Source organism: Hemitrygon akajei, chromosome 14 (assembly GCF_048418815.1).
Source record: "Hemitrygon akajei chromosome 14, sHemAka1.3, whole genome shotgun sequence".
Lineage (NCBI taxonomy): Eukaryota > Metazoa > Chordata > Chondrichthyes > Myliobatiformes > Dasyatidae > Hemitrygon > Hemitrygon akajei.
In genome coordinates, this window is record NC_133137.1 from 95,500,786 (window position 1) to 95,706,589 (window position 205,804).

A 205,804-nucleotide genomic window follows, 5' to 3' on the forward strand; every position below is an offset into this window, starting at 1 on the left:
AATAGTTATGAGAAATTGCCAATCCACTACTTTAGATGACTTAGGCATGAGTGACCCAATACAGATACATACTGGACCATCACAAGAGCCTCTATTTCAGTAACTTTGTGACAACAGTCAAGTCTGGTTACATAGCACACAGACTGGGTGTAGCTTATATTGAAGAGATGATGTGCAATTCAACACCAACACTGTTAAACCAGGGTGGGTCAACTGTTGTTTTGGTGCAACAATGTAAACTAAGATGGAATATAAATATTAATAGCATTGTGTCAACGTGGATGCTTTCTATGGGTGCAGTGGCATTGAAGAGCAAACCTTGTGATGAAATGGAATGTTTAAAATGAGGTTACAGGAAAGTGGGATTAACCCAAGAACCAGCATAGACTGATGCTGAAAAGGAAATTGTACTAAAATATTAAAACATGGGTGTACAAGATAAAAGGAATTACAGTAACTCAATTCGGACAGTGCAAAATCTCCATATTTTCAACCTAGGTGGATCAAAACTTTGTAAGAATTGGGCAGGTTAATAAAACTCAAATATTGATTGAAGATCAAATCCCAAGTAGTACGGCGTGCCCTGGGGAGTTTCTATCACGTTAGAGAAGTGAGGGAACAATAGACATTTTATGATTTAAATGCAAGTGTACATGATGGGACTTGGTCAATAAAGCCTTTGATAAAGTCTCATGAGGGATGGTCCAAAATTTGCTTGGCTGAATATGTTGAAGGTTTGTTTGATTATACAAATACGATATAATTAAGTTTGTAGATTACTCAAGTTGCTATGATGGGCAGCATAATGTTTTTTTACCAACTGAACTACAGCAACCTTCCGTCCATACACACTCACACATCCTTTTGTTTGAGAAAAGATCCAAACCTAATACTTTAATATATATTTTATTAAATTTGTTTTTCCCTTTTCTAAGCACAATACAGGACTCAGTATGGAGACCACAATGTACAGACTCTAATAGAAATCCCAAACTCTACATGGTTAATGTATTTTACAATATGGACTTGCCCATCTTTATACAGGAAATGTAAATTGAGAATATGTACAAATTATCTTCATATTTCAAATAAAAGTATTTTCAAAGTTACAAGTTTAGGTCAAGAGTAAAATTATTTTAAATTTGGGAAGGGAGAGAAAAACATAACTTCTTAAACTAAACATAGCCTGAACAGAGGATTTTAGAAATCCAAAAATTGATGGCTCAGTCTGCCAAAATGTTCACATGAAGTGCCAGATAAGATGCTACTTCATCTACCCTGAAATCATACTCAGCACTGCAATCTTGTAAGAGGGACACCAACTAGACAATTTACTTATTTCTGCCAAAGACCACTTGCTGTCTGTATTTCTTATTGTTCTAGCACAAACAAAAGACTATAGAATCTGATGGATCACGTGATTGTGAGGCTACCACAGGCTTCTCTGAATTACATGAACTGAAACTGCAGAACCTCTAAAGTAGTGAACTTTCTACCAGGGGAGCCTAAGGAGCACTAATGCTCCTTTAGAGAGGGTTAAAAGGGGAATGAGTTCTTTTCCATCCTCCAGATTTAACAAGGTTCACAAATCACTTACATGGGGTGATGTACAATGCAGCAAAAGCTGTGGAAACAGGGTAGGCTTACTGTGCCAATGCACTTCTCAGACACCTAGGAATTAAATATTGCCCAGATTCTTCTCAGTCTCATGTATGGGTTTTAATTGTTTCCTTGCCCTAAGATCAGCTATGCACAGCCCACAACAAAAACAAAACAAAACGCATTCCCAATAACCCAGAAGGTTCCAAACAGCTGACAGTTGGAATAAGATACAGCAGGTGGAAATTAATACACGTTGTAAAAACATGAGAAATGCTCGCAACTCATGCTGACCCCACTGGAGTGTTTGTTGGCATGAGGAAAGGGGAGATTCCCATCTATGCTGTCTACATCTGACCTTGTTCAGCTCGATGATGTAATGGGAGCTTTGCTGAAAAGTACTAATTTAGTGCTGGGCCTATTTGCAGTGTCTGATGGGACAGCGTAGAGGAAGTTGTATTGTGCCTAGCCTGTATTGCAAATTGCTGAAAATTTTAACAACATTGAAGCAAGCTTTATTCTGCACCTGAACCATGTCTGGTGAATTTAGAACATGCTAAACTGGTGTCACTAAGTTGAAAGAAATGGGGAGCAAAATATACATTCAAATGTTTCAAAAACAAATTTCAAATTGGGGCAAACTATAAACCACAGACAGAAACTTGTGCTGTCACGCTTTTGTTAGTAATTCATAGCGCTGCCCCCCCCACCCCCAAAATCAGCAGTAAGCCCCTGTACCAATTGGCAGCAAACTGGATAACTGATGGGAGCAATAATAACACCCTGATTTTTGTCAGTTTCTATAACTCACATTGGAGGAAGAGATTCAATTCCTGCTGAATTCTAGTCAAAATGAAAATAAACTGAAATGCTGGAAATGTACTAGTTCTACAACTACTAGAAAAATAAAACAAATGTATGGACCATTCACTGGACAGGCCTGTGGACATTTCCAGCACATTCTGCTTTTATTCATAGCATAGTACAAAGAACAATCAAACAGTATTGCAACAAGATAAAGCCTCAATGAGACAGCCTCGTGAGGAGGATGATAATGAGGCACACGAACTATGAACAAAAGGTCACTTCACTCATTCCAAGATCCTTCTCTAACTTATAATATTAATGAAATAAACTTTAATTTGGATGTTAATACATCATTCTTTCAAACCTCAGTATACAACTCAACACTTTGTGACACTGGGAAGATTAGGTGTTAAACTTAGAAATAGAAGTTTCCAAGCCAAATCTTCTGCACTAAGTGGCTGGAAAAAAATCAAAACTGTTTTAAGGACAGCGTTTTTCTTCAACAAAGCCACTACAAACAGAGTTTGCACTTCCCAGGATTCCAGGGAGGCTAGTAAATGTTCTGAAGTCTATCATGACACTGTACAACTTTTAACAATGTTAGAAGTTAACTGGAATCAAGTACCAATGATAAGATCTATTGAGATCTGACAGCAAAGAACTACAAGCAACAATTACTGAATTTAAGACATTGTGAAATACAGTGAGATCAAACAAGCCTAAGCTGCAAAATGTACAGAAACTGCTCACAACAGTTAGAGTACACAATTTGGACAGAGTGAGAAAGAATGAGTTGAGAGATAGATTTTAGTATCAGTATTCAAAACTTGGCAATCACAATATTAACACTAAATAGTAGGAAAAACATTTTAACTGAAACAGTTTAAATATATTTGAAGACAGACTGAGAAGTCAATACTCCAAATCGTATGGATCAAGGGCCCATCAGTTTTTCTCAATTCATCCAAAAGTATGGATTTTTTTATTTTGGATAGATTTGCTGAAAACTATCAGTTGGATGGCAAAGACTCTATCTGCTGCAGTCTAGAATGGTGAAGATCACTAAGATGCGGCACTGTACACTGAACCCAATAGTACGGTTGCTTCCTGATGCAGAACAGGCATGCTTATGAAGTCCTTATTGCAGTGGGTTGGCAAAACACACAATATTGAGCCATTTATCAATGTACAGCTGGCTCAATGTCTTTGCTTTCTTCGAGGAAACAACACGGGAAAAGATGCACGTGTGGATACACAAACTATCGTCCAACCTGTACACTGATAATTATAGGAAGCTGTCGCATAAATAGGACACGAATTAAACTATGTACAGCTGTACATCACTAACAATAGAATAAAAGCTACAACACTGCTAAAAAAATCTCACAGCTGTGATGTTTCTGTGCAGCCACTCTGAAGAATTGGAAGCCGCCTCATCTTCCCACTTTCACTTGCCCTTTGCCTGTTGATACTCAATGGAATCAGTACTGCTCAGTATGATACAATGGAAGGGAACACCAGGCATATCGGGAAGAAGGGAGATAGAACTCAATCTGGGGAAAGGAGTTGGTCAAACCAGCTTCACTGCACACAACCTTTCACAGCTGTATCTGTAAACATTCTGAGCATATACCACCTGTCAAGCCCTACCCTTTGCATAAGTTAATGTAGAACCAATCACACAAACATTATTTCTCATTGTCCTACTGTTGTCCTTGCAGTTTGAAGATATCTAGCCACTTTACAGAAAAATTAACACTCCTTCAGAGAGCTGCTCATTATACACTGTATCTTTAAGTCCCATCCACACAGGCTGCAAACAGCTGCAGTTTACCCTTTGGCAAATTATTTGCAGATTTCTGCAGCATTCCTCAGCTGTGCAGGAGTGAGATTTCACTCATACCACTAACCCATGAAAATTAGACCCAGTAAAAACTATTCCCAAATCTGTTTGTAAACAGCTTATTGCATTTTTTTTTAAAAGGTGCATCCTTTCTAAAAAGAATTCACTTCAAGGCGAGAGGATTTAAACATTCCCCTCTTTTGGAATTGACCTGTTTCTGATGCAGGAACTGCTTGACGTTCAGTTCTCTTGCTAACCTGACAGAATTGCAGCATCACACATAGATAAACTAATTACAAGTATGTAACAAAGTCAATAATAATAACAGTGAAATGACTGATCAGCAATCTACATCCTCTTTGAAAACAGGTAATTCATCCAAGAGAGTACGGCTGAAGGTCTGGAAACTGAACAAATTTGGTGAAAGAGGCTTTTAGCTGTGGCATTTAAGTTATGAAACTAGTGACCTAACATGTCAACACTAACATAACCAGAAGCAGAAGAAATCATATCACGCGAGAAAAGTTTGAGGAAGAAAGAATTAAAGGATTTTGTGTTTGGTTTATTCTTATTCTAATCTGTACCATCTTTAGTGGTGAAATGCGCCTTTCCCACCATCTCTCTGAGCAGCTCCCGACTCTCAATTGGACTTCCATCAACAAATGCACAAGTATGCCAATACAAGATGTGGGCAGCAAGACATCCAATCACTGTCCTCCATTAATTCTTTTGGACTCCATGATTGGGTGGCTCAGAAGTTACCAATTCCCACAATACACTGGTTCAATACAACAGCTGCTGTCCAGTATCAAGAGAGATCCAGGTGATACAAGCTTTACACCCAGCTGTCCATGGGCAATGCCTGCAATGCAAGGTACTCATGCATCTGACAAGCAGCTCTGTATTTTATCAATCCACTGCTGGGCACTCTGGCAGTCTTGGGCACAGAAATTGTAAACTCTTTTAGTCGTCTTCAGCTACAGATAAAATAAAAAGGATAATTTTAGTTAATATGTAACCCATCGTTGTGATGTAATAAAATTAGCAATGTTGATAGACTTACATCGAAAAAAGCTTTCTCCTCAATACTTTTGGGAGCTCCCATTCCTGCAGTTCCCAAAGTCACAGATTCGACCTCTGCAAGATCCACAATCCCCTTCACATCTGTGTCTGATTTACTGTCGTAATATCTCAGCTGTGAAAGATAACAAAAAAATAAGCTTAGAATCCCAGGCAACAAGCATAGTATTAAGTCCTACTCTTGGTTTCATGATACAACCCGCACAAATGTGATAACAGGCTCTGTGTGCTATACCTGATCTTGTAGAATACAATTGCTTGGCTTAAATGCTAGATAAAATATAGATTTCCAGAATAAGTGCCATGTCCCGAGTTTGGTTTGATCTGATCCCTTGCCCGGTCTGAGTTATAACCTTCCAACATGTTTCACCACTGATAGCTGCATTGCATTCTGATTTCACATCCTTTCAGATGGTGCATTCCAAATGATGCCAACAACCTTACCTATTTTCTTGTAAGCTCCAAAGATTTGTGATCATTCATTCTCAGGCCTCTTACTTTGGGACTTAAAACCCCACCATAATTTAGATTGAGTTGCTTCTTCCCAAAATGGGTCACTTATATTAAACTGCAACTCCACTGTAAACTCACCTCAAAGGCTGATGTCATTTGAAATTTTGATAACTACATTATTAAGTGTTTGTACTTTCTGCCTGGTCATGTAAACCTTATGCCTGAGGTACTATAATATCCCACTATGAAACGAGACAGAAGAGATGGCTTCATTGTTACCTGATGTTTAGTCTTATCAAGCACGAACCAGCGTGGTTTCCAAGCTTTCAGTAAAGCACCCCTCTTGTACAGTATTCCCTCGTACGACCTGAAATCCGAGAAAAGACAGGAAATTAAAACGCAGAAAGCTTGCTCTTTGAAAGGATGTCCTGTACTTACACTTCCAGTATTCAGGAGAATTGCAGGGAAGTTTCAAAAGCACAAGCCCAATCCCCTTAACGTTTATTTACATCATCAACTGTTGCCACTGCTTCAAGTAGAGAATTCTTGATTTCACTCCTCTCATTTTCCTGCCAGTATTTAGATCTCCGGTTATTGACTCACTTGCCCAAGGAAACAATTCATTGCCAAAGTAAAGATGACTGCATAATAGCCTTTTTGCACAAGGAGAGCAGCTTTCAACTTGAATATCAAATTACCTCATCACATAGAACATCTTGATAACCCTTTTTAGTACTGCTTCAAGTCATGGTCATAGAAAACTACAACACAGACACAGATTCTTTGGCCCATCTAGTCCATGCCGACCCATTTAAACTACCTAGTCCTATCGACCTGCAGACAATCATAGCCCTCCATTCCCATCCCATCCCTGTACCTATCCAAACTTCTCTTAAACGCTGAAATCAAAATCACATACACCACTTGCGCGGGCAACTCAACCCACACCTTCACCACCTCTGAGTGAAGAAGTTTCTCATGTTCTCCTTAAACACTTCACCTTTCACCCTTAATCTATGACCTCTAGTTGTAGGTCTCACCCACCCTAAGTGGAAAAAGCCTGCTTGCATTTTCCCATCTATACCCTTTATAAATTTTGTACAACTTTATCAAATCTCCCATCAGTCTTCTACTTCAGAAGTGAAGTGAGTTGCTAATCTATTCAGTCTTTCCTTATAACTCAGATCCTCCAGTCCTAGCAACATCCTTGTAAATTTTCTCTGTACTCTTTCAATCTTATTGACATTTTTCTTGTAGGGAGGTGACCAAAACTGCATACAATACTCCAAAGGCGGCAAGTGTATGGGGTTGATGGGATCTAGGATTAGCCATGATGGAATGGTGAAGTGGACTCAATGGGCTGAATGGCCTAATTCTGCTCCCACGTCTTATGCCAACTCTTACATTGATTTATGAAGGGCAAGGTGCCAAAAGCTTTCTTTACAACCCTTTCTATCTGTGACATCACCTTCATGAATTATAGTCCTGTATTCCCAGATCCCTTTGTTCTAGCACACTGCTCACTTCCCTACCTTGGTTCGTCCTACTGAAGTGCAACACCTCACACTTGTCTGAGAATGGGTAGAACAGGGATGGCCAACTTATGGCGCATGCGGCAAAAGTGGAGCATTGGATGATTAGAAGTGGTGCATTGCACCCCAGTGATAATAATAAAAAAGTAAGCCTACTCATGCAAAAAGTATTAACCAAAAACCGATCTGTAGAAAAAAAATCTGTAACAGGAATTCCAGTAGCTTAGAGCTAGAAATGGGTTTTACTGAGAATAAATCTAAAACTTAGCAGTTATTCTTAGCATTTTATTTCGTGCACATCTTTTGGCGACTGTTATCTTCTTTCACATTAATCTGTTTTCAATTTTAAATAATGTTCAATGAGTCAAACTAGGAAAGAAGGACTTTTGTTCTGTAGTCGTTTCATAACTGTTCAATACACGTTTGATACTTGTTTGATCCTGAGGCGCCTAGCGTCTGCACCAGCGGTGCGTTGCAGGTTTTTGCCAGTCAGTTTACAATTGACACTCGTGCACATCTTTTGTGAACATTTGCAGTTTTGTACTTTATCGGAAATTAAGCCTTGTTTTTACATTCAGTTACCCATCACAGTGCAAAAGAAAAGCAGAAAGTGATAGTAAGCATGAATTCAATGAACAGTGGGAAAATGAGTTCTTATCTATAGTGGGTCCATCAGGAAAATAGTTGTGCATTGTTTGTGAAAACACTTTCTCACATAATAGAAGACATGATCTGAATAGACACTATAAAACACAACATCAGACTGAAATAGAAGGAAAACTGAAGCTAGTGCTTGGGTGTGAGTTACGGAAAGAGTATGTGATTAAGAAAAAGGAAGAAATCAAAAGAAGACAAAATATATTTATTAAAAGAAGTTGTGAAAGCTTGGTGATGACAGAAGCGTCCTACGAAATTGCTTTAGTGTTGGCCAAAAAACGGAAGTCTTTCTCTGATGGAGAAGAAATTATTAAGCCTTGTCACCAGATATTTGAAAGATGCCTTGGTGATAAAAATATTGAAAGGAAAGTAGACAAAATTGCTCTGTCAAAGCAGTTATGAGACTCAGTGAAGAACTCTGTCATGGTGTATCTGAGCAACTGAAAGACCTTGTCCATGCTTGTACTTTCTTTTCTTTAGCTTTGGACGAATCTGCTGACATATGTGATGTAGCCCAGTTAAGCATTTTTATAAGAGGAATTGATGAATATTTTAGCGTCTTTGAAGAACTTATCGGTCTTGAGTCGCTTTATGGGAAAACAAGAGGATCAGACATATCTGACAAAGTAAAATAATGCACAGAAAATCTACAACTAGATTCTAGTAATCTCATTGGTGTTTGTACTGATGGAGCACCGTCAATGATAGGTAAAGCCGCTGGGACTACAACTTTGCTTGAAAACTTTTTAGGTCGTCCTCTACTAAAATATCACTGCATTATACACCAAGAGTCACTGTGCTTAAATTAACTTTAAATTTGCAGCATGTTATGTTACTGGTTGTGGAATGTGTGAATAAAATTAGAGCAGAGGATTAAACTGATGAGAACTCAGAGAATATTGTGAAATGTTAGATGTGGAATATGGCGATCTGGTCCTTTATTGCGAGGTGCACTGGCTTTCTAGAGGACAGGTTCTGAGTAGATTTTGGAAACTGAAAAATACTGTTCATAATTTTCTAGAAGAGAAAAACAAGCTGCCTGAGGAAAGAGCCCTTTTATGTGATAACAATTGGCTATTTGATTTAACATTTTTAGTTGATGTTACCAGCCATCTCAATGATCTAAATTTGAAACTCCAGGGCAAAAACAAATTGTTTCCTAGCTTAGTAAATGATATCAATGCATTCAAGATGAAGTTAAAACTGTTCACCTCTCAGTCAGAAAATGAGAATTTGAGCCAGTTTCCACACTTAAAAGAGCAGATTGAATGTGCTGAAGATAATGGCAATTTTACAAAATATATTGAAAAAATCAGATTATTGCAAGAGACATTTGAAAGTCGTTTTCGTGATTTTGCTAAAGAAGAAGACTGCAAACTTGCATTTATAAACCCATTTTCACTTAGTGAACAAAAAATGATGAAGATGCCTAATAACATACAAATGGAACTTATTGACTTGAAAACAAATTCATTATTGAACAAGAAATTTGATGAGCTTCCCTCAGTCCCAAATGCTTCTTATGTGATTAACTTCTGGCAATCATTAGCCTGTGAACATTTTCCAGAACTAAGAAAATTTGCCCAGAGTTATATATGTTGCTTTGGAACGACATACAGATGTGAACAAGCAATTTCAGCCGTGAAATTGATGAAAAAACAAAACGAGGTCGCAATTGGCTGATTCAAATTTGAAGAATTCTCTGCTGCTCTCAGTGACTAATTTAACTCCAAACATTAAAAGCTTGGCAAAATCAAAACAGACTCAAAAGTCTCATTAAGGTAAGTAAAGTTTATCTTGTATTTATATTAAATCAATATATCATGTAAAATGCTAAATATGTCTATATTAACATATTTTTACAAGAATTGAATGGGGGTAAAAGAATTGTAAGGTGCATCTGAACTCGTGCGTGAAAAAACTGACGCATGGAATGTAAAAAGTTGGCCACCCCTGGGTGGGAGTGTTAGAGTAGGGAAACTTTTAGCTTTGGCTCGACAGGTTTGGGCGATAACAGGCATGGGTGACACAAATATTCAGTAAGCTTTTTCTTGCTCATTCTTCATCTGCAAATATATAGTTAGGGCAGTAAGAATGGCTCCAGAGGCTGTGCTTTGATCTGTGTGTGAGATGTGGGAATTCTGGGAGACCTCCAGCCTCCCAGAGACTGGAGAGTGGACCATAGGGGAAAAGGAAGGAGGAGGGGACCCATGGGGAGGTGACAGGCAGATGAGAAGAGGCAAGAGGCTCAAGTGGGGAATGGAAAAAGAGGGGAGGGGAAGGGATTTTTTTTTAAACTGAAAGGGGAAAATTGATATTCATGCCATCAGACTGGAGGCTACCCAGACAAAATATAAGGTGTTGCACTTACCTAGACTACAAGACTCTAAATGGGAAATGGAGGTGTAGATATATAGGCTACTTCTGCAATAACTAGAATCAATGATTTAGAGGGGGTAGAATTTTTAAAGAAAGGCTTTTGAACCTGCAGAGTCACAAAGTCATATCGCACAGAAACAAAAATCTTCAGCCCAAATGGTCCCTGCTGACTAAGATAACCCATCTAAGCTAGTGCTATTTGTCTTCGGCACATAACCTTTCCAATCCATGCCTAACTTGTCTAACTGCCTTTGCACCTGCCTCAACCACATCCTCTGCCAGCCTCTTCTTAAAAAAAACTGCCCCTCAAATTTCTTTTAAATCTTTCCTCTCTCACATTAAACCTCTGCTCTCTAGATACCCAAACTCTAGAAAGCATAGCATCTGTGCCCCCCATAATTTTATACACCTCTTAAATCACCTTTTAGTCTCACAGATAATACAACGAGAGAAGGAGCAGTAACAGACATTTTAGAGACAGTGGCTCTCAGTAGAGGATGCCTCCAGCCAGTCCTGAAGATCATGAAATTGATAAACACTTGAAACACTCCAGTATACAAGGCTACAGGAGAAATATTAGAGAATGGGATTAGTACAGTTAGCTCCTTGATGACCAGCAGGGACATAGTGGGCTAAAGGGGCCTTTTCTGAGCTGTGTAACTCCCTGCCCAACTGAATGTCCCATCTCTCTGTCCTTATCACTGAATTCAAAGATGTTGGTGAAAGACAGCATTTCCACAGAACTATGGCAGAGTAATTCAGTCTGCTTTTACCAAGTCTGCATTTCTTTCGCAATGTCAAAAGCAGATAATGAAGTCGCATCCACAAGTCTGTAAAAGTTATTGGCTTTGATGGGGAAATTTCAGAAGTCCTTAGGATTTAAAAAACTAAGGACAGTTTTCACAGACCTGGCTTGCATACAATTTTCACGGACCAGGCTTTCAACAGCATATTTCAGGGTGGATGCAGTGAAATATTAACCCCTTCAGAAAATGTGCCCATGATCCTAAAAGGCTGCAGGATAACCTCCTCTATGACCACTTCTCAAACTCATGGAGTTCTTAATGCTCTCCCATCTGAAATACACCTTGGAAGTTAAACTTCCTTGACAAGGCTAACTGGTTAGGAGCTACGTTCCAATGCAAATTAAAAGTGTAGCATTTATAAACTCTGAATGTTAAAAACTAGTTTCCTGTTTTTCTCTCTTTAAAAAGTGATGTTACATTTTGACCCTTTACTACCCCATAATCTACTGGATTTTGAAAAATGCCCGTCAATGTATCTATTTTTTCATGGATTCCTCTATTACTTAGGATGTTATCAGGACCTGGAGATTTATTGGCTTTCACTGCAATTTCTTTTTCCAATTGTTTCTTTTTCAAACTCCTGCAAGTTTTCCTTGCTATCAGACTAGATTCTCTAGCATTTTTATTAAGTTAGGTGTGCCCTGTTCCATGAAAGTGGGACCAAATTATTCGTTAAATAGCTCTTCCTTTTCTTAGTCCTTGTCATAAATTTGCTTGTTTCTACCTTCATTTTCACAAATCTTTCTTTTCACATACAAGGTTTTTACAATCCTTTTTTATGTATCCTCTATACATGACAATGTTGAACTACTGAGATAATGAATTTCATTAAATGCATTCAAACTTTTGCATTAATAAGCATGTTCCTAACAGACTTTAGATGCAGAAATCTCTCAGCAAGATGAGTGTTAAATGGTGCTCCTCAATTTTCCCTTCAAATGTTCTTTTCAACTTGTACACCAGCAATATTTGTTAACAGCTTCACATCTTTACCTGCGTCATTCATATTGTGTCAGCCAACGTATGTAATTCATAGAAATTGTCCCTGAAGGCGATCTGCAAACTGTACAAAAGTATAATGGAATCCGAGGCTCAAAAACTGATAAAGCTCAAGTGGCTACTTCCTCATTGTATCTCAACAATTCTCAAATGGCTAGCTTTTGTGGAATTAAAATAATACGTGTGAAAAAAAACATTATTTTAGAATCACGTCTGAATTGAACCAATTAGTGCCAAAACCCTGACATTTCTGATTAAACAGGTAGCAACAATGGTAAACATCATGGAGCAGCCTGCTGGACAAGTCTGGAGAGGCAACAGTCATACCCTGGTACAGCCCCACAGCTGATGGTGCACTCCTGTCTGCTGCCAAAGCATCAGACACTCTTCCCATTGATTGAGATAAACACTGCTATGCAACACTAACGTTATTAAATATCACTTACTCCATTGTTAGAAGGGATTCTGCCACACTTTGACAGCATGGCTGATCTTGAATTTCTGCTGTTTAAGGATATTTTCCATACACAGAGTTGTAGGCTTAAATCAAATAAAACCTTTTACTTACTTACTTTACTTTTATTGTCACCAAACAATTGATATTAGAGCGTACAATCATTACAGCAATATTTGATTCTGCGCTTCGCGATCCCTGAAGTACAAATCAAAGTAAATATAATAAAAATTTAAATTATAAATCATTATTAGAAGATAGAAAAGGGAAAGCAAGGTAGTGCAAGTCAGGTCCGGATATTTGGAAGGTACGGCCCAGATCCGGGTCAGGATCCGTTCAGCAGTCTTATCACAGTTGGAAAGAAGCTGTTCCCAAATCTGGCCATATGAATCTTCAAGCTCCTGAACCTTCTCCTGGAGGGAAGTGGGACAAAAAGTGTGTTGGCTGGGTGGGTCGTGTCCTTGATTATCCTGGCAGCACTGCTCCGACAGCGTGCGGTGTAAAGTGAGTCCAGGGATGGAACAAACATGAGGAAATCTGCAGATGCTGGAAATTCAAACAGCAACACACACAAAATGCTGGTAGAACACAGCAGGCTAGGCAGCATCTATAGGGAGAAGCGATGTCGACGTTTCGCGCCGAGACCCTTCGTCAGGACTAACCGAAAGGAAAGATAGTAAGAGATTTACTTTTACTTTTAATCTCTTACTATCTTTCCTTCCGGTTAGTCCTGACGAAGGGTCTCGGCGCGAAACGTCGACATCGCTTCTCCCTATAGATGCTGCCTAGCCTGCTGTGTTCTCCCAAGGATGGAAGATTGGTTTGTGTGATGTGCTGGGCTATGTTCATGATCTTCTGCAGCTTCTTCCGGTCTTGGACAGGACAACTTCCATACCAGGTTGTGATGCATCCTAGAAGAATGCTTTCTACGGTGCACCTATAAAAATTTGTGAGGGTTTTAGGGGACAGGCCAAATTTCTTCAGCTTTCTCAGGAAGTAAAGGTGCTGGTGGGCCTTCTTGGCAGTGGACTCTGCTTGGTTAGACCAAGTCAGGTCATTTGTGATATTCACCCTGAGGAACTTAAAGCTTTTGACCTGTTCCACCTGCGCGCCACTGATGCAGCTGGGGTCGTGCGGTTCGCTACTCCTTCTGAAGTCAACAACCAATTCCTTCGTCTTGCTGACATTGAGGGATAGGTTACTGTCTTCGCACCATGCCACCAGGTTCTTAATTTCCTCTCTGTACTCAGACTCATCATTACCCAAGATACGGCCTACAATTGTGGTGTCATCAGCAAACTTATATATTGAGTTTGATGGAAACTTGGCTACACAATCATGGGTGTACAGTGAGTACAGCAGGGGGCTGAGTACACAGCCTTGTGGGGCACTGGTGCTCAGAGTGATTGTAGAGGAGAGCTTATCCCCTATTGTTACAGCCTGGGTCCTGTCTGTGAGGAAGTTGAAGATCCAGCTGCAGATCTGAGTGCTAAGACCCAGGTTCCAGAGCTTAGGAATCAGTTTATTTGGAATGATGGTATTAAAGGCAGAGCTGTAGTCAATGAAAAGGAGCCTTACATATGCGTCTTTATTCTCCAGGTGTTCTAAGGAGGAATGTAGTGCCAGAGAGATGGCATCTGCCATTGACCTGTTGTTCTGGTAGGCGAATTGCAAAACATTGAGATTGACCGGTAGGTTATGGTCGATGTTTGCCATAACCAATCGCTCGAAGCACTTCACAGCAATTGATGTCAGAGCCACAGGTCGATAGTCATTCAGGCATGCCACCTTGCTTTTCTTTGGCACCGGGATTATCGTTGCCTTCTTAAAACACGAGGGGATCTTAGACTGAAGCAGGGAGCAGTTGAAGATGTCAGCAAACACTCCACCTAGCTCTCTAGCACAGGCCTGGAGAACCCGTCCTAGGACGCCATCTGGGCCCGTCGCCTTCCTTGGATTTATCTTCAGGAAGGCTCTTCTAATGCCTTCCTCAGTGACGATGAATCTCGATGCCACCAGGTCTGGTTCATCCGGAGGGGGCGGGATGCTCCTCTTCTATTCGAATCTTGCGTAAAATACGTTAAGTTTGTCAGGAAGAGAAGCACTACAGTTATTGATATTCCCAGCTTTTTCTTTGCGCCCAGTGACCTCATTTAGACCCTGCCATTGTCTACTGGCATCCCTCTGGTTAGCCTGGGCTTCCAACTTGACACAATATTGTCTCTTGGCACCCTTAATGGCTTTCCAGAGTTCACGCCTGGATTCCATGTAGCGACTGGTATCCCCGGACCTAAAAGCCGCAGCTCTAGCCTTCAAAAGGGACTGGACCTCATAATTCATCTAAGGTTTCCAGTTAGGGAATACCCGGATCGTCTTGCGAGACACACAGTCCTCTGTGCATTTCCAGATAAAGTCCGTGACAGCTGAGGCATACTCATCAAGGTTAGCTGCCGAGTCCTTGAATACTAACCAGTCCACCGATTCAAAGCAGTCACGGAGGACCTCATCCGTTTCCTCTGTCCAACGCTTTTGACACCGTGACCTCCCGCTTCAGTTTCTGTTTGTAAGCCGGGATGAGGAGTACGGCCTGATGGTCCGATTTTCCGAAGTGAGGTTTTTGGATGGAACGGTAGGCATCCTTGACTGCTATGTAGCAGTGGTCAAGTATATTCGGGCCTCTCGTGGAGCAGGAGACATGTTGGTATAACTTTGGCAGCACTTTTCTGAGGTTGGCCTGGTTAAAGTCCCCGGCTGTAATGAGCAAAGCCTCCGGATACCTGGTCTCAAGTTTACTGATGTTGGCATACAGTGTATTCACAGCACACTTCACGTCCGTCTGGGGGGGTGGGGGGGAATGTAGACCACTGTCAGTATGACCGAGGTGAATTCCCGTGGCAGATAATAGGGACAACACTTCACCGACAGATGTTCCAGGTCCGGGCTGCAGGAGCTTGTCAGTGCCACTGTGCCCAAGCACCACGCAGTGTTGATCAGTAGGCAGACACCACCTCCCTTCGTCTTGCCCAAAGACGCTGTGCTGTCCATCCAATGGATTGAAAACCCCACTGGTCAGATGGCACAGTCGGGGGTGGCAGGGGAGAGCCAGGTCTCGGTGAAACAGAATACACAGCAGTTCTGCATCTTTCTGCAGTAGGTGAGTCTCCCTTTAAGATCATCCACCTTGTTCTCTATGGCTTGCACATTAGCTAGTAGAATGGTGGGCAGAGGGACCCGAAAGCCTCTCCGCTTCAATCTGACCAGCAGTCCAGCTCTTTTCCCACGCTTCCTCGGTAAGTAGTGCATCTTTCCAGGTTTCCATTGATTCAGTGTGTTGTTGGCAGCTCTTTGAGGTTGGTGGACGCGTCACACGCTTCAACTTTCATTGAATACACTAGAAGCTGAAGAGCAAATACTGTAAAAAGTGCACCAACAATTTATGGGACACAGAACATATCCCTTTTTAATGAACAAATGAGTAAAGGATTTATTGTTCTGCAGTGGTAATGCAATGCTGTTAAAGAGCTACATGGCAAAACTCCTGCATTGATTTTCAAATCGTTCAAGGAATGAAGCACCTTGGCTGGCCATCAAACCTCAAAATCCTACTTTAAATAACACGCATTTTTTGTTGTTCTTTCTTGAACCGCATTGCAGAATAATGACTTATGGAAGAACTGCATTTCTGAATGTAGACCCAATCAAATTCATCTTGTGTTTACAATAGTCTTACCCAGTACAGCTGCACAGCTGATACTGCTGCCAAACCACTGGGTGAACCCTTCAGAGCTGCAATCTACCAGAGCAGGGGTTCCCAACCTGGAGTCGAATGACCCCTCGGTTAATGGCAAGGGTCCATGGCATAAAAAAGGTTGGGAACCCTTGGTCTAGAGGATAAATGGCTTTTACACTCTCTCCTGGTATGACAAAAGGCAAAAACACCTGCAGATCATACATGCATGCAGTTTAACAGGCTCTGATTTTATACACGAGCGCCAAAGGAAACAGGTACTTGATGCAGCAAAATGAACAGACCCATGTATAGCCATTCAAATATTCCATATTTTTCTGCTCTCATAATGTGTAGCTATTTTTTACCTGTGTTCACTCTCTGATGTCTGGAATTGGCTGTATAAGGTGCTTGTGCTCTTTCGTCCCATGACACCACTGGAGGGAGTGGAAGTTGTGCTGGAGTCCGTATCCAGACTCAGATTCAAAGTGGATCCAACCGCTGCCTCATGCAAATAAACACACTGTGATCTCCGGTGGTGGGACAGACTTGATGACATCAACAGCGAACTTGAAGACAAGTGCTGCAAAAAAAAGGGAAATTAGCAGAGAATAGACACAACAATGAATTTCAAAACCACTCACTGATTACATGCCAACCACAACTCCCTCCTTTATATATACAATATCCCCTTCATACTCACCTCATTTCCAATCAACTGATTCACTTATCATGAGTGTTTGAGACACCATGGCTAGGCAACAGTCCCTCAGCACCCACCATATCAAGCTCTCTACCAATTTTAAACATTGCAATAAGGCCACCTCTCTAGTTTCCTAAACTTTAGGAAGACATACTACTTATAATTTAAATATTTGATTCCAGGAAGTGGTCTAGTTGAATTTCTCTCATTCAGAGGTGATTTATCCTCAAAGTTCACAAAATCACAACAAGGCTTCTTATCCTTGTATTCTTGCTCCTTTGAATGAAAGACAACAAGTTATCTTCCTAATTGCTTGCTGTCTTTACATATTAACTTTATGATTCATTTCCAAGGCTAGCGAAATCCCTGCTTCCTTTCACTCCTTTTAAAACTATACCTCTTTTCCACTCCTTTTTTAAAATGAATAATGCCACACTTACATTATATTGCCATCTTATTTATCTAGATCCACATGCTTAAATTCTTTTCTCCCTACAATTACAGTATGCTCAGTCTACTGTACTACCTTAATTTTGCTCTTTCCAGGGCAATACATTACGGAAAGTGTCAGGAACTCCTGAGCAACTTTCTCATAATTCTCTGCAGTCAAGCAGTTATTAATTTCTTTCATCAACACATTCAATATATCACACAGCATTATTCCCAAACACTTGCCTTTCTTTAACTTGTCTCTGATTTCTCCTTATTCTGTCTGCAATTCATCTGGAACATGAGATTCACATTTTGCTTCCTCAACCTCTTCCCATTGTATTTGATACTTGGTTTCTCTGCCTGGCCTCTTTTACAGCTGTTAGCAAGTCTTGTCCAACTATATAAATCTCACATTTCACTCATCTGTAAAACTTACCTTTGGCTCTTCAAGTTATTGTTCCAGCTACAATTTCCTTTTCCCTTGACAAACTTGTTAAATGTACTGGGACCCCAAATTTGTGATCAGCTTATCCGAACTCTTTATTTGATTCCCTCCAATCTGGTTTCCGTCATCGATTAGAATGGTTCATATTTTGGCAAAGTCACAGTGTTTGCTCTCCTTAGTCGGTGTGACAAGGAAAACCATCCTCAACATATTTGACTGCACAACCTTTCTCCAATATACAGTAAAACTGATAATTCACTTGTTTAATAATTTGTTAAACCTGCTGGTATGGCACCTGGCTTGTTGGATTTTCTGAGGTCTCTTCAAACTTGCCTGGTTTACTGAAAAATGCATTAAACTACTCTGTAATTACAACAAAAAAGTGAAAAGACTACATAGGAACTACTACATCCAACAATCCAAAAAACCTGTCATTCTTGCATCAAAGCCCCAGGGATGCCAGATAATATGAATTTTACTGTAACTCATGAGCCACCTTGCTGGATGAGAATGTAGCTGCTTGGTTTCATTCTCATCAACTCAGTCAGAGAAGGTCAGCAATGGTCCCTTCTCTGCAATTACATGGTCTTTAATGGCATCCCTCTCAACACATTGCCCTTTGGCAACATCAGAACATTAGCATACTTCCACTCGTATGCTAATGAAACCCAGAATTACTTTGCCACTCTACCTGAATTTTACACCATCTCTAATTTGCTAGATTTTGCCAGATTTCTGGCACTCAATGGACAGAAAATAGCTTTGAGATTGGGATGATGAAAACTTCAGTTTCAAGACCCAATCATATACTGTTTCCCAGTCACCTGAACTCCCCGGCAAATATATGAAAAAGAACCACTGCTCACTACTTTGGTGTCATACCTGATCCCATATGACTTTTGCGCCTCATCTACATTTTCAGCAAGACTCACTTCTTCTATCTCCATGACATAATCTGGCATAGCTTGCAGAATTGCTGTCTCACAGGTTCAGCCATCTAAGTTCAATCCTGGGCTCTTGAGTTGTCTACGTGAAATTTGCCATTCTCCCTATGTCAGCCTGCATTTTCCCAGGTGCTCTGATTTCCATCCACATCCCAAAGACGTGGGTACTGGCCACTGTAAATTGCCCAAAGGCAAGTGGTGGAATCTGGAATTAATTGACAGGATCTGGGGAGAATGAAATGGAATTTATGTAGGATTAGTGTAAATGGATGTACGATAGTCTGTGTACACTGGGTGGGCTGAAGGACCTGTTTCTTGACTCTATGATTTTGACTCGAATTAGGTAAAGTGAGATGTTGAATCCTGCATAAATACCCTTGTATTCTTTAGATCCCATTCCAAAGCACTCCTGGTTGGTTGATACCATTTTACTCACAGAAAACAATGTAATCCAAATTTGTACCCTGTTCCAACTTATAACTCCTGGAGAACTCCAAATCTTGTTCATCTATTGCTGCTCTGCTGAATCGCTGCCTTGATTTTCAAATTCTCAGTCCTGCTTTCAAGTTCTGCTAATCACTTCATTCAGGAAGCTCTGCTGCCATCTGTCAAAGTCCTACGTGCTGAAATTGCATCCACAACCTCAGCCCCTCTGCATCCTCCTTAAAACCTTTCCCTAGGACTTGGTATCAATTTTTATTAGTTGACACTCATGTGAAGGGCCTTGGTATACAGGAATATAAAATACAGAGTAGGCTATTCAGCCCCACATATCTGCTCTATCATTGAAGTTGCTTTTGTGTAATCATTCATTCCTAGAGGATATTTACTAATAGATTAGAAGATTTTATTTTGAGTTATACTTTTCTAAACCACATTTGCTGTTGATTACAGTGAGTCCAGGGTGGGTTTCTACCCCTTATTTGCTTCTTGTTCAAAACAACAGGGTCACAGCAGTGCAGGTAAAACATGCATTTACATCCTATCTGGCATACAACAAGCCCTCAACTATGAATGGGCAATAAATATAGTCCATTTTCAAGTGAACACATTAGTGCTGAGATGTTGACCTACCTTACCCTCCTGCTTGCTCTCTGTCCGTTGGGTTGTTTTGATCTTGTCCCAAGTTTCCTTCCATTTATCCGGCACTTGACCCAACTCACACTCCAACGTCTGCATCTCCTGTTCAGAATCAGAATCAGGTTTGTTATCACTGACATTTGCTCTAGAATCTGTTGTTTTGTGGCAGCAGTACAGTGTAAGACATAAAAGAACTGTAAGTTACAATAGAACTTGGAAAAAAAAATGAAAAAGAGGGACAGAGAGATAATTCAGAAATCTGATGGTGGAGGTGAAGAAGCTGTCCCTAAAATGTTGGGTATGAGTCTTTAGGCTCCTGTACCTCCTTCCTGTTGGTAGCAACAAGAAAAGAGAAAATCCTGGATGGTGAAGATCTTTAATGATGGATACAAAGGTGATAATCCCTGCATGCACACTCATATTGTATGCTCCTCAGCCCTGCTGCTCCACAACCTCATTTTTGCTGTATTTTAAACATAATTTATTTGTATTTTCAACACTATTGAAGTAACCTGATTCACAAACCTCATACTGTCAAGCACAAGCAGACAGCACATTCATTCATTCATTCATTCCTTCTATCTTCTCATTGCTTGATTAAACAATTAGATTCAGATTCCCCAACACTAATTACTATCAGGATAAAAGGAGACCTTGCCAGGTTAAATGATGCACCGTCTTCCCCTCTAATGAACACAATAATTTCAATCTGTACAGCATCATTACCATAATAAAAACATATCAAGTTCTTTCATAGGAACTTATCAAACAATACATTGGCAAATTACAATGGGAGCAAAGGGTCTAAAAGAAATACAGTAGGCTTTAAGGAGGGTCAGTAGAAAGGTGGAGAGATTTAGAGAGGGAATTCAAGACCTTTAATGTCAGCTTCTGAAGTCACTACTGCCACTGGTGAACCAATGAAATTCAAGGGTGTTCAAGAGGTCACAAGCACAGAATGCTCAGGATATTATCGGGCTGCAGAAGCTTTTAGATATTAAAACAAGTGAGACCACAGAGGGACTTCAAAACAGAAGTATGAATTTCAAAACTGAGGTGTAGGAGAGCGGGGGGGGGGGGTACTAGGAGATAGTTTAGGTGTGATTGAGGACATGAAAATCAGATTTTGTATGACTTTAGTTGAAGGCTGATTGGCCAGGAATGCCTTGGATTGTTGAAACAAAGAGGTTACCATGACATGCATGAAGATTTCAACATTATAAGACTTGGGAAGAGGGGAAATTGATTAGAGAAGGCAATAGGTGGTCTTTGCAATCGCTAGGATGATACATGTGTACTTGCTGCAGACTCAAATATTAAAGTAAAGCTTTGAGAACGCACTTTCAGATGCAGACTGCTCCCAAGAAGATGGTGCAATGAGTGGTTAAAGTTTATGATAAGAACAAAAGATGACAGCATTTGCCTTCTCAGTGTTTCACTGGAGGAAATATCTGCTCGTCCAGTTCTGCATGTTAAAGCAGTCTGATCAGAGATACTGTAGCGGTGTGCTACACACAGCGCTAAAATAACAACACGGAGTCGGTAAACTGCAATCAAAGATAATTTTATTCGAACTTCACAGCCTTGCTTTAAAGCCTCCCTCATCCCGCCCTCCCCGGGCGCGGATGCTCTAAGGGACATGTACTCACAAACCCCCGCAGGCTTTTTCCCTTTGTTGCGGACCTGGCCTTTGTGCCTGCGCGCTGGCTATTTGTGAGCTGGTTCGAGTGCGCTAGGAAGTGGGTCGCCACATAACCCCCCCCCCCCAAGAACCGGCGATACACCCCCCAATGTCCACAGTCTGGGCCGGACCCTGTTTGGGAGGTCGGCCTCCACGCCGCGGTGCTTGAAACTCGACCGGTTGCGCCAGGTCCACATGGGCCGGTTTGAGTCGGTCCACCGTGAAAACCTCCTCTCTCCCCCCAACGTCCAGCACGAATGTGGACCCGTTGTTCCTGAGCACCGTGAATGGCCCCTCGTAGGGCTGTTGCAGCGGTGGCCGATGCCCGCCCCATCGTACAAACACAAACTTACAGTTCTGCAGGTCTTTGGGTACGCAGGTCGGGTGCTGCCCATGCTGCGAAGTGGGTATGGGGGCCAGGTCACCGAGTCTCTCGCGTAGTCTGCGAAGGACTGCTGCGGGTTCTTCCTCTCGCCCCCTTGGGGCTGGTATGAACTCCCCGGGGACAACCAGGGTTGCGCCATACACCAACTCGGCCGACGAGGTGTGCAGATCGTCTTTGGGCGCCGTGCGGATGCCGAGTAGGACCCAGGGAAGCTCGTCCGCCCAGTTAGCTCCTCGCAGGCGGGCCATGAGAGCCAACTTTAGGTGACGGTGGAAACGTTCCACTAGTCCGTTCGACTGTGGGTGGTAGGCAGTGATGTGGTGCAGCTGTGTCCCCAAAAGGCTGGCCATAGCTGACCACAGGCTGGAGGTGAACTGGGCGCCTCTGTCGGAGGTAATGTTGGCGGGTACACCAAAGCGGGACACCCAGGTGGCGATCAGTGCCCGGGCGCAAGATTCGGAGGTGGTGTCCGTGAGTGGGATCGCCTCTGGCCATCTTGTGAACTGGTCCACGATAGTCAGGAGGTGCTGCGCTTCGCGCGACACTGACAAGGAGCCCGCGATATCCACGTGAATGTGGTTGAAACGCCGGTGGGTGGGGTGGAACTGCTGCGGCAGAGCTTTGGTGTACCGCAGCACCTTGGCCGTCTGGCAGTGCAAGCACGTTCTGGCTCATTCACTGACAGGCTTGCGGAGTCCGTGCCAAATGAACCGGTTGGCTACCAGCTGGACAGTTGTCCTGATGGAGGGGTGCGCTAAGTTATGAATGGAGTCGAAAACATGGCGCCGCCAGTTTGCCGGGACGATGGGACGGGGCTGGCCGGTGGCGACGTCACAGAGTAGGGTCCTCTCACCTGGGCCTACGGGGAGGTCCTGGAGCTGCAAGCCGGAGACTGCGGTTCTGTAACTCGGGATCTCCTCGTCTGCCTGCTGCGCCTCTGCCAGCGCCTCAAAGTCTACCCCTTGGGAAAGGGCATGAATGTTAGGGCGAGAGAGCGCGTCCGCCATGACCTTGTCCTTACCCGAGACGTGCCGGATGTCCGTCGTGTATTCAGAGATGTAGGACAGATGGCGCTGCTGGCGGGACGACCAGGGATCGGACACCTTCGTGAACGTAAAGGTAAGCGGCTTGTGGTCCGTGAACGCGGTGAAGGGCCTACCTTCTAAGAAGTACCTGAAATGCCGGATTGCCAGGTATAGCGCCAACAGTTCCTGGTCGAAAGCACTGTATTTGAGCTCGGGTGGCCGCAGGTGTTTGCTGAAAAACGCCAGGGGTTGCCAGCGCCCCTCGATGAGTTGTTCCAGCACCCCACCGACTGCCGTGTTAGATGCGTCCACTGTGAGGGCGGTAGGGACGTCCATTCTGGGGTGCACTAGCATCGCGGCATTCGCCAAGGCTTCCTTCGTTTGAATGAAAGCGGCGGCGGACTCCTCGTCCCAGGCAATGTCCTTGCCTGGACCCGACAGCAGGGCGAACAGGGGGCGCATGATACGGGCAGCTGAAGGGAGGAAGCGGTGGTAGAAATTGACCATACCTATGAACTCCTGAAGGCCTTTGATCGTGGTGGGTCAGGGGAAATAGCGGACCGCATCTACCTTAGCGGGCAGAGGGGTTGCCCCGTCTTTAGTAATCCTGTGGCCCAGGAAGTTAATGGTGTCGAGCCCGAACTGGCATTTGGCCGGGTTGATTGTTAGACCGTATTCACTCAGTCGGGCGTAGAGTTGACGGAGGTGGGACAGATGCTCCTGATGACTGCTGCTGGCTATGAGGATGTCGTCCAAATAGATGAATGCGAAGTCCAGGTCACGTCCCCCGCGTCCATTAACCGCTGGAACGTCTGTGCGGCATTCTTCAGGCCGAACGGCATGCGGAGGAACTCAAAAAGGCCGAAATGGGTGATGAGAGCTGTTTTGGGGATGTCGTCCGGATGCATCGGGATTTGATGGTATCCTCGGACGTGGTCTACCTTGGAGAAGATCCGTGCACCTTGCAGGTTTGCTGCAAAGTCCTGAATGTGCGGCATAGGGTAGCTGTCCGGTGTGGTAGCCTCGTTCAGCCTGCGGTAGTTGCCACACGGTCTCCAGCCCCGGCGCTTTGGGCACCATGTGCAGGGGGGAGGCCCATGGGCTGTCGGACCGCCGGATGATCCCCAATTCCTCCATCCTCTTGAACTCCTCCTTCGCCAGTCGGAGCTTGTCCGGGGGAAGCCGCCGAGCACGGGCATGGAGGGGTGGTCCCTGAGCCGGGATGTGGTGCTGTACGCCATGTCGGGGCATGGCTGCCGTGAACTGCGGTGCCAGAACCGATGGGAAATCCACCAGGACTCTGGTGAAGTCGTTGTCGGACAGCGTGATGGAGCTGAGGTGTGGGGCTGGCAACTGGGCTTCTCCCAGGGAGAACGTCTGAAAGGTCTCGGCATGGACCAGCCTCTGCCTCAGCAGGTCGACCAGCAGGCTGTGAGCCCACAAAAAATCCGCGTCCAGAAGCGGTTGGGCTACGGCGGCCAGTGTGAAGTCCCACGTGAACCGGCTGGAGCTGAACTGTAGCTGCACCGTACGGGTGCCGTAGGTCCTTACTGTGCTGCCGTTCACGGCCCTCAGGGGGGGACCCGGTGCCCTGTTACGGGTGTCGTAACTCGTCGGAGGTAAGATGCTGATCTCGGCACCAGTGTCGACCAAACAATGGCGTGCCAACCTCTTGTCCCACACATACAGGAGGCTATCCCGACGGCCAGCCGCCGTAGCCATCAGCGGTGGCTGGCCCTGGCGTTTCCCGGGAACTGGCAGGGCGGGCGACAACGGCGGGCTTCTGCGCCCCACCGCTGGTGGTAGAAACACCAGTGTTTGTTGGGCTCCCCACCCCTGCCTCTGGGGCTAGCGGGCTCTGCGGCCGGGCCTGGACTGGTTTGCTGCTGGGAGCGTGGCCTGCTGATCTGTGCGATGGACGCCCCACTCACCTTCTTGGCGTTCCACAGCAAGTCCGCCCGGGTTGCCACCTTCCGGGGGTTGCTGAAATCCGCGTCTGACAGCAGCAGGCGTATGTCCTCGGGCAGCTGCTCCAAGAATGCCTGCTCAAACATGAGGCAGGGTGTGTGTCCGCTGGCCAAAGACAACATCTCATTCATTAAAGCCGATGGAAGTCTGTCTCCCAAGCCATCCAGGTGCAGTAAGTGGGCAGTCCGCTCGCGCCGTGAGAGTTTGGAAGTCCTTAGAAGCAGAGCTTTGAATCCCGTGTACTTGCCGTCCGCCAGGGGAGACTGTACCAACTCCGCAACCTGGGCCGCTGTGTCCTGGTCGAGGGAGCTCACCACGTAGTAGTAACGTGTGTCCTCTGAGGTTATCTGCCGAACGTGGAATTGGGCTTCTGCTTGCTGGAACCATAGGTGAGGTCGCAGTGTCCAGAAGCTTGGCAGTTTCAACGAAACTGCATGAACAGATGCGGCGTCGGTCATCTCCGGTCCAAAAATCGTTTGGACCATCGGGGTCACCAATTGTAGCGGTGTGCTACACGCAGCGCTAAAATAACAACACGGAGTCGGTAAACTGCAATTAAAGATGATTTTATTCGAACTTCACAGCCTTGCTTTAAAGCCTCCCTCATCCCGCCCTCCCCGGGCACGGATGCTCTAAGGGACACGTACTCACAAACCCCCGCAGGCTTTTTCCCTTTGTGCCTGCGCACTGGCTATTTGTGAGCCGGTTCAAGTGCGCTAGGAAGTGGGTCGCCACAATACTTTACAGCCAAGAGCTTTCAATGATAAGGTAAAGATAAATGTTGATGAGGTAAAACTAACAGTCAGAGTCAGAGAAATAATCAGATTATGTCCCCTCACACTGCATGGCAGACAGCAGAACAGATTCATGGATTCTGCACCCACACATTTGGACATAATAGTAGTGGGTCAGAGACATAAGGGAAAAGGCTCAGCTGTACAGAAGCACAACCTCCACAGGTATTCCAATTCACAAAAACACTCCAGCCAAGGCCACAGGTTCTTATTATGAACCTACTGTTGGCATTTTCTCAAGAATAAATTAGGACATACAAGCTAGATGAAACTCCTGCTGACCTTAATGTGAACCATAACCACTATATAAATACAAGGAAGGCCCCTCCCACAACACACAGATTTAAGATTTAATCCCCAGTAATGACTTTACCTCCAACAATTTGCTAATGGCATCTGGTTCCATCTTATTCTGGTTGTCATAACAGGGCCAGACAATCTTACGCTGTGTCTGAGGAGCCATGGTATCTGTTCTTTCCCCATCATCCACCTGCTCTTTTCGACCGTACACCAGCTCCCAATCATAGGGTGGCCCTTCAGAAAGTGTCTCATGTGTGTAATAATCCCAGATCTTCAGATTGGAAATGTTACCATATGGCCTCAAAACCTGCAATTTAAGAGGCTAAAATCAATGAGATTTATAAATTGTCAGTTCAACTGGACCAATGCTTGGTGGGATTATCGAAAGGCACCGTTAGATCAATAGTTAATGGGGTCATAACAGAAAATGCCAAATAGTCACATTACATTTTTTTGAAGAAAGCTCTCACTTCCACAACAAACATGATCAGCCATGATCATACTGAATACTGAATGGTGGTGCAGACTCGAAGGGCCGAATGGCCTACTCCTGCACCTATTTTCTATGTTTCTAACAGCAGGAAACCTCACCTCTCCATCTTCAGGTGCATACAGATAATTGAAGAACATTGGCGTTTTCTTACTCAGCCGGTCAATGTAGTCCCACACAGATTTGTATATGTGCTGGCTCTTCTTTTCACCTTTCTCTTCATACATCAGTCCTGTTGAATACAGTCAGAAAAAGTATCCTGTAAAACTAAATCAGGACTATTATGTTATACAATACTATGGGCATTTGCCCAGAAGGCAGAATAGGATGAGTAATGCTCTATAACCAGATGAGATTAAGTCTCAACTGGTAGACATTTTTCTCCCCCCATTCCAGTTTTCAACACCTTACTGGAGATCACGTACTCCTTCAGCTTATCAACCTGTATTGAATTCTGGAGGACAACTTAAATCAAAAGCCTCAGAGCAACATAACCAATAAATTATAATTATGGCTAACTAAATGGACAAGTGTTTAAATATTTCCCTCACTTGCATATTTATATATTTTTCTTCATTTTTTAACCCATTCCTCTACCGGCTTACCTCTGGGATATGACACAAATATAGCTACTCTCAGGGAATGAGGGACAATCTGGCAACTTGGGTGTTTGGACATTGCCTTTTACCACAAACCAATTTTTTTGAGTACAGTTTTTATTGACAAGGCACAATGTGGCGAGCAAAACTATAATTAGATTAATTGTATTTTGGTACGAAGCATCTGACCGCTAACATTCTACTCAGAGACCAGCACTGCACTGAATTCTAGAGAGCAAGTTGAAATGGAAAACATCAGAGTAATAAGCAATCAGAACTCTCAATCAGGCTGCCAAAATCTTTGGGCTTTGGGGACCTTTTCACAAAATTGCAGGCTGATACTGTTGCCAATTCTTCTGGATGCTTGATGCTCTAACAAATGCAAAGTGTGAATTAGAGCAGCTTGCTTACCCATCCTACACCCCCATGTTAGCCCAAACAGACATCATCCTCTGCATGCACCACCTGCTCCCACACTCTTATGAAGACAACTAGAAGCTGGTTGCAGTTTTACCATATTCAATCCTTTCATGATCAGAATCCAGCAAGAAAGTTCGGAAGCGGTTGGACACATAATGATATGCCAAAAATTTCAAGTAGTATAGACTGAACTCGAACTCCATCGGAAACTGCAAATGAATCTGAAAACAGAAAAGAGCCATTGAGGGGAACTGCCCATAGGAACTGAGCAAAGATCCACTGGTGAGAAAGAATAAATTGTTACAGGAACTAGAACACTATTAGTTACTGATTGTCAGCACAGCCACGCATCGTGATGGCCTTACAGGAAGGGGTAGATCGTAGTGAGATTAAATGGATGAAATAACCACACTGGCTATAAAATAAGAGGGCATGTAAGATCTAGAAAGTATGGTACTGATAGAGTGCAGAGAACTCAGTTCAATTAGATTGGCTTTCAGGTGTGATCACTGACTACACTAGAGGTTGAAATGTTACTTAATTCATCAATTTACATTGATGAGATCCAGTCAGTAAATTAATAATCTGAATGGCCGAGTTACTTAGAAACCATTATTCTTTCTATCATTTAATCCCAATTACTGAAGTATCACATGTGACTAATAAAAATGCTGTTTATTATTATTTTTAGAGACTATACTGTTGTGTAATTTTATTTTTATGTAGAAATACATCACAGTTACAGGCCCTATTGGCCTAATAAGCCCATGCCACCCAATTACACCCATGTGATCAATTAACCTACTAGCCCATACATCTTTGGAATGTGCGATGAAACTCATGCACCCAGAGAAATCCTATGCGAGTACAGGGAGAACTTATAAACTCCTCCATTGGCAGAAAATTGAATCTAGGGTGCTGGCGCTGAAATAACATTCGCCAGCTGCTATACTACTGTGCTGCTTTAATTTATTTGATAATTTTACAGAAAGGAAAAGAATTTTATATTTCTCTAATAGTTTACATGATGATTGTCCCTAAGTTTAGAACATGGAGATAGTGTGGCAGCCAACTGAATGGAACAAGGCCCAACAAGACAATAATGACAAGATAATCTTGTGACACTATTAATGTGATAAATATTAACCAAGGTATAGGAATAAGTTTTAAAATAATACCATTGGTGACCTAATTAATGTTCTACTGAAGGAGAAGATTAAGGCTCAAAACAAAGATACAGCAAGTAAAACTGTCCTGGACCCATAATATAAATACTGTGAAGAAAGCACGACAGCACCTCTACTTCCTCAGGAGTCTGTGGAGGTTCAGCTGTCATCAAAAATCTTGGCAAATTTCAATAGATGTGTTGTGGAAAGCATGCTGGTTGTACAATGGCCTGGCAATGGGAACACCAATGCCTTTGAATGGAAAGTCCTACAAAAGGAAGTGGATTTGGCTCAGTACATCATGGATAAAGCCCTCCCAACCATTGAGCATATCTATGTGAAATATTGCTGTAGAAAACAGCATCCACCATTAAAGATCCTCACCACCTAGACCATACTCTTCTCGTTGCTACCATCAGGTAGAAGATACAGGAGCCTTGGGAACTGGAACTTCAAGAGTCACTTTCAGATGATCAATGGAATAAAATTTGTCATTTGGTTAACAATTCATCTATCTGCGCCCATCACTCCTTGATTCAGTTCAAGGTAGTGCACAGGGCGCATATATCAAAAGATAAACTAGCGCATATTTTTTCTACCATAAATCCCACCTGTGACAGATGCAACACTGAGGTGGCTACCTTAACTCATATGTTTTGGTCCTGCATAAAGTTAAATAATTTTTGGAGAGATGTTTTTAGAACGTCATCAAAAGACATAGGTTTGGACCTACAACCCAATTCACTTACGGCAATCTTTGGGATTATTCCAAAGGAAGCAGGAAATGTTCCTGCTTTTGCTCAACGCATGATAGCTTTCTCAACTTTATTGGCTAGGAGAGCTATTCTATTGTATTGGAAGGATCCCAATCCAGCTACTGTTTTTTTCTGGCTCTCCTCCATTATGTCGTGTTTAAGTTTGGAGAAAATAAGGAGTCGGACGTTTGATACATCTTTTAAATTTGAGCAAACTTGGCAACCTTTTATTCAATATTTTCATATGATCTAATTCTTTTTTATTTTTTCAGTTACTTTTTTTCTTCTCCGTGAAGTTTTAGGTTTGACAAGAAGGATTTTTTCCTTTTATTAAAATTGTATCCTCAAAATGGACTGCCCAGTCCCCCCACTTTTTTTTTGGTTTTGGGTTAGTTTAGTGGTTTTTTTTTCTCTCAATAACAGAAATTTTTGAGTCTTTTTTTTCTATGAATTGTTAAGAGGAGATGTGGTTCTTTTCTTTATACTAACTTAATACTATATATGATTTGGACAGTGTATATTCCTTTCTTTGTTTGTACTATTATTGACGTATGTATTTGAGATAATTTCTCCTCTGACTTGTATTTATCCTTATTCTTTTAAATCAATAAAAAAGATTGAAAATGAGAAAATACAGGGGCCTCAAGACTCACCCCACCAGGTTCAAGAACAGCTACTGCCCCTCAACCATCCAGGTTCTTTGAACAACAGGTGATAACTATACTCATTTAAGGACTCTTATATCTTGTTATTTCATGCTCATTATTTATTGCTATTTATTTATATTTGCATTTGTAGTTTGTTTACAGTTAATAGTTCCTGATATTTACAGTTACTGTTCTATAGATGTGCTAATTATGCCAGCAATAAAAGAATTTCAGGGTTGTATTGGTGACATGTAAGTACTCTGATAATAAATTTTACTTTGAACTTTAATTCATTCATTTAACACTGCACACAACATGAATGACAAGCATATGTAAATAAAATACTATCTAAACTGGTCAATGCTTCCAACAAAGTAAATAATAAGGAATTCATGATTCATTAAGTATATTACAAAGTAATCTTATCAAGGTATTAATATCAATCTTCCTACATTGTGTACTTCTCCTTGAACTCCAATCAGTGATGGAACCACTGAGATATATGAGAAAAAGAAGACAATAGCTCTGAGTCTTTAAATACATGGAGCAGAAATATATTGGAAGGAAAATAGAATTCTGAGTAACTCCATATTTGCTACAGTGAAAAAGGCCAAAGAACCAGTGGCCACTTTACCTACCTGATGTACACAGTCAAGAAATTGCAGAAAGACTGGTGTGAAGCCACTGCTCTGACTAGCCATTGTTTGAGCACCACGGTGACTGAAACGATGCCCAAACGACAGCCACTCCTTCTCAACCAGAAGTCGGAAGCCCTCCAATGTTCTGTAATGTTGGTCAGACAACAACTGCACTAAGGACACTACCTGAAAGCAATTCAAGGATAAGTCAGAATATCAACTCCCCATATTTTACTGTGCAAAAGCTGTTAGAAAAAAATAGTTGAGTTGTAATGTAAAAATCTTTAATCTCACCATCTCTGTGTGCTATTAACACGTTCTAATTCTCTTCACTTAACTGTCAATATAAATTAGCTGTGCTTTGTACTCATCAAGAGTAGAGTTCAGTTATATCAATTAAAACAATTATTCCTTGTGGTAGTGAATTTCACATTCTAATCACACAATGAAAGTTTCTCCTGAATTCCCAATAGTACATTTAAAAGTACCTTATATTTATGACTTTTAGCTCTGAATTCCTTAACTGACAGCAGGTCTACAACTTCTATAATATAGATGACCTACACTTGGTCACCTCCTCCTGGCTTTCCTTTACTGTATAACAGCCCTGAAGTCTGAACAATATTTTCAGTTAATTATTTCAGCTTTGGTATCACCCTTGCACAATATTTTTGCATCTTCAGTAATTATTTTTATATTATGAAGATCCTAATTCATAAAACTCCTAGTGCATTTTTACTCTGGTTCTAAACTAACAATAATGCAATTTCTCTCATTCTGAATTCTATTCTACTAGAAATGAATTCCAGGATTTTAGCATTTTAATAGTGCTTTATTGATATTATACAAATGCAAGTCAATCTCCTATTTAGTGTTGAAAAATTTATTGCCAGAAGTTATAAATGAAGTATATTTAGAATTCTGGTGACTGTGCAATGAGAATTGGAAACCAATTTATACACAGCAAATTTTCAGAAACAGCAATGCTAATAACTCAGTTCTTGAATTTTTTTAAATTGGTTTAGGGATAACTATAGGCTAGGCAACAGCACCAATTCGCTTGCTATTCCACTGAACCCATGAAAGGCTGCATCTAAATGGGAAATGTTCTGTCATATAAACAACATGCTTCGCCAATGTTTTCGCCAATACTCTGCACTGATCACAGTAACTGCAGAATTAGCCTGTACCCATCCTCACATACTGTAGCTCCTACAGATTGTACCCTCTACCCCTCTTCAGCCGCTAAATATATTTTCCTTGTCTTGCAAAATCTGCTCCACATCAACAAATCAGCTGTGGTGCAACTAAGGGTGGACTTTAAAAATATAACCACACTGAGTTTAAAAAGGATTGCTGCACCATCTTTGGTCAACTAACTGGCAGCAAAAAAATAAAGATCATGATTAATACAAACATTACCTCACAATTAACAGTTTGTGAAATGTTTTCTTTGAGGAAACTTTAGAGCCCAATGGGTAAATGCACATCCCATTGTAGTGTTGTGCCAGATGGACTAAGATTTTTCAGGTCAGATAAAGATACAGAGTCAACCTTGACTCAGCTGGTGCCACTTGAATCATCAGGCAAGATGCTGAGCTTCAATCATTCTTTGTTTTCTCCTGCTAGGAAGTCTTCACAGGAGGGAAGTATGGATGCACATGGAGGGTGTATGTAGGCACTGATGTGCCTACAAACTGAGAAAAGCCAGGCTCCTATCAGACATGCTATCACAATCTTTTTAATGCGTTTGCAGGAAAATGGTCACAAAAGTGCAGCTCATAAATGTGGACCCTGAACCCTAAATGTAGCGAGCAACTCCAAGTCATGATGAAAACTTTTTTAAAATCACCATGAAGATGTATTCTTTTCTCTTACAAATGTATAAAGATCACAAACCATGCTGGATTCAAAAGTGAACTGATGGTTTCAAGACTGTGTAAACAAACTTCAGCTTGCTAATTAACAGCAGATACCTGAGTGGTTACATCCCAGCCATCCTCCAGACTGATGAGCACTGAGGATCCATTGTCCAATAATTCAACAACCAGCACGGAGACCTGGAGCAACTTGTGCAGCTATTAAAGGAAAACAAAACCAGGGGTCAGAGCAGGGGAAGGTAGAGAGGTCTGAGAAGAGGAACTAGAGCTGGGGAAGGCAGAAAGGGATCAGAGCTGAATGACAGAAAATGCGGCAAGAGCTGGAGAAGACAGAAGAGGAGTTGTCAGATTTGTAGGGGAAACTGATGGGAATGCACACGAAGGAACAAGAAATATAGCTGAAATACCTGAGAGAGCCAGTCTGATTCCTCCAGCAAACGGTAGAAGGACAGGTTAGGATCAGCGGATGCTGAACTTGGCACACATGCCTTCATCAGCTTCTTAAAGCTGTTTTTCACTTGTCGGACATCAAATATTTCAATGGGAACAACTTCCCATTGCTGCAGAGGGTCTTGTTTTGCCCCCTAGAGAAAGAATGAAATAATTGAGTTTCCTGCCTACTGCAAACTCAGTATACAATAGTGTACGGTGTGTGTATATGTATGTGTATATAGGATGTATTAGGAAAATTTCCCCCCAAAATGGTATATCAACCATTGGATTCAAGGGATCCACTTTGGCTTATCTTTGTTTGCAGTTATTTGATTTTCAGTCTACACACTGATTACAAGCTATGATCAATTTATCTACCAAATCCAATTGCTGCCAGATACCCACCTATGAGAGAGAAACATCAGATTTCCTTTTGGGTCTCCATTTCAAACAAACATTAGGCAATTCTACATCACATTCCATGCTACAGAAAATTCCCAATTCTGAGTCAACACCAATGAGTGCGAAGATGACAGAGACCAGAGCAAAGATGTGAAGATGTTGTTTTGGCTTTTTTTTCCCTCTTCGTTATGAATGAAACAAATGCAGTGGGTTAACATATGGACGTTATTTATTAGGATTTCCAGAAGGTGTTTGATAAAGTGCCACATAAAAGACTTGTCTGTAAGATAAGGATACATAGAGAATTGGGGGTGATGTATTAGCATGGTTAGAGGATTGGTCAACTAATAGAAAGCAGGGAGTTGGGATACATGGGTGTTTTTCTGGTTGGCAATCAGTGGTGAGCAGTATGCTGCAGGGGTCAGTGCTAGTCCCGCGACTGTTCATGATATACATTAACAACCTGGAAGAGGGGACTGAATGTAGTGTATCAAAGTTTGCTGGTGACACTAAATTAAGTGGAAAAGCAAATTAAGCAGAGGATACAGAGAGCCTGTAGAGAGATATAGAAAGGTTAAGTGTGCGCGCTAGGGTCTGGCAGATGGAGTACAAGGTTGGTAAATGCAAGGTCATCCACTCTGGAAGAAAAATGGAAGATAAGATTATTATTTAAATGGTAAAAGATTGCAGCATGCTGCTGTGCAGAGGGACCTGGGCATGCTTGTGCATGAATCATAAAAGGTTGGTTTGCAGGTGCAGCAGACTGTCAAGAAGGCACATGGAATGTTGGCCTTCATTGCTAAAGGGATTGAATTTAAGAACAGGGAGGTTATGCTGCAACTGTATAAAGTACTGATGAGGGTGCATCTTGAGTATTACAGGCAGTTCTGGTCTCCTTACTTGAGGAAAGATATACTGCTTTGGAGGGGTACAGAGGAGGTTCACCAGGTTGATTCCAGAGATGAGGGGGTTAGACTATGAGGAAAGATCGAGTTGCCTGAGACTGTACTTGCTGGAATTCAGAAAAATGAAAGGAGATCTTATAGAAACATATAAAATTATGAAAGGGATAGATAAGAGAGGGGCTGGAAAGTTGTTTCCACTGGTAGGTGGGACTAGAACTAGGAGACATAGCCTCAAGATTCAGGGCAATAAATGTAGGATGGAGACAAGGAGGAACGGCTTTTCCCAAAGAATGGTGAATCTGCAGAATTCTCTGCCCAATGAAGCAGTGGAGGCTAAATATATTTAAGACAAGGTTGGATAGATTTTTGCACAGTAGGGGAATTAAGGGTTATGGGGAAAAGGCAGGTAGGTGGAGGTGTGTCCATGGCCAAATCAGCCATGATTTTATTGAATGGCGGAGCAGGCTTGACGGGCCAGAATGGCCTACTCCTGCTCCTATTTCCTGTGTTCTTACGTTATGTTCTTATGTACTTCAAGTTTGGTCTCAAGCAATTTAAAAGTAACATTCTCACTTTTAGCTGAGACTTCTCTCCGATGATGTAAAGGCCTGCTCGCTGCTGCCTGAAGTAGTGCGAATCTGATGGACCTCCATTTGCTTGCGGGGACAGTGTCTCTTTGCCTGCTAATCGGAACCCCACATCTGAACTCAAGGAGTAAGCACTCAATCGACCACTGCCCCGAATACTGCCCCACTTCCCTGGAATAGAAAGTAAAATCAGCAGTTAATATTAAATTGCCATCTCTGCTTTAAACTGGATCTTTGTTGTAGCAAGACTACTAGCATTAGTCACCAATTCTCTGTCATTATCTTCAGGCTGTTACATGAGATGGAGTGGGTTATGGAAAGCAAATGGGGATATGGGTAGAGTTATGGAAGGAGATGGATGCTTGAAGGCAAAATGAGTGGAAAAGGGCTGATGACACCAGGGAAAGTTGGGAAAAGAAAGAAGGGTGGATCGCTAATCCAAAATGTTAGCTGATTTCTTTTTCCACAGAGGGTGCTCAATTGGCTTAGTTCTTTTTGCATTTGTTTTTGCTTCATATTCTAGTATCTGCAGTTTTATTTGCTTTGCAAAGTAATTTGTTTTTTTTATAGTTTATTGTACACCACATTTTACATGTTGACATAGTGGCAAAGTGAGCAAATTGCAGGCCTATTGAAAATCAACAGGTATAGATGACAAATGCAGGCAATGATAGCAAAATGGCAAGTACGCATCCAAATTTATCATAAGGATCATTATGCAGACATGCCAATTAAAACAATTCAAAAGTTTTAAAGACATTTAGGAAAGGGAAGAGATAATGAATAAACTAATCAGCTTGGCTAGGATGAAACCACTGGGTGGTTGCACCAGTACAGATTATAAATAGTTGGGGGAAGAGATATTTTTACAGATATGGAAACAAAAATTGCAAGAAAGAGGAATAGAGCGCAAGCTTAATGTTTTTATCTCACTTTTCAAATAGTGGAGAGCAAGTTTAAGAAACTGTAGAGCAGGCAATTTAATGATCGGACTGATAATGGAAGGATTACTTGATTTTTTCAGAAAACATTCAGAGACTGAAAGTACAAGAATAGTCAAGAAGGATTCTAAAACCATAAGTAGTTAATGTCTGAGTAGACTCAAAAAGACACAATAAACTTGCAAATGGACATATAGTTGACCACAAACTTCAATTATGATAGCTGATAAATATATTTTAAGACATAATGGGAAATGAATATCTAAAAAAAGTTCAAGAAGAGAAGAAATACACACATTTTGAAAGTAGCAATGCAATTTAATCAGGTCATTAAAGTGCAAGGAATATAATGGGAATATCACATCTAGACAAACAGCATGTATAGAATCTATGCTGTACTACATCAAGTACTGTAAACAGTCCTGATGTTCATATTAAGGCACTCTACAGGGTATAGAAAAGACTTAGTAAAACAATTCTATTGCTCATTTCAGAGTAACAGCCACTAGTACCTCCAACACCTATTGCCTCAAGGTGGTGTTGATGAGCCACTTGATTGAACCTCTATATAATCTTTCTGGTGACTATATTCCAATACTTTTGAGTAGGGAATTCTAAGATTCAGACCCAATGAAAGGATGGGAAATACTGGATGATATGTTTCTACCTAGTTATGATCTTGCACCTCATTGTCTGTCTGCACTATACTTTCCTTATACCTAACACTTTATTCTAACACACACAGTGGCATGCAAAAGTTTGGGCGCCCTGGTCAAAATTTCTGTTACTGTGAATAGCTAAGCGAATAAAAGATGACCTGATTTCCAAAAGGCATAAAGTTAAAGATGACACATTTCTTTAATATTTTAAGCAAGATTACTTCTTTATTTCCATCTTTTATAGTTTCAAAATAACAAAAAAGGAAAAGGGCCCGAAGAAAAAGTTTGGGCACCCTGCATGGTCATTACTCAGTAACACCCCCTTTGGCAAGTATCACAGCTTGTAAACACTTTCTGTAGCTAGCTAAGAGTCTTTCAATTCTTCTTTCGCCCATTTTAACTTGCAAAAGGCTTCTAGTTCTGTGAGATTCTTGGGCCATCTTGCACACACTGCTTTTTTGAGGACTATCCACAGATTTTCGATGATGTTTAGGTTGGGGGACTGTGAGGGCCATGGTAAAAACTTCCAGCTTGCGCCTCTTGAGGTAGTCCATTGTGGATTTTGAGGTATGTTTAGGATCATTATCCTGTTGTAGAAGCCATCCTCTTTTCATCTTCAGCTCTTTTTTTTTTTTTACAGATGGTGCGATGTTTGCTTCCAGAATTTGCTGGTATTTAATTGAATTAATTCTTCCTTCTACCAGTGAAATGTTCCCCATGCCACTGGCTGCAAAACAAGCCCAAAGCATGATTGATCCACCCGCGTGATTAACAGTTGGAGAGGTGTTCTTTTCATTAAATTCTGCACCCTTTTTTCTCCAAACATACCTTTGCTCATTGCAGCCAAAAAGTTCTATTTTAACTTCATCAGTCCACAGGACTTACTTCCAAAATGCATCAGGCTTGCTTAGATGTTCCTTTGCAAACTTCTGACACTGAATTTTGTGGTGAGGACACAGGAAAGCTTTTCTTCTGATGACTCTTCCATGAAGGTCATATTTGTACAGGTGTCACTGCACAGTAGAACAGTGCACCACCACTCCAGAGTCTGCTAAATCTTCCTGAAGGCCTTTTGCAGTTAAACGGGGGTTTTGATTTGCCTTTCTAGCAATCCTACAAGCCGTTCTCTTGGAAAGTTTTCTTGGTCTTCCAGACCTCAACTTGACCTCCACCATTCCTGTTAACTGCCATTTCTTAATTACATTACAAACTGAGGAAATGGCTACCTGAAAACGCTTTGCTATCTTCTTATAGCCTTCTCCTGCTTTGTGGGCATCATTTATTTTAATTTTCATAGAGCTAGGCAGCTGCTTAGAGGAGTCCATGGCTGCTGATTGTTGGGACAAGGTTTGAGGAGTCAGGGTAATTATAAAGCTTTGAAATTTGAATCACCTGGCCTTTCCTAACAATGACTGTGAACAAGCATTAGCCCTAACAAGCTAATTAAGGTCTGAGATGTTGGAAAAAGTTATCTGAGAGTTCAAATCTCTTGGGGTGCCCAAACTTTTGCATGGTGCTCCTTTCCTTTTTTTCCCCCCACTCTAAAATTGTACGAAACAAAAATAATACACTAATCTTGCTTAAAATGTTGAAAAGAATGTTTCATCTTTAACTTTATGACTTTTGGAGATCAGTTCATCTTCTACTCACTTAACTATTCACAGTACCGGAAATTTTGACCAGGGGTGCCCAAACTTTTGCATGCCACTGTACCTAACCTAACACATGCACTAAACTTGTCAAGTAACTACAATGCGCTTTGTAAATGGTATACAATGCAGTCTCCGATTAATAGTGGCAGAGTACCACCGACTCTTTTGTTCTGGATCGAGTTTCTTCAATTTTAGAGCTACCCTTATCCAGGCAAGGCAAAGTATTCCATTACATTCCTGACTTGCACCCTGTAGGAGGCAGATAGATGGCTTTGGAGAGTTAAGATATCTTGTCTTTATTCTACTTTTGTAGCTGCAGTATTTGTGGCTGGCATATTTAAATTTCTAATTAATGTTGACTCTGCCCCCAACCCCAAGGAATTGATGACAATGCAGTGGAAGGTATGGGATTGAGAGGTTATATTTATATAAACAGCAACATGAGTTACAATGGGAAAGATCAACACCATGCAGAGCAAGTTGCAAGCAGATGCAAGACTTTTTATAATGGATTATATAATACCTGAAATAGTTATTCAGTAATTATTACACAAAGATATAGCTAATTTCAACATACTTATCCCTTGCAGCATTATCTGCTGCTGAGCAAAAACTTAAGCCACAACTAATTTAGTCATGAGAGTACAACAGAATGTTAGAAATGTTAGAACAGGAGGCAATGTCAGTTTGTATACAAGCTGAAACAGGGTTATTTCTTGTGTGTGCTTATTCTTGGTGTTAGCCCTTTCAAACACAAGGGTAGTATAGGTTATTTGCCTTGTGCTCAATTACTATACCTTGAGGGCTTTCTCTCTCCTTCGTTGTGGCCCTTGGATTTGCCAGAGTGGTTACTCTGGCTCTGTTTCCTAATACTGAGAAGGCACAGCAGAAAATTAAGTCGGTGAATTTTCTCCAGAATTAAGCACTACCTGTCACATGACAGTCACACATTAAAACCAGTACCATAGGCAGCATTAATCAGCTGTAGAGGTCAGACATATGTCTCAATGAATATATAACAATGATTTGGTACTGCACATTGGTTATTCATTATGATCTAACACAAGACATTCCGATGCCCATTACAATCTAGAATAGAGTACACCAATCCCAATTCTAGTCTTATAAAGGGCAATGATTCTCACTTCCTATTAGGATGGAGCACAATTGCATACATCATAGTCTTTACAACACTAACACCCATTGGTTTAGTGTAGAGCACACACTCGCAATACTGTTTCCTGCAGAGCAGATGGCCACTTGTTACTTGGGGTTATTACAGGGAACAATGATTGATGTATATTGTATATATATCCATTGTTCTGAAATTCATTACAGCTTACTACTGGCATACTGACGCATCCTAATACCCTTGTAATTGTGTTGTACAGAGCAGTGATACTCATTTTGGTCAAAGGTAAGATCCTATAAGATCCTTTATAGTCTGACATACTGATGTCCAACACTGTCTTATACAGTGGACACCAATATCTGTTGCAGGTTACTGCATGCGTAATGAAAACTTTAACAGGGCATATTACTTATTGCAGTCTAGTAAAGGGCAAGCTGATTTCAGTGTGCTATGTAAAAGATACATAGTAGCCCCTTTTCCAATTAATTGAATTCTGTTGTCTTACAGTTCAAGTTGGACATTTTTAAACTCAACACTTTACTCTGAATGGGCTAATTATTTATGACTAAGAAAAACACTCAAAATTCAGTTTTCTTTTAAACCACCCTATGTGGCTTATAATCAGATTGCGATATCTGAACATAGTGTCTGGTTTACAATCAAACACCAATTGCTTTATTTCAATAATGCAGAACAGCACACATCTTCCAATTCTGGTTGTCTGGCCTACCTGGTGAAGATGTGATCTTTGAGCAAGCAATACTACCAGCATGTTATGGAAAGGAATAATGTAGGCACTTAGCACAATGATCAATCATTAAAATGTGCTGCCTTATCCATCTTCAGCAGCAAACATTTTAACATGTATGCACGTACAAATACACAAACAGTTGGAGAGTTACCTCAAAACAACCCCCAAAGTTTAATTGTAATGCAAATAATGAAAACCACTGGTACAGAGGCTGCTTGTGTATCATCTATAAAATACACTGTAACCATTGCGACTGAGGATGTCAAGGGATCCAGGCATCATCAGCAGGGACCTATCCAAGCTGAATACAAGTTACATTGCTCCTTTATCAGTGCTGGATTGAAATTCCAGAAGTCCTCTCCTAACATTAATTATGCTACAGATTTGTAAAACTCTGGTTAGGCTGCATCCGGAGTACTGCATTCTGTTCTGGTCACCCATGATAGCAAGGATGTGGAGACTTTGGAAAGGGTGCAGAAGAGGTTTATCACGATGCTACCTGAATTAGAGAGCATGTCCTATAAGGAGAGGTTGGACAAAATAGGACTTTTTTTGCTATGTTTAAGAGAAAGGCATTTGAGAAACTCTTAAATAGGCACATATATATGCAGCAAATAGAGGGGTAAGTACACGTACAAGCAGAAGGGGTAACTAGGTAAATTACGTTGACACGCATTCTAACTGAAAGGCCTGCTCCTGCACTGTTCTATGTTCTACATTATTGTAGAAATATTTTCACCAGAAGGACTACATCCTTTTCATGGTCAATCAGGATAGGCTGATACAACATTTGTGCTTTGGCTCCAAAAAAAAGTAAAAGATCTCAAGTTCAATAATTTACATTGGCACTGGAACTTTACATGGGGAGGGAGGGGATGGTTGGTGGAATTAGAAGGCACTTGGCACGACTATTTTTTAATATATATATAATGGATTTGTAAAAATATTTTTTATATAATGTATATAATGATGAGCACAGAGTTGTCCCTTTACATTATATATTTGACTATATTCCACTGTTTTCAATTATTAAAAACCCTGTACGAGTCTGTTTCCTCAACACCTCCAATTATTCCCAAAGATACTGCAGTTGTCCCTCAGCGTTAGACTTTTGTTGTGCTAGCTTTATCTACATTAGAAGATTTAGGGCTTCTGCTGACTAAAACATCGGTGCTGACAGTTCAGTCCAGCCGCATCTTGCTCTCATTAATTCTGCTGGAGGGAAACCTCAGTTGAAGGATTGGACTATTAATGATTAAAAACCAAGTTAATTATGTGCATGCCCCAGGGATTCAGAGTGATTCTCACCTCCGCGACTGAAAGAACTTGGCACATCTTCCTTTCCACCCATCACCTGTTTCATCAGCACACCAATCTTTGGCTGCCTCTGTTTATCAGATGAGTCTACAGAACATAACAGGAGACAGGTCAAGAAAAGTTTCCCCAGAATAGAACAGGGAACAAGTCTACTAAAGGAATCCAGATTAACCATGACCCAGGTTGAGTAAAGATCCCCGAGAATTTAAGAGGACTAGAGTTGCCATCAGTAGGGATACAGAAGGATAAGGTACAAAAGCATTCAGAGATTGAGTCGGAGGTTGACAGAGCAGAATAAATCTTTCTTTCCAAGTGTCTTCATGCCAAAGAGCACTGAGAGAAGTAAGCAGCATTTCCCACCATCTTGCTTGGAAGGTATCCAATAATCCAACTGTTATCTAATTTAAGAAGTTCACTTAACTTTAATGCTGTAGTCTTACTTTTGCATTTTGTGCTACTTTCATATTCAAGTTTTAAGATAGAAATATGCCTTTTTAAAGTGGTGAGGTGACTATTTTTGGGTATTTAAAATTAAAGGTGTGGTTCAAGTACTAGTTGAGAAATCCTTTATCTTACATACTACTGAAGCACAACTACATCAATCACAAGCTTGAGCAATGTTAGATACCATCATGAAGGATGACCAGAACTGCACCCATCCTTAGACTAGCCTCAACTACTGGCCTGAAGATTTAGTATAACGCTCAGTTCAATGCCTTCCAGATGCAGCCTATCAATATTTTACTCCACTGATAACTTAGACCATAAGGCGCAAGAGAAGAATTAGGCCATTCAGCTCATCAAGTCTGCTCTGCCATTCAATCATGACAGATTTGTTTTCTCTCTCAACCCCAAAAGGGAAGATCTCACAAACCTGAACTGCTCATGTGAGCAGAAGTGAAGCCGCTGAGTGTGTTGCGCCCGCCTGTGTCTGCATAGTGAGGCATGGAATTAATCACTGCCTGGAGATACTTTTCTTGCTCTAAACTGGTGGAATCTGTCTGAGAAGGACCTGAAATAGAGAAATACATTTGGGAAAGCAAAGTAGGTAGCTTACATACAATAGACTCAAATTAGGATGATAACAACATGATAAAAATCACAATAAGAAACAAAGTCAAAGTAAAAATTCTCTTGATGCCTGGGATCTTGGTGACACAAGGGCTTGGTAAAACATGAAGTTAAAAGAAATCAGTGAACAGGGAAAACATCTGCACAACAGAAAGTATTGCTTTTTATTGGATTGTTGGCATGACCGGAAATTATTCCCAATCCCTAATGCCTTAAAGTTGATGGCAGTGTGCCATCCAACCTCGAGAGATTTTGAGAGTGCTGTGCTAATGATAGTACATTTCATCATCTTGGTCCCAGACAATCACCATAGAACATCTTCCTTGCAGCACTAATTCATTGTCCTTCTATAACATCAGCCAAGGAAGTAGACCAATTCAAATGATACCAAGACTCAAAGTTTTCCATGAAGGTGATTCAAGGTTGAAGTGATTGAGGTACATGAAGTTAAAATTGGAAGAGATAGGGTAAATAGTCAATCATTTTTCCATGGTAGAGATATCAAAAAAAAGGAAATAGATTTAAGATGAGAGGAAGGAGTTTTAATGCAGATTTAAGGGGAAGCTGGGTAAGTTTTTATCTCCCCCCACACACACAGAGTGGCTGATATTTGGAGTTGCAGCTAGAACCAGGTAACACTCATTGAAAACTGGGCCCACTCACTCGACCCCACACACGCTTACTCTGCAGTGACAACTTAATTTCCAAGCCACACATACAAAATGCTGGTGGTACGCAGCAGGCCAGGCAGCAGAAGTATAGTTGACGTTTCAGGCCGAGACCCTTCGTCAGGACTAACTGAAAGAAAAGATAGTAAGAGATTAGGGTCTACTTACTATCTTTTCTTTCAGTTAGTCCTGAAGGAGGGTCTCGGCCCGAAATGTCGACGGCACTTCTTCCTATAGATGCTGCCTGGCCTGCTGTGTTCCACCAGCATTTTGTGTGTGTTGTTTGAATTTCCAGCATCTGCAGATTTCCTCATGTTTGTGTTTAATTTCCAAGCCAATAGTATTTGGCAAGACCTTGTAAAGCCAGCGCTATCTCACTGAAAAAGCAAGCCCTGTCCTGAGAAATGTTAGGACTGCTAGAGAACTCTCACCCTACCCTACACTTACTGTCTGTTAAAGCTCTCAAAAGAACCCAAAATGCCCTCAAAGGTTCAACCTTTAACTTACAAGATGCTATAAACCCCTGTGTATATAGAGGTGGATATGTTCAAGAACTTCAAGTTCCTAAGTGTGAGTATCACTAACGATTTTTCCCTCTTCAACTATATGAAGACCTCCATTTCTTCAGAAGGCCAAAGAAATTTGGCATGTTCCTGATGACTTTCATCAATTTTCAGAGATTTATCATAGAAATCATTTTATCCAGAGGCATCACAGCTTGGTATGGCAAATAGTCCATCTAAGTTTGCAAGAAATTGCAGTGAATTCTGAACACAGCCTAGTCCATCACACAAAACCAGTCTCCTCTCCATTGACTCATTCTACACTTACTGCTGCTTCAGAAAAGCAGCCAAAATAATCAGATTCCTTCCACTTCAGTTATTCTTTTATCCTCCCTCCCGTCCAGAAGATACAAAAGCTTGAGACCATGTACCTTCAGACTCAGGGATAATTTCTATCTTTCTCTATATGATTCTTGAATGGATCTATTATACATTAAAGATGAATTTGATCTCTCAATCTACTTCATCATGGCCTTTCTATTTGCTCATCTGCAATGCATTTGTTTGAAACTGTAATGTTATATTGTGCATTCTGATGTTTTTGTTCCTTTTATACAACCTCAATGTGCTTATCTATGGAATGATCTATCTGGACCGCATGCAAACAAAAGCATTTCATTGTAACTTAGTGCATGTGACAACCAACCAACTACCTGCAACTATAGCCCTTCTTAGAGCTATTCCCGTTCATCAAAAAGAAATCACTGAACCCCACAAAGGTTTAGTAGGTAGATTTCTTGGTGTTATTACTGAGAAGTGCAGGAAATCGTCACTCCTGAGCTAGATGCTATAAGGAGTCCAAAGTTGGAACTTGACAGAGTAACTACAGCAAGGATATCACAACTTAACACTCTAGTGACTGAATGGACAGACTTCAGAAGTGGTTTAGATTGTCTATCTGATATTCCATGCGTAAAATTAAGCACCACTGACGGAAAACAGAAGATTGTTCATCAGTACCCTCTGTGGCCAAAAGGTCCACTAACTCAACCAGCTGAAATCTGCCCAGAACATTTGCAGCTCCACTGCCTGCATTTACATCCACAATCTACTTGTCTTCTTAGTTAACTCTCTCTTACCATTTAACGCTCACTGTCTGAACTGTTATGCACATATTCTCAACTTCGCAGTAACTGTTTTGATAATAGTTGCTGTTTGCAATCTGTAATTGCCAAAGACTACTTTATTAAAAGGTCATTGTGGGTCACACCAATAATTTCAAAAGGTCTATGGTTAAGTACCTGTAGCACACACAGTCCTACCCTTATGTAACTGTATATTGCAACTCCAGCTTCCACCAACTATAGTACATTTCTGAGCCAGTAACCCACATTTCCATTTGTATTATTTGTATTCCCACTTCACCTGCGCTCCCACTTACAGGAGTGGTATATTTCTGCCTCACTTTGACATTGTCATTAATACCTGCAGATGGTGCATTCTGGGATTTAAAGAACCCAACAACACTCTTCCCGTGCAGTCCAGCTGATCGCAGAAGCACTGCCTTTGTGCGCGAATTCCTCCAACACACAACGGGGAAACGGTTCTGTCTGTAACACCGTGATATGCGTTGCATTGTGCTGTCTTGTATCATCTGTGGGATAATGAGGAGGCTAGGGTAACTGAAAGGGAAAAATAGTGGGTTATCCAAAATTCTACGCATCCAACTTCTAAATACAGTAAACTTTCAATCATGTTAATACCATTAAAGGTCTCCTCTTTCAGATCCTGCAACCTAACACCTTAACATTTAATACTCTTTAAAAAAAAATACAACCCTTTCACATCTCTTTCAGAACCTTACATATTTTCCTTAATTTTGAAGTGCAATTTTCTTCAACATTGCAACACTCCTTCAATTTTAAAAGATAGGAAATAGAATAAACAATTTATACATTGCACAGTCTTACAAGTACTAATGTTCTCTTTAACTTTTTAATGAAGGGATAAACATTGGATTTTTGATGCCCAGGTCTATTCAATGGGTAGTAAACCCCGAGAGAAATGAGGAATTACTGTGTTCTGTGTTTCACAGAGACATGGTTCACTGGGAACAAGCCAGATATGTTGGTAAGACTTGAGGGCTTCTCGATACACCAGATGGACCAGACTGGTGATTTGGAGAAGGGAAAAGGTAGGGGCCTGCTTCAAAGTTCCCTCTAATTTGTAATGACTAATGTGTGCAAAAATCTTGTGCTGTACAATTTTTTTGCCCAATGACAACAACATGTGCACACTGAATTTTATAGAGGTATTCATTTTAACAGCCGGTAAAATACTGTCAATAAGAACTTTGACCTCCTCTGGGTTTAATCGTTTTTGCACTTGTTCATCTGTGCTCTCACAAAACATATGTAGCAGGTCTGTTACAGGTAATGAAGGATTTGCCTCATTGGAGCTTTTGCACACCATCCATATGTGATTTGCTTGCTAAATGAAGTACTAAAAAGTCAAGTTAAACATAGAAACATAGAAAATAGGTGCAGGAGTAGGCCATTCGGCCCTTCAAGCCTGCACCGCCATTCAGTATGATCATGGCTGATCATCCAACTCAGAACCCTGTACCTGCTTTCTTTCCATACCCCCTGATCCCTTTAGCCACAAGGGCCATATCTAACTTCCTCTTAAATATAGCCAATGAACTGGCCTCAACTGTTTCCTGTGGCAGAGAATTCCACAGATTCACCACTCTCTGTGTGAAGAAGTTTTTTCTCATCTCGGTCCTAAAAGGCTTCCCCTTTATCCTTAAACTGTGACCCCTTCTTCTGGACTTCCCTAACATCGGAAACAATCTTCCTGCATCTAGCCTGTCTAATCCCTTTAGAATTTTATACGTTTCAATAAGATCCCCCCTCAATCTTCTAAATTCCAGTGAGTATAAGCCTAGTCGATCCAGTATTTCTTCATATGAAAGTCCTGCCATCCCAGGAATCAATCTGGTGAACCTTCTCTGTTCTCCCTCTATGGCAAGAATGCCTTTCCTCAGATTAGGGGACCAAAACTGCACACAATATTCTAGGTGCGGTCTCACCAAGGCCTTGTACAACTGCAGTAGAAACTGCAAGTTTCCACATATCACTCCACTTCTTCCCACTTGTAAATTTTCCAGCAACCTTGGTATTGGAATTTGACATAATGAATGAAAAATTTCTTCAACAAAAACAGTATAAATATGCCAGTTCTAAAATCTGCAGATAAATCATCGTAAACTCCACACTATCAACAGCACCTACACCAGAAACTGGAAAAAAGAAATGTGATTGTGTATGATTGCGAAATATATTTAACATGCCAACAAGGCAGAGGGTGACAACCTTTTTTGTGCCATTTAAATTGCTTTGTGTGCTACTAGCAAAAAATGTGAGCGCACAAACACACACACACCTTAGAGGGTACATTGGTCTGTTTCATGATAACCTTTTTGTGGTGCTTGGACACAGCAGTCTTGACACACTCGTTTCCCTGACCTGGAACTTCTCATGATTAAGTGCCGACCATTCAACTTACCAATAGAGTTCTCCTTTGTGATCCTAACCACATATCACCAAAGGCAGGTGTTAAAAAAGCTCTTGATGCATTGAATGCCATAATTAGCCAACGAGAAACAACCTACCCTGACGCCTTTCAAATTATAGTCAGGGATTTGAATCAGGCTTGTTTGAAGAAATCTCTGCCCAATTATCATCGCCATTTCACCTGCAGTATGAGTTGCAATACACTCTACCACTGTTACACTATGATTAGGAATGCTTATTGTTCCATGCCTAGACTACATTTCTGGAAATCTGATTACTTAGCTGCCCTCCTCCTACCTGCACACAGGCAGAGGCTAAAGAGCAAAGCTCCAGAAACAAGGACACAAAGAGGTGGTCGCGGAGGGTCATGGGATTGCATTGAGTTGATAGACTAGTCCGTGTTTGAGAATTCATGATCTGAATGAATACCCCACTGTTGTCACGGACTTTAAACAGTTGTAAATAGAGTCCATGCCCACTGAATCATCCAGTCTTCCCTAAGTAGTAGCCCTGGATGAACCATGAGATCTGCAATCAGTGGCATTCAGATCTGGCAACCAAGTTAAATACAAGAGGTCCAGGGAAAATCTACAGAAGCCACCTCACATGCTAAGTGACAACTGTGGTCTCTACTTGACTCAATGAAGAATGCTCGACAGTTATGACAGCGCTTGAATGTAATCACCACCTAAAAAGTGAAACCAAGCAACATAGGAGATAACAAAACTTTCTCCCAGATGAGCTCAATGCCTTTGATGCTCACTTTAACCACCAAAATGTGGAGGCACCTTCACGAACTCCCATAGCCCCAGATGACCTTGTGATTTCAGTCTCTGAGGGCAACGTAAATGCATCCTTCAGGTGGGAGTGGGGGGTAAATCCTTGAAAAGCACCAGCCCAGATGTGGTACCTGGCTGAGTACTAATTACCTGTGCTGATCAACTAACTGAAGTGTTTACCAACATCTTTAACTTCTCGCTTTGACAGCCTGATTTTTTAACCTGCTTCAAGCAGCCTTCAATTATACCAGTGCCTAAGAAGAATATGGCAACATAATTCAACGACTATTATCCAGCAACACTTACATCCACAGTGATTAAGTGTTCTGAGAGGTTAGTGATGAAACATATCAACTTCTGCCTGAGAAGTGACTTGGATCCACTCCAATTTGCCTATAGCCACACAGGTCAACAGTAGATGCCATTTCATTGGCTCTTCACTCAATCCTGCAACATCTGTATGCATACATCAGGATGCTCTTCATTGACTACAGCTTGGCATTCAATACCATCATCCCTTCAGAACTAATCAATAAGCTTCAAGTCCGAGGCCGCAATACCTCCTTGTACAACTGAATACTCAATTTCTCACTGCAGATCCCAGTCAGTTCAGATTGGCAACATTTCTTCCACCACCACCCTCAGCACAGGTGCACCACAAGGCTGTATGCTTAGTCCCCTGCTCACTGTATACTTATGCCTGTGAGGCTAATCACAGCTCCAATGCCATACTTTAAATTTGCCAATAACACCACTGTCAATTAAACACTTATGTGGCAAGCAATGTTCCTTTAGGAACACTTCCAAAATTGTTTTATAAACTTCCAAATTTATTTAATAACATGACCCAAGAGCTTCTCCACCCAATTGAGATTATAAGCAAACTTACCTCTTGCATACCCCATACATGCGATTCACTGTTGTTATTCGAAACGGTTCATTCTTTGACCGTGTCAAACTATTACTGAGTGTACCCAAGCCCAGCCGCTGATAGTCACGACAACAAGCTCGCTCGACCATGTGGCTCATGGTTGATTTATCTGATGATCTAATTGTGCTGGAAAGAGTCATTGCACTTTGCTCCATCTCCTCTGAAACTACAAAAAAATAGTCTCATGTAAGGGTGAGAACGGTAGCTGCATATAATAAACATTTTCAGGAAAAGCAAGACTCTTGTAGGGCGCGTGCTCAGAGTGGCACTAAGGCAATGCTGCACTGTGGGAGGGGTAGTGCTTTACACCTGAATCTGTCCCTCCTTTGAATGCAACACCTCCACAGAATAGGCCATTTTAATTTGCACACTTCAACAGTGTGGTGTTCCTTCAGTTACACACCCCTTGCGTGTGCAGTGCTCTCTCAGTAAACAACATCCCAAAGAGGAGTACATCCTAACTCCCAAGAGCCTGTTCTGTCATTTTATAGCATGGTTAACCCTCTGCAGTATACATTCACTACAATATCTAAAAATCTACTTTATCATAGCCAATCCTGAAAATTTTCCTTATCTGTCTTAATTATTAAGCCCTTCTCCTGAGACCTTCTTCTCTATGTCTGGAGACTTTTACCAGAACAAAGAGCTTCTCAATATCCAACTTGTCAATCCCTCTGTCTGAATCTCATTTGTTTTATCGAGATATTCTTCTTTTTCTAAACTCCAGATCAACTCTTCTAGATCTCTCCTCAGATTTCTGGGACAATGCAGTTTTCCATAAGACACAGGAGCAGAATTAGGCCATTCAGCCCATCAAGTCTGCTCCGGCTTTCTATCATGGCTGATCCCGGATCCCACTCAACCCCATACACCTACCATTTCACCATGTCCTTTGATGCCCTGACTGATCAGGAAATTATCAACTTCCCCCTTAAATATACCCATGGACTTAGCCTCCACCACAATTTGTGATAGCGCATTTCACAGATTTACTACTTTCTGGCTAACAAAATTCCTCCTTACCTCTGTCCTGAAGAGTCCCCCACCATAAGAAACATATTCTCCACATCAACAGTATCTAGTCCTTTCAACATTTGGTAGGTGTCACCGAGATCCCCCTGCATTCTTCTAAGTTCCAGTGAGTACAGGCCCAAAACTGCCAAACACTCTTCATATGTTAACCCTTTAATTCCTGGAATCATCCTCATGTATCTCCTTTGGACTCTCTCCTTTCTGAGATATGGGGCCCAAAACTGTTGACAATACTCAAGATGCAGATTGACTAGTGTCTTATAAAGGGTCAGCATAATCTCCTTGATTTTATATTCTATTCCCCTTGAAATAAATGCCAACATTGCATTTGCCTTCTTTACCATAGACTCAACCTGTAAATTAATCTTCTGGAATCTTGCACGAGGACTTCCAAGTCCCTCTGCACCTCTGATGTTTGAGCCTTCTCCCCATTTAGATAGTAGTCCATGCTATTGTTCCCTTTACCAAAATGCATCATCATACGTTTCCCAACACTGTATTCCATCTGTCAGTTTTTTGCCCAGTCTTCTAGTTTGTCTGTCCTGCTGCAATCTCATTGCTTCCTCAGTACTACCTACCCCTCCACCTATCTTTGTACAAACTTTGCCACAAAGCCATCAATTCCATTATCTAAATCACTGACAAACAATGTAAAAAGTAGCAGTTCCAATACTGACCCCTGAGGAAGACCACTAGTCACTGGTAGCCCCTTTTATTCCCATTCACTGCCTCCTGACTGTCAGCCATTCCTCTATCCATGCCAGTATCTTTCTAGTATCCATCTAGTGCATTTACACCTCACTACCTCTAAATAAATCATCCTTGAGGCGGAGACAAGAACTGCACATTGTACACAATCCCACCAAAGTTTTGTAGAACTGTAACAAGGATTTTACTCCAAATTGCAATCAACAGATAACAACATACTGTTTGCCCTGAAACTGCATGGTGATATTCTGTTTCATAAACAAGATCCATCAAAATGCTATTTTCTCACATTTATAAAATTTCTTAAATATTCTTCGTACCAAAGTTAAAAACTTCACTTTATAGCCTGTCATGATTTTTTTTCATTTGTTTAACACAGTCACAAAATTCTTTAAACATTTTGGATAGAAAGCTCATTTTCCTACCCAGCCTTCAGTTTGTAACAAATGGGAAAGCCCTCTCTTCTTTCATCCAAGTGATCATTATGGATTAGAAATAGCTGATGACCCAGTACTTATTCCTCACTGTAGTGTCAAGTAAGAGCCTACAACTCAAAAATATCCTTTTATTTCTACCAAATTCAGATAATATATAACCCCACATACACACATTAAGTGGTAATTTACTGTGTGCCATTTTAAAATCCACTGATCTTAGTTTCTCCTATTTTTTTACTTCTCCAAAAATCTCTTAAGTATGTCAAACATGACTCAACTTCCATAAAACCACATTGTGACTCAGTGTCACATCCTGAATACTATATTTCCATTAATGAAGATCAATTCCTTTGCACTTGTCTAGCACATTCCTCAGGCAGTCCCATTGCTGTCCACTCAATCCACTTGGTGCCACCCCCTCACATAGTGGGTATGGACTACCTGATCTGCTTCACTGTGGGCAAGGTCTGGCAGGCAATATACCTCATTTTGATATTACCAGAGAAAAAGGCTGTGATCTGCGATCCACTTGTATAGAAATAGCACATACCAGAAATTTGGTCTAGGTTGTCACCATGGGCAGGAATGCCTCGTTGGTCCAGGGTTGGAGGTGTGAACTTTTTCCTAGTGACATACTGCCTCCCAATTGTTTTCTTTGCATTCTTCATGATATTCTTGGACATGGTTCTGAACAGATTGAATCACAATTCATTTTAATTTTAAAAGAAACTCATTTCTTTTATCAATTTGCTCTGAAATAATCATAGTACAAAGACCCAGCATTGATTTTGAAGATGTATTACCCAAACACAAAGGGGTCAAATGCCTAAGCCTAACATCCCACACTGTGAATTCTGCTCTGTGGAACCCTTTAGAGGTAACAAGCATCGAGTACAATGTAAACAAAAATCAGCACATTCAGCAACAAATTGAGGCTCTATTGTTATGGATTCAAAGCAGAGTGGGATTACTAGACTTTGTTATTCTGTGGATCCAGAAATGCAGTAAACCGTAAATGTATGAAGACCTGGCAGCACAATGTGTCTGCATGTTTTCCAACACACCTCTCCAACTCACCTCAGCGATGGGTTCTTCTCCTTTTGCTTCGGCTCTATTACTTGCTTAGCTGATTGGCCAGCAGTGAAGGCAAAGCTGCTGTGCACATACTGTGGATATCTCAGCTTGTGGATGTGCTTCCGAAATAGTTCAACCATCTCAGACCCCACCTCTTCATCGAAAGCTATTTTCATCAACTGTTGGAAATGATAAAGAACAGTCTTGGAATTTCTTTTATTCTGGTAAAAGAGACACCATCTAGTGCAGGGGTTCACAGACCCATTGGTTAATGCTAGGGTTCATGGCATTAAAAAAGGTTGGGGACCCCTGATCTAGTGCATTGGATACTCTCTGGTAAAGCTCTTTCTCTTACGTAGTGTGATCCCATTTGGTTTTATTAAGTACTGCAGATGAATATCAAGGCAAGCATTTACAAAAGTAGTGTTGGATACTGGCACAATACAAGTCATCTCTCTTGTTGATAAGGCTGGTGAATACAGTGCTGAAGGTGTTATATTTGAATGCATGCAGTATACAAGGTAGATGATCTTGCAGTGCAGTTGGGAATTGACAGGTACGACACTGTGGGCATCAAAGAGTTGTGGTTGAAAGAAGATCACAGCTGGGAGCTCAACATCCAAGGATATATATCGTATTGAAAAGACAGGCACGTGGGCAGAGCCAAGTGGGGTGGCTCTATTGGTAAAAAATTAAACCAAATCCTTAAAAAGAAGTGGGGGCCACAGTGGCATAGTTGTTGGCGTGACAATATTACAGCTCTGAGTGTTGGAGTTCAATCCCAGAATCCTCTGCAAGTAGTCTCTGTATGCCCTCCCCATGGAATTGATGGATTTTCTTCAGGTGCTCTGATTTCCCCCCACAGTTCAAACACTCAACAGGTACGTTAATTGGTCATTGTAAATTCTCCGGTGATTGAGTTTTGGTTAAATCGGGATTGTCGAGGGTTGTAGGGTGGCGCAGCTCAAAGAGCTGGAGTGACCTATCCTGCACTGTACCTCTAAATAATTAAATAAAACAAAATGACATGGGATCAGAAGATTTAGAATTCTCGAGGGTAGAGTAAACAAACTGCAAAGATAAAAAGACTCTGATGGGAGTTGTGTGCTGGACTCCGAACGGTAGCTTGGATGCAAGGTACAAATTACAATGGAAGACAGAAAAGCCATGAAAATGGGCAATGTTGCAATGTTACAATGGTCAAGGGGGATTGCAAAAATCAGGACATTATTGGATCCCAAGAGAAGGAATCAGAATCAGAATTAGGTTTATCATCACCAGCATGTGACATGAAATTGTTAACTTAGCAGCAGCAGTTCAATGCAATACATAATCTAGCAGAAAAAAATAAATAATAATAACTCAAAACATAAGCATTAATTGAAGGTAAAACAAAGGTGCCGGGAGGTAACTCATGGACGCTCTTTTTTTTTACTTTAAATGAGGCGTACACCTGTCACATGGTAGCATCATGACGTACGCAATTCACATATTTTTATATATAACCCCTGATGAATTATTTAAACAAATTAAGAATGCTTAATCAACATATTTACAATATTGCACAATTACTGAAATATTAAATACACAATAATCCTCACTGCTTAGCTATAAGCTCCAAGTCAATATAGAACGCATCTCAACTATACAACATATACTATATATGCACTATACCATATAAAACAACTACTTACAGACATCTGCAGCACAGTAGATTTTAAATTGTCCCATTAAGGCCTAAAGATTTAATTGCTATGGATGATCTCTTACTCTTGTGGGATAATATCTTTCCTGACAAAGGGTAGGGGTCACTGTTTGGCAGGAGAGGCTTGTGGCTGTGAATCTCTGGCTTTGGGGCCTCCTTTGTGGTGGTTGTAAGAGTTGTATCTGGGACTGCAGGAGGTGGATCTGACAGCTATGGATGCCTTTCTTTTGGATGTGTTGGGATCCTGAAGAGTGTGCATGGCAAGCTTCATTGATAACACGGACCATAATGTGGAAGTACAGTGTCTGATGTACACCATTCCCTTTACCTATTGCTTTGTCCATTGCCATTTCTTCCTGATCTGTAGTAACAAGCTAAAGGGGTGGAGCACAGTAACCAGGTTTGGCAGGAATCTGTTATATTAATTGATAAATCCTAAAAATGACCACAACTGTGACATGTCCTTTAGTTTTAGGGCATCCACTACTGCTTGAATTTTCTCAGCATACTTGTGTAAATCATGTGCGTTGATAGTGTGACCACAGTAGGTGATGCTTGGTTAAAAGAATTCACACTTGTTAGACCATAAGATAGAGGAGCAGAAGTAGGCCATTCAGCCCAAGTCTGCTCCACCATTCAATCACGGGCTGATCCAATTCTTCCAGTCAGCCCCACTCCCTTGCCTTCTCCCTATACCCTTTGAATCCCTGGCTAATCAAGAACCTATCTATCTCTGCCTTAAATGCCCCCAATGACTTGGCCTCCACAGCTGCCTGTGGCAACAAATTCCACAGATTTACCATCCTCTGACTATAGTAATTTCTCTGCATCTCAGTTCTAAATGAATGTCCTTCAATCCTGAAGTCATGCCCTCTTGTCCTAGAATCCCCTACCATGGGAAATAACTTTGCCATATCTAATCGGTTCAGGCCTTTTAACATTTGGAATGTTTCTATGAGATCCCCCTTCATTCTCCTGAACTCCAGGGAATACAGCCCAAGAGCTGCCAGACATTCCTCATACGGTAACCCTTTCATTCCTGGAATCATTCTTATGAATCTTCTCTGAACCCTTTCCAATGTCAGTATATCCTTTCTAAAATAAGGAGCCTAAGACTGCACACAATACTCCTTATAGAGCCTCAACATCACAACCCTGCTCTTATGCTCTAGAAATGAATGCCAACATTGCATTCATCTTCTTCACCACCGACTCAACCTGGAGGTTAACCTTAAGGGTATTCTGCAGAAGGGCTCCCAAATCCCTTTGCATCTCTGCATTTTGAATTCTCTCTCCATCTAAATAATAGTCTGCCTGTTTATTTCTTCCACCAAACTGCATGCCCATACACTTTCCAACATTGCCATTAAATTTGCCACTTCTTTGCCCATTCCCCTTAACTATCCAAGTCTCCCTGAAGGCTTTCTGTTTCCTCAACACTACTCGCTCCTCCACCTATCTTTGTATCACTGGCAAATAGCACAAATCCATTAATCTCATAGTCCAAATCACTGACATACATCGCAAAAAGCAGCGGTCCCAACACCAACCCCTGTGGAACTCCACTGGTAACCGGCAGCCAGCCAGAATAGGATTCCTTCATTCCCACTCTCTGTTTTCTGCCGATCAGCCAATGTTGCATCATGCGCTGAGCCCATAATCTTCCGATCTTTTCAACAATGTCTTGAGATACTGGAGATGTCTCTTGTCATCCTTACTGGTATCAATGATGTCATCCAGGTAACACTGAGTGCCTGTAGAGTCTAGCTGTAGAGTTTGGCATTGCTTTTGCCAAAGTGCAGGTGCAGATACCATTCCAAAAATAAACCTATTATAGCAATAAAGCACTTTGTGAATGTTTATGGTGAGAAACAGTTTGGACTTTTTCATCTCCATTTGAAGGTAGGCCTCAGCTTTGCTGAACTGTTTATTTCCAGAAAGGTTTGCAAAGGTTTGTCTATCCTTGGCAGACAATACTGATCTATTTTCTATACTGGGTTAATGGTGACCTTAAAATCATCACAGATCCTGAAAGACCTACTTTTCTTGGCTACTGGGACAAGGGCTGCACTCAACCTTAAAAAGAATTCCTTCAGCCTCCATCTGATCTAGTTCATTGGACCCTTTATCATGGATGGTATAAGTAATCGGATGGGCTTTGTAAAACTTGGGTGTGACATTCTTATTTAGCACAATGTTATGCTTGATTTGTTTGAGATTTCCAATACTATCCCCTGAACATTTCTGTGGCATCATCTTCTTACTTCACTTTCAGTTGACTCTTTTGCAGGGGATGTGGCATGCAAATAGTGGATGGATCTCCAGTTAAGTTGTAGTTGTCTCAGCCACTCACATGCCCACAATGCTGGCCCTCCTGTTTTTACCACATACAAGCCCAATGTGGTTTGTTGATTGTTACAATTCACTATTACAAATGTCAATCCCACAGGAGTTATCTTTTTCTCCAGTACAAGCTCTTAGTTGGGCATCTGTAGGTTTTAGTTCACCATCTTTGAAGTGCCATTCCAATTCATTTTGTGGAATGACTGAAACAGCTGAGCTAGTGTCCAATTCCATTTTAATTACTTTGCCAGTCACTTCTGGCACCAGCCATATTGTTAGTTTTCATATTGTAAACCTCAAGGCTACCCAGTCCTGCATTACTTGCATTTTTATTTCCTTTTTCAACAACAGTATGCAGATCAGTGCTCTTTTTGAAACTACAACTTAAATTTTTATCTTCTTCTCTTCCTTATGCAGTCTGTTTTTATTTGTCTGCCTAACATGCACTTTGTATGTGTCCTACTTTGTTGCATTTTCTGCAAGTTTTGCCTTCAAATCTGCATTGGTCTGTTGTATGTGGAACCCCTGACATAACAGTAATACTATTTGTTTGGTCAGACAAGTTTCTGTTTAGATGTTGCAATTTTGTTCACACTCATTTTTATTCCTGACTGGAGCACAATTGCATCTCTGTCTTTGATACAACTTCAACTGCTCTTTTAAATGTAAATTGTGTTTCAGTTAGAAGCTGTTTTTGAATGCATTCTTGTAAAATTCCACAAACTGAACAATCTCCCAGTGCATCATTAACTCCGTCACTACACTGACAATGCTCAATCTCTTCAATTCAGTCATGTATGCTGAAATCGACTTCCCTTCCTTTTGATTCCTCTTATGAAATCAAAAGTGTTCTGCAATCAACAATGATTTTCTTTCCAAATGTTCCTACACTACTTTCAAGATAACAGCAAAGCTCATTGCTGCTGGTTTGGCAGGAGCAGTTAAAATTTGAAGCAAACTATATGCCTTTAAATCCAATGCACTCAGCAAAATTGGCGCTGATTTCTCACTGGCTATTCCATTTGCTTTAAAATATTGCTCGAGGTCTTTATACATATTCCAGTTATCTGTTGTGTAATCAAACACATCTATCTTTCTGATATAGCCAGCCATTTCTGCTCTTTTTACCTTCCAATACTCATTGTTTATGAACCTGTGAGTTCTTCCGTGTTCTGACTCTTTATTTACTCAATCGGCTTTCCTTTCGTGAAGAAAACCTGCTGACCTGAAGTTAAAAAAAAAGTGCTGCACTTTTTAAAAAAAACTTTTTTTAAAAAAACTCAAATGTCTCACTGCGCTCCAACAGGTAGGTAGTCTTCTTGGGTTCATTTTAAAAATACCTCATTGCCACTGTTATGTTTAGTCACTCAAAAACAACATAAAACGTAATTGAAAGGAAAACAAGGGGAAAACAAGCCTGGAGATAACTCGTGTACGTTCATTTTTTTACTTTAAGCAAGGTGTATATATATCACGCGGTAGCATCATGAGATGCAATTCACACATTTTCTTACACATAACCCATAATGAATTATTTAAACACTTAATATCATATTTATAATATTACTGAAATATTAAATACACAACACTCAGGGTCTGAACAAGGTCATTGAAGAGACTGCAGATGCATTAATAATGATTTTCAAGAATCTCTAGATTCTGGATGAATGGAAAGGAAGGGAAGCAAAAAATTATAGGCCAGTTAGCCTTACTTCAGTGTTGTCAAGATGTCATTAAGGATGAGGATGAGGAACTTGGTGGCATACAAGTCAGCATGGTTTCCTGAAGGGAAAATCTTGCCTGACAGATGTCTAGGAATTCTTTGAGGAAGTAACAGGCAGGATAGCACAGGGAGAGACCGTGGATGATACTTCCCTGGATTTGCAGAAATCCTCTGACAAGGTGCCACAGGACGAAGCAGCTAAACAAGATAGGAACCCATGGTAGATACTAGCATTAACTGAAGATTGACTGGCAGAAGGCAAAGAGTGGGAATACAGCAGGCATTTTCTAGTTGGTTGCCTGAGACTAATGGTGTTCCACTGCTGCTGTTGAGCCTGCTATTTTTTTACATTACATTTTAATGATCTGGATGATGGAATTGATAGGTTTGTGGCCAAGTTTGCAGATAATACAAAGATAAGAGGAGGGGTAGGTAATGTTGAGAAAGCAGGGAGTCTGCAGAAGACATGGATACATAAGGAAAATGAACAAAGAAGTAGCAGATGGAATATAGCGCAAGGAAATATCTGGTCATATACTCTGGTAAAGGAAGAAAAGGCATAAATTATTTTCTAAACTGGAGTGAATTCAGAAATCAGAGTTGCAAAGGGATTCAGGAGTCCTCATGCAGGTTCCCTTAAACATTAACTTGCAAGTTGAGTTGGTAATATGGAAGACAAATGCAATATTAGAATATTAGCATTCATTTCAAGAAGACTAGAATATAAAAACAAGGATGTAATGCTGAGACTTTATAAAAGCACTGTCCAGACCACATATGAAGTACTATGAGCAATTTTGGGCTCTGTATCAAAAGAAGGACATGCTGTACCCAGGGAAAGTTTATAAAAGTGAACCCAGAAAGAAAGGGTTAATGTATGAGTAGAACTTTGTGGCTCTGGGCCTGTTCTCACTGGAGTTTAGAAGAATGCGGTGGGACGGGGAGGATCTCATTGAAGTCTACTGAGTATTGGAAGGCCTGGACAGAGTGGAAATAGAGAGAATATTTTCAACAGTGGGAGGGTCTAGGACCAAAGACACAGCCTCAGGATAGAAGGACATCGCTTTTGAACGGAGGCGAATGATTTTTTTTGCCAGAGGGTGTTCAAAGTGTGGAATTCATTGCTACAGCTGGATGTAGAGGCCAAGACATTGGGTACATTTAAAGCAAAGGTTCTTAATTAGTAAAGGTGTCAAAGGTTACAGGGAGAAGGCAAAAGAATGGGGTGGGGAGGGTGTTCAGAGAAAAAATAAAACAGCCATTATCACATAGTGAGCAGAATGAACCAATTATACTCGTCTTATAAATAATGAGCAATGAATCACCTTCTCCTAAATATATATCCGCTATTTAAGATGGGTGGGAGGCAGCAGAAAGGAAACTATAGACCTGTTAGCCTGACATCAGTGGTTGGGAAGTTGTTGGAATCCATTGTTAGGGATGAGATTACGGAGTACCTGGAGGCACATGACAAGATAGGCCAAAGCCAGCATGGTTTCCTGAAAGGAAAATCCTGCCTGACAAACCAACTGCAATTTTTTAAGGAAATTACAAGCAGGGTAGACAAAGGAGATGCAGTAGATGTGGTGTACTTGGATTTTCAGAAGGCCTTTGACAAGGTGCTGCACATGAGGCTGCTTAGCAAGACAAAAACCCATGGAATTATAGGGAAGTTACTAGCATGGGTGGTACATTGGCTGGTCGGCAGAAAACAGAGGGGGAATAAAGGGATCCTATTCTGGCTGGCTGCCGGTTACCAGTGGAGTTCCACAGGGTCGGTGCTGGGACCTCTGCTTTTTACGTTGTATTTGAATGATTTGGATCACAGTATTAATGGAATTGTGGCTAAATTTGCAGATGATACAAAGATAGGTGGAGGAGTGGGTAGTGTTGAGGAAACAGAGAGCCTGCAGAGAGACTTAGATAATTTAGGGGAATGGGCAAAGTGGCAAATGAAATACAATGTTGGAAAGTGTATGGTCATGTACTTTGGTGGAAGAAATAAACAGGCAGGCTATTATTAAGGTGAGGAGAGAACTTAAAATGCAGAGATGCAAAGGGACTTGGGAGTCCTTGTGCAAGATATCCAGGTTGAGTTGGTTGTGACGAAGGCAAATGCAATGTTGGCATTCATTTCTAGAGATATAGAATATAAGAGCAGGGATATGATATTGAGGCTCTATAAGGCACTCGTGAGACCACACTTGGAGTATTGTGTGCAGTTTTAGGCTCCTTATTTTAGAAAGGATGTACTGACATTGGAGAGGGTTCAGAGAAGATTCATAAGAATGATTCCAGGAATGGAAGGATTATCATATGAGGAACATCTGGCAGCTCTTGGGTTGTAATCCCTGGAGTTCAGGAGAATGAAAGGGGATCTCATAGAAACATTCCAAATGTTAAAAGGCCTGAACAGATTAGATATGGCAAAGTTATTTCCCATGGTAGGGATTCTAGGACAAGAAGGCGCGACTTCAGGATTGAAGGACGTCCATTTAGAAATGAGATGCGCAGAAATTACTTTAGTCAGAGGGTGGTAAATCTGTGGAATTTGCTGCCACAAGCAGCTGTGGAGGCCAAGTCATTTGGTGTATTTAAGACAGAGATAGATAGGTTCTTGATTAACCAGGGCATCAAAGGGTATGGGGTGAAGGCAAGGGGAGTGGGGAGGACTGGAAGAATTGGATCAGCCCATGATTGAACGGTGGAGCAGACTTGATGGGCCGAATGGCCTACTTCTGCTCCTGTATCTTATGGTCAAAATAGTGCCAGAGTCATGAAAAAGTATCATCATGGATGAACATCTCTGAACTCTACTGTATATCTAACAACCTGGCATTCTATAAACACTGCACTGGAATGTCAACAGAGTTCTGTTCCAAGATTTTGGAGGAAGGCTGGAGGACAGTACTTTTGGATACAAGAAATGAATATAATAACAATTCTGCTGTCACTAACATCTCTACAAGGGTAACATGTCAGGAAATGCGTGATCAATGCATGTTGCCTAACAATCTTTGAAATTCATACCTGAAAAGTGGAGGATCGTAATTGGAGTCTATCCTGTACATCCTGGTCTGTGCGTGAATGTGGGCTAATCTTCTTGTCTTTCGTGAATGATGCAACAGGGAATGAACGAATCACAGTCTGTTCCCCTGCTACAAGGTCAGACAAAAAAATGATTAATTCTCCAGAAATTATTAATACAGAAACATTCAACCAGAAAAACAGAATCCTTTATAGTCTGTATTTCACCAATGAAATTGCAGCCTAAGACACTATAAATTCATTGATCCATATGTTAATTCTCAGAATTTCTTGATTAGTTCCTACTCTGCCATCCACCAGTATCAGGTGTGTCTCTAACTTCTTACCCAGGGTTTCTGTGGGTACCCCTTTGAAGATGATGCGGTAGGTGGTAAGGAAAATGGCTCCCTCTGCTGGAAGAATATTGGGTCCTCCCACAGAACCTCCCATTGATTCTTCCCGTCCATCAGGTTCCAAGAATACCCGTAGTCCTTCCATTACCAACTCCTCTCCAATCAGCAGACTGGGGCGCAGAAGTTTAGGCTGAAGAGCATAACAATTGAGAGAGAAAAGGAATCGTTAATGGTGAAAATATTACCAAACCATGGCATAAAAAGGAGCAATCTCTACATACATATTAACACCTAGTTGTTCAACTGTCAAATGTATCGAGCATTAAATTTTAAATGACTTAACTACAATTCCTGTAAGTTGATTTTGACTTTAAGTTTGCTAACTGAGAACAAACACTCAATTACTAAAAAGGAAACACAACTTGTGACAGACTAAGAGACAACTAGAAAAGACAAGCAGATAGTTGGGAGTACTTTGTCTTCCCCTTGATGGGCCAACAGGACAAGCACTTGTGTTCAATCACTGGTTCAGTAAGGGGTGGGTGGGTCTCAGAAAAGGCTGATTCACAGAAGAAGCCTTTCACCAATATATTTATACCCCTTAAAGTTAAAATCTCAAATAGTTAATCCTCCCTTTAAGAATATTGTTCATTACACTGCAATTTTTTTGTGGGAATATAGCTAAGAATCAATTTCTCCAAGCCTTTTAATCTCAGGCCTGGCTGAGCAGCAGAATGATATTGGCTCCTTTCTCATCCTTACAAACTGTTATCAATATTTGCCCGAGTTAATGAAAACATACCATTTGTAGGCCACTTTCAAACCAACATACATACTGCTATAAATCTCTGCTCAAACAGATTGTTGTCAGTTGTGTTTCAGATTAGTACATAAAGTAGGAATCAACAACTGATGTACTAATTCACAACTTCTTTATTCTATTGCAGCAGGAGCACAAATCCAGCTTAGTGAAGAGTAGTGTTTTCCAACCGCTTACAATTCACAATGTTGATCTATGCTTCTGATTCTATAGATTTGCTAAGTATGCCCACAGTAAGAGAATCTCAGGGTTGTATGTGGGGATATACATGTACTCTGATAATAAATTTTACTCTGAACTTTGATTATTGTTTTTACTTTAATTCAATCTAGCTTCCAGCAAAAAGGAGTTATTTGTAGAAATATCATCAATTTCTCCTTAATGCTGCTCTTTAACATTAAAGATCAGAAGTTCCTGATTCCAAGTTCTGCCAAAATTAGAACCTGGAATGGCTGGTACAGTAGTAAGGAGGACAGATAGATTACCATGAACTGACAATATACTCACTTTCTGAATGGGAGGCAAGCGCTTGCTTTCTCGATGAACAGCATCCAGTGTCTCGATGTGCATTTGCACAATGTCTGCAGAATATAATATAAATAGTTACCTTGTACATCAGACCAGGGAATGAAGTGAGTGGACAGAGAATAATTTCAGTGGTTGAGGGGGAGATCTAGGAGGGGACATGGATATCCAATTTAGAATAACCAGCTTGAAAATAATAAAATGAAGAGTTGAAGCTGCAAAATTTATATCCACAATGTATAACAAGACTAGAGTCTACAGTGATACCACAGCACGGTCTTTGTTGTATGTGGTTTTTCATGGATTCTATTATGTTTCTTTTTTCTGAGTTTGCAAGAAGATGAATTTCGAAGTTGTATATGGTATATATACTTTGATAATAAACATGAACTTTGAATATAGAAGAATAGTCTGGACAGATTTTTCCATTAATATCTTTCTACTCTGAGCCATCAAACTCAACCAGCACACGTTAGGTACAGAGTTAAGATCTCTCTAAGCTGTGGCTTCAAACACTTCCAAGCAACCACAGCATGATTATCGGGAAATTAAAACCTTCTAGTTTGCTTAACAAGGGAAGTCTGATTGTTAGACGGAACAGCTTATTCCTGGTGAATATAGAAATTTTGAGCACCTGTCCACCATCCATAATCCTGAACCCTACTCACAGCAAACATTCCAGACAAGAAATAATAGCTCACCTGGTAAATTCGCATGAAGTGCTTTGAGGTGGTCACTACTGACACCACTCTCTGTGCACACTTTATCCACAAATCTGTTGATGAACCGAACAACTGAATTTGCCACATCAGAAGTCTCTGCGTCCTCAAATCCACTTTCAGTATCATAGCTCTCAGCCACACTGCCTGCAATACTGCAGATCAAGGAACAATTAGTGTAGAACACAGTAACACTGCATCAATTCAGCCACACATACTGAGAGAAAGCAGGATTGTCTGGTAGAAAACTATTTAGATTTGGAGCACTGCCGTTTATGAGATTTCCCCTTAAACTGCGAAGTGCTTCACCTTTCAATTCCACCACGAATGAAAAAGAATTTCATTGTCTGAATAACAGGGTTTCATTGACTCAGTATAACTAATAGCACAGGTTGCTGTTTCACTGCCAATGAGTACCCACTTACAGACATGTAACAACAAAACACAAGTGAGCTGGTCCTTACCTGTTTGTTACAAAGCTGTTGCTGACACTCTCCATGTCTCCAATTGCTGTAGAACGAAGAAGGCGATTCTTGCTGGTGTCAAGTGGCAGGAGCAGGTAAGTGAGACGATTGCCATAGTGAATAGCCTGACTATATACTGTGCTCTCCTCTTTATCAATTAGTTCTTGCTGTTTCTCTTTACAGTATGTTGGCCACATACGTAACTGTTCTGCTGCTACCTGCAGTGCTGACCTCTGCTCTCCCTCACCATTGACAGAACCCTGCAAAACAACAGAATGGCTGAACGCTCAGAATATCTTTCATTACCTCAATACCTCATAATTATAACAATTTTTTTCTCTAACATTAACATCATTCGTTTTGCGAGTTTCCTTGTCTGTGCAAGTAATCTCTAATAGAAATTTGATTACTGTTACGTTTGCATACAGCAACAACAACCTAGTAGGCTTAAACCTTTTTTATTGATTCATGTTAATAATGGTACACACTGGGCCACCTGTAATGTGGGAGCTACAAACCAGGCTCCCCGAGATGAAAAACACGCACCCGTAAAGCTCACACCCTAATGAAAGTGCCTCCCACACATAGGAGGCCCAATCAGTTCAGTACGCGATCAACTGGCCGCATGCACTCTTGCCACATTCTCATAATTGATCTGATATGGTTCAGTTTCATCGTCAGGGAGTGAATCTTGGGTTAGATTAAGGTTTCACACAGTCTCTTTACATGACCATCAGCTCCGACTAATGTTTCAATATCCTACAGCTGACAATTTTACTATCAGTGACAGAACAACTCTACAGATTAGGGTTTCACTACCACTTTGTGAATGACTGTTCTCCATCAGATTGCTGAACTTAAATCACATAAGCAATAATTGGTTGAAGAATGGTTGATTAGGGTTGAACTCTTATGAAAATGGTCAGAGTGCAGAAGGACACAATGTCATGTTTGTCAAAATCTTGGGTAGGGTGCATTTCGGATGAAAAGTAGTCAAAATAAGCACTGATCAGTGACTTGATGTCCATCATGGATTCCCTAATCAGCTATGACCAGTGGGAGCAGCAGTCAGTGATCAGGGAGCTACTTACTGTTTCTGAGAGATGATCACTATCCATTTCCAAATACAATGCTCGGATATGATTCTGTACATCACTGTAAAACATGGCTTCCCAGAACTGAAGATTAGTCCATACCAGATGATCCTGTACACAGCTGTATGCGAACTGTGTAACACCAGACCCCAGTTTCTGCAAACATTGAAGTACATGATTAAAATACTGTAAAATACAGAACCACTGTTTGGATCTATGGAATAATTTTTAATGCCACAGTCATCACCAACATCTTGTGCTTACAAATTGCCTTTATTGGAGCTAAATCAAATTCTATACAGTGTATTCAGGCTAATAGAGACACATCAAGACCAGTACTTTTTAGTCCAATTAAGATGCTACACCAATTACACCATCTCAGATCACAAGACCCTGCAGCGGATAGTGAGGTCAGCTGAGAAGATCATCGGGGTCTCCCTTCCTGCCATCACGGACATTTACACTACATGCTGCATCCGCAATGGAAACAGCATTATGAAGGACCCCATGCACCCCTCATACAATCTCTTCTCCCTGCTGCCGTCTGGGAAAAGGCTCCGAAGCATTCGGGCTCTCACGACCAGACTATGTAACAGTTTCTTCCCCCAAGCTATCAGACTCCTCAATACCCGAAGCCTGGACTGACACCTTGCCCTACTGTCCTGTTTATTATTTATTGTAATGCCTGCACTATTTTTGTGCACTTTATGTAGTCCAGTGTAGGTCTGTAGTCTAGTGTAGCTTTCTCTGTGTTTTTTTTTATTACGTAGTTCAGTCTAGTTTTTGTACTGTGTCATGTAACATCATGGTCCTGAAAAACATTGTCTCATTTTTACTATGCATTGTGTCAGCAGTTACGGTCGAAATGACAATAAAAGTTGACTTGACTTGACTTGAATTGACTTGAATTAGCCAGTTTCATGGAAATAGTCAAAAGACAAGCTACTGTTTTTTTAATATATATTTTTTATTAAATTTTTAAGAGAATTACATACAATGAATAGAATAATAGAGTAATGAAAATTAATATGTCCTCCCCCTCCCCTTAACCCTTCCCCCCTTAACATCCCTGTCTAAAAAAAAAGAAAAAAGAAAAAAAGAAAGAAAGAAGAAAGAAAGAAGGATTGCCTGGATATCAGAGGATCCCCACATGCTCCATGGAGTTCAAAATAACTTTAGTATATATCTTTTTTTTCCCCAAATAACTAATAATTTTATCTTCAAAGGACCTATATATTTAATCCTATCTTTTGTAGATAAGGGTGCCAAATTTTCAAAAATATATCATATTCAATTCTTAAATTATAAGTAATTTTTTCAAGTGGAATGCAGCTATATATTTCATTATTCCAACAGTCCATAGTTAATTTATGAATCTGATTTCCAAGTAACTGCAATAGCTTTTTTGGCTACTGCCAGTGCAATGTTTATAAGTTTTTTCTGATATTTATTCAATTTAGGTTTCGTTATTACCCCTTCAATATCGCCTAATAAAAATAATATTGGGCTATGTGGAAGTTGTATTCCAATAATTTGTTCCAGTAAAAGTCTTAGATTTATCCAAAAAGGTTGAATTTTAAAACAAGACCAAGTAGAGTGTAAAAAAGTACCGATTTCTTGATTACATCGGAAACATTGGTCAGATAAATTTGGGTTTAATCTATTTATTTTTTGTGGTGTAATATATAATTGATGTAAAAAATTGTATTGTACTAGTCTAAGTCGGACATTTATTGTATTTGTCATACTATCAAGACATAGTCTTGACCAATTTTTTTCATCAATTTTAATATTCAAATCAATTTCCCATTTTTGTCTTGACTTATGAATTCCTGGTTTAATTGTCTGTTTTTGAATCAAATTATACATACAAGGTGTAAATTTTTTAATTTTTCCTTTTTGAATTAAAGTTTCTATTTCATTAGGTTTTGGCATTAACATTGTTTGACCCAGTTTATCTCTTAAATAGGCCTTCAATTGAAAATAACAGAAAAGAGTGTTATTTGATATTTTATATTTATTCTTTAATTGATCAAACGACATCAATATACCTCCTTCAAAACAGTCACCTATATATCTGATCCCTTTTTGAAACCAGTTATATAAAAGTTGATTATCCATTGTAAAAGGAATAAGTCTATTTTGAATTAGGGTTCTCTTTGCTAATAAAGATTTCTTTATCTCATCATCCACATTTACCTTATTCCATAAATCAATCAAAAGTTTTAATATAAGAGGTTCTTTCTTTTCCCGTATCCATTTGGATTCCCATTTATATATAAAATCTTCTGGTATATTTTCTCCTATCTTATCTAACTCTATTCTAATCCATGCCGGTTTTTCTTCATCAAAAAAAGATGCAATAAATCTAAGTTGATTTGCTTTATAGTAATTCTTAAAATTTGGGAGTTGTAACTCTCCTAGGTCAAATTTACATGTCAATTTTTCCAACGATATTCTTGACATCTTACCTTTCCAAAGAAACTTCCTCACACATTTATTCAACTTTTGAAAAAACTTCTGGGGCAGTTGTATTGGTAATGTTTGGAATAAATATTGTAATCTAGGAAATATATTCATTTTTACAGCATTAACTCTACCTACTAATGTTATTGGTAACATCATCCATTTATCAAGATCTTCTTGTATTTTTTTCCAATAACGGCAAATAATTTAATTTATATAAATTCTTTATATCATTATCGACTTATACCTAAATATTTTATGCCATTTGTCAGCCATCTAAATTGAGTTACTAATCAACATTGACTATAATCTCCTTTAGTAAGGGGTAAAATTTCACTTTTATCCCAGTTTACTTTATACCCTGATATTTTCCCATATTCTTCCAATCCAAAAGATAATTTATGCAATGAATGCAATGGATTTGTTAAATAAATCAGAACATCATCAGCAAATAAATTAATCATATATTCCTCCTGGTTAACTCTGAAGCCCACAATATCTGGATCTGTTCTAATTAATTCAGCTAATGGTTCTATCGCCAATACAAATAGGGCAGGTGATAATGGACAGCCTTGTCTAGTTGACCTTGTTAACTGGAATGATGTTGAAATTTGACCATCTGTCACTACTTTAGCTTTGGGACTAGTATTTAAGGTTTAATCCATTTTATAAAAGATTTTCCTAACCCATATTTTTCCAATACCTTAAATAAAAAGTCCCATTCCAATCTATCAAATGCTTTTTCTGCATCCAAAGCAACTGCCACACTCATTTCCTCCTTCTTTTGTACCAGATGAATTATGCTAAGTAACCGAGTTACATTATCTGCCGATTGCCTATTTTTAATGAAGCCTGTTTGATCCATATGTCTTAATTTTGGTAAATATTTAGGTAATCTATTAGATAAAATTTTTGCTATTATTTTATAATCCGTATTCAACAAAGAAATAGGCCTATATGATGTTGGTTTTAAAGGATCTCTATCTTTTTTTGGCAATACTGTTAGGATCGCTGTCCAAAAAGATTGTGGAAGTTTATGTGTTCTTTCCGCTTGATATATTAACACCATAAAGGGAGGGATTAATAAATCTTTAAATTTTTTATAAAATTCAGGTGGAAAACCGTCTTCTCCTGGAGATTTGTTACTCTGGAGTGATCCTAAAGCTTCTTCAACCTCTTTTAATGTAAAGGGCATATCTAATCCTTTCTGTTCTTCCAAATTCAATTTTGGAAGAGTTACTTGTGATAAAAAATTTCTATCTCAGCAACCTCATTTTGTGATTCTGATTGATATAATTCAGAGTAAAATTTTTTAACAGTTTCATTAATTTCTAAAGGTTTATAAGTAATTTTATTTGCACTTGTTCTAATTGCATTTATTGTTTTGGAAGCCTGCTCTGTTTTCAACTGCCAAGCAAGAATCTTGTGTGATCTTTCACCTAATTCGTAATATCTCTGTTTAGTTCTCATAATTACTTTTTCTGTTTGATATGTCTGGAGTGTATTATATTGTAACTTATATTGACAAGTTGTCTTCATTTTTCTTCTGTCATATATCTTTGGGATTCTTTTTCCAATTTTGTAATCTCTTTTTCTAATTGATCTATTTCTACCATATATTCCTTCGTAATTTTAGAAGTATAACTTATTATCTGACCCCTCAAATATGCTTTCATCGCTTCCCATAATATAAATTTATCATCAACTGAATGAGTTTGTATCCAAAAAAAGATGTTTTTTCATAAAATCACAAAAATCTTGATGTTTTAATAAAATTGAATTAAATCTCCATCTGTAAATCAATTCCTCCTTATCCATCATTATCATTGTCATTATCAAGGGGGAATGATCTGACAGTATTCTCGCTTTATATTCCACACTTTTCACTCTATCCTGAATATTCGTTGATAATAGGAAAAAATAAATCCTTGAATAAGTTTTATGTCTATTTGAATAAAATGAATAATCTCTTTCTTTTGGATTAATTCTTCTCCATATATCAATCAAATTTAAGTCTTTCATCAATGATAAAGTTAGCTTTATTACTTTTAATTTTGTAACAGCCTTAGTTGACCTATCTAGAACTGGGTCTAAACAAAAGCTAATATCTCCACCTATTAATATTTTATCATGTGCATTGGCCAAATTCAAAAAAACTTCTTATATGAATTTTGCATCATTTTCATTTGGTGCATAAATGTTCATAAGAGTCCATAATTCCAAAAAGATTTGACAATGTATAATCACATATCTCCCCACAGAATCAATTAGTACATTTTGTATTTTAATTGGTAAGGTTTTATTAAGTAAAATTGCAACTCCCCTCGACTTTGAATTAAATGAAGCTGCAATAACACTTCCAACCCAATCTCTCTTTAATTTCTGATGTTCTGTCTCTGTTAAATGTGTTTCCTGCAAAAAAAGCTATATCTCCTTTCAGTTTCTTAATATATGTTAAAACTCTTTTTCTTTTCACAGGTCCATTAAGCCCATTAACATTAAAACTTAAAAAATTGAGTAAATTAGTCATTCAAAATACCTTGGGGAATCTCTTTAAAATTCTCCATGTTGCTATGTGTTTCCCCCTCCAATCATCCAGGCAAAAAAAAAAGAAAAATAGAAGAAAGATAGATAATAAAGAACCCCCCCCCCCCCACTAATGTTGTGAATGAATAGAAACACAACATTACCCCCCTCCATTTTACGGGTCATGGCAATCGCCATGATTACACATGTGAATCCTGCAGCAATCGATCAGAAGCTCCTCCAGCTCCCCGTAACAAAAAAAATATATATGTGAAGAAGAAAAAAATTAATATCTCTGCTCCCAATTAATATTCCTCAATTTTTTTATCTTGTTCCCCTTCTATCATATACTTAAAGTATATTTGTATATTCTTCTACACATAAATGTCCATCAAATCCGATCCCTATCTCAATCTTCATCTTTAATCCATTTCATTTCCATAATTCTTTACCGCATCTCGCGAATATTAGGAAGTTCTTGTACAAACTCCTCCGCTTTCTGATGATCAGTAAAAAATCTTCTTTCATCGTCATCCAAAAAAATTATCAGTCTTGCTGGGTAGCTCAATATAAATTTATAACCTTTTTCCCATAAGATTTTTTTCACTGAATAAAATTCCTTCCGCCTCTTCAAAAGGTCGTAACTTATATCAGGATAGAAAAAGAACTCTTTTCCCTCTTATCATCAATGGCCCATTTCTCTTTCTGGCACCTTGAGCAGCTGCCTTCAAGGTCTTTTCTTTATCTTGATATCTTAAACATTTTATCAAGATTGATCGTGGATTTTGATCTTGTTGGGGCTTTGGTCTTAAAGCTCTATGAGCCCTTTCGATTTCAATTAACTGACTTCCCTCTTCCATTTCCAAGATTTCCGGAATCCATTTTTGAAAGAATTTTATTGAATCTTCTCCCTCTATACCTTCTTTAAGACCAACAATCTTAATATTGTTTTGTCTGCTGAAATTTTCGAGCACATCTACTTTTCCCAACAACCGTTTTCTTTCTGATGTCCAGGCAAGGATATTATCTTCCATCTTGTCCATTCTTTCAGTGTTGTCTCCCATTTTTTCTTCCAACTTTTTAACTTTCTTGTCCATTTTCGTTTTTCCACCACCTTATCAAGCGTAATCTTTACATTTCTAATATCTGTTTTTATTACTTTTAATTCATGCATTATTTGTATCAGGGCTTTTCTTATGTCTCCAGAAAGTTTTCCACCTTTAATTTCCTCCTGTTCTTCTTCGTCTTCATCTGTATTTTCCAGAGAGTTTGATTCTACATCCGATTCACCTTCATTTTCACTTCCAGTCGCAGTTGGAACTTGTAGTTTTGTTTGCACCTGTTTGTGCATACTCGTTTCTTCACACATGCGCAGCTCCTGCTGTTTCTTCTTAGAGACCATTGATATTGTCGCAGCCTCCTGCCCTGCACCATCGGAGGCGACATGTACCTCGCCAGGAAGAGATCCAACTTGAGTACAAGGCTCCGCCAAAACGGCCGGGCCTCTTTCCCCGCCAACTCGCGCTGTCTTCAAAGTAGTAATTCTCTTCTGATTCTGTTTAGGAGGCGTATCTAAAAATAGTCCTGAATTGTTTATAAGTAGTTTCTAGAAGGTATTTATTAACTCTTCTTCACTTAAACTTTGTTTTATTGGTTTTTACGGGAGAGCTGGATTTCCACGTCTCGATCCTACGTCATCACGTGATGTCCCTCGACAAGCTACTGTTTAACTAGGTAACAATCTATATAGTTAAATGAAATGCTATACAAATTAGAACTCTGCTAATAACTTTACAGTACTGCAATGCTGTGTATTAGTTCCTAGTAGTTATCAATGGAGGAATTCATATGTAGTGTTCTTTCGATTGGCTGTAAATGAACAAAATCAGGGCAGACACCTAGTGCAGATAATGGACTGCATTCATGCTTTAGACATCTGCATCCTCCAAATCTACTTTCAAATCTCTTAGTATCTCTCCTTTCAGTTAGTCCTGATGAAGGGTCTCGGCCCGAAACGTCGACAGTGCTTCTCCTTATAGATGCTGCCTGGCCTGCTGTGTTCCACCAGCATTTTGTGTGTGTTGTTTGAATTTCCAGCATCTGCAGATTTCCTCGTGTTTGCATCCTCCAAATCTTCATTTTCATTGGAAGATTTATGATGACTGTTAATACTTCCATCATTCCTATCTTGAAGTAGTGAAATTGTGTCATTTTCACTCCCTACCATTTCTGGTATTGCCAAGTCTGAATATTTGAAACTGTGGTGGGTAAAACAGCTCAGAATTGTCCTATTGCTTATTTCTTGCAACTTATCAGTGACACAATCACTGCTTTTTGAACACAAACACATGCAACTGACTCTACTTAAAAACCAATTGCTATAAGCAGTGTAACGTCTAACAGCCAAGTGCATGTGACAGACACTAGTTAGAAACTGTTTAGCAACAGTTTCTTGTCCCGATTAAGAGGCATAGTGTCCCAAATAAACAAAGGGAATCCCTGCTTATTTCTTAATTTACTTCTTGTTCCTTGAGTTGTCTCAAACAAATGACTGCCCTGATTAACTCATGGCCCAAATAACCAGAATCCACTGTATATATATTGATACTAACTGCCAGAAACAATAACTCCAAATTCTTATGGTCAGTTCAGTGCTGGCTTCCAGATTTTGGTAGGTGGGCATTTATTTATTTAGCGATATAGCACAGAACAGGCTCTTCCGGCCCTCTGAGCTGTATGGCTCAGCAGCCCCCCGACAATCCCTATTTAACTCTAACCTAATCAATTTACGATGGCCAATTAACCTACCCAGTCTTTAGACACGGGAGGAAACCAGAGGACCCATCAACACATGCACTCCACAGGGAGAACAGCCAAATTCCTTATAGAGGATGCCAGGACTGAAATCTGAAATCCGATGCCCAAGTTGTAATAGCGCCACTCTAATTGCTCTGCTAACATGCCTCCAAACCTGCAAGCAGATCTTTTCCAACCCCTGTCCCATGTAAGCATTCAGGCCATTCCTCCTCTTCTCAGCCACCTGCCCTTCTCACTCAGATCTCTCTTTCTTTGCCCATCTTCTCACATGTGATACCCATGCATGCATTTGGCACTTTCAAGTTGGCTTGTTACCACTGGCCTGTGAATGCCCACTATTCATTGTGCAGTGTTGGATATGCACATCACATAAACTTACTCTGCAGAAAGCTGTAACCAATGGGAGGAGAGTTGCTGCAACTATATGTTCATCCAATGGTGTGCAATCCTGTAATAAAAAAGGATCAATTCAGATCATTATTCCTGCACAGCCCTAATCCTGTTGCAAACTCTCCTTTCCTGAGCCTGGGACTGCATAAAGGTTTATACTGAAAAAAATACTGCCTCTAACAAATCAGAAAGAGCAGCTTAAAAAAGTTAATCTGCCATTTGAAAAGGAAAACTGTGGAGTAGGGTAAACACTAAGAGTGGAACCAACTGGAGAATGGGGAAATGGCGTAGAAGGCATTGAAGCCAGTCTAGATCAGCCATCATCATTTTTACTTACTTACAGATACAGCACAGTAACAGTCCCTTCTGGCTCAAAGAGCCCAATTATACCCTTGCAACCAATTATTTTACTAACCTGTATGTCTTTTGGAATGTGAGGGAAAACCAGAGCATCCAGAGGAAACCAAAGTGGTCATGGGGAGAACGTAGAGACTCCTTACAGACTGTGGTGGGAATTGAACCCAGGTAATAGTGTTAAACTAACGGCTATGCTACCATGCTGCCCATATTGAATGGTGGGGCAGACTTGAGGGGCCTAATCTTAACTGTCCTTGAGAAGGTGGTGGTGAGCTAGCTTCTTGAATCACTGTAGTCACTGCAGTGTGAATATGCCAACAATGCTATTAGGGAAGGTGTTTGAGGATTCTGAATACACTCAGGTCTTGAGTATACACAGCTTTTTGTACAGAATTCCCAAGATTCTCAATGCGTGATGAAATTTCTTTTTGACCAATTATTCCTAGACTGTGGTCCCTGCGTCTAAGCACCCCAGCAGGAAAACCACCATAGCTATTTAGAAAGCTCTATAAAAATTTTATAAGATGAACTAAATGTCTCCTCCGATCCAATCAGTCTGATTCTGTCACAGAGGCAAAGCCTGCTTACACTGTAGAGACTTATTTCATTTAGAAAACAAATAACTAAACGAAGTACCAAATTCACCAGCAATGTAAGTAAGAGGCCCAAGGACAGAGATTTAAAAAAAATTCAACAGCCTATTGCCATTTGAGAAGAAAATCAAAGTACCTGCAATGCACAGTTCATCATCCGGACAATATAGTCAAACTGCTGATGATCAAGGACTGCTCGATTTTGCAGAACATGTAAATTCAACTCTTCAGTGAGGCATTGTCGAGCAGCACGTCCCTTAAGGGCTCTTAACATGGCAGGTAATAACTGTACAGAGACAAAAAATACATTATTTGATCAAATAAATAATGGTTACATTTAAAGCTGATAATTGCTCTTACTATCGTGTGGGAGGTCCTACACCACCAGATTCAGGAAGAGTTACTGCCCTACAACCATTAAGCTCCTAATCTGCTTACTTCAACTTCACTCACCACTACTCAGAACTATTTCTACAACCAACTTTCAAAAAAGACATTTTAGTACCTCATGCTCTGAGTAACCAGTTCCTTGAGGATGTTATAACAGGGGGTGGTAATAGGGAAAAGCTCCCACTACTTATTAAATGCTCCCAATGGTGTGCACCTCAAATAGCCTCTGATAACCAAGTCCAGGTCCTAGTCTTCACATGTGGCTTAGCTACTAAGCCCACCAAATCAGTGTCTACTGACAGAAGAAGGGGGAAGATGGGTAACTGGCACCTTAAAACTAGTTGCTTTGTGCAAATGGGGCTCATCAGCCATAGTTGGCAGCTCATCTAGGAGAAGGAAAACTCTGATCTCAAACCTCTGCCATCTTGCAGCTATACCCACTCATGGGGAAGGCTTCGGGAGTAAACCACAAGGGAAAAATTTGGTACTGGAGTCCCTAAGGTATTCCTACATTGAGTTCAACACTGACTGGCAACTCATGTGACACTGCTGGTACCAAACTGCATCGGTGTCTGCCATTCCTTTGGGTTCACCAGATGCATGGAGGAGGGGAGCTTGCCACATGGGCAACAGCTTGATGTCATTATTACACTGTCTAGGCTTGCATATCTAGACAGCTAGGACACAATATCCGTGTTTGACCCTGATCAACGGAGGCCTCATTCGCTCATCCTCAGTAACCACTGAGCACATCTGCATGAAACACTGTTGCAGGAAAGCAGCATCCATCATCAGGGACCCCCACCAACCAGGACAGGCTCTCTTCTTGCTGCTGTCATCAGAAAGGCACAAGAACCTCAGGAATCCCACCACCAGGTTCAGGAACAGTTACGATCCCTCAACCATCAGGTTCCTGAACCAAAAGGGATAACTTCACTCAGTGCATCATTGAAATATTCCCATAATCAATGGACTCACTTTCAAGGACTCTTCATCTTATGTTCTTGACATTTACTGCTTTTTAAAAAAAGTTATTATTATTGTTTCTTCCGTTCATTTACACAGTTTGTTGTCTTCTGCACTCTGGTTGAATGTCCTAGTTGGTGGTCTGTCACCGATTCTGTTAAAGTTAGTATTCTATAAATTTGTTGAGAATGCCCACAAGAAAATGAATCTCAAGGCTGCACATGGTAACATATATGTACTCTGGTAGTTAACTTACTTTTGTAACTTAAAGCCCAAGGTATCTCCCAGATACTGCTGAATGATCTTTCCTAACTTCCTAGTACCCTGATATAGATAGGATTAGGTAGAGAAGTTTCCTCTTAGCTACACCATTAACTTCGTCTGACACAAGTCACACAAACACCTTGTAATGGACCATTGTACCAGTTTTCCACAGGTCTTATCAGTTGCTCCAGTCTCTTTGCATGAGATCACACTATATTTATTTGGCAAAAAGTGTTTGGCATGAGCATCAAGTTCGAAAACAACTAAAAATTAATGGCCATCATATGACAATTAAGTATTCAAAAAGGCAAGATACAATTAGATAATAGAAAATCAAACTACCTTTTTGGCCTCCAACATTTTATTTTCAAATATGTAGGTAATGCAGTTCCTGACAACCTCTAACCTTCGGGCACTGTTGGCAAGGACAATACCATTTCGATCAATGACAGCAGCTTTAAATAAAAGAAAAACTCTTTCAGAACCTTTCTATGTAGTGAATGTCTTCCAACATCCTCTTTTGCTTTCACTTTGCCCTCACCCACATCATTGAAGATACAGATTGGTCAGACAACACAAATTTAAGGCGATCAACAAAAGATAGTGAGAAGACAACTTTTTCATTAAATGGGATATGATCTCCAACTTACTGTTTGAAAGACTGTGAAAGCAGTCATGTTGTGGCATTCAAAGAAAGTACCCAAAGGCAATGGTTAAAGGATAGAACTGGATTGCACACACAAAAGCTGGGTCAGTACAAATCTTTATCATGCTGTAAACATTTGATGGATCAAAAATTGACATGTTCCCTTGTAGCCAAATCATTATAAACACACGGGCCCCAGTGCCAATAGAAGGCTCACCATTGATCCAAGACCTCCAACACACTCACCACTTGGAGGGCCCATGGGCACTATGCATTTCATCTCAGCTTTGACAGCAGGTGGAGCATTCTTTAGTTTGGCTGTGGCCTGGTCAATGATCCACTGCACCATGCTTTCATCCAGTTGAGGAAAGGTGGTTCGCTGCAACCGTAGGTGGGAGCCCTCAGTTGGTTTCTGTATTTTGTGCATTGCGACTGCTGGGTAAGGGTTCTCCTAATGGAAGGGTAGAGGTGACATAGTGAACTTGAAGACTCCTAACCTCAGTCTTCCAAATTAAAGACTGAACAACAACCTGTGAAAATGGCACATTCTGCAGCTCCTCATCCACTTAAAGCCCAGAAGAGTAAACTGTCTTTTTAAAGTCTCAATGGATAATTACAAAAGTGAAATCTTAAACCAGATTTTTTGCCAAACAATTAATGAGTAATTTAAAATTGATGTTGATATTGCTGTCCTCATTAAATCTAGATAAGAACACAACCAGACACAAACTTCCAAATTCCCAGCAGCAGATTATCTAAGTTGTTTTCCACCAGAGCATGGCAAGTTATCATATCAATTAACAACTGTTTTCCAACCATGGACGTACATTCCGATGAAGCTTTTCTGATATTTCCTTCACGTGCTTTAGAACTTTCTGTGGGTTTCCCTCTTCTGATCGTATTCTCTCTATTTCATTGGCTACCAACTGTAAACAATCACAGAAACACATGTCACTCCTTAAAGGTCAGAATCAAACTGTTAAATGCAAACAGTACTGAATAATAAGACCTGCAAAGGGAACAAGGTGTAACCGGCAACACAAAGCAGATGGCCTGCCCAGTTTGCCTCCTTACACTCAGATGCGTAGAAGTTAAGGCAGGATCAGTCGATTATTTTCTGGTTGGGTAGGGGCTGGGGATGGATTTGGTCAGACTGAGGTGTCCTCCCATATTTTATACCAGTCCAAGCTAAGAACAGATTGATAAATGGGCTCAACCTCCATTACCCTCTAAAAGGTAGTTATAATTATCAGAAAGTAGATCATTCATATCAAAACTTCCAGTAACCTGCTGTGCAGCTGGCAATTAATAACCCAAACTTTGCATTAACCAGTCTGTGCAGTTACTTTCCAAACACAAAATTTACAAACCCAGCATTACAATTCACAATCACTCTTAAACTGATAAATTAATTTGCCTTACCTCATCAAACAAATCACATGCTCGATATGGTGAGCCTCTTTCTGATATAAATCCCGCAAAAGCCATCCCATCAAGAACTTTGGTGAGAAACTCTTCGTCCAGCAATACTCTTTGGGCCAAGAAGGCCACCTGTGTCAGTGCAGAGCAATAGTCATAGGCCCAAAAAATATTCCAGCAACAATTGATAAATGTTACCTTGAAGATATTCAAACTACTTTTCAATAAATTGCAGATCATTCTAAAAGTTATCATGAACTATCAAGTAATCCCTCCAAACTGTTGAAGCATTTAACCATATCAGTCCACCTGTATACAACTTGTACTGCATAATTATTCTCAACTGTGTCATGATTTTGTAAACTCACTGACATTTCCTTAGCTCCCTTCATAGTCGGTTCATTGCTTCTCTCTAGCTTCCTGAAACATGGAGTCACCATCACCAATGAGGCTACCAGCATCATGGGGTCACTGCCACCTCCTACGCTCCTTGTACAGCGGGCTGTGCACAGCACCTATACCTTCTGTACTGTCTTGGCAATTTCACACCTACACTCATCGGGCCACTGCTACTCCTATGTACAGACCATGCACTGTGGGGTCACTGTAATGCCTACATTGCATGTATACACTGTCACCTGTACACAATGTATTGTGTAATCATTTACTATGTGAACATGATTGCTTGCATACCATGTGATCGTTACTAATTCTTCATGCCATGTACTGGTAAAATATGCAAGATATACACTCAGTAGCCTCTTTATTAGGCACACTTGTATGTTAATGCAAATACCTAATCAACGAATCAATGCAGAAAAGCATACAGACATGAACAAGAGGTTCAGTTGTTGTTCAGACCAAACATCAGAATGGCAAAGAAATGTGTTCTAAGTAATTTAACTATGGAATGATTGTTCATATCATATGGGGTGGTTTGAGTATCTCAGAAACTGTTGATTTCCTGTTACTTACATGCACAATGGTCTCTACAGTTTACAGAGAATGGTGTGAAAAACAAAAATAAAACATCCAGTGAGCGGCAGTTCTGTGGGTGAAAACGCCTTGAGAGGTCAGAGGAAAATGACCAGATTGGTTCAAGCGGACAGGAAGGCAACAGTAGCTCTTATAACCATGTGTTACTACTGTGGTGTACAGAAGAGTATCTCTGAATGCTTACCATGTCAAACCTTGAAGTTAATTGGTTACAGCAGAAGACCACAAACATACATTCAGTAGCCACTTTACTAGGTACCTAACAAAGTGGCCAATGAGTGTACAATTCCCTTAAAACAAAGCATTGAACATGTTTTAATTACATTTGTGATCACTATTTGTTCATGCCTATGTGGTACAAATTCTCTGTAAACTTTATGTATGGTATGATCACTCTTTACTACATGGTCTACCTTGCTCATTGATTCCCTCCACCCCCCGAGGCTCTGAGTGTTCCCTGCTTACCTTGTGAAAACGAATTACCGGCTCAGGATGGATACGAATGATCTGTAGGCTCCAGCGGTAACCCTGAAATAATTGTGCAAACAAGCGCAGGAAGACAGCTCTGATTTCTTTATCCTGTCAGAAGATACAGAGTGAGTTAGGTAGCATGAAATTAACTTCAGAGAATGAGTAACATGCAAAAGATCTGCCCGAATGAAAATGTACAGAAATAACAGTACAAGTCACAATATGTAAGAAAACTATAATAATGTAATGCATAACTAAATCAGTGACAGTTTCCATGGCTGTTCCACTCACATAATAAAGGCATCACTTTACCTTACTAGATTGAATAAACATTGGATAAGCTGTGTACCAGTTCAAGTGATCAAGCCTCTTTATTCCATATTAAAGTAAACATTAGAATCTTTAGATGATCAGACTATAATCCTCTCACAGGGCTTTTTACAATCTTGACATCAAAACAATAATAGTGTTATTAACTGATTGAAAACTAATTGAGCCAAAATGGATGAAGACATGAAATGCAGAACACTTCAGAAACCACAGATTTGTTCATTCCAAGCATGTTGATCCAAATTATGACACAGGAGGGCATTCAGCTTCTTGGGTCCATGTTTGCTCCCAGCGGAGGAATCTCATAAATTCTATTTTCTCTATCTTTACTTCCCTCTGCACCTACAGTTTATACACTCATGAGCCTATTGACAAAGTATCTTTGATTATTTTGCCTTCTAGTTTTACCCAGAAGTAATTTTCAGAGGCCAATTTAAGAAGCATATTCTCAGAAGGAAAAGAGAGCACCCAGTCATGGAAAGTAGGTGCAAGTTCCACACAGACAGCGTCTGAGGTTAGAATCACCTGAGATGGAGTTGAGCGGCACCTAAACCGTAACATATTGCAAAGTGTTACTTTCAATGCTAATTAACACGGTAACTTATAAACAGACTCTACAGACACAATGTCTAAACCAAAGCTAACTTGCTCTACCGTTCTACAAACTAGAAACGAACTTTGTATTTTTAACAAAAGCTGCATGATACTTAAAGATATTCCTTCCAAAAAGCAAATCAGCTTTGTGTTTATGTCGCTCTTCACACATCATACAAACAGAGATTACAAGGACTGTTGACACAATTAGGAACGTGTTTTAAGATAAACCAATCCTGTTCAACATATTAAATAGTGCTTAATAAATATAGTATTCATTACTCAGAGGTTAAACACACAGCCAAACTAATTCTCATCTTTCCTATGGAAAATTAGTCAAATGATTTTCTTGACAAATGACTAAATGCTGAGACTTCAAGACTTTTTAAAACAAGAGGTAAACCTCTCGAGTCTTTCTTGCAAATTCAGCATCATAATTTGTTCCTTACAACTGGATCTAGTACTCAAGTTGAAATCTGATTGCTATACTACAGTTTGATCATCTCTTGCTTTGATGTATTGCACTATTCTGACATTTTACATCACTAAACTTTGCACCGGTGGATAGTTAACTATAGAAAGATTTCTATTTGTTTTCCTCCTCTCCTTAGTTAGTTAGGCTTAATTTGTGGAGCTGAGAACACATAGTCACTAGACTAATAACCAAGAGTTCTGAATCAGTGATAGAACTATGAGTTCAAATACCACAATGCCATCTGATAATTTAACTTAAACAATTGAATAAATCTGGAATTCAAAAAGCAGCCGTAATGGTAGCCAATCACAAACAAGAGAAAATCTGCAGATGCTGGAAATCTGAGCAACACACCCAAAATGCTGGAGGAACTCATTAGGCCAGGCAGCATCTATGGAAAAGAGTATAGTTGACACTTCATGCCAAGACTCTTTACTAGTTCTCTAGTCCTGGTGAAGGGTCTTGGCCCGAAATATCAACTATACTCTTTCCATAGATGCTGCCTACCCTGCTGAATTCCTCCAGTATTTTGGGTGTGTTACTAGTAATGGTAGCCATGAAGCTACCAGATTTTCATAAAAACCCATCTGGTTTACTCGTGTACTTCACAGGGAAAAAATATCAGCCATCCTTATCCTTGGCTATAGGTGACTCAAGACTCAAGGGGTAATTAGGAATGGGCAATTAACATATTCTGTATATTGCCAGAAGCATCTATATCCCACAAATCTTTCTTTTCTGTTTAATTTTAACTGTTTTGTTTGTCTAATGTTTTACCTATCCCAAGTTCAAATATTATGCTGATTGACATTTTATTTGAAATGTTCCTGTAAAGGAACTACATAAATGCATGTTATTGTTTGTGTAAATCATACAGTCTTCAAAATCACGACAAGGACTGAAATAGGTCGAACTTTCCTGGCAAATGTACATGAATGACCATCCATAACCTTCTGAATAATTCCAGAGTACAGACAAGGCCAAGACTGATTGATCTTTGGATATTAAGGGAATAAAAGGGTATTGGAACTGGTCAGGAAAATGGATCAATCAGGATCCTCAATCTATCAACTATCTTTAAACTATCAATCAGGATAGTCAGGCAGTGACTAGTGGGGTACCACAAGGCTTGGTGCTGGGACCGCAGCTATTTACAATATATGTTAATGATTTAGATGAAGGGATTAAAAATAACATTAGCAAATTTGCAGATGACACAAAGCTGGCTGGCAGTGTGAAACATGAGGAGGATGTTAGGAGAATGAAGGGTGACTTGGACAGGCTGGGTGAGTGGGCAGATGCAGTTTAATGTGGATAAATGTGAGGTTATCCACTTTGGTGGCAAGAACAGGAAGGCAGATTACTACCTGAATGGTGTCAAGTTAGGAAAAGGGGAAGTGTACATCAGTCACTGAAAGTAAGCATGCAGGTACAGCAGGCAGTGAAGAAAGTTAATGGTATATTGGCCTTCATAACAAGGGAGTTGAATATAGGAGTAAAGAGGCCTTCTGCAGTTGTACAGGGCCCTGGTGAGACCACACCTGGAGTACTGTGTTCAGTTTTGCTCTCCAAATTTGAGGAAGGACACTCTTGCTGTTGAGGGAGTGCAGCGTAGGTTCACGAGGTTAATTCTTGGGATGGCGGGATCGTCATATGTTGAAAGATTGGAGCGACTGGGCTTGTATACACTGGAATTTAGAAGGATGAAAGGGGATCTGATTGAAGCATTTAAGATTGTTAAGGGATTGGACATGCTAGAGGCAGAAAACATATTCCCGATGTTGGGGGAGTCCAGAACCAGAGGTCACAGTTTAAGAATAAGGGGTAGGCCATTTAGAACAGAGTTCAGGAAAAAAAATTTCACCCAGAGAGTTGTGGATCTATGGAATGCTCTGCCTCAGAAGGCAGTGGAGGCCAATTCTCTGGATGCTTTCAAGAAAGCGTTAGATAGAGCTCTTAAAGATAGCGGAGTCAAGGGATATGGGGAGAAGGCAGGAACAGGGTACAGACTGTGGACGATCAGCCATGATCACATTGAATGGCGGTGCTGGCTCGAAGGGCTGAATGGCCGACTCCTGAGTCTATTGTCTATTGGCCCTCTTGAAAAGGTAGAACAGACTAAAAGGGTATTGGAACTGGTCAGAAAAATGGATCAATCAGGATCCTCTTGAAAAGGTAGAACAGACTTGAGAGCTAAACAGCTTACACTTGCTCTACCTCTCAAGCTTCTTTCCAGAAAAAGTGCTAAGCAGAGAGCCATACTACTTCAGATACATAATTGGAAGACAAATACGAGGGGTGATTGATAAGTTTGTGGCCTAAGGTAGGAGTCAATTTTAGAAAACCTAGCACATTTATTTTTCAACATAGTCCCCTCCTACATTTACACACTTAGTCCAATGACTTTAGTTTAGGAGATCTAGGCCTCATATGGAGCCAGTGATCATTAATGGAGAATGTGTGGAGCAGGTTAAGACCTACAAGTATCTGGGAGTACAGTTAGATGAGAAGCTAGACTGGACTGCCAACACAGATGCCTTGTGCAGGAAGGCACAGAGTTCGACTGTACTTCCTTAGAAGGTTGGTGTCATTCAATGTCTGTAGTGAGATGCTGAAGATGTTCTATAGGTCAGTTGTGGAGAGCGCCCTCTTCTTTGTGGTGGCGTGTTGGGGAGGAAGCATTAAGAAGAGGGACACCTCACATCTTAATAAGCTGGTAAGGAAGGCGGGCTCTGTCGTGGGCAAAGTACTGGAGAGTTTAACATCGGTAGCTGAGCGAAGGGCGAAGTATTGTATGTAATTAGTTTTGCTACAACAAGTGTATGGGACATTGGAAAAAAGTTGAATTTCCCCATGGGGATGAATAAAGTATCTATCTATCTATCAATGGTCGTGGAGCATACGGATCTTGGACCGCCATAAAATGTCCACAGCAGGGGTGATTGATAAATTCGTGGCCTAAGGTAGAAAGAGATGAGTTATACAGCTCTTGTTACATGCACATGCAGTTCAACTCTTTGAATGATTATGCAGAAAGTTTGAAGTTAATAACTCATCAGGGTGATTTGATAGGTTCATGGCCTAAGGTAAAAGGAGATGAGTTATTAGCTTCAAGCCTTCTGCACAGTCACTCAAAGAGTTGAACTGCATGTGTATGTAATGAGAGCTGTATAACTCATCTTCTTCTACATTAGGCCATGAACTTATCAATTACTCCTGCTGTGGACACTTTCTGGAGGTCCAAGATCCATATGCTCCACGACTGCTGGACTAAGTGTGTAAGTATAAGAGGGGACTATGTTGAAAAATAAATGTGCTAGGTTTTCTAAAATTGATGTCTTCTACATTAGGCCACGAACTTATCAATCACCCCTCACAGATTAACATAAAAGATTGTGAAATTTTATGAACAGAGGAAGAATAGTAAAATCCTTTGCAAAGCTCCTGATGGAACAATCTATCAATTTCTGGCACCTCAGTTAAGGAAGGATATCTTAAGTCACAGGTAGGATAACATTTACTAAGGTTAGACCAGATATGTGAAATTTTACTTGTACAGGTTAACAGGTGTTGCAGTTCTTTCCATGATAGCAGGTAGAGCTACGATGTGATTTAAAGGTGCACAAAGAGGTCAAGAATTTTCGAGATTAAGTTCAAGTTCAGTTCATTGTCATTCAATCATACATATGTATACTGGTCTAAGTAAGGAATTCCTTTTACCATAGGCTGAGGAAAGGATTTAGGAGTGTCTTTCAAATTCAAGTTCCTAGAATATGGAATACCACACTCAATTACAACTTTCATGTCAAAACAGAATTCCATCTTTAGAAAAGGAACTAGAGACTTTCTAAAAAGAAACTCAAAACCTATGGGAAAAAGAAAGTAACTAAGACCAACGCTTAGCTTTTAGAGATCCCAGACAGAAGTGATTGAGGAGGAAGGGCAAGTCTGTCCTTTGAAGGAGGACATCACTGATGTCCTGAAAAAGAACAGATACTGTATTCCTCAATTTACAAATGGACTGTGTTCTAAGAAAACCAATTTCCCCAAATGTACAGACGTACTGTTTTCTTTTCAAGTATATAAAAAAATTACTAAAATTACAGCTCAGGTCTTCTTAACCCTGAAAAAAATGTTATCATCAACTGATTAAGTAAATCCTAATTCAGAGTGAGGTTTCCTCACTGTAACAATAGCAGCCACTTGCGCACATCAAGGGCTATTTACTAAAATCATGCCAACTTGGGCTGTCATTTCAGGAAGAAATAAATTAATCCATATAGTGTTACAAAATTAACTATCTATTAATTTCCAGTTCTTATCTGCTTTCATTACCATACCTGAAATTTCATTGAAGATGCTGACATAGAAGAAGGTGGGAAGGCATAATCTGCATATTCTAACTCTGGGTCCAAAACCTGCAAGAAAACATGGAAAATATACATTTAAATCAGCCAAACATAGATTAATTAAAAATCCAATGCCCTTGCTCTCAATTTCTTCCATTATGAGTTGTTATCGCAAACACGCTTCTACTCAAGTGGTTAATGTCATACTAAGCCCTGCATTATTAAAATCAACAGTAATTCCCAAATTTACCATGTTTAAAAGTAAAACTAACCCAGACCTTTGAAAAACTGAATGCCCAACATGTCCTAGGATCTGAGATAAACCATACACCATATTGTGCTTATGTATGGAACATATAGAAAGATGTTTGAGGGACCACTGATAATGAACAGATATAAACATGAGAAATTCTGCAGATGCTGAAAATCCAAAGCAGGAGGTGCAGGTCAGACAGTACCTATGGAAATTAACAAACAGTTGACATTTTGGGCCAAGTCCTTTCTTTAGGCTTGGAAAGGGGGAAGACGCCATAATAAAAAGGTGGGGGGAGGAGAAGGAGGATAGCTAGAAGGTGATTAAGTGAAGCCAAGTGGGTAGGAAAGATAAAGGGCTTGAGAGGAAACAATCTGATAGAAGAGGAGAGTGGACCATGGGAGGAAGGGAAGGAGGAGGGGACCCAGGGTGAGGTGATAGGCAGGTGAGAAGAGGTAAGAAGCCAGAGTGGCAAATAGAAGGTGTGGGGGAGGGTGGGAGAAAGAAATTTTTTACCCCTGGAAGGAGAAATTGATATTCATGCCATCAGGTTAGAGGCTATACAGATGGAATACAAGATATACTCCTACATCCTGAGGGTGGCCTCATCTTGGTATACGTCGGAATGTAAATGGAAATTAGAGTTAAAACGTTTGGCCACCAGGAAGTTCTGCTTTTGTCGAATGGAGCAAAAGTACTCAATGAAGTGGTTCCCCAATTTACAACGGGTCTCATCAATGCAGAGGAGACCACATTGGAAGCGCCGGATGTAATATATGACCCCAGCAGATTGATGGGTGAAGTGTTGCCTCACCTGGAAGGACAGCTTGGGGCCCTGAATGGAAGTGAAGGAGGAGGTGAATAGGCTGGTGTAGCACTTTGGCCACTTGTAAGGATACGTGCTGGGAGGGATGAATGGACAAGGGAATCATGGATGGAGTGATCCCTGTGGAAAGCGGTGGGGAGGGTGGAAGAGTGGAAGAGGAGTTGGGGGTAAAGATATGTTTGGTGATAGGATACTTTTGGAGATGGCAGGTGTTGGATGCTGAGGCTCATGGGGTAGCAGGAAAGGGCAAAAGGAACTCTATCACTGTTAAGGTGGTGGGAGGATGGGAGGAGTGCAGATTTTAAGGAAATGGAGGAGATGCTGGTGAGGGCAGCATTGATGGAGAAGGGGCAAGTCTGTTCTTTGAAGGAGGATGTCACTGATGTCCTGGAAAAGAACAGATATTCCTCAATTTACAAATGGACTGTGTTCTAAGAAAACATTGCACTGTCATTTACTTACAGTAGTCTGACACCACTTTGCTTAGTAAATATTGCTTAATGAGTAGTTATAGGTGCAAGCAAATCAGCTATGGTCATACTGAATGGCCAAGCAACTCCAGAAACTGATTGGTCTGCTCCTGCTCCTCATCTGAATCTTTCAATTTAACAGGAATTATGAAGGAGTTTAGAGGTGGAGATATCATTTACGTTTGGATTACATTGATGACAACAAATTACAGCTGGATGAAATTTGCAAAATTAAACATGAGGATTCTTCTCCATAGCTGTTCTCAGATGGCTGATGAAAGGACATTAAGGTGCAGGCAGAAATATGACAGTTCTCCTCTTTATCATCAGATTAAGCTCCTTGCAGCAAACCATATGGCTGAATCTAATGTTGCATTCTATATTGTGATCATCTTTGAAAAAGGCAGACAATCACCCTTTGAACTGCCTCCTAGAAGGGCAAGACATTGTTTGCTGCCCTGAAGTCCATTTTTTCAATCCTCAAGATGAACATCCCTTTTCAAAAGGAGTTTCATCTCATTTTATTAAGCACTTACAAATGCAAGAAAGTTTGTGCACCCTTTGTAATTACCTGGTTTTCTGCACTAATTACTCATAAAATGTGGTCTGATCTTCATCAAAGTCACAATAATACACAAACACAGTCTGCCTAAACTAATAACAATTATACTTTTCATCAATACTGGGTACACCATTTAAACAATCACGATCTAGTTTTCAAAAAAAATACATGAACCTCTGCAGTAATGCCTTCTACAAAAGCTATTATTTGGAGTCAGGTGCTCCAATCAATGAGATGAGATTGGGGTTGTGAATTGTTGAGGTGCCCTGCCCTACATAAAAAAAAAAGACACACCAAGTCAGGTTACTGACAAAGCCTGCTCTTCTCAAGAGATCTTTTTATGTGCACTGTGGCTCGATCAAAACAACTTTCAGGGGACCTCAGAAGAAAAATTATACAGATGCATGAAGCTGGAAAAGACTACAAAAGCATTTCTAAAGACTTGAGTGTTCATCAGTCCACAGTAAAATAAGTTGTGTACCAATGGAAGAAAACCAGTACTGTTGCTACTCTCCCTAGGAATGGGCATCCTGCAAAGATCACATCAAGAGCACAATGTGCAATGTTGAAAGAGGTGGAAAAGAACCCAAGGGTAACAGCAACAGACCTTCAGAAATCTCTAGAATTTGCTAAAGCCTCTGCTCATGTGTCCACTATAAGAAAAACACTGAACAAGGATGGTGTTCATGAAAGGACACCACTGTCGTTGTGGACATCACTGAGTCGTGGCTGAAAGAATGCTATAGTTGGGAGCTTAACATCAAAGGATATTCTTTATATCGAAAGGACAGGCAGGAAGTTATAGACAATAGTGTGGCTCTGTTGGTAAGAGATGGAACTACATCTTTAGAAAGAGGTGACATAGGGTCATAGAATGCTAAATCTTTGTGAGCGGAGTTAAGAAACGGCAAAGATTTAAAAAACCCATTATAGTCCTCCAAATATTAGCTAAGATGTGGAGTTGAGATTGCAAAGGGAGCTGGAAAAGGCATGTAATAAGGGTAATGTCACAATCATAATGGGGGACTTCAATATGCAAGGGATTGGGAAAATCAGGTTGGTGTCAGATCACAAGAGTGGAAGCTTGTTGAATGCCTACAAGATGACTTTATAGAGCAGCTTGTGCTTGAGCCTACTTGGGGAAAGGCTACCTTAGATTGGGTGTTGGGTAATAGCCCAGATCTTACTAGGGAGCTTAACGTTAAGTAACCTTTAGGAGGCAGAGATCATAATATGATTGAACTCATACTGCAATTTGAGAGGGGAGATTCACAAATAACATGTATCGGTATCACAATGGAATAAAGGGGATTACAGAAGCATGAGAGGGGAACTTTCCCAGGTGGATTGGAGAGTAGGATACTAGCAGGGATGACGGCAGAGCAGAGATGGCTGAAGTTATTGGGAATAGTTCACAAGGCGCAGGATAGATATGTTCCACAGAAGAAGTTGTTCTCAAATAGCAGGGCTAGGCAACAGTGGTGGACAAGGTAAGTTAAGGATTGTACAAAAGCCAAGGAAAGGGCACATAAGGTAGCAAAAGTGAGTGAGAATTTGGATGATTGGCAAGCTTATAAAATTCAACAAATGGCAACTACAAAAGCTGTAAGAAGGCAAAAGATTAAATATGAAGGCAAACTAACCAATAATATAAAGCAGGATACTAGAAGTTTTTCCCGGTTATATGAAGAGTAAAGGGAGGTGAGAGTTGACATGCGACCACTGGAAAATAATGCAGGTGATATAGTAATGGGGGGACAAAGAAATGGCAGATGAACTTGATGGATACTTTGCCTCAGTCTTCATTGTGAAAGACATTAGCAGTGTAACAGAGATCTGTGAGTGTCAGGGATCAGGAGTGAGTGTCATTGCTATTACAAAGGAAAAAATGCAAAGCAAACTCTAAGGTCTTAAGGTGGATAAGCCACCTGGACCAGAAGGACTACATCCTCGAGTCCTAAGAGAGGTTGCAGAAGAGATAATAGGTGCATTGGTTATGATCTTTCAAGAATCACTTGATTCTGGCATGGTCCCGGAAGACTGGAAGATTGGAAATGTCACTCCACTCTTTAAGAATGGAGGAAGGCAAAAGAAAGGAAATTATAGGCCAGTGAGCCTAACCTCAGTGTTTAGGGAAGTACTGGAGTCCATTATTAAGGATGAGCTTTTAAGGTACTTGGAGACTAATGATAAAATAAAATAATGGTTTCTGTAAAGGGAAATCCTGCCTGACAAACCTGTTGGAGTTCTTCAAGGAAATAACAAGCAAGGTGGACAAAGGAGAGGCAGTGGATGTCATGTACTTAGATTGTCAGAAGGCATTTGATATGGTACCACCCATGAGGCTGCTTAACAAGATAAAATTCAGATGGCATTACAGGAAAGATACCAGCATGGATCGAAGAATGGCTCACAGCCAGGAGGCAGCAAGTAGGAATAAAGGGGTTCTTTTATGGTTGGCTGCCGGTGATTAGTGGTGTTCCTCAGGAGTCAGTATTGGGACTACTTTTCATATTGTTCGTCACTGATTTGGATAATGGAATTGATGGCTTTGTGGCAAAGTTTGCAGATGATATGACGATAGGTGGAGGGGAAGGTAGTGCTGAGGAAGCAATGAAATTACAGCAGGACCAAAAATTGGAAGAATGGGCAAAAAAGCGGCAGATGGAATAAGGTGTTGGGAAATATACTGTTATGAATGTGAAGCAACTCTGAGGGGCCGAAGGGTACAAAGTCGCCCCCTCCTTTTTGAGAATCGCAAGATCGCTATTAATTCGGGTCTGGGACCCAGGAAATGAGAGGGAGACACGCAGAATACACAAGGTTTGGAATGTGTCCTGGCCTCAGCGGAACGGATCCACTGATAACGGCCATTGTCTCTTGGAGACGGAATTGTGTATTGAGTACTGTACTATTCATTGAAAACCCTCAGGGGACAACAAGAGTGGTCTGGTTGAGGGATTGCATCATCCCAACCTGACTGACATCTGAGACCCCGTGAGTAAGGATAAAAGAGGGGTCTGGGGAACAACCCCTTTAGACAAACCAGGAGAAACGCTAGAAATCCCGTGATAGCGTTTTATAGCGAACGCCGGTGAGAGCTCGTGTGCGTCCTCCCTTGCCGGGGTGGCGGGCTCATTACGGAAGAACGGCTTAGCTAAAGGAGAGGCCACGACAACAAGACTCCTGATGGATCGAAATCATAAAAGGAAAGCTGGCAAGTTTTTCTCCAAATCTCTCTCTCTCCAACCATTGCAACACAGCGGTCCCCAATGGCTGCAGCCTGCATGAACTGAGTGAACTTTATATTTCCATCGGACAATACATTATCCCCTAGACAACAATAGAGCTTATTTCTTATTGATTATTATTATACCCGCACTTTTAGATTTAGTATTGATGACATATATTATCTGTATATTTGCATTGATATTATTTTTGTGTATTTTTACTAATAAATACTGTTAAAAATAGTATCATCAGACTTCAACGGACATCTCCACCTTTGCTGGTAAGTGACCCAGTAACGGGGTTCGTAACAATACGATAATGCATTTTAGTAAAAGGAACAATTGTGCGGACTATTATCTAAATGGGGAGAAGGTTCAAACTTCAGAGGTGCACAGGAACTTAGCGGTCCTCATGCAAGACTCCCAAAGGGTTAATTTACAGGTTGAGTCTATGGTAAAGAAGGCAAATGCAATCTTGGCATTTATTTCAAGGGGAATAGAATATAATAGTAAGGAGATAATGCTGAGGATTCAAAAGACACTAGTCAGGCTGCACTTGGGAGTACTACCAACAGTTTTGGGCTCAATATCTCAGAAAGGATGTGTTGTCATAGGAGAAAGTCCAGAGGAGGTTCATGGGGATGATTCCAGGAATTAAGGAATTAACATACGAGGAGTGTTTGGCAGCTTTGTGCCTGTACTCACTGGAATTTAGAAAAAATGCGGGGGGTGGGGTCTCATTGAAACCTACTGAATGTGGAAAGGACTAGATAAGGTGGATGTGGAGAGGATGTTTCCTCCGGTGGGAGTATCCAAAAAAAGAAGGCACAGCCTCAGAATTGAGGGGGCAACCTTTTAGAAGGAGGAATTTTTTTTAAAAACCCAGAGAGTAGTAAATCTATGGAATGCTCTGCCATAGACTGCGGTGGTAGTCAAGTCTGTGGAGATATTTAAAGCAGAAGATGATAGTTTCCTGATTGGTCAGGGCATCAAAGGATATGGCGAGAAGGCAGATGTATGGGGTTGAATGGGATCTGGGATCACCCATGATGGCATGGCAGAGCAGATTCAACAGGCTGAATGGCCTAATTCTGCTCCTATGTCCCATGGTCCTATGGACACCAGGGAGGAAACCACTGCTCTACAAAGGAATCACTGCTGCACGTCTCAAGTTTGCAACAGCCTACCTGGATGCTCCACAATGTTTCTGGGACCAGTGAGAAATGCACACCACTATGTTTGGAAGAAAAAGGGCACTGCACAAAACCTAAATCCCACCCCAACTGTGAAGCATAGTAGAAGGAGCATGATGATTTGCTGCCTCATGGCCTGGACAGCTTGCAATGGTTGAGGGAATGATGAATTCAAAATTCTATCAAGGAGAATGTCAGGGTTACGATCTGTCACCTTAAGCTGAATACAAGCTGGGGGATACAACAAGACAATGATCAGAAACACAAGAGTAAATAAACAACAGAATGGTTTAAAGAGAAGAACATTTGTGTTCTGGAATGGCCAAATCAGAGTCCAAACCTTAACCTAATTGAGATGCTGTGACATGACCTAAAGAAGTTTGTTCATGCAAGGCATCCCAGAAATTACTGATGAACAGAAACAACTTTGTATGGAGGAATGATCTAAAATTCCCCCTCGCTATTGTGCAAGTCTGGTCAGCAGCTACAGGAAATGTTTGGTGAAGATTATTGCTGCTAAAGGAGGTTCTACCAGTTATTAAATACAAGGATTCACATACTTTTTCCCAGCATGGACTGTGAATGATTAAACAATGTGTTTGCTCAGTAAAGGCATAAAAAGTACTATTGTTTGTATGTTATTAGTTTAGGGAGATTGTAACTGTATTACTGTGACTTAGATGAGGATCAGACCACATTTTATGAGGTATTAATGCAGAAAAACAGGTAATTGCAAAGGGCTCATAAACTTTTTCTCACAACTGTACTTAGGGGAGCAGCCACCTACTTAGTGAGTAGTTTATTTACTTGTAAAAATTTTCTGCTGCCAATCTCCTCATTCTCTCCTCCCAAAAAACACACACCGACACATCCTAATTATTTCACTTTTTCTTGGATCATTAAATTCAGAATCAATGAATCTGATCTTTGAACTACACACTTAACCCTTTTACATTTCTCATTATAAGAATTCTGTATCATGTAAAGCACTCCCAGAGGTAATACTTTTGGCACAGATTCTTATTTTGTCTGCCTTCTTTTGGATTGTTAAATCTTCAGCTTCAAGAGTACAAAGGGTGGCTATCACAGAATTTTCATATTCTTCACATCCATTAATACCATCTACTTTTGTCTGAACATCTATGGTTTGCTTCAGTTTCCTAGAGGAGCAATACTTGAACTTCAGAGGCATCTTGATGCCAATTCCAAAATGCGCAGATATCTGATGTACCACGATAAGAAGAGGAGCACTAAAAATGACATGGAGAAAGGGCATTTTTATTACAGCAGTTATTACACTAATCAGGAAAACGTACCCAAAAGTCAATTTAAGGATTCAGGTGCTCATAAATTATTGAGTACCTTTATGGCAAAGTAACTAAATGCAGCACTCTAGAAATGAGCCCTGTTTACCCATGTGAATTAGTAGGGAGACTAGTTAATAAAGATAGTTTGATGTCGCAAGGAAATATCATTTTAAGGTGATTGGAAGATAGAAGGGATGGCAGAGCCAAGTGTTTCTGTTTCCCCCCCACATTGAGTGGTTGGTGCATGGAATGTCCTGCCAGGAGTGGTGATAGAAAAATAGGGGACTATGTAGGAGGATTGATCTTTGAGTTGGTTAAAAGGTTGATACAACATCGTGGGCTGAATGGCCTGTACTATGCTATAAATGCTCTATGTTCCAAAACCAAAGGGACAGTTTTCCTCAACTGGCAGTGAGGAAAAGATGAAAAAGGTGATGAATTACAGTATAACAATATCTTCAAATGGTCTTGTTGATAAGCAGTATACATAACAGATTATTTCACAATGATATTCATTTAGCTTGTGATAATTTGAATCATTAAACTGTGTTAAACTTAGAGATCTAGCATTGAACAATACAGCTTAGCTAATAATTCAACAACGACACCTTCACAGCAATATAGACACTCATCATCCTATTTTCCAGTGACTGAGCTTGTGTGAGGTCGTCCAGATTCCAAGCAATTCAATTCCACTGTTAGGTTCACCACACACATTGTATCCGCAACTAAACTATGGAAATTGCAGCAAGGCAAGGGTTGGAATGTTGTGCTGACAGAGATAGTACAGACACTGTAGGTCATTCAAGATGGACAGGGCTCTTGAGAACTTAGATCCTCCTTACACAGCCTCTTTGTTCAAGCCTGGGACCCAAGGTCACCAGGCATACCAAGACTAGATAAGGATGCATTGAAGGATTGTAGGGCACATACTAACTATTGGACAGTTATTCTATTAATTCTGTTATCATTAGCCTTTAACAGGAAGATTTTATTGGTTATTAACACAAGAAAAATGTACTGTATTATATGTGCAAATTATGAAATTCAGAAAATGCACAAAGTCTCTACTGGATCAATATCTGTACAAAAATTGACAATTCTGAGCAAAATTTTCAGAACAGCTTGGTGATGGGGCTGAACTGTTCTTGTCACAAGCAAATAAAGTGTGATTGAGAAATGATTGCAAGCTGTCAGAGTCCAGTTCATTGGCAATGACAAAATCCTGCAACAACTGAATTAGATAGAATCTCACTGAATACTTTTGCTCCCCAACTGTATCCCATCTGCCAACATTACCTGGTGACAAAAAATATCATTACTGGTAATCAGGAGTAACTTACCATGGAAAGTGCTGTTTGAGTCTGAACCAAGTAGGGTTCTGGCAGAACTGAAATATGGATACACTCTGGAATCACAACTGTGCCACCATCCAGGTCAGCCACAATTACATCCAACTGGAGACAAAACAAGTGAACAAATGGATAACATTGAACAATTCCAATAACACTAATATGTTTTCTCAAATCCCTCCTATCACACACTAACTCTGCCAACCACTGAAACTCACATCTGCTCAACCCCTGCACATGCCGCTCTCATACCACTGGATAATATTAAATTTCAGCTAAACCCAAATCCAGCTTCTTGCCTTTCACTGCACTGGCCTCCACATCTATCCTGAACACTGGAATTTCCAGTTTTAGGTAAACCACACCTCATGTCCTTCCTGGCTTATACAAGTTCCCCCAGGTTCTCTCCCCTTTGATTCATTTTTTCCAATCCCTGTCCCCCACTCTCCTATCTGGCTCTATCTGCCTATAAGTTACCACCTCATCTAGTTCTGTTAATCACTTACCAGTTCCTGTCCCACCCCTCCCCTGTATGGCTGTCTTTCTTTGCTCCACTCCCCATGACTCCAAATTGACTCGTATGTCAGCATATCATTTTTGCCTCCACAGATGCTGCCTGAACTAGCAATTTTTTGGGTTCCAGATTTTTAAATCTGAAATACTTTATTTCTCAAATTTAAAATTTGTTTGGATTATAACTGATCATTAAAAGTATAAACCCCAAATACATAAATGAAATGCGAAATTAAGAAAAACCAAAGACACAATGACTGGGCTTAAAGATTTGGATCATGTACTTTACTCACCAAGTCCTGCATATCTGCTCGGAAGGAAGAGTGGATTCCAATGATGAATGGTGTGGGGCTGCTCAGCACTTCAATTAGCTGAGCTGGTAGGATTGGAATATATGTAAAACTACAAAGAAACAAAAAGGTTCAATAGCAATAGTCCCAAGAAAAAAAAGCTCTTCACATTCAATTCTCAATTAAGCCACAAGCTATTGCTCTTCTCACACATCACCATACGTGCATTTTACCCCAGACCACCACTTGCACTCAGAGTTTGATGGCCAAAGCTACCCCTCTCACTCTCATACAACCTTCACCCCACCATCTTGTATTCAAAACACAGTTGCTCTAACCCAAGCATTCAAGTGCTCGTAAATATACGAGAATGATAAAATGCCCATACAATTGAGAAGCTAATTCCTCCAGCTGACTTAACCAATGATCATCAAATTTCCCAACATTTTGGTGCCTTTGCCATGGTCGTAACAGCGTCCCAATGAAGGTACTGACATTCTCCTAATTACCTGTACTTTAGAGGAAACATGACAGCAAGTAGTGCTCGGCAAGCTTCTGTAAGCCTTTGGTAACTGGAGGACAGGAACAGAATCTTGTGTTCGGTTAGGGCGGCACAAAAAAGATCCAATACATTGTTAATACCTAAAAAAATGGAAGAAATACAAAATATAAATGGTGTAAAATCTATTGCTCTGTCTTTTAGATTATGGCATGCAGGATAGTATCTGTCAAAAATACCTCATCAAATATGCATTGTACCAAAAAATAGTGACCACTACGCCCCCTGGTAGCAATGCAAAAGTAACATGGACAAAATTAATCAAACCAAATTGGCTTTTAAATGTTTTTAATGGGATGAGGTTAACACTGCCATTTAATAGGAACCTAATTGTCCATGAAAAAGTGATGGAGAAATGCTGTTATGAACTACTGTAGTGCTGTCAGATAAGTAGTTACCGGTACATTATTTTGACCCGACAAATGCACAAAATATTTCTAAGGACAGGACAGTACAGTAATTATAGAAAATGTGCACTTGTGCACTGAGACCTTTATAGGAAGGTACAGTCCTAGATTTAAGAGATACTCAAAGTCTTTGCAGTTATTGTGCTGCATCTTGTTTATGGTAATGAATGCATTCACACACGGCAGTGTGGGGTGATAGATAGGGTACTGACAGATAGGTTATTTTGTTCCATAGAAAGGAGTAAATAGTTAACATTTCAAGCGGAGACCCTTCATCAGGACAACCAGTGAAAACTGATGGAGCTCCATATACTCATTTAGGCAAGTAACGAATATTTCACCATCATCCTTGCTTAGTTTATACATGGTGGAATAATTCAGGCAAGTCAAGTGGTGAATCACTTCAATACATCTACCTTCTGATCTGCTCCTCAGCATTTATATTCATTTTGCTGGACTAGTTAAGCTTCACGTCAACACCACCACCATAACTCTAAAAACGTCTGTGAAATTTGGTGACAATGGTGACACAAAGTTTTAAAGGAAGATGGTTAGAAGTACTGGGGGGAAAGTCATGGACTGAACATTGTGTGGTGTGAATGTTATTTACTGGTCAGGTCTAGCTGAGTCTACCTACATGAGTTACCAGCAGAAACAAAATTCATCATGTGAACCGGGAGAGGGGGGAAAAGAATGGGTGAAGCAGCAGAAATCAGATGGGTCATGTTAAAAGGACAGTGGCAGCACCCTGCGGGGAGGTAAAACTGGTGTAGAAATTGTTGAGCAAATACAGCAACAAACTTCTGCCATTCTACATACATATCTGTTTTAACCCTTCCTTTTACCCTCCTTTTTTTCTGATTTTGTGCTAGCTTACATATCTGTGCGCACATTGTGTGTTTTGCAGTTCCACTAAGAGTTAATTATCAACTTTGCTTCCCTCTGCTTGGGTTACTGAATGCTTCTTGTATTTTTTTTTAAACGGAAAGAGGACAGCTTCCAATATTTTGCTTTTGTTTACATTCCCAGCATTTTTCTCATGCTGAAAAAAAAGTTTGATTCCAATAATAAAACCTGGAAATATAACAAGCAGCAAGGTTCAAATGGTGAAAGCAGAAAAGCTTCGGTTCCTTTCTTAAAACAGAGAAAGCCAAAAGGAATTAAAGGTGTTCAAAATCATGGATAAGCACAAATTGCTTCAGTGACAGTATGACCATTTATCACTTTTAGGGAATTGGTAACCAAAAAGCTTACACAGAGAAAAAAAAGTAACTACTTCGGCAAATTAGCAGACACTAGGTGGTGTAGTGGTGGAAGCAAACAACTTCTCAAAAGTAATTAACAGCAAGATTGATAAAAAAAAATTAATGGAAGTACTGGTAATTATGACTAATAAAACAGAGATGGAGGGAGAGAGAACATATGGAGATAGAGGGGTACATGTGTGTGTGTGCGCACCATGTACTTTCAAAGTGGATAGGAAAGGGAGAAGGGAAACTAGCACACCTTTTGTGGGGGAGCCCACGTTTTTGAGTGTGTTAGGCAAGGCTATGATTCTTCACTGTGTGTGAAAGGGGCAGCAAAGAGTGCCATTAATGTGAATGGAAGGACACTTACATCTTTATTGTTTGGGTGGGTGAAGTGAGCATATGCCACAAAATGGGGTGAGAATGCACCACAGGCAGGGTGGGGGAGGGAAATGAGTTATACATCTTTGGGACAAATCAACAGTATCAGCAGCACTTTTAGGGTGGGGCGAATAAGGGTATGGCTCTACACCTTTCTTGTTCAGGTGGGCTGTGGAAAACACGCACACATTTTAAGTTGGGGCAGTAAACCAAGTGAGTGGGTAGTGGAGTGGGCAATCTCACACCTTCAAGGGTTTTACAGGGTGGTAGAAACAACTGGTAGTATGGCTTTCAGGTGAAACCTCAATACCATCTGTTTGATGGCACTTTGGATGATGTTTAGTTGAATTAACTTACACGCAGAATAAGCACAGATGGATCAATAGACAGGGCTTTCCTGTACTCACTCTTTTCAACTGTTGTAATAAATAATGCAGTATTTTAAAAATGTTATTGAAAAGTTGATGTACAACATTGAGGTCAGTAGAATCAATGCACTCAGCCTGTTCTGTTGCAACCACGTGGACAAGTTCATGTGGACTACAAATACATACCGAGCTGTTTGAGGAGCAGGGCAACACTGCAACCAGTGACTGGCAGCGCATCACTAATAGGAGTCTGTATTACTTGACGGTCTCCTGCTCCCAGCGAGATTGTTCTCTGTGGAAGAATCAAGCGCAAGTTATGTGAAACCTTTACCAACATTCAGAGTGGCTTGATTAAGTAATTATACCACCAAAAAATACTCTCCTTTAGTAGAGAAGCCTAAAATCAATGTTCAGAGACTGAGACAACAATTGATCTTATTGGGAATAGTAGAAAGCAAACCTACAACTTCAAAATCAAGTAGCATATTTGTTTAAAGAGACACACAGCAAAGAAATTGGGTTATTCTACATTTTAAAGGAATGTCAACAAATAGTCTAATCTTCTATATTCTTTAATGTTTCCAGCAAAACAGATTATCCACATAAACAGTATTTCACAAAGGTGACCAGCTGGTGGGGCTATTACATCACATTCAAGGCCCCAATGGTCACCATTAGGAACTGCAAGTAACTGCAGTCCGAAAGTCTTGTTTCATCCTTCCATGAGAGAATTTAATCTTTATCACTATGAATCCATATTCCTCAATATACCCAGCCATAAAATAATCTTTCAATCAGATTTAAAATTAAATAGTATTAGCAACTACCATTTTCAGTGGATATATTGAACACTTAACACTCTCTTTCTTATGTAGTGTCTTAACTTCTCTCTTGAAGAGTGTAGCTGAAATTTTTAAATCTTGGTCTTACATTGGAGATGTAAGTAGGAGGACAACCTGATCACTACCTATCCGATCAATTCCCTTCCAAATGGTAAAAACCTTAGTTAAATGACTCCTTCCTTAATCTATTAGTTTATGGGGCAACTGAGTGTGGTCAATTGATCCTTGTAATAGAACACAGTAACATTCTGATGAATGGCCAATACACTTCTTCAAAGGCTTGCATATGCTTTCTAAGCTACAGGATGCAAAACTATACATGCTACTCAAGAAATCGTATATCCAGGGCATTGCATAGCTATAGTAAAACTTACATTTATGTTGTAGTCATCTAATTTAAGTATTCTATTAATGTTTTTCTAGCTTCTAATTTTTTTACTGTTAGATATACTGTACATGGCCTCAGAAGCATTAGGAATACGGCTTTTCAAAGTGAAACTTGAATATAGTAAATCATACACAAGACACTGATGAAATGGGCAGAATGTAGAATGTAAGACAATTTTAAGAAAGAAGCAGACACAATACATACTGTAGACATTTTTAAAAAAAAAAGATTTATAGTCAAGAATTTGTTAAATAAAAGGATAATGATCTCAAAAATCACTAACAAGTTACAGAGAAAGAACTTGATAAACATAAGAAATCCTGCAGATGTTATAAATCCGAAGCAATTCATACAAAATGCTGGAGGAACTCGGCAGGTCAGGCAACAACTATAGAAATTAATAATTTATTTATTTCTATCGATTCTGTCTGACCTACTGAGTTCCTCCAGCATTTTGTGTGCATTGATAAACACCTGAAGAAAAAATATTTATAGGGGTATGCTAAATGAGTAGAGAAATGCAATTAACTGGACTGCTGTTTTTTTTTAAAAAGAGAACCAGTTTAGACTAAATGGCCCAAATTTTCTTATTCCAAGACTCAGTTTGGATCAATAAATTAACAGAATCTCTGAAGTATCATTGTACACAGCTTTAACATTTTAAATCATTAAAATTTGCACTTCTTTAGTCCAAAGCGGATATTTGTTACAGTACTTGCCTGCATTGAAAGTAATTGCCTGTTAGCCTAATTATTTGACAGCAATTTTATACCCATGTCTCTTCCACTTATTATGACACCAACAAAGAAAAAAATAGGTGATTTAAAATTTCCTCTACATTGAACAAACTACTTGTTTGTTATGGCAATGAAATGTCATGGATATGATATCTTGACTATGATGCACAGTTCTGCTTCCTACAAGCCTTCAAAGGAGTGTATCACAGATTCATGAGAAAGTCACAGAAGATGTTTCCCAACTGCCAGATCCAGGATCAAGCAGAAATGAGGGAAGGAAGAAACTGGGCAGAGGCTTGTAAATGTCAAAGCTGATAAATTGCAAGGACCCAATTATTCACATCCCAAAATTTTGAAAGAAGTGAACCTAGAGATGGAAGGTGCTAACTGTAGCATCCACTAACGAGCTGCAGATTCTAGAATTATGCTAATGGATGGAGTTACAGCAAATGTGACATCACTATTTAACTGGAAAGTGAAAACTAGGAAATTATCAACCTGTTAGCTTATCAGTGATAGGAAAAATGTTGGCATCTATAATGAAGGGTCTAATTACAAAACTGCTTGTAAATAATATTATTGAGCAGTAAACATGGATTGATGAAAAAAAACATATTTGGTTTATCTACTGGAGTTCTTCAAAGACATGACCAATAGAACAGATAATGGTGAACTAACTGATTTTCTGAAGGCTTTGATAAGGTACTACACAATATGCTGGTCAACCAAATTAAAGCACGTGGAATTGGAGGCAAAAATACTAAAATGGATTGAGAATTGGTTATCAAATAGGGAGCAAATAGCTGGGTGGGGGTGAAGACATTCATTCTCAGGTTGATATGTAGGATACTGTAGGGATTAGTACCATTTATTAGAGCCTCATCTGTTCTCAGTCCACATCTTCAATTTGGTTGCAAGGACAAAATATTGATTACCCTTCAATTTCATGAACTTTCATATTGGCTACCAGAATATTACGTAACACCATAGCAATCATCTTCTCTAAATCCACATAAAGCTAAATTTGAAGTTTGACTTATGGCTTTAGCTATTGAGAGTTATACAGCCTTAACATATTTATGACTATATAAAATTGTTAAGGCACAGGAGAGACCACCATTTGTCCATGATTTGCACGATGACTCCTTGTGCAGCATTCCTGGGGGCGGGGGGCAATTTCAGGCTGCATGTCAACACCTTCAGTTGGGGTCAGTGTACAAGAGATTAAAAAAAAGAATAAGATTCTCAGAGGGATAAGAGAAGTGGTAGGGAGGAGAGAGCATAAATAGGGTGCTGTTTCTGGTGTTACAAAATCATTTAAGATGTTATTAACACTGAAAAGCTACAGCTATTGATTTTAAAAAAACTTCAGATGTCTTTAAAATTGACAGCTAATTGGGCAAGTTGGATGAGAATAAGAAATCTTCCATGTGTGCAAATCCAAATCAGGGGCCCATATGTCCACATATTGATGGAAAATAAGGAGAACCAATCTTGGAGTTGCTACAAGGTGGAAATCATTACCATCATGGTTGAAATGCAGATGCTTTTAAAATGATACTAATTAGTTCCACAATAGAAAAAGGGGAATTGAAAGACATGCTGAAAGACAGAAAATGCAGAAGGAATAGAAGGAGATTCGAAGCATAAACATCAACACAGGGCTTAATACCCCATTTCCATTTTATGTCCCAAAAATTTGTTAACACCCCTTCCATGCCAATTATGACTCAGCTTCATTTCCTGAACCCCCTTTTAAATAATGACATTATTCTGAAATACCACAGTTCTACAACTATTCCCTTAATCCCCCAAAGCAGGATGCATTTTTGTCTTAAAAAATTTAAGGACTAACTTATCATATAATGTTAGCAGTAGAAGCTGCCAAGATCCAGAAATGCGGACTTAAGATAAAAGTAATTAAAGCAACAAAAGATTCATACCACTGCTTCCTCGTTCTCATCATCCATCTAGGTTAGCAACAGACAGGACACATGGTAGATTAAAAACAAATGACAGATTAGAGATAAGAGAATTTAAACAAAACCTATGAAATGACCAGATAAATAGCATGATTAGCCCTGTAGAAACACAAGAAAAATTCTAACATCATGGCTTGCACTTCTAACTCATTAACTGCTACTTCACAAAGGAGAAAATCTACTCCTCCCCATCTTCACCAATCTACCTATCGCTGATACATCAGTCAACAACAGTATCAGGCGGAATAACTACTGCACAGTTCTTGCTGAGAAGTCCTGACTTCAGTGTCTATGGCACTGTTCACCTTACTGAATGGGGCAGACTTCTAACAGATCCAGCAACACAGGACTGAACATCTATGAGGTGACGTGGACCAGGAGCAGCACCAGAGCTGTACACACTCACAATCTGCAACCTTACAATCTGGCATACTATGTCCCACTCTACCTTCACCATTGAACCAGAGGATCAATTCTGATTCAATGAAGGATGTCTGGATCAGCACCAAGCACACAGAGTGAGGGATTAACCTGAAAAAGCTACAAAACTGGATTACTTGCATTAAACACCATAAATTGCATGCAATAGACAGAGCAAAATTATCTTGCAGCTAATGAATCAGATCTGAGCTTTGCAGCCCTGCTGTATCCAGTAGTGAATGGTGGGAAACAATCAAACAACTCACTGCAAGTGTAATTCAGATGGTGACAAGGAAGCATACAGCAGTGAGACAGGTTGGCCAGTTGAGTGGCGTCAAAACAATAATCTTGAACTCAATGCCAGCAAGACCAAGGAATTAATCACGGACCAGTCAGGGGAAGTTGGGTGACAAGCCTCTGAGATTCATTGATCCCCAGTGATCTGGGTAGAATAGGTGAGCACAGCTTCAAGTTCTTGGGCATTAACATCTTAGAGGATCTATCGTGGGCCCAACACATTGATGCTATCATGAAGAAGGCACGTCAGCGCATCTATCACATCCATTTCAATCCTCTCAAATTTTTAAAATCACCACACCAACCAAGCCTGTAAGAAGCAACACAGTTGTAGACACAGTTCCACATACCAAGGATACCAGCTGCATCTTCATGGACTCCATCTACACTTCTCACTGCTCCAGCAAACCAGCCAACATATTCAGAGACCCCATCCATCCACGACGTTCTTTCTTTAGTTCTTCACCACCACCCCCCCCAGACAAAAGATACAAAAGCCTAAAAGCATGTACCACCAAGCTCAAGGGGAGCTTCTGTCCTGCTGTTATAAAACTACTTACTTGTTCCCCTATATGATAAGATGGCCTCTAGATCTCACAATCTACCTTGTTAAAACCTTGAACCTTATTGTCTCCCTGTACTGCACTTCCTCTGTAACTAACGTTTTATTCTCCATTCTGTTATTGCTTCACCATATCCTATGTCATTGTGTGGTTGTAATGAAATGATTTGCATGAATGGAATCCAAGTCAAGCTTTTCTCTGTACCTCAGTACACAAAACAATAATAAACTAACTTACCATTGGCTCTTCTTAGTTAGAAGTTTGAGGTGATTTGTTATGTCACCAAAGACTTGCAATTTTCTACACATGTGCAGTGGAGAGCCATCACAGCCTGATATGTCATATAAGACAGTGGTAATATACCTGATTCTGAAACATGATGAATGCTCCCTTACTCATTTATAGTGCCCAATTCATGAATGCGAAACAGAAAGTTGAAGCATTTGCAAGGATCTTCAGCCAGAAGTGCCAAGTGGATGATCCATCTTGGCCTCCTCCAGTGGGCCCCAGTATGATAGATGCTTGTTTTCAGTCAGCTTGATTCACTCCCAGTCACTGCTGCCTGTAAGAAGTTTGTATGTTCACCCCGTGACCACATGGGTTTCCTTCCATATTCCAATGACATACTGTACCAGTTGGTAGGTTAATTGGTCGTTGTAAATTGTCCTGTGATTAGGCTAGGATTAAATTTGGGGATTGCTGAATGGTGCAGCTTAAAGGGTCTGTGGGAAGGGGGGGGGGGGGGATGGACGGATAGTCAGACAGACACAGCAAAAAGGCAGTAAATACACCAAAGGCTGTGGGTTCTGCAGATTTGCGCTCCAGATCTTGTCACACTCTTGGCAAAGCTGTTCCAGCACAGTATAATATTGGCATCTACTTGACACCATGGAAAATTGCCCAGGTATGCCCTGCCCACAAGTAGCAGGATGTCTAACCCAGCCAATTCCTGCCCCATTCGTCTATGCTTTATCATCAGCCAAGTGATGGCAAGTTCTCTATATTGCTATCAAGTTATTGCTTAGCAACAACCTGGTCACAGAAGTTCAGTTTGGGCTCTGCCAAAATCATTAAGTATCTGACCTCAATGCAGCCTTAGTGAAAACAAAGACAAGAGAATCAAAGTCCTGACTTGCATTGTGAGTGACAACCTTTGACATTAAGACAGTACTTGATAAAGTATGGTAACAGGGAGGCCTGACAATGGGAATCATGGGGAAAGCCCTCTACTGCTTGGAACCCTACCTAGCACAAACAAAGATAGGAGGTTGGAGGTCAATGGTTTCAGCCACAGGACATCTCTGCAGGAGTCCTTGGCCCAAACATCTTAAGCTACTTCAAGCATAAAGTCTAAAGTAGGAATGTTTGCAGATAATCACACTATGTTCAACAACATTTGTAACTCCTCAGATTATGAAGCAGATTTGTGCTGATTGTTGTAAAGTAATATTTACGCCATATGCATTGACAGGAAATCACAATTACCAATTAGAGAAAATCTTGTTCTCAATCCAATTCAATGGCATTACTATCACTGAATCCCCCAATTATCAATATCCTTGGAGTGGGGGGGGGGGGGTGTTACCATTAACTGAAACTGAACTGGAATAGCCTTATGTACAATGCACCTAAGATTGCAGGGTCAAATGCAATTCCAGGAATCCTGCAGTGAGTGACTTGTCTCCTAACTCCTCAAAGTCCTCCACCATCTACAAGTCTCAAGGTGGGAGTGCAATGAAATATGCTCCACGTGCCTGGATGAATGCAATTTGAACAACACTCAAGAAGGTTGACACCATACAGGACATAACAACCCATCCTCAACAATACAGTCATTACCACCCTTGTAAAGTTGGAACAATTTGTACTAATACACACAAAATATTGGAGGAACTCAGCAGGCAAGGCAACATTTAGGGATTCATCTTCGAATCTGGATGAGTATACCACAGTTGTTATCATCTTCGTTAAAACCTGTGTGTATGAATGTGTGCCTACAAAGGCTTGCTGTACATTCCCAAACCAAAAGCCATGAATGACCCAGAAGGTTCATCAACTGCTGAGGGCGAGATTGGCGGCATTTAAATCTGGTGACCCAGGACTGTACAAGAAAACCAGGTATGACTTGGGGAGGGGCATTTCAAGAGTGAAGAAACAATTCCGAGCAAGATTGGAGGCAAAATCAGATGCACGGCAACTCTGGCAGGGTTTGCAGGACATTACTTCCTACAAAGCAAAACCCAACATCATGAATAGCACTAATGCTTCACTCCAAGACAAGCTCAATGCCTCCAATGCGCACTTTGAAAGGGAGAATATAACTACAGCTGTGAAGATCCCTGCTGAATTTGATGATCCTGCAATTTCTGTCTTGGAGGCCAAAGTTAGGTTGTCGCGCAAGGTGGCAGTCCCCGATGGAGTACCTGTTGAGGCTCTGAAAACTTGTGCCAACTAAATTGGTGGGAGTATTCAAGGACATTTTCAACCTCTCACTGCTATGGTCAAAAGTTCCCATCTCCTTCAAAATGGCAACAATTATACCAGTGCCCAAGAAGAGTAGTGTGAGTTGCCTTAATGACTATCATCCAGTAGCACTTACATCTACAATGATGAAATGTTTTGAGAGGTTGGTTATGGCTAGATTCAACTCCTGCATCAGCAAGGACCTGGACCCACTGCAATTTGCCTATCACCACAAAAGGTCTACGATAGATGCAATCTACATGGCTCTATACACAGCGTTAGATCACCTGGACAATACAAACACCTACGTCAGGACAGACAGACAGACTTTATTGATCCCGAGGGAAATTGGGTTTCATTACAGCCGCACCAACCAAGAATAGTGAAGAAATATAGCAATATAAAACCATAAATAATTAAATAATGATAAGTTAATCATGCCAAGTGGAAATAAATTAACACCATCATTCCCACGGTTCTGATCAATAAACTACAGAACCTGGGCCTCTGTATTTCCCTCTGCAATTGGATCCTTGACTTCCTAACGAAGACCACAATCTGTGCAGATTGGTAATAATATCTCCTCCTTGCTAACAATCAACAGTGACACATCTCAGAGGTGTGTACTTAGCCCACTGCTCTACTCTCTATATACCCATGACTGTGTGGCTAGGTATAGTTCGAATGCCATCTATAAACTTGCTGATGACACAGCCACTGTTTGTAACGTCTATGATGGAGATGAGAGGGCATACAGGAGCAAGATATACCAGTTAGTTAGTGGTGTCGCAGCAACAACCTTACACTCAATGTCAGTAAGACAAAACAGCAAATTGTGGACTTCAGGAAAGGAAAGTCAAGGGAAATGAATCAATCCTCAGCGAGGGATCAGAAGTGGAGAGAGCGAACAATTTCAAGTTCCTGGGTGTCGAGATCTCTGAGGATCTAACCTGGTCCCAACATATCGATGCCGCTATAAAGAAGGCAAGACAGCGGCTATATTTCATTAGGAGTTTGAAGAGATTTTGTTTGTCCTTCCTATAGGTGTGCTGTGGATAGCATTCTGACAGGCTGCATCACTGTCTGGTATAGGGGTGTGGGGTTGGAGGGAGAAAGAGGCTACTGCAGAGGATTGAAAGAAGCTGCAGGAAGCTTTAAGATTAAGTCAGCTCCATCTTGGGTACAAGCCTCTGCAGTATCCAGGACATCTTCAAGGAGTGGTGCCTTAGAAAGGCAGCGTCTATTATTAAGCACCCCCACCAACCAAGACATGCCCTCTTCTCATTGTTACCATCAGGAAGGAGATACAGAAGCCTGAAGGCACGCACTCAGCAATTCAGGAAAGGCTTCTTCCCCTCTGCCATTAGATTCCTAAATGGACATTAGACCCATGAACACTACCTCATTTTGTTTTTATATATTATTGTTTTTGCAGTCTTTTTAATCTAACTATTTAATATACATACTATAATTGATTTACTTTTTTTCCCTTCTATATTATCATGTATTGTATTCTACTGCTGCTACTATGTTAACAAATTTCACTGAAGCAACTTGCCAAGATTCCTTCATCAGCATCTTCTGAACCCACAACCTCCAAGAGCTGGAAGGATAAGGAAAGCCAAAGCATGGAAACATCATTACTTGGAAGGTGCTCTCAAAGCCACACACCATCTTAACTTGGAAATACATCACCATTTCTTCACCTTTGCTGGGTTAAAATCCTGGAATTCACTACCTAATAACATTAGGTGTATAGCCACATCTCAAGGACTGCAAAGGTTCAAGAAGTCAGCTCACTACCACCTTTTCAATTGCAATTAGTGATAGCCAAATAAATTCTGGCTCAGCTTGTGAAGTCCACATCAGCCGAGTGAATAAAAAAAATACATTCCTTTTCGAGATTGGTATCTGTTTTCCTCATATTCTGCTGTTCTGCTTGCTATTTTTTCTACCCCTTCAGATAATTATTCAGTTAGAATTCGATCTGCCATTACTACTACCTTTTGAAATCTACTCAAAGGTCAGAGTTCAAAGTAAATTTATTATCGAAGTATATGTATGCCACCGTTTACAACTCAGCCATTTTCTTGCGGCATAGTCAGTAAATCCAAGAAATGTTTTCACATCTCCTTATCTCCTGAAAGTGTTAAAACCCTTCCTGCCATGAAGTTACAGAGATAAAACAATGCAAACACAAGGAAATCTGCAGATGCTGGAAATTCAAGCAACACACACAAAATGCTGGTGGAACACAGCAGGCCAGGCAGCATCTATAGGGAGAGGTACAGTCGATGTTTCGGGCTGAGACCCTTCGTCAGGACTAACTGAAATCAGTTAGTCCTGACGAAGGGTCTCGGCCCGAAATGTCGACTGTACTTCTTCCTATACATGCTGCCTGGCCTGCTGCGTTCCACCAGCATTTTGTGTGTTGAGATAAAACAATGGCATGTTTATCGGGTATGAAGGTTGATGGAAGAAGGGTGAGCTTCAAGGACAGTGGGATTACACAAGGAATAATAAAGGTGCTAAGAAACCATAGGAGCAACGGAATAACTGGTCAGATCATTTAAAGGAAAAGGGACAGATGAGCAAAGTGATATTCAACTGGAGTAGAACTGGAGTACACATACTTGGAGCAAAGGATGGGATTGGATTCGGAGAAATACTGAAGAACACAATGAGCAACTGAAAGTGGAATTGGTCTAAACAGGATGTGGGTAATTATACTGGTACAGATGTGAGGTGCCAAATGCTCATATTTATGCCCTGAAGTTTTCTGTATGAATCATGATTTCAACTTTTACAATTTGAAATCAACTTCCAATTGCTAATAAATTTGTAGGAGGAGGAAATGGGCAGACATAAAACAGTAAATCTTCAGCATACAGCAGGCTAATTCAAATTGTTTGATGGGGAAACTCCCCACCTTCACTTTCAACAATGAGGAACATGAAAAGCAGCGAATAAATGTTCAAAACCCTTTCCTCAACTCAAAAAGGTATTTTACTATGATGTCTATTAAATAGAACACTTAATGAGGGAGGGCACATAGCTTTTCTCAATCTGCCCTGGACAATCTGTATGATACTCTGTCATGCATGACTCAACTGCTACTTACAACTTTGTGTTCAGGAGCCAGAACAGTGAGCATTTATTGCCGAACCTCCAATCGCACAAGAATATGTGATACTGAGCCATATCTTTGAACCATAGATGTACTGTACATCTGGCTGTAGGTATTCCACAATGTTATTGGGAAAGATAAAGGCCTAACTTTGACAAAGAAGCCACGATATAGTTTCAAGATGGTGTCTGGCTTGGAGGACCTTGATATTCCATATATCATAATTTATGGTGTAGCAATCACTGGTTTAAGAGGTGCTGTCAGAGTAGCCAAGATGAGTAACTGCAGTGCACATTGTAAATGGCTCACCCTCTTATGTCAGAAGTGGATGGGATAGCAGTCATGCAGGCTGTTTTGTCCTGGGAGTTGTTGAGCCTCTTCACTACCACTGAAGCTGCACTCATCCTAGCGGAAAGCTTTTATTCGCAATCCTGACTTTCCCTTTGTAGATGATGGAAAGGCTTTGGGTTATTCAGTTAATCACTCACAGACTACTCAACTCCTGACCTGTTCCAGTGGCCAAACTACATATATTTGGTCAATGCAACTCCCAACAGGTTGATGGTGGGGTACATGTTGTTTGTCCAAGAAATAAAATGAAATCACCAATCATTCCATCCTATAATTTGCTTCTGGAATAGGTTCTTGGAACAACAGCACACAGATACTCAATCCTTGTGCATTCAAGTGTTCCAAACACCATCTGAACTTCTCAGCAAAGGAAATCCAGATGGAATCTACAACAGCTCAGAATTATCTTCTCACAAAATTGAAGCACCAGTCTGTTCTTCTTATGATATTCACTCATCTATTTTTTCTAAATGAAAAAGACAGTCAACATATGCCTTCACCAATTTCACCAAAGTAGCTGTCAATATTTCAGCACAATTCTGGAAAAAAGTCATTGCATCGGAAACTGAACTAAAACTGAAAATAAAAAAAAAAACAACCATGCTCAGACTGACTGACCTGGGATCCTCCTGTGATGGGAACGATGCAAGTCAGCAGGTTCCCAATCACTGTCTCCAATGGAAAATCCAGACAGTCAATGTAAATAGTGTAGATCAGACCCAGGCAATTCTGCATGAGAGAGAGAGGAGAAAGAAAAGAGAAACTGGAGTTAAATCACTTATATTCTCTCTTACACACAGCAGTAAGTTAAAATACAAAGATGCTTGAAATACTCAGATCAGGCAGTGACTGCAGCCATAAACAAAGGTAAATTTTTCCAGTATGATTCAGGACATTTCAGATATTTTTTGTAAATTATATAGGCCTGGTTTTGCTTTTTTCTAGGATGACACCTGGTATTGCAACAGACTTCCAACTACTCTTGCTACACAACCAAAAGTGACAAAAGGAAAGACAGCTGCTACTCTGGTCCTTAGCTACTTATACATTAGATTGCAGGACTCAGACTGCCCTCCTTCCCCTGCTGGTCCAGGAAATGTTAAATAAGCAACAGAAGCTATATAAAGGTGTCCACAGGTAATGTCACCCAAACAGCACAAATCAGGAATGACTACAACTTAACAACTGCAGTCACGGACCGCTCCCAGAGACACAACAATGCAGGAGCATGGTTTCAATCCTTTTGAAAGCCAAGCACTGGCCCTGTTTTTTGTCCCCAACATAATGATGTGAATCACTGTAGTTTGAAGATTGGATCAATTCCTGCCAAGATCAATCTATAAAGTCTGGATTCCTGCTGGTATCCAGCTATAAGTCAGGCTAACGTATGTTCAAGTATGGCAACTATAGTAAAGCTCTGGAATACCCAAGAGGACCACAACCTGGTCGTAGGGTTCAGAGGCTTGCGTGCCTCAATGACCCGGAGAACTGGAGTTGTGATTTGACTCCTGGTAGGATCACACATACCAAACAGGTCAAAGGGTAGAGGCCAGACTAAGAGTGGTCCACTGCTCCTCCAAGTTCAGCTCAGGAGTAACAACCCTGACTGGTCAAACAAAAAGATACGGAAAAGCAATGAAAACCTTCATTGCTGCCCTTAATGCCAGCACCATAACAGGCAGACAAAAAAAAATCTCTGGAATGCTAAAACAAGTGATTCTGCAGATGCTGGAAATCCAGAGCAACACCCACAAAATGCTGGAGGGACTCAGCAGCTTAGAGAGCATCCATGAGAAGAAACAAACTGTCGATGTTTCAGGCCGACACCCTTCATCAGGACAGAGGTGATAGGAAATAATACTATACATCTTATACTAAGATAATACTAGATCAGAACTATGAGATACATGCTACAGATGTGGTAAGGCAGCTTCCATTGTGGTCTTCAAGAGGGATTGATAAATACATGGTTGAAAAAATTTGTAAGGCTGCAGAGCACAAGCTGGTAGATAGACTTCGAGAGTTGCACTGGTAGAGAGCCGACGCACACTCAACAAGCCAAATACTGCCCCCTGTGGGGTAACCAAGTATAATTTTTTGCATCTTATTAGATCACTTAATTCCTCCAGGGCCTCCAATTTATCACAATGCTTGTCTGATAAGAAACCACAAACAAGTTGCAATTATCACTAATAAACTTTGGCAAAACTGATGCCAATGCTTTTGGTCACCCCTGTAAACTATGTACCTACATTAATACTTCTGTACTTCTTCCACATCATCACCCGAGATGGAACAGAGTTTGTAATCTTAATGAACCTTGTTCCCAAACAAGCTTCTGACTTGAAATCTTTCATCACTATAAGACTGCCTATTGTCACTTCAGACTCCTTTGGTCACACTCAGTTATCTCTGTTTGTAACAGTTCTATACACCACTAATATACCTGATTGTTTGCTCAAGTTTTCAGCTAATCCAAAATTCTGCTTGTACTCTGATTCTTAACCTTCAAGCCATACTCCTAAATCCACTTAAGTGCAAATGCAAATGTAAAATTCTTACTACATTGAAACACAAAGCTTCTTTGCCTTCTTCTCGCCTTTTCTGGTATGTCTTTAAGAGCTCTTCAAATTTTAGGGTTCCCACATCCCTATAATGGCTAATCAATTAGCTAAAACCAAGCTTTGGAATTTTCGACCCCCAATCAACTCAATATCTCCTTGTGCAACTGGATTCTCGATTTCCTCACTTGCAGACTCCAGTCAGTTTGGATTGGCTAAAACATCACCTCCATGATCTCCATCATCACAGGTGCTTCACAAGGCTTAGACCCCTGCTCTACTCGCTTTTTACTTATGACTGTGTGGCTAAACACAGTTCCAATGATATATTCAAATTTGCTGACTGCACCACTGTTGTAGGCCAAATCAAAGGTGGTGGCAAATCAGAATATAGGAGGGAAATTGAAAATCTGGCTGAGTGCTGCAATAACCATAACCTCTCTCTCTCAATATCAGCAAGACCAAGGAACCGATTACTGACTTCAGGATGCAGAATCCAAAGGTGAGCCAGTCCTCAGAGGTGGAGGGTCAGCAAGTTTAAATTTCTCAGTGTTATTATTTCGGAGGACCTATCCTGGGTCCAGCATGCAAGTGCAATTGTGAAGAAAGCACTGCAGCGCCTCTACTTCCTTAGCAGCCTGTGAAGATTTGGCATGACATCTAAAACTCTGACAGATTTCCATAGATGTGCAGTGGAGTGTATTTTGACAGGCTGCATCACAGCCTTGGTATGGAAGCACCAATGCCCTTGAATTGAAAATGCTACAAAAAGTAATGAATATAGCCCAGTCCATCGCGGGTAAAGCCTTCCCTACCACTGCACACATCTATATGAAGCACTTCTGCAGAAAAGTACCATCCATCATCAGTGACCCCAACCACCCAATACATGCTCTCTTCATACTGCTGCCATCAGGAAGGTGATGCAGGAGCCTCAAGACTCAAAACACTAGATTCAGGAACAACTATTACCCTTCAACCATCAGGCTCTTGAATCAAAGGGGATAACTTCATTCGCCCCATCATTGAAATGTTCCCACAACCTATGGGCTAACTTCCAAGGATTTTTCCGCTCAAGTTCATATTTATTGCTTATTTATTGTTATTATTTTCTTTCTTTATATATTTGCACAGTTTGTTGTCTTTTGCACATTGGCTGAATGCCCAAGTTGATGCATTCTTTCATTGATTATATTATGGTTATGATACTATTATGGATTTATTGAGAATGCCCACAAGGAAATGAATTTCAGGGTCATACATGGTGACATATCTGTACTTTGATAATAGAGTTACTTTGAACTCTAAACTTCTCCAGTACCAGTCATCCTTAAAACCAACCTACATTCAACAATTTCACATCAGCCATTCTGGTACCTAGTTTTTCTTTCCCCACCCTTTCTTCCAGTAACTTCAGTTTTTATTTCCTTCTGTTTATCCCAGATGCATGTTTTGTAATTTATTCACCTTTACCATCCTTTTCAGCTATCATCACTACCACCACAATCTTGACCTTATCACAAAACTTTGTTCTGTAAAACCATCCCAACAATGTTCCTTCTTTTGCAACTCAAAACTTACTTCTAACTTTTCCCATTTTTGATGCAAGTTCATTATCTTAAAATGTTAGCTCTATTTCTTGACCATAAATTCTATGGGATCTGCTGAGAATTTCTACTATTTTCTGTTATTACTCAAAGTAATTAATTTTGGAGTGCTTTTGAAATTTGTCCAATTATACTTCCCTGATATGCTTTGAGAAGTTCGTATTTTTTTTAAAAACATTAACAATCTAAGCAAGTCATGTGATGATTTCGTGATAATAAATCATTTTGCTGTATGTGAGACTCTGCATTGCTAATTGACCATTTGTTCCATGACATTTTTGTACTACAAAATAATGACATGTACCATTATTTATATGCTTCATAGTTTCCACTAAATTAAATAAAAATGCACGGTTCCTTGTCATCCATGCCGTTCTTACCCTGAACACCTCCGTGTGGTCCAACTGTGAAACCAGAACCAGACTTTTTGGGGCAAATAACTGTGGAGTCTGAAATTTTGAGTCCTCTTCAGTACAATTTCCATGATTTTGCTGAGGTTTTAGAGAAAAAACATTAAGCAGACCTCAGTGAAAAATACAGTGTAACATATGCAAGTGCTCTAGTATATCAAGACCCCAGCCAATAATTGCAGACAATACAATTGCAGGAATACAGTTACCTATTCGGGGGGGGGGGGGGGGGGGGAGGGTACATTTAAGCATGTTTTATATGACTAGTTATCCAGGTCAGAGTAACTGGCTAGGATCTAATGTAATGAGAACACAATGGATTGCAAATACTGTCCAACAAAATCTGTTGGGAGACCTCAACAGGTCAAGCAGCATCTGTTGAAGGAAAGGAATTGACAATGTTTTGGGTTGAAACACCATTTTGCCTTTCTTCAATGTCCTCCACCCTTATATTCCTCTGAGTTATTGCTGCTTCTCAAACATTTATTTAGTCAATCATCTGCAGCATTATCTTGAGATGCCCAAGTTGGCTTTTTCTTCTCAAATTCTCCACAAAACAAGCTACTCTGACCAAGGGCATCTGACATCTGCATTAACTTTTCAAGCAGATCACTGTTACTCACATGAAACATTGTGGGACATTACTGCCACATTAAAAATGCTAATTAAAGAGGTTACTATAGTAATACAAATACCTGTGAACTCTCAACTGCTTCCCAAAAGGTGAAACATGCACAATAATGTCTCTCTGAGTTGATATCTGTTAAAACTGCAACAAAGAAGTTTGGAGATTTCCTTTCAAGAACCAGCTGCCATCCACCAGGTTGACAAAACTGCAAGAGGTGATCAGAGAAAATGAATAATTTACATACAAATCTTCCAATGTGAGATTATAACAACATCCGTTAACCAATCATGAAGTGCTTATATACATGGAAATCTTATAACACTCACACTCCTGTAGACTGCAAGACTGGCTGAATCAAATGAGAGTGAGGGCTGAAGCAACCATACAAAACTTTTTAACATTTACTTAGGCAGAACCTTCTTAAGTGTTTAAAACGTCTTCACCTTAAACCTCAATGTCACAGTGGGGAAAATAAACACTCATGTGTTTGCCTTCTTACTCTAAACTTTCAGATGCTTCAGTGACATTTTCATTCCCTTATACTCCTCCTATAATGCTACACTCAGATCAAATTCGTTGAATTGGCTACTGTAGGATTATCGAGGGAGTGGAGAAAGGGAGAGCATTCACTGTCAAATACATGAGGAAAGGAAATTTGTCTATAAGCTAGCCTAAACTCAAAGGACCAAATAGCCTCACATATTGTAAGGAAATATGAAAATACAGATGACAAAGTAAAAAGGTGAAGACAAAATGCATTTTAAAAGGTAGTTCAACAGTCTGCATGGCATTACAAGGACCTGGATACATGTAGATATTGTACGTGGTAGCCTATGTTCAGAAAGTAGACAGCAAAGTACATGAACCTGGGTTTTATAAACCGAGGCAAAGACTACAAAGGAAAAAAGGCCATGTTGAATCTTTATAAAGTACTATTTTGTTCACACATAGGATACTGAATCCAACTCTGCTTACCACACTTTAGGAAGGATGAGATGGTCCTAGCACTAAGTAACACTTCATATTTGGCAGGGTTAAGCCCCATCTGTTATTTTTGTGTCTGTATCTACAATTGATCTATATCCTGCTGAATCCCAGTCTTCTACACTATCCATAACACCAATCTTTGTATCATTTACAGACTTACTAACCCATCAAACTTTGTTTACATCCAAATCATTTACATATAACAAACAACTATAGATCTCTGTGGAATGCCACTAGTCACGGACCTCCAGCCAGAACAAGTCCCATGACCAGTACTATCTGTCCTCTATGGGCAAGCCAATTCTGAATTCAACCAATTCATGTGGATTCCATGCACTTTAATGTTCTGGATGAGCCTCCCATGAGGGACATTGTCAAATGCCTTACTAAAATTTGGCAGGTGAATGCGTGGCTGAAGAACTGGTGCAGGAGGCAGGGGTTTTGATTTATGGATCATTGGGATCTGTTCTGGGGAAGGTACGACCTTTACAAAAGAGACAGGTTGCACCTGCACCCAAGGGGGTCCATTAAGCTTGCAGGCAGGTTGCCAAGAGTTGTTTGAGTGGGTTGAAACTAATTTGGCAGGGACGTGGGCACCGAAGTGATAGTGCTGAAGATGAGGTAGTTGGTTTACAAACAGCAGCAACGTGTACTGAGACTCCTAGCAAGGAGAGGCTGATGACAGGGCAAAATTGCAGTGAACAGGATAAGTTGCAATGTAAAAGACAGACAAAATTGAAAAAGGTGAATATAGGACTAAAGCTGTTATATTTGAATGCACGCAGTATATGGAAAAAGGTAGATGAGCTTGTAGAACAGTTACAGATTGGCATGTACGATGTTGTATGCATCACTGAATCATGCCTGAAAGAAGATTATAGCTAGAAGCTTAATGTCCAAGGATACACATTTATCGAAAGGACAGGCAGGAAGGCAGAGAGAATGGAGTTGCTCTGTTGGTAAAAACTTAAATCAAATCATTAGAAAAAGATGACACAGGGAAGTGTTGAATCATTATGGATAGAGCCAAAGAACAACAAGGGTAAAAAGACCCTGATGGTAGTTATATACAGACTCACTAAGTGTAACAAGGATGTGGTCTACAAGTTACAAATGGACATAGAAAATGCTTGCCAAAAGGCAAAAAGTTGCAGCAGTCATGGGGGATTTCAATATGCAGGTAGATAGGGAAAATCAGGTTGGTGCTGGATTCCAAGAGGGGGAATTTCTAGAATACCTCTGAGATGGCTTTTTAGGGCAGCTCATGGCTGTGCCCACTAGGGGATCAGATAGAAACACAGAAGACCTACAGCACAATACAGGCCCTTCAGCCCACAATGCTGTGCCAAACATGTACTTACTTAGAAATTACCTAGGGTTACACATAGCCCTCTATTTTTCTAAGCGCCATGTACCTATCCAGGAGTCTCTTAAAAGACCCTATCGTATCCACCTCCACCACTGTTGCCAGCAGCCCATTCCACGCATTCACCACTCTCTGTGTAAAAAAACTTACCCCTGACATCTCCTCTATGCCTACTTCCAAGCAGCTTAAAACTGTGCCCTCTCGTGTTAACCATAGATGTTCAGGATTGGGTTCCGTGCAATGAATTGGAATAGATTAGAGAGCTTAAGGTAAAATGACCCTTTGGGGAAAGTTATCACAAAGTGATCGATTGTGGAAGTTGAGAAAGAGAAGCTGAAGTCATATGCATCAATATTGAGTAAAGGGAATCTCAGAGGCATGAGAAAGGAGTTGGCCAGAAATGACTGGAAAAGAATACAGGCAGGGATGATGGCAAAGCAGCAATGGCTGGAATTTCTGGAAGCAATTCAGAAGACACAGGATATATACACACCACAAAGAAGAAGTTGTATTTTAAAGGCAGGATGACACTACTGTGGCTAACAAGATAAGTCAAAACTAATGGGAAGTTAGAGGATTGAGAAGCTTTTAAAAACCAACAGAAGGCAACTAAAAAAAGTCATTAAGAAGGTCAAGATGGAATACCAAAGTAAGCTAGCCAATAATATTAGAAAGGATACCAGAAGTTCCTTCACATACATAAAGTGTAAAAGAGATGTGAGAGTGAATATTGGACCACTGGAAAACGATGATAGATAGGTAGCAATGGGGGGAACAAAGAAATGGCAGACAAACCGAATAAGTATTTTACATCAGTCTTCACTGTGGAAGACACTAGTGTAATATGGTGGAAGTTCTAGGTGTTAGGCGGCATGAAGAGTGTGAATTTACTATATTTAAAGAGAAGGTTCTTGGCAAATTGAAAGGTATATAGGTAGATAAGTCACCTGGACCAGATGGTGTACACCCAGGGTTCTGAAAGAGGTGGCTGAAGTGATTGTGGAGGCATTAGTAATGATCTTTCAAGAATCACTAGACTGTGGAAAGGTTTCTGAAGACTGGAAAATTGCAAATGTCACTCCATGCTTCAAGAAGGGAGGGAGGCAGAAGAATGGAAATTATAGGCCAGTTAGTCTGACCTCGGTGGTTGGGGAGATATTGGGATCGATTATTAAGGGTGTGGTTTCAGGGTACTTGGAGTCACATGATAGAATAAGCTATAGTCAGCATGGTTTTCTCAAGGGAAAATCTTTCCTGACTAACTTGTTGAGATTCTTTGAAAAATAACAAGCAGGGTAGACAAAGGAGAATCAGTTGATGTTGTGCACTTGGATTTTCAGAAGGCCTTTGATAAGGTACCATACATGAGGCTGCTTAACAAGCTACAAACCCATGGTATTACAGGAAAGGTTCTAGTATGGATAAAGCAGTGGCTGATCGGCAGGAGACAAAGAGTGGGAATAAAGGGACCCTTTTCTGGTTGGCTACCAGTGACTAGTGGCGATTCACAGGGGTCTGTGTTGGGATCGATTCTTCTTACATTATATGTCAGATTTGGATGGTGGAATTGATGGCTTTGTTGCAAAGTTTATAGACAATACAAAGACAGATGGAGGAGCAGGTAGTTTTGAGGAAGTAGATAGGCTACAGAAGGACAGATGAGAATGGACAAAGATAGTGACAAATGGAATACAGTGTCAGGAAATGTATGGTTATACACAATGGTAGAAGAAATGAAAAGGGTGACTTAATTGAAATGTATCAAATGGTGAAAGGCCTTGATAGAGTGGATGTTTCCAATGGTGGAAGAGTGCAAGACCAGAGAACACGGCAACAGAATAGAGGGGCAACCATTTAGAAAGGTGATGAGGAGGAATTTCTTTAGCCAGAGAGTGGTGAATCTGTGGAATTCATTGCCACAGACAGCTATGGCAGCTCACTTTATGTATACTTAAGGCAGAGGTTGACAATTTCTCGACTGATCAGGACATCAAGGAATACGGGAAGAAGGTAGGAGATTGGGGCTATGAAGAAAATGGATTAACCATGATGAAATGGCGGAACAGACTCATTGGGCCAAATGGTCTAATTCTGCTCCTATATCTTATGGTCTTATTGTCTTAAAATCAATATAGAAACATCCACAGCTCTATCTTCATCAATCACCTTCTTCACTTCCTTGAAAAACTCAATCAAGTTAGTAAGACACAATTTGCCCAGAGTCTCATTAGGCCAAGTATTTCTAATTGCTCATAAATCCCATCTCTAAGCATTTCTCCAGTAACTTCCCCAACAATGAAGTGAGACTCACTGGTTTTCATTTTTCAAGAGGGAAATAAGGATATGACACCAGTCCCCTCATATCTCACCTGGGACTAGAGGGGATCCCCATTCTCACCTCTTGCCTCTCTCAATAACCTAGGGGTTATTACAGGTCAATAACCTATCAGGCTATGGAGACATATCTACTTAATGTTCTTTAAGAACCTCACACTACCATCATCTTTTAAAAATCTCAAAATATGCTATCAAATTAGCACGTTCTGTCCTTTTCCTTGGTAAATACTGGTGTAAAGTACTCATTTAGGACCTACCCATACACTCTGCTTCCATGCACATGTTCCCTCCCTTTACACTTGAATAGTCTTACCCACTCCCTAAATATATTTAAGGAGAGAATGCCTTGGGATTCTCTCTATTCTTATTTACCAAGGGCTTTTCATGGCCCCTCCTGGCTCTCCACATTCCCTTCCAGAGTTATTCCCTAGCTTCTTTATAATCCTCATGGGCATCATTTCTGATTTTAGTTTCTGAAACTTTACATAAGCTTTCTTTTTTCTTCTTGATGGAATTCACCATCTTTCTTGGCATAATTTAACATCCTTGTCCTTCTTTCTTACTGGAACATATCTGTCCTGTACTCTGTGTAGTTGGTCTTTATACACCCACCACAAATCAGATTTGGACATGCCCAAAAACAGCTGTTCCCAATTAATTTGTCCTCCTTCCTGCCTAACACACTCATAATGCCCAGCATCCTTACAAAGCCTAGCCAAACCTGACATTTAAAGTTCATGCCCAATACGCTCCTCTTGACTAGCATCTTCTTGCTCCTGGCACCTGTCTCTCTCTCTCTAGCTGCCAACTATGTTAGTCCTGAGCCCAAAAGCCACTGAATGCACCCATCCACAAGAGCAATCTTGCCAAGTAGAGGGCCTGCCCTCCCTAAAACTACACTGTGACACTTTAGTCCCCATTGAGTATGCCTAATGTAATATCTGCCCAAGTGTCTAAACCTGCAGAGAGATAGTATGATTATGCACACGAATGCATGTGAGTGTGTGAAGAGGAGAGAGAGACAAACTAAAGGATTAAATACCTACTTTCAAAAGATAAAGACTAACAATATTTATAGCAGGGACTAACCAATTGAATGCCCTCTGGAAAGGGATTGTCTTCCCATTCCTTTTCAGGAAAGCGCTGGAGAATCCGTCCCTGGCCATCACCACTCCCTGTAAAGGAACAAAAATCTGTATTAATGACTCAGATCACAATACAGTAAACTAGATTAAAATTAAACAGCTTATACTGTAACAGTCCATCGGTCTGATCTGAGTGTATCCCAATTAGCAAGTGTAGTACTTCATAATGCAATGAAGAACGTCTTGGGTGTAAAGACAAGACATTGTTTTCAGAAGAAGTGTGGTTGCCAATTCTACTAATAGCATCATGGACAGTTACAACTGTCACAGGGAAATTGTCAAAAACAAGGTTATGAAATCCTATCCTACATGTTGGCTCTTTCATTACCTTCAATATTTTATGAAGCAAATCAATGGGAACTCGCCTAATACTTCTGACATAGTGAGGTCTATTTTCATTGACATACAACATTTCCATACATTTGAGTTAAATTACAAAAAGACTGGAGAGCGCTCTTCAGCAGTCAGCTCACTTAGCTCTACAATCACAATTCACAGACATTACATACTAATTAGACATACACGGCATCAAATCAGTTGAACAACCAATGAATGTAATGCATACAAATCAGCCAAAGATCCAACTACTCACTTTAGTTCAAGATAAATGCACCAAGCAAAAGAAAATCACACCATAAGCAAACATGACATTTAACGTCATATTAACGAAAAGATACTAGCCTTTCCAACACCCATACATCTTTAATGATGAACAAAGCAACTTATAATTACTATTTATCTTCAACATTCTTCAAAAGAATTTTCTTTTTTTTTCAAAAGACAGCAAGCTGTAGCTTTGACAAAAGTAGTAGTAGGCACGTGGAATGAGCTGCTGAAGGAAATGGTAGAGGCAGGTGCAATTGCAATGTTTAAAAGACATTTGGGCATCTACATGGATATAAAGGGTTTAGAATGACATGGATCAAATGCAGGCAAATGAGACTAGTACAAGTTGGGCCAAAGGATCCATTTCCATGCTGTATAACTATTATAAGGAAAATGGTAGATCACCAACATGGAACACGAGAACACACAATTCTGGGAACAACTGTACTGTACTTCAGTGGTTTGACTTGCCAACTGCTCAAAGAACAAGCCTCACACAGCAACTTTTCACTTTATCCAATATGATTTACTTTATCATTTATCTGGACAACCTGTTCCAGATTAATCATTTTATATAAAACAAAAAAAAAGCTAAATAGATGATTAAATAGCCCAACCTTGAACCTTGGCATATTCACATCTTCAGGAAAAAGCTTACAAAAGGCTTTTCATGACTCTTGTCAATATGGAATTAAACAAACAGCTATGAAGTCTTAACCCTAATGATCTGTGCAGATCATTCTAGGTATATAGGGTGCAGTACCAGGAACATTCCATTGAGTGACAAAGTTTAAGGTTGCACATACTGGGTTAATTAGCTTTCAGACACACATTCAGTAAAACCATACCACATTCAAAGAGCTCAAATAAACTTCACAAAATTATAATGAACTTGTCTAATGGTCTGGTCAATATTACTTATACAGAGCTTCAATAATTCTTTCAGATTTGTAACTATGAACAGCAATCTATTATCTTAATAGAGACTGGTGGTGTTGTATGGGTGAAGGCGCATGCCTAAAGATTAACCTGTTAGAACATATTCAGAAGAGCACTAAGGAAAGTAATTTACCTTGGAGAAATCGAACTCCAGATATGAATTAAATTCAAGTAAAAGGCCTTGAATTCCTTAACGCCATGATCCTGCCAATAACACCTCCAATGGCAAGAGCAACAGATTTGGCCCTGTATTTCAAGGGAAAAATTTGACAAAGACCACTCTGAGAGAGGTAGGCAAATACAAAAGAAAGTAATATTAAACCATTACAAGTTCGTCTTGGCTCTCAACTGATATTTTCCCTAATTTTGGGTGCCATACCGCTCTAAGATTTCTATAGTTCAACAAGGCTTAGAGTAAATTAACTAGAATGAAATCAGGGTTGTGGGATTTCAGGGAAATCATTCAATAATGATTTCAGTGATCATTATTTTCAGTTTTTTGGAAAGCCGTACCAAGAAGATGGGCAAATCAAATTGTATAAATTTTAATCCTGCCAAAAGGATGGTAAAGCTAAAATAGGGTGGAACATACACAGAAGATGCTCTGTGGAATACTGAGTAAGTGTAACACTGTCCAGTACATCAATCAATCAGTTAACATGGCAGCACAGGTAGATAGGGTTGCCACAGAGTCAAAAAATGCACAGCAAAGGAGTGGGTCTATTAGCCTACAACATCTGTACCAATCCTTTTATCCTTCTACCTAGATCCCGCTTACTCGTATTAGATCTGTCATTCTATATCTTGCCTATTTATGTGTCTGTCTCATTTCCTGATTCAGTCATGTTCACTGGCAATTTATAGAGTTGGTTATTGAGTACGACAGCACAGAAACAGGCCCTTCAGCCCATTTAGTCCTTGATAGACTGATCTTCTGCCTAGTTCCATCTGCTTGTACCTGAACGGGCCAAACCCCTCCCATCATTAAACTATCAAAACTTCTCTTAAATATTCCAATTGAACCCGTATCTACCACTCCTACTGGCATCTCACTCCACACTCAAACCACCCTCTGAGTGAAGAAGCTCCCCCTCACAATCCCCTTAAATATTTCACCTTAAACCTATGACTTGTAGTTCTAGTCTCACACAACCTGAGGGGGGGAGAATCTGCATGCATTTACCCAATCTATACGCCTCATCATTTTTATATGCTTCTATATGACCTCCCTTCATTCTGTTCTCCAGTCATGCGTTGATTTGGATGACGGAATTGATGGCTTTGTTGTAAAGTTTGTGGGTGATATGAAGATAGGTGGAGGAGCCGGTAGCTTTGGGGAAGTCAAGAGGGTACAGAAGGACTTAAATTAGGAGACTAGGCAAAGTAGTGGCAGATGCAATACAGTGTCAGAAAGTGTATGGTCATGCACTTTGGTAGAAGAAATGGAAGGGTTAACTATTTTCTAAATGGAGAGAAAATACAGAAATCTGAGGCGCAGAGGGACTCTAGCGTCCTTCTAAAGGTTAATTTGCAGGTTGAGTCTGTAATGAGGAAGGCAAACACAGTGTTAGCATTCATTTCAAGAAGACTAGAATACAAAACCAAGGATAAAATGCTGAGACTTTATAAAGTATGGGGGGGGGCCTCACTTGGAGTATTGTAAGCTGTTTTGGACCCCTTATCTTAGAATTTCATCTATTCAATATACATATACTGTAATTGATCGATTGATTTTCTTCTATATTATGTATTGCATTGAACTGCTGCTGCTAAGTTAACAAATTTTACGACACATACCAGTGATGATAAACCTGATTCTGAAAGGATGTGCTGAAACTGGAGAGGGTTCAAAGGAGGTTCACAAAACTGATTCCTGGATTGAACGGCTTGTTGCATGAAGAGCGTTTGATGGTTCTGGGCCTGTATTCAGTAGAATTCAGAAGAATGGGGGGGGAGGTTGACCTAATTGAAACCTATCAAATGGCGAAAGGCCTTGATAGAGTGGATGTGGAGGGAAAGTTTCCTATAGTAGGAAGCCTCAGAATAGAGGGGTTTCCTTTCAGATCAGAGACAAGGAGGAATTTCGTTAGCCAGAGAGTGGTGAATCTGTGGAATTCTTTGCCACAGGCAGTTGGAAGCCAAGTCTTTGTGTATATGTAAGGCAGAGGTTGGTAAATTCTAAATTGAACAGGACATGAAGGAATACAGGGAGAAACAGGAATTTAGGGCTGAGAGGAAGATTGGATCAGCCATTATGAAACAGCAGAGCAGACTTGATGGGCCAAATGGCCTAATTCTGCTCCTATATCTTATGGTCTTACGCCACAGGGAGCTCAGAATCACCACTGTGTATAGAGTGAAACATTGTAAACCCGTGACCTAGCCTGTTACACACATCAACTCCGAAACTCATTCCTCTCACTTCAACCCCATTCTTTTCATGGGGAAAACAGAAATATATCTATCCTATCTCTGCCACATAATTTAATTTACCTTTATTCGGTCACCATTGGAGCCTCCTTCACGTCAGAGAAAACAACACAGCCTATCCAAACTTTTCCCTAAACTGAAGTCCTGCAATCCAGTCAATATTCTAGTGACTCTCCTCTGCATTCTCTCATCCTTCCCATACAGATTGTGACAAGAAGAGTTGCATCTGATACTCTGTGTGGTCTAAAGATGCAACATAATGTTCAAGCTCTCATATTCTATGCCCCAGTTTATGAAGGCAATACACCCAATATGCCATATATCCACTTCACCGAACTGTTTGTTGCTACTTTCAGGGAACTAAGGTCTTGGACCCCAAGTACCATGTTTATTGACATTCAAAAGGCAGCATAAAGGGTGGTTTGCCGTCATTATTTGTGGCAAAGATTGTAAGAGCAGGAACATCTTATATAGAACATTGGTTAGTCCACACCTGAAGTACTGTGTGCAGTCTGTGGCTTGATCAGTTAGTGGTTACCACAATACTTTACAGCACCAGCAACTGAGGTTTATTTCCCACCACTGCCTATAAGGAGTTTGTACGTTCTCCCATTGACCTTGTAGGTTTCCTCCCGATACTCTGGTTTCCTCCCACAGTCCAAATACATACCGGCTAGTAAGTTAACTAGTAATTGTAAATTGTCCTGTGATTAGGGTAGGATTAAAATTGAGGGATTGCTGAGCAGGATGGCTCAAAGGGCCAGAAGGGTCTGTTCTGCAATGTATCTCAATAAATAAATAAACATCATTGAAAGTATATAACTTCACTGGAGATCAACATGGACTGGAGTATTTCAGTTATACGGAGATATTTGTTAGGCTAGAAACTTGTTAGTGTTCTGAAGTGCATTAGGTGGAGGGGTCATCTGATTGAGGTATCTACAATTATGAAGGGGATATATAGAATTTAAAAAAAACTGAGAATCTTTTCCCCCATGCAACACACAAAATGCCGGAGGAACTCAGCAGGCCAGGCAGCTTCTACAGAAAAAAGTACTATCCACATTGTGGGCCAAGGCCCTTTGCAGGTGGATTGTTTAAAACAGGAGTTCCCAACCTTTTCAATGCCATGGATCAATACCATTAAGAAAGGGGTCTGTGGACACCAGGTTGTGAACCCCTAATCTAAGAGAACATACAATGTCTCCCCTTTAATATAACACACCAAATCATCACTGGTGCAGCCAATTGGTTTTAGAAGTCACATAATTAGTTAAATGCAGATCACTGTGTGCAGTCAAGGTGTTTCAATTGATTGGAGTAAAATTAAACCTGTATCTGGAAGGTCCAACTGCTGGTAAGTCAGTATCCTGGCAAAAACGACACCGTGAAGACAAAAGAACACTCCAAGCAACTGCAAAAAGGTTATTGAAAAGTACAAGTCAGGAGATGGATAAAGAAAACTTCCAAGTCACTGAATATCCCTTGGAGTACAGTCAAGTCAATCAGCATGAAATGGAAAGAATATGACACAGTTGTAAACTTGCCTAGAGCAGGCCATCCTCATAAACTGAGTGACCATGCAAGAAGGGAACTTATGACAACTCTGGAGAAGTTACAAGTTTCAGTGCCTGAAATGGGAGAGACTGCACATAAAATAACTGTTACCCAGTTGCTTCACCAATTGCAGCTTTATGAGAGAGTGGCAAAGAGAAAGCCACTGTTGAAAAAAAAACTCACATGAAATCCTGTCTAGAGTTTGCCAGAAGGCATGTGGGAGTCTCTGAAGTCAGCAGGAAGAAGGCTCTATGGTCTGATGAAACCAAAATTAAGCTTTTCGGTCATCAAACTAAACGCTATTTTTGATGTAGCCAAACACCATACATCATCAGAAACACACCAGCCCTACAATGAAGCACCAATAAAGAACGTGGCTGCATCATGCTGTGGGGATGCTTTACTGTAGCAGGCCCCAGAAGACTTGGGAAGGCAGAGGGTAAAATGAATGCAACAAAATATAGGGAAAAGCTGGAGGAAAGCCTGATGCAGTCTGCAAAAGAACTGTGACTTGGGAGAAGACATGTTTTGCAGCAAGACAATGACAAGCATAATGCCAAAGCTACTCAGGAATAGCTTAAAAACAACAAAGTTAATGTTCTGAAGTGGCCAGGTCAGAGTACAAACCTCAATCCAATTGAGAATTTGTGGCTAGACTTGAAAAGGGCTGTTCGCTCATGATCCCCCTGCAATTTGACAGAGCTTAAACAATTTTGTAAAGAAGAATGGAGGAAAATTGCAGTGTCCAGATGTGCAAAGCTGATAGAGACCTATCCACACAGAATCAATGTTGCAATTGTTGCCAAAGGTGCATCTACTAATGACTTGAAGGGGGTGAGTAATTATGCTATCAATTATTTCGTGTTTTATATTTGTAATTAATTTACATCACTTTGTAGAGATCTGTTTTCACTTTGATGAAGTCTTTTCCTGTTGATCAGTGTCAAAAAAGGCAAAGTAAATCCACAGTGATTCAATGTTGTAAAATACAGGTGTCCCCCGATTTTTGAACATTCACTTTACGACAACTCGCTGTTACGAAAGACCTACATTAGTACCTGTTTTCGCTAACCATAGAGGATTTTCGCTTTTATGAAAAAAAGACACCCGCTTTATATGTGTGTTTACCCTGAGAAAAAGTACAATGACCGTGAAACCTTGTGCGGGCAGTTGTTTGTGCTGCGTGTACGTGACGATTTTGATCAGCGAAACTACACCATACATACAATATTTCTACTTCATATAGGGTGTATATTTATCATATTATTCCAGCTTTTACTATATATTAGTGTTATTTTAGGTTTTATGTGTTACTTGGTATGATTTGGTAGGTTTTTTTTGGGTCTGGGAACACTCAAAAAAATTTCCCATATAAATTGCTTCTTCGCTTTACGGCATCTCGGTTTACAAACAGTTTCATAGGAACGCTCTACCTTCGGATTGCGGGGGAAACCTGTAATAAAACATGAAAACTTCCAAGGTGGGGTGGTGAATACTTTTTATAGGCACAAGAAGTTTAAGGAGAGAGATAGGAGGTATGGAGCAGATTTGAGGGAGAATTTTTTCACACACTAACTGCTGGTAACGTGCTGGTGGTAACAATGACTTCACAACTCTTAAGCAGTATCTCGTCAAGGCACTTAACTTTGCCAAGGCAAAAGCAGCTTTGGATCAAATACAGGTACTGTAAATGGGACTAGTATAAATAAGGGCAAAGGTTACTGTCATATTGGTAGGATACAGGGCCTATTTCTGTGCAGTATGACAAATATTATTGGGGTATGGCCAGCTCCAATATTTCTCAATAAAATGTTGAGCTTTGAGCCAAAAACATGCTACAACAGTTCAAAAATTGCCAAGCATTCAAATATTAAAATTTAATATTTCTTCCAGCTGCATTATGTACATGTTATAATTAACAATCCAATAACCAAGTACCCTAGAAATTTTTTTTATCACAGGAGCCCATTATTTGACCCATTAAGCCAAATAGAGTCAGGTTCTAATTTCACTCCTCTGAAATTTGTCAAATCTGTAGGCAGAGGTAGTTAACTATTCCTACATTAACAAGGCTCACCCATCTAAACAATAAAAGTTGAAGGCAGCTTGTTGATGGGTATGTGCAGAAATTGACCAAAGTTTAATTTAGAACCAGCAATGCTGCCAATGTGAAATGGAAAATACATAAAGCATTTCTTTGCAAAAATGTTTTCACTAAATCCTGATGGTTTTAACTATCAGCTATGAATTTCACAAGACAGTTACAAAACAAGACCCCAAAAAGACTTTTTTATTTCTATAAAAATGCAAAAACAAAACTTTTACATTAAAGGCCATTACATTCAGTAATGTAAACTTTTTAAAAATAAAAACATAGACCTGTACCACTTATGTGGCCCTCTGGACAGATCTGCCCTTTTCACAGCTGGAGGAACTTACCGTTTCAAACTCTGCCCCTCTATGTGCAGTACCGAAGGAGCCTATTCTGTGGTACCTCCCCACAAAGACTTAGTATTGGCTGCACCAAGTTTCAGTGCTTCCCTCAGCACATACTCCTGCAGCTTGGACTCTGCTGAAAGACCAACAAGTTTTGGGCAGACCAAAGGGCAAATAGGTGACATTCCAGCAGCAGTTGACTTCTGACTGGTGTGTGTTCCTGAGATCAGAAAGTCCTCTGTTGGGGATGAAGTGGGATACTGAACCTTGCATCTGTCACTACAACTTGCTTACAAATCCACATTCTTCAAAAAAGGTGGGGGACTGTCTCTTCACAGCCATCCCAAGGGTATGTTGCGCTGGGGGTACATTACTTGTAAAGAAGAATTTAACTGTGGCTCTCTGGCAGCCAAGTGAGGTCTTGGTGTTTATTGGTGAGATCTGGCGATGAGGCATTCTGCCAGATGGTTTAGACAGTCTGCTCAGGGAACCAGCCAACCATATCCAAAGTGAGCCTGTCCTGCAGTACCTGCAGGATGTTTTATGCTGATCACTGCCTGCTGGACTTTTGGTCAAAGGTGTTTGATTGGAAGTACTCTTCCACAAAGGTCAGGTAGTGCACCAATGTCCAACTGACTGGGATGTTGCACAGTAACAGAGCCAGATCCATCTTCTGCAACACTAGAGATAGGTAGAACTTTAGCATGTAGTGACACTCTGTCTCTGTATGTTGAGTCCACACACTACTTGTTAGAGCCATGCATGAAGGCGGTCATCAGGATGAGGGAAACATTGGGTATGATTCTGCTCTCATTCTCTGGCAGTTTCTGAATTGTCACCAGTTGAGCTTGCTTCACAAATACTAAATATGCAAAGTTGCTAAATTGAGAACCATTAGAAAGGCACTTCAAGCATGCAAATAAACAATGATTGGCCTAGTTACAAGGTTTTAGATATTCCACCACTAATTGAAAAAAACATTGCATGTGAAGCACCAGTTATTTTCATTGGCATATTTCAACAGTACAGCTAACCATTACAAGGCAGAAACAACAAGTACAATGAATTTAAAGAGAGAGTAGATGGTGGAATCCTAGGTTTCATATTACCCACTGTAATCTCATATACATAACTGCACATCACTAACTAATAAAAATGCATCTTTACACCTGCAGCATTATAAAATTGTATACAAAGAACAGGCTCATCACCAGATAGTGATGTCATTTTTTCAGGTCATCTTTCCTGCACAGTTTTCAGTCAACACACACAAAATGCTGGTGGAATGCAGCAGGCCCGGCAGCATCTATAGGGAGAAGCACTGTTGACGTTTCGGGCTGAGACCCTTCGTTAGGACTAACTGAAAGGAAAGATAGTAAGAGATTTGAAGAGTTTACAGTCCTTTGGTTTCCCCAGCTCAATATAGCCTCTTCTCATCTCCTCCCCAAGAATCATAGCAGGGCTGCAATGGAATAGATAGATCGATAGATCGATAGATTAATAGATCGATAATAGATCGATAATAGATCGATAATAGATCGATAGATACTTTATTCATCCCCATGGGGAAATTCAACATTTTTTCCAATGTCCCATACACTTATTGTAGCAAAACTAATTACATACAATACTTAACTCAGTAATTAGTTTTGCTACAATAAGTGTATGGGACATTGGAAAAAATGTTGAATTTCCCCATGGGGATGAATAAAGTAATGTTGAATACCCATTGCTGTGGCCTGCTTTTACCACAAATAAATTAGTTATACTTACAATTATTCTAATCCTGTTCCTCCTGTCCAGCCCTTACTCACTTACATCCATGCAGGGCACTTTCCTTTACCCAAATGGCTTTTGTTCCTCATGGATGTCCAATCTCCCCTCACTTTCATCACTCACCAATAGGTTCTGAGGTTCTTCTTGCTTGAACAGACTCTGACAGCTCCCCCCACATCACCACTCTTGATCACATGGATGCACACATTTTTACACTGAATGGAACTAAAGGAAAAGTTATTCAATTTCTCCTGCAAACATTCATAGGCCCAAGCAATGTCTAGCCCTTTCATGGACATGTGAAACAGTTTATGCTTCATTCCTACACCTCAACAGATCACCTTGCATGTTTTTTTTTGTCAAACTCAATGGGAAACCCGAGTTTCCAGTCATCTGTTACTTTAATTCTCCACTCTCTTCCCATCCTAATCATTGTCTTGGATCTTTTTCATTAATGCCAAGTGTAAGCTTGAGGAACAGCATCCTGTTGGACAGATTTCAGCCCTCAGGATTTGACTTCAAGTAACTATCAATATTTTTAAAATTCTCTCTTTAAATGTGGATATATTGTTCTGTTTAAATCTGTTTCTTTACTTTTGCCTAATACCTCTACCTCACACTTTTTAAAAGTAATTATTACTTGGTGATATTAATCTGCACCTTATCATGGCATCCTCAGTTCTTGCTTCAAGTTAAAACATGCTTGTTTTCTCACTCTTCCAGTTCTGATGGAGAATTCTTGATCAGAAATAGTAACTCAATTTCATTCCCCATGGATACTGTATGATTCTGTTGAGCTCTTTTGACATTTTGTGTTATTGTTTCACACACCAGACAAAGAGAAATGAAATATTTGTTCAAGAGAAAGTGATGGGGGTGAGAAATCAGCCTGTCTATAGTGCAAGATCAAAGGGGACACCCAATACCTTTAAGGCAAAACCCCACTAATGGTTAAGATTTCAGGCACAGGTTCCTGCAGACAGGAAAGGGTGACATAGTCAGACATCAGAGGCTTTGTTATACTTGATCAATAGCAACTGACCTCCATGTCTTTCTTGGGAAAGAGAAAGAATATCAGAACTACCTTTAACATTTAAGGTAACAGTTACTTATCAACCCCAAGACAAGGTACATCATAACAGAATGAGGAACATTGGTCTTTTGCTGCCTGTTAAATCGGACTTGTGCGAGTTTGGAGTAACTCAATCCACTGTAAACAAGTTTTACACATTTCCCAGAAGCTCTGGATAATAGCATAATGTTGTAACGTTTGGTCAAACTATTGATGAAACATAAGCTGTTTTGAAATATCCAAGCCTACAATATTCAGATATCATCAGAAAACATATATAAAAGCACACTTTCCACAAAGTGAAGTTCAAAAATTACACAGTTAAATACATTCTATTTTGGAAGGATATTATAAACCAAGATAACAGCAGAGTGCAGATTGATTGCAAGAATAAGATGTTATAAACTAAACCTCAAGAAAAGTATAAAAATAACATCAAGTAGTCCAGTCTGTAGAGGGGTAGTTTAAAAATTGCAGAACATTTTAACACTGCAAGGTTGTTTTGTAATATCGTAGTTGGGGAATCAGTACTAATAAGTAAAATCATCAGCAATCACTATATATACTGTATGATTAACCTATATTGAATAAGTTTTGTAAAGCTTGAAGATATATTCCCTCTTAAATCTTCAGACTTTATTATGTGTAATTATTTAAATAAAAAATTATCTTTAGCAAAAAAAATCTTATACATACAATTTTACTTTGAATTGAGAGAGGGTGGACATATATCAGTTAGAAAGTAATCTATCCATGGCCAACCATTAAGAATAGTAACATATGAAATGCTTCTAATATTTTTAAGAGCAGTAAACTTGAACATTGAGACAATTTTAGGAGGCAGCATCCAAAAGAAAGGGAAAAGAGAACACAAAAATAAATCAGCACAAAGTACTACAACAGCAGGAGTTTCCCCAATTATGCAAAAAAGGAAAGTAGCAAAATAACTCAGGAATAACTTATGGAATATAAAAATAACTGAGACTACCTGTCAAAAATTAGATGACTAATGTAGTGTACAAAATGAGATACAGTGTCTGGAGACTGACTCAGGTCTGGGGAACTTAACTTTCTAATATCATGGATCAGAAGGTACAGGAAAAAGTTAATAAACAAAATGTCTTTTTTATTATTAATTTTTTTTTGCTCAGCATAACAAAACTTCCAATTTCCAAGTACATTTACAATTCCTCCCCTCACAGATATCAGCTATCAGAACAATTCCATCAAAGTATAGACATCATCACCACATCCTATACAAAAGCCCTTATTAGTATAGCAGAAAGGTTTACACCTACATATTGTAGAAAAGGTTGTCATGTTTTATGAAAACTATTTGTTTTTGAGTGTACCATACATGTTAAAAAGTCCAAAGGAATGTATTCCATGATTAATTTACGCCAACCAGAAAGTCCAGGGGCCTTATTGGATATCCAACAAAGTAAAACGTTCTTCCTCGCACAAAAAGTCAGGAGGTTAAAAAGTTTTTTCTGATGCACATTAATAATACAACTGCTGGGCAGGCCTAAGTGAAAAGACACACTGGGTCCAGTTCAAGCTCCATCTTTAAGCTGACTGTTTGAACATTGTTTTTCAGAAACAGCTGCAAAGACAGTAGATACTTTATTATTACAAAAATTCCCTCAGTTCTGGGAAAAGTCCCAGATTGGAAGATAGCCAATTTAACATGCTATTCAATAAAAAAGCGAGAACAAACACACGAGACTGCAGTAACTGCAATAAGAACAAACTGGACATGTTAACAGGGTCGTTAAAAATTCATAATATGATTGGGCAGAAGAATCAAGATTTGCAGAGGAAATGCAATATCTGATATATCCAGTAGAATTTATTGAGAATTTAACAAGCATGCTGTAAAACACAGAACCAATGAATATGGTATATCGAGATTTTGAGAATGTCACATAAAAAAAGATAGTTACCAAAAAAACAAATGGGCCCAGTGGGTTGAGGGTACCATGTTAGCACAGATAAAAGACAAGACAAAATAAAAAGTAATGCCACTTTCAGATGAGTAGGCTGATGCCTATGGGGAGGTGTCGGATCAGTATTTGGCCCTCAGCTTTCAAAACTTACATTAATAATTTCCATGAAATTACAGTAAAACATATCCAAATTTGCTGATGATTCAAGTCTAGGTAGCCAAGCAAGCCACGTGATGCAAAAAGTACATAGAGAGTTAAGAGAGATGTCAAGGAGACAGCAGATGGTGTTTGATTTGGATAAAAAACTATTTTTAAAGGACAAGAAGTCATTAAATATCAATATTCAGTAAAACTTGAGTTTTCTAAGAACCAATAGTTAAAATGCAGAAATAGAAAGCAATTACAAAGCCATTTTTAAAAAAATTCATTGCATGGGATTTAGAATGCTTGCATTGATCCAATTGTTCAGAGCTTCAGTGAGAATAAGCTTGGTACACTGTAATTAGCTTTGTTCTCTGTATTGTTTTGGAGATGGAGCAGCGCAGATTTGATTCCTGTGAGGAGAGTTAGCACAGATCAGCTATTCAGTACACCATGTCCATGCTGAGCATCATGCAACTATTTATGGGTTATTATTGTCACATGTACCAAGATACAGTTAAAAACTCATACTGTCTATATAGATCCAATCACTACACAGTGCATTAAGCTAGAATAAGGTAAAACAATAACAATGCAAAATAAAGAGTAAAAGTTATCAAAACAGTACAGGTAAATGACAAAGTGTAAGATCATAATGAGGTAGATTGTGAGGGCAAAAGTCCATCTTGTTGTAAAAGAGTTTGATAACAGTGGAATTAAGGGTTTCATGAGCCTGGTGGTGTATGCTTTCAGGAATTTGTAAGTTCTGCCCAATGGGAGGGGAAGACGAGATGATGTCCAGGCTGCGGAATAGGAGTTACCCTATGAAGAGAGATTGAATTGGCTGGGACTATACTCACTGGAATTCAGAAGAATGAGAGAGAATCAAATAGAAATGGATAAAATTATGAAACGAATAGATAAGCTAAGAGGCAGTAGAGTTATTTCCACTGAACCATCGAGACTATAACTAGGGGAAATAGCCTCAAGATTCAATGGAATAGATTTAAGATGGAGATATGGAAAAACTACTTTTCCCAGAGAGCAGCGATTCTGTAGAATTCTCTGTCTGGGAAGCAGTACAAGTTACCTCATTAAAAATATTTAAGACAGACAGATTTTTGCATAGTAGGCAAATTAAGAGTTACGGGGGGAAAAACAGGTAGGTGGAGCTGAATCCATGATCATATTGAATGGTAAAGTAGGTTTGAATGGTAAAGTAGGTTTGAAGGGCCAGGTGGCCTACTCCTGCTCCTGCTCCTGCTCCCATTTCTTTTGCTCAAGTTTCTTAAGAGAAGGACTAACAGGGTCAGATGCTGAAAAGTGGTTTTCTCAGTTTAGTCAATGTAGAACTAGGTTATCCTTTAGGAATAAGCAGGTATTTTCCACCTGAAGGTTGTGTGCTTTTAAAATTATCTACCACAAAAGGCTACTGACTCTCACATTGTCAGCTATCAAGATTGAAATTAGATCTTCAAACTTGTACAAGGTAATCAAGAGGTCAAGAGAGAAAATGGACAATCTCAATAAATGATACAGTGGATTGATATAACCTACAATTACTATTTCTAATGTTTTTAAGGAAGTTGTATCACTGAATGCAGTTGGAAGATTGGCAAGTACTGATAAATTCAAGAAATTTTGGGAAATTCAAAGAATCACTGCTTGCTTTTAAAACAAACTGAATGAAAACAAGTTTTTTTGTTAAAATATGTAGATGTTTCTTGAAGCAAGACAAATACTTAATGCTCAACCCCAATTCCACTTTAAAAGGTGGTGGTGATTCACCTTCCTGAGTCACTGCAGTTCTTTAATGGAGGCAAACCTACAATGCTGTCATGAACAGCAATATATTAGCAATTCACGGTGACTTTGAACTTGTTAGGGAACCTGTAATTGATGGTATCCACAAACTCCTGTTGCCCTCACCCAGATTTGTGGAAGAGATCTTGGGCTTGGGAATTGCCCTTCTCAGACAGCATCTCAGAGAAAAAAATTACAACAGATTTAACTTCCTCGGCAAGGCAACTTCAAAGAAAAATGCAGGGAGCTGTGCCAACCACCATGTATAGTCCTTTTTGGCCTTGTACAAGTTTTCAATGTGCCAATGTTGATTTTTTTTTTGGCAACATTATAAGGCTTTGCTATCTTTAACTTCCTTCATTAGCCACAGATTAACCACTTTTCCTGTTGGGTCTTAGAAGGGATAGTTGTTGTAAACCACAATCTAATTCTTTTTCATGTTAGACACTGGCTGACTGCTGTCATATCTTAATGAGTTTCCCAAATTCTAACAGTCATGCCTCATCTTCATTATTTGGTTTAGATTTAAGACTTTGGAAACGACTCTTTCCTAAAGCCTTAACTACTAGAGTAATCAACCCTCTTTCCTTAAACAATCCAAAATCTTTTCCATTATTAGCTCCTCAACAGATTGACACAGAAACATATACACTCCATTTATAAATTATATAAGGGGTAACTTTGTAGGTGTATATAAAATCATGAGCATAAAAAAAGTGAATAGTGACAGTTTCTTTCCCCCCCAGAGACAGGGAAAGTCAAAAACTAAAGAGCATACATTTAAAGTGGGGGGGGGGGGTAATTTTAAAGGGGACCCGAGGGGGAAGTTTTTCCAGTAAAGAGGATGGTGGGTATGTGGGTTGAGCTGCCAAAGGAATTTGTAAAATTAGGTACAATTACAAGGTTTTAAAGATATTTAGACAGGTACAAAGATAGGACAGGTTTTGAGGGATATAGGCAAAATGCAGGCAAGCAGAACTAGCTCAGTCATGATTTTGGTTGGCATGGTTAAGCTCAGCCAAATAGCCTTTTCCTGTGCTGTATAACACTATACAGTCAATTCAGTCATAGACTATCAGTTTTAAAATAATTGAAACTTAAGGTTACTGTCCATTCATTAGAATCCTTCCTTTGCCAGTTTACTTGATCAGCTGTGTTTCAAGATCTTCTGCTTGTATTTCCGATTATGTCAATTTAAGTATAGATTAAAAGACTCCCATGATTATTGTTTTTGTCTTGAACAAGCAACTCTAATTTCCCTACTTATTCCAATCTCTATATTACTGCAGGTGACTCTCTATGTTTTGGCCTTACAGAATTGACAAATTATAACTCAAAATAAATGATGCTGAATAAAATTCACTTTTAAGGAATCTGTAGAAATAAAGTAAATTAACAAAATTTATTGTTTCTACTTGTGTTTTTTTTTAATGTTCTGATCCTTAGCTCTGATCCAATTTTCCTCTCAGCCCCAATTTCCTACCTCCCCCCTGTATCCCTTCACACCCTAACCAGTCAAGAATCTATCAACCTCTGCCTTAAGTATACATAAAAACTTGGCCTCCACAGCTGTCTGTGGCCACAGATCTGACAGTTCACCAATACGAAGTTACCAGGGTGGTTTGAGTAGGTTGTGAAGAGATAGAGAAAATTTACAGGGTCTTTTGAACAAAAATAGAGAAAATTATCCAGCATTTTGATGTGTGACCAATAGAGTTAGTTTTATTACAGGACTGCAATTTACAAATCATAGCTAATGGTACATGATTTGTTCAATCTATGAGCAAAACAATTTTGTGGACTGAAATGGCATGTTTTCATATCTTAAATTATGAACAAAATAAACACACAGCAGAAAAATCACAAGCACATTGATAATTCTATGATGAACAAGTGAGAGGCTCCACAGCGGGTTCATACTCAAGAAAAACCAAAAGAGAGAATCCAGACATATTCTTTTATTATCAGGACCTTGAAATCACATCCTAAAACAACTAAGTTAGGACCCTGAAGCAGGAATATTCCAAAACTAACAGCACAACATCAACATATTTTCCTTAAAGAAATAAATTATAATGACTGAATTTTTAAAAGTCTATTTCTCATAATACAATCTTCAGACTGAGATATTCAATAACTAACTAGTTACCTCTAAACAGTTTTGACCTTACTTGGTAAGTGGTGCATTTAAAGTACCAGCCAATTTAAAATTTTTCTCCACAGGTAGGAAAAAACTAGCTGAAATTACAAGCTTATATCATTACATCACCACCCACTGAAACTGTGCAGACTCCATCTGCAGTATCTGTAGACATGCATACTTCTTCTGTTAAATTTGCTTTCAAGTCTCTACTCCCACATTTACACCTAAAGCACCTTGTCTGCAACAACAGCAGAAATGAAATTTAAAACATGCCCGCCAGTTAAGGTCTTCATTTTGCTGGTCCAACAGCAGAACTGAGACATTGGATCTTTCAGATGTCTTCGTTAAATCTGGTAGTAATAGGTATACTTATTTTTTAATTTTACTAATTTTCAAATCTCACTCTGATAAATATAAAATCAAATTTCTGGATCAGCCTGCCAAACAAACAAATCTTAAGTACCAAGTACAAAGACAGCTAAAAATAAAGTGCAGTTATCTACCCTTGTGGTTCAAACATTAGTTTCAAGGGCTGAAAGGTGTTCTCATAGAGACATGTAAATCAGGGATACATAGTTGGTACTGAATGTCCTTTCAACCCAGGGGGTGAGAGGCTGGTTGTTTTGAGAATATCCTTTACTAAAGTGCCATTGTACATATTATTTAAAGCAAAAGATCAGCAATGACATTAAGTACTGGAACAGACTCAAGAGGCCACACACCTATTTGTGCTTCAATTTCTTGTGTTTATCTTACACAAATTAGCCTACTGTCACCATCTGGTGAACAGCAACTAAAATCTGTCATTGAAACAGAATAAAATGCTCATGATAGTGCATTCCAATTTTTCACTACAACCAGAGTGAAGGGAATGGATTTTTGATTATTATTTTATAAGCAAATAATTGACTCACTTCATCAGTATTTACAAAAACATGACGCACTGCACCTTCACAGAATGGAAACCTTGTTGCTTTTTAATGGACTCATCACTTCTGTCCTTTGTCCATACAATGCACTTCAACTTGGATTTCAGGCCTGAGTCAGATTTCTTCTTTTTGATACTGCTTATGTCAGAATGTGATATACAAGTAAAAGTATGGGTACTTGCAACTACATTGTATCAACTACAGCATTATTTATATGTCAAATCAGATTTGTAGGTAAAGCCCATGGCACTTTAACCATTTCAATTCAATAAGCTCTCAGGGTTGAATGCATCACAAGCAGCTTGCAACAATGCTGTCAATATTTTCAACGACACTTAAAAATACCTGAACAGGCATTTTCTCAATGTGCTGATTGTCATAAATATTATATATTCTGGCCACAAGTCTGTAAATAGCAGAACCATCTGTAATCTACCTCCAAACCTTTGCTACACCAGAAGAATTTAACTTCAGAAATGCAATTGTTTTGTAACACACACAAATTCAGCAAGTCAGGCAGCATCTATGGAGAGGAATAAACAGCCTACAATTCAGGCTAAAACACTTCATCAGGACCCATGAAGGGAAGAAAAACATTGTGTATTTAGTATATATACCAAAAAGCTCAAAAGCAAAGTTATTTTACTGCATTTTAAAATTCCAGTGTCACAAAAAGTAGTGAGCAGCATCTTTGCCACTGGACAAGCAAATATGTGGCCACAAGCTCACACTGCATCATGGCATGTTGCATTTACAAAACATGACGATTGAAACCCCAAATCAACTTTTAAAAAAGTCATTAACACCTTTGATTTTCCTTGAAAATCAGCTAGTTGCTTTCATCTATATCTGAACAGAGCCACGTTTAGTGTCTTTCAGAACTAAATACCAGCCCATTTGCCTTACATTAACAGTGACATGACCATTAGAAGTAATAAAAGTGATTTAATTTCCAGGTTTCTCTGAATAGAGAAACAAAATAAACTGCAAACAGGTGTCAATTAGAAGTTGACTCAAGTCTCCATTTATAACTGTGCTGTAATCTGGTCAAATTCTGATTATTCCATCTGCATTTCCGAAACAAAACAATTGGAGTGAGAGTATCAACCCTTTACCCAATACTCATTTACTGTCACTGGCTCAGCACACAGAATACTAATTCAAGACAACACAAAGCATCATCAATATTTTTAAAATAACTGCATATCTTAGGCATACATAAATGAAATTAACTATTCTGTATGCTTTAATGTTCTTTCTTTTCTGAAACAAAAGATACCAGTCTACAACTGTCAGCACATAGAACAAAAATACCAAAGCAACATACTGGAGGCACACATCCTAGAGGCCAACTCAATCAGATGTTACTGCCCAGCATTTTCTGACGTCTCTCCTAGGTTATGAGATATCCCTAACTATCACAGGAAAACACATAACCCCAAGAATCTAGATTCATAGGGCTTTAATTCTTCCCACTGTCCTATGCCAATGACCATGTCTACTGATGCTCATGTTTTTTTTGTCAATCAAAACCCTACAGCATGCTACCTAACTCAGCACCCTATGGTACTGAGTTAATGCAAAATAAGTTGTCTAAAACAAATTTCAACAATGCGTTGGAATACCTGAAGGGCCAGTTGCATTGCAGGAGACCACTTAAGAGACAGGCTTTGGAAATTGCGAAGAAACCACTTATAAATTTACCAATGATGCTGTTTTGGACCTTACTACAAGCAACCTAAAAGCAACCCAAAGAATCAGTTCCAAAAAAAAAAATAGAATGGAAATTCCTTTATATATATCACAACTCCTTGAAAAGCAGGATCTCAGGAGATGAAGTCACATTGCTGCTGTTTATAAATGGGGCAAAGCATACAAACACAGCTCCAATTTTAAACTTGGACCACAGACATTGGATCTTTCCTCTTATAAAAACAAGTCTCAAGATTCCCATTTGTTAAAATAACACAATGAACAATGGCCTCCAAGCTTATGGCACAAATAAGTTATCCATCTTAATATTTGTTTTTTTAAAAATTCTTTTCATTGCAGAATTGGAAACCCTATGAAAGGCACTAGTGCCTGCTTCACAGGTTCACAACAAACTTAGAGCAAAAACAAATGAAACTATTGGAGGTTATCAATGGTCCAATCTCTTACAATGCTGAATCTGAACACCACTCAGTAAGGTGACTAAAACAGGACAATGCACAAACATCCACTCAATAATACAGAATGCTGTGGGTGAGGGTGAGAATCTGCAAGCAGCCATCATAAGGCTCTCAGCTGTCATTTTGACTCAAATTGTTTTTGGTATATAAAAGGGTAAATAAAGGCAACCCCTACAGACAAAATCCAGGTGAAAGGTCTCAACCAGCAATGTTGACTTCCATTTGCCTCCGTATCGTGCGTATTTTTACATGCATATCTATTGAAGAGGGAACCACTGCACTGTATTTTAGCACTACTTAAACACTGATTGTCCCATCAACCCATTTGGCTTGGAGATGGGTTCATACCCTGAAAATTTTCCAGCAGTTTCCTACTTATCTATAAAGGTCCAGAGCTTTTCAGTCTTGGTAGCAATGTCAAACACTAGAGGGCATAGCTTAAAGGTGAAGGGCAAAAGTTTAAGGGGCATTTATGAGGAAAGATTTTTTTTTAATAAAAGTAGAGTGGCAAGTTCCTGGAATGCTTTGCCAGGGGAGGTGGTGGAAATAGATAAAGCAGTAGCATTTAAAAGACATTTAGACAGGTACTTGGATATGCGAGAAAAGGAAAGATACTGTACATCAAGCACAGGTAGACGTGATTAGTTTAAGTTGGCAATACAGGTTTCTCCCGCAATCTGAAGGTACAGCGTTCCTTTGAAACCGTTTGTAAACTGAAATGTCGTAAAGCGAAGAAGCAATTACCATTAACTTATATGGGAAAAATTTTTGAGTGTTCCCAGACCCAAAAAAATAACCTACCAAATCATAGTAAATAACACATAAAACCTAAAATAACACTAACATATAGTAAAAGCAGGAATAATATGATAAATATACACCCTATATAAAGTAGAAATATTGTATGTACGGTGTAGTTCCATTTATCAAAATCGGGAAGACAGTGAGCCAAAGTCGATTTGGAGAGAAAAAAAATTTCTCGGGGTAAACACACGTATAAAGCGGACGTCTTTTTTTTTGTAAAAGCTAAAATCATCTTTGGTTAGTGAAAACAGGTACTAATGTAGGTCTTTTGTAACAGCGAGTTGTCATAAAGCGAACATTCGAGAAACGGGGGACACCTGTATAGTCAGCAAAAACATTGTGGGCCGAAGGGTCTTTTCATGTACTGTGCTATTCTATGCTCTAGATTAACATAAAAATCAAATAAACAGATGACATTGTAAAACTCGGCAGAACAGAGCTTCTGTATGACAAGGGCCTTGTTTATAGTCATTCATTTTGCCTGCTGGGAATCTGAGACACCATTTAAATCATTACCACTCGATCACAAATAAATGGAAATGTTCCTGGTCAAAGTCTTAGAGGACAGAAACTGGCCCTTGAGAATGGGTAGACTAGGAATTTATTTCTTGGAACATAGGACACTGAGAATGCTATTCTAGGAAGTATATAAAATCTGAGGGGCACAGATAGGGTGTAGTCAGTCTTTCATTCTCCGAGTTGTGAATAAAGAACTAGAGGGCTAAAGTTTAAGATGGGGGGCAAGAAATTTAATAGGAACCTAAGGGGCAATCTTTTCCACACAGAGGGTGGTATGTACATGAAACAAGCTGAAGGAGGAAATGATTAAGGCACAATAACAACACTTATAAGACATTTAGACATGTATGTCAGTAAGGTTTAAAGAGATATGGATCAAGTGCATACGTGGGACTTGATTAGATGGGCATCTTTGTAAGCATACAAGTTGGGCTGAAGGCTATTTCTGTGCTGCATATTCCTGTGACATACATCTCAATAATATCGGTCATTTGTCACATTTCCTGCAGCCACAAAGAACAAGGAACAGATGTAAACTATGTTAAATGATAGGATATATTATTGTAAAGGGATCAAGTATAATTTTTTCTAGAGTGATAATTCAAGGCAATGTGGCAGTGAGAGGTGCAAGGATGATACAGAGAGGATTTACATTTATGGGGATATAAAAAGGCCAAATGGATGGCCAAGGACATGGTAGATGGAATGTAATGTGCAAGGACGTGAAGAGAGATCAAGACTATGGCTGTACTCTCGAGAGTTTAGGTGACCCCATAAAACTTATAAAATTTCTGTAGGGCTTGACAAGGTAGATATTTTCCCCGGATGAAGTGCCAAAAACCAGCAGTCAGTGTCTCAAAATAAAAAGCAGGCCTTGCAGGACCCAAAGTGTAGTCAACTTTTGGAATTCTCTATTCAATACACTGCTAGAGGCTCTAACCATGAGACAGTCAGGAGCTGATATATATTAAGGAAATTACTGGATCTGAATTTGTGTAGGAAATTGGTCTTTAGGTAGAAACTCAACTATGACCATGACTAGCACAAGGGGCAGTGCTTCCCTTTAAAAAAAAAGAACATTGGAATACTTCAAGAAGTTGATCATAAAATTCCAAGCTACTGCAGGTTAAATGGGCAGTTGGTATAGATTACATCTGCAGAATGACTGAGACCATTTGAGTATTGCTTGATGTTTCACCAGGTCCCAATACCATGCTGCACAAAGCCTAACCACAATGCAAATTCTCCCTCTAAAGAAACTTTTATGAAAATTCAGATTACTGTTGTCACCCTCTGCTCAGTGTTCAATGTGCTCAATCAGGTCTTTTATATAGCACAAGGACATTACAATGACAGCACTTCACAGTGATAAAGGAACACATGATGTGTGACAATATAAACAGACTGAATAATTCAAACCCATAAACTCCAGCACAAAAAAAATACAATCCCAATTATAGGCATGAAGACAACACTATTTTTAATCTGACTCTTATGCAGCAGAGGAAAAAAGGAAATATTCTGTGTAATTTAACTGTACAAATAGGAGAGGCATCAGTGCCATTTTGTTGTTCACATGCAAATGTGTGAGCAAAGAATAGGTGGCACTGTAGTGTAGGGGTTAGCACAACGCTTTACAGTACCAGCAACCTGGGTTCAATGCCTACTGCTACCTGAAAACAGTTCGTACATTTTCCCCATAACTGTACGAGTTTCCTTCCATCATTCAAGGATTTATTAGTTGGTAGGTTAATTGGTCATTCTAAATTGTCCAGTGAGTAGGCTAGGATTAAATTGGGGATTGCTAGGCAGCATGGCTCAAAGGGCCTGAAGTGCCTATTCCACACTGCATGTTAATGAATAAATCTATTGGTGTCACTTACTACATTTGGTGCTTCCAGTGTGGTGGCTTCTACATCAGCGAGACTTGACAAGATATTTGGAGAAAATCGCTTCATCGAGCAACTTTCCTCCATTCACCATACCAGACAGGATCTCCCAGTGGCCAGCCATTTTAATTCCACTTCCCACTCAAAAGCTGATGCTAGATACAACACTTCATATTCCACCTTAGTAGTCTCCAACCACATAACACAAACATTGATTTCTCTCACTTATGGTAACTACACCCCTCCAAACTCTTTTTCTCCCCCCTTATGCCATTGGCCTCATCATTCAACTCTTTTTTCCATTCTGCTGTCTTCTCTATCCACATCACTCAACCTTTCCCCCCCCCTCAAGTTCCCCTTCCCAGGTCTTTTATGCCAAGGTCCACTGTGCCCTCCTATGAGACTCCATCTTCTTCAGCTCATTGTCACTTCCACTTACCCCTCTCAGCTTCTTACATCATTCCCATTCTTCCTTGCTTACCTCCATTTGCCCCCTTCTCATCTGGATCCACCAATCTTACCCACAAGGCTGTTCCTCGTGGTTTTTGGATTTTCGAATTTCAGATAAGGGGTACTCAATCTGTAGGTTCTTTACATGATAGCCAAATGCCTTTAATACTCTGGTCAGGATTCTGATCAATCCACCAAGTCTGTATAAATCATCTTCCCCCACCCTCCAAAAGATTCAAAAATTCTGTAAGTTGACAAAACAGTTTGAGGAGACTCATTTGCTATAATGTTTTCTGAATCCTTTGTATAAGGTCTGCTAAGTTCCTCTGAAATTATCACTGGCTTCTCAACCAGTAACAAAAGATATCTGAACTTACATGTAGCCGGTCATAATTTCAAGATGTCCCATTTCATTTGAGTCAATGAAATACTTCAAAGTGAAGTTTTATAGTCTTGAATAATTATCCTCAAGTAAAATGGTGGCTTCTCTAACATCTGATTAACATTTTTTGTCAAGACTGAATTCCTGAACCAATGACAATAACCTATCTGAGATATGACAGCGAGCACATTGGACTTCAATGAGAGGTGACATACCAATGCAATGCATTCTTAATAGTGGAATTACATTTATGGTTTCCAGTCCTCTGGAGTACAAGGAAAGTTCAACCAATTCATTCATCATCTCTCTAACTTTTTTAAAAAAAATTGGGATATAGGCCATCAAATCTAGTGGTGTTATCAATCTTTGGTTTCATTAGTTTGCCTGATGAAATATTTCCTATTTCCAGAGAAAAGTTAATATCCCACTTCCTATATCCCTTTTATTGGTGAGTGATCTGAAATAACAATTAAGGATCTTTGCCATTTCTTCATTTCCCATTATTTCCCCACTCATTTTTGCTCTTCCTTTTTCTATATCTGTTTTAATTTTTTTTAAGCAATTTTTAAAAAAGTGATCCTTTGCGGGCCTCTAAACAACTTTCAATCGTTTAGCTAGCCACTAATTTTCACAATATTGTTTGTCCATTTTTCCACCCCATTTGATACCACCCTTCTTAGTAAATGAAGAACTGTACATCATTCTCACAGGCTGCACTGGAACAGACTTACACACAAACAAGTATCTCCTTTAATATCTACACTGCTAATCAGCACTCCTATTTTAAAACAATGCAGTTACAACTGCCTGACGACAGAATTGGTAAAATTGACTAGTAAAATAAATTAAAGAAATCATATTTCTCACCCTAAAACTCATTTTGAAATTCTAGTGTGTTATGATCACTCTTTCTGAGAGAATGTTTACCAAAAGCTTCTTAATTTATCTTATCACAATATACAATGTATGTAAAATATCTGACTTCATGATAGCTCCTCCAAATATTGCTCTGAGAATCCATCCCATATACACTCAATAAACTTGTCCTTCAGGATAACCATGCAAATTTGATTTGTCAAATCTATGTTAATAAATAAGCTTCCATTATTTCTCAATGTCAGCTTCCCCTTGCTGAATCTTACTTCCAATCTAGACTGTCACCTAGCTCACCAAACACTGATTAAGATACATCTGATCTCCTCCAAGATAATTTATAAGCACCCATACCAAACTCTGTGATACCTACTAGTTAAAAACCTCCCAATTGCTTTCTGTAAGATGGAAGTATGTTCAGATGCAGCGGCCTCTAGGGGGCCAAACAAAAGTGTAATGCTGAACTTCAGGTACTGCAGGTCTACCTCAACAGTGAGCTGATCATTGGCGGAAGGTCTGGACTGTGCAGGTCTTGTTGCTGCCTGCTACAGAAAGGCATTGGAGTTGGTGTGTGAAGGTGGCATGCAGTGTAACTGTGAGTGATTGTCTTGAACGTTTCCCTTGTGATCACAAAACCCTATTAAATATTGATAATGTAAGATGCTGCAGGCCTGTTTTCTTTGTTTGGTGGTGCATCGGTGGGCAGGGGAGCTGTGGGGCCTCGGTTTTTAGCAAGGACTAGGCCTCAGGCTGCAGGCTTGCCTGCTGCTGCAGTCAGTATAGGAGATGTCAAAGATGAAGCAGCATGGCGTCCATGCTCGGTTGGGGGCTGGCTTCTCCCGTCGATATTGCCCTACAGTTTTGATCAGAGAATGACAAGCTGGATTGCATGCATGTGTTTGTCTGTGGACTTCCTGGAAATGGACAATCAATTTGCAGGACATGTCACTCAGGGACTTGGCTATATATAGTTTTTTTACATGACTGTATGTGCGCTTGCTATCTTGAATGCGCTATGTTGTGCACCTTGGTCCTCTGCTGTCTTGTTCAGCTGTATTCATTTATGGCTGAATAATAAATGAACTTGAATTTCTGTTTGCCACCCATGTCAATGTACATTGCCTACAAAAAGTATTCACCCCCCCCCCCCCCGGAAGCTTTGATGTTTTATAATTTTACAACATTGAATCACAGTGGATTTAATCTGGCCTTTTTTTTTGACATGATCAACAGCAAAAGACTTTCGTGTCAAAGAGAAAACAAATGACTGGGAGACTGTTTCACTGAACACCTACGCTTTGTCCGCCAGGAAAAGCAGGATCTCCCAGTGGCCACACATTTTAATTCCATTCCCATTCCCATTCTGATATGTCTATCCATGGCCTCCTCTACTGTCAAAATGAATCCAAACTCAGGTTGGAGGAACAACACCTTATATACTGGCTGGGTAGCCTCCAACCTGATGGCATGAACATTGACTTCTCTAACTTCCGTTAATGCCCCGCCTCCCCTTCTTACCGCATCCCTGATATATTTAGTTCCCCCCCCCCCCCTCTTTTTGCCCATCACTCTGCCTGTTCTCCATATCCCTCTGGTGCTCCCCTCCCCCTTTCTTTCTCCCTAGGCCTCCCGTCCCATGATCCTTTCCCTTCTCCAGCTCTGTATCCCTTTTGCCAATCACTTTTCCGGCTCTTAGCTTCACCCCACCCGCTCCGGTCTCCTCCTATCATTTCGTATTTTCCCCTCCCCTCCTACTTTCAAATCTCTTGCTACCTTTCCTTTCAGTTAGTCCTGACGAAGGGTCTCGGCCCGAAACGTCGACAGTGCTTCTCCCTATAGATGCTGCCTGGCCTGCTGTGTTCCACCAGCATTTTGTGTGTGTTGTTTGAATTTCCAGCATCTGCAAATTTCCTCATATTTGCTTTCTACAAAGTGATTTATATTAATTACGAATATAAAACATTAAATAACTGATTGCATAAATTACTCACCCCCTTCAAATCATTACTTAGGAGGTGCACCTTTGGCAGCAATTACAACATCGAGTCTGTATGGATAGGTCTCTAACAGCTTTGCACACCTGGACACTGCAATTTTTCCCCATTCTTCTTTACAAAACAGCTCAAGCTCTGTCAGATTGCATGAGGATCATGAATGAACAGCTCTTTTCAAGTCCAGCCACAAATTCTCAATTGGATTGAGGTCTGGAATCTGACTCAGCCACTCCAGGAAATTAACTTTGTTGTTTTTAAAACCACTCCTGTGTGGCTTTGGCTTTATGCTTGGGGTCATTGCTTGCTGCAAAACAAATCATCTCCCAAGTTGCAGTTCACTGAAGCTCCTCCAGAGTTGTCATAGGTATCTTGGTGGCCTCCCACACTAGTTCCCTTCTTGCACGGTCACTCAGTTTTTGAGGACAGCCTGCTCTAGGCAGATTTACAGCTGTGCCATATTCTTTCCATTTCTTGATGATTGACTTAACTGTATTCAATGACTTGGAAATTTTCTTGTATCCATCTTCTGGCTTGTGCTTTTCAATAACCTTTTCGTGGAGTTGCTTGGAGTGCTTTTTCTTCATGGTGTAGTTCTTGCCAGGATACTGACTCACCAGCAGCTGGACCTTCCAGATACAGGTATATTTTTACTACAATCAATTTAAATACCTTGACTGCACACAGGTCTCCAAAAATAGGTGTCATTTAACTATTTATGTGACTTCTAAAACCAATTGACTACACCAGTTGGTGTGTCATATTAAAGGGAGGTGAATACATGAATCAATTATTTTGTGTTTTATATTTGTAATTATGTTAAACCACTTTGTAGAGATCTGTTTTCACTTTGATATGCAAGAGTCTTTCTGTTGATCAGTGTCAGAACAGCCAAATTAAATTAACTGTGATTCAATGTTGTAAAACAATAAAACATGAAAACTTCCAAGGGGGCAGAGGGTTAATGCTTTCTACAGACACTGTATTACACCAATCCCACATGCTTCAGTTTTAGTTGATACCTTGTGTAGCACCTTATTAAAAGCTTTCCTAAAAGCCAGATAGAACTCCATGAGCTCTTAGCTTATTTAGCAATGCAATTTTTCCCATTTCAACCATTCTCTCATTCTACCATTTCCTCATTCAAGTTCACGATCTCAGAGGATCTAACCTGGTCCCAACACTTTGATGTAGTCATAAAGGCAAGACAGCAGCTATACTTTATTAGGAGTTTGAAGCACTTTGGCTTGTCAACAAGTACATTCAAAAACTTCTATAGTAGTTGCAGCGTGGAGAGCATTCTGACAGGCTGCATCACTGTCTGGTCTGGAGAGGCTACAGCACAGGACCGAAAGCAGCTGCAGAAGGTTGTAAATCTAGTCAGCTCCATCTTGGGTACTAGCCTACAAAAAGTACCCTGGACATCTTTAAGGAGCGGTGTCTCAGAAAGGCAACGTCCATTATTAAGGGCCTCCAGTACCCAAGGCATGCCCTTTTCTCACTGTTACCATCAGGCAGGAGATACAGAAGCCTGAAGGCACACACTCAGCGATTCAGGACAGCTTCCTCCCCTCTGCCATCCAATTCCTGAATGGACTTTGAAGCTTTGGACACTACCTCACTTTTTTAATATACAGTATTTCTGATTTTGCACATTTTAAATAATCTACTCAACATATGTAATTGATTTACTTGTTTATTTATTATTATGTTTTATTTTATTTATTATTATTATTTTCTCTCTCTCTGCTAGATTATGTATTGAATTGAACTGATGCTACAAAGTTAACAAATTTCACATCAGATGCCGGTGTTAATAAATCTGATTCTGATGTATTTCTTCTTTCTTAAAACTAGTTGCCCAAAGTAAATAATCCAAGACTGCAAAATGGAGGCATGGGAACAACAGTGGCAGAGGGTTAATTAAAACAAAATTTATACTAAACATGTGAAAACAGAAATTAGTATAAACAGTAAGACAGGAAATAAATTTTATATAGGAACTGAGGGCATACAGCAAGAGTTTAACACTGAAAATACTCATACTAGCTGCAGTTTGTGAATAGAGATCACTTTGCTTAATAGGAGTATCCTATCTCAAATTCCATCTCACCAGTGTTATTATACTGATAGTGAAATTACCTTGGTAAGAAATGAATGCACAGTTAATGTGGGCTGAATCCCCTACCAACCTCATTATTTCCTCATCCAACTCTCCAGGAAGATTCTCTTTCCACTCTACCAAGGACTTCCCATCCAAACCAGCCAAGCCCAATACAAACCCTGCATCTGAACAGCCCAGACAGCCAATCCATTGTCTCTCTGTGTATAAAGGTTTATAATTCTCATTGTCTCAATACATTTGAATTTCATACGTATCAGAAAAAACAATTTCCTTAGTGGGAAATTTTATTTCAGACTATGAAGATACAATAGTAGCCACATTCAAGAAGTCAACAAATGCAAGCATTAATTAACAGCTACATATGGTCTGCAAATTGTCCAAGTTCTCAAGCAAACATGCAAATGGTTAGGTAAAATTAATATACTGTGGGTGGGGAAACATCCAAAACCAATGAAAAAACCCCTCCCCCAATAAGACCTGTACCACTTTCAATCAAACCACCCACAGACATTACAATATGATACAAGCTGAAAGACAGTATTCAAAATAATGAAAGAGAGTCAAAGAGCAGTAAGTAATTAGGGGCTTTCTCCACATGTAGTTTCAGACACACAGTTCAGCTCTACTGCACAAGCACAGCAATTCTAAGCTGCATTGCAGCAAACCTTTCTATTTTAAGCACTGGCAACAGTTCACTGAGAATGTGTCAACTGAAAATTTCTTACAAATTCCAAATTCCAGTGAAGCTATCCAAAAGTCTGCTTTTTATTTATCTCGTCTTGTGTACAAAAATCTTGTTATTCAGCACACCCAAAAACAAATATACTGTTATTTACAATACTGTATATAATAACAGATAAAAGTATTTATCATGTAAATAATGCAGCCAGAGGAAAGCAAGCACATTGCAGGGAAAGATCCAGTGCCTCAGACTCAGGATCCAAAGTTTGTGACGGAAATGTCCAACTTGCCTCTTAGGGACCTTACCTCAGCTAGTTTGTAAAAGCATTTACATTCCTGTCGCCATCTCCCTGGCCCAACTGACATATTCATTCTTTGTTTAATAGAAATAGACTTTCATCTTGAGCTCTGAAGGGATGTTGCTGCTTTATGCAGCTGTTCAGGCCCCATTTATTCATTGCAGTACACCAGAAAATGAATTTGCACAAAAAAATCTGAGCATGGGTACCAATCCAGACTCTATGTATTTAGTGGGGTGGTTTGAAAATATCTGATGGCCCATACCCACTGAACAATAGCCACAGCCCAGGCTTTTGGACAGTTATCAGGCAGTGCACACCCAGCAATAAGCATTCAGAAAATTCCAGAAAAATAAAAGAGTTCTAGTAGACCCCAAGGCAGTTGACACCAAGACACATTAAGACAAATGACACACTGAATTTTATGAACGGATGAATTTTATTTGCTGAAACAAGAAGCCCAAGAACACCAGAATAAAATTCAACTTGGACAGACTCAAAGACCTCTTCATTGCTGAATCTTTTAAAGCTACAGTTGGCAGAAAAATTGCTCCACTGCTGATGCTTGACAAAGATGCTGAAGCGGTAATAGCTAGATTCAATGAAGTGATGACAGAAACAGCCAGTGAGATACTTGGAAAAGATAGCCGGAAAACCCAACCCTGGGTAACAGAGTAGATCCTAAAATGTGTGACACTAGAAGAGACTTAAAGAAAACTAAGAACACAACACCAGGAGCAGTGGCGTACAGAGAGATCAGCAAGATCAGGAAAAACATGATCAAGGCCAAGGAAGAATGGATTGAGATAGGGTACAGAGATAGAAGACAACCTGAACAAGAACAACAGCAGGAATGCAATTTTGAATTGAGAGGGACCTCACTACACAAAGACGGAGACAGCCATGGGTCAGCACCATCCAAGAGAAGGAGAAAAGTGTCTCACAGAAGATGAAGGCATTCTCAACAGATGGACTAAGCTTTGATCAGACCTTCAAAAACAATCAGACCCAAAGAGACCCCAGCGTACTCGCAAACTAGGATTCTTCAAAAATGACGATGACTTTTCAATCCTGTGGGAAGAAGTACAGGCAGCCATAAGATCACTGAAGAATGGGAAAGCTGCAGGAATAGACACCATCCTGGCTGAGCTGATAAAACATGAAGGAGAGACATGAAGGATAGATGTCCTCACTGAAATCTGGCAGACTGGGGAATGGCCAACAACATGGACAAAATTACTCACTCTCCCCAAGAAAGTCAACCTACGGCAGTGCCAGAATTATAGAACCGCAAGTCTTATCAACCACGCAAGCAAAGTGATGTTGAAAGTCATCTTGAACAGACTGAAACCACAGGCAGAAGAAATAATCACCAAAGAGCAGGCTGGATTCATAAGTGGAAGAAGTACAACAGAACAGATATTCAATCTCTAAGTACTATGTGATAAATACAATTAACATCAACAGGACATCTTCCAGGTGTTCATAGACTTCTAGAAGGCATTCAATAGTGGCATAATGCACTGTGGGCCACGATAAATAGATACAACATGGGCCAGAAGGTGATGCAAACCATCAAGCAGGTTTACATCAAAGCTAGCAGTGTGATACTTGTTCAAGGCAAAGACATACACACACAAAATGCTGGAGGAGCTCAGCAGGTTAGGCAGCATCTATGAAGGGAAGTGAGCAGGTGACATTTCAGACAGAGACCCTTCATCAAGAATGAAAAGAAAAAGGGCAAAAGCCAGAATAAAAGTGTGGGGTCAGGGGAGAAGAAGCACATGCTGGCCTGTGATAGGTAAATCCAGATGAGAGAGGAAGGCAGATAGGTGAGGGAGGTTGGAGAATTGAGAATGATGTACAAAGCGAGAAGTGATGGGTGGAAGAGGCAAAGGGCTGAGGAAAATGCAATCTGATGGGAAAGGACAGGAGACCATGAATTAAAGGTAAGGAGGTGAGTAACCAGAGGAGGAAGGTGTGGATGATGGGCAGGTCATGCGGACAGGAGACAGGAAAGAGAAGGGGTAAAGGGCACAAAGGGATAAGGGAAAATAAAATGAGGAACAGAGGGGAATGGTCACTAAAACTAGAGAAACTGATGTTGATGCCACCAGTTTGGAGAATACTAATACAGAATATGAGCTGCTGTCCTTCCAATTTGTATCTAGCCTAAAATTAGCAGCAGAGAAGGCTCTGGACACAAACATATCAGTGTGGGAATGGGAAATAGAATTAAAATGACTGACCAACAGGGGATCCTGACTGATTTGGTAGATGGAACAAAAGTGCTCGATGAAGTGATCCCTCAATCTGTGTCAGGTCTCATCAATGTAGGGTAAGCTGTAGTGGGAGAATCAGATGCAAGAATCTGGTCAAGATGGCGCCTGCATACAATGCTCCCTTGGTCAACTTCTGGATGGATCATGAAAACATATATTTCACTTCTGTTAAGTCTCTTACGTTTGTTTTTCTTCTTGGATGTGATTTTGGAACTGTCAGAGCCCGTGATTTGTTGTTTGGTCGGCCTTGCATTCTACAGTCTCCAAAAGGATTCCAGGAAGCAGAGGCAAAGTGCATGAACCTCATGGCAGGCAGGCTGTAGGCAAGATGATGTATGACTTCATTTTGCTGATTAAAGCTTCCATTGCGCGCCAATTAAAACAACAAGGTAGATTGAAACATTCAGGCAAATGCAGAAGGTGAACACTGGTTGCTTGCCTTTTGGTTGCTGAGTGCCGCTCTGCTGCTACACTACTGGAGAGGGGAGAGCCTGCCATTGAGCTTGGAGAATGTTGCCTAGTTTTCTGCATTTAGAATGTGGACTTAGACTTTTTTCTAACCTAGCTTTTTTGCGTTCCCCCCCCCCCCCCCGATCTTTCTTGTTATTTTTTCTGCGAGGGGGAGCGGACAGAATTTGAGGGTTGATGTGCCTGTTCCATTTTGTTCATTTTCCTTTGTGTGGGAAGGGGTGATTTGGGGGCGGGTTGATATACCTGTTCTGCTTTAGTTTGCTTTTTTGTGTGGGAAGGGGAGGATTTGGGGTTGATGATCATGCTGCCTTTCCTTTTCTTTCTTGGTTTCATGGTTACTCAGAGAAGAAGAATTTCAATATACAGTTGGCCCTCCTTATCCGCTGGGGATTGGTTCTGGGACCACCCACGGATACCAAAAAGCGCGGATGCTCGAGTCCCTTATTTAACCTGTCTCAATGCAGTGGTCTTTAGGACCCAGCGGAACACTGGACCTTATTTAATATGTATCAGTGTGGTGACTTTAGGACCCGGCGCAACTCTGAATCCACAGGGTTTCTGTTCACAAAAATAATCACGAACACAGTTGAAAATTAAGTGGAAGTAATAGAGCGATCAGAAAGAGGTGAAATGCCATCAGTCATTGGAAAAGCATTAGACTACAGTCGGTCAATGATCAGAACAATTTTAATGGAGCATTTGAAAGGCCCTGCCCCGATGAACACTACAATTATTACTAAGCAATGCAGTGGTTTAATTATTGAAATACATATGTTTCTTAAATGTTTTATATGCATAGAAAGGTAAAATATATACTATATACTAAGACAAACGTTTTACTGAGGCTACATAATACTGGATGTACCTGTTCCGACTTAAAGACGGACTCAGGATCAGAGCTCGTTCATAACCCGGGGACTGCCTGTACTTTTAAATCATCTCTAGATTACTTATAATACCTAATACAATGTAAATACTAAGTAAATAGTTGTTATACTATATTGTTTAGGGAAAAATGACAAGAAAAAAAGTCTGTACATGTTCAAACAACAAGTGCTGGAGAGAAAACTTCTGGGTTTCCTGATCCGTGATTGGTTGAATCTGCAGATAAGGAGGGTCGACTGTACTTTGATAATAAATGAACCTTTGAAGAAATGACACCAATAGATTCACATGTCAACTGCTACCTCACCAGGAAGGATTTAGTTTAATCCAAGCACATAAGAGCTGGTACAGTTTGGGGGGGGGGGGGGGGTCTAAAGTAAGAGGAAAGTATACAGTTAATGGTAAGACCCTTGGGGTTCAAGTCCATTACATACTGAAAGTTGCCATGCAAGTATATAGATGGTAAAGGCAGAATATGGAATGCTTGCTTTCATTGGTCAGTGCATTGAGTACAAGAGTCAGAGAATCATGTTGTAGCTATATAAAACTTTGGTTAGGCCACACATCATTTCGTGTGCAATTCTGATCATGCCATTTCAGGAAGGATGTGGTGGCTTTGTAAAGGGTTAGAAGAGGTTTACCAGGATATTGCCTGGATTAGAGAGGCCAAACCAGAAGGAGACATTGAACAAACCTGGGTTGTTTTCTCTGGAGTGTTAGAGGCAGAGGGGTGATCTGATCTGAGGTTAATAACGTTTATAATGGCAAAAATAAGGCAGACAATCAGAACTCCTCCCCCACCCCAGGATAGAAATACTGTATAAATATGAGAGCACATGCATTTAATCTCAGAAAGTTTAAAGGAAACATGAGGGACTGTTTTATTCTTTTTTAAAATGTCTATAGAACAGGCTGTCAGGAGTAGTGATAGAAGTGGATACAAAAGTGGAGTTAAAGGCATTTTTAGACAGCACATGAACATGCTGATAATAGAGGGATATGGATCACAAACAGGCAGAAGAGATTTAATTAATTCAGCACAGATACTGTGGGTGAAAAGGACCTCTTCCAGTGTTGGACTATTTTTTGTTCAGCCCATTGCAACCACTCACATTAATGCTCCACTAATCCCATTTCACTCTCCCTACAATCCCATGAACACCCAAGATTCTACCACTTTGCATTAAGCACAACCAACAGTCTAGGTTCCATCCTGACCTCCGGGTGGAATTTCCATGCACTCTTTATGACATCATGTGTTTTCTCCTGATGCTCTGAATTCACCCTTCCCTCCCCACCACATCCCAGATGTGTGGGTTGGGAGGTTAACTGGTCGCAGTAAATTGCCGTTAGGCAAAGCAATAGTTAATTCCAGAGGGGCTGAAAGGAATATGGATAGCATAAAAGTGGGATTAGAATAAATGGCTGCTTGGGCCCAACACATTTCTGTGTTGTCTCTCTGACTCTACAAATTCAACATCGGTGACACATTAACTTATCAACCTAATTTTTTTGGAATGATAGAGGAAGCTGGGGCATCCAGGAAGAAAATAAGAACTCCACAAGGACAGCATCCAAGTCAGAATTGACCTGTATCACTGGAGCTGCGATATACCAAAGTTCAAAACACATCTCAGTACAAGCTGGACTAAATTTAAAAATCCATACCCGATTTAAATTTTAATTATTCAAAACGAATACTAAATTATGGAAAAAGTCCGGCAAAGGAGTGGCTGTCACTAAGCTGAGCGATTGGAACAATGCTCAATACAGGTTACACATTCACAATCAAGAAGCTCTCTGTGACTGAGAGCTAATTTTACATAATACTAGTCAAGGCCTAGGTGCAGCAATGTTTTCTGGTTAATTAAAACATCACAAAATAATCCACGATATTTTGTACGTCAGTCTGGGACAGTTATTGTCAGAGCCTCCATGATCCAAACATATATTATGCACAAAATTATTTTGTGAACTGAAACACAAACAGGTAGTGCTACTCAAGTAATAGCTTGTTAGTCATTCACTTATTTTATTTGATCAAAATATAAAATTATCCAAGTTGTGTGCCATCACTTATTGGATGAGGCAGCTTTAGTAGAGTATCTAAACATCTTGACTGATTTTAATCAGCAATGATTTCATTTTTGTTAAAAATAGAATGATAAAGGATAGTGTTGCTCTTTGAAAGGTGCCAACTGATCTTCAAAATACTAACAGCACCATCTTAATTTCAAGATTAAACACTTGTACCATTGTTCACAGCAACAGGAGTGCAAGACCCATTAATAGACACTACAACAAATTCTAATTAACACAACATACACAATAACATGAAAGATGTGAATTATATCATTCATAGTAACATTGTTCTATCAAGTAGAACAAACAAAGAAGTGCATTAGCAGTAATTAGCAAATACATTTGCAACATTAATTAGACAAATCAAAAATATTTAGGCAAATAGGGATCCACACCTAGATTCAAGCTGTCATTAGTGGATTTAAAATTCCAACAAGTGTATTTTATAATTCAAAAGCATGGCTCAATACTGACCTTATACCAAATCAGGACTGCAAGCAACAAATTTGGTGCTGCCATTTTTGTGCACATGGCATAAATCTGCAATTAATCAGTTGGAATTTGAATGCACGGAGGAAAAAGTACACAGAACTGAGCAGGAGGCCGAACAATGACAAATATTAGAAATGAAATGTTGAGAGCAAGAGGACACAAAATACCTTAAAGAGCAGCAAAAATATTACTGACAAGATAGGAAAAGCAAAAATAAACCAGAAGGAAAATTTTGATTAATTTATTAACAATTTATTAACAAACAGACATACAAAAAAAGTTGTTAAATTCTGAACTGCTGAAATTCAGTTTCCCATGAAATGTTCAGCATCCTTACCTCTACAAATTGAAATGCAAGCTGCAAGTCTCAAGATCTTAGATTCTGAATTAACAAGGCCTTGTAGAATCTATAACAAAAATATTTCAGGGCATTTCCTTTTGGGGATAGGAGGAGGCAGTTGAAGAATACTCAATGGCTCTTTGCATCATGACAAGAGACATTCCTATGGAAGTGACAGGAGGAGAATAGGCAATTGTTCTCTTACTCAAGACTTTCCTATCATCCCAATCCCAAGTTGCTCACAAGAAACCATTTTGATAAATATTAGCAGCTAGCTTCCAGGAATTACTTCTCTAAGCCACCAGCTCACACGCCTTGCCTCATATGACCACAGTTACGGTACTTATTCCTTGCTCTGTCCAAAGACTAACTAAACTCCATGGTAATTTAAGGATTGTCTGTGATATTCTAAACTAAAGTCTGTGTCAGGGTGAGGTTATTAATGCAAGGCAAAGGGTTAGGTGATTATACCAAACAGAGTTAAGTGTCTGGTGGGAAGAAGAAATGCAAGGGGAAAATCACCAATAATGGAAAGGCAGTACCTTCCCAAAGGGAGATGGATCCTTAAGTGTTCTGAAAGCAGCTTAGAAATCCTGCAACTGATGCTACAGCCAGCCGGAAACCTCCAAATGAGACTTTAATTCAGCATTTTCATAGGGTCTCCTTTGCATAGCAGTATTTCATGTCAGAGGTATGTGTGTGCTATTTATGTACTTCATGTGCCTGGCTCCTTCTGTATCTTTGCATATCATGCCAATAAAAAAAATTAAGGCTTACAGTCTTCAACCTGAAAATAGTCTTCAAAGCCCTAATATTTGGGAATGAGCTTACATAGGAACATCAACTATGCACAAATACTGTCCCTGCCCATCACCAGAAAGTGAAAATGTTTGGATAATTTGCCCTACAGTGATGATGGAGCTCAGCACCGAAGAAACTTCTTTGTTTAATCTGTAAATAAAGTCCAGATGCTGCTCAATTCTACATCAATCAAAAAGGCCTGCAGTGAATGATTAATGATCAAGTGAGAACCTGTCAAAACTCAAAAAAACTTGAGAATAATGAAAAATTCAAATCAAGATTGAAGAGCTGAATATCTTTTTCATACTCCTTTTAAGAATCTAAAATTTTAAATACTGTTCACTATCTGATAAAGGACCCTAAGGATTTATTATCAATGTTTCATTCTAGATGAAAATAAAGGAAAAGTATTCAATTACTGAAGACATAAAAGTTGTACTTGACACTACTCTCACCTAGCTCTTTCTAGAAGTGTCAGCGAGGTTACTTGCTGTATAGTTCATGTATGAAAAGCATATTCCATGCCATTAACATAAAAAATTTTAATGACTATCTACAGACTAAATTTCCAGCAGGGTCAGTCACTGCTCACCAATATATATGGCGAACTGAAGCGATCAAACATCACATGGGTGTTTAATACAGAAAATGAAATATTTCCACAAAGTCCCCCCTCCTTTCTAGTGAAAAGCATAATTATATCAAAAATATTTATAAAATGCTAAGTCCTGCAGAATATTAATGTGCACTTGATCTAATATAATTGATACTTAATTCATAAACAAATGTAAGAAATCTTAAAAGTTATCATTTAAGCTGGGTCTCCAGGATTCCCAAAGTAAAAGAAAGGCATTAGGAATCCATCATGAAAGTGGTTCTTTTTTTTAAAATGACTCAAAATACTGCAGTAGCACCTCAATGCAGCATAGTTTTGTAAAATGACTAATAGCATAAAATGTTTTTATCCATTACTCCGTACTTTTATGATGGACTTTGAGGACCACCCTCAATAACTGACAATGTAAACTTCCAAGTAATTGCTACTCTGATGACAACCCATTTTGCATTTGATCAGCACAACAGCTGTCCATGAGCCAACACTTCCTGTCAGTGCAATGTAGGACTAAACATTCTCAAAACAATAGCCACACTTCAGTCTCTATAATAAAGAGATAAAACAGCACAGATCTTTGCATACTGTTTATGTGTATTAATTGAAAGAGTATATTGCATCGTTTGCTTTGATTTTTTCCAGTTCAGAGCCACAGGACAACCACTGAACAGTTCAGAATTCACCATACCCCCCTTTTTCACTCTGAAATTATTGCAAATACAATGAACAGATAGTTATAATATTGTTTATGGTTCTTTTCTGAACACTAATAAAATTATGAATCTTGCATTATTTTTCCCTGTGACTGCCTGGTACCCTAAATACCAATTATTTATATTAGAGTCAAATCTTATGCTGGCCTACATCTCCGCACTGCTGCTGCAGCAATCTTCAACCCTTCCTTCAGTCACCATCTAGAAGTCACAATTAATGCATTTTCAAGCATCTTTGTTTCCAAAAAGCAAAGGAGACTGATCCACCATGGCTGAAGGGCCTCCAACTATCTGTTCCAAGTTCTCCACCTCTGTTCTTGCTCAGTGTCATCAAAAAGTACTTTCACCACTCCTTACAGCAGTCCAAAGAGGACATCTCTTCTGAAATACCCCGGTCAGTTCCTTAATCACCTCTTCTCTTATTCTACTCTTTCACAGAACTCTTTCTCTAATGCACCTTTCCCAGTTCTGTAATTAAAAAATTATATTTTATTTCTTCCCAATACCCAATTAAGATAACTGACCTGAAATGCTAACTTTGCTCAGTCTTCCCATGAAAGCTCAGGAATGGCAACTATTCACCATACCTCAACCACCTCAGATCTCAAGCACTCCTGCTCATTAAAACACTAACTTGATTCTACTTTTTAAGTTGTGGTCATATATTCAACGTATGTGTTTGGTGTTTCCAGTGAAGTAATGACCACAAACAGACTTGAGTGGAGCACCAATAGAGGCCAGAGTCACCTCTACTTTGAGGACCTCTGGAGTATGCAGGCCTCTCCTTCACATGTTCTACCAGTCTGTTGCTGCCAGTACAATTTTCTATAGGGTGGTATGCTAGGGAATTGGCATCAACACAGGTGATGCCAACAGGCTCAATAAACTGATTAGAAAGACTGGCTCTGTTATAGGAGTCAAACTGGATACACTGGAAGTTGTTGTAGAACAACAACAGACTCTACGGAAAATCCTGGCAATTCTGGACAATGTTTCTCACCCTCTGAATTCCACCTTGGCTGAACATAGGGGCACTTTTAGTAATAGCCTAAGACAATTGCACTGCTCCAAAGAGTGCTATACGAGGTCATTCTTACCCTCTGCCATTAGGCTCTATAGCTGGGGAAGTGATGACACCCTCCTATTAGACTGTATGTGGCAACTTATTTGTTTTATTCTTTCTACTTCTCTTCTAACATTTATACCTGTGCACTTGTAATGCTTCTGTGACACTGCAATTTCATTTGGGATCAATAAAGCATCAATTTATCTATCTTGCAAATAGATCTGCTCAGTCCTCCTGGACAGTGACGCTGCCTAGTCACTACGGAACCTCAATTTTCCATACTATTCCCTGCCCAATATCTGTGTCCTCATCTTTCAACACTGTGCAAAGTAAGCTTCTCATAATCAAGATATTAAAGATTATCAGCCTGAAATGTTAACTCTTTTCCTCCATCCCCACAGTAAATTCCTAACCAAATGTTCAATTTTCTGATATTATTCATCAACAAGCTTCAAAACCTGTGCTCCTGTAACTGGATCCTTGATTTCCTTATCGGGAGACCACAGTCATTGCAGATTGGAAATAACATCTCCTCGCTGACAATCAACACCAACACATCTCAAGGATGCGTGCTATGCTCACTGCTCTACTCTCTCTCCACCTATGACTGTGTGGCTAAGCACAGCTCAGATGGCATCTTAAATTTGCCTTTGACACAACTATTGCTGGCAGAATCTCAGATCATGAGTACAGGAGTAGATCAATCAGCGGTTTGAGTGATGTCGCGACAACAACCTTGTACTCAACATCAATAAGACCAAGAACTTGACTGTGGACTTCAGGAAGGGGAAGTTGAGGAGTGACATGTCTCATCTCATTGAGGGATCAGCAGCAGAAAGGGTGAGCAGTTTCAAGTTCCTGGGCGTCAACATCTCGGAGGATCTCTCATGGGCTGAACATATTGATGCAATTACAATGAAGGCACATCAGTGGCTACATTTCATTAGGAGTTTGAGGAGATTTTGTACGTCACAAAGACTAGCAAATTTCTACAGATGTACTGTGGTGAACATTCTAACTAGTTGAATCACCATCTGATGCAGGGGCCACTGCAAAAGATGAGAAAAAGCTACAGAGGGCTGCAAACATAATCATCTCCAGCATTGAGAACATCTTCAAAAGGTGATGCCTCAAAGAGGTAGCATCTATCATTAAGGACTCCCATCACCCAGGACATTCCCTCCTCTCATTGTTACCAATAAGGAAGAGGTACAGGAGCTTGAAGGCACACACACTGTTTCAGGAACAGTTTCTTCCCTCCACCAACAGATTTCTGAATGCACAATGACCAACTCCATGAACACTACCTTGCTATTTTTGGCTCTTTTTTGCACTACTTACTTAATTTAATTTTTATATACTGTATATTGTAATTATATTTTTATGTATTGCCCTGTACTGCTGATGCAAACCAACAAATTTCACTCATGCCAGTGATTTTAAACCTGATTTTGATTCACAAAAGCAGTAGCCCAATAATAGAATAATAATCAGCAGGTTATTCAAACAATATATGAAGTTGCAACATTAACCATCAGAATTCAATTTAAAACCCAGTCATGCCGTAATATGCAACTCTCTGAATTAGACCCAATACTGCTTTGTGCATGTATCACCTATCATCTGATATCCATTACAAAAACATTTGTACTATTGTTGGATATGGACTGAACCACAATTGTTGATTGACATGTCTAGAACAGTATAGCACTTTGGTTTGTCTGATCTTTCATCTTTACCATGACAAATTGAGTTAACTACGTCTCAGGAATTTGACAATGATAAATGTGTTTATTTTTGATGCTTGCAGTGTTAAGCATTTCCTTAAAATTCTCCATCTTGTGTTTTTTTCTGTATTTCAGAACACCTTAAAAACCAACGGCATTGTTGATGAGGTGCCAACATTTAAAAAAAATATACACTGATCGTGTGCCTTGTCACAAGCCTACGCCTCAATTCTAGGGGAGCCAAAGAAGATACTGCACAGGAAGTGGTATTTTACAACTTCAATTAAGAGAGCAAAAAGAGAACTCTCAAACCACAAAGTTGCACTAAATTATACAGGCAACAGACCATGAGGAACATCACATTAAATAACTTCCTCTGCAGTATCCTCTTATTAACTGCCACGTTCTAATGTTCATATCTCAAGAATGTAAGATAAAAATTATCTATAAGACTGTTTACTCTTGAGCCATTACTTGGTAAGAGGACAAAACAACTGACTCAGCCAGTAGGCTTCGCTGCATCAGAGAGGAAGTTAAGGCTTGCACCTCTCCAGAATGAACACATGATCTAAACTGAATGGTTTGTACTGAAGGACTGCTGCACTTATTTGAAGCATCCATACAAAGCTCAATCTCTACTTGATTGTATCGTCCAGCAGATGCTAAAAATGCCATTTTCATAAATAAAAGGAAATTGTATTGAATCCATTAACATTTCCTCTCTTGAGCAACATTTCTAAAAACAGTATAATTAGTCAACTATTTTTGTGAAATGTCACTACATACAAATAATCTGCCATATGCTTTCTCATAATGCTCACTGTACTGTTTAACTTTTATACATAAACTGCTTTGAGACACAAGAGTTCTAACAAGGATAATAAATAAACTTTTATTCCATATATACGACTGCTCCCTATGGAAATATTTTTGAAAAATAATCTGGCTATTACTGACTAGTGTAATTGTCTTCTCCTTACAAAATTACTCTGTTATTCTGCAACGATGCCAGAGGTTGCATCACTGAAGTATACTCACATAATAGAATAAAGAATGCTGACTTGTATTAAGATACTGCTTATTGCAGCACACAGAATACTACTGGCCATTTGGCCTAGCTGGCATTGTTTATGCACTTATTAACTACTTATCTAAACCACATCCAACCTGCATTATATACTTTTCTATATTTTTTCACTTTTGTATTTACCCAGCTGTCTCTCAAGTACATAGACTATATGCCTGTCATTCCATGTGGTAACAAGTTCCTCATTCTAATGATGAAGAAAAGATACTCAGAATCAGGTTTATTATCACTAGCATGCGATGTGAAATTTGTTAATTTAGCAGCAGTTCAATGCAATATATAATCGAGCAGAGAGAAAAGACATAATAAAATAAAACATTATAAATAAACAAGTAAATCAATTACATATATTGAATAGATTTTTTAAAATGTGCAAAAACAGAAATACTGTATATTAAAAAAAAGTGAGGTAGTGTCCAAAGCTTTAATGTCCATTTAGAAATCAGATGGCAGAGGGGAAGAAGCTGTTCCTGAATCGCTGAGTAAGGCTTCTGTACCTCCTACCTGATGGTTACAGTGAGAAAAGGGCATGCCCTGGGTGCTGGAGGTCTTTAATAATAGACGCTGCCTTTCTGAGACACTGCTCCATAAAGATGTCCTGGGTACTTTGTAGGCTAGTGTCCAAGATGGAACTGACTAGATTTACAACCTTCTGCAGCTTCTTTTGGTCCTGTGCAGTAGCCCTCCATACCAGACAGTGATGCAGCCTGTCAGAATGCTCTCCATGGTACAACTATGGAAGTTGTTGAGTATATTTGTTGATATGCCAAAACTCTTCAGACTCCTAATAAAGTATAGCTGCTATCTTGCCTTCTTTATAATTACATCACTATGTTGAGACCAGGTTAGATCCTCAGAGATCTTGACACCCAGGAAGCTGCTCACTCTCTCCAATTCTGATCCCTCTATGAGGATTGGTATGTGTTCCATTGTCTTACCCTTCCTGAAGTCCACAATCAGCTCTTTCACATTACCGACGTTGAGTGACAGGTTGTTGCTGTGGCACCACTCCACCAGTTAGCATATCTCACTCCTGTATGCCCTCTTGTCACCACTGAGATTCTACTAACAATGGGTGTATCATCAGCAATGGTATTTGAGGTATGCCTAGCCACACAGTCATGTGTATATAGAGAGCAGAGCAGTGAGCTAAGCACACACCCCTGAGGTGCGCCAGTGTTGATCGTCACCAAGGAGGAAATGTTATCACCAATCCACACAGTCTGTGGTCTTCTGGTTAGGAAGTTGAGCATTCAATTACAGAGGGAGGTACAGAGGTCCAGGTTCTGCAACTTCTCAATCAGGATTGTGGGAATGATGGTAATAAATGCTGAGCTATAGTCAATGAACAGCATCCTGATAAAGGTGTTTGTGTTGTCCAAGTGATCTAAAGCCATGTGAAGAGCCATTGAGATTGTGTCTGCCGCTTAAATTTATTAACTTAGCAGCAATTTAATCTACCAAGTGATGCCTTTATGTTGAGAGGCTTATTAAAATAAACAGAACCTATTGTAATAATATTTCAACTGTACTTTGTAATTAGCAGAGCAGTTACCTCGCTGCGATCTACTGAAAGTCATCCCTCCAGCCAAACTTTTGTTGGCCAATAGAACCTACCTACAAGAGGAGCAGGCGCTCCTCGCTTGGTAGGTCGCTCTCGCCGGACTGCAACCGCCGCGGTCCCGGCACGGGGACCTCCGGCCCTTATCTTGTCTTCTCACCTCACCCATAAGCAGCCGCACCTGGCCAAGGCATTTGGCAGCAGGCGGGCAGGAGGCTGAAGTTCGGGCCCAGAGGCTGTCTAATGAGGCAATGAAGCCCTCAAAACTGCTTCAGTACCTTGTGTCCAAGCACCCTGCACTTAAAGACAAACCTGTTGAGTTTTTTGAGCGGAAGAAACATGAGCAAGTGGGACAGAAGCAAGTGCTGATAGCCACGAAAACTAAATTGTGTAATAGACTGGACATAAGGAACCCCCTTTGAGTATCGCTGTATTCCGGTTGTGATTAACATCCCCCACTACCCCCCACCCCCCCAATTGGCCGGTCTGTAAGAATATTGTCAATATTAAACTGGTCCACGGTGCAAAAAAGGTTGGTGACTCCTGGCTTAGGTAGTTCTAAATTAGGGACCTGTTCGGCACAGCTTTGTGGGAATGTTTTAATTGTTTTATTGTGCTGGATGTTTTCTATGTTTCAAATCACCTAGAACGACAAAGACAGATTAACAATTCTTAGTCACACACCAGTGTGATTTTAAAATATCAATATACTAATGCTGTCATGAATTCAGGTTTCTGGAATTCGCCCAATGGCAGCTTGGGCACACCCTCACCATATATTTCAAGAGAATAGCTCTCCCCCATCTGAGAATGACAATTACCAGCCTTGCCAAATGCTCCACCCCAAAAATGAATCTTTATAATCCTACTGGATGAAATTGTTATCTGTGGACACCACAAATTAAAATTGTCAGATTTAAGATGACACTTCATAAATGATGGATTCAACATTATTCCAGCTGCATCCCCATTGCCTGTTACAAACTCTCCAAACGAGCCAAGCCCCAGTGCGGGTTTAATATTAATTTCATTATAGATTTCAAGCTAACACTATAAGCACCAAGAGTTTCATGTGAACAGGCTCTGATAAGTGAAACTTTGTTTCTGGAATGCCAGAACTTCAACCAAACTTCCTTAGTTCTATTCCATAGAACTCTCTTACTGTTTTAACATTCATTTCCACAAACTAAACATGGATTCATCATCCTGCCTTTTAAAAGTCTAATTTATCCTCAAAATGAACTTAAAATATACAGTAACAATTTAAATTCTGCTGTTAGAAAATATTGTGCACAGCAATTCAAAATAGGCCATCTACAATCCATTAGATTTCATTATTACAATATTTATTAATGGAGCTGAAATACATCACTATTCATATCTCAGTCCATCAGGTAGGCTGCAGCTATATTGACTATATATGGGGAAACTTTTGCACAAACAGACTGCTTCACAGAACCACAAGCTTCCTGTCTTCTTCCTCAGTAAGAGAACAGCTTCATTTCCACCAGAACCAGTTAACTTCACTCCAAAGCATGAAATTTTCAGATTAATCTATTTACAATGAGATTTCAAACTCTTATTTTAAAACTGTAGCAACAGAATTGATTTAGAAATCAAGTAGTCAAATGAGTTATTTACAGATACATCATAGCAAACACCAAACTGTAAGTGCAGATATTTCAGTTTACAAAAGCCAATCTGTCACCACCCATAGCTGGCTGTATTTCATTTAAGTAAAAGATTCCAGATGCTCGATTTCATTCAAAGGGACAATATAGTTGGGGATATGAATTTTGCATAGCACATGATATCATTAAACACTCCCTGGCACAGTAACAAGTTCCTCATATTGCATCATTACTGACACATATAATCAAAACCACAAACTTTTGTCTAGTTAACTTCCCATTAATTCTTTGCTCCTGCAGAAATTACTCACTCTTTCCCTTTACACGATGGTTAACACCATTTGCTGTAGCACAGAAGGGAAGATCTGATGCTCTGCAATTTTATAAAGTTACTTTTCAATTACAATCTGTATGAAGGTTAGACACATTAGAACACACTTGCCTTTAAGTAACAGAGTATTGATTTGGCAATGCTTTCACCTTTACACTGGAGCTCCTTACCCAACAGCATTGTTGGAATAGCACTACCAGAGACACTATGGTGGTTCAAGATGGCAGCCAATTAGAACTTTTAAGGACAACTAGTGAAGACGCAATTAGAGGTGAGCAATAACTGCTAGACTTGCCATCAAGACATTCCATGAAAAGATCAATTAAACAAAATGCCCAGAGCCCATTCTTTTCAAGAGGTGCACATTACCCAAATACTTAGTTGAAGTGATTATGCCCAAGAATACTTCTCACTTTACCTTCGATTCTGCCATGGTTTTATTGACCCTCTCCACTACTATTCTGTAGTAGTTTGGTCCCCTAAAAATTCACATGACAGATGACTTTGGAATTCCACCTTGTACCAATGTTCAGCAACTCTGAAGCAAGCTCAACTGCTGATGAAATTCAAGTAAATCCAACCTTGCACTGTAGGAAACAAAGTGACTCCAAAATCCCAGAATGGTTAAAAAGCATGCAAGTTATTTGGCCTTTCCAGTCTATACTCATTCTATGTCAGATAAGCTACTGAGACACACTCCTCCATAACCCTGCACATTTTTATTTGTTTTGAAATATATATCCTGCTCCCTTTTGAATGCTATGTCACTAAGGTACCTGGTCACCCTGATGATTTGTTGTACAAAACAATTCTCCTGTCATTTTGGTTCTTTTGCCACTTTCCTCATTCTCTGTTCCCTAGCAAAGGGAAGTTTCTTGTTGCACAATCCCCCCCCCCCACCCCCATTAACTCTCTGTAGCTTTCATTATTTTAATAACTTTACCGGGTCTCCCTGCAACCTCCTCTGTCCCAAAGAGAATCACCTCAGCATCTCCAGTCTATTCACATGTGGATCTTAACCCCAAAAATATTTTCTGTGCCTTCTCTACTGTCTTTACAATCTTACTAAGGTGTAACACCCAAAACTGGAAATGATACTCCAAGAAACTGATTATTTCTGTGCCTCACTTTATATATATTTTTAATTGACCCTTATTCATCAATCCTGAGGAAACTGATTAAAACACATTAGTTATAACAAGTCTATAACCATCGTTGACCTAGCAAAATGTCCAAATCATCCACAACCATTTTAACAAAATTTGAAACAGATTCACACACAGAGATACCTGTACAAATGATCAAATGGCTTTTTAAAAGTACTTTAAAAGGGGGTGAGAGCTTGGGAAGGAACTTTACAATTTAGAGCTGAGACAAGAAGACTCTCAAGGTGGGGAGGAGGATATTGGAATGCATAATGTGTATCTGGAAGAATACAGACTTACGGATTAAGAGGCTTACTTAGATATTAAATATAATTTATAAAGCTTTTTACAGAATAAAATAGGGCCCTTCAGTCCATACCAGTGCTTTTGCTTTACAAGAGCCTTTAGTTCATTTAACTCCATCTATAACTACACCATATATGATAGCAAGCTATGTTATTTTTCTTTTCTATTCATTTGAATTCAGCCTGTTCATTATTTTGTACTACTGCCATCTAAGGATAATTACAGATGGGCAATAAATGCTGACCTTCCCCATCTACAAACGATAAAAAAACACTCCACTGGGAAATTAAAATATTCAGACTGCCATTCACGTCACAATCCTCTATTAATCAACATTAACACAATGCTCCTGGATGGGCCATTGCTAAGATGACAACAAAACCATGGTGAACATGGAAGCCTGAAACTACAAATAGGCTCTCTGCAGCCAAGTGGTATTTTCATTCAAGTAGAATCCATATCACAATTCAAGGGTAGCAATTTCACTGCCATTCTTCCTACCACAATCTTCTCGGCATAATTTTATTTTACTCATTATTTTAGTTTGTCTGTGGCCTACTAAAAGGACATGACCTACTTATTCACCAGATTCATAAACTCCATCATATGGTCAAGATACTATGTTTTAAAACTAGTACTGTCAAAAACAACATCAATCCAAATCGTGGGTTAAAGAACAGCCATTTCCCTTGGGATCTAGATTCAAATGTAGCCCAGTTTAATCGCTTTCAAGATTTCCCAATGCTTTTTGTTAGGATTTAATACAAATGTTTGTTTGGATTGTCTCGATTCAGTCCCTAGTGAGTACAAGTATACTTCCAAGCCTAAAAGTTATTTTTCCACATATACAAGATGTCTTGTGCAGTTTTTAAATATTGAAATCTTCTACTAGATCAGAATAGAGAAAGCTTTATTCTGTGCTACATATCTGACCTGGTGACTCAAATGCATTCAATGCTAAAACTTGCTCTCAGATCCAAAATAAATATTCCTCACCATCTTATAATCATTTCAGTGTTTTGTTCCTTTTGTCTCAGCCCTTGTATAACACTACAAGCTTCTTAAGTGATAACTAGAGTGATTCAGTATTCTTTTCAACAATGATGCCCATTCCCTTCAAGGCTCCATTTCTTCATTGGGCAGATTCTCATTCTGAGAAGCTTATAACATAGAACTGTACAACCCTTTGACCCACGGTGTTGTGCTGACCTACAAAAAGCTACTCTATGATCAATCTAACCCTTCCCTCCTACACAGACCATAACCCTCCATTTTTCTTATATCCATGTGCCCAAGGATCTTTTAAAAGTCCTTGTTGTATCAGCCTCTACCAGCACCCTGTTCAGTGCATTCCAGGCACCCACAACTATGTAAACAAAAAACTGTGACATTTCCCTTAAAATTCGGATACTTAGTTTCTAAACCCCTTAATCAATATTATAAGAGCAAAGTAATAAGTAGCAGCATCCCTTGGCCAATCCAGATTTTCCAACAAGGTGGAAAATGATACATATCATTTCTTTTTCTACCAACTGACACACTCAAGATAGCTGATCTAAAGCAGACCAGTCCTCACTTCAAATCATAATAGCATTGTCCTTTCTTTCTTCAAAGCTAATGAGAGTTTTCTTTCCAGATTTCTGTCAAGTTGAAGCTGCCCAGATGCTCATTACACAGGGCACAGAATTCCCCTTCAAAATCACTGCCCCATGAACAATACTCAAAAATTTGGTGACTTTATGCTTCCAATATTACTCTATATTTGTGATACACCAACCTTTATTATGCTGAAAGACAATCTTGATCTCTATGACAACCATATTAATGCAATAATAGACACACCCAAGAAAATCCTGTATAACAAGGGAGGCACTTAATTGCTAAAGTTTGTACTCTCAACCTCATGAATTTTTTAAATATGAAATATACTATACAATATTTTCAGGGATTTTATTTTTACTCCTTTCATCCACGCGATGACGGAGCTGATACCTGCAACGTGCAAAAGAGCCAGTGATCCGTAGAAAATTACAGATCTCAACTCTATAGTCTTGTCATATCAATTAATGATTTACCACCATTCACACAGCTGATTGGAGGAGATGACAGCACAACCCCTGTCCTCAGCAACAAGCGGAGCACATGAGCTGAAGAGTGAAGCATTAGCAACAAAGCTTATCCCTGAAGTGCCAAATGGGAAAACCTTCTGGCTTAGATCCCACCAACAGCATAAATCAACTTTCAGTCAATTAGGTTCACTCCACATAATATTAATAAATGTGAGTGCTTCAGGTGCAGCAATTAATGACTTTGGAATTGACAGCCTTCTATGATATTAAAGACTTGAACTCCAAGAATAAACAGCATGCACAGCCATGCTATTCCAATTACAACTGGAAAACTGACATCTCCCAAAAAGGCAGAAAAGTGCTGAGGTAAATGCTGTTCAAAAAGCAGGAAATGTTCAATCCCACTAATTTCCAATCAGTTTAATTTTAAGGTATTGTAACACAACATTATGCAGCACTTACTCGTCAATATCTGCTCACCAATGCCAGGTTGTGTTTTGCCAAATTCACACTACTCTTCATTACAGCCTTGATCCTAAGAACTGAAATCCACGTGACGAGATGAGAATAAAGCAAATTAATGTAATGAAGGTGGAAAATCCTCTAAGTATTGATACGGGGGGAAAAAGGGAGAATATCCAGGTACTGAACAATTTTGTGACAATTGTGTCTCCTTTCCATAATTATGGGATTAATAATATCCTGTACAGAACAGCTAGTGAGTTCCACCCATCACTTCTAGGATTGATTACTGGCATATGTGATGCTCTGCACTCTTATAAACCTTACTTATGCCTGTTAAGTCCAGACCACATGGCCTTAGGAGAACAGAATTGTAGATGATTCTGCCAAAAAAGCTACTGTGCTTGCATCACTTCCTTTCAACATCTATACCAACTATAATCCACTGCCTAAAGAAAGTGAATTTCTCATCCATGCAATCTTGGGAAGACTGGTACAGTTAAGGACAGAGAATCATGAATGAAATTGTCTTGCATCTTAAACCTATTTCTAGCAAATTCCATATTTCAGCCCTTCACCTTCAAAATCAACCTGCACAAGAATTAACTTACTAGTTATGGGGCAATTTAACGTGTACTACATATAAACATAATTAATATACTTAGTCATCAAGGAACTCAAATATAAAATCTATCTGAAGACAAAAGACAAAGCTAACACATGAAACACCACTCTGCAAATGCTCACAATGTTTCAAGTGAACCCTACCACATCATAGCTACAATCCTACATGATGATAATTTCAAATGCCACACAAAGAAAAATGCATTTTGTTGTTCGGAGGTCTGTGCATCAGGCCATCACCAGAAGAATTCTTCAAAGCAATGTCAAAATTAGAAACAGAATCTGGTTTAGTATCACTGACACGTGTTGTGAAATTTGTTGTTTTATTGATGGATTGGTTTATTTCCATTCAAAAATCTGATGGCAGAGAGGAAAATGTTGAGTGTGTGTTTTCATGCTTCTGTTCCTTCTCCCAGAGGGTAGCATTGAGAAGAGAACATGCCTTGAGTGATGAGGGTCCTTAATGATGGATGCATCGCCTTTTGAGATGGCTTTGATGCTAGGGAGGCTAGTGTCCATGATGAAGCTGGCTAATTTGGTAAGCTATTGCAGCTTTTTCCAATCCTGTGCAGTGGGCAAGCCCCTCCACACCAGACAGTGATGCAACCAGTTAGAAAATTTTCCATGGTACATCTGTAGAAGTTTGCTAGAATCTTTGGTGACATACCAGTTCTCCTCAAACTCCTAATAGAGGGGTTTTCAACCATGGGATAAATAAAAGTTAATAACCCCTGTCCTAATGACGTATAGGTGCTGATGTTCGTTCTTTATAATTCTATCAATATGTGGATCCAAGGTAGGCCTTCAGAGAAGCTGACACCCAGGAACATGAAAATTCTGATCCATTGATGAGGACAGCTTTCACTTCCCAAAGTCCACAATCAATTTGTTGGTCTTACTGACATTGAGTGCAAGGTTGTTGTTATGATACCACTCAACAAGCTGATCTATCTTATTCTTGTATGCCTCTTCATCACCATCTGGGATTCTGCCAACAACAGTTGTGTCAATGTCAAATTTATACATCACGTTTGAGCTGTGCCTAGCCACACAGTCATGGGTATAGAGACAGTTGAGCACTGAACCAGTGGTGATCGTCATGTTATTGTCTACACACAACAATCTTTACAATCTTTAATGTCTGCAACAAGGGGCAAAACAAGGGAAAGTTTAATGATTGCACAATTTGAAATATCATTTTCAATTATTTTGGAAACAGCAGAATCCATTCCTGCATACAAGTTTTTCAAATTCAAGTTTATTACATGGACATATATAAACCTGGGTATAAATAACATGAAAACTAGCTTTTTGCAGCAGCAGCAGCACTGCACAGTACAAATTATACACAGCTTCCATAGAATGTAAGCATAGTGCAGGGTCTTCAGGCCACAATGTTGCACTGACCTTTCAGCCAACTCTGTCTCTGCCACTACCTCTGGCATGTACCATGCACTTAACACTGTGTAAAATAAAATACATCTGACATTCCTCTTGTATGTTCGTCCCAACACCTTAAAGATATACCCCCTTGTATTAGCCATTTCAGTACCATTGGAAGTTGTCTATGGCTGTTTACTTGATTTATGTTTTGTATAATCTTGTACACCTTCACTAAGTCACATCCTCTTTCTCCCAAGAAAGAAGTCCTACTCGCTCAACCTATCCTCATGAGATAAGCTTTTTAGTCAAGATATCACCCTGGTAAAATCTTCTCTGCATCCTCTCTAAAGCTTCCACATCTTTTCTATAATAATAGAACTAAAGCCAATAATCCCGGTGTAATCTAACCAATTTTATAGAGCTGCAATATTACCTTGCAACTCTGGAACTCAATCCCACCCCCCAACTAATGAAGGCCAAAACACCACATGCCTTCTTAAGCTTGGATGTGAACCCCCAAAATCCTTCTGCTCCTCCAAACTTAAGAATCCTGTCATTAATCCAATATTCTACCTTCAAGTTTGACCTTCCAAAGTGAATCACGTCAGACTTTTCCAGACTGAACTCCATCTACCACTTCTCAGCCAGGGTCTGCATCCAATCAATGTCCCAAAGTAACCCACAACAACCTTCTACACTATCCACCAACTTTCATGTTATCTGCAAACTTATTAATCCATCCTTCCACTTACCCATCCAATTTATTAACAAAAATCACAAACAGCAGAGATCCCAGAACAGATCCCTGTGGAACCCCATGGGTCACCAACCTCTAAGCAGAATACACACCATCTATTACCACTCTGTCTTCATGCCAATTATGGATCCACACAGCCACGTTTTCCTGGATCCCATACCTCCTGACTTTCTAAATGAACCTATCATGGGAAACCTTGTCATAACAAAATAAAAATAAACACAACATTAATCTAAGTAGAGGGGGATGCAACCTGAGGTAGAATTAGGATTTTTCAGTTCAGTTCAAGAATCTGACAGCAATGGGAAAGAAGTTGTTTCTGAACATGGAGGTGTGGGACTTCAGATTCCTGTACCACTTGCCCTTTGACAGCAACAAGAGGACCTATCACAGATGGTAGGGACCTCAATGATGGATGCTGCCTTGTTGAAACATTGCATCAATGATAGGGAGACCTCTGCCTGTAATGGAACTGGCCAAATCCACCACTCTGGATTACTTGTGTCTTGGTGCTTTGGAGTTTCCATACCAGGCTGTGATGTGACCAGTCTGAATGCTTTCCACCATACATCTGTAAAAGTTTATCAGAGTCTTTGCTGACATACAAGAAAGCAGAAGTGCTGGCGAACCTTCTTCATGATTGCCTCTATGCATTGGGCCAAGTATAGGTCCTGTGAGATGCTGACACCCAAGAAGTTGAAGCTGTTCACCCTTTCCACTGCAGACACTTCAATGACGACCATTGTGTGTTCAAAGTAACACACACACACCAACAAATGCTGGAGGAACTCAGCAGGTCAGACAACAGCTATGGAAATGAATAGATAGCTGAGGTTTTGGGCCGAAACTCTTCTTCAGGACTGAGAAGGAAGGAAAGATGCCAGAACAAAAAAAAAGGTGCAGGGAGGGGATGTGTATTCATCTATCCACCTCTTCCTAAAGTCCACAATCAGTTCCTTGGTCTTGCTGATATTAAACACAAGATTGTTACAGCACCAACTAGCTGACCCTTTTCCTTCCTGTACACTGCCTTGTCACCAGTGATTCTGCCAACAGTGATGCTATCAGCAAAATTACAGATGACATTAGTGCTGTACTTAGCCTTTCAGATATAGTTATAGAGAGAGATACAGCAAGGGCATAAGCAGCAGGCCTGAAGTGCTCCTGTGTTGGTGGTCAGTGAACACGAAATTAGGTTTCCGATCCATAAAATTTATGGTCTGCCAATGAGGAAATCGAGGATCCAATTTGAAAGGGAGGTACAAAGGTACGTCTTGAAGTTGGTTAAGTTTTGAGGGGATGGTGTTGAACATCGAGCTCTGGACAATGAAGAACAACACATTCCAGTTGTCTGGAGTAGAGAGGAGAAACAGAGAGATAACATCTGCTATTATGGGAATAGGTGAATTGAAGTGGGTCCAGGTCCCACAGGTCCTGAATAAGGCAGGAGTTGATTTAAGATGTAACCGACCTCTCAAGGTACTTTAATACAATGGATGCAAGCACCAATGAGTGGTATTCATTGAGGCATGTCACCCAGCTCTTCTTGTGCACCAGTACAATTGATGGCATCTTGAAGCAAGTGAGAACCTCAGACCAAAGAAGCGAGAGTGAAGATGTCTCTAAAACTCCAGCCAGTCAGTCACGCATGTTTTAAGCACTTGACCAGGTCCACAGTTAGGGACTGACGCCTTGTGAAGGTTTGACCCTCCTGAAGGATGTTCTGACATCTGCCTCCAAACTGAGATCACACAGTCATCGGGTGTTGCGGGGACTTGCAGAAATATGTAATTATTCTCCCTCTCAACCTGTGCATTAAAGCTATTAAGCTCATCAGAGAATAATGCATCTTTGCTGTTTATGCTATTTGTTCTCAGTCTGTAGGAGGTGGAATTCAAGCCCTAACACAGCTGTCAAGCATCTGTTGGTGCATCAGACTTAGTCTGGAATTGCCTCATTGCCTTCGTGATAATTTTCCAGAGGCTGTACATGGACGTCATGTAGGTCCCTGGATCATCAGTCCTATATGCCACAGGATCTAGCCCTGAGCAATCAAAACCTAGACAATGTCCAGGCACAGTACATACAGTGGCAAAAAACATTCTCGACATGCATGTATCAGGTATTTCTCTATCTCTAATAGGTGAGAACCTAATCACCTACACTTCATAGTCCGAAGCATAGCCTCTGCTATGTCCCACAACATCATGTGAACAAGCCATCCAAATACAGCAATTATAAGAGCAACTTGGGGACCAAGTATCCCCCTGTAAGAACCCTAAAGTCTTTTCTCCCACCTTTAAGCTACCTCAAGAATATTTTGACATTTATTTCCACAATGTGGAAAATTGACAAAAAGCAGTACCGGTGGCCAATTTGCGCTTTGCCAAAGCGCTCAGCCTGGAACTCATTATAGCTTTAGTTTAAACATGAATGAAAAAGGTAAATTCAAGAGTTGAGGCGAATGACTCCTCTTGACATCAAGACAGCACTAAGGTCAAGGCAGCTTTTGACTGAGTGCAGCATCAAGACATACTGTTAAACCGAAGTCCGTCTGAACAATGGACAAACACTTTAATAGCTGGAATCATACCACACAGAGAAGTGGTAGTGTTTAAGTCCATGAACATCACTGTAGGAGTTCTTTAGAGTAATGTCCAAGGTTCATTCATCTTCAACTACTTTATCAAGGACTGTTCTTCCATCAATTTCAATGTTCAGTTCCATTCAGAGTTCCTCAGCAATCCATGTCTGCATTCAGCAAGACCTTAAACGTATTCAGGCATGGGCTGATAAATGGCAAGTAACATTTGCACTACTAAGAGGCCAGGCTGTCTATACAGCAAAAGAACTAATGCATTGAAGAGCTTTCTTGTTTAAGCTTTTTTGAACCACTCATTGAGTAACCTCCCATCAATTAATGTTACTTGCTCTCTGTGGTTAATTCCTGAGATTCTAGATTAAAAATAACATTTTAATGCTCTGTAAAGCCGTCACAATCAAAAAGCCATCAGTTCAGAAGATACAGCATGCTAAATAATGTTAAATTCAAATTTTTCACCTTACTAATAGGCCACTAAATGCCTAGGACAAGTTTAAAACCTACAACACAAGATCTACAATGTTTTAAACCAGCTACATTTAAAATTTTCCCCAATATTTCAATGGCTCAAATGACATGTGCAACATTACAGCCTGAAGGCACAAGTCTGCTGGACAACTAAAACAAAAATCAAGAAAAGAATAGGTGACATAACAATCAGAAAACTTCCATTTGGCTTCCCCAAAACTAAATCAGGGTAAATCTATGTGGAGATCACATGAATCAACGTTGGGAATCATTGCTGTTTCCAATTTTATGCCAATGACTTGAACTCACAAAGCAAATAAAATTGCCAATGATGCTAAATTATCTGGTATGGTAAAACTGGAGGCAGTACAAAATTGTATCACATAAAAGAGGCAAACAACATGTCATACTTCTTCTGTCGCCTCCATCTCCAAGCCCACTTCCCTGGCAAGAATTCCCCACCCTGCACTAGTGATCCCTTCTCCAACCCTTCTCACCTTGAACACAGGCGCTGGTTCACTGCCTGCCCTGAATCTTTTTATCCCTAATTGCTGATGAGACATCAATTGGCTCAACTTCAGCAATCTTCATTGAACCTTACCCCCTCCGAATGCACTGCCCTCCACTCTCTTTGCACCTATCTCAACCTTACCAAGAAGCCTACAGTCAAAGGGGATGCTGCTGTAGTGTGGCAGACTTACCTCTAACTTGATGAGGCCAGATGGCAGCTCACAAACACCTCCACTTGCCTTCTTGTCTCTGCCTGCTCCTGCCACACTGAACTTGTCTCCTACCTTGACTCCATTCTACCCACCCTGGTTCAATCTCTTCCCATCTACATCTGTGTCACTTCTCGATGCTCTTGATCTCACTAACTCTCAATAACCTGGTCCTAACTGCCTCAATTTCACCATGGATGTCCAGTCCCTATACACTTTTATCCACCATTGAGAAGGCGTTAAAGCCATTCACTTAATTCTCAATAAAAGAACCAACCACTGCACTGCCACCCTCCTCCATCTGGCAGAACTGGTCTTCACCCTCAACAATTTTTCCTTCAGCTCCTCCCACTTCTTCTAGACTCGAGGGGTAGCCATGGGCACGCAATGCCTACCTTTTCATTGGCTATGTAGAGCAGTCCATATTCCAAGCCCTTCCCAGTAATGCTCCCCAACTTTTTCTCCACTACATTGCCGACTGTCCATTGACATCCTTTACAAACCTACTGATTCCCACTGCTATCTTGACTATACCTCTTCCAACCCTGTTTCCTATAAAAATGCTATTCCCTTTTCTCATTTCCTTTGTTGCCACCACATCTGGGTGCTTAATGAACCAGCCTTTCTACTTTTTATGCAGTAAATTCCAGATCACAATTTGATGCAAGAAAGGTCAAAAGTCAAAAAGCAAATGATGCAGTATCCCACTGGCTACGTAAAACTGAATTTAATAAACCTAATAAATAGCGGTCTAAAGAAAAAGTGAAAGCTGCTAGGTTGTTGGAAAAGGAACCAGATGTCCTTGCCCATTTGGCCGTCACATAACTATTTCAGTGTGGTAACTAAAATTGCAATCAATACTGCATTTCCAAAGTTGTCTTCAGCCCAAGAACAAATGCTAGATAACTTTACTTGAATATCAAAGAGAGAAACTTTACAGATTAACTTTATTTGTCACATGCACATTGAAACATACAGTGCATTATGTTTTTGCATCTGTCACAACAGTGAGGATTGTGTTAGGCAGCATGTAAGTGTCATCACACTTCCCATGTCAACAAAGCATGTTCACAACTCAATAACCCTAACTGTATGTCTTTTTTGGAACGTAGGAGGAAGTCAGAGCAACCAGAGGAATACCCACGTAGGAATACAAGTTAACAGATAGCAGCAAACTCCAATCTTACAGCTGCCACTACAGGTAGAAAATATAGACTTAAGATTTTATGATGGATTGACACCATTGCATTGCTCTCACGAAAACCAAATGAGCTAGATGGGTTTCTATATAATGATTCATACTTCTTGAAGCCTCCAATTTTAACTAAATCCAAACGTATGTCAAATGACCAACATGACACTGTTGCAATGATCCATTTTCTAGATACTTCCTTGTACTATTATAGCTGATCCCTCACGTAACTCCATTTCCCACTTGCTTCCTAAATACTAATAGACAATAGGTGCAGGAGTAGGCCATTCAGCCCTTCTAGCCAGCACCGCCATTCACTGTGATCATGGCTGATCATACACAATCAGTACCCCGTTCCTGCCCTCTCCTCATATCCCTTGACCCCGCTATCTATAAGAGCTCTATGGCCTCCACTGCCTTCTGGGGCAGAGCATTCCACATATCCACCACTCTTTGGGTGAAAAAGTTTTTCCGCATCTCTGTTCTAAATGGCCTACCCCTTATTCTTAAACTGTGGCCTCTAGTTCTGGACTCACCCATCAGCAGGAACATGCTTCCTGCCTCCAGTGTGTCCAATCCCTTAATAATCTTATATGTTTCAATCAGATCCCCTCTCATCCTTCTAAATTCCAGTGTATACAAGCCCAGTCACTCCAATCTTTCAACATATGACAGTCCCGCCATTCCGGGAATCAACCTTGTGAACCTACGCTGCACTCCCTCAATAGCAAGAATGTCCTTCCTCAAATTTGGAGACCAAAACTGCACACAACACTCCAGGTGGGGTCTCACCAGGGCCCTGTACAGCTGCAGAAGGACCTCTTTACTCCTATACTCAATTTCTCTTGTTATAAAAGCCAGCATGCCATTAGCTTTCTTCACTACCTGCTGTACTTGCATGCTTGCTTTCATTGACTGATGTACAAGAACACCTAGATCTCATTGTACTTCTCCTTTTCCTAACTGGACTCCATTTAGATAGTAATCTGCCTTCCTGTTCTTGCCACCAAAGTGGATAACCTCACATTTATCCACATTAAACTGCATCTGCCATACATTTGCCCACTCACCCAACCTGTCCAAGTCACCCTGCATTCTCGTAACATCCTCCTGACATTTCACACTGCCACCCAGCTTTGTGTCATCAGCAAATTTGCTAATGTTACTTTTAATCCTAATACTTTTAATGCCTAAAAAACAAAAAAATTCAGCTTTTAACACTTTTCAATCTTGAGGCTTAGGAGTTTCAGATTTCCACAACCAGTTGTGTGAAGTGGTTCTTTCCATCAATTTTGAATGCCAGTTTTTAAATTGTACTTGCTTATTCTGGCCAGAAAATTAGTTTCTTTCCACTTGCCAACTTGTTTAACTGTCTCAAACACAGTAAAATCATCCCACTCTTGTAAATACAAGCCTATTTTATGCCACTTGAGTTCAATCTATTTTAACACCAGTAATTTTGGCAAATTTGCGCATCATTCCTCCAAGACCATAAGACATAGGAGCAGAATTAGGCCATTCAGCCCAATGAAGTCTGCTCCACCATTTCATCATGGCTGATCCATTTTTCCTCTCAGCCCTAACCTCCTGTATTCTCCCTATATCCCTTCATGCCCTGACCAATCAAGAATCTATCAACCTTTGCCTTAAATATAAATAGAGACTTGGCCTCCACAGCTGCTTATGGCAACAAATTACACAGATTCACCACTCTCTGGCTAAAGAATGTTCTCTTCATTTAGGAAGTAGTCAACTCTCTCATTTCTTCTACCAAAGTGCATGGCCATACACTCCCCAACACTGTATTCCACTTGCCAGTTCTTTGCCCATTCTCCTAATTTGTCTAGGTCCTTCTGTAGCCTCTCTACTTCCTCAAAACTACCCACCCTTCTACCTATCTTCATATCATCTGCAAAGTTTGCAACAAAGCCATCAACTCCATCATTCAAATCATTAACAGATAACATAAAAAGAATTGTTCCCAACACGAACACCTGTAGAACACCTCTAGTAACCAGCAGCCAACCAGAAAAGGCTCCCTTTATTCCAACTCTACACATTCAGAACACAAGTTCCATATGGAACTTTTCCATACAAAAAAAAATAAATTTGTATTTGGCTCTCAAAGACAACTGTTTCTCCTTCATATAATGTGAATTAGTACGAAATTGTTTTTTTAGTAAGAATTTGAATAAGCAGAAATGTACTTGGTCACTTATGAAATTGGAGCTGGAAAGGGCACATTCCTCTGGAAAGGAATACCTTTCATGGAGAGTGACGAAAGCTACCATGAATGAAGTCCTCCCTCCTGACAAAATGCTTGGAACATTTTCTTATCAAAACCAACACCCTGTTTTATCAGATAGACAAATACACAACCTCAAAACAACAACCCAATCTAGCAACTGCCACCTGTTGCATAAATCAACCAAGGAATACTCATGCTGTAATAATCAAAATGACTACTCCTAACATCATCGGCCTTATCCCAAAACATCAGCAGAAATAGATACACTGCCACAGGGAAACTATTAGTTTTAAGAAACTAAGAGATTGCTCCTGTCATACAACATCTTCTGGCTGATGGAACAAACACAACTGGAGCGATAATGTCCACCGTGCTTGAACTAATTTCAAGCTCACCATAATCTGCAGTTATAAACCGATGTTTGGCCATAAAGCACCAGAATTCTTTTGATGCCAATTACAAATTACAAATTCAGAGACTCATTCCACCGAGATGCAACACTGAGCGTCATAGGAAGTCATTCCTGCCTGTGGCCATCAAACTTTACAACTCCTCCCTCAGACTGTCAGACACCCTGAGCCAATAAGCTGGTCCTGGACTTATTTCCACTTGGCATAATTTACTTACTATTTAATTATTTATGGTTTTATATTGCTATATTTCTTCATTATTCTTGGTTGGTGCGACTGCAACGAAACCCAATTTCCCTCGGGATCAATAAATTATGTCTGTCTGTTTATCTGACTACGATATCTACAACTCAATTAACTACAAACATGGGGCACTCTTAAAATGGAAATTCCATCTTGCTTCAAGATAAAAAGAAAATTCTCCAGGAAACTGAAGACGACTGAGGTCTATAAAAAAAAACCAAGACCCAAAAAAACACATTTGTGGGTGGAAAGAGCACATGAAATTCAGAACCTCAAAGATAACCAGGATTTTCATGGATTCATTACTTACTAATGTAACAGCCGAAACACCAGCAAAGTAACCAACCCACCAGAGGCTTATGATGGAGGCAAGCTTAATTAGCAGTTATAGTCAGGAATAACTAGGAGCACGTTAAATGAATCTTCAAACATTTCATGGCAAACCATCAGGTCCAGCCTTGTTGCCACACTAACAATGCCAATAAAGCCAAACATCATTGCAAACCAACATGACCTCAGTAGCAGACAGCATTCCTACTTCAATTCTAAAACTTGAAGAGGAACTTCAGTTCCAAATTCATATCCTGATCTCCCACATTATGAAAGATAAGAACTTGTCGAGAAAGAAGACACTCCTGACTGAAGTAACTAGAGGGGGTCTCCATTGGGGAGCAGATACAAGAGCCTGAAGACCTACTGTCAACATTTTAGAGACCGTTTCTTCCCCTCCACCATCTGAATGACATGCAAACCCATGAACACTATCTCATTATTTCTCTTTTGTACCATCTATTTTTGCAACTTACAGTATTTTTAAACAACAAACTTCATGACATATGTTGGTGATAAATGTCCTTGGTTATACCACTTGCAGAGTGGATTCCATCCATCTAATGCTGCAATAATTATTGCTTTTACTGTGCAATGAATCCGAAATCCAACAACAGCAACAACTATTCTGTATGATCTTACAAAAATGCTCAACTTAGTCAAGCACGAGACTCTTGGCTTCTCAAGTTGTCATGGCCCAACACATTCTCACTACAAACCGTAATTTGTCTGCAATGACATTCCTTTTGGAGTGCGACTATTCTATAGAGCCAATGGAAACTGTTCAACCTCTGCACTAGGGCCAAAATCACTTGAATCATAGTCACTGAGGTAAAGCAAGCTGAAAATAAACCCTGTCATTATTTTGTCCCTTTGCTGAAAATGGCCCTTACAGTAAACAACAGCAAAGCAAACGTCACTACAACCCTGCAACATAGAGGTCCATAGCTAGACTTGGACAGCATGAACTACTTCTCATTTCTTACAAGTTGCCTCCAACAAAATGTGACATCAATGATGAAATTCACCATTGCTTTCAGTGGACTGCATAGCCTTTAGCCATCTGAGGATCAAGAGCTCAAACTAGCCAAACTAGTAACGTCACTTCTCTCCTACATGGACTACCTACCAAAAGCATCTGAAGGCTCAGAGGAATCATCATCAGTGCTGCAATGAAATCCTCCAAGTGCATTGACAGAATAAGCAAACCAAGGCAATCTCCTTTCCTAGGCCAACATTAGGCTTCTAATTACTCAGATAACTCCAACAGGCAAACCACATCATTGACGTGCTCAATACCAGACTTCAAACTAAGTCATGGATGGCAGAGGAAAGAATTCAAAAATGCTCTCAAACCTTTCTTGAAAAAGTGTAAGTGACTGATCAGAATCCCTAGGTCCCATATGAGCAAAATGAAAGAGGAACACAGAGCTGAATATGTTCATCAGAAGCATACAAGTACAAATAGTACAGGAGCACATCAAATCCCAGGTTGGCCTCATCAACCAATTTAGAAACCAGAGAACTGGAGTGGAAGTCATCAATGAACCCAAGGCACTACCTCAAAAAGACACACTCTACTAAGTTATCTCAACATATCACAAAATCTTAAGGAGTCACTCCATGAAATCATGTCACAGCAAGATTTTGATTGTGATTTTTTTCACCAACTACAGATCTTAATTCAGAAAATAAAGTTGGGACTTAAATGTTCAAAAAAGTTATTCACTTTAATATTCATTTTATGTTGCTGAATGTTCCAAACGACTGATGTCCAAAGCATTGTTATGAGTACAGTCACCCTTGTTATATAATCCAACAGGTGCCCAAAACATAAAATACTGTCGGATTAATAACTCCTGATATATTTTTAGTATTAGATGGAGGAATCTGGGCCAGAATCCCAGGAAAGTCTTGGTTATTAATGCAGTGCTATGGATCTATAACATCCACATGAACAATTAAACAGAAATAATGCTGAACATACACAATTATTATATGCCTAAACAGTTGCATTGATTGTCACTTTATGTGACAAACAAGTTCATAGAAACCCTACAGCACAATACAGGCCCTTCGGCCCACAAAGCTGTGCCGAACATGTCCTTACCTGAGAAATTACCTAGGGTTACCCATAGCCTTCTTTTTCTGAGCTCCAGGTGTTTCTTAAAAGACCCTAACGTATCCGCCTCCACCACTGTCACCAGCAGCCCATTCTACTCACTCACCACTCTCTGCATAAAAAACTTACCCCTGATATCTCCTCCGTACCTACTTCTAAGCACCTTAAAACAGTGCCCTCTCATGCTAGCCATTTCAGATCTGGGAAAAAGCCTCTGACTATCCACACAATCAATGTCTCTCATCACCTTATACACCTAAAGAGTAAACAGTTGATGTTTCGGGCTGAGACCCTTCATCAGAAGCGTCCCAATGAAGAGTCTTGGCCCAAAATGTCAACTGTACTTTTGCCATAGATGCCGCCTGCCTGCTGAGCTTCTCCAGCATTTTGTGTGTGCTGCTCGGATTTCCAGCATCTGCGGATTTTTTTTTTGTTTGTGATTCGACTTACTAAGCTGTACCACCTCTTGTTTGAAATATAAGAAAAAGCAGGCTTATTACAGAGGGGCATTCAAAAAACTGGTATTTTCAGCAGCAGAAGCTGAAGGGTACAGTTAAAACTCTCAATAGTGCTATGAAAGGGCCTAGAAAAGAAAGATCAAACTCTGCAATGTGAGGAGAAAGTGACATGGAAACAGTAACTCACTGAACAATATTGATACATACGTGAGAAAAGAAAGTGCAAGTGATCTTAATGGAAAGATAAAAGTGCAGACCCACAGTGGACCATTGGATTTCCTATTGTGCTACAAGACTGAACGTAATAGTAACTATTCTAATAGTTACTATCTGCACAACTTCACGAAAGATATGAACACCAAGCATTCCCTTAGGCAACCCAATTAAAATGACAACAAAAATGAATGACTATCCAGGGGAGATATAGGAGTGCTCATAATAAAGCCACTGTCAATTATGGATGATATTTTCCCCTGAAGAACTGTGGTAGTCCAGAAATATTTCATACTGGAAGGTACCAGCACACCGAATGCAGATAATGTTAAGAAACTACGTTTCAGGAGAAAATAAAAGAACAAAAGGAAGTCAACAACATCTAATATAATTTTATTTTCCATATAAAACAATGAAACTGATTGTCAATGTTAAATCTCCAACAATTAATTCAGAAAAGCAAAGCAAAGTACATGTTCACTTCATGTACGTAACCAGTGACTTTGCTTCTAAATCACTTCACCTGCCATTAAGTTGTGTGGATATCCCAAGTTCATAACAACCCTAAACCAACCTTCATTACTATGGGAAGCCTTTTAGGTTTAATTGTTAGAATAAAAGCCAAATACTTCCACTGTTTTAAACTTGTGATTCAATTTGAACACAAGTTTCTGAAGATGTCAGGTGTTATTTTAGCTTAATTTCTTTCCCCAAATGATATTTGTGACAGATTTGCTATCAGTATTATTTTGAGTTTCCAAACAAAATCTAGCACTTAACTGGAGTTATGCGAATTAAAGAACTGAGAAACATTCAGTTATACATTCATTGCACAAAATTCATATTCTTCATTGAGTTTGGCTCTTCATTCAGATTCAAATGTTGTTGGTTGAAGTCACAAACTTCAGTAAAAAAAATTCAAGAAAGTTTCAAAAAATTTCAAGCAGGTTTCAGAGTTTGGGAGGACTGCTGCATTGTCAGAGTTACTGTCTTTCCTACAAAATGTCACAAGCTTTATTCAGTTTGTTTCATTGAATAGCAGGAAAATATTCAATGGAAGATCAAAACAAAACATTAACTTTTTTGACTTGCCAACATTTCACACGTCTACTTTTATTTCATTATTTCCAGTATCTGCAGCATTTCATTTACTGTACTTTTTCCTCTCGATTCCAAATGAACAATGTAAATAGTGCATCATTCAGTTTTTCAAAATGGGATCAATTTCAGTTTTGAGTTCTACTGCACTATTTAGCTACCACTCCAGAATGGCTCCAGTCAGTTAATATCCCTGTCAGTTTCTTGCCTTTTATCTCACTACTAATCAGAGTATCAGAAACTGAATTTAAACAAGGCTTCATGCTGAACTTTACAGCCCTTGTATCCGATCACTTGGGAGAGAGGAAAACATTCCAATAACACTCTTTCCTCTTATATCTACAGAACAGTTCCTATTGATTCATATATATTTACAAAGTCTGTGCCTTCAGTTTCTAGTGTCTTGCCATATGGAATGCGATTGTTTTTAAATCTTGTGCAGAATCTCACACTGAACTTAAGTGTCATCATTTGCCCCATTCAGACAATCCAACTTCATAATCATCTATATAAATTGTTCCTCCCAACTTGGTGTCACCTGTGGACAGATATTCAGCATTATTCTTCTACTGATGCAAAGAGCAAGAAACAACTACTTCAGTGGAGATCAGCTGAAACACTATTCTCAGAAACAAGATTGCACATAGGCACTAGCAAACCACAACACTCACCAGAAAAAAACATTAATACAAAATGCATATGTTAATACAAACAATAAGACAAAAATTCTCCAAGATTACCACTTATCAATCCAGACTGAAATTTACGCAAGTTACTAAGCAAAATGAAAATTTACAGACGCACATATACAGCAATGAAAATCAGCATGCTCTACCAAGCTTTCAATAAAGCAGAACTTAATGCTCATTGCATTTACAAATTTGGTCGCATGTCATTCACTCCCACTGCCCACCTGTATCATAAAGTTATTTCATTTGAAGCAAGCAAGCCAATCTGACCACTAAATTGTTCCCTGTAACTCTAAAGTCCATTCACTTTACATCTTCACTCCCTATCCCACATCTTAAAGGAATATTGCCAGGACTTGGGTTATAAGAGAATGGATAGGCTGGGACTGTTTTCCCAAGAGCAAAGATGGGTGGTGAGTGATATTACAGAGCTCAAAAAATCTCGAAGGGCAGAGATAAAGTGGATGGTCACAGCCTTTCCCCCAACACTCCCCTCTCCCAAAGTAGGGGAGTCAAACTAACATATATGGGTTTAAGACAGCAAGGCAAATATTTATTTAGAGAAGGGTCTGAAGGCCAAATTTTCCCACACTATGGCATATGCAACAAGCTGCCAGAGGATGTAGTAGAAACAGCTACAATTACAAAATGTAAAATATATTTGTACAGGTACATGGATAGGAAAACTTTAGACAGATATGGGCCAAATGTAGGTAAATGGGACGTTCAGGAAATCACCTTAGTCAGCACAGCCAAATTAGGCTGAAAGGCCTATGTGCATGCTGCATGACTTTTAACTGACACTGCTCACTTTTAAACAACCTGTCACTCTCAGACCCACCACCACGCACACTACCATTTCAGGTACTCCTGGCACTCTCCATCATCCTATCGTCTCTGCCCACTTTCACCTACTCCAGTAAGAAAAAATTATCCTTGCCCAATCTCCCACCCATCTTTGCAGCTTCTCACTCCTGATCTCATCTTATGTCTCTGCATCTCTGACCCACTTCGTTCTCCAGTGATTCTTCCTGTCAAAACCCCTCCCACCTCCCTATCTTTCCTCACTACGCTCCCTCTCAACACCACCTCTTCTCTCTCCCTCCCAACTCTTATCTCCCACACCCCTCCACCACCATCACCCTACCCTCAACTAGGTCGCTCCCTCCTCCCACACCCTCCGCTGGGCCTCAGATCTCACGGCTGCAGTACTGAGCCGGGCGGAGTAGGTGTGGGACGGGGATGCGAGAGCATTCGGCGGCCGAAAGCTCGGCCTGGACTTGAGTCCAGCCTTGTCGTACTCACCTCGCTTGTCGTGATCGTAGCCCACTAGCACAAAGTAGTCGGCCAGCCGGGCCATGGCTGTGTCGCTGCTGCTGGGCACAGCCTGCACTACCAGGCGTCAGCATCGTCCCGCCGCCATCCCGCTCACAGCGCGCCTGCGCGCCCTGCGCCGAGGGGGTGGGAGGAGCGGAGCAACCGGCCACACAGACCATAATATGAAGCACGCCCCGAGTCCGAGGCAACCGCCTGTATATCCGGCTCGCGCTCGCCAGGCAACGCAGAATGTGGGGCAGGTCTCCCTTGACAACCGCCTCGAGCTTCAGCTGTTGCTGTCAGGTCACGGGCCCGGCATCGCTGGCTTCCCTCTCAGGAAGGACAGCTCCTCGTCTCCGGTGAGGAAGCATCCATAAGAAAGAGGGATCAAACTGAGCGAGGGCTCATCCTTGGTTGGGCAAGAGTACGCAAAAACTCGGTAAGAAAACGTGGGGGAATCTAGTTGTTATGGTCTCAAGAACAAATGACGTGGTCAGGAATGGAGAGCTATTCCGCCGAAAATATAGTTAGCATGTAAACTGAACTATTAAAAGTCAGAACGTTCGTATTATTTATTTGTATGATCACTTGCAATTTATGCAGCTGCAGCTAAGAAGAATTAACACGTGTCTATAAGGCATGACTGAAACGTGCTAGGGCTACACCAGCAGGTTCAAGAGCAACAATTTCCCTTCATCCATTTGGATCTTGAACCAACCCTATTCACTTCCTCAGTAAGGCAATATCTCCGTTCTGCACTACAACGGCTTTGTTTTGCTTTGTCTGTTCTTTATTACATGTTATAAAATTTATATTTTTCTTGTGCGTGTTATGTCTGTAATAATACGTGCCTCTGTTGCTGGAACTACTTAACGAAGTTTCGATGCACCTGTGCATACATGAACTTTTGAACGTGACAATAAGCTCGACTTTGACTTTTGGCAAGAAAATTATCCCTACTTGACAGAGCATTTATTATGAGCTCTTCTAAAACGGTTTTGGAAGAGAAAACGTGAATAATAAAACTATCCGCAGGTGCTGAAAATCTCAAGATAATGCAGCAAGGCAAGTAACATTTTCAGAGAGAAATGCAGAGATAGTATTTCAGGTCAAAGACCCTTTCTCAGAACTAGAAATAGAGAGCGCAAATTAGTTTTATGTTGCCAAAAAAAAGTCTGGATGGGATGGTGTGGAATCTTTGCATTGTGATGTTACGTCTTTCTCTGTGGATGGTACTGAGTCTCCTGGGTGCATCAAGCATTCAGTTTTCGTTTTCAGATTTTCAGTGTCTGAAGATTTTTGCTTTTTAATCCAGGCCATCTCTGATTTAGCTCGCTTTGTCTCTCTCCAAAAGCTGCTTGACCAGGTGGGCATTCTCAGCATTCATCTCTGTTTCACATTTCCAACAACTGCTGTGTACTTTGCCCTATAGTTCCAGTGGGCATCTTTTCCAGACAAATTATCTGCCCTCAATGTCCTCCATGTCAACACCAGTCTGTTTCATCTACCATCTCTTAGTCTCCACCCTGTGACAGAAAATCCCTTTGTCTTCTTTCTTGTCTGCAAGTTCCAACTCATATGGTTTCTAAATTTCCCTGTTCCGAAGAAGGTTTGACAATCTGAAAAATTAACTCTGTTTCTCTTTCACCCTTTCTCCCCAGGTATTGCTTGATCTTCTGGATGCTTCCAGCATTTTCTGTTTTAAGTTTAAATATATATTGCTGTGTTATCAATCTCTCTGGTTAAAGGACACATTGCTTGATGTGTTGCAGACATACAGCATTTTCTCTTCCAATTTTCTAATTTGTGTTGCCAAGGTATTAATCACTGCTAAGAGGAACAGGTTCTACTTGTTCACTTGGTTCTCTCAGTTTTATATAACTCTATTAATTCTTGCCATTGGCTCCTTTGTTCCAAAACGTGCTCCACCCTGGCCTGCTTTTCCTCATAACTAAAGTTCTCTCAACAGCATAGTCATACATCTCCATCTGAGTTCTATCACATCCTTAAAGTTACAAGCAATATACCAGTAACAGTCCAGTTCAGTCAATACTTTACACAATTCCAGCATGATATTATTATATTGTATCCCATTTTGCACTACACCGGCCCCCTAGGCCTGAGTCGATGTAGTAGTAGTAGTATCCCATGGCCAATAAAATCTAGCATTCTCAGTGCCTTTATAAAAATCCTATACCTCCATGGAAAAAATGAATATTATAGAGTACAACATATTTGGGAAAAAGTAGAGAAACTGTTTATTAAAGGTAGCATAATTGCAGTAGATAAAAAAGAAATGATTGTGTAGAATTCAGGTGACAGATTAAAGATTTTGAAAAATGAATCACACTTTTAGAGATATATTACAGGCTTGTAGGAAATATGCATACCAATTAGGGGAACAACCAATAAATATGTGAGAATAGCATCTACCCAAGAAAAAACTGGCTGAAGGACAAGGCAAAGAGAGTATAACTGTACAATGTATTCAGATCTCCTTTCTAATCCAGTATGTAAGTAGTTCATACTTGAAATCTTTCCATCTTTCTAATGGAAAGATCTTCCATTAGAATTAGTGATGAGAAATAAATCTGGGCTGATAGGATGTGTAAGACTAGAGGAACATTTAGGGTAGTCAACAAACTTTTATGTTTGATAAGACAAAACTTTAATAAAGGCTATGATCACAGACTGGAGAAAAGAATCACACTCTTTAAGTTCTCTCCAGTGCAATCATGCTCTTCCTTAATTGTGGTATACAATACTCCACCTGTGGCCCGAAATAATGCTTTTGTTATGTTATAGGATGATGACGAAAGGGCGAGGTATACCAGTTACTTGAGTCGTCGCAGCAAAAACCTTGCACTCATCGTCAGCAAGACCAAAGAGCTGATTGTGGACTTCAGAAAGGGTAAGACGACGGACAAAAGTCAATCCTTGCAGAGGGATCAGAAATAGAGTGAGCAATTTCAAGTTCCTGGGTGTCAATATCTCTGAGGACCTGACCTGGACACAGCATATCGATGCCGCTATAGAGAAAGCAGGTCAGCGGCTATATTCCATTAGGAGTTTGAGGAGATTTGATTTGTCAATTAAACCACTCAAAAACTTCTACAAATCTTTATCATCTGTGCAGATTGCATCAACCATACTGTCATCATCAATACATTTTGTTATCTTTTCATATTCAATGAAGTCCAGTGGAAAAAAAAATATGCTGGGTGCATCAACGAGATATCATGTACAAATAAAGACACATAGGAAATATTGAGGTCAATAAATACTAAATATATGGACACTCATGACAAGAGGAAATAACAGATCAAAATGCAAGTTAAAATATACTTAAAATTAAGATAAATTTAAAATTCAAGTATTAAAGAACACAAAATAGTAAAAATGCATGTTTTTTAAAAAAAGGTAAATTGAACATAAAAACACACAAAACAGGAGTAGGAATGGGCTGGTTGGCCCTTTAAACTTGTCATGTAGGACAGAATCTTGGGCCCTGCCATCCTGAGCTGCTTCTTAAAAGCTTTAATCCAACTGCAGGTCATGCAGGGATGCTCACAGATGATGGAACAATGAAGAATTCCTTTCAGAACTCTTCAGACAATGAGGTGTATCCACTTGTAGCAAAGCCTAGATAACAGTTCAGGTTTTGGCTACTCAGTCAGAGCACACCGTGCAAAAGGTGGGGAATGGCCATCCCGGATGAGTCTCACCACTTAGCCCTGACATTCAATGGCTGAGACCCCACTATTAACATACTGGGAGCAGAGACAGGCAGTGGAAAGTCTGAATGCGCCTTTGCTGGATCATGAGAAGCACCATATGGGTGTGCAGTCTGACTTGGGCTGACAATGGACTGTTGGCTCAGAAAGGAGACCTGAGCCAGATGGCATTTGAGTTGGCTAGGCACAGCTCAAATGTCATCTATAAATGCACCAATGACACCACTGTTGGCAACAAGGAAGCGTACAGGATCGAAATATTTACGCTGTTTGAGTGGTGTCACAATAGTGTTCTTGCATTCAATGTCAGCAAGACCAAGGAACTGATTGTGGACTTTGGAAAGCGGAAGTCAGGAGAACGCACGCCAAGTCCTCGTTTGGGGGGGGGGGGGGGGTCAGCGGGAAATGGCGAACAGTTTCAAGTTCCTAGTTGTCAACATCTTAGAGGATCTATCCTTGGCCTAACACATAGATACAATCATGAAGAAGCAGCTCTACCTCATTATGAGTTTGAGGAGATTTGGTACATCGCTGAAGACTAGCAGATTTCTACAGATAGGTGGTGGAGAGCATTATGACTGGTTCCATCATCATTTGATATGGAGGCATCAATGCACAGGGCTATTAAAAAAAAAACTTCATAGGGTTATAAACTCGGCTAGCTCTACAAGGGGCACAAGCCTTCTCGTCATTGAGGATATCTTCAAAAGGCAGTGCCTCAAGAAGGCATCATCCATCATTAAGGACTCTCACCGTCTGGCACATGACCTCTTCTCATTATTACCATCAGGGAGGAGGTTTCGGAGCTTGAAGACCCACTCTCAATGTTTTTAGAACAGCTTCTTCCTCTGTGCCATCAGATTTCTAAACAGTCCATGAACGCTATTTTACTATTCCTCTTTTACACTGTTTATTATCCTACAATAATTTGTTATATCTGCAATGTTCTGCTGCCACAAAACATGAAATTTCACAACCAGTGTCAGTGACAATGATTCTGATTCTGTAAGTTGGGACTCAGTGAGTGAGGAGGAAAGGGAACACGAGACTGAATAGGAGAAGAGATAGAATGAGAAGGGAAATTTAGGAGGTTGCTGAAGGCTGGGGTCGATGTGCTGTATAATTCAAGCTTAGTGATTTAATACTGGTGGACTTATTGTTCCTTTTGATTGACAGGCTACCAATCTGGGCCAAGAATTGACAGGTATCCCCCACCTCTTGTAACTGGCAAGTAGACAGTTCCCTTAAGTGTGGAAACCTTTGCAGATATGTGGAGGATGATCCAAGGTTGTGCCAAGATTGGAAAAACTGTTTTAGGGCCCATGCCAGAATTACCATTTTCAAATATATTACAAGTCCTGCTTAAATATCTTAATTATAAACATGTCGCAGTATCTAAGATACAAAATATGGCCGAACTGCAATTAATGTGTTGTAAGATTTGTACTTTTTTTTCTGTAGTGTATATGTTTTTCTTTTTCAGGAAATGTTGAGGTGAACCTTGATCATGGTCAGGGACAGTTTCAGAAACCCTGAATAGTTTGCTGCTCCTGGTGATTGATGGATTAAATCCAGTAAACTGATAGATAAACCCCTGATGAATGACAGGTTAACCATGAGCTATTAGTTATAACTGGTGGGCTGGTAATCCCGTTACAGTCAGAACTAATGTTTCATAATAAGATAGTTTGAGAAAAGCTGTAATCAGGTGTTGGTGGAAGTGGAAGTGAGAAAGCATGTATAATATCCTGCAGATGAAATTGATTTACTAGTGATATTAGAAGGCAACTATATCACTGAGCATTGCCTTCTGCCTCACATATCCATTTTTCTTTCCCCAGGTGTTGATCTGGCCTTGACCGAGGAGTCAGCGAATGCTGGGAATTCTTGTCCTTTTAAGAATAAGGCAGCACGTAATATGGTGGTTCACGCAATGCTATTACAGCACCAGCAATCAGGGTTGAATTCCCATCATTGTGTGTAAGGAGTTTGGACATTTTACCCATGATCGCATGGATTCCTCTGCGTGGCCCAGTTCCCTTATCATTCCAAAAATGTACGGGTTTAGCTTATTAAGTTGTGGGGATGCTGTGTTGGTGCCGGAAGCATGGCGCCACTTGCAGATTCTGCATTTCACTGTATGTTTCAATGTTTATGTTACAAATAAAGCTAATCTTGATCTTTAATCTTTGAATATGCCTTAATTATCTGAACCCAGTATGACCCTACTCAGTTCAAACAAAAGGTCTTTGACCTGAAACATTATTTTTGTTTCTCCTTACATAGATGTTGACTGATTTGCTGGAATGTTTTAAGGACTTTTATTGTTATTTCAGATTTTGTACATTTACAGGCTTTTAAAAAAAAATTCCCAGCCTCCTCTGACAAATAAGTGTTGCAATATTGCCATCTACTGCCCACAAGCTACAGTTGCAGCCCCCCCGCACAGATTTCTGGTCACAGTGTTGCAACTCCTCAAACCTCCTGTGGGAGTGGAATTAATCTTTGGAATTTATGGGAAACTGTTCAGCTTTAATCTTATACATTCCTTTTTTTTTTGCTGTACTTCATTCACAAATCACATACACATTTCAGGGACATTTAAGACATCAGACTAATATTAGTTATAGGGTTAAGAATATGAGCCAGTGAATCACACCTTTGCCCTACAGTCGTACTACAATTATTAACAATTTAAATAAAGTTATTTAGCTTAAAGTAAACATAAGCATTCTCTTCCATAAGTAGCTATCTAATATTACCACTTAAGCCCTTAATGTTATCAGAACAAAATTCTGATTGAACAATTGAAAATTGTCATCAAAGCTTCAAAGTGCATTTATTATCAAAGAATGTACAGATTATACAATCTTGAGATTTGTCTGCTTACAGGCAGCCACAAAGCAAGAACTGAAAGAACCAAATTTTAAAGAAGACCAATACCCAATGCGCAGACAAAGAGAAAAATGAACACAAATCGTGCAAACAATAGAAGCAAGCACAGCCTTCTGAGCCAAATTGAGTCCTTAGATCCGAATCTCCGGACCAGCCTGCAGTAGGCCCCAAGCCTCCGTGTCAGTGCATCATATAAGCAGGGCAAATTGTTGCAAAGCTCAGAGACACTAAGCACAGCAGCTGGGACAGTCTCACAGCCTGAATGTTACACAGAGAGGAGTGAACATCATGGAGGGAGAGTGAGCAAAATTAGTGACATCATCATAAAGTCTTTCAAAATATGTGTTATTCCTTACTTTCCAACTAATTGTTTTCACATATATCTAACAACTGTTGTACTTTACATCAATCTCTTCAGTAGCTGAATACTATCACAGCAGGCAGCATGTCCTCTTTGCAAGCTCTCGTCAAATGGACCACTTAACATTTACGATCAAATGTACTGATGGATAGAACAATACGGATTTGCAGGACCATTTAGTGAAGTCAGTAGGGTACCTACTATCCTTAAAACACTGGAATATCTATGTCATGGGCTTATTTGAAATTGCACCCAATTCTCTTTAACATCATTGTGCTCATTATTCTGTACCATTGCAGACAATATTATACATTGCTCTTTCTATGCAGGTCCTAGTGGTCCCATAATTAAACTGGAATATTGTACATTGCAGTGGAATTTCACTGGACTTGCTTCAGCAATGATGAATCTGCCTGATGAGCAAATTGCCTTAGTAAGTCAAACCTATCCAGAACCCCATGCTCCATAAACAACCTCCACATTTCTGCTATGTAGCCTTCCCCCCCAATTAAATACTTTCCCATGTTTTCTGCTTCTATCCTTGTCCATGACTACGCTAAAGATCATGGAGTATGGTCACTATCTCTGAAATGCTCTCCCACCAAGAGCTCTGTCACCTGACCAGGTTTATTGATCAGTACTAGATCCAGTATGGCCTCTCCTCTAGTCAGCCTGTCCACATACTATGTCAGGAATCCTTCCTGGATACACTTAACAAATTCTGCCCAATCTGAACCTTTTGCAGTAAGTAGGTGTAATCTTCCCGACAAGGGGCTTCACGCTGCTTGGCAGGTGATACTTGTGGTTGTGAAACAATCTCAGGTTCTGGGGTCTCCTCCATAGTAGTTGTAGGAGTTGACTACCTGGAGCCGCAGGAAAAGGTTCTGACAGAGTCGGAACATTTGGAGATGGCCCAGGTGCAGAGAGAGAGAGACTTGAAGTGGGTTGACAGTTCACTGACTTTAATGAGAACTGCTGCAGAATACAAAGGAAAAGGAAAACAATAAATGCTAGGCCAGCAGAGCTATTATCTAAAACTCTCAAACTGAAGATTAAATGCCAACACTGCAGCTGAAAGCAATATCGAAATACTAAATGAAAACCGCTCTTTTCCAGCATCTGTTGAAACGGTAGTACTCTTTCCCAGACAAGGAGGAAGGTAAGCAGAGAGTGTAACGTTGATGTGCTTTGGGTCAAGTCTCGGCAAGACAACAACAAAAAGAAGGGAGTTAAATACCGCCATTGTGAAACAGTAATTAGCTGAAATGTGCATACTTGCAAGCGCAATTACCAAACCCACAGCAGAGTCTATGGTTGTGACAGGGCCCACCAACCCCTAGGCACAGCTACCGAGGCACCACAGACCTGTGCCCACTGGTAGTCCCAGATGAGAGACTTGTCCAGGATGTTATCCACCAGGAGCATTCCTCGGGGCTGTACCTTCCTAATCCATGACATACTGGACCTTGCCCTGTACCTGGCAAGATGCCAGGAGGCACTGCACAATATATACCAGGGAACCATACGAGAGGGGAGGAGGGGGAGATGGTTGACTGGAATCGGGAGAGGTAACTGGCTTGAGCAGGGAAACATGGTAAACTGGGTGGATCTTCATTGTGCTGGTAGGCACAATAGGAGACGTCATTTTCAGCCTTTTCCACTACAAATAACCTCGCCTAGTGTGGAGCCAACTTGTAGCTCTCAACTTTGAGGGTAAGATCTCTTGATGCCAGGCAGACCTTCTGTCCTGGTTTGAGAGGTTGCACCTGTCGGCAAAGCCGATCAGCCTGGTGGGCGTGTTGTTTCTGAGCACTCAGCAGAGAAGCCCTGACTCACCTCCATGTGCACTTGTAGCATTGGATCAGCTCTTCAGCAGCAGGCACTCCCACATCAATCTCCTGGTCAGGCAAGAGCGATGGATGGAATTCCTTCTGGCATTTAAAAGGGACAACTGGAGGTTATTGCAGGCAACCTCTACCCAAACCAGTTCATGAGTCCAAGACAAGGAAGCTGGAAGCATCACACAATTAGAGGGAGCCAATTGCAGAGAGAATAGACCCACCAGGACTGCCCTCCCTGCTGATGGCTATCCTCTTTTACTGGGCACTTCAGACATGACACCCAGAGATGTCTTGAATCACCACAATAGAGGCTGGAACCTGTTCTCCTGCACCGATCTTGTTTACCTGGTTATCAACTTGAATAGCCAGATTAATTAGGTCATCCAGACTGTCCCACTCATCACAGACAATAATCTCATGCTATGTTCAGTCTACACTGGAAGGCAGTGATGAGGGATCTCTCGTTCCTCCTCATCTTTACTGCAAGTGTGTGGAATTTGATTGCATGGGCCCTCACTGTCCCTCTGTTTTGGCCCAGGTCCAGGAGTCAGTGAGCAGCCTCCTGACCCCATACTGGAAGGTCAAATACTCTCCTTAACTCGGCAACAAAATGTCAAAATGGCTGGGCTGCGGGGAAAACTAGCTCCCATAGAGCATTAAACAGGTTAAGTGAAGGTCCATCCAAGAGATTTACCATGTACACCAGCTTATGTGTGTCGTCACTAAACCGACCTGGTTGAGCTTGGGAGGTCAGCTCACAGTGGGAGATGAAATTTCTACAGTGGTCACGGTCACCAGAGTATTTATCCGGTGGAGGAATACTTGGTTCTGGTATGGATGCAGGAATCGGTTCTGGTCCGGACATGGGAGTGGGGACATCAGTGGCAGAAGTTGTTGGGTCATCAGAAAAGGAGGATCTGCGAGATCCTGGGAGTGGGACTGATGCAGCCAGAGGCTGCTGAATTACTTTGGCAAAAATGCTAATGGTTGTCAGCTAACACTGGCTGCCTGCTGTAAGTTCGTGGACTGCGGCCATGAGACCTGACTCCGAATGTCTGTGCTGAGCTGCTAAACAGTTGCTGCGAGAGATGACATCTGTTTCTCCATATGAGACTGTGCTTGTCGACATGAGATTATCAGCCGCATTACCTCAGTCGCTTCTCCCATAACAGATTCAAACCCCTGTAACTTATATCTATCTCAGGGCCAAGGTCAGCTGTTCTCTCTCTGCTGGGCAAATTTTTATGGTTGAGACTTGCTGTCAGAACGTTTGGATGTGGTACATGTGCGGATAGAGAGACACTGAAGCAGGCCATAGTTCACTGACGTTAATGAGAACTGTTGCAAAATTTAAAGGAAAAGGAAAACAATAAGCACTAAGCCAACAGGGCCATTAACTAAAACACTCAAGCTGAATGTTAAATGCCATACCTGCTGCTGAAAGCAATATCTAAATACTAAATGAAAACTGTTCTTTTCCAGCGTCTGTTGAAATGGCAGTCCTCTTTCCCGATCAAGGACAAGGGTAAGCAGGGAGCATAGCAATGCTGTGCTTCTGGTAATGCCTCAACAAGACCAGAACGAAAAGAATGGAGTTGAATACTAACATAATGAAACAGTAATATCTGGGATGTGTATATTCATGAGCGCAGTTGCCGAACTTGCCGCACAGCCCACCTGTAGACCCCACAGCAGAGTCCGTGGTAACAACAGACAGCTCTGGACACCATTCTTCTCTGACAATTGACTCTGGTGTCCTCAACTGATTGATATCATCTGCAGATGATATCAGGCACGAGCTCCACTGTATAGGAGTGTGGTCCAGTCCTGTCCTTAATATTTCCAAGTACCCACTTTTAGTCACCTCTGCAGTTCCTCACCAGGACTGCTTGTCCAAGAATGAGATATCAAACCTCCTTGTTTGAAGAACCCTCAACTTGTCTCTGCTGTTTGTTCTGCATGCTCCTTCTGAGATTGGGTTTGAGGAGATCCAAGCATGAGTGCAATGGACGACCCAGGAACAGCAGAGATGGTAAGTTGTTGGTTGTGGAGCGTGCTGCATTGCAAAATGCAAGGAGGAAATTGGCAAAGTTCTGATTCAGTGTTAGCGTAGTGTGTTCTGCAGACATTGCTCACAGTGTATTCTTTAGAATCTGGACAGATTTTTCCGCCAAGCCACGTAGCCGGGTTGTATGGTGCAGTTATAATACAGTATGTCTTATTCTATTCATTTTCAGGAATGACTGAAGCTGTTCCACAATAAACTGTGGTCCATTGTCACAGACTAAGTGTTATGGAAGACCCAAAGTACACTGCAGATGCTGTGATCAAATCAACACATACAAACAAGCTGGATGAACTCAGCAGGTTGGGCAGCATCCATTGAAATGAGCAGTCAACGTTTCGGTCCGAGACCCTTCATCAGGACTGCAGTCAACGTTTTGGGCCGATAACCTTCATCAGGACTGACGAAGGGTCTCAGCCCGAAACGTTGACTGCTTGTTTCAATGGATGCTGCCCAACCTGCTGAGTTCATCCAGCTTGTTTGTACGTGTTGCTATGGAAGACCAGTCCTTGAGAAGAGACTTCTCTACGCATCAGCAGTTTGAGAGATTGTAGTGCAGTCCATTAGGAGCACTTCTGGCACTTTGCAGCTGCATCTGCTACTATGAAGAGATTTGTGTCCATGAACAGTCAGGGAAAATCCACATGAATCCTCTGCCAGGGTAATGCAGACCATTCCCAGTGATGGAGAAGCTCTGCTCTTGGCATCTTCTGGATGTGTCAGAAGCAGAATCAGATTCAGGTTTATTATCACTGGCATGTGTTGTGAAATTTGATAACTTGGCAGCAGCGGTACAATGCAATACGTGATAATATAGAAAGAAGAAAATAAATAAGTCAATTACAATAAGTATATATACTGTATATTAAATAGATTAAAATAGAGAAAAAACAGAAATAATATATATTAAAAAGGTGAGGTAGTGTTCGTGGGTTCAATGTTCATTTAGGAATCGTATGACAGAGGAGAAGAAGCAGTTCTTGAGTTGCTAAGTGTGTGTCTTCAGGCTTTTGTACCTTCTTCCTGACGGTAATAATGAGAAGAGGCATGCCCTGGGTGATGGGAGCCCTTCTGGATTGGAGAGTATGCCTTATAGGTTGAGTGAACTTGATCTTTTCTCCTTGGGGTGACAGAGGTGTATAAGCTGATGAGAAACATTGATCATGTGGATAGCCAGAGGCTTTTTCCCAGGGCTGAAATGGTTAACACAAGGGGACATAGTTTTAAGGTGCTTGGAAGTAGGTCCAAGGGGGGATCTGAGGTAAGTCTTTCTCACAGAGCGGTGACTGTGTGGAATGCACTGCCAGTGAAGGTGGCAGAGGTGGACACAACAGGGTCTCTTAAGAGACTCTTAGATAAGTACATGGATCTTAGATAAACAGAGGGCAATGCGGTAGGAAAATTCTAGGCACTTCATGGTCGGCTCAACATTGTGGGCAGAAGGGCCTGTAATGTGCTGTAGATCTCTGTTTCTATGTTAATAATGGATGTTGCCTTTCTGAGGCACTGCTCCTCAAAGATGTCTTGGATACTATGAAGGCTAGTACCCACGTTGGAGCTGACTGATTTCACAAATTTTTGTAGTTTCTTTCAGTCCTGTGCAGTAGTCTCCCCATGCCAGACAGAGTTGCAGCCAGTCAGAATGCTCTCCACGGTACATTGATAGAAGTTTTCAATTTTTTTTAGGTGGCAAATCAAATCTCTTCAAGCTTTTAATGAAACATATCTGCTGTCTTGCCATCTTTATAGCTGCAGTGAAATGTTGGGACCTGGTTGAATCCTCAGAGATCTTAATACCCAGGAGCGTGAAATTGCTCACTCTCTCCATTTATGATCCCTCTGTGAGGATTGGTTCATGTTCCTTTGTCTTACCCTTCCTGAAGCCCACAATCAGCTCTTTCGTCTTACTGATATTGAGAGCTAGGTTGTTGCTATGACACCACTCAACTATTTGGCATATCTCACTTCTGTACACCCTCTGATCTCCATCTGAGATTCTACCAACAATGGTTGTATCATCATCAAATTTATAGATGGTATTTGAGCTATACCTAGCCACACAGCCATGGGTATAGAGGGAGTAGAGTGGTGGACTAAGCACACACCCTTGAGGTGCACCTGTATTGATTGTCAGTAAGGAGGAGATGTTATCACCAATCCGCACAGATTGTGGTCTTCCGGTTAGGAAGCCAAGAATCCAATTGCAGAGGAAGGTACAGAGGTCCAGGTTCTGTAGCATATCAATTGGGACTGTGGGAATGGTGGTGTTAAACTCTGAGCTATAGTCAATGAACAGCATTCTTACTGTCTAGGTGATCTCAAGCTGTGTGAAGAGCCACTGAGATTGTGTCTGCTGTTGACCTATTGTGACATAGGCAAATTGCAGTGGGTCCAGGTCCTTGCTGAGGCAGGAGTTGAATCTAGCCATAACCAACCTCTCAAAGCATTTTATCACCATAGACATGAGTGCTATTGGATGATAGTCATTAAGGAAGCTCGCTCTTCTTAGGCATTGGTGTAATTGTTGCCCTTCTGAAGTAAGTGCCCGTGGCAGTGAAAGGTTGAAAATGTCCTTAAGTACTCCCTCCAGTTGGTTGGCACGGGTTTTCAGAGTCTTACCAGGTACTCCATCAGGACCTTCCGCATTGTGAGGGTTCAGCCTCTTTAATGACAGCCTAACATTGGCCTCTGAGACAGAGATCAAAAAGTCATCAGGTGCAGCAGGGATCTTCACAGCTGTAGTTATATTCTCCCTTTCAAAGTGTGCATAGAAGGCATTGAGTTCATCTAATAGTGAAGCATCACTGCCAATCATGCTGTTGGGTTTCACTTTGTAGGAAGTAACGTCTTTCAAACTCTGCCAGAGTTCTAAGTTCAGAGCATCTGAAGTCACCTCCAATCTCACTCGGAATTGTTTCTTCACTCTTGAAATGGCCCTTTGCAAGTCATATCTGGTGACCTGGGTCACCAGACTTAAGTGCCACAGATCTAGCTCTCAGTAGATGATGAACTTCCTAGTTTATCCATGATTTTTGGTTTGGAAATGTACAGTAAGTTTTCATAGGCACATACTCATCCACACAAGTTTTAATGAAGGCAGTAACATATGCAGCATACTCAATCAGATTCGAAGATCAGTTCCTAATACACTCCTGTCTACCAATTCAAAGCAGTCCTGTAAGTGCTTCCATGCTTCCCTTGTCCATACCTTATTAGTCCTTACTACTGGTGCTGCAATCGTCAGTCTCTGTCTATACTCAGGGAATAGGAGTACAGCCAGTTGATCAGACTTTCTGAAATGTGGGTGTGGAATAGCACTGTAGGCATTCTTGATGGTGGTGTAACAGTGGTCTAGTGTGTTGTTTCCTTTGGTATTGCAAGTGGCTTGTTGTTGCTAATTATTTTGCGACATTTTCAAGGCCTCTCATGCTGGCATCCTGAACAGTGCACACAAGCTGCTCGATCTGCAGATCTATTCCGTCCACCAGACAAAGTTTCGAGCCAAAGCTTTCATTTTGATGATGCCTAGATGACCTGAATGTAGCTCCTCCAACACTTTAGCTCTCAGCTTGGATGGTATAACTCTCAATTCCCACATAAGGTACTCCCTGCAAGCGGATCTCAGACTAGTAAAATAGGGAACTAGGGTTTCTACTGCACGTTCCAGCAATGTTGGGTGGCCATGTAGACCTGAGACAGTGTGGGTTGTTTTTGGTTTCCCTTTGTATCACCTCTGCCATAAAAGGGAGAGTTTCAACTTGCATTAAGGTTAATACGCTACGTTAAGAGGAGCGTCCTCTTTTATATATTCTTCGGGTATTTTCTTTTCCAAGGTTAAAGGGGACACTCAATCAGCATTTCCATGATTAGTTGTCCTCTTGAATTCAACCTTAAAACTACGTTTTTCAAGAAACAGAATCCATCTCTGTATTGGTGTTACTGCTATAAATGAAACACCCTTTTGTGAATTGAAAATGGACACTAGTGGTTGATGACCAGTAACAAGGGTAAACTCTCTCCCATACAAGTACTGGTTGAAATGTTTTACACCCCAAATCAGACTCAAGGCCCCTCTGTCAATCTGTGGATATTTTTTTCTCTGCAGTAGTAAGGGAACATGACTACACCTATATCATAAAGTGAGACATCACAGGTCAGCTTAACTGGATGATATGGATCATAATATTATGAGTACAATGTCCGATGTATCCATTTCCTATATCTTTTTGAAAGCTACTTTACATTGCTTTGTCCATTGCTGTTTCTTAATGATCTGTAGTAATGAAACATAGAAACATAGAAAACCTACAGCACAATACAGGCCCTTCGGCCCACAAAGTTGTGCCGAACATGTCCCTACCTTAGAAATTACTAGGCTTACCTACAGCCCTCTATATTTCTAAACTCCATGTACCTATCCAAAAGTCTCTTAAAAGACCCTATCGTATCCACCTCCATCACTGTTGCCTGCAGCCCATTCCACGTACTCACCACTCTCTGAGTGAAAAACTTACCCCTGACATCTCCTCTGTACCTACTCCCCAGCACCTTAAACCTGTATCCTCTTGTGGCAACCATTTCAGCCCTGGGAAAAAGCCTCTGACTATCCACATGATCAATGCCTCTCATCATCTTATACACCTCTATCAGGTCACCTCTTATCCATCGTCGCTCCAAGGAGAAAAGACCGAGTTCACTCAACCTATAAGGCATGCTCCCCAATCCAGGCAACACCCTTGTAAATCTCCTCTGCACCCTTTCTATGGCTTCCACATCCTTCCTGTAGTGAGGTGACCAGAACTGAGCACAGTACTCCAAGTGGGGTCTGACCAGGGTCCTATATAGCTGCAACATTACCTCTCGGCTCCTAAATTCAATTCCACGATTAATGAAGGAAAATACACCATATGCCTTCTTAACCACAGAGTCAACCTACACAGCTGCTTTGAACGTCCTATGGACTCAGACCCCAAGATCCCTCTGATCCTCCACACTGCCAAGAGTCTTACCATTAATATTACATTCTGCCATCATATTTGACCTACCAAAATGAACCACTTCACACTTATCTTGGTTGAACTCCATCTGCCACTTCTCAGCCCAGTTTTGCATCCTATCAATGTCCTGCTGTAACCTCTGACAGCCCTCCACACTATCCACAACACCTCCAAACTTTGTGTCATCAGCAAACTTACTAACCCATCCCTCCACTTCCTCATCCAGGTCATTTATAAAAATAAAGAAGAGTAAGGGTCCCCAGAACAGATCCCTGAGGCACTCCACTGGTCACCAACCTCCATGCAAAATATTACCCATCTACAACCACTCTTTGCCTTCTGTGGGCAAGCCAGTTCTGGATCCACAAATCAATGTCCCCTTGGATCTCATGACCCCTTACTTTCTCAATAAGCCTTGCAGGGGGTACCTTATCAAATGCCTTGCTGAAATCCATATACACTACATCTATTGCTTTACCTTCATCAATGTGTTTAGTCACATCCTCAAAAAAGTCAATCAGACTCATAAGGCACGACCTGTCCTTGACAAAGCCATGCTGACTATTCCTAATCATATTATACCTTTCCAAATGTTCATAAATCTTGCCTCTCAGGATCTTCTCCATCAACTTACCAACCACTGGGGTAAGACTCACTGGTCTATTATTTCCTGGGCTATCTCTACTCCCTTTCTTGAATAAGGGAACAACATCTGCAACGCTCCAGTCCTCTGAAACCTCTCCTGTCCCCATTGATGATTCAAAGATCATCGCCAGAGGCTCAGCAATCTCCTCCCTCACCTTCCACAGTAGCCTGGGGTACATCTCATCCAGTCTCGGTGACTTATCCAACTTGATGCTTTCCAAAAGCTCCAACACATCCTCTTTCTTAATATCTACATGCTCAAGCTTTTCAGTCTGAATTCAAGGGGTGGAGTACAGTAGCCAAGTTTGGCAGGAGCTGGTAATAGTAATTGATAAATCCTAGAAAGAACCACAATTATGACATGTTCTTTGGCCTTGGGGCATCCATCACCGTTTGAATTTTCTCAGCACATGTGTAATTCTTGCGTGTCAATGATGTGACTGCAGTGAGTGATGCTTGGTTTAAAAAATTCACATTTGTTGCGGCATGCTCTGAGCCCATAATCTTCTCACCTCTTTAACATATGACATAGGAACAGAATCAGGCCATTCAGCCCATCGAATCTGCTCTGCCATTCTATTATGGCTGATCCTGGATCCCACTGAACTCCTTACACCTGCCTTCTTACCATGTCCTTTGATGCCCTGACCGATCAGGAAACTATCAACTTCCGCCTTACATATACCCACAGGCTTGGCCTCCACTGCAGTCTGTGGCAGACCATTCCACAGATGCACTATTTTCTGGCTAAAAAAAAAATTCCTCCTTACCTCTGTTCTAAAGCGTCGCCCCTCAATTTTGTGGCTATGCCTTCTCGTTCTGGATGGATACCACCACCATAGGAAATGTCCTCTCCACACCACCCTATCTAGACCTTTCAACATTTGGTACATTCAACCTTCCGGGACTCTTGCACGAGGACTCCAAAGTCCCTCTGCAACTCTGATGTTCGAACCTTCTTCCCATTTAGACAATAGTCCGCACTATTGTTCCTTTTACCAAAATACATTATCATACATTTCCCAACACTGTATTCCATCTGCCATTTTATTGCCCATTCTTTCAATTTGTCTAAGTTTTGCTGCAATAGCATTGCTTCCTCAGCACTACCTACCCCTCAACCTATCTCCGTATCAACCACTAACTTTGCCACAAAGCCATCAATTCCATTATTCAAATCATTAACAAACAATGTGAAAAGTAGTGGTCCTAATACTGACCATTGAGGAACACCACTAGTCACTGGCAGCAACCAGAAAAGACCCCTTTTATTCCCACTTGCTGCCTCCTGCCTGTCAGCCATTCCCCTATCCATGCCAGTATCTTTCCTGTAATGCCATAGGACTTTATCTTGTTAAGCAGCCTCATGTGTGGCACCTTATCAAATGCCTTCTGAAAATCCAAATAAATGACATCCACTACTTCACCTTTGTCCACCCTGCTTGATACTTCCTTGAAGAACTCGAACGGATTTGTCAGGCAAGATTTCACTTTACAGAAACCGTGCTGACTTCGACTTATTTTATCATTAGTCTCCAAGTATTCCGAAACCTCATCCTTAATAATAGACTCCAACACTTTCCCAACCACTGAGGTTAGGCTAACTGGTCTATAATTTCCTTTCTTTTGCCTTCCCCTCTTCTTAAAGAGTGGAGTGACATTTGAAATCTTCCAGTCCTCTGGGACCATGCCAGAATCAAGTGATTCTTTGCAAAACTTGGGTGTCAAATTTTCAAGTAACAGTATTTTGACCTTGATATATTTGAGTTTTCCAATGCCATCCTTGAACATTGCTGCCAGTACCTTAATTCACTTTCAATTGACTCTGTTTCAGGGGTTGTGAAATGCCAATGGTGGATGGATCTCCAATCAAGTCGTAGTTGTCTCAGCCACTCACATCCCTGCAATGCTGGCCCTCCTGTTTATATCACATACAAGGGGTGTATGGGGTGTCAGGGAGGGGTAGCACCTCTGGTGGGGGAACACGTTGCGTCCTTTTCAAGGCGGTTAGTCCACCTTTGGTCCCCACCCGGCACTCAGCTCTCATGTGTGGCTCTCCGTAGCTGTTTGCATGCAAAAGCGGCCACACCCCGGGCAACGGCTTTGACAAGCCGGCTAAACCAGGTGAGGGT

General features: G+C 40.2%; 1 protein-coding gene and 1 long non-coding RNA gene across 9 annotated transcripts; one reads left to right on the forward strand and one right to left on the reverse strand.

The window, feature by feature from the left end:
- Nucleotides 1–890: 890 nt before the first annotated feature.
- sbf1 (SET binding factor 1) lies at nucleotides 891–187,277 on the reverse strand. Of its 8 annotated transcripts, XM_073066686.1 has the most exons (43): nucleotides 187,123–187,277; nucleotides 120,180–120,265; nucleotides 114,468–114,605; nucleotides 113,743–113,853; nucleotides 109,813–109,923; nucleotides 101,935–101,961; nucleotides 98,211–98,316; nucleotides 95,572–95,704; nucleotides 95,066–95,174; nucleotides 94,251–94,364; nucleotides 85,058–85,135; nucleotides 79,313–79,426; nucleotides 77,855–77,983; nucleotides 77,260–77,358; nucleotides 76,679–76,883; nucleotides 76,129–76,241; nucleotides 74,303–74,452; nucleotides 73,206–73,274; nucleotides 65,015–65,173; nucleotides 63,924–64,183; nucleotides 63,442–63,614; nucleotides 62,723–62,796; nucleotides 61,390–61,585; nucleotides 61,046–61,173; nucleotides 52,248–52,423; nucleotides 51,721–51,857; nucleotides 48,952–49,159; nucleotides 45,194–45,390; nucleotides 42,341–42,478; nucleotides 41,458–41,553; nucleotides 39,064–39,138; nucleotides 35,001–35,185; nucleotides 33,096–33,272; nucleotides 32,785–32,886; nucleotides 30,809–30,994; nucleotides 27,697–27,823; nucleotides 26,685–26,815; nucleotides 26,167–26,400; nucleotides 19,935–20,042; nucleotides 16,705–16,919; nucleotides 6,062–6,149; nucleotides 5,313–5,444; nucleotides 891–5,226 (listed from the first exon to the last, which is right to left on the reverse strand). In XM_073066686.1, exons 1-43 carry the CDS (start codon nucleotides 187,175–187,177, stop codon nucleotides 5,128–5,130), a joined length of 5,748 nt encoding a protein of 1,915 aa, XP_072922787.1. In that variant the 5' UTR covers nucleotides 187,178–187,277; the 3' UTR covers nucleotides 891–5,127. The 8 variants fall into 8 exon arrangements, with proteins under 8 accessions (XP_072922787.1, XP_072922788.1, XP_072922791.1 ...); XM_073066687.1 differs by lacking the exon at nucleotides 101,935–101,961; XM_073066690.1 differs by lacking the exon at nucleotides 41,458–41,553.
- Nucleotides 187,278–187,373: 96 nt separating this feature from the next.
- LOC140738815 (uncharacterized) lies at nucleotides 187,374–193,038 on the forward strand. Its single transcript, XR_012101461.1, has 3 exons — nucleotides 187,374–187,573; nucleotides 189,940–190,045; nucleotides 192,710–193,038. It is a non-coding gene; the product is annotated as an uncharacterized lncRNA (long non-coding RNA).
- Nucleotides 193,039–205,804: the final 12,766 nt, after the last annotated feature.

Coding starts and splice junctions, on each gene's coding strand:
- sbf1 (XM_073066686.1), bottom strand. CDS start 187,177: ATGGCCCGGCTGGCCGACTACTTTGTGCTAGTGGGCTACGATCACGAC. Junction 114,606..120,179: donor TTCCAGAGGGCATTCAATTG/GTTAGTCCCTGC, acceptor CACCTCTTGCAG/TTTTGTCAACCTGGTGGATG. Junction 65,174..73,205: donor TGGTTACAGCTTTCTGCAGA/GTAAGTTTATGT, acceptor CAATGTTTGCAG/AAACTGGGGTCTGGTGTTAC.